At 44.5% G+C, this 288,358-nt stretch overlaps 1 protein-coding gene, 2 non-coding genes and 3 pseudogenes across 3 annotated transcripts; 3 read left to right on the top strand and 3 right to left on the bottom strand.

The window, feature by feature from the left end:
* Positions 1–27,351: 27,351 nt before the first annotated feature.
* On the bottom strand, positions 27,352–27,457 carry LOC135270714 (U6 spliceosomal RNA). The gene has a single exon (XR_010338843.1). It is a non-coding gene; the product is annotated as a U6 spliceosomal RNA (small nuclear RNA).
* Positions 27,458–46,381: 18,924 nt separating this feature from the next.
* Positions 46,382–47,884, bottom strand: LOC105732907 (patr class I histocompatibility antigen, A-126 alpha chain-like; annotated as a pseudogene).
* A 2,929-nt stretch (positions 47,885–50,813) lies between these two features.
* Positions 50,814–283,520, top strand: SIL1 (SIL1 nucleotide exchange factor). The gene is made up of 10 exons (XM_064366364.1): positions 50,814–50,920; positions 117,828–117,942; positions 124,768–124,906; positions 189,128–189,236; positions 197,665–197,764; positions 211,697–211,888; positions 217,658–217,779; positions 278,172–278,268; positions 278,726–278,890; positions 283,037–283,520. The coding sequence occupies exons 2-10, from the start codon at positions 117,868–117,870 to the stop codon at positions 283,391–283,393; spliced, it is 1,356 nt and encodes a 451-aa protein (XP_064222434.1). The 5' UTR covers positions 50,814–50,920; positions 117,828–117,867; the 3' UTR covers positions 283,394–283,520.
* On the bottom strand, positions 99,195–100,021 carry LOC105733012 (thioredoxin-dependent peroxide reductase, mitochondrial-like; annotated as a pseudogene).
* On the top strand, positions 172,627–172,777 carry LOC135270684 (U2 spliceosomal RNA; annotated as a pseudogene).
* Positions 271,954–272,072, top strand: LOC135270658 (5S ribosomal RNA). Its single transcript, XR_010338802.1, has one exon. It is a non-coding gene; the product is annotated as a 5S ribosomal RNA (ribosomal RNA).
* Positions 283,521–288,358: the final 4,838 nt, after the last annotated feature.

Raw genomic sequence — 288,358 nt, 5'->3', positions numbered from 1 at the left:
TGGGCCTTGGAAGAAAAGGAGATTATCAAATGGGAAAGGGTTTCCAGGTGATGAGCACAACGTGAATGGAGTCAGGTTGTGCTTGGTCCCGGGACCTGTAGGAAAAGGAGGAAAGGAGAGGGAGAGTATATTTTGTATGTGTGCGAGAGAAAAAGTCCTACTCCTTCACCTAGGCAGGAGTGCAGTGGTGGGATCTCAGCTCACTACAACCTCCATCTGCCAGGTTCAAGTGACTCTTGTGCCTCAACCTTCTGAGTAGCTGGGATTACAGGCATGTCCCACCATGCCTGGCTAATTTTTGTATTTTTAGTAGAGATGGGGTTTTGCCATGTTGTCCAGGCTGGTGTCAAACTTCTGACCTCAAGCAATCTGCTTGCCTGTGCCTCCCAAAGTGCTGGGATTACAGACGTGAGCCACTGCACGTGGCCTAGATTCTTCACTCCCTCTTCTTTCCTCCATCTCCAGAACTGAGCTCTCCTTGGTCTCCTTGTCCTGGCCCATCCTTAGAATCATTGATGATGATGATAATTATAATAATGATTATTATATCCTCCACTTGCGCCTGAGAGGCAGAGGTTTCAGTGAGTCGAGACTGTGCCACTGCAGTCCAACCTGGGTGACAGAGTGAGACCCTGTCTCAAAAAAATTAAAAAATAGCCGGACGCGGTGGCTCACACGCCTGTAATCCCAACACTTTGGGAAGCTGAGGTGGGTGGATCATCTGAGGTCAGGAGTTCAAGACCAGACTGACCAACATGGTGAAACCAGTCTCTACTAAAAATATGAAAAAAAATTAGCCAGGCATCGTAGTGCACGCTTGTGATCCTAGCTAATCGGGAGGCTGAGGCAGAAGAATCACTTGAACCTGGGCAGTGGAGGTTGCAGTGAGCCGAGTTCGTGCCATTGCACTCCAGCCTGAGTAACAGAGCGAGAGCCTGTCTTAGAAATAAATAAATAGGCTGGGCATGGTGGCTCACACCTGTAATCCAAGCACTTTGGAGGCCAAGGTGGGCGGATCACCTGAGGTTGGGAGTCAAGACCAGCCTGACCAACATGGTGAAACCCCGTCTTAAAAAATAGTAATAATAATAATAATAAATAAATAAAATAAATTGGTATGTTACTGTTAATGAAACTTTTTTCAGATTTCATCAGTTTTCCCATTAATGTTATTTTTCTGTTCTAAGATCTCATCTAGGATATTATGTTGAATTTAGTCATCATGTTTCTGTAGTCTCCTTCAATCTGTGACAGTTTCCCAGTTTGTCTTTTTCGTGACCTTGACAATTTTGAAGAGTACTGATCAGGTCTTTTGTAGAACATCCCTCATTTTGGGTTTGTCTGATGCTTTCTTATGAGCAGACTGAGGTAAGCACAACGCCTTTTATTACTTTGCCTTAGAAGTCACATACCATTATTGTTATTCCATTCTATTCTTTAGAAGGGCGTCAGTAAGTACATAAAACAATTAAGGGGCAGTGAATTAGTTCTGCCTCTTGAAGGAAGGAGTATCAAAGAATTTGTGGGCATATTTTACTTTATGTGTTTATTTGTGTGGATCTCACTCTAGGCTTTATTTATTTACTTCATTTATTTTGAGGGGGTCGCCTAGGCTGGAGCGCAGTGGCATAACCACAGTTCACTGCAGCCTCAACCTCCTGAGTTCAAGTGATTTTCCCACTCCAGCCTCCTGAGTAGCTGGGACTACAGGCATGCACCACCATGCCTAGCTAATTTTTATATTTATTTTTTGTAGAGATGGGGTTTTGCCATGTTGCACAGGCTGGTCTCGAACTCCTGGGCTCAAGCGATCTGCCTACCTTGGCCTCCCAAAGTGCTGGGATTACAGGCATGTGAGCCACCGCCTTGGCTTTTGTGATTACGAGCCACCACCCTCGGCTTTTGTGGGCATATTTTAAAAACACCACAAAAGGGTCAGGGAAGACCTCTTTAATGAAGTGACATTTGAACAAAAACTTAAGAAAATGAACAAACTATGGGGATATCACAGGTAAAGCTTTGTAGGCACAGGGGACAGCCAGTACAAAGGACCTGAGGCAGGAGTGTGAGTAAGTAGCAATGTTTGAGGAATAGTCAGAGCCCGTGTGGCCTACCAGAGAGAGCAAGGGGGAAGAGTGTTAGGGCATGAGGTCAAAGTTTGTGGATTGAGAGTGAGGAAGTTCATGTGGGGCTTTGTAGGACATGGTAAGGAATTTGAATTTTATGTAGGGTGAAATAGGGAGCCATTGAAAGGCTTTGAGCTGGGGAGAGACCTGATTTTATTTTATTTTATTTTATTAATTAATTTTTGAGACAGAGTTTCACTCTGTCGCCCAGGCTGGAGGGCAGTGGGGCAATCTCAGCTCACTGCAACCTCCACCTCCTGGGTTCAAGCAATTCTCCCACTTCAGCCTCTCAAGTAGCGGGATTACAGGCACAAGCCACCACACTTGGCTAATTTTTTGTATTTTTAGTAGAAACAGGGTTTTACCATATTGGCCAGGCTGGTCTCGAACTCTGGACCTCAGGTGGTCTGCTCACCTTGGCCTTTCAAAGTGCTGGGATTACAGGCATCGGATTACAGGCATGAGCCACCATACTCGGTCCAAGACATAATTTTTAAAGGGATTACTAAACTGGGCATGATGGCTCATGCCTGTAATCCCAGCATTTTGAAATGGTGGGTGGATCACCTGAGGTCAGGATTTCGAGACCAGCCTGGCCAACATGGTGAAACTCGTCTCTACTAAAAATACAAAAAAATTAGCCAGGCGTGTGGTGGGTACCTGTAATCCCAGCTACTCAAGAGGCTGAGGCATGAGAATTGCTTGAACCCAGGAGATGGAGGTTGCACTGAACTGAGACTGCACCACTGCACTCCATCCTGGGTGATGGAGCAAGACTCTTTCTCAAAAAAAAAAAAAATAATAAAAGGATCACTTTGGCTGCTGTATGAATAGACTGTAGGTGGCAAGAATGGAAGCTGGGTGTCAGATGAGGAAAAACTCCTCGGTGTTCCTTCAGAGGGAGGCTCTTTCCATAGTCCAGGTGAGAGATAATTGTTATTATCTCCTTTAATATCTAACTAAAGGGCCATTATGAAGATTAAATAAGACAACACATTTAGGGTGCCTGGTGCATAGCGTGTGCTCAGTACAACAGAGCAAGGAGCAGCAGTGTCAAGAGGAGCAAGTGAAAATCTCTGGGTTTGGACATTATTGTTTTATGCTCAGTATGTGGCTTGACTCAGGGCATATAGGGAAGATAAAATTTATTTCTTGACTTTGAGGTGCTCAGAGTTTGGTGGGTTGGACATTCCTGCAAGAAATAATTCCAACACGACTGGCTAAGTACTACAGCTGGTTCAGCATAGGGATTCTGAGGGTGCTAGGAGGAATGCCTGATTTGGGGAAAGAACTGAAGAAGAGATTTAGTGTTAGCTAGATGGAGAAGACAGAAAGGGACTGCTAGGCAGAACACATAGCATTCACAAAAGCCCAGAGGTGTTTCTGTGTCCACTTTAATGGCAACCATCCTTCCGTGAGGCTCGCAGGAGGTGGGTGAGCCAGGTCAAACTCAGAGCTGTCTGAATTTCAAGTCCTACCCTGATACATGGCTGGTCCTATGTGACAAGGCCCTCCTGCCCTTAACTCATGGTCTTGCCAGTTATACCCCCAGCAGACCCTGCCATGCCATGGACTGAGGAGTTCTCAAAACCCAGAAGCTTTTTTCCTCGAATTAGTATTACTGTAGGTAACATCAAATAGCACATACAGAGGGAGAGGAAATTGTTCTGTTGGTACATGGGGCTCCTGTGGCCAAGTCTTTGGCAAGCCTCTGGATAGTGGGGAAATGTGAGTGCTGTGGTCCTGAGGCCCCTCCCCGACAGACTCACCAGCACTGATTCAAAAAACCCTGCAAAAAACTCAGCCCATTCTACAGATGGAGAAAAGTGCCCTCTGCAGGCAAAAGACTTTGGTGTGAGACTGAATTTCCTCTTGGCCTTGGATATCACCAATTACAATTCAGATGGGTGAACTTTCCCTCAAGAGAGGCATGGGAAAGACAAAGAAGCAGGAAAGCCAAAAGGACAAGATGAGAGCTAGAAAAACTGAGGAGGACACTGTTAGAGGATGCAGATTAATCAGGTGGCAGGAAAGGGCAGAATGTCTGAGGAAAGTTATCAAAAAAAAAAAAAAAAGGGAAACAGCTGAAGAGTATGGAGGAGAAAATGCACTTTCTCTGAAATGAATGCCAGCTGATTATCATCCCCTCTGTTTCTACGGAGTGATAATAACAGCTTCAGCACCTGCGCTCAGTCCACCCTCGCCAGCACCCTTCAGGAGGGGCAGGGCAGCAATCGCTCCCCATGAGCTTCTCGTCCTTCCATTCCTTCATTCCTACAACAGATATTTATTAAGAACTTACTTTGGGGCCAGGCGTGGTGGGTCACGCCTGTAATCCCAGCACTTTGGGAGGCCGAGGCGGGTAGATCACCTAAGGTCAGGAGTTCGAGACCAGTCTGACCAATATGGTGAAACCCCATCTCTATAAAAAAATAAAAAATTTAAAAAAAAAAGAACTTATTTTGGGTCAGAGACTGTTCAAGGTGCTGGGGATATAATTGGTTTAGTTTTAGTTTTTTTTTTTTTTTTTTTTGAGATAGAGTCTCATTGCGTTGCCCAGGCTGGAGTGCGGGGGGTGCGATCTCACCTCACTGCAACCTCCACCTTCCTGGTTCAAGCAGTTTTCATGCCTCAGCCTCCCAAGTAGCTGGGATTATAGGCATGTGCCACCATGCCTGGCTAATTTTTGTATTTTTAGTAGAGATGGGGTTTCCACTAGGTTGGCCAGACTGGTCTACAACCCCTGACTATAAGTGATCCACCTGCCATGACCTCCCAAAGTGCTGGGATTACAGACGTGAGCCACCATTCCCAGCCTGGTGCTGGAGATATAATTGTGAAGGGGCAGTAAACAGGTAAGTGAGTTAAAAAGCCCATTTTAGACAGCAGTACATGCAATGAAGAAAATGAAATAGTAAAACTATGGAATGTGTTCAGGAGGCTGCCCCAACTAAGGTGTTCTTACCTGGGCAACAACAGCAGTAACAGGACCTTCCTCACCAGGTTGCCGTGAGGACTGTAGGAGTTAATGGATGTAAGTGCTGAGCACAGTGCTTGGCAGAGAGTGACTCTAATCATTATTATCCTAGTGCAGGCAGGGCCGGTTTCTTAGAGGGTGTTTTGTTACCATCATTGGATTGTGTGCTCTTTGAAGGAAAGGACTATTGTGTATCTTGTTTTCTGTTGAATAGACAACCCCATAGCACAATTTCTGGCATACAATCAGTAAATATTTGTTGGGTAAGTAAACAAATTTCCTCCCACCCAGCTTTTTTTTTTGCAAGACACAGTCTTGCTCTGTCGCTCAGGCTGGAGTGCAGTAGCGCAATATGGCTCACTGCAACCTCCGCCTCCCGGGTTCAAGCAATTCTCCTGCCTCAGCTTTCTGAGTAGCTGGGATTACAGGCATGCACCAACATGCCTGGCTAAGTTTTTGTATTTTCTTTTTTTTTCTTTTAGTAGAGATGGAATTTCACCATGTTGGTCAGGCTGGTCTCAAACTCCTGACCTCAAGTTATCTGCCCATCTCAGTCTCCCAAAGTGCTGGGATTATAGGCATGAGCCACTGCACCCAGCCACAAATTCCCATGTCACCAATAGAGAAACCAGGGCCCACTGGGTGCAGTGGCTCACACCTATAATCCCAACTGTTTGGGAGGCTGAAGGGAGCAGATATCTTGAGCTCAGGAGTTCAAGACCAGCCTGAGGAACGTGGTGGAACCCCATCTCTACAAAAAATTAGCCAGGCATGGTGGCACACACCTGTAGTTCCAGCTACTCAGCAGGCTGAGGTGGGAGAAGGATTGAGCCTGAGAGGCAGAGGTTGCAGCCAGCCAAGATTGTGCCAATGCCCTCCAGTCTGGACAACAGAGCCAGACTCTGTCACACACACAAAAAAAAGGGGAGGAGAAACCAAGAACCAAGGCTGAGAGTTTTGAGAATTAAAACCATCCAGCTAAGTTAGCGGAAGAACCCAAGCCTCTGGATGAGAAGGATCCAGACCCAGGGATTGTTAGAGTTCAGTCCTGATGGCCCTGGAGCCTATGTGCTTTCTCGATAAAGGTTGATGGAGACTGGTGGGATGTGGCTGGAAGAGATCCAGAGAGGCTTTTGATCTTACCTCAAAAGTGGGCTTTAAAGGACCCCATGCCCTGTGACTCTCCTTATTCTCCCAACCTCTCTACCAACTACAAAGACAAGAAGAGCTTGGCACCCACCAAAAAGACCTCTGAATCTTTCTCATCCTTGCAGCCATGGGCTACTCCCCAGCAGCCAGCCACACTTCCTGCGGAATCATCCATTCCTTTCACCACTACCCCCTTGACTACTGAGACAGTTTTCCTTTTTTCTTGAGATGGAATCTCACTCTTGTTGCCCAGGCTGGAGTGCAGAGGCCTGATCTCAGCTCACCACAACCTCCGCCTCTCTGGTTCAAGTGATTCTCCTGCCTCAGCCTCCTGAGTAGCTGGGATTACAGACGCATGCCACCATGCCCAGATAATTTTGTATTTTTAGTAGAGACAGGGTTTCTGTATGTTGGTCAGGCTGGTCTCGAACTCCCAACCTCAGGTGATCTGCCCGCTTCGGCGTCCGAAAGTGCTGGGATTACAGGCATGAGCCACTGTGCCTGGCCCAGTTTTCCTTTTTTCTATGCCTTCCTTCCGCCCACCTTGCCTAAAGCTCTCTCCCTCTCTGAACCCTGTCTCTTCCCCTCTCATTCATTCCTCTCATTCTAGATCTCTGATCTTTATACCTCCTATTCTCCTCCTTTCCCTCCTTCCCTCCCTCCATAAAGCAATAGCCTTGCTCTTTCCTCCCTAGATTGAAGGGCAATAGTGTAGTAAAACAAATCGCTGTCAACAAAAGTACATTTCCACAGTATTCATCCCCATGCAGAGAAGATTTATCAGGGTCTCTCACCCTACACTCTTATGTAAATGTAATCTAATGGAAATATGATATCTAAGGAGTCTGAAGATAAAGTCTCCATAAAAACTATCAATTACTTACTGTGGCTTGGGTTTGGTTAACTCACTCACTGCCTTGCCTGGCTCCTGGCTCTCCCCCTCTTGGGGGACAACTTGACAGGTGGTGACAGCTTATAAAAGATGCTTTCTGCTTCCTTGGGCCCTAGAGGTCATCTGGAGGATCAAATGTTTGCAAAGTGCTTGAGAAATTATAAAGTGCTACATAATTCAAGGGTATCATTATTTTTATTGTCATGTGGACTGTCTCTATGCCTCTTTGGTTTGACAGATGTCTGCTCTGCCTGTAAACCTCAGCTAACCCCATGCTTGGGTGTCTATAGTCTCCTTTTGCTTGCCTGCACATACAAGCATTACTATCTGATTTCCCTCTTTCTAGGTAGTCCCTGGGAACCCCGGAATCACACTGATGTCTGTTTGTCCTAATAGTTGAATAGGAAGATAAGCTGTTGACGGGGCTGAGAATTCTGTGTGTAGTCCTCCACATTTCCACCCCACTGGAGTGGAGAGTGGGACAGGTTCATGAAGGGATGGAGAACTAGAAGGGAGGCTACAGTTGAAACCAGACCCCAGAGCAGCTGTGCCAAGGGCATAAGGATTGCATGTACTGCCCTAGATGACTCAGGGGCTGTGCTCAGAGAGGCCTCCACTGACCTCTGTTCCCAAGACAGGAAGAGGAGCCTGGCAGTTAAAGGCCCGGGATGTGAGTCCTGGGTTTAAGCCCCAGCTCTGCTACTTTTCACATTTCCTCTTACTTTTCTTATTTGCAAAACGCCAGTGATAATGGCATCTATATTAGAGTTGTTGTGAGGAATAAATGAGACAAAGCTTGTGAAGAGCTTAGCATGGAGCAAAACAATTTTGTTGTTGTTTTAAGTGTCAATCAGAATGCTTTCTAGTCATGGGCCTTGCCTGCCAAAGACCTGGCCGTGAAGATACAGATCTTGCCTGGTCACCTTTCCTAGAAAAGGGCCCTTAGATGTGGGTTTTGCCCATTCCCCTTGGGATCAGGCTGTATCAACCCAGCAGCCCCTGGGGGCTAGAGTTGAGGGATTGGAGGAGGCAATAGAAAGGCAAGAAGAAATTTGGGGGAGGTGGATGTCTCTTATGTAGAAATGTCAAGAGTCAGAGCTGAAAGTGAGGGAGGTGGCGGGGGTGGGGGGAGGAAGGAAGAATATAGGATGTCTCTAAGCTGCCAGAATTTGGTTGGGGCTGCAACTCTGGGGCCCTGGCACTTCCTGCCACCCCCAGTCTTGGGAATGAGTCACTAGAGGGAGGAGTGCTGGAGGCATCATGCTCGGCCCACAAAGCATCAGGTTCTGTTCCCCAAAAGAGGACTGGTGGGAGGGAGCAGGAGATCCAGAGCTTAGGGGCCAAAGGGAGCTAGTCCAGGGACAGGGCAGGAGTTCCTAGGGCTCAGCTCACCTATTGCAAGGTCAGGGAGGCAGGCCTTATCTTCCACCTCCTGTGCCAGCTTCATTCCCCATCCTGGCCATGAAAAATCAACCCACAATTTCTCTTCTGATTTCTGCCTCTGCCTGTCCTGAGTAAACTCTATCCAGTTTTCTCCAGAGGGGGCTATTTCATATCCTTTTGGTCACCCACAGTAGGGGAAAGGACAAAGGCCTACTCTGCCCTTTTCCGCCTGGCCAACTCTTAAAGTCTCCCCTCTCAAAGCCTTTCTCTCTGCCCCTGTGCAACCTGCCCATGACTCTGTGGTGGCCCTTGGCTCATTTATGAGGATTTTTATTCCAGGAATGCCTTATCCCTCACCCTTTCAGCTCCTCAAAGTCAGGGTTTTCCTATGTCCTTAGAACCCAGCCAAATGTTAGGCATAAATGTATGGATATAGCATTTGTGCAGAAATATTGTTTTTTCTTCCTCACTCCTTTAATTGTTGCCATTCCTTAGCTCTTCCTTGTAGTTTCAATTTCTGAGCACCTATTATGTGCTAGATGTCTTTACATATTCATGCATTTAATCCTCAAAATGACCTAATGTCCATTTTACAGATGAGAAAACTGAGCTCGGTGAAGTTAAATAACTTGTCCATGGTCACAGTGTCAGCAGGTGGCAGAACTGAGATTTGACAACAAAGCCCTTACTTTTTTGTTTTAAGAAACTGGCCAGGTGCCGTGGCTCATGCCTGTAATCCAAGCACTTTGGGAGGCCGAGGTGGCAGGTCACAAGGTCAAGAGATTGAGACCATCCTGGCCAAGATAATGAAACTCCGTCTCTGCTAAAATTACAAAAATTAGCTGGGCATGATGGTGTGAGCCTGTAGTCCCAGCTACTCGGGAGGCTGAGGCAGGAGAATCGCTTGAACTTGGGAGACAGAGGTTGCAGTGAGCCAAGATCACACTGCTGCACTCCAGCCTGGTGACAGAGAGAGACTGCATCTAAAAAAAAAAAAAAAAAAGATGGCCGGGCGTGGTGGCTCATGCCTATAATCCTAGCACTTCGGGAGGCCGAGACGGGTGGATCATGAGGTCAAGAGCTTGAGATCATCCTGGTCAACATGGTGAAACCCTGTCTCTACTAAAAATACAAAAATTAGCTGGGCATGGTGGCACACGCTTGTAGTCCCAGCTACTCGGGAGGCTGAGGCAGGAGAATTGCTTGAACCCAGGAGACGGAGGTTGCGATGAGCCAAGATCGCGCCATTGCACTCCAGCCTGGGTAACAAGAGTGAAACTCCATCTCAAAAATAAAAAAAAAGAAAAGAAAGAAAGAAACTATTATTATTATTATTATTATTATTATTATTATTTGAGGCAGAGTCTTGCTCTGTTTCCCAGGTTGGAGTATTATTTTTAAATATAGTTATTAGACCTCTTAGTGGTAACAATTTCATACAGAATTTTCTGTTACTTTGCAGGTTGTCTGTTTCTTTACTGGGATTTAATTTATATACTAGACAATTCACCCATCTAAAATGCCCAAATCAATGGTTTTTAGTATATTTACAGAGCTGTGCAACCATCAACACAACCAATCCTAGAATATTTTCATAACCACAGAAAGAAACCTCATACCCATTTGTAGTCAATTCCAAATTCCCCCAACTCTAGGCAGCTACTAATCTATTTTCCATCTCTATAGATATGCCTAATCTGGACTTTTTATATAAATGGAAACATACAATGTATGGCCTTTCTTAACTGGCTTTTTTTTTTCTAAGATGGAGTTTCACTCTGTCGCCCAGGCTGGAGTGCAGTGGTGTGATTTTGGCTCACTGCAACCTTTGCCTCCCGGGTTCAAGCAATTCTCCTGCCTCAGCCTCCTGAGTAGCTGGGACTACAGGTGCACACTGCCACGCCTGGCTAATTTTTTGTATTTTAGTAGAGACGGGTTTCACCGTGTTGTTCAGGCTGGTCATGAACTCCTGAGCTCAGGCAGTCCACCCGCCTGGCCTGCCAAAGTGCTGGGATTACAGACACGAGCCACTGCGCCTGGCCAACTGGCTTCTTTTACTTAGCATAATGTTCTCATAATTGGTCTATGTTGCAGAATGTATCAGTACTTCATTTCTTTTTATTGTTGAATAATATTCCATTGTGTGGATGTGCCACATTGTATTTATCCATGTATCAGTTGATGAGCATTTGGATTGTTTCCACTTTTTGGCTATGGTGAATAATGTTGCTATGAACATTCGTGTACAAATTTTTGTGTGAACACACGTTTTCAGTTCCCTTGGGCATATATCTAGGTGTAGAATTGCTGAGCCATATGGTAGCTCTGTGTTTAACATTTTGAGGAACTGCCAGATTGTTTTCCAAAGCAGCTGTACCATTTTGTAATACCACTAGCAGTTTACAGAGGTTCCAATTTCTTCAGATCCTCTCCAACACTTGTTATTATTTATCTTTTAAATTATAGCCATTCTAGTGGTGTGAAGTGGTATCTGATGGTTTTACTTTTCATTTCCTTAATGTCTAATGCTGTTGATTATATATATATATATATATATATATATAAATTTTATTGAGACAAAGTCTCTTTTTTTTCTTTTTCTTTCTTTCTTTCTTTCTTTTTTTTTTTTGAGATGCAGTTTTGCTCTTTTTGCCCAGGCTGGAGCACAATGGTGCAATCTTGGCTCATTGCAACCTCTGCCTCCTGGGCTCAAGCAATTCTCCTGCCTAAGCCTCCCAATTAGCTGAGATTACAGGTACATGCCACCATTCCTGGCTAAGTTTGTATTTTATTTATTTATTTTTTGAGATGGAGTTTCGCTCTTGTTACCCAGGCTGGAGTGCAATGGCGCGATCTCGGCTCACCGCAACCTCCGCCTCCTGGGTTCAGGCAATTCTCCTGCCTCAGCCTCCTGAGTAGCTGGGATTACAGGCACGTGCCACCATGCCCAGCTAATTTTTTGTATTTTTAGTAGAGACGGGGTTTCACCATGTTGACCAGGATGGTCTTGAGCTTTTGACCTCGTGATCTACCCGCCTCGGCCTCCCAAAGTGCTGGGATTACAGGCGTGAGCCACTGTGCCCGGCCTAGTTTATATTTTTAGTAGAGACAGGGTTTCACCATGTTGGCCAGGCTGGTCTTGAACTCCTGACCTCAGGTGTGATTCACCTACCTTGGCCTCCCAATGTGCTGGGATTATAGGTGTCAGCCACAGCACCCGGCCAAGGTCTCACTCTTTTGACCAGGCTGGAGTGCAATGCCATGATCATAGTTCAATGCAATCTCAAACTCCTGGGGTGAAGCCTCCCGAGTAGCTGGGACTATAGGCACATGCTACCACACCTGACTAATTTGTTTATTTTTTATGGAGATGGGGCCTTGCCATGTTGTCCAGGCTGACTTCAAAATCCTGGGCTGAAGCAATCTTTTTGCCTTGGCCTCCTAAAATGCTGGAGTTACAGGTGTGAGCCACTGCACCCATCCTAATCATCTTTTTATGTGTTGATTGCCCATTTGCAGATCTTGTTTAGTGAAATGTCTGTTCAGATCCTTTGCCTATTTTTATTATTTTAAAAATTGGTTTTTTTTTAATAGAGACAACATCTTGCTATATTACCCAGGTTGGTTTTGAACTGCTTGGCTCAAGTGATCATTTCACCCTCCCACGTAGCTGGTACTACAGGTGTGTTGTCACCTCAAATCTATTCCATTGATCTACATGTCTGTCTTTAGGCCAGTACTATACTGTCTTGATTATTATAGATTTGTAGTAAGGTTTGAAATCAGAAAGAACTTTGTTCTTTTTCAAGATTGTTGTGGTTATTCTATGTCTCTTGTATTTCCATATAATTTTTAGGATCAGCTTGTCAATTTCTGCAAGGAAGCCAGCTGAGATTTTGATAGAGATTCTATTGAAGCTGTAGATCAATTTGGGTAGAAAGCCCTTGCCCTTAGCCAGGGTACCATACCATCTCTCCATTCCAGTGCAAATGGAGAAGGGAAAAACATAGAAGAGGGGAGAAAGAGAAGAGAAAAGGAGGGAGAGGAGAAAGGAAGAGTAGGCATCCATATGATGCAAGCTGAAGTGAATCCAGGGGTGGGGAGGTCCCAGGCCAATCAAGAGGCAGAATCTTGGGAAAAATGAATTCTAACTCAATAGGTACATACTCTACCCCAATTTCGCCCCATGTGTTAGTAGATGGTCTGGCTTTCTCCCTCCCCAAATCATCCCCCTCTTCTCTCCAGGATCTCTTCCAAATACCTGGTAGTTATGAGGATGCCTTATATGCCTTGGTTTATGGGATTTAATGAAAGCTCCCTGTTGAAAAGCCCCATGTCTCAATAATGAAAATAAATGAATCTCATTTCCAACTGCTTTCTGCAGTGGGAATTGTTACAACCCCTTTTCGTAAGTATCAGGGGAGTTGGCTTGCCCTGGGACCTCTGTTCTGGAGAGACTGGCATATGGAGGGTGTTTATGGGTCCCTAAGGGTGCTCTGGGGTGTGCAGGGTGGGGAATGGGGTTGACCCTTACAGCCTCATGATATGGTGAACTCAGTTGGGCCCAAAGTGTTTGCTTCAATCTGTGCCTTCTGTACCTCAACCAGACCATCTTTCCAGCTAAAAACTGGTGAGGGAGTGAGGCTATGAGAGGCGAGGGTACAGGCTGGAGGAGAAATGAGCTTAACTCCCTCCTAGTGGATAGCGAAAGGATGATTGAAATTGCTCATTTAGCAAACGATGTAGCCAGCTGTAGAAAATCCTATTAAACGACAATTCTTATCTCAGTCTTTTGCTCCTGGGAAGAGCAGCTTTGGGCTTTGTGAAGACCAGGACACATTCTCCTCTGAATCTGGCCAAACAATTGTTACCATGAAAAAGTTAAAACCTGGAGACAGGTACACTTCACCAGGTCTTCTTGCCTCTTTCTACCCCTTCACCCTAGTCACTCATATCATCTGTTAATTATCTGGTTAGTTGAGCCTTTTCTCTACCCACTGTAATATAAATAGCAAGCATTTTATGGTTCCCCATTAAGCAATGTGATCAGCATCAATTGCCTAATGAGACTCTGGAAAGTCGTGATTTAAAATCCTGTCCTCAATTGTGACTGGGCTTTGTCTGGAGCCTATGTGGTAATTGCGGTGACATCCAAACTAATTGCACTCCAGGTGTGGGGCCTCTGCTCCCAGCTTGAGTTTTGGGAAATTTTCCCTGGGAAAAACGTACCCTCTGAAAAGGGAGTTGATCTTTGTACTTTGTTCTAAAAGGGGGAGTTTTATATGTCCTCTGAAGGCTCAGGGGATAATGGGTTGACCCTCCAATTCCTGATAGCCTTAGGTAGGGCCTCTGAGCATGGAAGAAAGAGAATGAGACTAGAGGAAAGTACAGGGATGCTGGAGACTATCAGCTCTCTGAGGGCAGGGAGTTTTGTCTGATTAGTTCTCTGCTGTTTCCATAGTATCTATAGACTACTGGGAACACAGTAGGGGTTCCATAAATACCTGATGAAGGAATAAAATCCCAGAATGATCCCTTCAGCCAGGAGTTTCTTCTCTTTGCAAGATCCTTCCCTTCCCACAAGGAACTAATACGTTTTGGAAAGAATAAATGCTGGAGACTAAAGGATAGGATATTTTAGACCCGTGGTTAGTTTGGGTATAGTTCCCTGGAAGATGAGCGATTCTTTTGTTCAGTGATGATCCTTCTAGCCAGAAGATCCAGTAATTGCCTTGTTTGGGCTGATGGCCTGAGACACAGGTGTTTGAAGTGGACAATCTGGAGCATTTCATCTTCTTTTTCTAAACATCCTCCACCCTCACCCTCAGGCAGCCTGATTAAGGATTATATTCTGGCTTTTTCCCAGAGCAACACAGGTGGTACCTTTTCTTCCTCACTTAGCTCCTCTCTTGAATAAGAAGCAATTTGAAGCCTCTTGCCAAATCTATTCAATTTTCAGCTGTCATTTATTCAAGGTCTAAGCAACATTTGACCTAGTTTATCATACATACCCTTCCTCTTGAAACATTTTCTTCACTTGACCTCCTGGGCACCAACATTCCCTTGGTTTTCCTAGCAGCTCCTTCCTCTGTCTTCATGCCGTTGTAACGTCATAGCTCTGTTGCCTAATACACATGGCAAGTCAATATGCTGAGACACCAGGTTGCAGCAGAGAAAGAGCTTTAATCATAGGGCTGCTGAATGAGGAGATGGGAGGAATCCTTAAATCTATCTCCATGAGGAGTTTGGGGCTAGGGTTTTTAATGGTTTTGAAGTGGGCTAAGGTATGGATATCATGGATTGGTTGAAGAGTGCATGGTGAAGTTATGGAACAGAGAGATGAAGAAACTTCTGATACTGATTTGATTCCTCTGTAGGGGTCTTTAAACCAGTTAGTATCAGCTGTTCTGCTCAAATTCAGGATCTACTTAAGCAATTCTTAAATAGAAGCCTTATGATTCTAATGTGAGAAATCCTATCTATAGGAACAACAAGGATGCAGATGGTCAGTATTTAGTGTTACGTGACTTTCAGTTACAAGGCAGAAAGTCAAAGTGCTGCCTGATTAATGCTTGATTGTAACTGTGTTTCTGTCCAGAATTCTTGTTAACCTTGTGAGGACAGCTTTATCCTCTGCATGTTGAATGCCCAGCGAGCTATCTTCTGTTCATGCTCATTTCTGAGTTATGTTCTCCAGCACTAATCTTTAAGTATTATAAATACTGACAACTCCCAATTTATATCTCTAGCTTGAATCCTCTCTTCTGAGCTCCAGACTCAGATATCTAATGCCTCCTTGACATCTCTACTTGTATGTCTAATTGGAGTCTCAAACTTGGTATATCCAAAAGAGAATTCTTGATTCCTTGCGCACCATCCCCTGTACCCGCTTAGGACCCAATTCTTCCCAAGTAATATCTCCATTTAACTTTTTGCTCAAGTGAAATGTTTAGGGATGATCCCTGACTCCTTCCTCTTAGTCTCCACAAACTCTGTCAGTTCCGTAAGCAGTGCCTTCAAAATATATTCTGCATCTGACCACTTCACACCAACTTTGTCATTACCACTCTAGTCTGAGCCATCATCCTCATCCACCTTATTTCATAATCTATTTTAAACTCAGTAGTCAGAGTCGTCTTTCAAGAATATTAAGTCAGGCCAGGCGCAGTGGCTCATGCCTGTAATTACAGCACTTTGAGAGGCCAAGGCGGGTGGATCACTTGAGGTTGGGAGTTTGAGACCAGCCTGACCAACGTGGAGAAACCCCATCTCTACTAAAAATACAAAAAATTTGCCAGGAGTGGTAGCTCATGCCTGTAATTCCAGCTACTTGGGAGGCTGGGACAGGAGAATTGCTTAAACCCTGGGCAATAAGAGTGAATCTCCATCAAAGAAAGAAAGAAAAGGAAAGAGAGAAAGAGAGAAAGAGAGGAAGAAAGGAAGAAAGGAAAAAAGAGAAAGAAAGAGAGAGAAAGAAAGAGAGAAAAAATTAAGTCAGGCCAGGTGCAGTGGTTCACACCTGTTGTAATCCCAGCATTTTGGGAGGTAGAGGCAGGTGGATCACCTGAGGTCAGTAGTTTGAGACCAGCCTGGCCAACATAATGAAATCCTGTCTCTACTAAAAATACCAAAATTAGCTGGGCATGATGGTGAGTGCCTGTAATCCCAGCTACCTGGGAGGCTGAGGCAAGAGAATCACTTGAATCTGGGAGGTGGAGCATGCGGCGATCTGAGATTGTGCCACTGTACCCTAGCCTGGGCAACAGAGTGAGACTCCATCTTGAATTAAAAAAAAAAAAAAAAAAGACTATTAAGTCAAATCTTATCTGTCTTCTTCTCAAAGTTGTCCACATTGTTAATAATAATAGTAATGTATCCTATTTTATTCATGAAAAAAAGAGAGAAGGTACTCAATATTATTATTCATTGAGGAAATGTAATCAACCAACAGGTTCTTCCTTCCCACTGCACAGACAAAACCAGTTCACTGAGACTGTGGTATTGCAGTAAAGAAAAGTTTCTAGCCTGGGCAACATAGGGAGACCCTGTCTCTGCCAAAAAAAAAAAAAAAAGCTGGGAAAGTGGTGAGTGCTTGTAGTCCCAGCTACTCAGGAGGCTGAGGTGGGAGAATCACTTGGGCCCAGGAGGTTGAGGATACAGTGACCTGAGATTGTGCCACTGCACTCCAGCCTGGGTGACAGAGCAAGATTCTGTCCCAACAACAAAAAAGTTTAATTGATGCAATGCCAGACACACAGGAGAACTGGAATCTCCCTAAGAACTCAGAGATGATGGTTTTGATGGACAATTTGGTGGACAGAGGACCAGGGAATGGGTGCTGCAGATTGGCTGGGCATGAAATCACTGGGGTGTAGAAAACAGTCCCCCTGCACTGAGTCTGCATCTGGGTAGGGTCACAGGACCCATTAAGTCATAAGTCTCAGGATTGAGGAATTAGGCAGGATCGGTTGTTTGCCAGAATGTCTAAAAATAAACCTCAAAAGACCAATCTTAGATTCTACAATGGTGATGTTATCTATAGGAGCAATTGGGGAAGTCACAAATCTGGTGGCTTCTGACCACAGGACTCCTGAGTAGTAAGGGATTATAGAAACTATGCCTATATTTTAGCAGAATTCAGCCTCCTCCCATAATCCTAATCTCGTGGTCTTTCACCAGTTTTACAAAGCTGATTTTTGGTCCCTGAGCAAGAAGGTTGTTAGTTTTAGGGAAGGACTGTTATCATCCTTGCTTTCAAGTTAAACTATCAACTATAATTCCTCCCATGGTTGGGTGGGCCTATGCTTAGGAATGAGCAGAGATAGTTTACAGGTTAGAAGTAAGATAGAATGAGCCATGTCAGACTTCTTTTACTGTCGTAATTTTACAAAGACAGTTTTAGAAACGCAAACTAAATCCACATTGAGATACCATTATACACAAACCAGAATGCTAGAATTCTGACAATACCAATTGTAGGCAAGGATATGGAGCAACTGGAATACTCACTCAATGCTGGTGTGAATGTAAACTGATACGTGTACTTAGGTAACCTGGTAGTACCTGGCAATTTCTATTAAAACTGAACATTTACCTTTGTATTATCTATTAATCTACTCCTAGGTAACTACCAAAGATAAATGAGTGCATATGTCTACAAAAATGACATGTTCCAAGAAATCTTACTCATAATAGCCCCAAATTGGAAATAACCCAAATGCACACCAATGAGAGAATGGCTAAATCAATTGTGGCACACAGTCATGACTTGCTTGACAATGGAGATATCCTCTGAGAAATTAGTTGTAAGGCGATTTTGTCATTGCGCAAACATCATAAAAACCTAGATGGGGGCTGGGCATGGTGGCTTATGCCTGTAATTCCAGCACTTTGGGAGGCCAAGGTGGGTGGATCACCTTAGGTTGGAAGTTAGGGACCAGCCTGGCTGACATGGAAAAACTCCGTTTCTATTAAAAATACAAAAATTAGGCCAGCCACAGTGGCTTGCACCTGTAATCCTAGTACTTTGGGATGCCAAGGTGGGCAGATCACCTGAGGTCAGGAGTTTGAGACTAGCCTGGCCAACATGGTGAAACCCCATCTCTACAAAAAACTACAAAAATTAGCTGGGGCATGGTGGCATGCACCTGTAGTCCTAGCTACTTGGGAGGCTAAGGCAGTAGAATTGCTTGAACCTGGGAGGCGGAGGTTGCAGTGAGCTGAGATCACGTCATTGCACTCCAGCCTGGGCAACAAGAGTGAAACTCCATCTCAAAACAAAACAAAACAAAACAAAACAAAACCAAAATACAAAAATTAGCGGGGCATAGTGGTGCAGGCCTGTAGTCCCAGCTACTTGGGGGGCTGAGGCAGGAGAATTGCCTGAACCCACGTGTTGGAGGCTACAGTGAGCCAAGATCATGCCACTGCACTCCAGCACTCCAGCCTGGGCTACAGAGCAAGACTCTATCTCAAAAAAAAAAAAAAAAAAAAAAAAGAAACCTAGATGGGATAGCCCACCTCACACCTAGGCTTTATGGTGTAGCCTATTGCTCGTAGGTTACAAACCTGTAAGGCACGTCACCCTACTGAATATTTTAGTCAATTGTGACATACTGGTAAGTATCTGTGTATCTAAACATATCTAGGCCAGCCTCAGGCATGGTGGCTCACGCCTATAATCCCACCACTTTGGGAGGCTGAGGAGGGTGGATCTCGAGCTCAAGAGTTTGAGACCAGCCTGGGCAACATGGCAAAACCTCGTTTCTACCAAAAATTACAAAAAGTTAGCCAGGCACGATGGCATGCACCTGTGGTCCCCGTTACTTGGGAGACTGAGGTGGGAGGACCACTTGAACCTGGAAAGTTGAGACTGCAGTGAGCTGTGATCACATCACTGCAGTCTAGCCTGGGCAACACAGCAAGACGCTGTCTCAAAAACAAACATACAAACAAATATATCTCTCACACCTGTAATCCCAGCACTTTGGGAGGCCAAGGTGGGTGGATCACCTGAGGTCAGGAGTTGGAGACCAGCCTGATCAACATGGTGAAACCCTGTCTTTACTAAAAATACAAAATTAGCTGGGCATGGTGGTGTACTCCTGTAATCCCAGCTACTTAGGAGGCTGAGGCAGGAGAATCACTTGAACTCGGAAGGCGGAGGTTGTAATTAGCTGAGATTGTGCCATTGTACTACAGCCTGGGCAACAAGAGGAAAATTCTGTTTCATAATGAAAAAAACAAAAAAATAAGTAAATAAAGAAACATAGAAAAGATAGAGTAAAAATACAATATTATAATGTTAAGGGACGACCATTGTATATGTAGTTCATCTCTGCCCAACATGTCATTATGCATTCTGTGACTGTATTTATTCAATGAAATGCTACACAGCAATGAAAGAGAATGACTTAGGAATATATACAAACTGATGCTGAACTTCTGGCCTTCAGGACTGCGAGAGAATAAATTTCTATTGTTTTAAGTCACTAAGATTGTGGTAATTTGTTATGGCAGCTCTAGGAAACTAATACACTTACCATGACTTAAAAGATTCCACATATAGCCAGGCCAGGTGGCGGGCCCCTGAAATCCCAGGTACTCAGGAGGCAGAGGCAGGAAAATTGCTTGAACCCAGTAGGAGGAGGAGGTTGCAGTGAGCCAAGATCGCGCCACTGCACACTCCAGCCTGGGAGACAGAGCAAGACTCTGTCTCAAAAAAAAAAAAAAAAAAATTCCCACATAATGGGTATGGAATTGTTTCAGTTTTGCAGGGTGAAAAGAGTACTGGAGATTGTATGCACAACAATGGGAATGTTCTTAACTAATAAACTGTCCTTTAAAAACTAACTTTTTTTTTTTGAGACAGAGTTTTGCTCTTGTTGCACAGGTTGGAGTGCAATGGCACAATCTCTGCTCACTGCAACCTCTGCCTCCTGGGTTCAAGCAATTCTCCTGCCTTAGCTTCCCAAGTAGCTGGGATTACAGGCATGTGCCACCACGCCCAGCTAATTTTTTTTCCCCCTCAGATAGAGCTTTACTCTTGTTGCCCAGGCTGGAGTGCAATGGCATGATCTCGGCTCACTGCAACCTCCACCTCCCAGGTTCAAGTGATTTTTGTGCCTCAGCCCTCTCAAGTAGCTGGGATTACAGGCATGCACCACCACACCTGGCTAATTTTGTATTTTTAGTAGAGATGGGTTTCTCCATGTTGGTCAGGGTGGTCTGAAACCTCGACCTCAAGTCATCCACCTGCCTCAGCCTCCCAAAGTGCTGGGATTACAGGTGTGAGCCACCGTGCCTGGCCAAACTTTCTTCTTTTGCTTATTAAACTTTCACTCCAACCTCACCCTTTGTGTCCATGCTCCTTAATTATCTTGATCATGTGAGGTATCTGGGTGATAACTCACAAAAAGAGACTGCTACATTGTGGTGCACTGGTGAGGCTGTAACACTCCCTCCTTGGCCTGGCATAGTGCTGGGATTACAGGTGTGAGCTATTGCATCTGGCCAATCTTTTAATTTTAGAATAGATTTAGATTTGCAGAAAAGTTGGAAAGACAGAATAGAGTGTCTATATACTGCACACTCCCTCTATTATCATTGTACTGTAGTATGCACTGTTGGCCTAAAAGAAGAAAGTGAAGCAAAGTTAATATAGATAATTTATGTGGACTCAGGTTGAAAACTGCAGCCCAGAGCCATAGGTTCAAGTTCCCCTGAATATATGCTCTAATTATTTACCAATAATTTATTGGTTCATTAAAATAACATAAGCTATTGATTTGTTATACATTGTTCTTTGCATCACAAATTCCAGGAACATGAGAATAATGAGTGAGGATCACATTGTGCAACTTGTGGCAACATTTTAGATAATTTATCAGCTAATCTGAAACCAAAGGGAAGGAAAGAAAAAACAAAATACCTTTAAACAATTTCTCCCAGGCATGGGCTGGGGGTTGTAACTGAGTCTCAGGCTCATGTCTTTCTGGGCCTGATAAATTTTGCAGACCCCCACATTCCTTACACTGCTCTGAGCCACTTTTCTTTTCTTTTTTTTTGAGACGGTGTTTCAGTCTGTCACCCAGGCTAGAGTGCAATGGCGCAAACACAGCTCACTGCAACCTTGACCTCCCAGGCTCAAGTGATTCTCCTGCCTCAGCCTCCCAAGTAGCTGGGACTACAGGTGTGCATGATCACACCTGCTAATTTTTATATTTTTTGTAGAGACAGGGCTTCACCATGTTGTCCAGGCTGCTCTCAAACTCCTAGGCACAAGCAATCCACTTGCCTTGGCCTCCTGAAGTGCTGGGATTACAGGTGTGAGCCACTGCACCCAGCAGTCAGACTTTTTTCATTTTTGATGATCTTAACACTTGGAAGGAGTATTGGTCAGATATTTTGTAGAACGTGCTTTGACGGGGATTTATTTAAGTTTTTCTCATGATTAGAGTTATGGGGTTTTGGAAGGAAGACCACAGAAATAAAACGACATTCTCATCTCATCATATCAAGCAACATGACTTACTACTGTTGATTTTAAGCTTGATCACCTAAGTTTAAGTTTGCCAGGTTTCTACACTGTAAAGTTATCTCCCTCTTCCCATCCTATACTCTTCAGAATGAAGTTACTATTCACAGCCTACACTTAAGGAGTGGGGAGTTGTGATCCACATCCATGAGAAAGTGTCTAAATAAATTATTCGGAATTCTGCAATTAAGATTTTTCTCTTTGCCATTTGTTTATTCAGTTAATTCATTTACATCAGTATATACTTATGGATATTTATTTTATACTTTGGATTTTAATCCAATAATGCTTCATTTTGCTCAAATGGTACCAATTTTGGTCACTGGTAGTTCTTTCAGTTGGTTCCTACGTCCCTTTGACACACTCCCAACGTGGGTTTTTGTCTGAGCCCTTCCTTTCCCTCTGATACTACAAGATTCTCCAGGCTCACATTATATATTTCCTGTTCCAATCTAAAATCAGCCATTTTTCCAAGGACTCCTGGTTTCTTTTATTACAAAGATGTTTCACTATCTAAAATTGTTATTTCTGGCCAGGCGTGGTGGCTCATGCCTGTAATCCCAGCACTTTGGGAGGCTGAGGTGGGTAGATCACCTGAGGTCAGGAGTTCGAGACCAGCATGGCCAATCTGTTAAAAACCCATCTCTACTAAAAATTCAAAAAAATAGCTAGGCATGGTGGCAGATGCCGTAATCCCAGCTACTTTCAAGGCTGAGGCAGGAGAATTGCTTGAACCCAGGAGGCAGAGTTTGCAGTGAGCCGTGATGGAGCCATTGTACTCCAGCCTGGGCAACAAGAACGAAACTGTGTATCAAAAAAAAAAAAAATTGTTATTTCTTTGCATTCTATCTGTATCTCCCACTAGAACATTAGGCCCTTAAAATCAGGACCTTTTCTGCTTGTTCACTGCTATACTTTCATTATCTAGACTAGTATCTGGCACACAGGAGGATATCAATAAAAGTTTAGTGAATAAATTAATAAATGAATAAGGCCAAGTATTGTGTCTCTTTACATATGCATTCTTCATTGTGTTATGTCATAAGAATTTGATCAAAGTATAGCTGTATTGATAGATGGATACATGGATGTATGAATGGACAAATGAATGAATGAATACTAACAAGATGGATACATTATTGGGTGTATGAATGAATTGAGAAACAGATGGATGGACGTTGCTGCTGCTACTATACTCTTTATTCAGGATAAAAACTAGGTGATGAGGGGCCTCATTTATAATTTTTTCCATTCTCTCACCTCCCACATTCAATCAACCACTAAGTCCTGCCAATTTTGCATCTCAAATATTTCTTAAATCCATTTCCTTTTCTTCATTTCTTTTTTTTTTTTTTTTTTTTTGAGACAGAGTTTCACTCTTGTTGCTCAGGCTGGAGTGCTGTGGCGCGATCTGGGCTCACTGCAACCTTCACCTCCTGGGTTCAAGTGATTCTCCAGCCTCAGCCTCCAGAGTAGCTGGGATTACAGGTGCCCACCACCGTGCCTGGCTAATTTGTTCCATTTTTAGTAGAGATACGGTTTCACCATGTTGACCAGGCTGGTCTCCAACTCCTGACCTCAGGCAATCCTCCTGCCTCAGTGTCCCAAAGTGCTGGAATTACAGGCGTTAGCCACCGTGCCCGATTCCTTTTCTTCATTTCAACTGCTATTGCCCTAATGCAGGCTCTCTTCCTCTCTTGCCTGGATGCTGTTGCAGCCTCCTAACTCATCGCTTTGCTTTCTGCCTTGTTTCCATCCCCGCCACCATCTACATTCCTGCCAGAAGGATTATTGTAAAATACTGTTATGCCTGTGTCACTCCCTTGCTTAAACCCTTAAAGTCTAAGCGCCTTAGCATGGTATAAAGTGCCTGTGATGACCTAAACCTTGGCCACTCCTTCAACCTCTCTTCTTGCCATTCTCCACCTTGCATTGATTTGTGTGCCTCAGAAAAACCAAACTGCTGATAGTTCCCACCAGGGATCATGCTGCTTCTCTGCTCTGTCCTTTGCTTGTACTAGTACCCCTGCCTAGAATGCCCTTTCCTCATATCTGGAGCATAGAAATCTTACTGGCTTCAAGTTGTTGAAAGCATGTATTTTTGCAGTTGTGGTTACGCTTATTAGAAGGGCCAGGGCTAGGGCGCAAAATTTAAGTAGTTTTGCAACTGAGAATGAACACATCTTTCAATCTTGTGCCCTGGGTGCTTTACTTAACTCATCCTAATCTTGGCCCCAGTCTCGTCTCCTAGATTGGGAGCTTCTAGAGGGCAAGAATTTTGTCTTCTATCCCTGTAATCTCTAGCACAATAACTGGTGTCTAGTAGGTGCTCAGTGTAAATGTCTGTGGGAGGGAAGGAGGGAAGATGAATCACGTGTCTACTGCTTGGGCCTTCAAATCTAGACTCTATCTCTTACTAGCGATGGGAATCTGACCAAGTTATTTCTCCGCTCCTTGGTTTTTTCATCTGTAGAAAAGAAAAAATAATAACATTTCTATTACAGGATTTTTTCCATTTTAAGGGAAATTATCCATTTCATCGAAATTTTTAAGCTTAAAGCTTTAAAAGATTTTTTTACAGTGTTCTCTTATGACTTTAAGTTTTCTTCTATACAGCTCTATCTCCTGTTAAATGTTTTAATATTATTTATGCTTTTTTAAATGACTTTTTCTTGATTGAGCTTGTCAAAAAAATTTTGTTGATTCTCTATAGTATCTCTCTTTCTCTCTCTTTTTTTTGCCCTTGTTGCCCAGGCTGGAGTGCAATGGGGCAATCTTGGCTCACTGCAACCTTCACCTCCCAGGTTCAAGCTATTCTCCTGCCTTAGCCTCCCAAGTAGCTGGGATTACAGGCACCCACCACCACACCCAGCTAATTTTTGTATTTGTATTTTTATTTATTTATTTTTTCTTGAGATGGAATTTCACTCAAGACTTTTCGCCCAGACTAGAGTACAATGGCGCGATATTGGCTCACTGCAACCTCTGCTTCAAGAGATTCTCCTGCCTCAGCCTCCCGAGCAGCTGGGATTACAGACACCCAACACCACACCTGGCTAATTTTTGTATTTTTAGTAGAGACAGAGTTTCCCCATGCTGGCCAGGCTGGCCTGAAACTCCTAACCTCAGGTGATCTGCCCGCCTTAGACTCCCAAAGTGCTGGGATTAAAGAAGTGAGCCACTGCACCCAGCTTGTTTTTCTCATGTGAACATTTAAAGCCATACATTTCCCTTTAAATACCACTTTGGGCTGGGCACGATGGCTAATGCCTGTAATTGCAGCACTTTGATTCTAGAAATGTTTCCAAATGCATGGGGCTCCTGTTATCTTTCTGTGATTGAGTTCTATTTTGTTGTGTTTTTGTTGTTGTTGTTGTTGTTGTTGTTTGAGACGGGGTGTCGTTCTGTCACCCAGAATAGAGTGCAGTGGAGTGATCACTGCTCACTGCAGCCTCGACCACCTGGGCTCAAGTGATCTCCCCACCTCAGCTTCCCAAAGTGCTGGGATTACAGGCATAAACCACCGTGCCTGACCTTGAGTTCTATTTTGATTAGAGAAAGTGGTCAATTTGTGTAGTCCCAGCTACTACGGAGGCTGAGGCAGGGGAATCACTAGAACCTGGGAGGTGGAGGTTGCAGTGAGCCGAGATCGTGCCACTGCATTCCAGCCTGGGAGACAGAGGGAGACTCCGTCTCAAAAAAAAAGAGAGAGAGAGAGAGAAAAAAAGTGGTCAATTTGTTACAGTAGGTAGTTAGTCAGGCATAAGCAGGGCAGGAGAGGTCTCCCCTCAATACACACACACCAGGAGTGCCAGGTGACCATCAGGTGATGGTTAGGCAGTTGTTAACTGTCTCTCTAAAATACTAATTAGTCACAGCACCAGGGAAAGTCAGTCTCCTAATAGGAAACACCTGAAACTGCTATCAGCGGCTTTCTGATAAGATCTCAGGAGTTGAGCAAGTGGGCCCAAGAATGCACTTTAAGAGGCAAAATGGAGTTTAACTGGTATATGACCTTCCTCTAGAAATGCTAGACTGGTAAGGGAAGAACACCTCAAGTGAGCATGCTATGACTCCAGTAAGCATACTGCGCATACTCCCTTCCCGAGAGCTAGCAGGCCACTGCTCATGCGGACAGCCCGCCCCAAGGCCCCAAGGGGAGAAGTAACACAAGACCCCACAAGTATGGCAACATATACATCCCACGCACATGATCTCTCAAGTGTACTTTCCTCCTTTTTCACTTTTTTTTTAAGACAAAGTCTCAAATATTAGCTCATTGAAACCTCTGCCTCCTGGGTTCCTCCCAAGTAGCGGGTTTACAGACGCATATCACCATGCCTGGCTAATTTTTGTATTTTTAGTAGAGACGGAGTTTAACCATGTTGGCCAGGCTGGTCTTGAACTCCTGACCTCAAGTGATCCAGCCATCTTGGACTCCCAAAGTGCTACGATTACAGGCATGAGCCACCACGCTTGGCCAACATGAAGTAGATCTTTCCTAAGTATTAGTTTATTTCTTTTTCCTTCTACTGAGCCTGCAAGGACAGAGAGGAAGTGAAATTAGAGCTGTAATGGTACAGCCATTTCTATTCTCTTTTCCTGGACTTTGCTCCCAAGGAAGCTTCTTTCCCAGCTCTGTAAGACTGTATATCTCTGATGCCCCTCCCTGGAGAGTAGCATAAACCCAGCTGTGACTAGGGAGAAGGGAGAGAGAAGAGGATGTTGGCACATGCAAATCAGTGCCCAGCTTCCTGCCGAGTTAGTGGGACACCTGCTTGGACAGAATTTTCATTTTATTTCCTATCTGGAGCAGCCCAATTAGTTTTTTAGGTTGTGAGTTGCTATACCTTACAGATGACAGCTCCTCATACCCTCAGTGAGAGCAGCGTCCTCCTCCTTCGTGGCCACACAAAGTCAGGATTTGCTCCTGCCCTTCCTGGCATTCCCAGATTAGAGCAACATGTCAGGGGCACCCCTGTCTTGCCCTGGATCTGTTGCTGAGCCTCCTTTTAACACGAACTGTGACTTCTACTACCTTCTCTCCTTTAAGCCTGAGTCCTAGTGTGCAAAGAGGATTGGCTGATTTTCTTTCTTCCTTTCTTTCTCTTTCTTTCCTTCTTTCTCTCTCTCTCTCTCACTCTCTCTCTCCCCCCTCTTCCTCCCTCTCTCTCTCTCTCTCGGAGTTTTGCTCTTGTTGCCAGCTTGGTGCAATGGCACGATCTCGGCTCACCGCAACCTTTGCCTCCCGGGTTAAAGCAATTTTCCTGCCTCAGCTTCCTGAATAGCTGGGATTACAGATAGGCACCACCACACCTGGCTAATTTTTTGTATTTTTAGTAGAGATGAGTTTTGTCTATATTGGTCAGGCTGGTCTCAAACTCCCAACCTCAGGTGATCCACCCACCTTGACCTCCCAAAGTGCTGGGATTACAGGCATGAGCCACCACTCCTGACTGATTGGCTGATTTTCTTACCTTTGAGTCATGAAACACAGAAGTGTGGGGAACAGAACAAGGTAAACTCTGGAAAGGATGCTTCTAAACCACTCTAGGACAAATAGAGCCATTTTCCCTCTATTCTCATTACTACGTCTATTTCCTTTGCCTCTGGCCGTTTTGTCCCTTCTACTCTAATTTCCAGAAGTAGATCATACAAGGTTCATTTTCTTTTTTTCTGCCTCTTGCCTCCAGGCTGCTAGAGAAAACCACAGAACTATGTTCACTAGCTCCAATGTCTGATTTTCAGTTGTGATCAGGCCTTCAATGTTACTTAGTAATCCTTTCTTAAAAATATGGAACGCTTCACAAATTTGCTGTCATCCTTGCTCAGAGACCATGCTAATCTTCTCTGTATCTTTCTAATTTTAATATATGTGTTGGCAAAGGGAGCATTTTTTTTTTTTTTTTTTTGAGACAGAGTCTTGCTCTGTCACCAGGCTGGAGTGCAGAGGCGTGATCTTGGCTCACTGCAACCTCCACCTCCCAGGTTCAAGGGATTATACTGCCTCAGCCTCCCAAGTAGCTGGGACTACAGGCACGTGCCACCACACCCAGCTAATTTTTCTATTTTTAGTAGAGACTGGGTTTCACCACATTGCAGGATGGTCTCAAACTCTTGACCTCGTGATCTGCCCGCCTTGGCCTCCCAAAGTGCTGGGATTATAGGCATGAGCCACCGTGTCTGGCCTTTTTTTTTAAAGAGCCAGGGTCTTCCTCTGTTGCTCAAACTGGAGTGCAGTGGCACAATCATAGCTTACTGCAGCCTTGGAACTCTTGGGTTCAAACAATCCTCTCACCTTAGCCTCCTGAGTAGCTAGAACTACAGTTGTGTACCACCATGCCTATCTATTTAAAATTTTTCATAGAGACAGGGTCTTGCTATATTGCCTAGGCTGGTCTCAGGCTCTTGGCCTCAAATGATCCTCCTGCCTCAGACTCCTGAAGTGCTAGGATTCAGGCATGAGCCATGACATCTGGCTGGTAATCCTTACAATAGATTGTCCCCAGTCTCCAATTTATTTTGTTCTTTTGTTATGATCATTTGGGGTTGTATCCAGTTTTAGCATTGGGAGGCTGAGGCAGGTGGATCACTTGAGGTCTGGAGTTTGAGACCAGCCTGGCCAACATGGTGAAACCCCGTCTCTACTTAAAATACAAAAATTAGCTGGGAGTCATGGTGCACTCCTGTAATCCCAGCTACTTTGAAGGCTGAGGCAGGAGAATTGCTTGAACCTGGGAGGTAGAGTTTGCAATGAGCTGAGATCACACCTCTACACTCCAGCCTGGGTGACGGAGACTCCATCTCAGAAAACAAAAAAACCCAAACCAAAAGAAAAGAAAAGAAAAGCAAGGGATTGAAGATTTCTCCCTGAACATATTTACTGTATTAGGGAGGAAAATCTTTTCTAGAATCTTCCAGAAAACTTTCTCCTAAGTTCCATTGTCCAGAACTGGGTCATATGTCCACCCCTAGGTTTAAAGGAGGTGGGGGGAGGGGTGCTGGGAAAGTATCTAGCGGTTTTGAGGCCTTAAAATGTGAGGTAGTCCCTGCTGGTAAGGAAGAAGAGTGGGAAAATGGCTTTTGGGTCAGTAATCAAGAGTGTCTCACATAAGACCTCATCAAAACTGTTCTTAGAAAGTCATCTTAATTGCTAGATCCAGTGACTTTTCTCCAGTTTTTCTGGTACTGGACCTCTTCATGGAGTTTTATATTGCTGGCTCCCTCTTTCTTGAAACTCTTCTCTTAGTTTCTGCTGTTCTTTCTCTCTATCCCTGTAAAGCCGGTTGCCTCGCCGGGAGCATGGACGCACACCCCTCCCTCGCAGAGAGCTCGGACGCTCCTCCGCTCCACCCTCCCTCGCCAGGAGCTCGGACACACCCCCTTCCCTCCCCGGGAGCTCGGACGCACCCCGCTCCCTCCCCGGGAGTTTGGACACACCCCCTCTTCACTGGGAGCCCGGAAAAAAGCCCCGCCAGGACCTACCCGATACCATTTTGTCAGATCAGGGCCCCACTCCTCGCCATTTTGTCCCACTCACCTTGGGCACAACCAATCAAACGCCTCCACTCCCTATAAAACCCCAGGTCTGAGAGGAGTCTGCGCGACTTCTCTGGCCCCTCCTGTCGGACCGCAGAACCTCATCCGGGAGCCTGAATAAATTCCTTCGCATCAGATCTTCTTGTGCTGGCCTCAGTTTCTTCGCTTTAAACTCGGCAAGAACAAACCTTACAACCCTGCTCATCATTTCCTCTTCCTGGGCTCCCCTTCACTACCCTTCTTCTCTTTATATGTTGGTATCACCCTGGGTTTTGAACCAGACCCTGTCTGGGCACCTCTGAGCATCCAAAGCAGGCAATCTATACTAACCATGTTTCTGAGACCTAATGAGAACTGTTAGTGACCCACCCCTTGAACCCTTGTGTTTGGGCCATGAGCTGGTCTTCCCTGCTGTGTTCTCATTCTCCCTCTCCCATGTCTCAATCTCTTGTCTCCATTACAGAGCTTTGCTCTTGATAAGGACCTTACCAGCTTTTTCTTAAGGACAGACTTTAAAAAGTTATTTGTAACCTCCTATAGGGTACATCTTGGAACCGAAGGGCCCTTTGTTTTCCTGCACATCCTGAGATTTTGGAATAGAAGCTCAATTGCTCCACAAAATAAAGGGATGATGAATTTGGAGTCCCAGGGTTTAAGAGATCAAGAAAAGAGAAACTAGAAGAGACTAGAGTCAGTTGACAGCTGGGTAAAGGAAGAACTGAGAAGGGCTAGTGACTGTGAGAATTTGGAGAGACATGCCCAAAGCTGAATTTTCTTTCTTTCTTTTGGATACGGAGTTTCACTTTTGTTGGCCAGGCTGGCGTGTAATGGCACAATTTTGGCTCACTGCAATCTCTGCCTCCCAGGTTCAATTGATTCTCCTGCCTCAGCCTCCCAAGTAGCTGGGATTGTAAGTGCCCACCACCACACCCAGACTAATTTTTGTATTTTTAGTAGAGACAGGTTTTCATCATGTTGGCCAGACTGGTCTTGAACTCAAATGATCCACCTGCATCAGCCTCCCAAAGTGCTGGGATTACAGGCATCAGCCACCATGCCTACCACAAAGCTGAATTTTCAAGTGAAACATTGCATGTTATGACTCCCACATGACTATGAATTTTCACTGAAAACTTCTGAAGCTGCTCAGTGTGTGGTGTGACCCAATTTCAGATGGACATCAGTGAGGGGGCCACAGGATTCATGAGGTTGGCAATGTGGACAGTCCCACATCTGAGTCACACCTAGATTATTGAAGTCTTTTACCGATCTATCTGCCTCTGGCCTTCTGCCCCTTCCAGTGTCCCCTCCACATGGCTGCAGAGTGATCTAAGATGTAAACCTAGGCCACTTCCCTATTTAAATCGTTTAATGGTTCCCTAATTGGTGTTTCTCAAACTTGGTATTCATGGATCCCTGGGGACACATTCTCAGGTGTCTTGAGTACACTTTAAGAAGTTTACTTACATAAGCAGAATATGTATGGATGTCTTAAAAAAAAAAAAAAAAAGAAGTTTACTGGCTGGACATGGTGGCTCATGCCTGTAATCCTAACACTTTGGGAGGCTGAGATGGGAGGATCGCTTGAGCCTAGGAGTTTGACACCAGCCTGGACAACATAGTGAGACCCTGTCTCTATTTTTAAAAAAAGAAAAGAAAAAAATAAGAAACTTAGTATTTGTTTAATTTCAGGATTAATCTTTTGTTTTGTTTTTGAGACAGGGTCTTGCTCTGTTGCCCAGGCTGGAATGCAGTGACAGGATCATGGCTCATGGCAGCCTTGACCTCCCCAACTCGAGTGATCCTCCTGCTTCACCCTCCAGAGTAGCTAGGGCTGGTACTATAGGCACACGCCACCACACCTGGCTAATTTTTGTATTTTTTGTAGAGACAGGGTTTTACCATATTGCCCAGGCTGGTCTCAAACTTCTAAGCCCAAGTAATCTTCCCACCTCAGCCTCCCAAAGTGCTGGGATTATAGACTGAGTCACTATGCCTGGCCAGGATTAATCTTAACAAAATAATAATAACAACATAAGCATAGTCTGTAACACTCAGATGACCTTATAACCAAGCACTTTCAGGAGATTTTAGTGCCTTGTTTTGCACTTGTATTTATTGATTTTATTTTATTCATTTATTTTTTTGAGACGGAGTTTCGCTCTTGTTACCCAGGCTGGAGTGCAATGTCGCGATCTCGGCTCACCGCAACCTCCGCCTCCTGGGTTCAGGCAATTCTCCTGCCTCAGCCTCCTGAGTAGCTGGGATTACAGGCTTGAGCCACCGCGCCCGGCCCTTGCATTTGTATTTATTGATTGGGTTGGTGCCAAGTGATTGTCTGAAATGACAGCATTTAACTTTTAATGCTGTAATTATTTTCATCTCATTGTTCACAGATATATCTGCAGTACCTAGAACAACAGTGCACATCATAAGTGTTCAATAAAGATGTGTTGAATAAATGAATGAAAGAAGTTTCTCAAGCTAGGTTCTGACATCCTTGGGGCTCTTCCACAGTTTGAAATCTCAGCATGGCACGTGAGGCTCTTTACAATCAAGCTGGGAATACTCAACCAGTAATTTTCCCAGACAGTCTGGGCAGGATGTGGGGGCGTAGTCCTCTTTAGAAAATAAAAAAAGTGAAAGTATAAAGCATTTATGTACATTTTGACAGGGCAGACGTGATATGCAAATGGATTGCAAATATAATGCAAATGACATGCAACTCCTCATGCAAATGAGCATCCTGTCTTTGGAATCGACTGCCGGGTATTCACTAATTTGTCTGCAGTACTGGCAGTAAATCTTTCAAGGGCTTGGGATGCAAGTTGCTTTGATGGAGATGTGTGTGTACTAGGGAGGAGGGGGTGGTGGAATGGGGTCTCTCAAGGAAGAGTTAGTGTGGTGCTGTAAGACTGCAGCTTAGTATGAAGCTTAATGTAGTACACAGTTTAATATGAGGTTATTCTGCTGTGATACTCTAAGGACTGACATTTCGGAATTGGTGGCGGGTGGTGGCAATAAAATGTAACTTCTTTTTTCTTTTAGACAGAATCTCACTCTTTTGCCAGGCTGGAGTGCAGTGGTGCGATCTTGGCTCACTGCAACCTCCGCCTCCCAGGTTCAAGCGATTCTCCTGCCTCAGCTTCCCCAGTAGCTGGGACTACAGGCACATGCCACCATGCCCAGCTAATTTTTGTATTTTTAGTAGAGACTGGGTTTCACCATGTTGGCCAGGATGGTCTCAATCTCTTGACCTTGTGATCCTCCTGCCTTGGCCTCCTAAAGTGCTGGGATTACAGGCATGAGCCACCTTGCCCATCTGAAATGCAACTTCTTATATTCTTCAACTCTTTGGCTGCCTCACATCTTCTGTCCCACCCATCTCACACCACTGGGGCTCTGGTCCACAGGAGTAGAGAGTAGAGAGTCAGAGATCCCTGGCCCCAGGTCCTCATCATGAAGACTACAGAAGAGCTCATGTAAATCTTATCTGGAGGAGGTTATGAGCATGGTGTGGAGTTCTGTACTTCCTAAGCTCATGGCAAGCAGAATTTAGCTGAATTTCTAGGCCTGTTAGGAAAAGATGAGTGGTGACAAAAAGCATGGAGACTTTCTGAGAAATATAGCTGCTTAATCTCAATGCCAATAATGTGATATCTGACAAAATTGGGAAGCTTACTTGGAAATCTAAAGGGGAAAAATGTCAACTCTGATTTCTTTCATGACAAAAACCTGTTCTTCCTTGTCCTTGGTGTGAAAGGAAATTTTTAGTTACACAGACTCCTTCCAAATGATTATAAAAATATTGGGCAAATGATGTAAAAGAGGCTTTAGCAGGTGTATATATACATACACACACACACACACACACACACATACGTATATTTAAATTATTTATTTATTTTTGATGTGGAGTCTCGCTCTGTCACCCAGGCTGGAGTACAGTGGCGCGATCTCGGCTCACTGCAACCTCTGCCTCCTGGGTTCAAGCGATCCTTCTGCCTCAGCCTCCCGAGTAGCTGGGATTACAGACGTGTGCCAACATGCCCGACTAAAGAAGGTATATTTTAACCTAACTCAAGATCTGTTTTTCTCTGACACTTTGCAATCAGACCTGGGTTCAAACACTCAATTTTCAGCTATATAAACTTGGGCAACTTATTCAACTTTTCTGAGCTCAGTTTCTGCATCTGTAGGGGAGTAATAGAATAATAGAATCCTTATGAGGTTGTTGTAAATGTTAGATGAGATAATGCATGTACTTAACATAGTGCTGGGTCATAGTGAGCATTCAATAAATGTAGCTATTTGCAATGACCATCTGTAGATTTGCTGCCTAGATTCCTTTCATCCTCCGTCTGATAACTGTACCCCATTTCTTCCTGGTGAAGCATCATTTTCTTCTCATTCCATGTGGTTCTAATGAAACTAACTCCATCCTCAGCATCAGGAGTAGAACATGTGGCTCAAGCTGGGTGCCGTGGCTCACACCTATAATTCTGGCACTTTAGGAGGCTGGGGCAGGTGGACCACTTGAGGCTAGCAGTTCGAGACCAGCCTGACCAACATGGCAAAACCTTATTTCTACTAAATATACAAAAATTTGCTGGATGTGGTGGCACACCCTTGTAATCCTAGCTACTCAGGTGGCTGAGGCAGGAGAATTGCTTGAACCTGGGAAGCAGAGGTTGCAGTGAGCCAAGATTCTGCCACTGCACTCCAGCCTGAGCAACAAAGCGAGACCCTGGCTTTTTTTTAATTAAAAAAAAAGAATATGTGACTTAGGTTTAAATCATTCATACCATTCTATTGTCAGGCCACAGTGATTGATTCAAGAATAGGGACATAGAGTTACCATATGACCCAGCAATTCCACTTCTAGGTAAACTGGTACGATCAACCCTCAGTGTATGCAGAGGATTGGTTCCAGATGCCCGAGTACACCAAAATCCACGCAAACTCAAGTCCTGCAGTTGGCTCTGCAGAGCCTGAGTGTACAAAAAGTCAGCCCTCCATGTACTCAGGTTTCACATCCTGTGAATACTGTATTTTCAATTTGCATTTGGTTTAAAAAATCTGCATATAAGTGGACCCTTGCAATTCAAACTTGTGTTGTTCAAGGGTCAAGTGTATAAGAATGCTCATAGCAGCATTATTCATAATAATCAAAAAGTGGAAGCAACCCAACTGTCTACCACTTGGCAGCAGAATGCTGCTATGAACATTCATGTACAACTTTTTATATTGATACAATGGGATATTATTTAGTAGTAAAAAGGAATAAAGTACTGATTTATGTTTCAACATGGATGAACCTTGAAAACATTATGCTAAGTGAAAGAAGACAGACACAAAGGCCATATGTTATATAATTCCATTTATATAAAATATCTAGAATAGGCAAACCTATGGAGACAGAAGATTAGTGGTTGCCAGGCACTGGAGGGAGGGGGAATGGGTAGTGACTGTTACTGAATATAGGGTTTCTTTTTCTTTTTTTTTGAGACAGGGTCGGCTCTGTTGCCCAGGTTGGAGTACAGTGGCTAACTGCCAGGCTCAAGCACTCCTCCCACCTCAGCCTCTGGAGTAGCTGGGACCATAGACACTCATCACCATGCCCAGCTAATTTTTGTATTTTTTATAGAGATGGGGTTTCTCATGTTGTTCAGGCTGGTCTCAAACTCCTGGGCTCAAGTGATCTGCCAGCTATGGAAATGTGAATTATATTTCAATTTAAAAACAAAACCAGATAAAACAGTGGACACATGTCTCAAGTAGACCAACAAGAGCTAGTAAGACCCACTCTAATTCTTTGGAGTCATGAGGGACGCAAACTAGTTCCTTTCTTTCAGGGCTCTAACTTGAGAGAATACAGGGTCTGGAGCTGCTGCCCTGTCTTGCTATGTGTAGATCCAGAGACTGATTTATCCAACTCAGCTGAAAGCAGAGCCAAGAAATGGAGACACCAAGAAATGGAGATGCCAAGATCTGTTTACACATTAGAGCTAGAATAATTAATTGTCCTAGTTTGCCGGGGACTTTCCTGGTTTTAGAACTGAAAGTCTGTGTATCGTGCTAAGGTGGAGCTCCCAATCCACCTGTGCTTGACGCCGTGGACTTCTCAGTTATAGTCATCCACCATGTAATAATGTTTTGGTCAATAATGGATCGAATATGCGACAGTCAACCCATAAGACTATACTACCATAGTTTCATTGTACCTTTTCTTTTCTTTTCTTTTTCTTTTTCTTTTTTTTTTTTTGAGACAGAGTTTCACTCTTGTTACCCAGCGTGGAGTGCAATGGCGCTATCTCAGCTGCAACCTCCGCCTCCTGGGTTCAGGCAATTTTCCTGCCTCAGCCTCCTGAGTAGCTGGGATTACAGGTGTGTGCCACCATGCCCAGCTAATTTTCTGTATTTTTAGTAGAGACAGGGTTTCACCATGTTGACTAGGATGGTCTCGATCTCTTGACCTCGTGATCCACCCGCCTCGGCCTCCCAAAGTGCTGGGATTACAGGCGTGAGCCGCCGTGCCCGGTCCTCATTGTACCTTTTCTATGTTTAGATATGTTTAATTTTTACGCTTATTTATTTATTTTTTTGTCTTTTTTTTTTCCCTTTTGTGGAGAACAGGGTATCGCTATATCGCCCAGGCAGGTCTTGAACTCCTGGGCTCAAGCTATTCTCCCGCCTCTGCCACCCTAAGAGCTGGGATTACAGGCGTGAGCCACAGCACCCGGTGATATGTTTAATTTTTAATTGTTTTATTTTTTGAGATAGAGTCTCACTCCATACCAAGTCTGGAGCGCAGTGGCACGATCTCAGCTCACTGCAACATCTGCCTCCTGGGTTCAAGTAATTCTTGTGCCTCAGTCTCCTGAGTAGCTGGAATTACAGGTGTGCACCACCACATCTGGCTAATTTTTGTATTTTTATTTATTTTATGTTTTTGAGATGGATTCTCACTCTGTCATCCAAGCTGGAGTGCAGTGGCACAATCTTGGCTCACTGCAACTTCTGCCTCTGGGCTCAAGCGATTTTCCTGTCTCAGTCTCCCGAGTAACTGGGATTACAGGCATGTGCCACCATGCCTGGCTAATTTTGTATTTTTAGTAGAGATGGGCCATGTTCGTCAGGTTGGTCTGCAGTTCCTGACCTCAGGTGATCCACTCACCTTGGACTTCCAAAGTGCTGAGATTACAGGTATGAACCACCATGCCCGGCCCTCTGTTTAGATATGTTTAGATACACAAATACCATTGTGTAATAATTGCTTACAGTAATCAGTATAGCAACACACTGTACAGGTTTGTATCGTAGGAGCATAGACTATACTATACAGTCTAGGTGTGTAGTAGGCTATACCAGTGGTCCCCAACCTTTTTGGCATCACGGATGGTTTCAGGGAAGACAATTTTTCCATGGATGTGGGGGTGGGGTGGGGGTAGTGATGCTTTCAGGATGAAACTATTCTCCCTTGGATCATCAGGCATTAGTTAGTGCTTATGAGGAGCACACAACCTAGATCCCTTGCATGCACAGTTCACAATATGGTTCGTGCTCCTGTGAGAATCTAATGCCGCAGCTGATCTGACAGGAGGCGGAGCTCAGGCAGTAATGTGAACAATGGAGAGGGGCTGTAAATACGGATGAAGCTTTGCTTGCTAACCTTCTGCTTACCTCCTGCTGTGAGGCCCAGTTTCTTTTTTTTTTTTTTTCTTTTCTCTCTCTGGTTTCTTTCTTTTTCTTCTCTTTCTTTCCTTCCCTTCTTCCTTCCCTCCTTCTTTCCTTCCTTCCTCCCCTCCTTCCTTCCTTCCTCCCTCCCTCCCTGCTTCTTCTTCTCCTTCTTCCCCTTCCCCCTTCACCCCCTTCTCGGTTTCTTTTTTTTTTTTTTGACGGAGTCTTGTTCTGTTGCCAGGCTGGAGTGCAGTGGAGCAATCTGGGCTCACTACAACCTCCTCTTCCCGGGTCAAGCGATTCTCCTGTGAGGTCTGGTTTCTAACAGGCCATGGAGTGGTACCAGTCTGTGGCTGAGGACCCCTGGGCTATACCATCTAGGTTTGTATAAATATACTCTATGATGTTTGCACAGACAAAATTGCCTAAAGACACATTTCTCAGAATGTATTCCAGTCACTAAGCAATGCATGACTGTGCCTGAGTCAATAAATTCTCTTTTCGGCCAGGTGTGGTGGCTCACACCTATAATCCTGGCACTTTGGGAGGCGAAGGTGGGCGGATCACTTGAGGTCAGGAACTGGAGACCAGGCTGGCTAAGCTGGCGAAACCCCATTTCTTCTCACTAAAAATACAAAACTAGTTGGGCATGGGGGTGCATGCCTGTAATCCCAGCTACTCAGGGGCTGAGGCGGGGGAATTGCTTGAACCCAGGAGGTAGAGGCTGCAGTGAGCTGAGATCCCGCCACTGTACTCCAGCCTGGGCAACACAGAGTAAGACTCTGTTTCAAAAAATAATAATTAAAAAAAAATTCTCTTTTTGTTTTTTGCCAGCATCACAGGTTGGGTTCTCTGGAGGCAGGTACTGAGACAGTTTAGGGTTCAAGATGTTTATTGTGGAACAACACCTGTAAAAAGAAGGAAGCAGAAGCAGAATCGGGCAGAGGAATAAGTCAAATGTGATTCAGGCTCTTGGTTAATCCAGTAGACAGCTCTGGAGCAAGCATTGCTTTCAGAAGTTTCCACATTGGGCCAAAATGGCTGAGCCACTGTATTTTTCTCTCCTTTTCTTAATCTGCAAACTTCAAGTGATCCTTCAAGTCTCACCTGTAAGTGTTGGATTCTGGGGGAGGCCTTTCCTGGAGCCCCCAATGACATTAAGTCCCATAGCGCCTGGCTTATCTCCTTTATGTGTAGTAATTTGATTAATTACTAATTATTATTTATTTTCTGTTTTATGCCTGTGTTATATGCAGAATTTTAGCTTCCTGAAAAAAGGAACTGTTCTGGCTAGCTATTGCTAGGTTATAAACTACCCAATACCTTTATGGATTAAAACAAGCTGATGAAATAGGACCTATGTACTAGATCTAGCCCACAGTCTGTTTTTGTTTTGCGTTTTTGTTTTTGTTTTTTGAGACGAAGTCTTACTCTATTGCCCAGGTTTGAGTGCAGTGGTGCGATCTCGGCTCACTGTAACTTCTGCCTACTGGGTCCAAGTGATTTTCCTGCCTCTGTCTCTAGAGTAGCTGAAATTACAGGAGTGCACCACCACACTCGGCTAAATTTTTGTATTTTAAGTAGCGAGGGGTTTCACTATGTTGGCCAGGTTGGTCTTGAACTTCTGACCTCAAGTGATCTAACTGCCTTGGCCTCCCAAAGTTCTGGGATTACAGGCATGAGCCACTGTGCCCAGCTCTTGGTCTTTTTTTTGTGTAGCTGGCAAATTAAGAATTTAAAAAAAAAACTTTTTTAAGGGGTTGTAAAAAAAAACCCAATGCAAGAAAAAACAAGAACAATATGTGACAGAGACGGTATGTGGCCCATAAAGACTATCTGGTCTTTTATTTTTATTAATTAATTTATTTTTGAGACAGAGTCTTGCTCTGTCACCCAGGCTTGAGTTCAGTAGCGTAATCTCGGCTCACTGCAACCTCTACCTTCCCGTTTCAGGAGATTCTCCTGCCTCAGCCTCCCGAGTAGCTGGGATTATAGGCCTGTACCATATCCAGGTAATTTTTTTATTTTTAGTAGAGCCGGGGGTTTCACCATGTTGGCCAGGCTGGTCTCGAACTCCTGACCTCAGGTGATCTGCCCACCTTGGCCTCACAAAGTGCTGAGATTACAGGCATGAGCCACCATACCCAGCCTAGCTGTTCTTTTATAGGAAAAGTTTGTCAACCCATGGACTGAAGCAACCATTTTGTTGTATGTCATGATTTTGTGGGTCAGGAATTTAGGAAGGGTTTGGCCAGAAAGTTCTTCTGTCCTATGTGATATTGACTGGGACCTCTCCATGGCACACCATCTACAGAGTAGTGTTGTTTGGAAGATATAAGAAGGCTTCACTCACATGTCTGGTGCTTTAGCAGGAGACTGGAAAGCTGCTCTCAGCCAGGCCCCTCTCCCTTTCCACACTCTGTCAAGGTGGTTGGAGTTATTATAGAGTGGCTAAGGGATTCAAGGGACCAAAGTAGAAGCCCTTAAAGACTAGGCTGATTGCGGTGCGGTGGCTTATACCTGTAATTCCAGCATTTTGGGAGGCCAAGGTGGGCAGATCACTTGAGGTCAGGAGTTTGAAACCAGCCTGGCCAACATGGTGAAAACCCGTCTCGACTAAAAATACAAAAATTAGCTAGGCACGGTGGTGCACACCTGTAATCCCGCTACTCAGGAGGCTGAGGCAGAAGAATTGCTTGAACCTGGGAAGTGGAGGTTGCAGTGAGCTGAGATCACTCCATTTCACTCCAGCCTGGGTGACAGAGCGAGACTCCCCATCTAAAAAAAGAAAAGACTAGACTCATGACTGGATAGCATCACCTCTTCTGTACTCTATTGGTCAAAGCAGTCGCAGGCCAGCCTAGATTCAAAGGGTGACAAAAGATGCCTCACCTCCTGAGGACGGGAGTGGCAAGGAATTGGAGGCCATCTTTAACAGTCTCTTCACTCACAATTATATTCCCAGTGCATAGCACAGCACCCAGCACATCAACTCAATAAATCTGTTAACTAATGAACACACTCTGGCAGGTGGAATCTGACCTATTTGTAATATGAAAGTATTAGATTTGGAGCTAAATCAAGGCTGAGGGCTTCCTGGACCCTTAGGGAGCACTTCGGTCCACACATTCCAATTTGGGGCTGTCAAGGGCCCAGGGATATGTTGCATCTCTCAGTGCATTTGAACTTCAGTTTCCTTTTTGGTTAATGAGGGGCAATAAAACGGTTATCTCACGGGATTCCTGTGAGAATTAAATAGCATAAGGAATGTGAGCAAATTTTATGAACTGTAATGTTCTGTTTAACATTAGGTTATTATTGGCATTGTAGCCCAGGGTGAGGTGTGGACAAGGCCATGGTCCTTAGATCCCCTGCTCTGGAGAAGGGCCCCTCAACCTCGCTCCAGTCCCCAGCTCTTACCCCTACCAGTTCCTGAGAAGCAGGTGTTAGGAGAATGAAGTCGGATTCCTAAGGCTGTGCAACCCAGTTCTAGCTGAGGAATATTTACTTCCTAACAGTGGCTCTAATGATGGTTCGATGGGTCTCATAATTCCATAACGATCTTGGAGCTAATGCCTCTCACCCTGGGCATCTCTGCAGAGGCCACAGGGAAATGGGAAGCTGCAATAGCTAAACAAATAAGAATGATTAGTTGCATGTGGCCAACCTCTTGTTGCCTGAGTCAGCCTGTTGTGTGCACCAATATGTGGAGTAATAAAGACGCTTTTGAGAAAAACCACATTCAACTTGTCATCCTCCTCCAGCTCAGGCGATGCAGTAATCCTTTCCCCAGAAAAGTCCCCAAAATTCTCTGGTCCAGAAACATTCCTATACTGGTGTGTCTCATTTCCAGTGTGTCTCATTTTTAACTGGAGGGAGAGTTTGTCTACCTGAGTAATACCTCTTCTTTCAACCTTTTCATGAAAGCATCCACGTAAGCTGGGCATGATGTATAATGTGTGTGTAGGTCTGAGAGTGAGGTAATTGTTTGGAATGTTAAGTAAGGATATAAAGCAGAATCCCCTGTGTGAGTTTGTAAGTACCCACACGTGTGTGATTTAACTGCCCAGCTTCTAGCACAATGTCTGTGTAGCCAATGGGCATAGAAAAGAGTAGTACTAATAATAGCTAAGATAATAGCTAAGGCTGGGTGCGGTGGCTCCCGCCAGTAACCGCAGCACTTTGGGAGGCCAAGGTGGGTGGATCACCTGAGGTCAGGAGTTCAAGACCAGCCTGACCAACATGGTGAAACCTTGTCTCTACTAAATACAAAAAATTAGCCAGGCGTGGTGGCGCATGCCTGTAATCCCAGCTATTTGGGAGGCTGAGCAGGAGAATCACTTGAACCTGGGAGGCAGAGGTTGCAGTGAGCTGAGATTGCACCACTGCACTCCAGCCTGGGCCACAAGAGCGAAACTCTGTCTCAAAAAATAAGAAATAAAAAAATAGCTAAGATATATATTCAGAACTTCCTGTGTGCCAGGCACTAGGCTGAATGCTTTACTTGTTATTATCTCATTTAATCTCCATAACAATGGTTGAGGTAAGTACTAATATCATCTCCATTTTACAGATGAGAAAGCTAGTCTCTAAGGCTGGTTAGAGTTGAGTGACTTGCTTAGCTAGTGAGAGGCAGTGAGCACTTGGCCCTGTCTGATTTCAAAGTTGTCTTAACTGCTACAGAATTCCAAATTCAGGATCTCTGCGGACAATTATATTGGCTTCAATTTTCTAATGTTCTGAGACAGGCTGCACAGCAATCTTTATTCTCCATGTCTCCCAGAGCTCTGGCGCGTGGGAACCTTTGTTAGAGACAGTGTCAGCAGAGAGAAGGGTTCTCCCATCATTGGCTTGCTCACCAAGGACTGTGCTGCTGTGGTCAGTTACAGCACTCACCATGCTCAGGATTTTCTTACAGCAGATACCATCCATCCCTTCTGCACTCCCTGGCCGAGGAAACAGCATTGGCTCTTGTGTCAGGGTACGTGTAGATTGGACCAGGAATGGGGGTCCACATAGGCTGTCCTACAACAGCTCTGCAATGGCTTGGTTTATAGGACTCTTCCAGGTTGGGCAGGGGCGAGGGGGGTGGTGGTCAAGATTACAATGAACATTCTAGTTGTATAAGGCCCTTCTTGCATTGCTATAAAGAAATACCTGAGATTGGGTAACTTTAAAGGAAGAGATTTAATTGGCTCACTGTTCTGCAGGTTGTACAAGCATGGCACTGGCATCTGCTCAGCTTCCGGGGAGGCCTCAGGCAGCTTTTACTCATGGAGGAAGGTGAGGCAGGAACAGGCACGCCACATGGCAAAAGCAAGAGCAAGGTGGAGGGAGGTGCTACACACTTAAACACTCAGATCTTGTGAGAACTCACTCACTATGGTGAGGACAGCACCAAGCCCTGGGAGATCTGCCCCCATGACCCAAACACTGCCACCAGGCCCCACCTCCAACACAGGGGATTACATTGTAACATGAGATTTAGGTGGGGACAAATATCCAAACTATGTCACCAGACAACCTGGCTCGGCCCAAATTTGGAATATAGAGTGAATTCCTCTTGGCCAGTCAGACATATTGGTGTGATGCAGATGACAACAGTGAGAGAACAAGTGGCCCATGAGAGGGAGAGTCACCTCCTTTACATCTGATGTCTCTCTTTATATCAACCCTTTATCATGGGGCTAAGTAAATCTGAACTGCTCTGTATAATAAAGGGGTGAGGAATTTGGAAGCTTGAGGGAGAATTCAGAAGAGGGAAATGTAAACTGGTTGAATGTGTGTGGTGCAAGGGAAAGAGGAGGTAAAAAGTGATCCATGGAGGCAATACGGGCCGGGAGAGGGACTTGAGGGGAGAGGACTGCTCCTATGGGCTTTCAAGTTGTTTGCTTGGGGAGTGTGGTATTACCCTCCTCCATCATCCCTATGATACCTTTGGTAAATTCTGCATTTCACACTCATACTTTTGTAGGTATGAATTCTTGGTAGAAAAATGGAGGAGGGGGAGGGGACAGCTGATATATACTCCATCTTCCTCAGCCTGATTTCTTTTTTGTTTTTTTTTTTTTGAGATGGAGTGTCACTCTTGTTGCCCAGGCTGGAGTGCCATGGCGAGATCTCAGCTCACTGCAACCTCTGCCTCCCGGGCTCAAGCAATTTTCCTACCTCAGCCTCCTGAGTAGCTAGCATTACAGGCATGCCTCACCATACCCGGCTAATTTTGTATTTTTAGTAGAGACAGGGTTTCTCCAGTTGGTTGGGCTGGTCTTGAACTCCCAACCTCAAGTGATCCACCCACCTCGGCCTCCCAAAGTGCTAGGATTACAGGTGTGAGCCACTGTGCCTAGCCTTCCAGCCTGACTTCTTTCTTTCTTTTTTTTTTTTTTTTTTTTTTTTTTTTTTTTTTTTTTGAGACGGAGCCTCGCTTTGTCGCCCAGGCTGGAGTGCAATGGCATTATCTCGGCTCACTGCAACCTCCGCCTCCCAGGTTCAAGCGATTCTCCTGCCTCAGCCTCCCAAGTAGCTGTGACTACAGGCATGTGCCACCATGCCTGGCTAATATTTGTATTTTTAGTAGAGACAGGGTTTCACCATGTTGGCCAGGCTGGTCTCGAACTCCTGATCTTGTGTTTCACTCGCTTCAGCCTCCAAAGTGCTGGGATTACAAGTGTCAGCCACCATGCCCAGTCCAGCCTGATTTCTTTAGGGTCTCTTAGAGTTTTCAAGGCTACTCTATATGTGTATGTTGGCATGTCTGATTATACATATCTAGTTGTATAATTATGTAAATAATATACCTGTAGCAATGTGCATATCTTTGTGTGAGAGTGTTCATGTAAGTGAATGCAGAATGTTTTAATTTATATGTATAAACATGTCTTGTGTGTTGTATGAGTCTGAATGTGTAAGTTGTGTTCATGCATGTAAGTGTGTATGCCAGGGCTGTGGCAAACTGTATTTTGTTTGCCATTCCACATGTTCTCTTTACAACAGGCTATTAATACTCCTCTCAATGAGAGGTGGGTTCTCTTTCTCCTTGAATGTGGACTGATCTTTGTGACTCACTCAACCAATAGAGTACAGCAGAAGTGATGCTATGGGACTTCTGAGGCTAGATCATAAAAATACCACATACTTTTATGCCATGTTCTCTTGGGATGCTCATTCTTGGAAACCAGCCACCAAGCTGTGAGGGGGCCAAGCAGCTATTTGGAGAGGCCACTTGTCAGTGTCCTAGCTGATAGCACCAGCTAAGGTTCCAACCGGCAGCCATTGTCAATTGCCAGCCATGAGGGCGAGCATCTTGCTGTAGTTGGGCCACCCTAGCTGACAGTGTATGGAACAGAGTCAACTCTTCCCTGCTAAGGTTTATCCAAACTGCTAAATAAATTATTGTTGTTTTAAGTTACCAAGTTAGGGATGCTTTGTTATGCAGCAGTAGATAACTGGGACAGGGCTGTGGCTGTGTCTGCCCTGTGTACGGATTCCTGTGATTCTGTGCTTTTGTGGGTGTCTGCAGGCAGTGCATTGGTGTCAGGTGTCTGTGTACATTAATAGGTGTGTGATTGAAGGTGCTTCTGGAGACAGAGTCATGGTTCTTGGGGCTTCGCTTTGGCCTCAGTGGGAAGCTGTTTGGTGAGAACACTTTGAAATCTTGTCTGTCTTCTGGGTCTCTTCTTTTGAGCGTTTTTCCTTTGAACCAGAAAGGCTTGTTTAGCTGAGAGCAAATACAGCTTAAATTTACTGACCTTCTTCTGGTCCAAGTCCCTTGGAGCTGCCAAAGCCTTCCAGCAGGTGGGAGGCTGCCATCCAGAACCCTCCACATCCCTTTGACAGGGGCTGGAAATGCTTCCTCCTGCCCCCTCCCCCCGACCACCACTTTTTAGCTTCTGAGGTTTTCAGAAATAAGCCAGAGACAGAGAAAAGCATAGTTACTGTAGTCCTTGAAGCCCCTTGGGGTGGAGAGATCTAGAATTCTTGACTGTCGTGAAGAAGCTGCTCAGGTGCTGCTTGGGTCCTACAGTAGAGAACATCTGGTCTCTGCCCTGCCTTGGCCGTGGCAACCCACTCCATCTGAGTGCAGCCCAGGAAGTGGAGAAATCTGGTTCGAGAGCAGTTCCTCTTGATTTCCCCTGGAATGCCCCTTAGCTTCCTGCTTCTTCTATGTTGGCTGCTTGACTTAGCTTTTCTGGGAATGCTGAGTGCTCTGGCTTCACACCCCTGCCCTTGTACTGCCTCTCAGGACCTTGCAAGCACTGTTGTACAATGCAGCTTTTTTTTTTTTTTTTTTTGAGACCGAGTTTCATGCTTCTTGCCCAGGTTGGAGTACAATGGCGTGATCTTGGCCCACTGCAACCTCTGCCTCCTGGGTTCAAGAGATTTGCCTGCCTTAGCCTCCTGAGTGGCTGGGATTACAGGCGTGTGCCACCACGCCTGGCTAATTCTTGTATTTTTAGTAGAGACAGGGTTTCTCCATGTTGGTCAGGGGCTGGTCTCGAACTCCTGACCTCAGGTGATCTGCCCACCTCAGCCTCCCAAAGTGCTGGGATTATAGGCATGAGCTACTGCACCTAGCCCTTTAATATTTCTGTTAAATGGTGCTTGCCAGGCTGTTTTGCTCTGTTTACATTTCTGTGTCTCTCATTTGACCCTGAGCTCTTCAAGAGTAAGAACCAGTAGGACTGTTTCACAGTTGTATCCCCACAGCCAATGGCTGGCATGTAGCTTGGTGTTCATGTTCAAGTGAATAAAATGTCTGCAGTCCAGAAGGGACTCCTGGCAGCAGGATCTGAGGTGTGTTCTGAAAGCTGGGTGGACAAAGAGGAAGGGGCAGAGGGGAGGAAGCAGGTCAATACAGTCCTGAGACAGAGTGAGGGCTCCTGCTCCCCACTCAACATTCGAGGCCCATCTAGAGAGAGCAGGGAGCCAATTCCTGATGCCAGGAATGCTTTCACGCAACAGGGTATGAGGCTTGTGGGAGATTAATTGAGAAAGGCTGATCAGAGGAGAAATGATCTACTCAACACATTCTGCTTGTTGAGGAAGGCCAAATTGATCTTATAAATCTCTGCCTAGCCAGGGCTCTGGGGGTGGGTGCTGTGGTTTCCTTTGATTTGATTGATGGTGGCTGGGTTGAAGGTGATTCCTCAGGCTCTCCACCCTTCCAAGCCTTCCTTTGCTCTTCTGGGGAGTGGAAGAGGGAATCTAGAAACTCTCCAACAGAACTGCAAGAGGGAGATGGTTTTTAGCCTGCTGTTTAGTTATTTAAAAGGATTTTTTTTTGAAGGTTCTCAGGTCTTTATTTTCTCTCTCAAATTTTAGGAATTGACTTATTTAATTAACCCATCAGCCTCTCATGGCAAATATTTGAGAAAACAAATTTATATTCAAATTCTCATTTTCAGTAAGAAAGAGGTTGCAGCTCAGTGCACCATGAAGTTGAGACAGAGATGGAGATGCTCAGCCCCACCTCTCTGGAACGGGAAAGATGACTGGGGAGGGAATACAGGTCAGCGTGGGGACAGGGGTCATGGTGGGCATGGGGTGGGTTGTCTTTCCACCTCCTCACATTATGCTAACAGGGACGCAGACACATTCAGATGCCTTTGCAGAAAGAGATGCCAGAGGCTCTTGAAGTCAGAAAGGGGAGGTGTGAAGAAATCTCACATCTCAGTCCCACACAAGGCAGCTGTCTCAGGCTTTACAAGCCATGAGAGATATATCAGAGCCCTGGGCACTGTCCCTGCATGCAGCCTGAGAGTAGCTCCCTCCTTTTCCACCTGAGTTCTTCCTCCTCCAGATCACAGCAGTGACCACAGCTCCAATGACCACAGCTCCAAAGACAACCAGGTCAGCAATGATGCCCATGATGGGGATGGTGGGCTGGGAAGACGGCTCCCATCTCAGGGTGAGGGGCTCGGGCAGTCCCTTGTGCTGCACATGGCAGGTGTATCTCTGCTCTTCTCCAGAAGGCACCACCACAGCTGCCCACTTCTGGAAGTTTCCATCCCCTGCTGGCCTGGTCTCCACAAGCTCGGTGTCCTGAGTTTGGTCCTCCCCATCCCGCTGCCAGGTCAGTGTGATCTCTGCAGGGTAGAAGCCCAGGGCCCAGCACCTCAGGGTGGCCTCACGGTCAGAAACAGGGTGATGGGTCACATATGTCTTTGGGGGGGTCTGCATGCTGCAGTGTCTCCTTCCCTTTGGCCAGGTATCTGTGGAGCCACTTCAGGCATGTGCCCTCCAGGTACGTCCTGAGCTCCTCCGCCTCGTGGGCAGCCTCCAACTTGCCCTGGGTGATTTGAGCAGTCATGTCAGCCTCTGTCCAAGAGCGCAGGTCCTCATTCAGGGCAATGTAATCCTTGCCATCAAAGGCATGTTGGTAATACCCGTGCAGGAGGTGCCCATCAGGCCCCAGGTCGCAGCCATTGGTCATCTGGAGAGTGTGAGACCCGGCCTCGCTCTGGTTGTGGTAGCGGAGCAGGGTCCCCAGGTTCCCTCGGTGAGTCTGTGCGTTGGCCTTGAGGGTCAGTGTTTCCCGGTCCCAATACTCTGGCCCCTCCTGCTCCATCCATGGCCCCTGCAGCTCCCCTCTCCCACTCGGGGCATCACCCCACAGGTCTTGGTCAGGGCCAGAGCCAGGGCCCCCGAGAGCAGCAGGAGGAGGGTTTTTGGGGCGCCATGATCCCATCCTTGGTGTCTGGGGAGAATCTGGAATTTTCTTTTTTTTTTTGAGACAGAGACTCACTGTCGCCCAGGTTGGAGTGCAGTGGCATGATCTCGGCTCACTGCAACCTCTGCCTCCCAGGTTCAAGCAATTCTCCCTGTGTCAGCCTTCCAAGTAGCTGGAATTACAGGTGCCCGCCACTATGGCTCGCTAATTTTTGTATTTTATTTATTTATTTATTTTTGAGACGCGGTCTTGTTCTGTTGCCAGGCTGGAGTGCAGTGGCGTGATCTCGGCTCACTATGACCTCTGACTCCCCAGTTCAAGCGATTCGCCTGCCTCAGCCTCCTGAGTAGCTGGGATTACAGTTGCACACCACCAGCCCCAACTAATTTTTGTATTTTTAGCAGAGATGGGGTTTCACCATGTTGGCCAGGATGGTCTCGATCTCCTGACCTCATGATCCGCTCACCTCAGCCTCCCAAAGTGCTGAGATTACAGGTGTGAGCCACTGTGCCTGGCCTTAATTTTTATATTTTTAGTAGAGATGGGGTTTTGCCATGTTGACCAGGCTGGTCTTGAACTCCTAACCTCAGGTGTTCCACCTGCCTCGGCGTCCCAAAATGCTGGGATTACAGGCATGAGTCATCACGCATGGCCCAAAAGAAAATTTTAAACTTACTTTTGCCCAGTTCCAAGACTTATACAAGAAAACAAAGAGAGGAGACTACCACAATCCCAGCACCCACTGTGATCCCTGGACTTCAAACTTCTCACCTATACAGTGCACCTCCTTGCTTGGGGACCGTGTGAGTAGAGGCTGTCTGCTTAGGTCCAACCCTGCACACTGACTTCAGCAGCTCAACAGGCTTGATTTCAGAGCAAGTTCCTCTGAGAAGGTAGTTCTGTCAGGGTATGTCTTAGTCTGTTGGGACTACTATAACAAAAACCTTAGGCTGTGGAATCTATAAATAGAAATGTACTGCTTACTGTTCTAGAGACCAGGAAATCCAAGATCAAAGTGCCAACAGATTTAGGGGCTGGTAAGAGCTTGCTTTCTGTTTCAAAGATGGTGCCTTGCTACCTTAGTTTCACATGGTGGAAGCGGAGATCCATCGCAGAAGAGGCAAGGCAGCTCCCTTCAACCTGACCACCTTTTAATACTATCACATTGGATATGAGGTTCCACCTTACGAATTTAGGAGAAACACCAACATTCAGACCATGGCAGGGTTTTTCAAGGTTTGGAGACTGGGGCTGGGGTGGGAGTGGGAGGCAGACTATCCCTTTCCTACAACAGACTTGAGCTGGTTAGATCTGTTCCAAGGAGAAAGACAGGCCCTGCTTTGAGCGCTGGCAGCTGTGTTCAGCTGGACTCTTCTCCTGGCCCAAGCATTCATTTATTCATGCTATTATAAGATTTGAGCTTATTCTATTTTTAAGGCTCTTACTTTTGTAGCACTTATTAATACCTTTTTTATAACTTGTGCCAGTCTCAATTATAATTTATATGTTCATTCTGTAATTTATCACTCATGAGACAGGTATTTGTTGAACATTTATTATTTGTCCTCATGGTACTAGGGAGTAACATAAGCTAGAATTATTCTTAGGCCCAGTTCTTCTCACTGGTCTGTGTGTTCCAGGAGAAAAGTGAGCTACTCTCTTTCCAACTCAGGCCCCAGGTGTTTTATCTAGACCCTTCTCATAAACTGGCACTATTCACTGAACTACTGCCCAGGGGCTTGTTCTCCCTTCCCAGACTACTAACCAAGGTTTGCTCAGTGGCTATTAAGTCAGTTTCCCATCTGCTTGAAGTAAACATAATCAAGAGGGTAAATGGAAAAGGCAAAGAACTCCATAGATAGGTTGTTTGCTATTGGGGAATATTGCCATTTGGGGAGGTCACAGCTTGTCTGGATTATCCTTTTCTCCACTCATGAATGACCAGGAATCACTGGTGTGGGGGCTCTGAGGGTAGGAGTGGGGAGCCTTTTTTTTTTTTTTTTTTGAGATAGAGTCTTGCTCGGTCGTCCAAGCTGGAGTGCAGTGGTGCGATCTCAGCTCACTGCAACCTCCACCTCCCAGGTTCAAGCATTTCTCTTGTCTGAACCTCCTGAGTAGCTGGGACTACAGGCACCTGCCACCATGCCCAGCTAATTTTTGTATTTTTAATAGAGATGGGGTTTCACCATGTTGGCCAGGCTGGTCTCAAACTCCTGACCTTGTGATCCACCTGCCCCAGCCTCCCAAAGTGCTGGGATTACAGGCATGAGCCACCGAGCCCGGCAGGGGGCAGCCATTTTACTCATCAGGTTAAGCATGTCTGGGCAAGGGGAAGGTCTAAAGGTGAACAGTGTAAAGAGAACAGGACCTTGGAGGCACCTAAAAGCTTGAACTCCTAGTTCAACGGTAAAGCAGAATTAGAACTGCATTGACACCAGCCTGGGCAACATAGCAACACCCTGTCCGTTAAAAAAAAAAAAAAAAAAAATTAGCGGGACCACGCGCCTGTGGTCCCAGCTACTGGAGGCTGAGGGGAAGGATCCCTTGAGCCTGGGACGTCAAGACCCTGTCTTAAAAAAAAAAAATCAGAACTGCAAGTGACCTTTATTTTATTACATTTTGAGACAGAGTCTCACTTTATCGCCCAGGCTGGAGTGCAGTGGAATGATTTTGGCTCACTGCAACCTCCACCTTGTGGGTTCAAGCGATTCTCCTGCCTCAGCCTCCCAAGTAGCTGGGATTACGGGCGCCCGCTATCACGCCCAACTAATTTTTGTATATTTAGTAGAGACGGAGTTTCACCATGTTGGCCAGGCTGGTCTCGAACTTATGGCCGCAAATAATCTACTCACCTCGGCCTCCGAAAGTGCTGGGATTACAGGTGTGAGCCACCGCTCCCGGCCACCTGATGCTATTTTTAAAATAATTGGTCCTTGTCAAAAATTTACACAATACACAAGTATATAAAGTGAGTGACTTACAGGTGTCCTATTTTGCATGAATTTGCGAGAAATCTTATTGCTCGAGACTCTCGGCTTCTGTCCCAAACTGAATCATAAGAACTTGACTTATTTTTACTCCGCACCCCTCTGATTGCTTTCCTGAAGGTCCTTCCGCTAGAAAGAAATTACGCTGTTGGAAAATCAGAAAGGAAACTTGCAGTTACAGCCTGGAAGCAGAAGCAGGTGTGCAGGTATCTCTTTAGCCCTCTCTTCCCCGGAGGAGGGGCAAGGGGTCAGCCCGTGCAGGACGCTGCGAAGGGCGGTGCTCCCGACTCGGTGCCGGAAGCAGGCGCGGCGCGCTGTTCTGGCGGCCCGCGATTGGGCGAGGCCGCGAGCGGCGTAACAGCCGCCAGCTCACGGGCTCAGATTGTCGCCACCGCGTTTGCGCAGGGGGAGCTGGTCGCCGCCGCGGCCGCCTGGAATTGTGGGGGTTGTGTCTGCCACTCGGCTGCGGGAAGCCGAAGGTAGGGGCGGTGAGGGCCGCCCGGCCCTGGAGCTGGGCGGGGGGCTCAGGGCGCTTCCTGGGCCACCTTCTGCCGGCGGCCTCGGCGCCTTCGCAGCAGTGTTCTCGGGACCGACACATCCTCACTAGTGTCTCCAAAGCGGGTCGTCCATGTGGGCCCGGGGCTCCCTGCCTAAGGCCCACCTTCCTTGCCTTTTGCACATTCACCTCTTTATTGGCAGGAGATGAGGCCATGGAAATTCGAGATTGGCTTTGGCTCCGCATGTTTTTAATGTCCTTCCCTGTTTCATTTTCCCGGCGTCAGTTTCCATATCTGTCCGAAGAAGGGGCGGCTTGGGTGTTGATCTCCGAGACCCGTGTGTCTCCTCCCATGTGGAATTATTGCCACTCTCCTGTCGCTTGTTTTCTTTTGCCCTGGAAGATAGAAAATTTGCATTTAGGCGTTACATACTTTGGTTAGTGTTGTCTCTCGGATTGCTTAGAGGGTTTGTGCTTAAACCTTGGACTCCATCCCCACGGATTTCGGATAAGGTGGTGCGTGGGCAGCTGCAGTGCTTATTACCCCAGGTGGTTCTCATTCAGGTGGTCCCAGAATCCTGGCTTTGAAAAACCGTGCTTCAGAAGTCAGGAGAGAATGCCTTGACATATGAGTCCCTGGAATGAGGTTCTGAGTGGGGAAAGCCAGGAATCAGGAAATGCTAACATCTGTGAGGCCGGGGCTGGGGTTTTCTTTGCACCGGAGGAATTAAAATGCCATTTGATGTCTTTAAAAAATATTTGACGCCCGGCGCGGTGGCTCACGCCTGTAATCCCAGCACTTTGGGAGGCTGAGGCGGTTGGATCACGAGGTCAAGAGATGGAGACCATCCTGGTCAACATGGTGAAACCCCGTCTCTACTAAAAATACAAAAAAAAATTAGCTGGGCATGGTGGCGCGTGCCTGTAATCCCAGCTACTCAGGAGGCTGAGGTAGGAGAATTGCCTGAACCCGGGAGGCGGAGGTTGCGGTGAGCCGACATCGCGCCATTGCACTCCAGCCTGGGTAACAAGAGTGAAACTCCGTCTCACAAAAAAAAAAAAGAAAAAAAAAAAATTTGACAACCTATATATGTAAGATCAGTTTTCTAATTTTTTTTTTTTTTTTTTTTTTGAGACGGAGTTTCGCTCGTTACCCAGGCTGGAGTGCAATGGCGCGATCTCGGCTCACCGCAACCTCCGCCTCCCAGGTTCAGGCAATTCTCCTGCCTCAGCCTCCTGAGTAGCTGGGATTACAGGCGCGCGCCACCATGCCCAGCTAATTTTTTTTTGTATTTTTAGTAGAGACGGGGTTTCACCATGTTGACCAGGATGGTCTCGATCTCTTGACCTCGTGATCCACCCGCCTCGGCCTCCCAAAGTGCTGGGATTACAGGCGTGAGCCACCGCGCCCGGCCAGTTTTCTAATATTTTTAAATGCCTGGCTTCGATTAAAGACCACGTCAATAAACCTAAATAAAACCATAAACTGGTCTGAGAGATGAGGAGGGGGTTAAGTCAACCCACACTAAGTAGATAGGAGGAGAATGAAACTTCTGTATTTGCTAAGAGAAGAAACTGATGTGTTTATAAACATTTTTTTTTGTTTTTTGAGACGGAGTTTCGCTCTTTTTGCCCAGGCTGGAGTGCAATGGTGTGATCTCGGCTCACCGCAACCTCCGCCTCCCAGGTTCAAGCGATTCTTCTGTCTTAGCATCCTGAGTAGCAGAGATTACAGGCATGCGCCACCACGCCCGTCTAATTTTGTATTTTTAGTAGAGACGGGATATCTCCGTGTTAGGCTGGTCTTGAACTCCCGTCCTCAGGTGATCTGCCCGTCTCGGCCTCCCAAAGTGCTGAGATTACAGGCGTGAGCCACTGCTGCGGCCTATAAACAGGTTTTTTTTTTGACATTGTGAAAGATATTTTGTTGTGTGTGTCTTTTCAGCTCTCACCCCATCCAAGTTTTTTTCTTTTCTAATAAAAGTATAGCCAGATTCGGAGATGGGTAGGATTTTGGTGTGAGTCAGAGTGTAACGATATTGGAATTGAAATTGGTACAACATGGGTCAGAACTTGGTCTATGGTTTTAGTTGGGAACGTGGCCCTCGGGTTTTCAAGATGGTGTTGCCACACCAGATTTATTTCACCTTTTTTTTCAGATGTTTAGTGAATTTAATCTGCTCATGATTACGTGTGCTCTTTTGATGAAATTGGCAATAGAAGAGACTTTCTGCTCCCATTTTACAGGTGATAGAAATGTTAGTAAGGACGCGGTAGTCCAGGAATGAAAAGTTCCCACTTCCCCTTCCCTGTCTTCTGAAGGCCAGCTATTACTTCTCTACTGAGGCCACCTGTGAGCCCTGGTGTGTTTCATTGCCAGGAGAAAAGCCTAATTAAGTGAAACTGAAAGGTAACTAAAATGGGTTTTAAAATAACAGGCACGTGGGAACTTAATCCACCAATGAATGTTCTCCTTTAGAGTGGTGTGTGCAGGTGTAGGTGGTAGGAGTTGAGTGTGGCATCGCCTAAGTTACGTGGCTGTTGTCCAAGGCAGTTTTGAAAATCTGCTTCTGGAATTGTTTTCAAGAACTGTTTGAACCATGTGAGAGATCAGTTTCTTATTAAACCATTCTCTCTCTCTCTCTCTGTCTCTCTCTCTCTCTCTCTCTCTCTCTCTCTCTCTCTCTATATATATATATATATATATATATATATGTATTTTTTTTTTTTTTTGAGATGAGGTCTCACTCTGTGGCTCAGGCTGGAGTGCAGTGGCGTAATCATAGCTCACTACAACCGTGAACTCCCGGGTTTAATACTCTCACCAAAGCCTCCTGAGTAGCTGGGACTACAGGGGTGTACCACCTGGCCCAGCTAATTTTGTAATTTTAATTTTTGTAGAGACAGGGTCTCGCTGTGTTGCCCAGGCTGTTTTTGAATTCCTGACCTTAAGCGATTCTCCTGCCTTGGCCCCCTAAAATGTTGAGATTACAGGTGTGAGCCACTGCATACGGCCTACGTATATTTATCCCTGAATGACATGGGTAAGCAACCTTGTCACCTGACTTGTCTTCACATGAGTTAATGGTTCTTTTGAAGTGGAAATAACAGATTTTTGGAGGATGGTGAATGTGAGTTTTAATTCTGAGTCTACCACTTATTGGCCACATAACCTTGGACAAATTACTTCACCTCTGAGGTTCAGTGTATTGCTGCATAAAAGTGGGACTAATACTTATTTTGAAGGGTGGTTAAATGAGGTATACACATGAAAGCTCTTGGGACATAGGAATGCAATAAATGTTTTCACCCTCAAAGAATGAAGATGAGCTATTAATGAGAATATTCAAAAGACCATGATAGTCTCTAAAAGGAAGTTGTACCTTTTTCGAAATAGTTGGATTCTCTTTTTCACATGCGTGCGAATTCATACTCTGACCTGGTCAGACTGCCCCTTGTCTTTCTTCCTTCATTTCTGTCCTTTCCTAAGTGAAGCTCTGCTGCAGAGGCTGTCTGCCAGTCCTTGGAGAAAGCCTCTTTTCAGGAGCGCTAATCTGAACGTTCTTACAACGCTAGTCCCTTGGTTGCTATTCCTAGGGATTTTTCTCCAAGGGCTCTAGCTGGTGCTTGGATCACACTCTGTAGCGCAGACATCTCTAACTCCTGGATTTGGTGTCAGTTTGGAGACCCATCCTTGTGGAGCTAATCTTTTCTCTTTCTGAGTGAGGATGAATATTTTATCCTTCTCTAAGTTGGCCTTTAACTGCAAACGTTAGTCTTCTACAGCACAGAGCCTTGTATTTTAATTATACGTAGTCTAAAGAGGGAATATCCTGCCCTCTTCTTCATTTACTTTCACCAAGGATTTCACTGCTGAGTAGGGGAGTAGGAGAATAGCCTGTTGCCATTCAGAGTGAGGCTTTGGGCAACCCCTGATTCCTAGCATAAGCAATAACTAAGTTTATCTTTGGGACAAAAACCTTGTAAAAGATCCAGGCTGCTCAGACACATGTGGAGAACCTCATGGAATTTTCTTAACTTCTGAGGGTTTTATACTGGGCATTCTTGTGCAAATTTCTACCCAGATTCCAGTAGCAACAGAACTGTGTTCAGCCCAGACTTGGGGTTCCACCAGCTATAAGACAAGTGTGTGGTTCTGCTGGCTGGTCGTGTCTGCCCTCATTCTCCTATTACTCCCCTTGGCTTTGGTATTGAGAGGGAAGTGGCATAGTCAATGCATGAGTAACATTCCCTGTCAAAGTGGAAGTCAGGGGTAGAGAGTTCTGATCATAGGACTAGACAAATGGAAAGAGCCAGTCTTGCCTCAGGAATGCTGTTGAAGTGCTGTAAATCCATGAAAACCACGATGTTTCTTGGTGTCACCTCATTTGTGAAATGGGAATGCCTTCATCGATCTCTCTCATGAGAAGGGTGAACCACCATCCCAATTTGCCCAGGACAGAGGGATTTCCATATGTGAGACTTTCAGTGCCAAAAGCAGGAAAGTCTAGGGCAAACGAGGACAGGTTGGTTACCCTACCTATGACCATTATACAAATTAATGAACACTCTGTCCTTAGGGTTCATCTAAGAATCAATCCTTTAGGGTCATCTAATTATTTTTCAGCCTTTTGTTAATTATATTTTGAGACTTTTTTTCCCCAATTGTCTATTCCCCAATGGATTTTTTTTTTTTTAAGAGGCAATCTCACTCTGTCGTCCAGGCTGGAATGCAGTGATCTCTGCGTGATCTCTGCTCACTGCAGCCTCTGTCTCCTGGGTTCAAGTGATTCTTGTGCCTCAGCCTCCTGAGTAGCTGAGATTATAGGCGCCTACTACGATAGCTGGCTAATTTTTTTTTTTTTTGAGACAGAGTCTTGCTCTGTCGCCAGACACCGGGCTGATAGTGGCATGATCTCGGCTCACTGCAACCTCCGCCTTCACCATGTTGGCCGGGATAGTCTCCATCTCTTGACCTCATGATCCTCCCGCCTTGACCTCCCAAAGTGCTGGGATTACAGGCATGAGCCACTGTGCCCGACCACCTCCAATGGAATTTTAATACCACAGGTGTACTGTGTATCTGTTTTTGTATTGTGGCCCTTTGGTTGGTCACAAAGCATTTAATATCTAACATTTTTTCCCCAAAAATCTATTTTCACTCCTTTTGGGGTGATATTGCACTCATTGAGATACATGATCTTATTTGATATTCTTTCTTTAATATAGTCATCAAGGCCTGTTTTCTATCCAGAAGAAACAACTATTACCACAAGCTTTTTGTTTTATTTTTTTGAGTTGGAGTTTTATTCTTGTTGCCCAGGCTGGAGTGCAATGGCGTGATCTTGGCTCACTGCAGCCTCCACCTCCCAGTTCAAGCAATTCTCCTGCCTCAGCCTCCCGAGTAGCTGGGATTACAGGCGCCCACCACCATGCCCAGCAATTTTTTTTGTGTCTTTAGTAGAGATCGAGTTTCACCATGTTGGTCAGGCTGGTCTTGAACTCCTGACCTCAGGTGATCCACCCAGCTCGGCCTCCCAAAGTGCTGGGATTACAGGTGTGAACCACCCTGCGCAGCCACCACAAGCTTTTTCAGGGCCTCAAACTAGTAAAAGCAGGAACATATCGCATCCAGTCAACTCTGTAAGAGAGTTGTTACCCCCCATTTTACAGATGAAGAAGATTCAGTGAGGTTAAATGATTTGGCCAAGGTTAAAAAGTTTGGTGTAACCAGGATTTAAACCCAGCTCTGATGCCAAAGTTCTTTCCATTTCACTGTGCTGCCCTTCCACCCTGACCCTGTGAGTCCGCAGTTATTAGCAGGACATTCAGCTTAATTTTCTCAAGGCCCTACTTGGCTCTGTGGAATCTGTTGGGGACACTAAAGTAAAAGAGACCTGTTGAGCAGCTGACTGAGTTTTTGAAGGGTGGGGACTCCTTAGGGCTAATGCCCTTGCTGTTATCTCCTGTTTGGGCCTTTTGTGAGATGATTGGTGTAGCTAAGGGCCATCGTGGAAAGAATTAAGCTACTTGGCCTTAAGAGCATCAAAGCTGTAAATTTGTTCCTACTAGTTTAATTTTCCAACCAGGTGAGCTGTTTCTAAGCACTCAGCTTGTTGTCTGCAGGGTATAACCAAAAAGGTGTAGCAGGCCTGATAAACTCCTTAGCTGTTAGATATTTGTGAGTGCAAGTATTATTAAGCATGGCATTCTGCTTTGCTTATTGATACTCCTAATATTTCAGAGCAGACGTTTGTCCCTTTCTGAAGTTATTCCACATTGTCTGCCTCAAAGTCTAATGCTGTTAAGAGAGTTGGAAAAATGGAATGAAGGTGGAGGTGAGAGAGAGATGACTTCTACCTGGACTCCTCTAAAGAGGCTGGAGTTGAGTTGAGTTTTTTTTTTTTTTTTTAAATAGAGATGGGGTCTCTGTCACCCAGGCTGGAGTACAGTAGCATCATCATAGCTTTGAATTCCTGGGCACAAGTGAGCCTCCTGCCTTAGCCTCCTAAGTAGCTAGTACTGCAGGCATGTGCGATCACACCTGGCTAATTTTATTTTTTTGTAGAGACAGTCTCACTATGTTGCTCAGGCTGGTCTTGAACTCCTGGGCTCAAGCATTTTTCCTGCCTCAGCCTCTCAAAGTACTGGGATTATAGGTGTGAGGCACCACACCCAGCCAAGTTTATTCTTTAATTTTCTTACAGACTTTGGATTTTTGAGGTGGTCCATTTACCGTCTGCATCTCTGCTACCTCTTAGGGCTTCCGTCTTCACAGCTGGGCCTGCTGTGTTGGCCCAGGTGTTCCCAGACTGGATATTGGAGCCTTTGGGAAGGGTCTGATGTTTGGCCCTTGTCACATTTCACACCTACAGAGAAACGGAGAGGGGTATGTTTCTGAGGTCTGCTCACAGGCTATGTTGTGACTGAGGAAGTTCTTGATTATGGCATTTAATTACTGCTTATTATCATCACTGGCAGAAGAACATCAAAGTAGTCAGTGAACTGATCTCCACATCTAGCTACTTCCCTCTCTGCAAGTAGTTTGGCCCTTTAGTCTTGTGATGGGAAAGAGGTTTAGAAACTGGAAGAAGAATCAGAGACACATCCTAAAGTTCTGGTGAGGAAAGCTGATCCTAAAGTTCTGGTGAGGAAAGCTGATGCCAATGGACTTTTTTTTTTTTTTTTCAAATGGGGTCTTGCTGTGTTGCCCAGGCTGGTCTTGAGCTACTGGGCTCAAGCAATCCTTCCACCTCAGTCTCCTGAGTAGCTGGGATTGCATGCATGTACCACCATGCCCCGATCACCAGTTAGATTTTTTTTTTTTTTTTTTGAGACGGAGTCTCGCTTTTGTTGCCCAGGCCGGAGTGCAGTGGTGTGATCTCGGCTGACGGCAACCTCCATCTCCCAGGTTCAAGTGATTCTCCTGCCTCAGTCTCCTGAGTAGCTGGGACTACAGGCAAATGCCACCACACCCAGCTAATTTTTGTATTTTTAGTAGAGACGAGGTTTCACCATGTTGGCTAGGATGGTCTTGATCTCTTGACCTCATGATCCGCCCGCCTCCTCCTCACAAAATAGTGCTGAAATTACAGGCGTGAGCCACCGTACCTGGCTTTTTTTTTTTTTTTTTGAGACAGTCTCGCTCTGTTGCCCAGGCTGGAGTTTAGTGGCGTGATCTCAGCTCACTGCAACCTCCACCTCCCAGGTTCAAGTGATTGTCCTGCCTCAACCTCCCGAGCAGCTGGAACTATAGGCCAGCGCCACCACGCCTGGCTAATTTTTGTATTTTTACTAGAGATGGGGTTTCACCATATTGGCCAGGCTGGTCTTGAACTCCTGACTTTGTGATATGCCTGCCTTGGCATCCCAAAGTGCTGGGATTACAGGATTACCTGGCCCTTTTTAAGAGGGTCTCACTCTGTTGCCCAGGCTGGAGTGCAGTGGTGTGATCATAGCTCATTGCAACCTCCAACTCCTGGGCTCAGGTGATCCTCCCACCTCAGCCTCCCAAATAGCTAGGACCATGGGTCAGCACCACCATGCCTGGCTAATTAATTTTTTGTTTTGTTTTGTTTTTTAAGAGAGAGGGTTTTGCTTGTAACATTGCCCAGGTTGATCTTAAATTCCTGGCCTCAAGTGATGCCCTTCCTTGGCCTCCTAGAGCACTGGATTACAGGTGTGAGCCACAATGCCCAGCTATACCAGTGGACTTTTAAATGGACATTTCTTTACCTTTGGGGATAATCTTATGCTTAAATACCTCTAATTTCTGTGAGGGTCCCAAGGGGACAGCAGCCATCTGACCAAACTCTAGAAAACTAGCAGGTTTCAGCCCAATGGAATAACATAAAGTAGGTCAATCAATACAGACAATATTGATTGGTTTTGCTTTGAGTGCTGTGAATAGTAGCTATTGGAAGCTTAAGGGGCCAGCTTGTAAGTAAGGTATTTAAGGTTGCTGCTTTTTTTTTTTTTTTTTTTTTGGAGACGGAGTCTCACTGTCATTCAGGCTAGAGGGCAATGGCATGATCTTGGCTTACTGCAACCTCTGCCTCCTGGGTTTGAGTGATTCTTGTGCCTCAGCCTCCTGAGCAGCTGGCATTACAGGTGCACGCCACCATGGCCGGCTACATTTTGTATTTTAAGTAGAGATAGGGTTTTGCCACGTTGGCCAGGCTGGTGTCGAACTCCTGACATCAGGTGATCTGTTTGCCCTGACCTCCCAAACTGTTGGGATTACAGGCGTGAGCCACTGCATCCGGCCTAAGGTTGCTTCTTGTCTTTCCCTGCACCCCATCACATACTCATGGGGAATTGGATTTGACTGTATTCTTGAAGTTAAGTTTCCATCCTTGGACCAGCTGCTAAAGTCTAAAATGATGGTGTTTTGGGCTGGAAGATACCATTCTAGAGGTCTTTATTTCCTTGCAAACATCAGGGCCAGCTGCTTGTAGTACTGTGGATGAGTGAAGAGTCAGGAAATACAATTCTAGTTCTGCTACTGCCCAGTGCCTCAATTTTGCATTTGATGGGTTTTTATTTTTCTGATGACAAAAACTGAGCCCCAGAGAAGTGAAGTGGGCCACCTGATGGTAGGATCTTTTTTAGGCCACCCACATAATAGTGGGACTCTAGTGTTGTTAGAGCTGGGACACAAGCTAGGGGGCTGACAAAGAATGGCCATAGAAGCTGATAGAACTGTTTAAAGCACTGTAAAGATGCTTTTGCAGTTAGAAGTCTCCAGGGAAGGAGGAGGCTCTGTTTCCACTTACTGCCTTGTACATGATCTTATACCTTCATGGTTTAATTTGGCTGTAATGCTGTTTTTTTCTCCTACTTATGTCGAAATGTGTTTTCTCTTGCTCTTACCTCAGAGGAAATGGATTTGAAGTCTTCCCCCGTATTAGAAACAAAGAAACAGTGCTCAGGCCAGACTTCTTTGTTTTCTGTAGAGAACGAGGCCAGACATAACAGTGGACCTTATCTGGTGACTTAAGCAAACCTTTAATACATCTCTAAGAGAAAGAAGGAATGAGTGTATGTCAGAGTGGTTTAAACACACTTTGGAATCAGACTCACTTGGATTCACATTCTGATATTTGCTTACTAGTTGTCTGATAGTAAGTTTCTTATTTTCTCTAAACCTTAGTTTTATGATCTGTTGAATGGGAATAGTAATATGTATTTTTGTAGCTATCTTAAGAATCAAGAGAATAGGCCGGGTACAGTGGCTCACACCTGTAATCCCAGTGCTTTGGGAGGCTGAGGTGGGTGGATCACCTGAGATCAAGAGTTTGAGACCAGTCTGACCAACACGGAGAAACTCCATCTCTACTAAAACTACAGAATTAGCCGGGCATGGTGGCGCATGCCTGAGATCCTAGCTACTCAGGGGGCTGAGGCAGGAGAATCCCTTGAACCCAGGAGGCAGAGGTTGCGGTGAGCTGAGATTGCGCCATTGCACCCCAACTTGGGCAACAAGAGTGAGACTCCATCTCAAAATAAATAAATAAATAAATAAATAAACAAAAAGAATTAAGAGAATGTATGTGGTAAGTGCTTCCTCTGGCATAATGTAAATCAGCAGTCCCCAGCCTTTTTGGCATCAGGGACTGGTTTCATGGAAGACAATGTTTCCATGGACTGGGGGATGTGGGGGATGGTTTTGGGATGATTCAAGCACATTACATTTATTGTGCACTTTATTTCTGTTAATATATTTTTTTGAGACAGGGTCTTGCTCTGGCACCCAGGCTGGAGTGCAGTGGCACAATCTCGGCTCATTGCAACCTCCGCCTCCCAGATTCATGCAATTCTCCTACCTCAGCTTCCTGAGTAACTGAGATTATGGACATGTGCCACCACACCCAGCTAATTTTTGTATTTTTAGTCGAGACAGGGTTTTACCATGTTGACCAGGCTGGTCTTGAACTCCTGACCTCAAGTGACCCACCCACCTTGGCCTCCCGAAGTGCTGGGATTACAGGCGTGATGCCAGGCCTTTTTCTATTATTATTACATTGTAATATGTAATGAAATACACAACTCACCATAATGTAGACTTAGTGGGAGCCCTGAGCTGCTTTTCCTGCAACTAGATGGTCCCATCTGGGGGTGATAGAAGACGGTGATAGATCATTTGGCATTAGATTCTCATAAGGAGTGTTTAACCTAGATCCCTCACTTGCACAGTTCATGATAGGGTTTGTGCTCCTACGAGAATCTAATGTTTCCGCTGATCTGACAGGAGGTGGTGATCAGATGGTAATGCAAGCAATGGGGAGCAGCTGTAAATACAGATGAAGCTTTGCTCACTCACCTCCTTGGTCAGGTCCCTAACAGGCTACAGACCAGTATCAGGGGTTTGGGACCCCTGATGTAAATGCTCTGTGTTGTCATCATTATTGACAACAGTAGTTGCCAGTTTCTGAGCCAAGACTTGGTTTTAGGATAGGTTATGCTGACCAAGCAAGTTTTATCTTAACTATCACCTCCTTGTCTTCTTGGTTGGTATTATATCTTATTTATATCAACAGATATAAGTAGTTCATACTGAATAACTAGACGTTGCAAGTAGCAAGGAACTTTGCTGCTTCTCTGCCATCTCCTTCCTTACTCAGCTTGGTGCTCATCTTTCCTAGGTTCTCCCTCATCAGGTGCCTAAGCCAGCAAGCCTTGTTTCCTGGGCAGTGTCTGACATGGGGATTTTATTGGGGTAGGACTGGCTAGTCTGGAGCCTGCCTAATCCCTCAGATAGTGTGTTCTCCTTATTGTTTGCTTTCTGCTCCTCAGCCAGATATGAAGCAATTAGTTCATCAAGGGAAGGTTGACTTTTGTCAAGGCTTTCCTCTGATTTGTATGCTCATTTCTGGTCCTTGTGCAAAGTCACAGAGGCACAGTCGAATACACTGACCCAGATTTTGTGCTCGAGTTGACTGTCTCTCCCTTTGAGATGTACAACTGGTTCGATGTAGCAAGGGAGGGAGGAAAAAGCCCCTGGAGCCAATCCCATTATTTTGATCTCAAGCTGAGTTTTTTTGTTTATTTGTTTTTGTTTTTTAAATCTAAGCACTATGACTATAGACCATGCCTTACTTTTCTGTATGAAACAAATAAGGTAAAAAACTCGTTATTTAGAGGGAAGACCAATCTGAATTGGTAAATAATAGGAATTAGTATATTCAAGAAAATGCCACTGTCTTTTTCTTTTTGGTGAGCCTCTGCAGTATCTTTTTTTTACCTAGTCTTGTTGCTTCCCCTGTTTCCTGTTACTGTGTTCCTGAATTATTACAGAAGTACCCTTCTGTTTCTTGCTTTTGCTTCCTCCAGGACACAATATACCACTGCCCCTTTGGGTCTTCCTTTATATTGTGCTTATTAGAGAATACTTATGCTTGGAAGCTGTATTGGTGTATTCTCATACTGTTATAAAGAAATACTTGAGACTGGGTAAGTTATAAAGAAAAGAAGTTTAATTAGCTCATGGTTCTGCAGGCTGTACAGGCTTCTGCTTCTGGAAAGGCCTCAGGACACTTACAATCATGGCAGAAGGCGAAGGGGAAGCTGGCACATCTTACATGTCTGGAGCAGGAGAATGAGAGCAAAGGGGAGGTGCTGCATGTTTTTAAACAACCAAATCCTGTGAGAACTCTCTCTCATGAAAACAGGAAGGGGGAAATCCACCCCTGTGATTTAGTCACCTCCCACCAGGCCCCTCCTCCAATATTGGGGATTACAATTTGACATGAGATTTGGGTGGGGACACAAATTCAAATCATATCAGAAGTCTTCAATAGCACCCACTGGCTGGTGAATACATTCTAAATGTATCGGGCTGTCTTGGTGTTCCAAGCCTATTGCAGTGTATACCCATCTACCACTTTAGTTAATATGCCCCATACCATCACCCACGTGTACCCCTTGCTCATGACAAACTGATTCATGTGATCCTCTCAGTATGCCTCATGTTTGTGTCTCTGCCAGTTCTTTTGCCCAGAGTACTCTCTCCTCAGTTCCCTACCTTTTTTTTTTTTTGAGATGGAGTCTTGCTCTGTCGCTCGGGCTGGAGTGCAGTGGCTTCATCTTGGCTCACTGCAACCTCTGCATCCCAGGTTCCAGCCATTCTCCTGCCTCAGCCTCCAGGTAGCTGGAACTACAGGTGCACCACCATGCCTAGCTAATTTTTGTAATTTTAGTAGAGACGGGGTTTCACTATGTTGGGCAGGCTGGTCTCGAGCTCCTGACCTTGTGATCCGCCCACCTCGGCCTCCCAAAGTGCCTAGAATACAGACATGAGCCACCACGCCCAGCTAGTTCCCTACTTCATGCTGAAGTGAGCCTTACCTGATGTGTCCTCATCTATATCCCCATTGCAACACCTTTATTATAGAATTCAGCACACTTTATTATGTATGATGTTTGTCTCATTTTATGAACTTCTCAAGGATATGGGTTGTGCTTTATTATGTGTCTCTTAGCATAATGCTGAGTGTAACATGGATACTATAAATGGTTGTTGAATGGATGTTTACATGAAAACTTAAATGATAACAATCCTGTTGAAATCGTACTTCCCTGAAGCATTTCTTGATTCTCAGCCACAGTGAGTTCACATGCTCCATTCCCAGGGCATGTTTCTGAAGCAGTTGGATTCCTTGGAGTAAGCCTTATAAACCCAATTGGATTAGGACTTCCTGGAGGGAAGACACTGCATCTGTCATTTCGTGCACCCAATCCTTAGCATAGTTCCTGGCACGTAGAGAGTATTCAATAAATGGTCAGCTGATGTACTTGCCAGTTTAGCTTCCTGTGTTACTCACTGGCTGGGAGTCTCCAACTCAGATGTTTTTAGAGCCAAATGAAGAACAGAGAAGCAACAGAGAATGGTGGGCCTGTGTCAAACTGGAGTACTTATGTGCTCCACGAGGGCTGGCTGCTACTCAGGCTAATTGTCGTGGGTTTGTACAGGTCTAGTGAGTATGGCCTCATCATGTCATATGGGAAGCCAGATATTCAGAATCTCTAGGGACTACCAAAGCATATTTGTAATTTAGATTTGACCTATAGGCTACCCATCTGTATCCTTTGGGTAGAAGCTGGAGTTTCACACATTTAAATTCCTTGTAAAATAATGAAGGGAGGGGAGGACATAGTTTGTAAACCTTTGAGGGTGTTTGGTGAAAGCCTATCTTTGGATAAAAGTGTCCTATGATTTTCTGTGGGTAGTGACTTAATCTCTTGGGTTCGTTCCTGTAGAAAGCATCATCTGTGGTCTGGGCTTTATCCTTCCTTATATTCTGATTTTATTGGGCTGTGAAAAGCAACTTCTGTCCCTAGAAATGTGGTGACTCAAGGACTTTTGCACTTTTTGCCCAGCTTCTACTAAGGCAGGTTTGATGGTTGTTCCTGCTTCTGGCTACTTTGAAGGGCCTGGTGGTCAGGCTGGTGCAGCATGAGGTCCCAGAGACCATTTCTGTTAATGACATCTCTGAGAAAGAACTCTGGGTGAACAAATACAACTGAAAGGGAAATACATTGTACAGAATCACTGCTTAAATGTGATCAGCCAAGGGGCAAAACAGTGTAGTAGCCAGAAGGAAGTCTGCATCTCCATGAAACCTTTTGCAAGGTGATATCTTATCCTCTGGTTGTCTCATTCTTCTCATAGTCCCTAAGTGCCCCAGCAGTGCTTACTTGCCTGGCATCACCATCTAGGTATGAGAGTGTTGCCACAAATGATATCCCCATCTCCTGTAGAAATTAGCTGCCTGGAATATCTCTGGAAGAATACATGAGAAACTGAAAACAGTGGTTTGTCTCTAGTGAGAGGCCCTGGGTAACTAGAGAATGGGGGAGGAGGGAGACTTACTTTTCACCCTATGTCTTTGTGTGTCTTTTCAAATTTGAAACATATGCATATACAGTAAGTCCTCATTTGACATTGGTCATAAGTTCTTGGAAACTGACTTTATGTGAAATTATGTATACAAAATCAATTTTACTATAGGCTAATATGTATAAACAAGAGTTAAGTTCCTATAGCATATTTATTGTTATAGAAACATGACCAAATTTCTAAATAAAGACCAAAACCCTTCTAATATTAAAACTGAGATAAATGTGAACTATACATACCTTTAAGAAGGGTTAATAAAATCAAATGAGATAATTATTACCCAGTTATTTCAGTTCAGAGTCTTGGGTTGCCAGAGCCCGTCCCGGCAGCTCAGGGCAGCAGGCAGGAACCAGACTTGGACAGGATACCACCCCATTGTAGGATGCACTCACACACCCTGATGCTCATGCAGACTGGACCCCTTACACATACCAATGAACCTAACAGTCATGTCTTTGGGATGTGAAGGGAGACTGAGGACTTGGAGAAAACCTGGGATTACACAGACGTGGCAGAATGGGCAGACTCCGCACAAACAATGGCCCTGGCTGGGAACCAATTATTTTTTTCTCATCGGTGTTAAAAGGAAATGACGTTGATCGAAGCAATATTATTTGGAGACTGTTATATTATTATTTTTTAAAAGTAGCTGAGCAGACCCATGTGTGGTCTTCTCTTAAAATTTTACTCTGTCTTCACTTTACTCCTGATGTATGGATTTCTCTGTAAACAACCAGACCTGGTTGCTGTAAACTGCCTCTCAGAGGTGACAGGTTTGCCTCTTCTCCCCAGAAATGTTTCTCATGCAGGGATCTTTGGAATAACAGGCCTAAAGCATATCCAACATTTTACTGTTTTCAGATTTTACTGTTTACTGTTTTCAATCTGATCCTTATGACATCCCCTATTTATTTTTTTGGTTGTAGTTTTTTTAGAGACAGTGTCTCACTCACATCTAGACTGGAGTACAGGGGTGTGATCGTAGCTCACTGCAGTCTTGAGATCCTAGGCTCAAGATATCTTTCCACCTCAGCCTCCTGAGCTGGGACTATAGACATGTGCCACCATGCCTGGCTAATTTTTCTTTATTTTTTTTGAGATGGAGTCTTAGTCTGTCGCCCAGGCTAGAGTGCAGTGGGGCGATCTCAGCTCACTGCAGCCTCTGCCTCCCCGATTTAGGTGATTCTCCTGCCTCAGCCTCCTTAGTAGCTGGGATGACAGGCATGTGCCACCATGCCCAGCTAATTTTTTTTGTATTTTTAGTGGAGATGGGGTTTCACCGTGTTAGCTAGGATGGTGTCGATCTCCTGACCTCGTGATCTGCCTGCCTTGGCCTCCCAAAGTGCTGAGATTACAGGTGTGAGCCACTGTGCCTGGCCACCATGCCTGGCTAATTAAGAAAATTTTTTTTTTTAGAGACAGGGTCTTGCTATGTTGCCCAGGCTGGTCTTGAACTCCTGGCCTCAAGCGATCCTTCCACCTCGACCTCCCAAAGTGCTGGAATTATAAGCATGAGCCACTGTGCCTGGGCACACAACATACCCTTTTTTTTTTTTGAGACGGAGTTTCGCTCTTGTTACCCAGGCTGGAGTGCAATGGCGCGATCTCGGCTCACCGCAACCTCCGCCTCCTGGGTTCAGGAATTCTCCTGCCTCAGCCTCCTGAGTAGCTGGGATTACAGGCACGCGCCACCCTGCCCAGCTAATTTTTTGTATTTTAGTAGAGACGGGGTTTCACCATGTTGACCAGTATGGTCTCGATCTCTTGACCTCATGATCCACCCGCCTCGGCCTCCCAAAGTGCTGGGATTACAGGCTTGAGCCACCGTGCCCGGCCTACAACATACCCATTTTATGGTGGTAAAATATTGAGGTTTGGAGAGTCTAAATAGTAAAATATTGAGGTTTGGAGAGTTTAAAAGTCTCATTTAGGGTCATACTGCTAGCCAGAATAGGGCTATGACTAACCCAGGTACCTTGTCGCCTATTTACGTACCTTGTTCTTAGTTCTTGTAGCAATGAGGTGGTCCCCTTTGAAATTCTCTTACCATTTCCAGGGCCATTGCAGTTAGGGCAGTAATGGAGTGGGGGTGATCCCTCTTTCCTCTTTTGGTTTGAGCTGTCCTCTCAGGACACTTAGTCACACAGGCCTGTCATCTCTGGAAAAAGAGGATCAGTAGTAGGTTTCTCCACTTCTTGGAGAAATCTAAACTAAAGCTTCATTGGGCAAGACCTTTTAGGAGAGTTTGAACTGACAGTCTGGCTTCCTATTCTTTGCTGAGAATTATTGCTTCTATTAGGCAGAGGGCTTTGTTTCCAGGTTACAAATCTTTTTAGCAAAGAAGTAAGTGTGAAATAGAATTGGAAGAACTTGTGTAGTCCTTGGATATAATTTAATGCTCCACATCCCAGAGAGAATAAACATTGTAAAGTGTGCAAGATGGGTTTGGATTAATATCCTGATAGCATATGGCTTGGCATGTAGGGCATTCCTTGGAGACCCTTTTACACAGCCTGCCTTTGCCGGGTGGCCTCTTCCCGCAGGTCTTCCCAGCAGCTGTTGTGCACCTGGGTGAATCATCAGCTTTCCTGTACTTTGAAAAAACCCATTTTAACTGATGAAAGCCCTCATACAGGAGGTGAAATAAATAGACAACCTTGAAAATGTATTTTAGTACAACCTAAGCTGCCTGAGTTTGTCCAGGGTATTCACCTCCATTAGGAGCACTGGCTGATCCTCACCTCTGGTCTCTTCTGAATGCAATATGGAAAATCACCTTGCCCTTTCTACTCTGCTGCACCTGACGTGGTCGTGGAAGGTCTGTGGAAGCTCCGGGGAGCCAGGAACATCATGGACATGGAGGAAAGGCTCATTTGCTTCTAAGGACCACGTAGAAATCCTTGGCTTTGTATTTCTGCTAGTCCTACTGAAATAAAAATTTAAAGCCTTCAAATAGAATTCTGTGCATTACTGGCACAGCGTGGAGTAGGGAAGGCTTCTTTGGAATTTCTCAGGAAAACTTAGGGGCATGTGTAAGGTTTAAATGAAGCAACCAAGGTTTGAATGAGGCAACTGAGGCCAGTTATTGAAATAAAGAAATTTAATCGGCTCCTGGGCGAGATTCTGCGGTCTGACAGGAGGGGCCAGAGAAGTCGCGCGGACTCCTCTCAGACGTGGGGTTTTATAGGGAGTGGAGGCATTTGATTGATTGTGGGAGAGCAGGATGTGGACATGACAAGCTGCTATTGGCAGGTAGGCGGGATTTCCGGTGAGCAGGCCGCCTAGGGGGAGTGGGACCTGGATGGGACAAAATGCTATTGGGCAGGTTCTGGCGGGGCTTCTTTTGAATTTTGGCGGGGTTTTCCTATGGCGGACTAGGTACTGAGTGCACAGCTTGGTGCTGGGCATGGAGTGGTGATGTAGTTTCTAGGTGCGGAGGGGGGTGGGCGTGTCCAAGCTCCTGGCGAGGCGACCGGCCTTACATTCCGACCCTTTTGATGATATAGGACGCCACTTCTTTCTGGCTACTTCCTGCTGAATAGGGGCGGAGTAAGGGGGTCAATTGGCTGGTGCCTCGATTGGGAGTTGGACGTAGGAGTGAAGCAGCATTTGGTTTACGGCCACCCTGGAAATTTCCCTTATGCAGGCCTGTAAAAACCTGAGGATAAAAGGGGCTAGCATTAGCAGAAGACAAATTTCGATAATGGAAGTGATGATGGGGGTTAACCAGGTAAGTATGGGGGATTGCCACCAGTTGAGAGGTGAGCCTGATGTATTTTGCTTTTTGCGGAGATCTTCCTGGAGGCGATAGAGAGCGTTGACGTTCTCTTCTACAAGGCCTGTTTCATTGATATAGTAGCAGCACTGTTCCTGAAGAAACAGACAGGTACCTCCTTTTTCTGCCATTAGCAGGTCAAGGGCCCATCGGTTCTGGAGAGTTACCTGGGCCAGCGACGTGATTTGTTGCTGGAGGGAGGCCAGGGAGGCCGCTGACGCTTCAATAGCCACACGGAGCTTGTCCTCTAGTTGAGTGGCTGAAGTGACACTGTAGCCTAGGGCGCCGCCTCCTAGCTGGACTGCCACTAGAGAGGATGCTAGAGAGAGGCCAACGACCATTGGGAGGAAGACTGCTCGTCTGTTTTGGTGATTAGGGGAAGGTGGAAGGAGGGATAGGAATTCAGCCCATCCGTATACTTCTAACTGCGGGACTAAAGTGACAGGCATGCAAGGGAAGGGGAAGGAGGCATTAATGGCTTTGGTTAAGGTTCCGTTACACCAGAAGTATCCTCCTGGAGGTGCGTAGAGGGAAGATTTTATAGGCTTTAGGCCCTGGCGGTGGGTTTTTGAGATAGGAAACTGAGGACTTGAGGGAAAGTGGGTAGGGTTTTTGAGAAGTATCTTAACTGGCGTGTGATGTCTGGCCACTACAGGCTTAGAGGTATCCCATACTAAGGGATTAACTACATCAGGAGGGATGGGGGTTGAGGCGAGGGGTTAAGACAGGGCGTGGTGTTGGTTAGGAGGGGTAGTAAGAGGTGATTGGGTGATGGGCTTGAGTATAGGGGGGCCAGTGAGTTGGAGAGTGGCCCCCACAGTCTGGAGAATATCTTGTCACAAAAGGGGAACTAGGCATGAGGGTATGGTTAAAAAGGAGTGAGAAAAGGGGTGTCCCGTGAGGACACAGGCTAAAGGATGGGTTTGATTAGGACAGGAAGGCCTTCCATCAATTCCCATGACTGAGACCTGGGAAGGTATGCTAGGCCCTGAGTAGGAAGGCAATACAGAATAGGTAGCCCCCGTATCCACTAAGAAGGAAATGGACTTACCCGCTACCTGCAGCATTACCTTGGGCTTGGCAAGGGTGATGAGGGTCCTCAAGTCCGGGCTGCGTCAGTCGTCCAGAAGGCCGAGGAGTTCAAGCGATGGGATTGCTTCCTGCGGACTGGCCTGCCCTCCACATAGAGGTGCGGGGGGTGAGCCTGTAGTCCGGGACGGGCACTCACTGCGCCAGTGTCCCAGCTGCTTGCAGTCTGGGCAGGGCTTGGTAGGTGGTCAGGGACATGGACACTGATGTGCCCAGTGTCCTTCCTGACCACACTTGAAGCAGCGACCAGGCGGAGTGCCTCTGGAGTTCTTGGTGTGTTTTGATGGACCCCCCACCACCAGGTGGGCTGCCGGCCTCAGGGCTGCCACAAGAGCTTGGGTTTGGAGGCTTACTGTAGGTGGGCCTGTCAGGTTGCCTCAGCCTTTTTCTCTTGGCCATTAAAAACTTTAAATGCCATGTTTACCAGGTCTCGTATGGGAGTTTGGGGGCTCTCCTCAGCCTTTTTAAGTTTCTTTCTAATATCAGCCGCTGACTGAGAGATGAAATGGGTGGCTAGAACTATAGCCCCCGCTAAAGAGGCCGGATCCAGCTGGGTATGGAGGATCATAGCATTAGTTAGTCGGTTGAGAAAGGCGGCGGGGTTTTCAGTAGGGCCCTGAGTTATTTCCCTCAGCTTATCATAATTAACTACTTTTTGAGCCACGCTTTGCGTGCCCGCTAGGAGGCATTGTAGCATTTGGTCTCTGCGGCGGCGGCCATCTTGACCTGTTTGATAATTCCAGTCTGGGTTGGCCTCGGGGACTGCCGCTGCCCCCACCGGCATCTGGTTGTTAGTTAGGTGTACCTGATCAGCATATGCCCGGGCTGCTGCAAGGATCTGTTCCCGCTCATCTGGGGTGAGGGTGGAGGATAGGATTACATACGTGTCATGCCAGGTTAGGTCATATGCCTGGGTAAGATAGCAGAACTCTTTGGTGTAGGCAGTCGGGTTAGTGGAGAAAGACCCTAGGCGCTTCTCGATAGCCGATAGGTCAGAGAGAGAAAATGGAACGTGCACTCGTACAACTCCCTTGGCCCCGGCTACCTCACACAAAGGGCAGAGGAGTAGGGGGTCATGACAGCGGGTACGAGCACTGACGGGGGAAGTCATATTAGGGCTTTGGGGAGGAGAAGGAGAAGAGGGAAGAGGGAGTTGAGGCCCCGCATAAGGAGGAGAGCTGGTAAAGTGGGTGGGGCAGGACAGGTCTTCTGGGTTTTCGGAGAGTGCAGAGCCGGGTGGGGCTGAGGGCAAAGGCAGGGTTTTGGCTAACAGGACCTGGGTGGAGGAACAAGAAGAGCAGAGGGCGGGTCGGGATCGCAGATACCAGAAGGCCTGGACATAGGGGACTTCTGAACACTTGCCATTTTTTTTGGCAAAAGTTATCTAAATCTGTCAGAACATTGAAGTCGAGTGTGCCCTCTGGAGGCCACTTAGACTGGTTGTCCAGAGAGTACTGTGGCCAGACCACGGTGGAGAGGAAGAGCAGCCTTTTCTTTTTTATGGAGAGGCCCAGTTTGGGTAGATCTTGGACTAGACATCCCAATGGCGACTTGGGGTGTAGGCGGGACTCCTGATTACCCATAGATCACTAATTTACAATAAAGACAGAATCACATACAGGATTGATGGACAATGGATGAGTGCCCCCCAGATGGGAGACCAGTCTGATGCCTTCCCGGTTACGTCCCTGAAGGGATGTTTCAGGGCGTCTTGGCTAAGGTATACCCATATAATCCCCGGGCCTGGTCCCCTTAGAACTTTCTGTCTTGAGGTGAATTACTGTTATGCCTTACGACGTCCCCGTGGAACCGCGGGTTGAGGCCCACACAAGCCCCTTAGCTGTTAGGCTGTGGGACCACACATAAACTCACTCACTCACTTGTGTCGGGGTTAGGAAGAGAAACTGAAGGTACAGTTACTCCATAAAGCAAGAAATGGCCGTTATCTAGAGAGAGAGAGAGAGAGAGAGGGAGATAGAGAGTTAGAAGTGGGAAACGGCCGCCATCTTGAGAGAGAGAGCGTTAAAGAGCGGGAAATGGCCGCCATCTTGAGAGAGAGAGAGAGAGAGAGGAAGAGAGAGAGAGTTAGGAGATAGGAGCAGAAACAGGAGCCGAGAATACAGCCGAATCTGGATTTACTGCTTAGAATTTACTCACTTACCCACTCACTTGTGCCAAGGTTAGGAAGAGAAACTGAAAGTACAGTTACTGATGTTTTAGTGGTGCAAGCCGGGGGTCCGGTCCTGCTCCTGGGTAGAGCCCGGGTTTGCAAACGGGGCTCCTGACTACCCAAGCCTCAGCCGCTGCCATGGAGATGATCGGAAGGGCAACTCAGCGTCACGCCCCCAAGCACTGGAGGGTTCAGGAAGGTGGGGACATCTCCCTCAGATTCCTGACCCTGAGATACCCCTTACGGGGAGAAGACAAGAGTGTAGGGACGTCTCCTCTATGCTCAGGTCCTCGGAATGGAGCCGGGGCCCTGGGCCCTGGGCCCTTGGTGGGAAGCCAGGGTCCCGGACCCACAGCGGGAAGCCGGGGCCCTGGGCCCACGGCGGAAAGGAGTCCCTGACATGGCCGCGATTACAGACAGGGAGTCCTCGGAGCAGGCAGTGGAAGAGGCTATGAGCAGCAGAAGTCTTACCTCGTGGCGGAGTGGCTCCCTGGTCCGGCTTTGGGTGGAGGGGTCAGCTTCCCCAGCGGGGGTCTTACAATTCCTCCCGGGTTTCCGGCACCACTTGTAAGGTTTGAATGAAGCAAGTGAGGTTCGAATGAGGCAACTGAGGCCAGTTATTGGAATAAAGACATTTAATCAGCTCCTGGGCGAGGTTCTGCGGTCTGACAGGAGGGGCCGGAGAAGTCGCGCAGACTTCCTAAGGTGTAGTGTTTTTATGGCTAGAGTGAGCAGGGAGTAGGGTGCCCTGATTGGTCATGAGGAGCGGGAAGCGGGCAGGGCAGACTGCTATTGGTAGGTAGGCTGTCGGGTGGGACTTCCTTTGGTGGGAAGCGGGCGGGGCAAGACTTAGACGTAGGTGGGCGTGTCCGAGCTCCTGAAGAGGCAGCCGACCTTACAGCATGTAAGGTCATACTTAGGTTCTTTCCTTGCCCAGACCTGGCCTGTGCTGTGCAAAAGAGGTTTGTCCTAGAAAGAGGTACCACCTGATGACTTAGGGCCTTACTGGTATGCAGCTTGGCAGTCCTGGAAACTTAGCTTATCCAGGTTTCAGTTCCTGGGGGCCTGTCTCAGGCATGAGAAATTCTTAAGAGACCATCAAGTCACAGTTCCAATTAACTAACTCCAAGAAACATGACGACTAAGTTGATTTATGTGGACATGTGAGAGCATTCTCTCCTCTATAGGAGAGGTTAACTGGGAAGCTAGCTCCCCTCTGGAGGAAACCAAGGCAAATTATGGTGGAAAGTTTTTGGGTCACAGCATCAGATACACCCATATTTAAACCATGTAACAGCTGTGCGACTCTAGAGGCACTGCTTAACCTCCCTGCTCCCGTGTCCTCATCTATAAAACCCCCTGGGCTTTTCAGATGTATACATGGTAAGCACTCAATAAATGTTTTTTCCGATTTCTTCCTCTCTCTTCTTCCCTCTCCTCTTTTCTCCTTTCCATGTTGTCCTTCTAGAGCTATATTGTAATCTGACCAGAATACACTTGTCAGTCTGTTAAGGCACCAGGTACTGGAGATAGACTCATTTTTATTCTTTGCAGTCCACGGCTCTTCTGTTACCACAGGTTACAATAGGAACAATTAGATTCCAGCTCTTGTCAGTGGCTTCCAACCTAAGGCTGCTTTCTGGTTACCATTTAGTCCACCATTATTTGCTGAGTACCCATTGTGTGCCAGGACCTGCTTAGCCATGGGAATACAGTGATGAATGAGACAGATGTGATCCATGCCTTGAGTAATACCTCTTCAAACCCCCTCCTTAGATAGGTGGCTTCTATGGATGACTGACCCTGCTCATTCTGTGTTGCATCATGTTAATTTCCTTCTGAGAGGGCAATCTTCTCTTTGGACCTAGGGAACAGTGCTTCTTTGTGGCACATGGACCTTGCCTGCTGGCTTGCCTGCTCCCAAGCAATGAGAGCAGCGTGCTGAGGCTGAAGGAGAAAGTCCCCCTGGCTACTACTGCCCCGGCCACACATGTCCCAAGAGTCTGAACTTGGCACTCCTGAATGTACCTTTTTTCCTTGCACACAGATTATAGTGTTCACTGGTAATTTAAATTCAAATAACCTTCCACCCCCTCCTCCACCATCTTTAAAAAAAAAAAAAAAAGCTCTGTGTATTACAGGGTAGAAAACAAAGCAGGCTAGCCCTGGTCTCCTGGTGGGGTTTGTTTTAACATGTGTGTTTTTTTATGTGGTCTCACTGTGGGTTGCCTTTACTTTAATAGGGCTAATGTATAATTCAGGCATATTGATAGTCTGCAGTTACAGAATCTCACATCTTTTTCTACCTTGATTGTCATCAACAGTGTGAAAGGTAGATGCAATGGCTTTGGCTGACAGGAAGTGGGACTTCTCTGCTTTGGCCTTTAGACTGTATCCTGGCCTCTGGTTGGTCCTGTAAAGAAGGCCGAGCAGCCAGTTTAGTGATTTCTCAACTTCAAAATAGAAGTCTAGAGATAGCCTTCTGCCCCACACCTCCTCTCCCTTTTGCCAATTTTACCAGCAGTTGCCAAGAACCGTGTGTGGAGAAGCAGGCAGAATGACTCTCTGGGAATTATTTGTTTAGGAACTCCCAGTGGAGGAATGCATTTTCCTGTACTTCTCTTGTGGTGGTGTGTGCCATTGTGATTTGGTACTGCTTGTCCCTCGGTGTGGTACTGAGACCTGTATATAACTCCTCCAGCCCTGCAGGGATTTTCAACAATAAATTGCTTGCTGGGTGGTATTTTCCTCCAAATCCCTGGGAGAGCATGGGAGTGTGTTAACAATTAGGGACCTAGTTGAGCCTCTGCTTCTGGCACTGTGACTAGCGGCATGGTGGGTGAGCCCAGATGAGCCATGTTTCCCACTGCTGCTCAAGCCGGGCATTTGTTGCAGTTGGCTGTAACATTAAGAGTCACACTAGAGGCTTGGTTGGAAAGGAGAGAGCACTGCATAATTATTGCTTATGTACTGTTTAAACCTATCAGCCAACAGATGTCAAGTGCAGGAAAAAAGCGCAATAATGTTATTATAATGGCATAATAGTTATCATTATAATAATCAGCTGGCATAGCTTTTGATAAGAGGCAGATCCTGAAATGAGTGCAGGGGGAAGGGTTAACCTTGAACTACAGCACAATGAATGGATGCTTAACCTTGCAAAAGTTGCTGTGTGGAGGTAGATGACTCAGGTATGGAGTTGCTACCCTCTGCCTAGCTAGAGGATCTATGGAGACTTCAGCTGGGATTGTCTACCGTGCAGGTACTGTCTTTCTGATGGTGTGATGGAGCACACCGTCCTTTGATTTAAGGCATGCTAGACTGCAGGAATACCATCCTAGTGCCCAGAGCTGTGGGTTCTGGGAAATGCAGAGACTTCATCACTGTGGTCTCATTTTGGATTTTCAGAAAACCCAGCCTCATGCCCATAGTTGCAGATGATGAACTTTGTTCCCTACAACAAACTGTGCTCCAAACCTGAGACGTGGTGGTGCATCTCAGTTTTATATGTATCAGTTGTGGTAGGTTGTGCTCACGGAAGACTTTTCTTTCCCAGAGAGCTTACCAGGAGCTGCATTCCCAATTCTGGTTAGGAACGTGGTGGTAAAGGGGTTAGGAGCAGAGTGGGACTAAGCGATGACCCACAAATGCAGCATTGGGGTATGAGAAAAAAGTCTGATTCAGGCAGAGCTGGCTGTGATTTTTTTTTTTTTTTTTTTTTTTTTTTTTGAGACGGAGTTTCGCTCTTGTTACCCAGGCTGGAGTGCAATGGCACGATCTCGGCTCACCGCAACCTCTGCCTCCTGGGTTCAGGCAATTCTCCTGCCTCAGCCTCCTGAGTAGCTGGGATTACAGGCACGTGCCACCATGCCCAGCTAATTTTTTTGTATTAGTAGAGACGGGGTTTCACCATGTTGACCAGGATGGTCTCTATCTCTCGACCTCGTGATCCACCCGCCTCAGCCTCCCAAAGTGCTGGGATTACAGGCTTGAGCCACCGCGCCCGGCCGATTTTTTTTTTTTTTTTTAAAGGGACAGGGTCTTGCTCTGTTGCCTGGGCTGGAATGCAGTGGCATAGTCTTGGCTCCCTGCAGCCTCGACCTCCTGAGCTCAAGAGATCCTCCCACCTCAGCCTCCCTAGTAGCTGGGACTACAGGCATGTGCCACCATACTTGGCTAATCTTTTAATTTTTTGTAGAGATGGGATCTTGCTGTGTTGCTGAGGCTGGTTTTGAACTCCTGGCTTCAAATGATTCTCCCACCTCAGCCTCCTAAAGTTCTGGGATTATAGGTGTGAGCCACTACATCCGGCTGTGGGTGTGACCCCTGCCCTTGCCATTCAGTAGTTGGACAAGTTGCTTAACCTCGCTGAGCATCAGCTACCCATCTGTGTATGTGCTCATTCATTTCTCATTTGTTTTGCATTAATAGCTCTGTCTATAAAGTACCTGTCACTATTCCTGGCACTAAGTGGTACTCAATAAATACTCCTGCCTCCCTTCATGCCACCCCCGCCACCTGCCTGCTCCACAGAATAGAAGGGTAAAGAGAAGATCCTCCTGCTTTCTACAGGGTAAAATGGCCTTAATTAGAGCTTCATGTGAACTTCTTTAGACACTGATAGTGCTTTTCTGAGCCACAATCTGTGGACTTCCTTGGAAGCTGCCTCATCAGGGGAGACTTTGATGTTTAGTATTTGGGTACATCTCTGCTTTATCCAAGGAGTAAAAGAGGGTTTAAAATCTCATCAGGACACAGAATGCCTGCTTCTGCCCCTGTAGCCTTGCCTCCCCTTCTTTCTTCCTTTGGGTGGGACACTTGGGGGCACTGCCTGCTCTGGGGATTGCTCATTTCTTTCAGGGGCCGGTTGTTTGGTTCAGTGTCTTTACTGGGGAAAGGCTTTTGTGTTTCTGTCTGCCTGGGCCTTTGCCGGGGACTTTTATTTTGGAAGCCTAGAGCACTCAGACAAGGTGGTATCTTTTTAGACTGTTATTGGCTGTAGGCCAGTTTATCACTATGGCTACCACCAGCCTAAAGAATGTCAGGACAGAAAGTAACTTCTATAAGAAATTTGGGAGAGAAAGGGGGAAGGGGAGATAGTAGTTTGCCTTAAGGTCACATAGGGAGGAGAACAGCTCTGAGTAGAACCCTTTGATTTGGATACAGCTTCATTTTCCTTCTCTCTGAAATTTTTTCAATCAACAAATGTATATAGAACATCTGTTACATTCCAGACACTGTTAGGCCCTGAGATACAGCGTGACCAAATCAGATAGGGTTCCTGCTTAGAGTGTACTGATGCATATGTCAAAGTTAGTAAAATTACACTTGCAATAAGTGTATTGAAAGAAAGAGTTGAGAACATTTGACAAGGATTTGACTTGGTCCTAGGGCTAAGAGGGTATCAGAGAAGGCTTCTTTGAGAAAGTGATGTTCGAGTTAATATTGTGAACACCAAACAAGTGTTTACCAAGCAGAATGACATGAGGTTGAGGAACATTTCAGGCTGAGGGCCTAGATTTGCAAAGGCTCTGGAAGCAGGCAGGGAGGTGGGGGTGGGGGAGTGGGGAGTTGCATGAGGAACTGAAAGTAGGGTTGGAGCACAGAGAGTGAGAGGAGACAGCTGAGGTTGGAGGGGTTGGTGAGGGTAGGTCTTGTCAGCTGTGGCAAGGCATTTTATATTTACCTGGAGAACAGGGGAAGCCTTTGGAGAGTTGGTGGTGGTTTTGGTGGTGAGATGATTGGATTTGCAGATGAACAGCACCCTCTTGGATATTGGATGGATTTTGTTGAAGGAGTGAAAATGAAGATCAGAAAAGGAACATTACTGTAATAGGTGTTTTCCTTCAGTCAGCTAAATGGTAGTCTTGAGACCAATCCCCTGAAGTGTGGCCTTGTTCCTCCTAATTCATGTGCTCTCTCAGTGCCAGGAGTCAGTGTGTTGTTGGGGCACCTGGCCACTCAGCAGACATGGTGGCCCATGGTGCCAGCACTTGGCATCTTTCCATCTGCACAGAAAAAGGCCTGGAGGTTTCAGGCTTGTCACATGTTAACGGCTGACAGCTACAGAGTCCTTTGTAACCTGCTGTGTCACCATCCCTTTCTTGGCTGTCAGTACTGGATAAGGGCTACCCCTTTCACCTTGGACCACTTAAGCCACTGACACTGGCAACTCCCAGAGATGTGATGTGCCAAGTTAGCAAAGCCAGCACCTGCGGTTTGTGTAACATTTGGTTCTGGTTGATGTAGGTGTGCACATGTTCTCTCTTGGCAGCAACCAATGTCTGGAGGGCCGGAAATGGGCTGGAGTTGTTCCTCCCACTGTGTGGCCAGGAAAACTGAGGTACAGGAGTTGTCTGTGGTATAAAGAAAACTGGGTCAGAGTCACATGCTGCCAGACTAAGTGTTAAGTGCATGGTGGGTGGTTATAGACCCTAGACTAGACCCTTTAGTGATAGTGTGGCCTTGCCCACTACCCCTTTCACTTGTTCATCTGGAAGGCCATGCTGCATGGTGGTTAGGAGCTTGGCTCTTGGACTGGGGCTGACTTGTTAGAATCTCAGCTTCTCCACTTGCAGGTAGTGTGACCTTGGACTATTTACTTCACTTTTCTACCCAATTTTCTCAGCTCTAAATGGTATTAGAATAATGATAGTGCCATAGTCTGAATGTGTGTCCCCTCCAAATTCATATGTTGAAACCTAACCCTCAAGGTGGTTCCTTTGGGAGGTGATTAGGTCATGAGGGTTCCACTCTCATGAATATGATTAGTGTCCTTATAAAAGAGGTCTGAAGGAAGTTCCTTGCCTCTTCTGCATGTGAGGACCCAGTAAGAAGGTGCCACCTGTGAAGCAGAGAGCCCTCACCTGACATCGAATCTGTTGGCATCTTGTTCTTGGACTTCTAAGCCTTTAGAATTGTGAGCAATACATTTCTGTTATGTATAAATTATCCAGTCTAAAATATTTTTATTTTATAGCAGCCCGAGCAGACTAAGATAGAAATTGGTTCTGAGAAGTAGGCTGCTGTAACAAATACCTAAAATGTGGAAGCAGTTTCGGAACTGGGTAATGGGTAGAAGGCTAGAAGAGTTTTGAGGTGCACTGCCATGAAAGGAGCTTTAAGGTAATTCTGATGAGGGTTCAGAAGAGGAGAGCTGTAGAGAAAGCCTCCGTCTTCTTAGAGATAAGTGGTCTTGATCAGAATGTTGATAGAAATCTGGATGGTAAAGGCCATTCGGATGGTGTCTCAGATGGAAATTAGGAACATGTTATTGGAAACTGAAGGAAAGGCCACCTTCGTTCAGCAAAGAGTCGGGGTACAGTAGCTCATGCTTGTAATCCCAGCACTTTGGGAGGCCAGTGTGGGAGGATTTCTTGAGAGCAGGGGTTTGAGGCTGCAGTGAGCTATGATTGTGGCACTGTACTCTATCCTGGGCCACAGAGTTAGACATTGTCTCCCAAAAAAGGTCATAAGGGATACAGGTCTGTAGTTTTCTTTCTTTTTTTTTTGAGACAGAGTCTCGCCAGGCTGGAGTGCAGTGGCACTATCTCAGCTCGCTGCAACCTCCACCCTGGGTTCAAGTGAGTCTCATGCCTCAGCCTCGAGAGTAGCTGGGATCATAGGCCTGTGCCACCACACCCGGCTGATTTTTGTATTTTTAGTAGAGCGGGGATTTCGCCAGGCTAGTCTCGAACTCCTGATCTCAAGTGATCCACCCGCCTCAGCCTCCCAGAGTGCTGGGATTATAGGCGTGAGCCACCCTGCCCGGCCGGTCTGTAGTTTTCTTGTAGTGTTTGTCTAGCTTTGGTATCGGGGTAGTGCTGGCCTCATAGAATGAATAAGGGAGTATTCCTTCTGCTTCAATATTTTGGAAAAGTTTGATAGGATTGATGTTCTTTAAATGTTTGGTAGAATTCACTGGTGAAGTCTTCAGGTCTAGGGCTTTGCTTTGTTGGGAGATTTTTGATTACTGGTTCAGCTGGCTTACTAGTTAGAGGTCTGTCTATTCAGAATTTCTATTTGTTTGTGATTCAGTCTTGGTAGGTTTTGTGTTTCAGTGAACTTGTCCATGTCATCTAGGTTATCAAGCTTGTCGATGTAAACCTGCTCATAGTACACTTTTTTTTTTTTTGAAGATGAAATTTTGCTTTTGTTGCCCAGGCTGGAGTGCAGTGGTGTAATCTCGGCTCACTGTAACCTCTGCATTCTGGCCTCAGTGATTCTCCTGCCTGGGTGGGATTATAGGCGCAGTTCACCACTCTGGCTAATTTTTGTATTTTTAGTAGAGATGGGGTTTGACCCTGTTGGCCAGGCTGGTCTTGAACTCCCGGCCTCAGGTGATGCACCCACCTTAGCCTCCCAAAGTGCTGGAATTTTAGGCGTGTATTATAGGAATTATAGGTGAGATGATAATATCTACTTACAGTGTTGGGTGAGGATGAAATAATTGCAATTACTTTTAAATGGCAAAAACCACAATTACTTTTGCACCAACCTAATATTTAGTACATTTAGTACAGTGCCCTTCACTTAGTGCATATTTAATAACTGATAGATTAAAAAACAGTGAAGCAGCTGGGTGCATTGGCTCATGCCTGTAATCCCAGCACTTTGAGAGGCCGAGGCAGGCGGATCACTTGAGCCCAGGAGTTCGACACCAGCCTGAGCAACATGGTGAAACCCCGTCTCTACTAAAAACACAAAAATTAGCCGGGTGTGTTGGTGGGCGCCTGTAATCCCAGCTACTCGGGAGGCTGAGGCAGGAGAATCCCTTGAACTTGGGAGTTGGAGGTGGCAGTGAGCCAAGATGGCTCCACTGGACTCCAACCTGGGCAACAGAGCGATACCCTGTCTCAAAATGCAAAAAACAGTGAAGCATTTCTCTTGGGAAATTAAACTGTTTTAAATTTCTGTGGTTAGATAACTTTTTTGAAAAGTCAGTTTACATCTTGGAATTAGTTACTGATTTTCCTCAATAATTTCTTTTTTTTTTTCCCCTTGGGAAAGACTAAATCCCTCAATAATTTCTTAAGGAGCACGTCACTTTGCTGCCTGACATCCTTTGATAGCTCACCATCATACTTAGAATCAACTCCAAACTCCTTACCCTGGTTATAAGGCATTTCCTATTCTGATCCCTACCTGCCTGCGTTGGCAGCTTCATCTCTTAACCTCCCCACTCCCTTCTTCTTGCCTCTGTATTCTGGACACAGTAACTTTCTTTTTGCTATTTTTTTTTTTTTTTTTTTTTTTTTTGGTTGGGGATGGAGTCTCACTCCGTCCCCAGGCTGGAGTGCAATGGCGTGATCTTGTCTCACTGTAGCCTCCACCTCCTGGGTTCCAGTGGTTTGCCTGCCTCAGCCTTCTGAGTAGCTGGGATTACAGGTGCACATCACCACACCCAGCTAATTTTTGTATTTTTAGTAGAGATGGGGGTTTCACCATGTTAGCCAGTCTATCTCTTGACCTTGTGATGTGCCTGCCTCGGCCTCCCAAAGTGTTGGGATTACAGGGGTGAGCTACTGCACCTGACCTCTTTCTGCTTCTTAAACAGAGGGCCTTTGCTCCATCTGTACCTCTGCCTAGAATATTCTTTTCTCATTCTTCATTAGATTAGTTCTTTGTAATTCTCATCTCAATTCTGCTATTACTTACAAGAAAGGCTCTTCCTTTTATCTGGTATAAAGTGGCTACTTAAGTCACCATAACTTAACCACTTGATATTTTTCTTGCTTTTCTGCTTCTTGCTGAGTCTGTTTTCCCTCCGCTAGAATATAAGTTTCATGAGAGTAGGGATGATATCTGTCACGTTCACAGGCCTAGGAACAGTACCTGGCATATAGTAGATGACCAAACAACATTTGTTGAATGAATGAGCTGTGAATGAGAATGTGTTCTTTTATTACTCAGAACCTGGGTACACAGGTGTTCACGTTCATACTGCTTTGTTCCTTAAATAAAGGTAATCAAGATTATTTTATTTCTTGGTCATTAACTTTTGTACTCCCCCACTCCCATTAATTGGAACAGTCTGTGGAGAAGCTATTTTTCCGTTACTTCATTTTATATGACTTTTTCTTCCTGGCATTTTGTTATTGGAAAGGGGAGTTTGTGGTTGCTAGGCGTTAAGCATTGATTTTTAGGATTTCTGTTATAAGGAAACAAGCTTTAGTGAATTTGTTTGGAATAAAACAAACACAAAAGCTCACCAGGATACAGCAGATTTATCTCACTCTGATTTTCTACTGACATTTTTTGTAGTACTCCCTGAGTTCTTAGATAAGGTCATTAGACAGTAGTTGACAATGGCCAGATAGAAACAAATTAGCAGAATGTGAGTTGGTAGCAGGGTGAGACATGGAGAGGTCAGAGGGGATAGTGCTTCTCTTTCTGGTAGTGGCCTGGTTTTTCATGGCAAATATTGGCCATGGGAGTGAGACCCTGGACCAGTGTAACTGTTATCCTTTCATAGGGCCTGTAAATTTGGGAGCTGTAGAGACTGTAGGGGGGCTGTTCAGTGCTAGTGTGCCCACCTGGTAAGGCCTAGGCAATCCTACTTTTGTTTTTTTTTTGAGACAGAGTCTTACTCTGTTGCCCAGGCTGGAGTGCAGTGGCGTGATCTTGGCTCACTGCAACTACCAGCCTCAGGTGACTTCCCACCTCAGCCTCCCAAGTAGCTGGGACTACAGGCGCATGCCACCATGCCTAGCTAATTTTTGTGTATTTAATAGAGACAGAGTTTTGCCATGTTGCCCAGTCTGGTCTCAAACTCCTGGACTCAGTCTGCCCACCTCAGCCTCCAGAGTGCTAGGATTACAGGCGTGAGCCACTGCACCTGGCTGGCAATCCTAATTATTTGCTTTTCTAGGGAAGTGCTTCAAGCTTCTTGGAGTAAGGAAGATGTGGGACTCCGGTCACTTTTGCAAATATTTGAGTCCTTTTCCTTTTTTTTTGCTTCTCTTTTTTGTTTTATTACTTTTTTTCTGGGCCATTTTACCATCAACTGAGCCCAAAATATTTGAGTCCTAAATGTTATTGGTGCTCAAAGACCTGGTTCTTAAGAGAATAAAATCCAAGGGGTGGATATGAGAGAGTGTCTAGAACAGGGTTAGCCACCAGAGGTTCATTAGCTTTCCTAAAAACAGTTCTGTGTGTGTTGAGAACTGTAGCCTTGCAGGTACTGGTCTCTCCTCATGTCTAGGGCCCCTTTCTCCCAGCTGAAGCTGCCTTCCCCTTTTCCTTTTCTCAAAGCACATGGTTACCTTAACTTGACTTGGATATTGTTGACTCTTCACTATAAGGCTCTTAGATGAAGGCTATTGGACAGCCTGCTTGTTAGCTTTCTCCTTTGTTCATTTCCCTTATTTAAAGGACTTGGCCTTGTGGCTGACTAAGGGTATTTTGTTACTCTTGTTACTACTGTAAAAGTTAGTGTCTTAACTTTGTTTAGTTACTGAGTATCCTCTATCCTTCTGGAATAGTCTCTATGTTTAAACTTATGTAGAAGTTCACTTTTAGTGAAGCTCTTGCTCCTCTTTTTTTTTTGGAGACGGAGTTTCCTTCTGTCACCCAGGCTGGAGTGCTATGGTGTGATCTTGGCTCACTGCAACCTCTACCTCCCTGGCTCAAGCAATTCTCCTGCCTCAGCCTCCCAAATAGCTAGGAATACAGGTGTGTGCTACCACGCCTAGCTAATTTTTGCATTTTTAGTAGAGATGGGGTTTCACCATGTTGGTCAGGCTGGTCTCGAACTCCTGACCTCAATGGTCCGCCTGCCTCAGCCTCCCAAAGTGCTGGGATTACAGGCATGAGCTACCACACCCGGCCTCACTCCCTTTTTTATGCAAGGATTTCAACTGTAAGCCAGCAAAACAGTCATTTGAAGGTTCTTGTAGTTACCAGAAGGCAGCTTTTTGGTAGAGTCGCGCTCTCAAGCAACTTTCTCTGGGCTCAAAAATCATTATTAAAGCTCTTCTCACTTCTTTTGCTACCCCTCTTCAGTCTTTGTGCTAACTGATGATCCTCATTCCTTTAATCTTTTTTCACTTGCTCTGTTTTTTGGCCCCTGTGTTGTTTTTGGAGTTCTTGAAAGGAGTGTTTTCTTTCAGAAATGTTCACAGTTGTCTTCTGGCTATGGTTGTAGGTAATATGTTAGGCTCCATCTCTTCTGCTTCTCCAGGCTATAACTTTTGTGTGTGTGTGTGTGTGTGTGTTATTGTGGAAATGTGATTGGGATGGGTAAAATGCACCATTTCACTCTCCCACCTCATTGTGACTGTCATTCATGATTCTGTGGCATGTAAAGGTACTTCAGCCAGGGTCTGCAAACTTAAGATGCTCCTGACATTCAGGGATGGTAACAGCCTGCACTTCTGTGATGCCTAATGAGGCTACTTTTAAAAGAATTTTTTTTTTTTAGGTTGAGGTTTTTTATTTTATTTTTTTTAGAAAGTAAACATACTTGCATTTCTTTTTATTTTGACTTGCATTGATTTCGTCTTCTTTCTTAAATCCCGAGTAAGAACTTCAACATCAGTTGCCAGCCTTTTGTGTTCACAATAATTTAATGGATCAGCCCCTGTATTCTTCACCTGTGCACCTGATGGAATCATATACTACTGTGGTGGAAACAGCTTCCAAATATCTCTGTTCTCCTACACATGCACACACACACAGGCACAACTGTGTTATAAAGAGTAGGCACTTCTCTAAGAGGAACTAGTCCTGCTTTATGCAAATACCCTCCATTGCAGCAAAATTCGGGAAACTTTGAAAGAGGTACAATTAGTGGTCTCCCCCACCCCCCAAGAGGTCTCAAAGCTCTTAAAATAAACCTTTAAAAATCTGGTACTCAGAGCTTCAGCTCTGAAAGTAGAAAAATTGCAAACCTGGTGCAATAAGACTCTTCTTCTCTCCTCTGATCTTTTTCCGTTTTCTCTCAATTTATTTTAACATCCTCTTTCATGGTCTTACCTTTCAGAAACTTGATTCATTCCTTCCTTGCCAGCTCCTGGCAGGAGAAGCAGCAGGGCTTCCGGCCCTAATTTACCATTTACATTTCTTCTCCATCCCTTCTCTTTGCTGCCCCAGTTCTTTACTTCCTCACATCCTGCTGGCCTTTCTTCCATCAGAAAGGACAGTGTCATGTTGCTTTGGAATTTGATGGCATCAGTATTAGCCTAGTGATTTGGGTAGAATTTGGGAACCTGTTTTGCACATGTGCTGCTAAATGAGGAGATGGAGCCTTTTTTTTTCTCTTTTAGTACCATCTTTCTTTCTCCTTGTACCCTGTAGCCTCCATTAGCCTGGTTGCCAAGGGAAATGGGAAATTCTTTACCATGATTAATTCTGAAGTATTATCCTATAAAGTTACAAAATAGCATTTCAGAGCAAGATGTCAGGGAGTCTCCCTGCAGTTCCCATGGAACAAGTTGACCTTTCAGTTATATTTTTTCAACATCTTTAGGGGCCCATTTGGAGAGAGCTAAAGCAATAATTAGGACTCGGCAAAGAAAACTAATTTGGAGCCAGAATATTTTAAGAAGCTTGGCGCGGTGGCTCATGCCTGTAATGCCAGCACTTTGGGAGGCCGAGGCGGGTGGATCATGAGGTCAGGAGATTGAGACCATCCTGGCTAACACGGTGAAACTCCGTCTCTACTAAAAATACAGAAAATTAGTCAGGCGTGGTGGCACGTGCCTGTAGTTCCAGCTACTCAGAAGGCTGAGGCAAGAGAATCACTTGAACCTGGGAGGTGGAAGTTGCAGTGAGCCGAGATTGCCCCACTGCACTCCAGCCTGCACGACAGAGCAAGACTCTGTCTCAAAAAATTGGAACCTGCTGATACATAATAAATAGGAGCTGGAGCTTTCTTCTTTTTTTTTTTTAAAATCATTTTACATTTTTTTTTTCTCATCTGCCATTAACTGAAAGAGCTTTGTACTCTTCTTATTCCTTTTCTTTTTACATTTTTTTTTTATTTTCTCCCCCACACTTGGGGACTCTTCATTATTTCCCTCATTGTGTAATGAATGAAGATCTTGCTGGTGACAGCTTCCTGAGATCAGGCAGGTGGAGGGAGCAGCGGTGGGCTTGCTTCAGGTACTGCTGAATCTGAGGAGTTTGGTTCATCTGTCTAGATCCATTTGCCTCCCCCAAGGATTCTTAGGGACTAACTGCATTTTTGAGATGATTCTCTCTGAGGATGCAGGAATGGAAAACATTTTCTAGACAGAGTTCTAAGAACATCTTTGTGAGTCTGAGCACTTCAGAGGCTCACCCAAAGATGTGTTAACTTGTCTTAGGTCTTCTCTAGCTGACACTAGTAACCTTCCCCAATTCATTTGGTGTCATTTGGAGGCAGGCAGTTTGATATTGTAGTTAAGATCTTGGGCTTTGGAGTCAGACCTGCTTTCTAATTCTGGCTCTGCCATTGATTAGCTCTGTGACCTTGGGAAGGTGGCTTAACCTCTTTGATCTCAGCTACCTCATTTGTAATAGGGGGATAATGATGGTTCCTATGACGTAGGATTGTTGTGAACCCAGTGTCTGGTGAGTAACTTTCTAAATGTTAGCTATAATTGTTTTGGGATACTGATGAAAAATCAGATTGAACCTTCTTGACAGGGGAAAAGAAGGCAGAGAGTTGCTAGAAGCACCTTGAAGGATTGAAGGAAGACATAGGGTTGAGGGAGAGGAAAAGCATTTAGCAAAAAGAAAAGTAGACCTCTGCGTACTTTAATGATTTAACTGTTGTTGCACACTACATTAATAAATTCCAAGTGTTCCCCTTTTTTATTCCACCAAACTGATTTTTCCCCCAGGAACCCCAGATTGGTTCTACTGGCTCCTCTGCAAAGATCTCTTAGCCACAGTAGCTACAGTGTCCTCTGTTACCAGGACATCATTATTTTTACAAAACATACTGCTGTGTTTCTCCACCTGCATTTTGAGGTGTCATATATAATTAAAGCTGAACCATACTTGTCAGAATAGGTTCAAAAAGTGCATTCTGGGTTGCTTTACCTTTGTCCTGACAATGTGTTTATTAGCTTCCTTGTTAATTCTAGAATTGGTTAACCTGAGGCACCTCTGGGCCAGCCTGCTCACACCAACACTCACCCTGAAAACGTCAAGAGAGGGAGGGACTCAGGTGGCTCACTCCATCTCTCAGTGTTCCTGGGAAGTCAAAGTGGTGAATAGCAGTCCTTTTCTGGGGGCAGAGAGGAAACTGAATTACTTGTGGTCTGATCCTTCCAAACATGTCTCTGTGGGAAAGAAGAAATTGTGGGCAGGGTGGAGCAGAGCAGCAGAGGTTAGGAGCTTTTCAGTGATTGAAAAAACAAGTCCAAACAAAAAATTAGAAGAAAACCTTTGTTAGATAGTTTGATTTACTTTCTCATGCGGATGGTAGATTCTGGTCTATTTCTCTCCACACCTGATAATTAGAACACTAAGATGATAATTCAGTCTCCGGTAAGCTTTTACTGTGATCTTGGTGAAAGAAAGGAGAGGCTTGTCAGGAGGCTTTGCAGCAGAGGAGCTGTCAGTGCTGATTGCTTCAATTCTTGAAAGGGTCACCCATCAGAGAGAGTGCAGGCTGTGTACAGAAAAGGAGAAAGGCACAGGGCTTGAGAGTGCTGGCCTGGAGTCACAGGACCCAGGTTCAGAGTCTGGCTTTGCCATTACTAGCTGGATGTATTAGTTTCCCTTGGCTACTGTAACAGATTAACACAAACTTAGTGGCGTAAAACAAGAGATTTGTTCTCTCACGGTTTTGGAGGCCAGAAGTCTGAAATCAGTATCACTGGGCTGAAATTAAGGTATTGTCAGGGCTGTGCTCCCTCTGTATCCTATAGGGTAAAATCTGTTCTTCCTTGCTGCTTCTAGCTTTTGGTGGCTAACAGCATTCCTTGGCTTGTGGCCATATTACTCCAGTCTTCAAGTCTAATGTCTACAAATCTCTGTCAGCTTCTTATCTGTGTCTGCATCAAATCTCCCTCAGACTCTTTCCTATAAAGATACTTGTGATTTAGGGCCTACACTGATAATCCAGGATAATTGTTTTAAGTTCCTTAATGTAATAACATCTGCAAAGATCTTTTATTCTCTTGTTCCCTCCATCCCTCCGGCCAGACTGGAACTCCCGGGTTCAGGGGATCCTTCTGCCCCAGCCTTCCAAGTAGCTGGGATTACAGGCATGAGCCACCACACCTGGCTTCTTCTTTTTTAAAAATAAGGTAACTAATTCAAGAAGGAGATGTTAAGAAAAAAAAAAAAAAAGGTAACATTTATAGGTTCTAGGGATTAGGACCTGATATCTTGGTGTATTATTTTTCTGCCTACCGTACTGGGTGACCTTGGACAGTGATTTTCACCAATATGAACTTATTTTCTTATCTGTAAAATAAAAATGTTTATCATATATTCTGTACCGAATTGCCATGAGATTTAAATGAAATATTGCTTGCTAAACACCTGGTAATATGTCAGGTTATGTAGTTGATGTCTGGTATCCAGAAAGCATTGTTGCTATGTATACATGTATTTTATATTACTATTATTAGTTTTTTTTTGTTTTTTTTTTAAATGAAAGGGAGAGGATAGTTCCCAAGGCCAAGAGTTTATTTGACCTTGCAAGAGTTCAAGACCAGCCAGGCCAATATGGGGAAACCCCATCTCTACTAACAATACAAAAATTAGCCAGGCCTGGTGGCATGCTCCTGTAATCCCAGCTACTTGGGTGGCTGAGGTGGGAGAATTGCTTGAACCTGGGAGGTGAGCCAAGATCACGCCACTGTACTCCAGCCTGAGTGACAGAGCAAGACTCTGTCTAAAACAAACAAAAAAGAATTTATTTGACCTGGGACAGTTCCCCCTCATGCCCGCCTCAGCCTCCTGTGCCCTGGGATCTTTGGCTGTCACCCGCATGGTCAGTAGGTATCCCCAAGGGCACCCTCTTACCCAATCTTCTGTTTTATCAGTGCATGGGCTGGTCTTTGGGGAACAGGTCTCTCCTTTTAGGGGGTATGAACGACTGAATGCTTGTTGTCTCCCAAAATTCATATGTTGAAGTCCTAACCCCAAGTGTAGCTGTATTTGGTGTAAGGAAGTACTTAAGGTTAAATGAAGTCAACAGGGTTGGGCCATGATCCCATAGGATTAGTGTCTCCATAAAGATTAAAGAGAGCGCACGCTCTCTCTCTCTGTCTCTCTGTCTCTCTCTCTCTCTCTCTCTCTCTCTCTCTCTCTCTCTCTCTCTCTCTCTCTGTATGTGTGTGTGTACATTGAGGAAAGGCTATGTGAGGACATTGCAAGAGGGCAGCCATCTGCAAGCCAAGTTGAGAGCCCTCAGCTGGAACCTTGATCTTTGATTTCTGGCCTTCAGAATTGTGAGAAAATTTTCCATTGTTGAAGCCACCAGTCTATGGTATTTTGTTAGAGCAGCCAAGCAGGCTAATACAGTGGGTATAACCTGGCTCAGAATCACTTGTGCCCAGACATCTAAGAATAAGCTTGAACTCTGAAATTATTCCTAATTTTTTTCCATTCAAAAAATGGAATGAAATTTGAATTTTATTTTATTCAAAATAGTTTGTGTTCCTGCTTTCCCATGGATAATTGTAACTCCATAATGAAGGATAGAAGAATATTATTTTTACAGTGGTATTTGGTGTCTGTTAGCTATTAACCAAAAGGTACGTGTCCCCAGTGAGGTACTGTAAATACATTTTATCTGTTCTATTACCTGCTGTTTCACAAACACATCCCTGAAGCATTTTAATCTTGTTTTTCATACTTGTCTTCAGGTGAAGAATTGTTCTGATTTGCAACTTTGGGGGATAATTACTATGTTCATTAGTTTCTGTTCTTTTCTTCCCCTCCATTTATTTCTGGTTCCTTGAGAAAAGTTTCCCCTAAATCTACACTAACAGAAGACAAGTCACTTGATTAAAAAGGTGTTTTACAACAGTGGTTTCTCTGGCCCACTTGGCATGGTGATGGGAGGGCTGTGTCAGCATCTCCTTAGCTGGAAGTAAAGGTTTCCCTGGTCTAGGCTTAGATGAATCAGAGGCTTTCGGGGTGGAGGTTCTGACCTCAGCTATATTGGCAAATGTTTTTTACATTGGGGTATTCCTGGGCGAGGAACAGGAGAGGCTCACCTGGTTTCCTTCTTATCAGTGATTCAATCATAAACATTAGTCAAACATGTGTTAAGTATAAGATGTGTGCACAGCATTGTGGTAGACATGGTTCTTGGCTCACAGGGGTGCTTTGCTTAGCACATGTTGATTAAATGAGTACATGGCTGGAGAGAGTGGCGTTGGCGTTCAGAGAAACTGAAAGGGCAGGCCAGAGGGTCACTGCCTGGGCATTAGTGAATAAGGGGCACTATAACCTCCCTGGAAATGTAACAGAATTGGTAACATTTTCTGAAGGCTGTGATGCCCTAGCACTTGGATCTACAATAGGAAGCAGTAGAGGAGGAAAACTTTGATGATGGTTTATTTTGCCATTTTTTTACTGATAGTTTGGCCTCATTAGTCCCTTTTTTATTATAGACAGAGACTGTTAAGTACGTTTTGTGTAAATGCAGATGTCTTATAAATGCCAAGTGATCATCCAAGACAGTTGAGAGAGGAGATGGAGAAATAATAGTTTGGTCAAGTTGGCTCAGGATAAGAAAAGAGGCAGGGATTTATGTGAGATGCTTGAGAAAAGAACTGAAGAAGGTGAGAAAGGAGAAGCCAGAAAGAATTTGAATTAATCTGAAACAGAATGGGAGCCCAGCTTGGACAAGTCTGGTCTGGGTACTGGACACTCCTGGGAAAGAGCACTAGAAGGATTTCTGTCTGTGAGAATGAGGAAAGACAGTGTGCAGTTAGCTTGGGGTACTGTGGAAAGAGGAGCACTGGAAAAAATGGTTTAATAACACCTACATTCTGTGTATCTCACTGTTATGACACTTGCCATATTATGTGGTGATTATTTGTTTATATGCCCCTTTTTTCTCTTAGAAGGCAGGAGAGGGAGCTTAGTCACCTCGGTATCTCAGTTACTTAACACTCTGTCCATCACATAGCAAATGCTGGCACAGATGGCTGACGAACATGCTCAAGGTCAAGGCCTGGGTGAGCCATCCACTAAGGACTGTGAAATGTGAGGGGTTCATGGAGGTGAGTGGGTGGTGTGGTGGCAAGCATGTAACTAGCTTAGGGGGTGAACCAGGATAGAGCTGAGAAGTGAGTCTAACACAGACTCTAAGTCATCTCTTAATAATTTATTTTAATGGCCAGGCGCAGTGGCTCATGCCTGTAATCCCAGCACTTTGAGAGGCTGAGGTGAGCGGATTGCGAGGTAAAGAGATCGAGACCATTTTGGCCAACATGGTGAAACCCCGTCTTTACTAAAAATACAAAAATTAGCTGGGCGTGGTGGCATGCGCCTGTAGTCCCAGCTACTGGGGAGGCTGAGGCAGGAGAATAACTTGAACCCGGGAGGTAGAGGTTGCAGTGAGCTGAGATTGTGCCACTGAACTCCAGTCTGGAGACAGCAAGACTATCTAAAAAAAATAATAATAATTTATTAAGCATCTCTTTTGTCTCAAGTGTTGAGCTAGTTAGGCAGAATGAACATGGTTTCTGTCCTTGTGATGCTTAAGGTCTGGAAGGGCAGAAGGACAACTATATAAGACAGTATAATAGTGCTATGATCAGGGAAGTACAGGTGCTCTGGCAGCACTGAATTTGCTCTAGTGGGGAGGGTTAGGGAAAGCCTCAAAAGGGAAGTGTCTTTTAAGCTGTAGCCTTTAGGATGAGTAGGAATTTGTCAGATAAAGAGGAGGGGAAATGGCATTCCAAGCAGAGGGAATGACATGTGCAAAAGCCTGGAGGTGGGAGATGAGATGTCTTCAGCACTGGAAGAAATGTTGTATAAGACCAACTGTAGACAGAGGAAAGAGATGAAGCTGCTGACGTAGATCCGGGCTGGATGGTGGAGGTTTGCGAGTATGGAATTTGGCCTTTATTCTGAGGATCATGGAAAACCATTGAATGGTTTCAAGCAGGGGAGATAGGGTCAAATTCATGCTCTGGCTATAGAATAATTCCTCTACATTCTCTTTTTTTTTTTTTTTTGAGATGTTGTCTGACTCTGTCACCCAGGCTGGAGTGCAGTGGCATGATCTTGGCTCACTGCAACCTCTGCTGCCTGGGTTCAAGGGATTCTCCTGCCTCAGCCTCCTGAGTAGCTGGGATTACAGGTGCCCACCACCATGTCCAGCTAATTTTTGTATTTTTAGTAGAGACTGTGTTTCATCATGTTGGCCAGACTAGTCTTGAACTCCTGACCTCAGGTGATCTGCCCACCTCAGCCTCCTAAAGTCCTGGGATTATAGGCGTGAGCCACCATTCCCGGCCAATCCTTCTACATTCTAAATAAACATTTAATCAAGACATATACTTGTAATTTGCTGATCTTTTACCCCAGGGTACTTTGACATTGCATTAAAGCCTGACCGTTTGCTTCAAATCACTATCTGAGCATAGGAGCCTGAAGAACTGTGGAGAGTGTGACCTGCAGCAGGCCTGAGTCCCTGGTGTTTAATCGTAGACTCATGGCCCAAGGCAGCATTGCTGAGCCTGTGGTATTCAGGGCTGCTGCTCCCACCTCTGCTGTGGCTCTGCCTGCTCTCACCTCAGAGCCTCTTTGCAGCAGCTTAAAATTCCTCAGCCACTGCACTTCCTCTGCTCCATGCTCTCTACAAATTGAAATTTTTTATGACAATGTTATATCAATGGGAAAAGTTTTGAAAAGTTGGATTGAGAAATAAAGACTCTTTGCCTTTTCTCTCTGCAAGGGAATTTGAAAAATATGGAAATTCTAAGTTATATGTTAAATATCCTTGGGGTTTCCTTTCCTTCTCTTCTGAAAGTTTTTTTTCCATTAGCCAAAAATCCGACAGAAATGCTTGTGGGAAGATAATTCCTTTTGGCTGGAGCTTATGCTCCACGTTGTGAGCTTTTTAATTTTCTTTCGTTGGTGGTGGGTTGGGACCCAACTGTGCACTCGCTGGAGCTCATCACAGTCCTGTTGCTGGGCAAGTTCTCTCTGTGAATCTGTGTTTTCCCCTTGTACCTACCTAATGAAAGCCAAATGAGATAAATTTTTAATCAAGGAGATGAATAACAAGTTTTTCTTTAGAAAAGAAACCACAAGACCCCACAGTACTGGATACAATCAAATGTGAAGTTTTTGTTTGCAATGTGTGCTGTTTGGCATGGGTTTAATGTCAGAAAAACAGGAGGTGCTGTTAAAGTAGCATTTGGAAAGACGCCATTCCAGAGAGATGAAGGAGTGTGTTTTTCTCCCCATCTTCCTTCTCTTTCACAGTTGGTGCATGCCCGTGTGTTCCCAGCACCTTGCACTAGTACACAGTAGGTGCTTGGAGATAACTGAATGAATGAAAAGGATAGTTCTGAGTAGGATCTTCTTCTCTTGTTGCCCTCTTCCTCTGTCCTCAGTCTGTTTCTTCATTTCTTCATTCATTTGTTCATTCATTCAAAATATGTTTATTCCTTCCAGGTTGGTATGGGGGCCAGTGGTTGGAAATGGGGTAAAGGGAAGATTTCCATTGAGTTGAGACTGGGAGGCATGGTCAGATCTCTCCTTCTTCAATACCTATTTTGTCCTTTATTTTGGAAAATAGATGTCCAAGGTATCAATAGCAACATCCTCCTCCTGAAAATTGTTGCCTTCTACCTGCTTTCACCAAATGGTTTTCCTTATGGCAAGGGAGAGTGGCAGAGGGAGTAGGGGTGAAGCCTCTTCAACTCTGGGGCTGTGTAATGTCTCCGTGTGCTGTGAGGGGTGGGGCTGTGGGGAGCCAAGCTTGCCTTGCCTGGAATATAATTCCCATAATTGAATGCCTGGCTTTGGGCTGGGCTCCCAAAGTGTTGGCATTTCCAGAGTACTCGTGCCTGCACCAAACCTTCCCCGCAGCCCATGTTCTAGCTTGTTTCTGCTATTGAATAGGCCCCCTGAGTGAGTGCCTCCCTTCATCCCGAGAAGAAAGTGGCATTTATTGAGAGCCTTTAGGAGGGGCTCAGGAGACTGCATATTGGGTATTCCAGAAACCCTGAGTTGAGCAAATGAGAGATTCATCAAAGCTACGTGCCTTTGGCTTCCTCATTGTGCTGCTCGGCTTGGGTCTGGCCTTGCTGACAGCTTGCAAGGGTTTCTCTCACTTGAGAATTGGGGAGTGGCTATAGCAATTTGGGCATGATAACAGGAGCATAGGGGAAGGGACATAAATAAAATTGGCAGTAGTTGATGATGGCTGGGCAGGGGTTAGAGAGAAGGTGAGGAAGGGACTGAGAGCTCTTGGTTTCCGGCTTATACAGTAGAGCTAGGCAGTCCTAGAGGAGGATGAGGTGTGTAAGGGGAAGAGCAGGAGCTCAGCTTTGGACTTGTTAAGTGTGAAACATACAAGAGGCAAGTACAGCAGGCATATCCTTCAGAAGAGGTGGCAGGAAGACTACCTAAAATCTCAGGCTGCTTTTCTGTTGAAGTTATCCACTGGGGTTTATACCACTACGGGTAGATAATACAGTCCAACACCAAATTCTGTTTACTGGCTCCTTCTATTAAGCAAAATAGAAGTTGGGAGTTTGCAAGAGCTAACAAACCACTGGGTTGCCCGGCAAAGGAATGAATTCATAATCAGAGGTCACAAACTATTGTGACCCTCTTATCCAAGTTGCAGGCTTATAGCAGGCTTCCTTCCTTCTTTTATCTCTCCTTCACCATGGGGAAGTTCTAAAAAGGAGAGGGATTCCAGAGATTTGCTAAGACAGTGCAGTGAGCTATGTGTTTGAAATCTATCTAACCTGTCTGGCAAATAGGTCTTGTATATCACCATGCTACTCCCCATAAGCACTTTGCTTCGGCATATATTGTTGAAATTAATGCATGTTCCTAGTTTCATGCCTCCAGGCCTTAAAAAAAGCACTATTGCCTGTGCCTGGGATGCCTTTCTTATTGTCTTTGTTTCCATAATTCCTTTTCTTCCTTTAATCTCTTCAAAGCTCATCTTTTCTAGGATTCCTCCCTGACCCCATTTCCTGATTGAGATGTCTGTTGTCTTCTACTTCATTCATCTGTCAGGGCTCTTTTTAAACTTAGTATTTGCTGTAATGGCCGATTTACTAATCTATCTCCATTGCCTGTGTGGAAGCTCCTGGAGGACAGGACCCCTATTTGTATCTGCAGCACCTGGCACATGTCTGGGTTGCAGCAGGTCTCAACAAATATATGTGGAAGGATGAATAATCTTCTGGTTGGATGTGTTTGGGATGGCAACTTGATATATGGTCCCTAGTAGGCGGTATGGATTTATTCATCTTTTCATAGAGCACAAATGTTTGCTCTTTTGGTAGCTTTCCTATATGGGAGAGTGAAAAATGTTTTTGCAAAAATATATTTTTCTAGATTGGCATAGCTGTTAACTGCCCACCTGGGGTTGAAATGGCTTTGGCGTGGGTGTGTAACCACAGGTAGGTGAGCAATGTGTCTGGCCAGCTTAGTGCTCTTTTTTTTTTTCCTGGGTGCTCTTCACAATTTTGTGAGCTACAATCCCAGCATCTGGCTGCTCTGAGGCCAGGGTTTGTGCCTTGTTGTTAATGGGAATGGTTGCCTTTTGGGGTGAGAGTCTGTGATATTAACCAAGCTTCTTCTACCCAGTGTTTTCTGCTGGCATTACCAGGGGCTGCAGTGGCTGTTTTAAGGAGAGCTGCCACAAGAGGAATCCCTGAGCAGTGAGAGACAGGATGGAATAATTGGAAAGAATTGCCTCCTACTTTGCAGGAGGGCAAGCCCTTTAGGCAAAATAGAAGGTGTAGGAAGGGGCTGAGTGATAGGGACAAAAGAAATAAGACTTACTGAGAGGTGAGCTGGTAGTTCTGTAAGGAAACTATAAAGAACTGGGGCTCTTGTTGTAAGGGTGGGCAAGGGACGGCCACTTAGCCTCTCTCACACCCTTGTTGCTCTTAAAATGATGTTTTCTTATTCATGACCCAGTGAGATTGGATTCAGAGCATCTGCTGCCCAAAATGTAGACTCCTAATGCTTACTGATCCTTAGCTGAATGTGCTCTGCCTGGAGGCAGTTAGTGAGACAGACTGTTTCCAGGATATGTTTACCTGGGCAGGTAGCTGGCATGTCATCTCCTTACAGCAAATCTGGTTTGGTGAGAAAGCTGGCTGGCAAGCTGTCCCCATGGAGCCTACTGTGGCAGGAGAGACTTCCTGGGGTCCCTCTGGCATCCCCATCACAAGCTTATTCACTGGAACCCAGAGTCCCTTTTCAGGTTCCAGCCTAGGACACTGCTGTTAGCTGAGCTGTACCCCTGTCAGTTGCAGGCTGATGACTCCTGGCAGGCTGGGATTTGGTTGGTGGCATCTTGCAGGGCCCCTGACCCTACCTGCTGTCACAAATCCTATTGTGTACCCCTTGTTCACATGCCTGAATGTTTCGTGATATACCACGCTTAGGGAGAACAGATACCAGATGGGAAAAGTAACTCTCTTGGGTTTATGTGTGCTTTTTTTTTTTTTAAATGCACTTTAAAAAGTAAATTGTAGCCTGGTTTGGCACTTTTCCATGCTCAGAATGTATTTATTTGTCATGTTCTTGCTGCCCTATAGAGACCAGCAGAGCTGTGAAGAGAAACCACCTCATTAGGAGACTCTAGAAGAAAACCAGAGCTCTCCTGGCACTTCCCCAGGGATATGGGCTCCTCCCCTTCCACAGCCTGCCAAGGCCAGGGCCTAGAAAGGGCTCCCAAGGGCAGTGTGCTCTGTACCAGTGTCCAAGGATCTTAAGGAATTTAATTAAGCAACTAATAGACTAGGGGATGTTCAAAGTTAAAGTGTGATTTTGTTGACATTAAACACAGTTATTTAAATATCAGCTAATGAGTGCTTTTTAATATTGCTTCTTGAACTTAAGTTTGGTTACTGCAGTTGACATAGATACTTGGCAGACCCAAGTTCATTGTGGAGGTGTGGGGCACAGTTGAACATGGACTTGGAGGAGGGGAAGCGAGAACACATAATTTACAGCTGCTGAAATAATTCAGCTGTTTCCCTTGCTGATTGCTCTCCTCCTCTGTACTGCTGAGGCAGTGAATTGTTAATGGGATGGGCTCTTGCTGTGCTAATCAGTGTTGGGATGAGGCCATTTTGATTGTTGGGAATAAACTCAGATTGGGAGGAACACTGGTTTGAAGCCACATTTCCTCTCAACCCCAGCATAGGATCTACGCTGTGGGGTGTGCTGTGATACCAGGGCTGTATCCTGTTGGTGAAGGCAGGCACTGATCTGTGTAATGTTGTTGATGAGGGTAAGTGGTGAGAAGAGAGTCTCAGGGTGTAGGGTTCAGCTTACAGATCTGCAGAAAAACTCAGTTGTCCACAGACAGAGCAGATACCTCTTTGGAGTGGTTGGCAACCCCTTGGGAAGTCTCCCTGCCTGAAAAGAGCTGCTCTGTCCTACCAGGGCAAGTGACACTAGTCAGGATTAAGGTGTTTATCTGCTCATCTGTTCATCTCTCCACTCACCCATTTATTCACCTATTTGTTCATCAGTCATACTTTTATCGAGTGCTTGCTGTATGTTAGACCTAGCTAGGGATTAAACAGTAGATGAGGAAGGAGTTCATGTACTCAGGCAATTCATATTTATAGTACAGTTGTGGATCTTACCATAGTTGCACAGAGAATTATGGGAGTACATGGAGAATCAACAAAATATGGCAAATAAATTCCAGCAGAATATAAAAATGATTATCTGACAAAATTGAGCTTATCCCAAGAATTCAAGGTTGGTTTCATATTAGAAAATCTATACATAAAATTAGCCATATTAATAGGTTAAAAGTAAAACTATATGATCATCTTAGTAGATGTGGAAAACACACTTGATAAAATTTAACACACATTCATCATAAAACTCTTAGCAGTTTAGGAAAAGAAGGGGATTTCTTTACCTTGACAAAGAGTATCTACCAAAAACCTACAGAAAAGATCCTTTTTTTCTTTCTTAAATTTTTTATTTTTATTATGTTTATTAAAAATTTTTTTATTTTAAAATATGTTTATTTTTATTATATATTTTACATTGAATACTTCAGCAAAGAAAATAATTATAATTTCAAAATGCAATCCCTGGATTCAACAAATATCCTTTATAATCAATTACACTAATCAATATCTAGAAATATACATAGACAAAGTTAGCTAATGAATAAAATAAGTAAAATCTATAGGGATGAGGGATCATGCATGATAGTTAAGTCACTTTGCCACTTTTTAAAATAACATTCACATTTGCTTCAATCACATAAACATTCATTGCAGGAGTTAGACAGCTGATAATAACTGAAAATTGTGATCACTGGCAGCTTAAAAGAAAATTCAGTTTAATACAAAGACATTAAAGATGAAAATTTCAGGACCCTTGATCAGAAGTTTTCAATGAGTGTTGCTCTACTTTGATATAGGCAAGATTCAGGTAAGGTTGAAACAGAAGAGTGTTTCCATTGAAGACATGATCTAAAAATCACCTTCTATAGAGGCAAATTATGTTCTGTAGAAACTAGCTAGCTAGCCGCCAAGATGTCACCAGTAAAGGACTCCTTATACTAGCAACTGCCGATGTTTAAGAGGTCTTAGCCAGTATTACAACAAAACATTTAGAGCAATATATACGAATACAAGCATAATTGGTTCCTTGCCTTCTACAAATAACTGTCTTTAAAATGATAAAAGCAGGTTTCAACTGTGGTTCTTCTCTGGGGTGAGAAGGTGCAGACACACGAGTGATCTACTGATTTACCTTCTGAAAGTACTCTTTGGAAGCAGCTGGACTTGGCTTGATTGTAGGAGAATCCGGTGTCCAGTTTGCTGGGCAGACTTCTCCATGGGTTTCTACGTACTGGAATGCCTTCGCCAAGCGGAGGGTTTTTTCCACGCTTCAGCCTACTGGGAGATCATTGACACTCAAGTGCTTGATGATTCCATTGGGGTCAATTATGAAGAGACCTCTTAGTGCAAGACCAGGACCTTCTAACAGCACACTGCAGTCTCGGGAAATTTGCTTAGTTAAATCTGACAAGAGTGTGATGTTCATGTGGCCCAAACCACCATTCTTTCTTGGTGTATTTATCCAGACAAGATGGCTAAAGTGGGAATCCACTGAGATTGCAACAACTTCACAGTTCACGTCGTGAAATTTGTTAACTTTGTCACTAAAAGCAATAATTTCTGTAGGACACACAAAGTTGAAATCCAAAGGATAGAAGAAAAGCACCAAATATTTCCCCTTAAAGTCATCAAGGCTTGGGTCTTTGAACTCTCCATTGACAAGAGCTGTATCCTTAAAATAGGGCGCATGCTGGGTGACAGCAGGTGCATGGTATGAGGAACTAGTGCTGAAGAATTTTGCTTGACCGGAACCAGAACACAATGTTTGTCAAGCATGTTCTTCCACATACAGCAGGCCTGAGGGCTGCAGTGGCAGAAATGCCCCAAGGAAGGGCACTCACATGTCGGGCAACCGACGCTCGGAGCAACCTTCCCACAGCAGCTGTCATCTTCAGTGCACGTGGGCGCCGCCTATTAAACAGTTTTTGAAACGGAGTCTCACCCTGTCACCCAGGCTGGAGTGCAGTGGTGCCATCATGGCTAACTGCAGCCTCCAACTCCGGAGCTCAGGTGATTCTCCCACCTCAGCCTCTTGAATAGCTGGAACCACAGGCACATGCTACCATGCCTGGCTGATTTTTTTAGTTTTTTTGTAATCGTCTCGCTTTGGCCTCCTAAAGTGTTGGGATTACAGACGTGAGCCACCATGCCTGGCCTTCTTAAATTTTTAGAAGAGAGCAATATAATGTATTCATGTATCCAATGTCCAGCTTTAACAATTCCCAACTCATAGGCAATCTTACATTGCTTTTTAATTTTTTAGTGTGATAAAATATATATGGCATAAAGCTGGGCACAGCCGCTCATGGCTGTAATGGCAGCACTTTGGGAGGCCAAGATGGAGCAATCACTTGAGCCTAAAAGTTTGAGAGTGGCCTGGGCAACATAGTGAGACCCCCATCTCTACCAAAACACACACACACACCCACCCACCATACTCATATACATATAGATACATACATACACTCACATACTTAGATACATATATATACACACAGAGAGAACATAAAATTTGTCATTATGATGCCCCTTCAATTTTTTTATTTTTTAAGAGATAGAGGTCTCTCTGTGTTGCCCAGGCTGGCCTCAAACCCCTGGGCTTAAGCTATCCTCCCACCACACCCAGCAATATTTGTCCTTTATGTGTCTGGCTTATTTAATTTAGAATAGGACTTTCAAGGTTCATTAATATTGTAGCATGTATCAGAACTTGATTCCTTTTTGTGGCTGAATAATATTCCATTGGAGATTTACACACACACACACACGCCCCCACACCCACATTTTATAAAAATCCACTTATTTGTGTTGGCTGTTGGAGTCATTTCCATCTTTTGGTTAATAGTGAATAATGCTGCGGTGAACATTCACATGCAGGCATCTGTTTGAGTCACTGTTTTCACATCTTTTGGATATCTACTTAAGCGAAGAATTGCTGGGTCATATGGTAATTTTATGTTTAGCTTTTTTGAAGAACCACAAACTTTTCCATAGCAGCTGCAGCATTTTATATTCCCACAAGTGATGTATGAAGTCTCCAGTTTGTTCACATCCTCACCAACATTTGTTATTTTCCTTTTCTTTAATAATTATAACCGTACCTAGTAGGTGTGAAGTGGCTCTGATTGGCATTTCCCTAATGATGACTAATGGTATTGAGCATCTTTTCATGTGCCTCCTGGTCATTTGCACATCATTGGAGAAATGTCTAATCAAGATTATCACCCATTTTAAAATTAGGTTGTTTGTCTTTCTGTTGTAGGAGTTACTTCTCTATTCTGGATGTTAAACCTTTATCAGATGTGTGATTTGCAAATATTTTGTTTCATTCTCTTGTCTTTTCATTCTCTTGATATTGTCCTTTGCACAAACGTTTTAAAATATTTTAATGAAATTCAGTTTATTTTTCTTTTAGCACCTGTGATTTTGGTGTAATATTTAAGAAATTATTGCCAAATCCAAGGTTATGAAGGTTTTGCCTGCCCATATGTTTTCTTCTAAGAATTGTATAGTTTTACCTTTTTTTTTCTTTTGAGACAGAGTCTTGCTCTGTTGCCCATGCTGGAGTGCAGTGGTGCAATCTCAGATCACTACAACCTCCACCTCCCGGTTCAAACGCCTGCCACACCACAGGGCGACTACAGGCGCCTGCCACCATACCCAGCTAATTTTTGTATTTTTAGTAGAGATGGGGTTTTGCCATGTTGACCAGGCTGGTTTTGAACTTCTGACCTCAGGTGATCTGCCTGCCTCAGCCTCCTAAAGTCCTGGGATTATAGGTATGAGCCACTGCGCCTTGCCCGTTTTAGATTTTGTTTTTTAAAAATCTCCTTTTAGTCAATAACACTTTTGTAAAAATCAGTTGACTATAGATGTGAGGGTTTAATTCTGGTCTCACAATTCTTTTCCATTAGTCTATATGTTTCTCCTTACATCATTACCACACTTTTGATTACTCTAGCTTTACGGTAAGTTTTGAAATTGGACTTGTGAATTCTCCAGCTTTGTTCTTTTTTTTTTTTTCTCAACTTTGCTGTTTTTTGTTTTGTTTTTGTTCTTTTAAGAGATGGGATCTTGCTCTGTCACTCAGACTAAAATGCAATGCGCTGTCATAGCCCATTGCAGCCTCGAGTTCCTAGCCTCAAGCAATCCTCCTGTCTCAGCCTCCCAAGTAGCTGGGATTACAGGCATGAATCGCTGCGCCCATCAATTTTGTTCTTCTGCTTCAAGATTGTTTTGGGTATTCAGTGTCCTTTGAAACTCCATGTGAATTTTAGGATGGGTTTTTCCATTTCCGCAAAAAATGACACTGGAATTTTGAAAGGGATTGCTTTGCATCTCCATATTGCTTTGGGTAATACTATCATTTTAGCAATATCAAATCTTTGAATCATGAACCTAAAATGTCTTCTTTATTTGTGTGTGTGTGTGTGCGCGCGCGCACACGTGCGTGCACAGAAAAATTGGAATGGAGATCTTCTTTTCTTTAGCAGTGTTTTGTAGTTTTTGGTGTAAAGTCTTTTGCCTTGTTGGTCAAATTTATTCCTAAGTGTTCTTTTTGATGCTGTTTTAAATGGAATTGCTTTCTTAGTTTCCTTTTTGGAATATTCATCTCTGAAATAGAGAAATACAACTGATTTTTGAGTGTTGGTTTTGTGTCCTGCAACTTTACTGAATTTATTCTTTACTGAATTTATTAGCTCTAACAGGTTTTATTTTGCTAGATTTGTGAAGGTTTTCTTTTCTTTTTTTTTTTTTCGGAAATGGAGTTTCGATCTTGTTGCCCAGGCTGGAGTACAATGGCACCATCTCGGCTCACTGCAACCTTTGCCTCCTGGGTTCAAGCAATTCTCCTGCCTCAGCCTCCCCAGTAGCTGGGATTATAGGCATGCACCACCACACCCGGATAATTTTGTATTTTTACAAAATGCAAAAGTAGAGATGGGGTTTCTTCATGTTGGTCAGGCTGGTCTTGAACTCCTGACCTCAGGTGATCCGCCCCCTTGGCCTCCGAAAGTGTTTGGATTACAGGTGTGAGCCACTGCACCTGGCCGATTTGTGAAGGTTTTCTACATATAAGATCATATCATTGGCCAGGTGCGGTGGCTCATGCCTATAATCCCAGTACTTTGGGAGGCTGAGGAGGGCGGACCCCCTGAGATTAGGGATTCGAGACCAGCCAGGCCAACATGGTGAAACCCTGTCTTTACTAAAAATACAAAAAATTAGCTGGTCATGGTGGTGTGAGCCTGTAATCCCAGCTACTTGGGAGGCTGAGGCACAAGAATCACTTGAACCTGGAAGGCAGAGGTTGCAGTGAGCCTAAATTGTACCACTGTACTCCAGCCTAGGCAACAAGAACAAAACTCCGTCTCAAATATATATATATAGATGTATGTATATATATTTTCTACATATACATCTATCTATCTATACATATATATATATATTTCATCTGCAAATAGAATAGTTTTGCATCTTCCTTTCCAATATAGATGCCCTTTATTCTTTTCTTGCCTAATTGACTGGCTAGAACTTTCAGTATTATGTTGAATAGAAGTGGTGAAAGTGGGTATCTTCGTCATGTTCTTGATCTTTGGAGAAAAGCTTTCAGTCTTTCACCTTTAAATATGATGCTAGCTGTGGGTTTTTCATATATGCCTTTTATTATGTTGAAGATGTTCTCTTCTATTCCCTGTTTGTTGGTTTTTTTTTTTTTATTATGAAAGGGTATTGGATTTTGTCAGTTGCTTTTTCTGTATCAATTGAAACGATCATGTGGTTTTTTTCCTTCATTCTATTAATGTGGTGTATTACATTGATTGCTTTTCGTATGTTGAGCCACTCTTGTATTCCTGGGATAAATACCACTTGATCATGTTGTAGAATTCTCTCAATATGCTGCTGAATTTTGGTTTGCTAGTATTTTGTTCAGGATTTTTTGCATGTATATTCATAAGAGATTTTGGTCTGGAGTTTTCTTATAGTGTCTTTGTCTTGCTTTGGTTTCAGGGTAATGCTGACTTCATAGAATGAATCAGGAAGTGTTTCCCTTCTCTTCAGTTTTTGTGAAGAGTTTGAGAAGGATTGGGGTACTCCTCACCTTCTTAACAGGCACCTTGCTGGCCAGTAAGTGCCTGTTAAGCTCCTACCTTTTTGGAGCTCTGGCTTTGAAGTTGGGCCAGGTGAACTTTTCCATACTTTTTTGTCTTCACACCTCCATCTTGGCCACCTGTCTAGGCAGCCAGCCATACTGATGATGCAGACTGGAAGCTGCCCTCGCAAACAGGGTCAAGTTGATAAGTTGGATTTTAAGACTGTGGCTTTTTCCATGGGTTCAGTGTTTCCTTGGGCTGATAAGTGTATAGTCTAATCTTGGGTTTGCTGAACAAAAACAAGGCCTCCGAGCCATCCAAGAGATCAGAACAAGTCAGCTGATAAGGGAGTAGGTTCTGTTCTGAAAATAATGTATTTTAAAGTGTTTTCTCAGATATTTAACATTTCAGGGTGAAAAACTCCATTGAGCATGGTTTTCCATAATTCTAAGTTCACATATGATCATAGAGGTGGCCACACATACTTCGTCCCAAAGTAGTAATTTATAGATGTGTGCCATTAGGTTCTGCTGCTTCCACTTCCACTCAACAATTTTTTATGCACCTATTTTTAAAGATGAGGGTCTCACTGTTGCCCAGTCTGGAGTGCAGTGTGTGATCATAGCTCACTGCAGCCCTAAACTCCTGGGCTTAAGCTATCCCCCCACCTCAGCCTCCTGAGTAGCTGAGACTATAGGTGTATTACCATGCCCTGCTAATGAAAAAAAAAATTTTTTTTTTTTTTTTTTTTCTGGTAGAGACAGAGTCTCACTTTGCTGCCTGGGCTGGTTTTGAACTCATAGCTTCAAGTGATCCTCCTACCTGGACCTCCCAATGTGGTAGGATTACAGGTGTGAACCACTGTGCCTGGCCAGCACCTGTTTTTATGTATTGTCACAGTCCATATTTTTACTTATTTTAATGGCAATGTTATTTTCCATTATACTCTTCCAGATGGTTCTTTTTAGATTATTGATTTTATTAAATCAATGGGTATTTTTTGAGTGCCAGGCAAAGTGCTGGGCGTTGAGGATAAAGCAGTGTGTTACACAGACAATTGTCCCTCCCCCTGTGGAGCTCCCAGTCAGATGGATTCTAGTTATAGGCCTGTGAAATAGAGCTTCACTGACACCTAAAACAGCCCTGGAGAAGATGAGGAGGTTGAACGGTCCCTAGCTCTGGTTGCTATTGCTGCCTTCTAAAACGCAGGCAAAGTCTTGGCAGGACAGTATCAGTTCTGCTTGTAACTGGACTCTCAGTAAAGCACAGGATGGGAACCCTGTGACCATGGCAGAGGTGGCTCTGAAGTGGAACTGCCTCAGCAGGGAGAACTGCTGTTTCCTAGGCAATACTCTGCTTAATATTTTTAGCATGTGGTCATGACAGAACTAAATGTGGTTTTTGATCCCAAATTGGTAATAAATGTAGCCATATTTAGAGTCAGAAACAATGCATTTAAAATCCTCCACTCCTTAATTGTCCTGCCAAGTGCTGAGTTTAGGTTTCTTTGTTTCTTGGCTACCTACCCAGCTTCCTACCATCCCTTGGAGAAGGTGCCCGGATTTTCTCTGGGCGTTAGGTGGGATTGTGAAAGCCGTGAGTTATGGCTCCCTGAGCTGTGTTGAGAGGCATCTGATTTTTGTGTTTCTGCCCACATATGTAAATGTGTACATTTTAAAATTCATCTCTCTTTCAAGTTTTTAAGGATCTGATATTATAAATAGTCTTGGGCTCTCAAGCGTGTTAAAAATAAAATGTTTCAGTTGCTGACTTACCTGGAAGACATAGTCAATACCAACATGGTAGTAGCAAGTCCTGTGCTTGGTGACCCATCCTTGTATTGATGATAAGTGTTTCTGTAAGTAAATGCTATTTTCTTGGGGCTCCGTAATCAGTTTAAGGAGTACCCTAATTATTGCCTAGCTCATTACAAAGTTGTAATTTGTATCTTTTTTTTTTTCCTAAGACAGAGTCTTGCTCTGTTGCCCAGGCTGGAGGGCAGTGTTTCAGTCTTGGCTCACTGCAACCTCTACCTCAAGTGATCCTCCTGCCTCAGCCTTCCACGTAGCTGGGATTGCAGGCACCTGTTTTTTTTTTGTTGTTGTTTGTTTTTTTTTTGTAGTTTTAGTAGAGATGGGTTTTCACCATGTTGGCCAGGCTGGTCTTGAACTCCTGACCTCAAATGAGCCACTTGCCTTGGCCTCCCAAAGTTCTGAGATTACAGGTGTGAGCCACTGTGCCTGGCCCCAACTAATTTTTGTATTTTTTAGTAGAAATGAGGTTTCACCACGTTGGCCAGGCTGGTCTCGAACTCCTGACCTCAGGTGATCCGCCTGCCTTGGCATCCCAAAATGCTGGATTACAGGTGTGAGCCTGGCCTTTTCTTTTTAATAATTATGCTGTCTAACACTAAGATATGGAAGGCCACATTATCCACTGAATGTGAACAGGATATCATCCACTTGAGGCAAGTGACAAAATCTCTTTTGTATGTTCTTTTCCATAGTATGGTTCCCAGTGTGCTCAAGGAACTGACATTAATGCTGAAATTATCTTTGTGTGGTATTTGCTTCTAGAGTGTGAATGCTGAATGCTTACAATAGAAATGGCACACAAATTTTACTTACAAGTTAGCAGATAGTTCATTTAGAGCTATAGATTGGAAATCATATCTTCTTCCCTATTTTAGCCCCATTAAGAGGCCCTGATGTTTTCTGGAAGCTTAGAGACAGCAGGGGAAAGGAAAGATGAGTTCTGATCTCTCCTCTGTCCCTGCCAAACCCCGACTGTGGTATGTGAATGATGGTGTGAAAGTCCCTGGTGTTCTTTGGGAGCAGGCTATAGAGAAAGCATATCATGCATACTGTCAAGGAGATCCAGTTACTATTTTAAAAGGAGAGGGAAGAAAGAAGCCCTTGGACCTTTACTCCCTGGATGCCAGCTGCCTCTGTCTACAGTGGTCCCAGCAGTCTAAGTCAGCTGCATATTTGCCCTGGCTGTACCTACTCTCCCCTAAGGTAGGAGAATGACAGCAGGAATTTGGAGACAGGCCTGAGTCATCGGGAAGCCGGACTCTGAAGTGTCTGATGTCAGTCAGCTAGCACTGATGCAGAGCCAGCCAGCATCACTTAAAGGTTTCAATGGAAATGTGTCTATAACCACTCAGAGTATAGTCCAGGTGTGTGGGCCAACTTGTGGCTCAGGGAAGCTAGTCTCCAAGGAGGGGCTTGGTTGCCAGAACAGAAGACAGTTCTGGATGGGGGAGAAGCCCTAGCTGCTTTTGCTTTTCCTGTTCTTTGCTCAGAATTTTCTCTAATAATAGTAGTGAGAGCTACAAGCTTTTTGAGCTCTCATTTTGTGTCAGGCACTGTGCTATGTGCTCTATGTCATCTCATTTAATACTGACAGCCATACTACAAAATAGTCACTATCAAGTCCCCTTATAGATGAAGGGGTTGAAATTTGTAGAGGTTAAGCATCTGGCCCAAAGTCACCAGCTAGTAGGGGAGACCTGGCTTGAAATCCAGAGCCCACATTCTTTCTATTACACTGAAGTGGGATGGAAAGGAATGGAGCTTCTGGTAACCTTGGTTGTTATCAGACATGGGCTGATCACTCCCAGTACCTAAGGCAGAGTCAAGGATCAGCTACAAGGAGTAGGTCCCCTTGTCTATATCTTGCTAGAAGCTTACAGTCTAGGAGCTACTGGAAAGTACAGACCAGGACCCGAATAGTCCTCTGATTCATCTGGTCACCTGCTGGTATGCTTAGTCAAGCCCCATTCATCAAAGAAGACTCCATCTTTCTCTGCCATGTAGAAATAATTCTGTCTTGTGTATTTTCTGCATGAAGGGGTGAGGTGTCAAGTTCTTGCCAGATAATTGGGTGTGTGTATATACATGGTATATGTGGTTGTGGTTGTTTGTGTGTGTGTGTGCATGCGTGTGCACGCGCACGTGCACTTGGCACTGGGCTCCATGAAGGGGAGCAGGGATGCTTTTGCCTCGTATACATCTAGGAAACTTGAATGATAGAGGAGGTTAAGGGAACAAGTCACAAAGGAAGCCTGGCTGTAATCTGAGTTAAGGGATTTCTTCTTCCTGAATGCCTGTGCCTATGCCTTGGCTGGTCTGTGCCAAGGGCATTTAGTAATCAAACTGCTGTGTGTGGGGTGTGTGTGTGTGTGTGGTGTGTTTGTGTGTGGTGCAGAAACTTGAACATGGTAGAGGTGGGTCTTTCCACAAGAGGGCCCCAGTAGGCTCATTTAAAAATTTCTTTCCTGACACAAAATGTGCCTTTTTATTTATACTGTTGCAGAACAAGTAAAATGATGAGTCCAGTTTCTGTGGCTGATTTCACAGACCCCTGGAGAGACAGCACAGTTGTGGAAAGAGCATGGCTTTTGGGGCCAAAGTGGCTTTGAATCCTGACTCTACTGCTCTCTGGCTGCATGAACTCTGGCATGTTACTTAACCTCTCTGAATTTTGGTCCCCTCATGGGTAAAATGAGCAGCATATTGGAAACACCTCGGAGGGTTGTTGTGGAGAGTAAATGAGCTTAATACTTTGGTTGCAACATGGAAAGTTCTCTGTAAGTGTTGACTATAATTACTATTTGACAGAATAAATTTTCCTCTGGGATGCCCAGATAGTACATTTGAATACTAGAGGAAGAGGTGGCACTGGGGTATTTCTCTCTCACGGCCATGCTGATTACTACAGTTATATTACAGTTTCACAAAGTATAAGGACTAAAGCTACTGGGCAGTCTGAGACATGCCTGAGAGCCCAGAGAAGGTAGAATTGTGTCTGATGGGACTTGCTTCTTGGGAATATTTGCCTCCCTGCCCTCTCCCTCTGCTGGAGTGACTGTGTGCGTCGTTGCCCTGAAGTTGTGTGTGTTGCGGGGTGGCTCTACACCAATCAGACGAATTCATGTATGGCATCAAAGAATCCCTCTGTTGCACCACTGGAGGGATTTTTTTCGCTATTCTCATTAGCACTCTAGTGAAATGTTGAAAATCACATTTAGAAATGTGGCCTCAAATCTTCAAACTTTAGTGGACCTATTCAGCCTTTTGGAGTGTCTTACCCTTGTGCCTCTGTCTTCATATGTCGACCCTCTTTTGAAGGGCCCTCTGACTGCCTCATTGCCAAATCCAGTGACTAATCTCCTGACATTGTAGTCTACAACTTGATTTTCTCATGATTTTCCACCCTCTTGCCTATACTGTATAGTTCTGCACTAATCTTGTGGCTGCTCCTCTGGTTTCCTTGCTTGCTCCCTTTTTCTAACCTGCAGCCATGAGTTGAAGACTATCCTTGGCCCACTGTCCTTTTCTCGCTAAGGTTTCTCCCTAAGACAGTCACTCTGCTCCTGTTGCTTTGATTATCACCTCTGTGCTGATAGCACCGAAACTCTTGCCCTGCCTTAGCCCTGTCAACTCCTTTGTCTTCAACAGGTATGAGGTTGCCACAGCCTTCCTGGACCCATTGATAAGTTCCATGCCTAATGGCACTGAATTCCAGTTGTTCTCTATGTAGGTATTGAGTGCCTGCCATGTCTTCTGGGTCTTCAGCAGTTCAAATAAAGACTGAGTCTTAAGCTTGCATTCTTCTAGCATTCAGATTCTTTGAAAGCTGTGGCCAAGTAGGACAGATCTGGAGAGGGCCAAGCTAAGCTTTTTATTCAGTCACTCTGCTTGTCATGTGATTTCTTTTTTTTGTTGTTGGAGACTGACCCTCACTCTGTCACCCAGACTAGAGTGCAGTAGCATGATCTTGGCTCACTGCAACCTTTGCTTTCTAGGTTCAAGTGAGTCTTCTGCCTCAGCCTCCCAAGTAGCTGGGATTACAGGTGTGCATCATGATGCCTGGCTAATTTTTTTGTATTTTTAGAGATGGGTTTTCGCCATGTTGGCCAGGCTGGTCTCAAACTCCTGACCTCGGCCTCCCAAAGTGCTGGAATTACAGGCATGAGCCACCACGCCCGGTCGTGTCATTTGATTTCTTTTCATTGGAGGCATTATCTTTTGTCTCTGTGATTGCAGTTTTTTTTTTTTCCTAGTTTATTTTGCTACCTTCTGGAGGATCTGTATTCTTCTCTATTGGAGCGGGAATGGACTGTAGGTCATGTTCCACCTCTGGGAGTACAGAGAAAGGGCGAGAAATGCCCCTCACTGCCCTTCCATTTCATCCCATCCCACATTGCCTTCACTCCTGGTGCCTATTCCCAGCTGGGCCTGTGGAGCCCTTCTTGGCTCTCTGTGCCCTCTGGCAGGGCTAACATCTGTACTGCCACTCTTCCCCCTTGCAGGCTGCAGTGTGGATTTTGGCTTTGTAGCTCCCTGGTTAGGCAGAGGCTTGGATTCATTGTGAACCCTCTACCCTCCAACAGCCTCCTCTAATAACCTTTTTTCTTGGGTGCCTTGGGTTTGTTGAGAGCAGTCCCTCTTTGCTTGGCCAAAGGCGTGACTTCAAAACACGGGGCAGATACTCTCCCCATTGTACAAATGGCCACTGGCTCAGGGATGTTCCAGTACAGCCCCCTTGCCAATTTGGGGCTGGATTAGTTAGAAACCACGTTTGTTTTCCTGTTCAAAGACTTTCCATTTAATTGCTATCTACCTCTTGACTTTAGTATTGTCTTAGGGGGAAAAAGCCTGTTTGCCTGACTATTCCAAACTTGTTTTTCTTGTCTTTCAAATTCTTTAAAATTCTATATCTTTTCTTAAGCCTTTGCACACTGTTCTCTCTTGTCAGGGGCGTCCTTTCAGCATCCTGTTTGCATTATTTTTCAGCTTCATATTTGTCTGCTTAAATTAGGTTGTGCACTTCTGTTTGTGTAGAGGTGAGTGATTATATGTGTGCATATGACTTTGTGCAATCCATAAATAGTAATGAATGTGTGTCTGTGGAAGAGCTCATCCTCTAACCTTCAGTTTGTAAAGCAGGTGATTGTCTTACAGCTGTTCCTGCAGCTGGCAGTTCTGTGTGCTGGTGGCTTGACTCTCTGGATGCCAATATGCTGGGCCAAGTGCTGAGTGGGCTGGGTCTTGGGGCTTAGCAGAAAACTCCCTCGGGTTTCTTCATTTTCAGCCAGGGGGTCATCCTTTAACTTGTATTTCCTACCTCCTAGAAGTAGGTACCCAACAAAAGGCTTTGGTCCTTGTTTGAGACCTGGGTCAGCTGGAGAGTGTGTGGATCTTGCAGGAAGCAGGAGATTTGGATAGTGGTTGTCCGGCCTGGCCCTGATGGGCTGTGGGTCCAGGGGCAGCAGTCATCATTTCCATTCCAGTGATGGAGTGGGCCAGGCACCGTGGCTCAGGCCCATAATCCCAAGACTTTGGGAGGCCGACATGGGTGGATCAGTTGAGTCCAGGAGTTCGAGACCAGCCTGGACAACATGGTGAAACCACATCTCTACAAAAATTAAAAATACATTAGTCAGGTATGGTGGCACATATCTGTAGTTCCAGATACTCAGGAGGCTGAGGTGGGAGGATTGCTTGAGCTTGGGAGGTAGAGGTTGCAGTGAGCCAAGATTGTGTCACTGCACTCCAGACTGGGCGACAGAGTGAGACCTTGTCTCAAAAAAAACAACCAACCAATTAAAAAATGGAGTGATGATTAGGTGCTAGGTGCTATACCAAGCACTTTCTATTCATTTCTTTATTTAATCCTCGCTACCAACCTTTGAAGTAGAAATTCTTAATATACCCATTTTATAGGTGAAGAAACTGAGGTCTGAAGTTGTATCCAAGATCACATAGCTAGGAAGTGGCAGAGCCAAGAATTGGCCTTAGGTCTGTCTGACTCTAAGTCCATGTGTTATACTACCCAGTGTTTTTGTTTTGTTTGTCTCTTTGTTTCAGTTTCTTCCTTACAGAATGGAAGTAGGAATTCTTGCCCTTTCACTTTATCTAGAAGATTCGGGAAATACATGAACAGACACTGTAGGTTAATAACATGAGCATTTTATAAGATGAAATTCTAAGGGCTCCAAGGCAGGCTACTGGGTTGTCTTTTCTTGCCCAGAACACTTAGAACCTTTTCCAGTTCTTTCTGTGCTCTGGTCCTGAAATTCTTGAGCAGCTACTGTCCATGGGCCCTGCCAGGCGTGTCAGAAGCTGCCAGAGACCCAGCAGTCCTGCTCCCTCTCCCTTTGTTGGCTTCTTGCCATCCTCATTCCATTCTTTGGTTTTCCATTCTGGAGAAAAGACGTTAAGGAGAGATGTCTTGTTTTCACAGGGCCCAGTCCCCTCCCCCAGTTTTGTCTGAATTGTGTGGAAGACATGAGGCACTGAGGGAGGTGGGGGCTGAGTGGCCTCCTCCCACCTGCTCCCCAAGCATCTGCTCTGGGCTGCAGTAAGCTGGCAATACAGATTGGTGAGTGCATCCAACCTCTGTTTAGGCAGAGGTACAGCCTACAAATGGCCACTTTTGATAGAAAAATGGGCATCTCAAGTACCTTATTATCTCTTTTGTCCCAAAGCCTGGATACTTAAGGAAAGAGTTACTGGTGAAACATTGAAATAGTTTCCCCTTTCCTGGACAGAGTGATGGTATTTTAAGTCAGAAGAGGGCTGTAAATATAGAGATGTAGGTCTGTCTTCCACCGAAAGCCAAGGATGATGAGAAGGATTTTTTTTTTTTTTTTGGAGGATATGCAGGGGCCATTGATGAGGTGATGAGGTGAACCCAGAGTTTATGGGTGGCAAGTGGTTTGGGAAGGGTGCTGTCATCAGGCCAGGTGTGCCAAACTGTGCCTTAACAGGATGCCATGACTTTGGCTTTACTTATGCCAGGGACTGCAGCTGGCTTCTGCTGCTGCTGCCTCTGTCCCTGCTTGTGATGGTGGGCCATTCTGGCAGAGGATAGCTGTGTGCCACTTCCCTTTCTCCTTTTCCTTTCTCCTTCAGCTTTAGCAGAAAGCCCAGGGCAAACTATGCCTGCCACTTCTTGAGTAAGGACCAAGACAGGTGAGGTGGCTGCAGGCCAGGCTTTAAAAGGACAGAGAACACTGTTTTCTGTGCCTGCATGCTGCAGTCTTGCTCTCTGAATGCCCCTGTGAAGCCTGAGAAACTATCTCACTCCTTTCTCCCAGCCTCAACTAGGTCTCCCCTCAATCCTCCCAATCTCTCCATCCCTCTCGCACTGCTCACCTCAGCTCCATGTTCTTTTCCTCTCTTTCTCTTCTCGTTCTCTCTCCCTGTTTTGTGGAAAAATATATGAAGGCAATAACTGGGTCAGGTGTGCAATCCATGTGGAATTATTGAGGGAAGATGAAGGATCCACTTGTGAATCCATCTCTCATCCTTAGTATTGGCAGAAAATGTTTCTGACAGTGTGAGCGTGTGTGCAGGAGATGGAGATGGCTGGGAGCCCTGTGGGAGCTGCCTTTTCTCTCACCCTCCACTCCCCTTCCCACTCCAAGGAGTCGGGGAAGCTGCTGTTTATGCATCAGCTGCCCCTGACCTCTTCTTCTTCCTCACTCCCTTCTGGGCCTCCTCCTTCTGCTCATTTGTCTTCCTTGCCCTTGACTATTTCCTTCTCATTTAGCTCTTCCTCCTCCTCTTTTTCCCCAGCACCGGTTTCATTGTTAATCCCAGGCTGTAAGAAGGGAGCGCATTAACTCTGTGTGTGTGTGTGTGTGTGTGTGTGTGTGTGTGTGTGTGTGTGTACGTGTGTACACATGAGGCGCTCATGGAAGGGGAGGGACATCTGTGGCTTTGGGCTAATCTTTGTTTTATCGTACATTGTCCCGATAATGCTGTTTCTTTATTCCTTTTTTCTCCCGCAGCCAAGGCTGCAGGATTAAGAAAAGTGTAGAGCAGTATAGGAAGCTCTAGGGCTGTGCCCTCTTAGGAGCCATCTCCCTAGGCATCCCTAGCCTTCTCCCTCCTGATGTGGCGACCCCTGCCCCTTGTTCATCCTCACCCAGCCTGGTCCCTCTCCTGCTCACACCCAGGGATGGCCAGTCACCTGTCCGGAACCTAGTGTGGTGCTGTGAACTCACTCCCTGCTTTTCAGTGTGATTGGTGCCCCAGGGAGCCAGGTTGCTGGGGGAAGCTCTCGTGGCACTCAGCCGCTCCATTTTGTTGGCAAAAATGGGGGGAACTGGCAGAAAGCTAAGGCTTTTGCTGCTGGGTGAGTGTAGCAGCTATTTTTAGTACCCGCGCCTTTGCTTTTCCATTTGGCTGTGCTTTTTTAGCACAGTGGCGGTCCAGCAGGGCTGTTTTCCTTTCATGGCTGCAGATGTCCTTAGGGAAAGTTTCTGTCTACCCGTGAGAAGATGGGCTGGGCAGAGGGGTAGTGACTTCTGAGAGTGGATTCAGGCAGGCTTTAGGTCCCACTGCAGTCATGCCACACGTCCAGTTTCTGAAGGTGAAGCAGGGAGGAATGTGGCAAGAGTGGGATAGATAAAAGGTAAACACCACACTCTTCAGAGGTGCTGCTGTGTAATTAACTCACTTAAGCCTCAGTTGAGTAAACTGCCTAATGAGGTATACTGGGGCTGAGGGATAAATATTAAAACCTCTTGTAAGGGTCTGGACTAATACTGACACATCCTGAATTTTCCTAAGATTTTCTGGTTTGTTTTGCTTGTTTTGTTTTGCTTTTCCTTCTGCATTTCTTTCCTAGATCATTTGCTAATTTGGATTAAGTTTTCTTGATTTCTCTTCTAGTTTACTAGAATAGACCAAAATATTTTCACTATTCCAAATAGGAACTCTTTACCTATTAAGGAGTAACTCTTCATTTCCCCTTTTCCTCAACCTGGTAACTGCTTTTCTACTTTTTATCTAAATGAATTTGTCTGTTCTAAACATTTCATATAATTAGAATCATACAATGTCTGAGCATTTGTGTCTGACTTATTTCACTTGGCATAATGTTTTCAAGCTTCCATGTTGCAGCAGGTATCAGAATTTCATTCCTTTTATGGCAGAATAATATTCTATTTTATGTATATACCACATTTTAAAAATCCATCTTTTGATGGGCACTTGGATTGCTTCCACATTTTGACTATTGTGATTAATGCTGCAATGAACACTGATGTACATATATCTGTTCAAGTCCCTGTTTCCAATTCTTTGGGGAATATGCTTATGAGTGGAATTGCTGGGACATATGGTAATTCTATATTTATCTTTCTGAGGAGCCACCAAGCTATTCCCAAACAGCTGCACTGTTTTCTGTCTCTACCAGCAATGTACGAGGGTTCATTAATCCATGTCTTCACCAACACTTGTTATTTTACTTAAAAAAAAATTACAGCCATCCTTGTGGGTGTGAAGTGGTTTATCATTGTGGTTTTGATTTGCATTTCCCTCATGGTTAGTGATGTTGTGAACCTTTTCATGTCCCTATTGGTCATTTGTATATCTTCTTTGGAGAAATGTTTTAAGTCCTTTGCCCATTTTAATTTTTTTAATACTTACTTTTTTTTAAGCAACAGAATCTCACTTTGTTGCCCAGGCTGTAGCACAGTGGCATTATCATAGCTCACTGAAGCCTCAAACTCCTGGGCTCAAGAGATCTTCTCACGTTGGCTTCCTGAGTAGCTGGGACTACAGGTGCATGCAACCACACCTGGCTTTTTTAAAATTAAAAAAAACTTTTTTTATGAGATGAGATTTAGCTGTATTGCTCAGGCTGTACTTGAACTTCTGCCTTTGCCCATTTTTAAATTGGGATGCTTGTCTTTTTATTGTTGAGATTTAGGAATTCTCAACATGTTCTGGTCAATATACCCTTAACGGAGATGTGATTTACAAATATTTTCTCCCATTCTGTCTTTTCACTATTTTGATAATGTCCTTTGAGATGCAAAAGCTTCTTAATTTTGATGAAGCCCAATTTATCTGTTTTTCTTTTGTTGCCTATGCTTTTGGTGTCATATTTAAGAAGTCATTGCCAAACCCAAGGTCATTAAGATTACATCTATTTTCCAAGTTTTATGTTTTAGCTCTTAAATGTAGGTTTTTGATTCATTTCTAGTTAGTTTTTATAAATGATGTAAGAGTCCAACTTCATTCTTTTACATGTGGATATCCAGTTGTCCCAGTACCATTTCTTAAAGAGACTGTCCTTTCTCCATTGAATGGTCTTGGCACTATTGTCAAAAATTGACCATATATGTGATTATTTCTGGACTCTTAATTTTGTTCCATTGGTCTGTCTGTCTATCCTTATGCCAGTATCACCCTTTGATTACTGTAGCTTTGTAGTAAGTTTTGAAATCAGGAAGAGTGAGTCCTCTAAGTTTCTTCTTTTACTTTGTTTTTTTTGAGATGGGTACTCACTCTGTCCCCCAGGTTGGAGTGTAGTGGCATGATCTCAGCTTACTGCAACCTTTGCCTCCCAGGCTCAAGCGATCCTCCCACTTCAGCCTCCTGGGTAGCTGGGACTACAGGCATGCACCACCACACCCAGCAAATTTTTGTATTTTTGGTAGAGATGGTGTTTTGTCATGTTTCCTAGGCTGGTGTTGAACTCCTGAGCTGAGGCAATCCACCCACAGTGCTGGGATTATAGGTGTTGAGCCACCAAACCCAGCCCTTTCTTCTTTTTTAAGATTATTTTGGCTATTCTGGGTCCCCTGAAATTTCATATGAGTTTTAGGATATGTTTTTCCATTGGGATTTTAACAGAGATTGCTCTGAATCTGTATGTTGCTTTGGGTAGTATTGTTATTAACAGTATGAAGTCTCTAATTCATGAACATGGGATATCCTTCCATTCTTATATCCTTTTAATTTTTTTTTTTTTTTTTTTAGTAGGGGTGGGGTCTTATTCTGTCACCCAGGCTGGAGTGCAGTGGTGCAGTCATGGCTCACTACAGCCTCAACCTCCTGGGCTCAGGTGATCTTCCTGCCTCAGCCTCCTGAGTAGCTGGAACTATAGGTTCACACCACCATGCCTGGCTAATTTTTTTGTTTTTTAATTTTTGTTTTTGTTTTTTTTTTTTAGAGACAGGGTCTCACTATGTTGTGCAGGTTGGTCTTGAACTTCTGGCCTTAAGTGATCTTCCCACCTTTGCCTTTCCTTTTAGTAGCTACTGGGGCTTGTACTTCGATTTGTTTGACTGAAAGGTATTGTGAGAGGTTTTGTGGCTTGGAGATATTGAACTTTGCTGGCTTAGACAATGTTGATGCCATCTGTCTTCAAGAAGGATAATGGGGTATGTTTTAGAAGTGGATGGTTACAAAGGCTTATGTGGATTTGGGTCCATGTTTGTTCACATGCAGATCAGTTGGTTAGTTTCCTTCTCGCCTTATCATAGTCAAGGCTACCCATCACAACCTGATAACAAGTTGTTAATGAAGAAGGAAGGGACCACGGCTGTTACAGCTTATGCAGGAGTCTTGGTTGACTGTATGGTTCTAGCCAGGGCATATCTCTTGTTGGATGGCTGGACCCACCATGGGAGATGGAGGCTTCAGAATTATCTAGAAGTGGTAGAAGGCTCGTTATACCTCTCTGCAGGAAATGTCTGACATCTGTGAGCAAGTGGCAACATGGGAATCACAGTGCAGGGACACCAAGCACTAGTTTTTCATTGACCTTCTGTTTTCTGTGCTTGCACCTACAGGTCCCTGACTACAGCTCACCAGAGCCTGCCTTCATCTAGGATGGCTCCTCTGGGCATGCTCCTTGGGCTGCTGATGGCCGCCTGCCTCACCTTCTGCCTCAGTCATCAGAACCCGGTAAATGTCTTACTGCAAATGGGAGGGATCCCTGATGAGGTCTGAGAAGGTCTCCCTCTCACCAGGGGTGCTGTGGGAGTAGGGTGGGCTTTTATGTTTCTTTCTTATGCGAGTGTGGCTGGCAGTGGATCATGGAGTAGGTAGACTTCTTCCTCCCAATCCCTGTGTCTTCTGGCCTTTGTTTAAAGCTTATGGCACAGTTTCCCTTTGGGAAAAAGATGATGATGATGATAAATTAATATAATCTTCCATGTACCAAACCTTGTAGTGAGTGCTTTATATGTATTCTCATTTAATCCTCCCAACACTATGAAGTAGGCAACTACAGTTTTTATCCTCATTTTGAGAAGACTAAAACTCAGAGACATTAAGTAACTTGTCCAAAATCACACAGCCAGTTTGTGAGAGTTGTGAATGTCAGAATTCTTCTTAAAAGCTGAGTGCCTGTGTGGTGGGCATCAGTTCCAAGTAAAACTTTTTTTTCCCCTCTACTCCTCTCTTCCTTGTACTTCCTCAGTTTATCTCTATCTCTATTCTCTTTCCTTTTGTCTGTAGCTCCCTGTTCTTTCTGGACCACTCTTCATTAACCTAGACCACACTGCTCAGGGCTTCTGCCATTGCCACTGGCAGGAGGAGAATGCGCAAAAAGGCCCTGAACTTGGCCTGGTGCAGCACACTACGGCTCCTGGCCCTGTTTCCTTGGCTTGTCCCAGCAATAGCCTGCCCTTGACCAGCTCCTAATGCCCTCCCTCTCTTCTCCCTTGAGAAGCTCTCACTGTTAGTTCTTTGACAGTTTCACCCTCCCCTGGCCACCTTCCCCAACCCCCAGGGCTCCCACTAAATGTTAGATAAAGTGCTGGAAGCTCTGGAGCTTTTGCACTTCTGGTCCTTGAGTGCAAATGACAATTGTGATGAATTTAATAACAATCCAGCTTAGCTGTGGTTCACCTCTGGCTCATGGCAAGCTTCCACCTTGTCTCTGAAATCGTTTGTTTTCTCTCTGCCTTTCCCCCCACTTTGTGGAGCAGGAGAAAACATGCAGTTAGGAGTCACGAGACCTTTTGAGTTTAATGCCCTCTGAGATCCTGTTGGTGCTGTTTATTTGTGTCTTCTTCAAGGACAGTGTGAATGGGATCCCAGAGGTCCCTGAGAATGGGACTGGCTACAGCATGAGGTTGGGGCTGTCTCTGGCATGGGTTGGAGATGGAATGGCCCAGAAAAGAGCCTTGAGGGACCAGGTTGTGTCCCCTCCCCAACTTTGTAGCTTATGAGGATGCCGTGTTCCCCATTGTGAGCTTTAGCAGATGCACAATTAACAAAGGCATGCTGATGAATTTACTTAAGGACTGAGTTAGGAAGTCCCTTTTGGATAATAGTCCAACCAAATAGATGAGCTTTCAGAGCATAATTATTCTGGTCCATTTATATTAGCTCTATTGAGTCTAGTCTCAGAAAAATGTTAATACTGACTTTCATCAACAGAAGCTGCTTTTATCCTTATGTCTGTTCCTAAGCTGTATCCATTTGTCATAATCTTTCATCATGTGCTAAGCACAAGTAGGAGTTGAAGCATCTTTTCTCTCATACCATAAAAATTGCTGCCCTGATGTCATTTAAAAATCTAAATTACACAGCCAGCCACCTTCACAACAGTGAAAATGGGGTGGAGGTGGTTATGATCCTTTCTTCAGAGCCTGGAGTCCAGGTAAGTGTTCCTGATGACCTGGAATTGTCCTCCTGAAAGGCATTTGGGCAGGTTGATGCCCACCTAGGAAAGGCCGGCTGTGTGTATCACAGTATGATCTGGAGTCAGCCTTCCTCCCTGGCTCCTGCTGTGGCACTTCCCCGGGATGCCACATGTCAGAAGGCATGTAGACACTGAAGGGCTGTGGTTGTGTGTTATTGGGCTTTAAAAAGGTGGTGAACAGTGGGGGAAGGTACAGTAGTGGAGCCTTGTGGAAGGAGCGCAGGCCCTTCGTAAGATCCCCTGGCCTCTCACTTTGGCAATTTGACCCTTTCTGAGCTTTGTTTCCTAATCTGTAAAACAGTGTTGGTACCTCCCTCTTAAGGTTTTAGTGTAGATTCAATGTGATTATATATAAAGCACCTGGCACTGAAACTGGCCCGAGATGGCCAGTAAATGGTTAATATATGTCAGCTGTTAATTTTTTAGTATGGTAGTGCTGCTTCTGTGGTTTAATTTGGGCTATGTCAGGCAGGCTTCTGTCCCAAAATGTTGCCCTGGCAGTCTGTCTCTGTTACAGTGTCTATCACCCCATCATTAGAGATTCATTCATTCTCTTGGATCTTGTAGGCTTTGGTTTGTAAGAATCTCTTATTCAGATACAAGTGCAAGGAAGTGTGACATGGTAAGCTGTTGTCAGCTAACACCTTATCTAGCATTTCTTGCCAGTCACTTGAGAGGAAACTGGTATTTGGAGTGATGGTGATAGGGAGAAGAGAGTGCTCATAGTCTAGCATGGAAGGGAGCCCTGAGGAGCCAGCTGGGAAGGCACCGGAGCACGGGTTTATTTCACAGCTGACCAAGGGCTGGCCTGCGTCTCTCTCTCCTGTTCAGAACACTGCCTAGGCAGAGTGAGGCTAATTGTGCTTGTTCTTTCTCTTGGACTGTGGTTTCTTACCTGGCCCATGGGAGTCTTTGCCAAGGAAGGGCCTGGGCTGGTAGGTATACTAAGTGATCTCATTGTCCCAGCATCATTCCCTCAGCTCTCAGGGCACAACTTATTAGGACATCTGACCATGAAAGAATCATAGAAGTGAGTCAACACTTATGTATGGGCTTTGGAGCCAGGCAGGTCTGGACTTTAATCTCTGCTCTGCTTTTCTGAGCAGCATGATTTTGAAAAGCCCCATATCTGTCCTCCTATGGGACCAATATGATGTGCTTCACCGATGAGACTTGGATGAATTGAGGCATGGAAGGCATCTTGCCCCGGTGCCTGACATATGATCAGGGCTTAATAAATGGTAACTGCTGTTAACATTACAACCTCATCCTCTTGATGCTGCTTCTTTCAAAACCTCCTCTGGAACTCTGCTTTTGAATTCACTGTCCAGCTTGTGGTTTGTTCATATCAGTGAACCTCTCTCAATGCTTCTGAGCCCTTGGCCTTTGAGGATAGCTAGGTGTGATTTGGGCAAAGCATCTAAAGACTCTCATAGCCAGGTCTGGTGAACAAGGTGAGCATAGACTGGGGACTACCAATTTTGTGTCAGTCTCCACTAAAGGGATTGGTGTACTTTAAAATAATGACAGATTTTGTGTTTGTGTCTTAAAATCTGGTTCAAAGATGATACCAAGAGGAGGTACAAAAAATATTTTGAACAGTGACAGGATTGTTGCAAGAGTCTGGCCTCCTTAGGACTTGAAGCATGTAGCTCAGCAGTTCACCAGTCTCATTCTAACCCTCCTTCTTGAATCTACTCTGTTAATCTTGTTAATGAAACCTAGAAAAAGAGGCTTACCTAACCCTTAGTAGTTAGAATGAACATCAGGCTACCTGGGTTTTGAAGGGCTTCCTGTGCTACCTTCTTATCATCACCATCTCCCTTTCCCCTTTCTGCTTCTCTTGATGATGAGAATTTGGCTGCTTGCTTACAGCCTGCCAGGAATTATCCGGCTAATAGGTAAACTGAAGCAAGGATGGAGGCTGGGCATGGTGGCTCATGCCTGTAATCCCAGCACTTTAGGAGGTAGAGGAGGGAGGATTGCTTGAGTCCAGGAGTTCAGCCTGGGAAACATAGGGAGACCTTGTCTGTACTAAAAATTAAAAAAAAAAAAGGTTGCAAGTTGATGCTTAGATATTTTAGTTTGGCCCTTTTAGTGTTCTAAAAATAAGAACATTTCACATAGAAATCTGGATTTCTGTTTTCAAGTTGAATGTCTGCATGACAGTGGTAGACCAGCTGAGTAGTAGCTGCTTCCCTTAGGAAGGAGGCAGGAGGGCTCCAGTTTCTACAGTCCCACCACTCCCTGTTGTTTACACCTGGTCCACTGATTTACTGGCATCCCTGCTTGGCCCCTGGGGCATTTCATTGACACACCTCCAAGGTAAATTTTATTAACCACCTCCTCATCCCTCAGTCTAGTGCTTCTAACCAGGGGTGATCCTAGTATATATAGGCCTGGGTACTTAGCAGACAGGGTGGTCTTGTTCTGGAATATGAGGCGAGTATCTGCAGCAGACTCAGGTACTTTGGGCTTTCTTCAGTCTAAGGCGCCCAAAAGACACACCTGCCTATAGGAAGGGGCATTCATTCATCTGTTTGTTCAGCAGCTTGTAAACTAAGCCCTGTGCTAGGCATGGGGGTGATGAAAGAGACTGACATGGTGCCTGCCCTCTGGAAACTCAGCTGTTGGAAGACCTTGATGTCCATGTCCTCAGAATGGAGGGTGCCTCCTGCCAGTCTGTCTTCTCTGTAGTCTCATAAGTATACCTACTCTTCTATTCCTAGTTTTCTTTTGAGCTCACAGTTGTGCAAACTTTAAGTTGAAGGGATAGGAGGGGTTTGAGGCACCAGGCTGTGCAGGTGACCTGCTTGAATGATGCCATGTTGTATAGTTACTCCTGGTTGTCACAGCACAGGCTCATCCAGCCTGGAATCTATGTCTGCCTTTGTAAGTAATAACAGTAACAGCTACCATGTACCAGGGGCAGTGGTTTACAATGTAGTACCTCATCTAATCTGTGAGCTAGATATTATTATTTTCATGTTCAAAATGTGGAAACTGAAGCTTAGAGAGTTATATAACTTTCCAGAGTCACGAGAAACTGGGATTTGAATCCTTTCAGCATCTTAACCACTATGCTGGAGTCAGTGCCTCTCATTACTTGTGGTGTGATTTGAGAGCTTCTTCTTGCCAAGATATTTTCCTTATTGGTCCTTAGTAAGGCCTGAAATTCTGCCATCTAAATTTCATGCCTTTATTTCTTGTTAAAATGTAAAAATTCTTGGAGGGGTCTACATTGTCATCACCAGTACCTTAGCATTTTTTTTTTTTTTTTTTTTTTTGAGACAGAGTTTCGCTCTTGTTACCCAGGCTGGAGTGCAATGGCGCGATCTCGGCTCACCGCAACCTCCATCTCCTGAGTTCAAGCAATTCTCCTGCCTCAGCCTCCCTAGTAGCTGGGACTACAGGCGTGCGCCACCATGCCCAGCTAATTTTTGTATTTTTAGTAGAGACGGGGTTTCACCATGTTGACCAGGATGGTCTTGATCTCTTTACCTCGTGATCCACCCATCTCGGCCTCCCAAAGTGCTGGGATTATAGGCGTGAGCCACCGCGCCCGGCCACCTTAGCATTTTAACCTTTCCTCTGACAACTAAAGATCATTGAGGGTCCCAGGCAGGAGGGAGTTCTTATCTGGAGCGAAGCACTTTATTTTATTTTTTTGAGACAGGGTCTTGTTCTGTCACCCAGGCTGGAGCGTGGTGGCACCATCTCAGATCACTACAGCCTCTGCCTCCTGGGCTCCAACGATCCTCCTGCCTCAGCTGCCCAAGTGGGACTATAGGTGTGTGCCACCATGCCCAGCTAATTTTTTGGTATCTTTTGTAGAGACAGGGTTTTGCCATGTTGGCCAGGCTGTTTTGAACTCCTGGGCTCAAGCGATCCACACACCTTGGCCTCTCAAAGTGCTGGGATTATAGACATGAGCCACCACTCCCAGCCAAGAATGAGGTGTTATTTGAAAGTTAACTAACTTTCCAGATGTATGCATGTAACATCTCCCAGGTGTGGTTAGAAATGTTGGGAGACCAAAGTGAGATCTGCATAAAGTAACCAGCACAGATTCGGGCTCATAGGAAGATTCCAAGAAATATACTTCTTATCGCTAGGGGAGAGATTGGGAAGCAGAGAAAAAGTGATGACCAGGGAGACGGGCAGGCTGAAATATCTCCCTGTGTGCCAATGTGGGTTCCTCCTTGCTTTCCCAAATGCAATTTCCCAGAGCTCTGGAACCCTCTGGTTCGAATTTCCTGAGGTCTTATTGCTTTTATGCAAGAACAGGTTTAAAAATGGGATAGGAAGGATGAGAGTCCAGGAAAGAGCAAAATGAATAATACTTTGTATTTATCTTGCATCACTGTCTCCTGAGCTGAGAATGCTCCAGAGACACCATCTCATTAATCCTCTATGTTCTGCACCGGGTGGAAGGAAACAGGTTTTAGGAAGTGGTTTCCAACCTGAGCATCTTCCTCCCTCAGCCCAGCTGGATTCCCACCTTCCCACTTGTACCCTTCCTGCATGGTTTGAATGGCTCATGGGCACTCTGGGGAATTGTGCCCTGCTGGGCTCCTTGGGACTCAGTTAGGCCTTAGCTGCCAGCTTTCATACATCTGTAGTGACCATTTGAGGCCTTACTCTCCCATTTATGTATGTGTTTTTTTCTTTTCTAAATATGTTTATTTTTATTGTAAACATACATGTGAGTTTTAAACATCAAACAGTATAATATCATGTCAGAAAGTAAAAGACTCTTATTGTTTCCTTTTGCCAGCCCCTGTCCCTAATGTGTTCCCTTAATCTGCTCAAGATACCATGGGATCTTCTAGAGTCATTCCCTATGCGTTTTCAAAAGTGCCACTTACATACATGACAACATGTGTTTGTTTAGCCCTATTACTTCATGCGTGCTGGTTCTGAGACTGACCTTGTGAAAGGAATTGTGGGTGTCCAGACATGTCTGGCTGTTGGGGAGAGGGGCATGGAGGAAAAGAATGTGCCACCTCAGGCCATTTCCTTTCTGCTTACCTGGGGCCTAGTTGCGGTGGGTCATGCCCTGTGTTTTCCCTTCTCAGAAGGAGTTTGCCCTGACCAACCCAGAGAAGAGCAGCACCAAAGGAACAGAGAGAAAAGAAACCAAAGCAGAGGAGGAGCTCGATGCCGAGGTCCTGGAGGTGTTCCACCCGACACATGAGTGGCAGGCCCTTCGACCAGGTACCAGGCCCAGCCCTGTCCCCACAAAACACACTCTGGATTCAAACTACATATGTCCTTTGTCCCCACCAGGCTGCTCCTTCGGGCTGCTCATCTGTGGCCTGTGGGAGGGGAATAGCAGGTCTGTCAGAGTGGTAGCTGCTGCTGCAGGACTCAGGGACCTTCATTTTCCAGCAGAACAGAGATTGCAACATCTGAGTGCCCTGGAAGGAAGGCAGGTGGTGGGTGGCCATGGTTTCTGAGCAAGTGATTGAAAACTTTCTTTCCTTGCACTTCTAAGCACTGGAGAGGCAATGACATGTGCCTCGCTCTGCAAATGCTATTTTGGGCTCTGCTGCTCGGCTCAGTGCTGCTGAAATATTGTTCATGGGAGAGTCCTGAGCACCAGTGTGGGGCAGGAGTGTTCTGTTGTTAAACCTGTTCCAAGAAACAGGGGCTGGTCCTGGCCTGGTTTTTAAATAGTGCATCCTCAGAAGAAACAATTTTCTAACCCCTTCATGAGCCTGGGCCCAGGGCTTAAAATAATGAGAATAGTCAGCAATTGCAGAGTCTTTACCATATTCCGGTACTGTACTAGGTGCTTCGTATGTGTAATCTTGTTCAATTTTCGCTATAATAGGAACTATTACTATCTTTATGTTCAGATGAAAGCATTGAGGCTCAGTGAGGTGAGGTAACTTGTCCAATGTCATCCAGCTAACTTGCCCTATGCCATTGACCCCAGAGCCTGGGCCCACTCTCTTCCTGCGTCTTCCCAGTCCTAGCTGTCCTTGGCTGGTGCCTATTATACTGACACCTGGGACTGTCCTAAGCAGTGGCAAGGTGGATAGCAAACCCTGGCAGTTTCCACAGTGTAGTTTCATTAGCTCCTTGCCGATATTCATCACCATGTCCTCACTGCCCCCACTGCTGCTGTGCTGTCAGGGCAACATTTGCTGTGCCAGCCAGCTTTCTGGTAGCAATATTGCTCCTGCTGGGTTTGCACATGGGTAGCTGCTGCCACAGAAGAGTGATGAAGCACCGAGGAAGCCAACTGGGAGCTAATGGCATTGAGCAGAGGGAACTTTTAGGAATAGAGGTACTGGGTTCAGCAGATTCAACCATTGCCTGCCATCACCCACCCCTCCCCGACCTGGCTTCACTTGAGACCTGAGCCCCACTGGTCCAGGACTAAAACCAGAGGCTTTCAGGGGTAGGGCGTGGAAGATACAGACTGTATCCACTGTTTTTATGTATATAGTTTTGCTCGTACCACTTTTATTTTTTTGAGACAGGGTCTTGCTCTGTCACCCAGGCTGGAGTCCTGTGTTGCGATCTCAGCTCACTGCAGCCTCTGCCTCCTGGGCTCAGGTGATCCTCCCACCTCAGCCTCCAGAGTAGCTGGGACTATACTTGCAAGCCACCACACCCAGCTAATTTTGGTATTTTTTGTAGAGACAGGGTTTTGCCGTCTTGCCCAGACTGGTCTTGAACTGCTGAGCTCGAGCAATCCACCTGTCTCAGCCTCCCAAAATGCTAGGATTACAGACATGAGCCACCATGCCTGGCCTTCTGGTACCACTTTTAACCAGGCAAGTTCCCGGAGCAGATGGAAGTCAGTGTCCTGTGGCCTTGACTCCTACCCTGTCTGTTCCTGTGGTTGAGTCAGTAGCTCCCTTCAACCAGTGGCATCCTGATTCATGTTGCAGACTGAACAATGATGACAGTTCTGACCCTGGCCCCTTGCCCAGCCCTCGGGGCAGTGGGGCTGCTATTAAAGGCTAAAGAAAAGAGCCCCTCTCTGTATCCTTGGGGAGGGACAATCAGAGCCTGTGTGATGAGAGTGGGCTGTGGACTCTGAGAGACTCCCAGAGAATTGGAGTAGAGCACTGATGTTTACAGTTAACTTGTTGTTTCATTGACATCACCCTCTGCCTTGGAGTTTCTCGAGTCTCTGGTAAACTCTTCTTTACAAAATTCCCCTGGAGTTGTCCCAAAGGCTGGTGTGTTGCAGTTACACCTAGATGCAGAGGCCCTGTAGCTTAGAGGGCTAAGCAACTCTGGTTCCAGTCATGCCTGCCCCATCCCAGGAGCATTTTTTGCCTACACTGCATCTCAAAAGCAGGACTGGTGAGGGGAGGTTACGTGGGAGGCTTGTTCTGGCCTCGGTGTCTGATATGGGCATCTCAAAAAAAAAAAAAAAAAAAAAGAGCCTGAATGACTTGACAAAACCGGGAGATGATGAAATAGAGATTAAAAAGATGATGTTTGTGCAACATTTAGAGGGCTACTGGGGTGGGGGGTGATTAAGAATCTGGTGTCATGGCGTCAGACCAGTGGAGGCCCCAGTACAGGATTGACATGTCTTCTGTGTATACTGTTAGGAAATTCAGGGGTCTGTGTGGATAGCTGGCACGTGTGTTCAACCAGATTATGATATTTAATTTATCACATTCTGAATTTTGCCTGGGAGCTTCCAACACATCTACCGAAAGGTTGAAAGGAATGTAGCCAGTCCTGGGAACTGAATGGGTAGGTAAATGGGGCGGTGGTATAATTTAGTGGTAAAGAGGACAGACTAGACTCAGCCAGTTCTGGGTTCAAATCCTAGCTTTGCTACTTATGGGATCTTGGGCAAGTCATGGAATCCTTCTGTTCTTTGGTTTTTCTCATTGGTGGCATGGGGGAAGTGTCCTGCCCTGCCTGCTGCAGAGGCTGTTGTATGCCGTGAGATGGTAGATGCAAAGCCCTCTGCCCACTTCCTAACATGGAGAAATCAGTCAGTACACAGCTGTTCTGATTTTCAGTGGTAAATTCTCCACTTAGCCACCCCCTCAATCCAATTGTGGAATCATTGGATGCCAATGAAGGTACATGAGCATGTCGGTTTCTGTCCCTATAACTTTACATGGGGAAGGGAACTTAATGATGTGAAGAAGAGACTTGCATGTTCATGCAATGTCCTCCCTTCCTTAACAGAGACTTTGATCATGGAGCAAGGGTAAGCACGGGCAAAAAGGGTTAGCAGAGTGTTTCCTGTCTAAGAGTCAGTGGCATGGCACAGGAAGGTGGTGGACTTTAAGAAAATGGCAAGTTTATATGGACAGTTATTGTCCCCCATTCAGTACCTTCTGTCCCCTCAGGACTCTTAAGGGAGGACCACAGCTCTGTTGTCCTTAGGCTCCCAAGTGGGGAACTGGGGTTCGTGGGCTGTTTTGGCTGTGCTCATTTGAAAGCAGATTTCCAGACTGCCTGCTGCCTGGAACACCAGGGGACCAACCCATGACTTCGTGGGCCTTCTCTGCAGTCCAAGTAGGAATTGGGCCCTGGCCACTCAGTCCTGGAACAGCTGCAGGTGAATCTCCTGAAGTTTACCTGCCTCTGTTATTACTGTCAGCATCCTCACTGGGAGCTGCTTGTTCCTAGAAGTGATTTTCCTGTCTCTTTCTTCTGGTTTATTTTGGGATCTGCCTCACCTTAAAGAGGCACAGCAAGCATTTGAGTGTGGATACAGCATCAGCTGTTCACAAGCAAGCAGAGGAAAGCTGTTTGCTGGCAGGTCCTATGGGTTCTGGGCAGGGAACTCAGGAATTTGTCCTGGGGCTGAGGACCCCTGAACACCAGGACTTTGTGTCTGTGTGGTTGGTATTACAGAATGCCAGTCACAGCCAGCTTCAATGGGTTCCTGCCCCCTGGGCACCTTCTGAGATCCTACTTTGTGCCAGGCATCATCTATAGCCAGAGATATAGATAATAGTTCACATTTACTGAGCATTGACTCTGTCAGGCTTCCTTTGAGGGCAGGCACTATAACTATCCTTATTTTTACAGATACAACTGAGTCTCAGAGAGAAGAAATCACTTAGCCAAATAACCAAAAAGCGATAGAGTCGGAACTGAAACCTAGATTTGTCTGGCTCTAAGCCCCAGCTCCTAACCACTGTGCCATATTATCTTGTAGCAAAAAGGACATGACCCCTGCCCTCTATTCAGCTCATAATCTTATAAAGGATACAGAGACAAAGACAAAAACAGCCACCAAAGCATTCTGGATGTCCTGGTGGAAGTGTTTTTTGCTCAGTGAGGGCATAAAGGATGGTATGGCAAGGCCAGGGCCTTCTCTCTTTAACCCTGAGATCTGTGTGGGGCAGTTCATCAAATTTTATGATGCTGAATCTCCAACTCCACCTGCAGCTCTCTTTTTGAGCTCTGTGGCCTTGCTCAGGTTGCTTAGAATCTCAGAACCTTAGTTTCCTCATCTGAAGATAGGTATGAAAATACAATACTTCACAGAGATGATGTGAGAATGAAACAAGGTTAACATGTAAAATGTTCAACACAGGGCCTGGCACATTGGCCATATTCAGTAAATGGCTATAGTTGTCATAAAAAAAAAAATACCTTTGTTCTGGGCATGGTGGTGTGCAACTGTAGTCCCAGCTCCTCAGGAGGCTGAGGTAGGAGGATTGCTTGAGCCCAGGAGTTTGCATCATTGGTACCTGTAAATAGCCAATCAGGGGCACTCCAGCCTTGGCAACATAGTGAGACACTGTCTTTTTAAAAACATATATGTATGTATATACATCTTTGCTACCTCCCTTTCCTTGGGGACCTGAAGGAGAAGTGGAGATAAGGAGGCATCCTTGGCAGAGGCCCCCTTGTTCTGCTCATTAGCCAGTGCTGCATGTTGGCCCCATGTGGGCTCAGGGAAGCATAGCCAGGCACAGACCTGGGGCTCCTTATTGACCTGATCTGACTCCAGGTGGCTGTGAGAGTCTCTGAAATACTGGCATTAGCACAAAGAGCCCACTCAATGTGAGCGTGCAGGAAGCCTGTGCAAGAACACGTTCATATGAGGGGGGAAAAAAAAGAAAAAGAAAAAAAATCCAAATCATCAACAACTGATGAGAGCAATCCAAGAATTATAGAGCACCAGCCATCTGGTCAGATCATTTCAGATCTGCACGAGCAATAAGAGGGAATTGAATTTTAAAAACCTCATTTATAGTAGACCAACTACTCTGGTTTCAAGCATTTAAGAGAGGAGTCTGATTTCCTGCAGGCTCTGGACATCTGTCTGAAGGAGCACCTGACTCTGTTCTGGGTGACTCTGTGACACTGTTTCTGTTGGGCTTTTGGCTCTTTACAGCTTTGGAGGGGCAGTGTGGTTCTCCAGTCCTCTGACACCAAGTGGGTGTGCAGCAATTCAATTCAAATCTGACAATGTCTACGTGGAATTAGTTTCAGATCCCACAAGTTAAAGGGCTAAGTCCCTAAGACTGCTTCCATTTAGGATGGCAGTTGCAGGTTCTGGGCCACCTGTATTTCTGACTGATGAGATTTAAATTGGGGATTCTCACAGTCTTATTCTCAGGTTTGACATTAATACTTTGCTAGAATGGCTCTCAGGAAAAAACTTTACTTATGTTTATTGGTTTATTATAAAAATGCAACTCAGTAACAGCCAAATAACAGGTAGATGCATGGGGCAAGATATTGGAGTAGGGGTAGGGGGTGGTGCACAGAGCCTCCCAGCACTTCAGTGTGTCTACCAACCCTCATGCTCAAGTGGAGTTCAGGAAGCTCTCTGAATCTCATTGTTTCAGGGCCTCTATGGAGGTTTCCTTATGTAGGCATGATTGATTACAGCATTGGCCATTGATAATTGAGCTCAATTTCCAATCCTCCTCCTCTCCTCTGAAAGTTCCAGCCCTCTAATCCTGGGTTAGTCTTTCTGGCAACCAGCCTCCATGCTGAAACTATCTAGAACCCCTAACCAAGAGTCACCTAATTAGCATAAAAGCCCCGTGAGGTTGAACCCTGTTAGGTTGAAAGAGGTTTGTTAGGAATAACAAAATACACTCTTACGGCTCAAAAAATCCCAAGAGTTTTAGAAATACTGAGCCAGCCAGGAACCAGGGAAAAAGACTATGCATTATTATACCACAGTTGCAATGAAGGTGAGACTAAGGGGCAAAGCTCCCAGTATGTTCTGCCCACTTCCCAGATCTGTAGATGGGAGGCAGGTGACCCTCCCTCTCTCCATCCCTAATCCTGGAGGGATCTTCCTTATGGGTCCTCTCATTCCCCATGGTCCCCAAGAGTATGATCTCTTCTGTCTCATACTTCATACACAGACAAGCACACACATGTGAGGCCTATGAGAGTGGGTGGGAGTGAGGTTGTTGGTTCAGGGCACTTCATGCCTAAGCCCCTGCAGCTCATCACAGCGTGGCAGTGGGACTTCTTAGCTGCTGTTAAGGAAGTAATAACTTAAGGGAGGGGTGTAGCTAGGGGTCTTTGTTGAATGATCTTTCACCCTGGCTGAAGGACAGTGCTGGAAAGGTGGGGCAGGGCTAAAGAGAAGAAACAGCCTGATTCTGTGTGGTGTTAGGGTGGTCTGTCTTCTTGGACATACGTTGCTATCTCTGGCAACTTTTCAGGATGAAATATTCAACAAAGCTTACCTTTGGTGCTACTTCCTTCTACACGATGCCACCCTTCTTACTTTGAGGGCTTTCCAATCTTCTGAGGGGGACTTCCTTAGAACTTCATTTGTTCCTCTTCTACCTATACTTCTGGTCCTTCCCTCTGTAATGTCCACCTCCCCAGCCTTTGTTAAGCATTCTCCACTCTGAGCATCTCTTTTCCTCCTTGGTAAGACAAGCTTGTCAGAGAGAACCACTTGGAGGATGGCAGGATGCCAGGTCTCTTGAGGTCTGTAGGAGCAGTTTCTGAGGCTTCAAATTATCCTGTACTGGGAGAGGAAAAAAGGTGGTGGGCTGGAATACAGGAAGGCCCCAGGAAGCTCCATGAAGATGGTTTACATCTCTTCATTGCAGAGAGACCTCATTTCTCATGTAGGGAGATCTCTTCACTAGCTTCCTAGTATGGCTGATCATTTCCCCTCAGCAGCTAAATCCCACAGCCGCCTGGGAGAGCAGATGGAGGCCAGGCCAGGAAGGCCTGCAACCTCCATGGCAGCCACTGCCAAGACTGAGGCCACTTTGCAGCCGGCTAGCTGAGTTCTGCTCTGGCACCAGAGTGTCTCTGCCCTGGCTTTGGCCTTCATTACCCGGATGGGGCAGGCCAGGGTCCAGTTTGCAATCTGTGCATTTGGGTGGTGATGGAGAGCAGCTGTTGGCCATCCTCTTTCTAACAAGTATTTGTATGCTTAATGTATACCCCAAAGCCCTTATCCTCCCCTTCCTCTGCTTCTATCCACCTGTTCTTTCTGAGGTTTAATCAGGAGTACTGAGCAGAGTGGCATAGCCTCAGCTCACGAAAGTTGGGACACCCAAATGGCTGAGATGGAAAACTTAGACCAAGTGGGAATGATGGAAAACTAGCTGCCAACTAGTCCAGCCCTCATGCCACAGACTTTGTTTTAATTCAGAGAATCTTTGTAGCTCTGACTTTGCTTCCTTTTCTAATATTGGCCTCATCCCACTGGCTAAGACAGCCCACGCCATCTCCAAGGTTAAGACTAACCAGGGCTAGGAGTAGTTCTCAGAGGCTGGCCTAGAGCTTGAATGAGAGGCGCTTTCACAGAACCTGTTGTGTTCTTAGTTTTGTCAGAGCTTTATAGGTAGGAATTGCTCTATAACTTAGAGATAGTACTTGACTAGATAGAGAAAAGAGAACAAAGTATGAGTAGTGGTATTGGTGGGGATAATATGAACAGAGACCTGAAGTGAGAGTATATCTGCTTGGCTGGAGTGGCAGGTACATGCAGGGGAAAAATGAGGTGGCCGGGGTGGGCAGCATTCACTCTGTCAGAAGTGGGGGCCAGTGAGGGAGAGGGAGGAGATCAGGAGGAGAACTGACAAGCCAGTAGATTTAAAGGTGTGAAACTAAGTGTAACAGATGAGTCTGTCATAGAATTCAACCAGGAGCTGTGCTGGGAGATGAGGAGATGAAGAAAGATGATGTAAACTCCTGGGTTTGAGGAGTTTGATAGTAAGGATACGAGGAGAACTAAAAGGGTAATTTCAGTTAGAAATAGCAGTGTCGAAAACCTTGCTTATTTCATGTCCCATTTGTTGAACTCCTGGAAGTATAGTGCTTGATGCCAGGGATACCATGGTGGCCTTGCCAGAGGTTGCCCACCTGGGCTTATAGTGATGGAGGACCCCTGACAGGAAGGTGGTTCAGCGAGAACGCAGAGGGCACTGAAGGAAAGGCTTCCCTGAGTGGGGTCATTGGAGCTGGCTGGAGAGATGTTTTGTGTATGTTGGAAGGCAGAGGGGAAAGGAATCAGTGTTGACAGATTAAAAAATCCCATAGGGGACATCATTGATGGGGCAAAGTTATTTAGGTAGCAGATGGACAGTCCTGGCTTCATAAATGTGATGAGACTGAGAAATTAGAAGCAGAGACTAGAAAGGGACACAGAAAGGTGGGAGGGATATAAACAGAAATTGAAGAAGCTCCTATTAGATGTCTTCAGTTTTCTGAGCCAAGCTGAGGGTGGGCTTCTGCTTTGGGCAATGAAAGAGAAGTAGTTATTTGGGTGCTTGAGAAATGGAAGGTTGGGAAGAACTACTGTGGGGAAGGTGCTTGGATAACCAAGAGGTCAGAACTAAGCATCACCCAATATTAGGAAAGGTCCAGTTGACACCTGACAACATGACATTGTGGTGGGTGATGTTTGGTGACTTTCTTGAGCAGTCTGAGCCCTGGGCAGTACATAGGTGGACAGTGGGATGGCTGGAGTCTGGGGAATGATAGGTGGATCATTATGGGTACTCTTGGATCGTCTTTGGGTTTGGTGCGGGAGACCTTTGTCCATCTGGCCTGTGGGGCTTTGTGAAGCCAGGTTTCTGGCAAGCTCTGGAGAGCTTTTTGGAAGCTCCTCTGAACCTGCTCCAACCTTCCATCTTCTGAAGGCAAGGAACATCAAGGGAACTCTTTGAGGCCCTGGCAGTGCATAAGGGCAGGGTGGGGATGGCACCCCACTAGCCACTGATCTTTTGGTAGCCTGTAAAGAGCCTGCATGAAGCAGGGCCTTGTGTGCAGGGGCTCTGTGAGCCTTGTGTTGCTTGGGTGCTAATCAAGCTGATTATATTTCTGTTCATGTAGGGGTTTTGTTTTGCTATTATTCATAAACTTATAAGTTGTTGGTTTTGCCTTGTTTCCCATAATATGTGGATTTGGGCAAACAAAGATTGAGTTTTAGTTTAATTTCTTTGATTCCCAGAACAGTCTGCTTATGGTTTGAGTAATGCAGTTGTTTGGAAGAAGAGAACAATTTCTTTGGATTAAAAGTTTTCAGATTTGATTACCAATGGCCATAATTAGTTTATCTGGGCAGGGGTGAGTTTTTAAGGAATAGTAATATGGTATACTTGTAAAGTTCTTTTTCCTTAGGGGAAAAAAGAAACAGCTCCCACCCCCCACCCCAGTAGCCCTCTAAATGTTGCACAAACATCATCTTTTTAATCTCTATTTCATCATCTCCCGGTTTTGTCAAGTCATTCAGGCTCTTTTTTTTTTTTTTTTTTTTTGAGATGGAGTCTCGCTCTGTTGCCCAGGCTGGAGTGCAGTGACACGATCTCGGCTCACTGCAACCTCCACCTGCTGGGTTCAAACAGTTCTCTTGCCTTAACCTCCTGAGTAGCTGGGACTGCAGGGGCGCGCCACCATGCCCAGCTAATTTTTTTTTGCTTTTAGTAGACACGAGGTTTCACCATGCTGGCCAGGCTGGTCTCGAATTCCTGACCTCGTGATCTGCCCACCTTGGCCTCCCAGAGTGCTGGGATTATAGGCATGAGCCACTGCTCCCGGCCAAGTCATTCAGGCTCTTAGAGGGTGAGGAGGTGAGGAGGTTGTCTAGAATCTCATGACCAAGAAATAATTGAGGGAATCCTAGATTGGAAGGGGCCTACACACACAAAAAAAAAAAACGAACAAAAAACAGAGGGGAAATAGGACCGAGGAAGTCCATTCTAGCAGTTGGGTAGGGAAAGGAAGAAAACTAAGAAAACTAACATTTTTTAATTAACATCCTCTTGTGCTAGATGCTTTGTATATATTAAGTTCTCAAGCTACCCCATAAGGTAGTGGTTATGTTTTCTCTTGGTCTCTCTTGGAGCCCATGGTCCATTGGTACAAGGTCTTCAGATCCCATTGCTTTTTCCAGATTTCCTTTCTTCTGATGATGGAATCTGCGGGATCATGATCTGAAAGCAGTTTTATTTGACATGTACATGGGAACAAAATAATGTGAATTTTGGAGGTCTTTGACAGTGAGAGGGGGGAATTATTCAAGCAGATGCAGAATTACCAAGCTGCCCTATTTGGGTTTCTAGGTTGGATCTTAGGGATCGATTCTGATGCCCCTAAACACAGTGGAGTAAGTGTTCCTGTGCACAGTGTGATTTGAGGGCTGTTGGCTGGCTTTAGATTCCCACTGGGTTAAATTGTAGATGGAGAGGCTGGAGGAATTATTCCCTAAAGACAGCATTTCAGCTCCCGGTATTTGATCAAAGTATAGAACGGTATATTTCAGTATAGATAGAACAATAGATTTCAAAGGGGAGGGCTCTTTTACAAAGCTGGCAGTAATGGAGGCACCCAGATAAAGTGTTTCATTTACAGGAGTCTGTCTTCATTTTGGAGTAGAGGGATGTGCTTTGTGGGGTGAAGAGAAGTAAGAAAAAAAGTTCTAAGGAAGGCTGAGAATTTTTCACCTATTTGCTGGCCTCTTCTGACACTGCTGATGCATATCAATGAAAGTCTTGGTTCTAAAGTGGCTGTTTGAACACAATGCTCTTTTTCTCTCTTTTCCTTGTATTCATGCTCTCAGCCCTTTTCCCTTTTCCCCTCCTTCACACCCTGCCATCCTTGCCACCTTACCTCCCTAGCTGCCTCTACCTGCAGCCGAGTGGCAGGTGGCAGGGATAAATAGACGAAGGGATCTGTAGCTGGGGGAATATTTTCTCAATTCTGCTAGCATCAAAGAAATGACTTCCAAGCCAGTCCTTCCAGCCACATATTTTGCTGATCAGTCAGAACTAGAGGAAAAACACATTAGCGTTGTCAGAGACGGGATTTGGGAAAAATCAAGTCTGTGGAACAGAGTGATCTAAAGTCATAAACATTAAAAACAAATCCTGGAGTGCAGTTGGAATTCTTCCCAGCCTGCCTCCCATAGCCCTGTCCCTTGACACACACACCATGTGCCACATGAATAGTTTGTACCTCAATTTTCCCAAAAAGCCTGATATTAAAAGCAAGGTGTCCGTTTGTGTTGCTCATCATTGGATATTTCTGGGCATAACATGGGGAAAAAAGCAATCCTAGAAGCTCTTTCCCTTTTTTGTCACCTCTGTGTTTCCATACACTTGAAAAGGCTTCAGAAGAGAATTCTCTTGAATTAAGCACATTTACGTGCTCATCTGTTTTCCCTCCATCTGGCACCAGTTCAGAGTAAGATCTCAGGAGAACAATGGACTTTTCTTTGCCCTTAATCCAGGAAGGTACTTCTTGTCAAGAGAAAAAAAATCTGGTTGTCTGGGCAGAAATTCAAGCGGAGTATTTCATCTCCTTTGGAAGGAAGATAAAGCCTATAATACCCTTTCTTCAATGAGACATGTTCTTCAGGGAGGGAATGGCCAAGGGCAGACCCAGGTTGTATTTTGACATTTGTTTGTTGCTGCTGTGCCTTGAATGTAGCGTATAGTATAGGGTTTTAGAGTCAGTCTACCTGGGTTCACACCTCAGCTCTGTCTTTTATAGCTAGTTGCTAGGCAAGTTACTTAATTCCACCAAAGGTTAATGAACTATTCCTCTCTGTAAAATAGGGGTAGTAATAATGCCTACGTCAGAGGGTTATTTTAAAGAGTAAATAAGGTAAACATGAAATGTTTACTCTAGTGCCAGGTGCACAGTAATATCTCAGTAAATGTTAGCTGCCGTTTTTTCTGTTGTATTAAAGATCAGTGGACATCAGACGAACGCAAATTGAGGTACAGTCTGCAGAATAACTGACCAGTACTTTTCAAGTATGTCCAGGTCACGAAAGACAAAGACTGAGGAACTGTCACAGATTGGAGGAGACAAAGGAGATGTGACAACCAAATACAATGTGATATCCTGGATTAGATTGTGGAAGAGAAAAAAAATGGTGGAAAAACTGGTGATATCCAAGTAAAGTCTATAATTTAGTTACTACCATTGTATGAAAGTTGATTTCTTAGTTTTGATAATTGTCCTATAGTTTTGTAAGATGTTGATAGCAGGGAAATCTGGATGAAGAGTATATGGGAACTCCGTACTTTTTTTTTTTTTTTTGCAACTTTTCTGTAAGTCTAAAATTATTTCAAAATAAAAAGCTAAAATAGAATAATGTCTAAGTGATCTTTTTAAGTAAAGGAGAAACTCATCAGGGTATAGCTGTGCCCCCAGCATAACAGGTAACATCTGAGTCAGTCTTGCCTCCCATGTCAGAGGGAGGACTCTTACTCAGGGACCCCAACACTTGCCTCTTAAGCACCTGCACACCTGATGCATCCTGAGGCAAGGTCTGTTCTAGGCAGATAATTGGTTAGATAGCAATGCAGACAAACACCCCAGATGGGATCCTGCCGTGGTGCCATACAGACTGGGGAGGAGGCCACTCATTTGGCATTAGGACTCTCGGCAGGGCTGAGCGATCAGGGCACTTGTCTCTGTTCTTTGGAATATAAATGTAATTCTGCATGTTTTATTCCTGTACCTAAGCACCAATCACTATGGCAGTATATTTGTGGATTGTGATGCCTACCCCTACGTTCATTGTTTGATCATCCAGAAGAAGGAAAAATAAGTTCAAGCCTTTGCAATAATTTATTATTTTCTTTCCTGCTAAGTGCCTTGCTCTTGCACAAAGCAGATATTTTACTTGCTTTTCTTGAGTGTAAAAGGTACATGTGCTTTTCTTATGACTGATGTGGTCATACCTGTCATGCTAATAGCAGGGTTTATAGAAGAAAGCCATTATCATCATTGGGAGAATGTGAGTCTTGGAGTTTTTATTTTTGCATTGAAGTCAGCTATCAGGGGGTTCTGGAAAGTATAGAGTCTTTCATTCTAGCACACAACTCCCTTACAAGCATTTACCCTCAGAAGTCCATATTTTCTAAGTTAAAAAATCAATGCTAAAAAATGTTAACTCAATGGCTAAGGTATACTGCTTTTTGCTATTGATTTACAAATTTTATCGTCAGACCCATGGGATGCATGTGGATTACTCAATGCTGTGACAAATGGCTGGGCTCTGAATTATGTATTGTATTACGGGGGAGTTCATAAACCATATTTCTCCATAGGTTATTTTAGGCATAAGGCTAGTGAACTGCCGTTTCTTTTTTAATCACATGTGACTTTAAAAAGGTAGAGGATGCTAGTGGGAAGGAGAAGTGGCTGGCTCAAAATTCAACAGCCAGTGGCCCCAAAAGCTTATGAATGCAGAGGCTTGAAGTGGACAGACCTTGGGTATGGATTGGGAGGATTGAGAGGAGAGAAAATCTGCTGGAAATGAAGCCTTTTGCTGCACCTTTGCTCAGGCTAGAGCCCTAGCAGAAAGATGACTGGCTTTTCCTCTCCTTGGGCTTCTTGGTCCAGAGAGTCCTGCACCCTCAGGGGGCCTTCCCCACTCCTGCCTCCTCCTCCCCTACACAGCCACTTGTGCTGATGGATGTGCAAACTCTTTACAGACAGTTTGGCATGGCTCAGCTTGCAGAGATCATCTGTCTCTTTTGACTGAGCAACTTTATGTTTGCGGCTCCTTTTCCCTGCACAGAGAGAAATTGCCTTTGTGCTGGCTTCTGCCTTCTGATGGAAATGTTTACCTTCCCTAGGGAAAGGCACTATTCTTTGGAGGTAATGTCTGCCGGTGTTCCCCACCCCTCGTGAGAGCATAAGCCTGTGCTCAAGGGTGGACGGGAGGAGGCGGCCATTGGAGCGTGCACGATTGCTACCGGGGCAGCCATCTGCCAGTGTCGCGGCTCACAGCCTGCCTCTGAGCAGGCCGCAGGGAGGGAGTGTCTGCACTCCTGGGCCTGCATGCATTATGCACAGCCCATTCCCTAAATGAGCTTTCTAAGGGTATATAACTCCTTTCTACTCTGCGTATGGCCTCCTCAGGGCGCCTTTCAGAATCTCCCCTAATTATGCTTCTAGTGCGGAGCATTTAGAATTACTGGTAATAGCTGAATTTTTTTTTTTTTGATAGATTTCTGCAGTTGCAGTGAGGGATTGATTTATGGTTATGGGAGGATTTGCTTCTTCCAGGGAAATTATCAACACTGTGATGGTACAATTTCATGTCAGTGGTATTTCGACTTTATCCAAAGCCACAGTCTAGCCTCCTTGGCCTGCGTAGCTTCTTCTGGAATGGACCCCTTGTAATTTGAGGAGGCTGTTGTAGCATGAGAATGAAATCTGTGCTTCCAGTTGCCGACCACCACCTTCCAACACATATCGCCCCCCTCTTCCCCACCTTCTCTTCCTGAGATGGAGGAGTTTTTTCACATGCTGCTTAGAAAAAGGAGATTCATAACATGACTCAATCCTCACCCACGGATCTAGGATTCCTGCCATCCAGTAAATTTTGGCAGGCAGGCTGTGTGTATGGAGAGTGAGTCCTGCCTCCCTATCCCTGCTCTGCTCCCCTCATTGCGTGTGCCTCTTGGGTGGAGTCTGGGTTGTCTAGCCTCTCATTTCTTCTGCTTTTCCTCTGACCAGCCCTTCCTTCTTCTCTAGGGTTCGCCTTTAGTATCTGTCAGGAAAAGAGGATAGTCTCTCACATCCCTGGGACTTCACAGAGAGACCCTTGGGAAGAGTTCAAGTCCTGAGGTATTTGGGTACTTGCCATGTGCCTACTGCTGCATTAAATATAGTGAGGGCATATCGGAGTGCCTGGGCTTTAAGCCTTAACCACAGCCTACCTGGGAATCAATTCAAACAAAAAGATTGGCAGTCCTACTAACCCACTCAAAGATCTGGGTATACAGGTGTCCTTGTGTCTGTCATTACGATGTTTACATGTTAGAGTCATTGAGACCTCCAGGCCAATGTTGGTGAGGCCATGATACTGTTAAAGTGAGTTACTGGTAACATTGTCCTCTGCTGGGGGAGAGGAAAGGAAAAGGGGCATTAGGTTCTAGAAAATCCTTGGCTGTGAAGACTTTGTTAAACTTTGTCTTCTTTTCATCTATCCCTAGGTAAGACAAAAGGACCCAGAATAACAGAGTAGGAAGCAGAGTGGGACTTTGGGGAATCAGAGGCAATGACAGACCAGCAGAAGCAGAGAGAATACCTCTGGCCTACCAGTCTGTTAGAACAAGAGAAAGGAGTGCCTTCTTCAGCCTGGCTAGCCAGGGAGACCCATGCTCAACCCATTATTGGCATGGTCTAGGAGGAGCCAGGAGGCCCCTGCAAAGTCTGTTACCTAGGATTATTGTTACTACCTCTGAGCTGCATGTTCCCCTCTTTAAAGGCTCACAGCTACAGTAAAGCCAAAGATCCTGAGCTCCTTGGCTCCTGCAGTGTGGAGGCTGATGCATAGGGAGAGACATAGGACAAATCTGGACCAGACCAGGTGTGGCTTCTTTTTAACCTAGCCAATAGGAAGCACTTGTTTTAGGAACCCCACCCCAATCTGTATAGATGTGTCTGGAGTGGAGCCTCTTTCTTCCAGTTTGGCCTTTGTGGGCTCTCCTTCTCATTTTTGGCCTCAACGAACTGACCTGCCAGCAGGTTCTGGAGCCTTCCCAGACCTGCAGCAAACAGGGCTTGGCAATGACAAGATCTGTGGTAGGGCTGCATTTATTGGATGTCCTTTGAAATTAACTTTCCTGTAGCCTGTAAGTGCCTCCTGGCAGCTTCTTCAGGGTCCTGGCTTCCCTTGAACTTCATGCTTGTGTATACTCCCACACACATTTCTGTGTTTTTCATTTTAAAGATGATTGGTGATGAATTGGGGGAGGGGAGCAAGAGTTTGCTTTCCTCTGCACCAGAAGTGCAGTGCTGCTAATTTCATTCTCCACACTTTGTCTCTGAGATGAGCTGGATCCTCTGTGCCCATGTTTAGTACTGCTGTGTTGCTGGACTCTCCTGGCAAAAATTAGGCTAATGTCTCCAACAACTGCATTAGCCACTGAAATGAGGTTCTAAATTGAAGGTACTATACCAAGTCTCTCTCCAAGGTATTGCCTTGTTCTGGCTTTTATTATTCAAATTCATTCTCTCAGTGATTCTCTACAGACCGACTGGCATGCTGGTTCAGTGCAGCACATTGTACTAGTTGAAAGGCAAGATCACCTTTTAAGAAGAGGGAGGAAGGAAAGGGGAAGGGGGAAAGGCAAAAGAGCAATACTTGCTATGGTACAAAGAATCAGAGCTCTTATTCTAAGAGCTGTTAGGAGGGCCTGTGCAATGCTCAGAGATAGGAGGGAAAGGGATCAGACCTAGAATAGGGTGGAGCAGTACTTGGGTGGTGATGTCATTGCAGTAGTGGTATTTATGCCTTGTAAGTTCACTATGTCTTTTTCCTTCCCTTTCTTGTTTACTGAGCACCTAATGCCTCACAGGGTGCTGAGAATTTTGAGGTGGGAGACCAAAGATCAAAAGGACAGGATCTTTCCCTTAAGAAGCTCTTGGTCTTATGGTTTCACCTGTTTTCTGTCTTGAGTGGCCTCGGAGGGGAAGGAATGAGAGGAGGGGGCTGGACCTTCGGATTCTTGCATTTTATATTGGAAGTAGGAGACTTTTAGCAGTCAGCTGCCTAGATAGTTGAGAAATTGGCTCTTACATATTTGTTTTTAAAATGACTTTCTCTCTCTTTTTTTGCCTGCTGACAAAGTAGTATGTTTTCAAAGCAGAATACTTGGAAAACAGAAAAACACAAAGGGAGACAACAACAACAGCATCACCCAGATCCCGCTGTGCAGATGTACAATTAACATTATGGCTTGTGTGCTTCCAGTGGTTTGCACAAAAGTGCAGTCTTACTGTACAGACTATTTTGAGACAGATACTTTCCCTTTGGAAATGGAGGTTGAAAGTTAGAGCCCCTCCTGCACATAGGTAGAAAGTAAGCCTTAGGCATGAAGTGAACATTTTCCAGGTGCTGTTCTTTAATATATTCAAGTGTATGAATATACCAAATTAAACTTAATTATTACGGTTGGACATTTAGATGGTTTCCAGTTTTTCACTGTTGTAAATAATTTTTCAGTGAATATACGTGTATTTATTTTGATGTATTCTCTGTGTTCTTAGGGTTCACCATAGAAGAAGTGCTTGTCTTTTCTGATTCTTTTTGCCCAGCATTTCAGTGAGGACAACCTCATGTCCAGGCTTTTTAGATAACACCATGATTTTGAGAATCTCTCTGCATTAAACATCAGATGCCCTGGAATTTCATCTCTATGTTGTCTCTGGATTATTCTTCTTTGTCCAGGAAATAACTGGGTTTAGGTGAGATGGGGCAGCAAGAGCAGAACACACATTCTCATTGTTTTGCACCAAGATTATAAGATTCCCCAGGGACCTCACATTGTCATCAGTCCCTTTGATAGCAAGCAGTTATTGAATGCCTGCCTATGTCTCACCCAGAATCAGTTGGAAGATATAACAAAACAGGTCTCTACTCTCAGGGAGCTTGGTGACTGATTGAATAACAGAATTGACATGAAACAATTCACACACAATTTATCGAGCGCTTGCTATATGGTAGGTATTTGTTCTAGGCTGTTTTGGTGGGAAGAGAAAAGGTAGATATGCTGTTCTTCTTACAGGAAGCTACAGCATTTATAGGTACAGTTAGCTAGCCACACAGTTCAATAACTGATAAATATCTGGTTGTACAGACATCAGGTGTTACAGAGGTTAATGTTGGTAGTCATTGGGGTGTTAGGGTTGCGTTGGTGGAGAAGATTATTCACTGTGAGAGTAATTAGGTAAATTTTGAAGATAGGAGGTTAGTTGGGGCTTGAAAAAGCTGGTATTTGTTGAGGCGGAGTGTAAAGGGTTTTCCAGGTGGGAAGAACAGCTTGCAAAGAGGTGGTGGCAGTAGTGACTGTCTTATGCTGGTGACCAGGTATACAGCAGCACAGAATAGACTGAGGTTGGAGAATTACAGAGAAATGAGGGAAAATTAAGGTTATATTCTGGGAGTCCTGAGAGCTACGGGATCCAGAGTACTAGGTACACAGTGGATGAGAGAAAAACTTGCTACATTTTTCTCTTATTAAAGGGAAGGTAAGAAAAAGTCTTGATTTCTCTCAGTGCCAGAATGCCCCAGGCTCAGTCATTGGACCTCTGCTCTTCTCTGTCTACACTTATGCAGTTGGTGACTCATCTAGTCTGATGGCTTCATGTTTCATCTCCATGCTGATGACTCCTAGGTTTTTTATCTCCAACCTAAACTTCTCTGAATTTCAGATCCATCTGCCTACTAGACACCTCTACTTGGATAGGCATCTTAAATTTAACATGTCTAAAACTCCTGCAACTTTCCCCACTTCAGTTAATAGCTACTCTATCCCTTTGATTTCTCAGGTCAAAATACTCACAGTCATTCTTGACCCCTTTCTTTCTCTGACACCCCGCATTCTGTCTGATAGCCAATCCCAGCAGGCTTGTCTTGAAAATATATCCAGAATTTGACCACTTCTCATCATCCTTATGGTCACCGTGATCTCTTACCTGGATTATTGAGTAGACATCTAACCAGCCCTCCCTCCTTCTGTCCTAATTACCTGCAGTCATTTCTCAACACAACAACCAGTGATCCTTTTGCCATGCCTTTCTGTGCTTAGAAATATCCTCTGATGTTCCTTCTCACATAAAGTAAGGGTTAGCCCCTTCTATGGCCTGCACAGCTGTACGATGCGGCTCACCACTACCTCTGTCATTTCATTTGCTGCTACTCTTCCTTACATACCCTCTCTTCTATTCACTCTGGCCTTGCTCTTGTTCCCTAAACACATCAGGCTGCCACACCTTGGGACCTAGAATGCTCTTCTATTGGATGGCTTTGTGGCTAGCTCCCTCACTTCTCTTAGTCCTTCCTCAGAAGTGACTTTCTCTTCCAGTGGCCAAAGCTGGATTGATATGAAGCAACAAAATAGGTAAGGTAGTATTGGATTATAAATCAAATTATAAAATAAATGTACATGAGTCTAAACTTGTATAAATAAATAATTGACTAAATAGGAGAGAAAAAGTTCAATCTTAAAAAAAATTTTATGTTTAATTTTTGTGCATACATTATAGGCATATATATTTATGAGGTCCATGAGATGTTTTGATATAGGCATGCAATGGATAATAATCACATCATGGAGAATGGGGTAGCCTTCCCCTCAAGCATTTATCCTTCATGTTATAAACAGTCTAATTATACTCTTTTAATTATTGAAATGTACACTTAGATTATTATTGACTATAGTCACCCTGTTGTGCCATCAAATAGTAGGTTTTACTCATTCTTTCTGTTTTTAATACCCATTATCCACTCCTATCCCCCAATTCCCTTTCCCAGCCTCTGGTAACTATCCTTATACCCTCTATATCCATGAGTTCAACTGTTTTGATTTTTAGATCTCACAAATAAGCGAGCCCATATGATGTTTATCTTTCTGTGCCAGGCTTATTTCATTTAACATAATGATCTCTAGTTTTATCCATGTTGTTGCAAATGATAGGGTCTCATTCTTTTTGTTTTAATGACTGAATAGTACTCCATTGTGTACATGTACCACATTTTAAAATATCCATTCATCTGTTGAGTGACACTTAGGTTGCTTCCAGTGTTGGCTGTTGTGAACAGTGCTGCAACAAACATGGAGTGCAGATCTCTCTTTGATAGACTGATTTCTTTTCTTTTGGGTATATATCCAACAGTAGAATTGCTAAATCATACGGTGGCTCTATTTTTAGTTTTTTGAGGAGCCTCCAAATTATTCTCCATAGTGGTTGTACTAATTTACATTCCCACCAACAGTGTATGAGGGTTCCCTTTTCTCCACATCCTCTCCAGCATTTGCTATTGCCTGTCATTTAGCTGGGGTGAGATGATAGCTTATTGTAGTTTTGATGCTCATTTCTCTGATGATCAGTGATGTTGAGCACCTTTTCATATTCCCGTTTGCCATTTGTATGTCTTTTTTTTTTTTTTTTTTTGAGACGGAGTTTCGCTTTTGTTACCCAGGCTGGAGTGCAATGGCGCAACCTCCGCCTTCTGGGTTCAGGCAATTCTCCTGCCTCAGCCTCCTGAGTAGCTGGGATTACAGGCACGTGCCACCACGCCCAGCTAATTTTTTGTATTTTTAGTAGAGACGGGGTTTCACTGTGTTGACCAGGATGGTCTCAATCTGTTGACCTCGTGATCCACACGCCTCGGCCTCCCAAAGTGCTGGGATTACAGGCGTGAGCCACTGCGCCTGGCCTGTATGTCTTTTTTAAAGAAACGTCTATTCAGGTTGGGTGCGGTGGCTCACACCTGTAATCCCAGCACTTTGGGAGGCTGAGGCGGGCAGATCACTTGAGGTTGGGAATTTGAGGCCAGCCTGACCAACATGGTGAAAACCTGTCTTTACAAAAAAATACAAAATTAGCCAGGCATGGTGGCGGTTGCCTGTAATCCCAGCTACTCAGGAGGCTGAGGCATAAGGATCACTTGAGCCTGGGAGGCAGAGGTTGCGGTGAGCTGAGATTGTGCCACTACACTCTAGCCTGGGATAGAAAGCGAGACTCCTTAAAAAAAAAAAAAAAGAGATAAAAAAGTTTATTCAAATCTTTTGCACACTTTTTGATGGAATCATTAGATTTTTTTTTTCCTATAGAGTTGGGCTCCTTATATATTCTGGTTATTAGTGTCTTGTCAGATGGGTAGTTTGCAGATATTTTCCCCCATTCTATGGGTTGTCTCTTCACTTTGTTGATTGTTTCCTTTGCTTTGCAGAAGCTTTTTAATTTGATGTGATCCCATTTGTCCATTTTTGCTTTGATTGTCTGTGCTTGTGGGGTATTACTCAAGAAATCTTTCCTCAATCCAGTGTCCTGGAGATTTTCCCCAATGATTTCTTGTAGTAGTTTCATACTTTGAGGTCTTAGACTTAAATATTTAAACCATTTTGATTTGATTTTTGTATATGGTGACAGATAGGGGTCTCGTTTTATTCTTCTGCATATGGATATCCACTTTTCCCAGCACCATTTATTGAAGGGACTGTCTATTCCCCAGTGTATGTTCTTGGCACCTTTGTCAAAAATGAGTTTACTGTAGGCATGTGGATTTGTTTCTGAATTCCCTCTTCTTTCCATTGGCTTATGTGTCTATTTTTATGCCAGTACCCTGCTGTTTGGTTTACTATAGTTCTGTAGTATAATTTGAAGTTAGGTAATGTGATTCCTCCAGTTTTGTTCTTTGTGCTAAGGACAGCTTTGGCTATTCTGGTTCTTTTGTGGTTCCATATAAATTTTAGGATCGGTTTTTCTATTTCTATGGAGAATGTCATTGGTATTTTGATAGGGATTGTGTTGAATCCATAGATTGCTTTGGGTACTGTGGACGTTTTAACACATTGATTGTTTCAATTCATGAACATGGAATCTCTTTCCATTTTTTGGTGTCCTTTGCAATTTCATTCATCACTGTTTTATAGTTTTCATTATAGAGATCTTTCACTTCTTTGGTTAATTCCTAGATACTTAATTTTATGTGTGTAAATAAGATTACTTTTTAAATTTCTTTTTCAGATTGTCCACTGTTGGCATATAGAAATGCTATTGATTTTTATATGTTGATATTGTATCCTGCAGCTTTACTGAATTTGTTTATTAAATAACCTAAAGACTCCACTTTTGGTGGAGGGCTCTACAGTGAGCAGGTAGCAAAGCCAGCCAGGCCCATGTCCTTTCCTTCAGGGCAGCCAGTTTCCCCAGTTGCTGTCTGGGACATATATTCCCGGATGGCATCTTGATGTAGAGGTGCCATCTGGGAGTCAGGGACTAGAGTCAGAAACCTTAGAAGTCTACCTGGTGTTCTATTGTATTGCAGCTGAAGTGGCACTGAAACCACAAGACGCAATCTTCCCTCTCTTCTCTCCCCTTTCCAAAGGCAGAGGAGACTCACCCTGTGGCCACCACCACTGCAGGCCCGTGGGGAGTACTGCCAGACTACCGCTGATGTTCCCTTAAGGCCCAAGGGCTCTTAAGTCAGCTTGTGGTAAATGCTGCCTGGCCTAGGACTTGCCCTTCAGGGCAGTGGGCTCCCTTCTGGCCCAGGGCAGGTCCAGAAATGTCATCCAAGAGTCAGATCCTGGAATTGGGGACCCCAAGGGCCTGCTTGATGCTCTACCCTGGCTGAGCTATCTCAGAGGCTTACCCAAGGCCCTCAGCATGGTACCTGAGTATTATTGCTGATTGTCAGGGTCTGAGGGCCCTTTAGTTAGCAGATGATTAATGCTGCCAGGACTGAGTCCTTCGCTTTAAGGCAGCAGGTTCCCTTTTGGCCCAGGGTGTGTCTAGAAATGTCATCTGGGTGCTAGGGCTTAGAACAGGTGCCTCACAACTCTGACTGGTGCCTATCCTGCTGTGGCCGAGCTGGTATTCAAGAGGCAAGATGAAGTCTTCCCCACTCTTTTCTCTCTTCTCCTCAAGCAGAAGGAAGGGGCCTGTTTTGGAGCTGCGAGTTGTGCATCCTAGGGTTAGAGGAGGGTTGATGCCAGCATTCCCTTAGGCGCCTTTGCTAGTGTCTCAGGAGATTGTGCTCCCCACCCCTCCTCCACTCAATGGTCTACTGTCTCCGGGTCCAGTTCAGAACTTGGACTCACCTGAGAGTTACAGTCCTTGTGGTCTAAATAGGCTTTCAAGTTTACTTAGAGACTCAGAGCACTTTAGCCTGTGGTGACAAGGTTTGTGGGAACTCAGGTTTAAACTACTGGGATCAGTGATTCCCCTTTGGCTTGGGCTGGTTTAAATGCTCCCTCCCTGGGTTGGCGTCAGCTAAGTTTGGTCCAGGTTTTCTATCTGCTCTAATAGGGCAGCACTGAGTTCAGTGCCTCGCAATTGTTGTGCTCTCCCTCCGTCAGTGCCCAGAGATGTTCTTCGTACCACACTGCCACTTTGGGGCGTGGATGTTAGCAATCCAAGAATATCTTTTCTATCTCTTCAGTGCATCTTACAGCGACACAGTTAAAAGCAGGTACTGTGAATGCTCACCTGAGTTTTGGTTTCCATGAAGGTGCTTTTCTTGTGCAGATAGTTGTTAAATTGGTGTCCTTGAGGGAGGGACAATTGATGGAGCCTTCTATTCCACCATCTTGTTCTGTCTCTTCTCAGAAGTTAAATGTTTCTTTCTTTAAAAAATTTGTTTTGGGCTGGGTGTCGTGGCTCACACTTGTAATCCCAGCACTGTGGGAGGCCGAGGCAGGTAGATCACGAGATCAGGAGATCAAGACCATCTTGGCTAACACTGTGAAACCCCATCTCTACTAAAAATACAAAAAAAAAAAAATTAGCTGGGCGTGTTGGCATGCACCTGTACTCGGGAGGCTGAGGCAGGAGAATTGCTTGAACCCAAGAGATGTTTTTTTTTGTTTGTTTTAATTTTGAGAAAGGGTCTTGTTCTGTTGCCCCAGCTGGAGTGCAGTGGCATAGTCACGACTAACTGCAGCCTTGACCTCCCTGGCTCCATCAGTCCTCCTACCTCAGCCTCCTGAGTAGCTGGGACTATAGGTGTGTGCCACCACAATGGCTGATTATTGCATTTTTTGTAATTTTGTATTTTTTGCACTTCTCAAAGTGCTTGGATTACAGGCATGAGCCACCGCACATAACCAAAAGTTAAATCTTTCCTGCAGAAGAATTCCAATAATAGGATTGGGTGTGAAGGCTCACGCCTGTAGTCCCGACACTTTGAGAGGCCAAGCAGGTGGATAACTTGAGGCCAGGAGTTCAAGACCAGCCTGGCCAACACAGTGAAACCCCATCTCTACTAAAAATACAAAACTTAGCATGCCTGTAATCCAGCTACTCAGGAGGTGAGGCACGAGAATTGCTTAAACCCAGGAGGCGGAGGTTGCAGTGAGCTGAGATTGCACCACTGCACTCCAGTCTGGGAGACAGAGTGAGATGGCTCTCAAAAAAAAAAAATTCCAATAATATATATAGATACTCTCCCCTCTAGAAGGTGGAGCTTACGTCTTTCCGGTTGGGTTAGACTTACTGACTCATTTCTAAAAAACACTTTTTGGAAAGGGAAAAATAGTCACTTTACAGTGGAGAAATCTGGTAAGTACTACCTGTGGTCAAGGATATCAAGTGAGCCAGGATAATATCACCACTATTGTCATGTGGATATGATGCACCCTCTGGTATGATGAGAGAAAGGGGCTCTTTACCTCTGTGGTATTCTTCCTCAAAACCAACGACCCCAGTCTAATGAGAAAAACATCAGACAAACCCAGATTGTCAGACATTCTGTAAAATACCTGACTATTATTATCAAACTATGGTTTTGATAAACAAAGAAAGACTGAGAAACTGGCCTAGACCAGAGAAGACATGACATCTAAATGCATTGTGGTATTGCGAATTGGATGCTGGAACAAAAAGAGGATATTCATGGAAAAACTAGTGAAACACGAAGTGTCTGGAGCCTAGTTAACACTAATGTACCAATGTTGATTTCTTAGTTTTGACAAATGTACTGTGGTAATATAACATGATAGCTTTAGGGGAACTGAAACTGGGTAAATGTTGTACAGAAATTCTAGGAACTCTCTGTACTATCACTGAGTTTTCTCTAAGTCCAAAATAATACCAAAAAACTAGTTACCTTCTCTATGACGCCATCTCTGTCTACCCTCTCAAAAATGTTTTAGCCTTTCTTGATATTTCATATCCCTTTCCCTGCATTATTTTGCTCCTTAGCACTTATTTAATCTATAGATTTTATTTATGTTGTTTATTGTCTGTTTCCACTACTAGAACGTAAGCCCTGAGTGGACAGAGATTTTGGTCTGTCTTGCTCACATCTAGATCGTCAGAGCCCAGGGCTGGGCTTGGCTCATAACAGGTATTCAATCAAGATTAGCTAATGAATGATAGAATGAATTCTGTTGTATTGCCTATTTTTTCTTTTTTTTTTTCTTTCTTTCTTTTTTTTTTTTTAATTTTTTGCCTATTTTTTCTTAAGGTGTGTGAGGAGTTTGTGTTTAGGCCTTTGTTTCTCTTTTGAGACTACCAGTGGTTTCCCATTCCAATGGGGACATGATTCCTGTTGTTTCTTTTCCACTTTTGCTCAGCATGGAAATGAGAGTCAGGTTGGAGGTGGGTTGTACAGAAACACAATGTGTTCACTCCATCAGCAGGAAGAGCAGATAAATGGCTTCATTTACTACTTTCCTGGCAGAAATTGTTTCTGCTGCAGGTGAGGGCTGGTTTATGAGATACCCTCCTCATTTCATGTTTAAATCTGAAACATGATCCAGGACTGACTTCCTGAGAGGAGGAACACTTTCTCTGATTCAAGTTCAGCCCATGACAGATGTGGAATGTGTGTGGATGTGAAGACAGTGGGGAAAGCATGGGACTCTTTAATTTGGAGTAAAGCCAGAGAAGGAAAATTCATCTACTCACAATATGTATTGAGCTTCTCTGTACCATGCACTGAACATTTAAGGGGTGAAGGTAGTGGGAATGTAGACTGGTTCAACACATCCTGTTCAGTAGAGCCTGACATCATGTGATCCCAAGGGAATTAAATTTGGGACAAACGAAAGAAAATCTGCCTCACACAGTGAGTGTAGTAGATACAGGGTTGAAAGAATTTAAAAGTACCTTAGAAAAATGTAATGGGTGAGGGATGGAAAGAGTTTTGAAGACCTCCACTAACGATCATGGAGAAGGACCAGTCTCTTCTACCCTCAGCACCCATGCCAGGAGGTCTTCTAAGACTTTTATGGAGATGATGTCAGGTTAGTACGTTTTCATATGCACGGTCTGGGTTAGTGTGGGAAGAGAGATGGAGCTAACTGCGCTCTGAAGGATTGTGGGCAGCACCTGTTCAGTAGCACCTGTCTTTGCCTGTGTTACAACTTGATTTATCTCTATCTTAGTACATTTTATGCTGCCATAACAGAATACTTGAAACTGGGTAATTTATAAAGAGTGTAGATTTATTTCTTAGAATTCTAGAGACTGGGATATCCAAGTTTGAGGAGCTGCATCTGTTGTGGGCCTAGTTGCTGTGGTGTAACATGTGATGACAGACCAGGTGCTGGAGAGAGAGCAAGACAGGGCTGAATTTGCCTTTTAGGGAAAAAAAAAAAAAAAGACGGAGTGTTGCTATGTTACCTGGGCTGGACTCCTGGGCTTAAGCGAGTCCTTGCGCCTCAGCCTTCCATGTAGTTGGGAAGCTAGGACTATAGGCGGGCACCACTGCACCCAGCTGGACTTGGACTTGCTTTTTAAATAAACTACTCTTGCGAAAATGAACCCACTCCTATGATAGTGACATTAATTCATTCATGAAGGCAGAGCCCTCATAACCTCATCACCCGTTTCAACATTGTTGCATTCAGGAATAAGTTTCCAACACATGAACTTTGGAGGCCACATTTAAAGCATAGCAACCTCATAATATATTTTAAAGCTTCTATAGAATACACTTCCCAAAGAATGAAGTCATATTGGTTTGAGGCCTGAACAAGGTCATTAGGAGCAACAAAATGTGAGATAAAAGATATTTCCCTTGTGCCTGACACTCTCCATCTTCTGTTATTTGCATGTTCCCCCTGTCTTGAGCCAAAAGATGTAGCAGTTTTGCTTTCTGCTTTTGGTGTGGTGCCCATCATACCTGTGGTGCTCTCTGAACAAAGGCCTGTTCCTGCTGGGCACAAAAACTGGGCTGGGCCTGGGGCTGGGCTATAGATTTCTTTTGGAGATAAATAAGCAGGGTATCTTGCATCCCCTTCCATTTTGCCTGTCTCAAGGAAGAGGCCAAGGGTCCCCTCTTTTTGCAAGTAAAACAGAATGCACTTTCTTAAAACGATTTAAATATCACAGTTGGGTTCAATTTATCTACAAAAATAGTCTTATATAAAAGGAAAACTTACAAAGGAAAAATTTCTACCAAATAATAGGCTCCCTTTTTGTGTTTTTTTTTTCCCCTACCTTTTTCAAGGCCATCTAGCTTAAAGTCTGAGTGTCCAGGAAAGAAGGGAGGGGGGACCCTAGAGGGAGAAGGGAAAGTAGAAGAAAGAGAAGTACTTATAGATTCTTGAGGGTAAATCTGAAGTCTTAGTGATCATATGCTTTTTTTTTTTTTTTTTTTTTTTGGAGACGGAGTTTCACTCTTGTTACCCAGGCTGGAGTGCAATGGCGCCATCTCGGCTCACCGCAACCTCTGCCTCCTGGGTTCAGGCAATTCTCCTGCCTCAGCCTCCTGAGTAGCTGGGATTACAGGCACGCGCCACCATGCCCAGCTAATTTTTTGTGTTTTTACTAGAGACGGGGTTTCACCGTGTTGACCAGGATGGTCTCGAACTCTTGACCTCGTGATCCACCCGCCTCGGCCTCCCAAAGTGCTGGGATTACAGGCGTGAGCCACCGTGCCCGGCCTGATCGTATGCTTTTTATCAATACCAGCAATGCAGCCTGCCAGGGGCTTCCCCTTCTTGACCTTTTTCCTCACTTCCTGCTCCCATATTCCTGTTGGATGGTCAGACAAGGAGGGCTGGTCTCAAGAACTTCAGCTGCTCTGAGTCCTTAGCTCTGCCTGTCTGCTCTGCCTGTTTCAGCCAAGCTAGATGGGCTAAGATCTCACACAGCCCACTTACTCCCATTTCCAGCCTTGGTGTGAACCCTTTCCCCTATCTGCAGGGCTGTATTGCAAATTACAGCTCTGAAACAAATTGCCACCAACTTAGTGGCTTCAAACACCATCTCATTTATTATCTCATAGCTTATGTAGGTTAGAAATCTAGGTCCTGGTTAGCTGAATCTTCTGTTTAGGATCTCACAGCCTGAAACCAGAGTGTTAGCCAGCCTGTGTCCCTTTCTGGAGGCTCTGGAAAAGAATCTACTGCCAGGCTCATCCAGGTTATTGCCAGCATATCTTTGCAATCACTTCCTAGAGGGTAAATGCAGGTATAATTTTATTAGATGTTGTCAAATTACCCTTTATACGGGCTGTACCATTTTGCACCCCTAGCATTGGTGTATGCAAATTTCCATTTCTCTAGTCACACCTGCAGAGCACTTACAACCTAATAGGTAGAAAGCAGTTTTCTACTGTAGTTTTATTTTACCTTTCTCATGTCACGAGCAAAGTTGAACATCTTTTCGTAGAGTTAAAGAGCATTGTATTTCTTTTTCTGTCAGCTGCCTGTTCATACCTGTAGTCCTTTTTTTTCTATTGTGTTTTTGGTCATTTTCTCCTTATTTTTTAAAAATCTCTTTATATATTAGAGATATTAACACTTTGTCTATGATATTAAATTGCAGATACTTTACCTAGTTTGACATTTGTCTTTTTTGCTTACATTTTCCACGCATTTTTATTTTTTAGAAAACTTTTTATTTTTGCATAATCAAATTTATTAAACTTTTGGGTTTATTTTTGATTTTGAGTAATAATTCGGGAAGTTATTTACTAATCCCTGGTTATAGAGTAGTTGACCTATGCTTGCTTTTGGTACTTGTATGCTTTCATTTTATGTATTTAAATACTTGTTTGGAATTTATCTTGATATGTTGGCATAAGGCATGGGGTTCATTTTACCTTTTTCAGTATGTCTGTTAAGTTATCCCAACACCTGCTTCTTAAAAAGTTTGACGTGGCCAGGTACAGTGGCTCAGACCTATTGTAATCCTGGCACTTTGGGAGGCTGAGGTGGGCAGATGGATTGAAGCCAGGCATTTGAGACCAGGCTGGGCAACATTAGAGAGATCTTGTCTTTACAAAAAAAATTAAAAAAAAAATTAGCATGGTATGGTAGTACATGCCTGTAGTCCTAGCTACTCCAGAGACTGAGATGGGAGAATCGCTTGAGCCCAAAAGTTGCAGTGAGCTATGATCACACAATAGCACTCCAGCCTAGGTGACAGAGTGAGACCCTGTCTTAAAAAAAAAAGTGCTTTCCCTATAGATTTGAGATGCTACTGTTACTGTATATTAAATTTCTGTGTGCAGTTAGGTCTGTTTTTGAATGTTCTTTTCTGTTCCATTGGTAATTCTGTCTATTCATGCGCCAGTACCAAACTATTTTAATTATAGAGGCTTTGCAATGTTTTATTATCTAGTAGGTCCTTCTAGTTTTATTTCTGTACACACCTCTTTGTGTGTGTGTGTATATCTAGATGGCAGTTGGAAACATGAGAACTGATGAGCCCCAAAAGAGAGCCAAGAAGCATCCTGAGAAGTTTCAGCTCTTTTTTTTTTTTTTTTTTGAGATGGAGTCTTGTTCTTTTGCCAGGCAGGCTGGAGTGCAGTGGCATTATCTCAGCTCACAGCAACCTCTGCCTCCCGGATTCAAGCAATTTCCCTGCTTCAGCCTCCTGAGTAGCTGGGACTACAGGTGCACGCCACCACACCTGGCTAATTTTTTGCATTTTAGTAGAGATGGGGTTTCACAGTGTTAGCCAGGATGCTCTCGATATCCTGACCTCATGATCCGCCTGCCTCTGCCTCCCAAAATTCTGGGATTACAGGCGTGAGTCACCGTGTCCGGCTAAAGTTTCAGCTCTTAACAGTCAGGTAGAAAGAGAGTGAGCTGGCAAAGGAGAGACTGTAGAAGCAGGAACTCATCAGGTGTACAGTCTCAAGGAAGTCAGGGCAGAGTACTTACTTTAGGAATGAGGAACTGGCCTCCTGTGTCATGTGCTGCCAAGAAATCTTAGGAAGGGAGGAGTGGGAAGCATCAGTGGTTGTCACTGAGTGAGAGTGGAGTGAGCTTTGGAGTGAATGGAGGGTAAGGAGGTGTAGACATTCCTTGAGAAGTTGATCAGTATAAGAGAACTGAAAGGAGATGAGAAAAGGTGGTACCCAGAAGGGGCCTAGGGAAGTTTTTTGTTTTTCTTTTTCTTAAATTGAGGTTAAATTTATATAATATACAATTAATCATTTTAAAGTGAGAGCTCAGTGGTATTTAGTACATTCATTATGTTGTGCAATCACCACCTCTATTTAATCAGAAAATATTTTCATCACCTCAAAAGGAAATCCCATACCCACTGAGCAGTTTCTTCAGATTTCCCTATCCTCTAACCTCTGACAACCACAAAACTCCTTTCTGTCTTTCTGGATCTACCCATTTTGGATATTTCATATAAATGGAGTCATACAATACATGCCTTTTTGTGTCTGTCCTGTTTCACTTAGCATAATAATTTTGAAGTTCACTAACGGTGTAGCATGTATTAATATTTCATTCCTTTTTATGGCTGAATGATGATATCATTGTATGGAGATACCATTGTATGGACAAATTTGTTTATCTACTGATGGACTCTGTGTTTTTTTTTTTTTTTTCAAGAGATGGGGTTTCACCATGTTGGTCTCGAACTCCTGACCTTGTGATCTGCCCGCCTTGGTCTCCCAAAGTGCTGGGATTATAGGTGTGAGCCACTGTGCCCAGCCAACTCTGTCTTTTTTAACAAAAAATAAATGAGAGATTATAAATGTTGATGAGAGACTACTACATAGGGACAGGTGGAAGATTGAGGAGAGAGGGTGGGTAAGAGGTGAGGTTCTTCAAAAGGTGGACTCCTCCATTTGCTAGTGGGAAGCTGGGGAGACCCCATCCGATACCTTCTGTTTGCTCTGTGATGTAGAAGGCCAGGCATCCATCCACTGAGAGTGGAGAGTCAGAAGTTCAAGAGAAGGGTAAGAATGTGAACTAGTGATTGAGTAGTGAATAGTATGTGCTAACTAGAGAATGTGGTTATGATTTGTGGGTGGTGCTGGACAGTTTAAATCTTTTCCCACTGTTTCAGTTCAGAAAAGGTCTTCTGAAGAGTCCTCCAAATGTTACATAGTTACAGAGGGGATAGTTACTATTTCTGCCTCCCTCTAAGACAGTGTTCCAGCCGCATGTACTAGAGCTTGGAGTTCTGCCACAAACAGAACCCACAAGGTGTAGCACCTTCTCAAATTTGAAAAGCTTTTGGTAAGTGTTGTGGATTGGGTTCTCCTGAAGCCGATGCTGAGATAGAGGTTTGAATACAGTATGTTTATTAGAGATTGACCCCTATGAGAAGAAGGGGGAGGAAGTAGGATTGAGCAGAGGAAGCAGTCAAACTTTGATGCAAGTCTGAGGAAGCCTTGTGCATCCCAGTGGGGAGTTGTGAAGTGAAGTGAGTATTGTCCTTTAGATTATCCTGAATTAGGCCAAAATGATTAGGTTTTTATATCCATGCCTGACTCAGTTACAGGCTGCCGTAAACGATCATGACTTCCTGCAAAGTAGCTCTCTGCAACTGAGGCAGACCCTACAGGAGCTGAAAACTGTAGACTGTCTGCTGACCAAAGCCAAGTTTTCCCTTGAAAGGGCCGTGGAGGATTCTGGGCTTATCTGCCACAGTATAGGCAGAGTAGTTGGGAGTCCAGCTGGAATAGCTTGGAGTCCAGGCATATGTGAACTAGACTTCTTCACAAAGACTCCACAAATTGTTCTTAGAAACTGAGATGATGGACAGGAGCTGGGTGGGGTAGAGGAGCTGGGTGGAATAGAGGAGCTGGGTGGGATTGTGGAGCTGGCACCAGCAGTTACACTCTGCTTTTCAGGTAGAATGAGCTCAGCCCTGGCATTTGAGGACAGGAGCATGTGTTCCCATGGGGAATGAAATCCCACTTATTAGAAAGGCTTTATTGTCAGCCAGTCAACTGACCAGGAATGATTTGGATTTTGAAAATGTTTCATGATGTTTTTGACTTCACTATTATTTGTCAGAGAAATGACAAAAAGGAAAGGGCACCTAGTCAGCAGTCAGCAACTGTTTGCCGAACAAGTGAATGAAAGAATCATTGTGGGCAGAACAGCAGCAGGAAGCAGAGGGTCAGATTCTCTGTCATCTTTTCAGAGGAGTCTGAGCTCCAGTGGCAGCAGCTCTACGGGCCTAATGATTGCTTAGCATGGAAAGAGATGGTGAAGGATAGAACCTGGAGCAGAGGCAGTGTCCTAGGGTGGGCTAGGGAGGTACCCACATTACGGTAGACATGGGTGCCAGCTGCCTTGGCCGGCTTGGAGGAGGGAGGGGGTGGGCACCTGGCTGTAGGTGGGTAGGTGGCTGAATGCTAGCCACATGTAGCCACTTGGGATGTGGAAGGGTGGTGGTCTGGTAACCTCTCCCTGAGGAGGCCTTTTCTTCTCTCCATTGTTTGAGAACTTGGTATAAGGGACAAGGTTTTCTCTTAAGCCCAGTTCCTCCTATATCCTGAGAAACTCCAGTGTCCATACCCACTTCTCCTGTGGCCTTCCCCTACTTCTGACATTTTCCTCTCATAGCCTAACAGCCTCATCTTCTCTCCCAGAACTTAAAACTGTATGACTGCTCCCTCAAAATAGTATGATTGCTCCCCCAATTCCCATAAGCTTATTGTTTCACATCAGGGAGCCAGGACTATAGCCCATTAGCGGTCATCTTCTTTTCCTTTTTTGAGACAGGGTCTCACTCTGTCACCCAGGCTGGGGTGCAGTGGCACCATCATAGCTCACTGCAGCCTGGAAACTCCTGGGCTCAAGCAGTTCTCCTGCCTCTGCCTCCTGAGTAGCTGGGATTACAGGCCTGTCTTGGTTCTTACAGTCTTTCAGTGTCTTTGTGGCCTCACTCTTTTCCACACAGCATGGACCTCGTGGCACCTATCATTTCTAAGACACTTATCAACCCCTTTGATTCCATTACCCTGTTGTCATATGGGAAAGAGATGGGACTGTAGCAGGATATTGGATTAGGAATGAAGTAATGCCTAGAGGGTGGAAGTTAGGGTCCTGAGGTCTGGGCTGGTGTTGATTTCTGATCGTTAGCCCAAGGAGTGGAGTATGAGTTGGGGATGAGGAAAGAAATGTATTGGCTAGGTGCAGTGGCTGATACCCGTAATTCCTGTACTTGTGGAGGCTGCAGTGGGTGGATTGCTTGAGTCCAGGAGTTCGAGTCCAGTCTGGGCAACATTGCAAGACCCCATTTCTATTTATATAAAGATTTTTTTAAAAAAAGAAATATAATTGATGATGATGATGATGATGATTATTTTAACTTTTACCAGTGGAACAGAATTTGACTTTTTTTTTTTTTTGAGATGGAGTCTCACTCTGTCACCCAGGCTAAAGTGCAGTGGCACAATCTCGACTCACTGCAACCTCTGCCTCCAGGGTTCAAGTGATTCCCCTGCCTCAGCCTCCCAAGTAGCTGGGATTACAGGCACCTGCCACCATGTCCAGCTGATTTTCCTATTTTTAGCAGGGACGAGGTTTCACCATGTTGGCCAGGCTGGTCTCAAACTCCTGGGCTCAACCCATCCTCCTGCCTCGGCCTCCCAAAGAGCTGGGATTACAGATGTGAACCACCAAGCCGTCCGGCAAATTGCTTCTATATCTGTTGTTTCACTGGAGTCCACTGTTAGCAGTTTCCTGACTCCTTTTCTTCTTTCTTCTGGAAAGATGTAGCCATTTATCAAGGCTGTCATAAACATTGTTTCTTCTGTCTTTCTGCCTCAGAGATTTCTGGCTTGAGCCCTCATTGCCATGCAGATGACTTCCAAGCCCATGTTTCCAGCCTCAGCCTCATTCGCTGTGCCCCATCCCATGTTTTCAGCCCCCTGATATATATTTATCTGTCCCATTCGTGCTCCACAGTCTTCTAAACCAGCCTTATGATAATTTCCCTCTAAACTGATTCTTCCTATTTAATCATGACATCAGCATTCATCCCTCCTTCCTTTCTCCCAGCCTAGTCACTTGCATTGCTCTGTCCCTTCACTTATTTCCATTCCCACTGCCTTCTCTTGTTTCCACTCCATGACTTTTTTCCAAGCTGTGGCAACAACCCCCTACCTAGTTTCCCCAACTGCAGGTATATCTGCGTCTCGGTGCATCATACAATTGCTGGCCACCATATCTAAGTCTTTCAAAACCACTTTATTGTCACAAGATTTTTCCCTGAAGAAACTGAAGTGGTTTCCCACTGGTTAGAGTTAAGATCCAGCTCCTCAACCTGAACGGTGAGGCCCCACAACCTCTCCCTTTCTTTCCACTATGGTCCTATACACACTCACTTCATTTTCTAGCCATGGGACTGCTTCTGTTTCCCCTGATTGTGCCCTGGACTTTCCTTACTCCCTGTGTTTGTTCATGCTACTTTTCACCCTGTAGCTTTTTCTCGTCTTCTCTCCTTCTCCACTCCCCTGTCCCTTAGTCTATATCATTTCTACCTGTTAAAACCATCTTCTTTTATATCCATTGCAGTGGAATACTGTGACACTGATGAGATGTACATGTGTTGCCCCAGGATGCTGTTCACAGCATGCTGCTAGATGGTGAAGCATGTTGCACAACAGTATGATATGATTCCATTCTTGAGAAATGTATTAGTAAGAATAAGTGTAAATGTATTTAGAGAAAAAAATCAAAACTGTGCCCTTGTTAATTATTATACTTGAAGAGAAATGATGATTATAGGAATTATAAGGTAAGAATATATTCCTGTAACATTTGATTTAAAAAAGAATAATGGTTGTCTATTTTTGTAGTGATGAGAAAACATAAAGCAAGAAAAAAGTTGTCCTCAACCTTCAGGGTACATCTGAATTTTCATCTCTCTAGTTTCTCCCAGTGACAGGTGCTCTTACTTATATTCCCCTTCCCCCCCACACTCTCTTTCATGAAGCTCACATCAAACTTCAGGTTACAGTAATTTATGGACTTGCTTTATTCCCTGCTTCTTGCTCCTAAATCAGGAGCAGTTGGTATCATTTGAATCCTTGAGCCCCTGCAGGGCCTGGCCCAGTGCCCATGCTCAAAGGCTGCTGCATCAGTGCTTTTTGAGCTGGCCTGCTGTCTCCTGGGTATCCTGGGGTCTTCCTGTTCCTCTAGTTTGGGAGGGACTGACTTTCCATGACTGGAGCTATATGACTGATGGGGCTGATCTGTTGGGCTTGGGCTTAATCCATGACCAGCTTCCTGACTAGGATCTCACTGATTATGATTGATAAGGACATGATTGGAAGCCTCACGTGTGTTCCTACTGATCCCTAGAGGAATCCATTCCCACGTAGCAACCTAGGCCCTAACCTGGCCTTAATAAATTCAGTTCAGCAGTCCATCAAGACAGCAAGTAATTGCAGTGTGGATTGCTGCCTTCCAAGAATGACAGGAAGAATGATAGAAGGGTTTTGGGCCAAAGGGGCTGAGCTATCAAGCCCTTAGGGAATCCATTATTTTATCAGTCTCCACCAATTTCTCTTTTGAGCTTTAATAATGTCTGCTTTGCAAGGGCTTCCAGGCCCGATCTTGGAACATAGATTCTGGTCTTTGTATAAAAAGACTTATATTGTAGCACGTGGGAGAGACTTTCCGATTTTGCTTCGATCAGCTTTCTTGCGGTGGGCAGGGGAGGTGTCGACAGCTAGTCAGGATTTGGTCGTTTCTGAGGTGCTGTCAGGCTCTGCACACCCTCATTCTGGCTCAGACACAGAGAGCAGGCAGTGTTGGGCAATGGAAGAACTGCTTTTGAAGCCATACAGACCTGGTTGGAGACTCAGTTCTATCATCAGCCTGAAGGCTCTAGGCAGGAACCACTGTGAGTTGCAGGATACAAAATGCCTGTAATTTGTGTTTGGTAAGCATTTGTTGAATTGCACTAGTTGTGTAACCAAAGAATTCTCATCTGTAAAATGGGAATACTTACCCATACGATTGTTGTGAAAATTAAACAAGATGATGTGTGTATAGCAGCTATTCTAATGCCTAGTACCAAGTGGTAATTTGTAATGCTAGTTTTCTTTTTTTTGCCTGCTTCCCCCTTATGCTGTTAAAGATTAGAAGTCTTCTCACTTTCTCTGTATGTATTTATTAGGCTGCAATGAGAATGGCTTGGGCTGGTCTCAGTTTTTAGCAGCTGTGGCCCCTCTCCCCATCTATCATTATCTTCTGTGGTTCCTTTTTTTTTTTTGAGATGGAGTCTTGCTTTGTCACCCAGGCTGGAGTGCAGTGGCATGATCTCGGCTCACTGCAACCTCTGCCTCCCAGGTTCAAGCGATTCTCCTACCTCAGCCTCCTGAGTAGCTGGGATTACAGGCATGCTAATTTTTGTATTTTTAGTAGAGATGGGGTTTTCACCATGTTGGCCAGGCTGGTCTTGAACTCTGGACCTCAGGTGATCTACCCACTTTGACTTCCCAAAGTACTGGTATTACAGGTGCGAGCCACTATACCTGGCCTTCTGTGGTTCCTGTAGCCATCCACATAGTCTGTGGAGGCTCCATTCATGGCAGTGGTTCATGGAACAGCAGTGTGGTACAGTGTAGAGGAGCAATAACTGGGGAAGGTTTCTTGAGGTCTTTGAAATATTTTCTTGTCTGTAGAAAATAATAATTGCCCTGTCTAAAATTTATATTATTAGCCAGGTGTGATGGTGTGTACTTGTAGTCCCAGCTACTTGGGAGGCTAAGGCACGAGGATGGCTTGAGCCTAGAAGGCAGAAGTTGATGTGAGCCATGATCATGCCACTGCACTCCAGCCTGGGCGACAGAGTGAGACCCTGTCTCGGAAAAATAAATAAATAAAAAATTTATATTGCAGTCCAGATCTAATTGTTTTTGAAAGGGCATTTTCTCACCTTCATTGTTCTTGAGCAATTCTGTGTTTTGTAGCATGCCGCCCTTCCCAGTACCCTGCCTTCATCCATTTCCCTTCCCTCTGATGTGGACGAGAATTTATCACATGAATCAACATTGACGCCATATTGCGATTAACAGTGGTTAATGCTGTGCTCAGTGAGGTAGTCCAACTCTTTTGTAGTGCTACCTGCTAATAAAAAGGATTTTAATAGTTTTTAGTAAAAGATACATATATGGAAGACTGCTTAAATATAAATTGAAGCTAATTTAAATTATATGGGTGTGGGATTGGCGAAAAACAAATATCATAACCAATTTGGCTACTTTGGTTATAGGTTCCAAATACTAAATAGTTCTGAACGTCCTGGTAGCCAAGAGAAAAAGGGAAATATGATGAATCACATAATTATCACTTAATTAAAAAGCTAATAGTTCTCAACAGTCTGTTGAGAAAGCAGCTTTTTCCTGGTGCTGGTAAGAATTGATCTAAAAGCATTTTTATCATAGACATTAGCCATTTACTGGACAATGACAAGCTTGTTTCAGAAAAGATGAAATGTTTTTTTGCAGTCTGTTTCTTACATAGTAGACCCTGAACAAAATTTGAGGACATGCAAGAAAGCAGTGTTCAATGAGTTTGTCTTTTATGGGACAAATCTAGTGAGTATGTTTCTGTCTTAAGTTGGTACTAGAGTACAATATAGAATCCTCTTAGCAGAATGGATAAAGAGCCTATCCTTTAGGCTGTCTTTTTCAAATATCTGCTCTGTCAGGTTGGTTTTTGGTAGGGACTCAACAGTAGTCAGATTAAGATTAAAAACTAGCCAGGACTTGGCATAATCTAGCTAGCCAGTGTTCAATCTTTCAGGATAACATTAGCTCATAGCTGTTTATATGGAATGCTTCATTTGTGTCCACACTGTATGCATTGTGTGAAAATGAATGGACATATGTTGATGTTAATAAAAAACTTCATGATTTGTTTAACTGTATTCCTTAGTGTGTCCAATGGGTGGTAAAAATCTGTATCAAGCAAGCTTTATGTTTATAGTTAGTTTTATTTGGAGAAAAATACATCATTCACAGTCTATTGCCAAGTACAATAATATGTGCCACCCCACCACCCCAGTAAGTTGGTAGCTTTCAGTTATGTAAGAAATGATTTTGTTTAAGATCCGAAGTGTAAATATAGGCTTTGGAGACTTGTCGAGAGATGATAGCTGTGGCTACATGAGAGAAAGTAGAAATCCCAGGTTTTCCGGTACTTGCTTTTGGTTTTCTAAAGTTGGACTTTGTGTGGGGAAGAAAAAAGTCATTGGAAAGTGTTGGTGTAGCCAGTGGAGATTTGCTAATGGAGATCATTCCTTCAAACCTCAGAAAGGGGGAAGACCCCAAGGGCTGTATATGAATAAAATGATTGTGAGGTGATTTTCTTACTTGGTTGAACTTTTCGCTTTAGTCTTATAAAACATTATTCAGTAGAGTTTAACTTTCCATTTTGTTCTGTTTGCAGGCACCTGAACTAAAAGACAGTTCAGTGCATTGTCCCTTTGCCCCTTGTTAGTTATTTTCTATCCTGTTTTCCTCCATCTCTGAAAGAGTTCTCTTGAATTGTTTGGGAGGACAGCACATTCTGTACTTGTTTTTAACCATTATTTATGTTTGCATTTAATTATACTCAGCCTTCCTTTCAATTATGGAGATGGCCCTTGAGCTTTTTTGTTTCAAGGAGTTGGGTATCTGTTATAACAATTAGCTATGGAGAGAGGGAATTACCCATAATTCTTGTCCTCAGAAGAGATGTAGTGCTAATGGGTCCCTGGTGTCCTAGCTGACTGCCCTGGAGAGCCACTGCTCTTGTTTACTCCTTGGCTCAGGGTCTCCTGAATTGGAACTGGCGGGAGTTACTCAGTGTGGTAAATCAGATTTGAGTCCCCCAAAGGGGCCTCTGCTGTAAGGTGCCAGGATTCCACTCATGTTTGTGCTGCCCATCATGCCTTTCAAAGCCCCTTTTCATCTGATGTTTCACTGGGTGCCCACAGTATTCCAGGGATGCAGTATTTGTGAAGTGAATATCTGCTTCTGTTCTATATGACAGTCACTAGCCATTTGTGATTATTAAAATTAAAATTGATAAACATTTTAAAAATAAAATACTCAGTTTCTTAGCATTACTAGTCACATTTCAAGTACTCAAAAGCCACATGTGACCCGGGCTACTGTAATGGACAGCATAGATGGAGAACATTATCACAGACATTAACCATGTACTGGACAATGACAAGCTTGTTTCAGAAAAGACAGAAATGTTTTGTGTAGTCTGTTCCTTATATAATAGACCCTGAACAAAATTTGAGGACATATAAGAAAGCGGCGTTCTATGAGTTTGTCTTTTATGGGACAAATCTGGTGAGTATGCTTCTGTTTATCACGTGATCAACATTGACGCTGTATTGCGATAATAGTGCTGTGCTCAGCGAGGTGGTCCAACTCTTTAGTGCTGCCTGCTAATAAAAAGAATTTTAATTAGCTTTTAGTAAAAGACAAATATATGGAAGACTGCTTAAATATAAAATGAAACTAATTTAAATTCTTTTTTTTTTTTTTTTTTTTGAGATGGAGTCTGCCCAGGCTGGATCTCGGCTCACCGCAATCTCCGCCTCCTGGGTTCAAGCGATTCTCATGCCTCAGCCTCCTGAGTAGCTGGGATTATAGGCATGTGCCACCATACCCAGCTAGTTTTTGTATTAGTAGAGTCAGGGTTTCTCCATGTTGGTCAGGCTGGTCTCGAACTCCTGACCTCAAGTGATCCACCCACCTCGGCCTCCCAAAGTGCTGGGATTATAGGCATGAGCCACCGCGCCCAGCCAAAACTAATTTAAATTCTATGAGTGTGGCTTGCCAGGTTCTTTGCCTTGTGTTGCCTGGCATTTGATGTGTGCAGTGTGGTAGTGGTTCTTTATCCACTGGGAAGGTGAAGCGTTGACATGCAGGTTGTGAGGCTGAGCAGAGAACCTGCAACTGGTCATGTAGCTGGCCTCTGTGAGTTGTCTTGCCTTCTGCCGCTCTGCTTCTCCCCAGCAGGAAGGGGTAGAGAAAGTAGGTCTGGTGAAATCTAAAGGATCATCTGAGAAAATGTAAGCTTTCAAGACTTACATTCAAAAAAGTCCAGAGGGTTTCAGGAGAGTTGATTCCAGAAATTCAGTCCTTTTAAAAAAAAATTCCTTTGAAACCTGGAATGAGAATTGTTTTTTGTCAGTTACAATTTTTGCCCATTATAATTCTTTGTAACTTAAAAACATTTTTTTGGTAGGGATATAGTGTCACTATGTCGCCCAGGCTGGTCTCAAATGGACCCAAAAGATCCTGTCACCTTGGCATTCTGAAGTGCCAGGATTACAGGTGTGAGCCACCAGGCCTGGCCCTGTGTAACTATTTTTAGGCAAAGTGAGATTTGTCAAACAAGAGTGTATAGTAACCAAATATTGTTTGTGTACCCAGAGATGCAAATGTGAGATTTTGCATGGAAAAATACATCCACATTGTACAGGTAAATATCTCATCTTCCAGGTCCTCTCTGGATGGGTGCCTCCTTGCTCTGTGTTGTAGTTTGTCTGGAGTGTGTTAGAGAGAATGAGGATGATGGGGACGCGCAATCATACATACCACTCCCCCTACACTGCAATCTCCTCCTCCCAGGGTGCGCTAACGCATATGACTTGGCCTAGCATAAGCTGCAGATTTGGGCCAAAGAGCTGACTCTCTAACAATGGGATTTGATTGGTAGGATTTTGGGCGTGTTAGGGTTATCAAGCGTCTTTTTGATACCTCTCAACTCCCATCACTCCAGTGACTATGTTGGTGCCTCTGTGTGGAACTGTGCCCTCTATTCTGCCCTTTCAGGCTGAGGTTTTCTCAAAGAGGAGGCTTTTGGGAAAGTTCTTGCTGTGTGGTGAGATCTCCGTTTCTGAGCTTAAGAGGTATGGTAGTAGCTGTTGGGAAAAGCTAAGGGAGATTAAACAGTAAATTCCTGAGAGAATTAAAAAGGTTGCTAGACTGGAATCACAGTTCATAAAACAACAGTTTAGGGAGATGGAGTTGATTGGGTCACTGTAAAGTATCTAAAAAATGTGAAATAACAAGAAAATCTTGGCTTAGGAACTGGATAATGGAAATGTAGAGGAAATTGAGATATATGTCACAGTTTTATACTTTTTGTAGTTTGAAGTGATTTATTTATTTTGTACCCACAAAAGGAATTGTATTTTGTTCATATAAGTATTATATGTTAAGCCACATAAAATCCCAGAAAAATTTGGGAAACAACTTATTTTTAGATTGAATGTGGGAGAGGGAATAAAGAACCAGAATAAGCCCTGGGGCAGGGTTGAGTGTGAAGGGGGAGAATTCTTTTTTTTTTTTTTTTTTTTTTTTTGATATTGAGTCTCACTCTGTTGCCCAAGCTGGAGTGCAGTGGCGTGATCTCGGCTCACTGCAGCCCTGCCTCCCAGGTTCAAGAGATTCCAGTGCCTCAGCCTACCGAGTAGCTGGGATTACAGGCATGCTCCACCACACCTAGCTAATTTTTGTATTTTTAGTAGAGATGGGGTTTCACCGTGTTGGCCAGGATGGTCTTGATCTCTTGACCTCGTGATCCACCTGCCTCTGTCTCCCAAAGTGCTGGGATTACAGATGTGAGCCACCATGCCGGGCCGAGAATTGTTTTTTTCTTTCTTTCTTGTGGCTCTTTTATTGCTCAGTTTAAGTCACAGTGGTCTTTAAATAAGAGTGACCATTAGCCATACCAATAGAAGGGGAATTGGTTTCTTAATCTACTGTACTGGTGAAATAATGAGGTGGCTATAAATCTGACCTTTTTGACGTTGTGTCCTCAGTTTTTTTTATGTCTACTCACTTGTCACAGGCCCTAAGAATAATTAAGTTTACTCCTCTAAATTTGAAATGGAGGAACTCTGAGGTACTGTAGCCCAGAGATTGATTGCAGGATGGGGCAATGCACAAGTGACTGTCAGTATCAAGCTTTGCTGTTCCCGAGGTCTATATATTCAGCTGTTTTAGTGGCTTTCCATGTAATGCATTTGACTTTTAGCTTCTGTTGCTAACGTAATAGTAACATATTCTATTTTCTGTTTGTTTATTTATGGTCTTGTTTTCTACCCTTGCAAAACTTGATATAGTTACAAAGCTTCAGAAATGTACACATACCAGAGTAATAGATAACTCTGATTTTGTTACAAGGCAATAATTTAAGTTGACAGGTTTAGCTGATAACGTAAAACACAAGAGAGAAATAGGATCAGTTTATAAATGTCAGCAGAACCCCTGAGAGTGAGTTGCTGCCTTGGAGCTGACTGCCGTACTGTTGTTTTGTCTAATATATTACAAAGTGAAATAAACTGATGTCTGTGAAAATCTGGCTGACCAAGATTAAAAGAATAGGACTGTAAATTAGCTCCTTCCTATATGTCACTTTAAGCAACTTTCAGAAGAGACTAAATGACAGGACATTAGGGTCTTGGGAAGGACGTGAGGTCTAGCTTCTCTGGAATTTCAAGAGGCCAAGAGCATGGATGGGCTTGCTTGGCAGATCGTATTGGGAATGAATCACAACCTTCCAGCTTTCCATGCCCTACTGTGCCTCTTTTCCTGGGAAAATGGAACCTTAGGATGGAGGAGATTGTGAAGTCCAGATGTCTGGAAAGTAGACCTTGTGAAAGGTCATTGCAGGTTCTGTCATTATGACAGTCACAGCCTCCAAAATTAGATAGTGAAATATTTTAGTGATTTGGCAAAACTAAAATCAATTCAGTATAATGGGGCATTGACACAGAGAATCACCATCTCCCACATAGAAAATAAATATTCCTGCTTTACCTTGACATTTATTCCCCATAAACACACTGGCGTTTATGTAGCATTATCTTATGATCATGTTTTATTCCCTGTGACATGCTCTGTTATTGATGTCTGCAGAGCCAGGGAGGTGGCAGCAACTGTGTAGGACATCCAGGAGCAGTTGGTTTTTAGGGAACTAGTTTCAGTTTTGCATAGTTAGTAGGAGTGGACATTAAAAACTAGGCACATGTATCATTATCATGCATCTCAGTGGCTGCCACGTGTTCAGAAAAGTCCTTGGATTATTGCTTTTCCTGTAGAGTAGTTTGGACTAATGTCCTTGTTTTGAGATATCTCATGCTGCAGAGGGAAAATAAAGTTCCAGGGGATGGGAATTTTTAAAATGTCATGCTTCCATCCATCTGCCTTTAGGCAGAATTGCACTGAACCCTGTCGAAGTTGGTTAGGACATTCTTCTTTCAGAGGTTTCTGTGGATAGTGCTTACAGACTCTGGTTGGTAATTTCTGCTTCTCAGTTATAATAGGTGTTTAGCATTAAGCATAACCTCATCAAAAGAGATGCTGGCCGGGTGAGGTGGCTCACACCTGTAATCCCAGCATGTTGGGAGGCTGAGACGGGTAGATCATAAGGTCAGGAGTTCAAGACCAGCTTGGCAAACATGGTGAAACCCGTCTCTACTAAAAATACAAAAATCAGCCAGATGTGGTGGCATGCACCTGTAATCCCAGCTACTTGGGAGGCTGAGGCAGGAGAATTGCTTTAATCTGGGAGGCGGAGGTGCAGTGAACCAATGCCATTGCATCCTGGGCAACAGAGCGAGATTCTGTCTCAAAAAAAAAAAAAGAGTTGATTAGCTCTGAAGGCAAGAGGGGATGAAGGGAAATGATTTATTTTAAAAAACTCTTTAATCCCTTCCACTCCCATCTCACAAACTACTGGCAGTGTGGGAGCAGATCTTCCTGAAGTACACATCTTCTTCCACTCTGACTTCCCTGTGCAATCCTTGAGGGTTAGATTGGCTAGTCAGGTGAGGGCTCTGTTCAAGGTCATGTGGGAATAAAGGCATTGAGGTTGAACTCAGCATCTTGTTTGTTGGTTTGTGTTTGCCCAAGGCCCCCGTTCCCAGACTTCTGGACCATTTCCTTGTAAAGCCTAACTCTAGCAAACTATGTCAGGTATTTCACCGTGAATATATAGTTTACATTTTTATTTATTTATATTATTTATTAAAAATTCACAGGCAAATTTGTATGTATTTACCATGTATAACATGATATTTTAAAGCATAAATAGGTCAGCCATGGTGGCTCATGCCCGTAATCCTAGCACTTTGGGAGGCTGAGGTAGGAGGATTACTTGAACCCAGGAGTTCATTACTAGTCTGGGCAACATAGTGAGACCTTGTCTCTACAAAAAATTTAAAAATTAGCTGGGTGTGGTGATGCATGCTTGTGGTCTTAGCTACTTGGAAGGCTGAGGTGGGAAGATCGCTTGATCCTAGGAGTTCAAGGTTGCAGTGATTGCACCACTGCATTTCAGCCTTGGTGACAGAGTGAGACCTTATCTCAAAAAACAAAACAAAGTATATCTATGTTGTAGAATGACTAAATCTAACTAATATATGCATTACCATTACCTCACATAGTTTTATATATATATATATATATGTGAGAACACTTTACATGGTTTCTCTTGGCATTTTTCAGGAATCCAATATATTATTTATCAATTAATTAATTAATTAAATTTTTTTTTTGAGATGGAGTTTTGCTCTTGTTGCCCAGGCTGGAGTACAATGGTGCGATCTTGGCTCACTGCAACCTCTGCCTCAGCCTCCTGAGTAGCTGGGATTATAGGCATCTGCCACCATACCTGGCTAATTTTTTGTATTTTTAGTAGAGACGAGGTTTCACCATATTGGCTGGGCTGGTCTCAAACTCCTGACTTCAGGTGATCCACCTGCCTTGGCCTCCCAAAGTGTTGGGATTACAGGCGTGAGCCACTGCAGCCGACCACAATATATTATTAACTATAGTTACCATGTTATACAATAGATCTCTTGAAGTTATTCCTCCTATGTAACTGAAATTTTGTATCCTTTGACCAACATCCCCCCAACCTCTACCCCACCTCCTCAACCACCCCGGTCCCAGTTAACTATGATTCTACTGTCTGCTTCTATGAGATCAACTTTTTTAGATTCTGCATGTAAGGGAGATCATGTGGTATTTGTCTTTCTGTGCCTGGCTTATATCACTTAACATAATTCTTCCAGGCTCACCCATGTTATTGCAAATGACAGTTTTTCCTTATTTTTTTGTGGATAAATTGTATTCCATATTTTCTGTATTATATTCATGCACTGATGGACATTGAGGATGATTCCATGTCTTGGCTATTGTGAATAATGTTGTAGTAAACATGGGAGTGCAGACATCTCTAGACATGCTGAATTTTTTTTTTTTTTGAGACAGAGTTTCGCTTTTCTTGCCCAGGCTGAAGTGCAATGGCATGTTCTCAGCTCACTGCAACCTCCGCCTCCCAGGTTCAAGTGATTCTCCTGCCTCAGCCTCCCGAGTAGCTGGGATTACGGGTGTGCACCACCACACCCGGTTACTTTTTGTGTTTTTAGTAGAGATAGGGTTTCACCACATTAGTCAGGCTGGTCTCGAACTCCAGACCTTAAGTGATCCACCCATTTCAGCTTCCCAAAGTGCCAGGATTACAGGCAATAGCCATTGCGCCAGTCCCAATATGCTGATTTTATTTCCTATTGTTGTTTATCCAGTAGTGGGATTGCTGGATCGTATGGTAGTTTTATTTTTAAATTTTTAAGGATCTTCCATACTATTTTTCATAATGGTTATAATAATTCACATTCCCATCAGCAGTGTACAAAGCTTCTCTTTTCTATACAACACTTCTCTTTTGTCTTTTTGACAAACTTTGCCAACACTTCTCTTTTGTCTTTTTGATGGTAGCCATTCTGACAGGTGTGAGGTGATACCTCATTGTGGTTTTAGTTTGTGTTTCTCTGATGATTAGTGATGTTGATCATTTTTTAATATACCTGTTGGCCATTTGTATGTCTTCTTTTGGGAACTTTGCCCAAAGTTGTTTAGGTCCTTTGCCTACTTTAAAATCAGGTTATTTGTTTTTTGCTATTCAGTTCCATATTTATTTTGGGTATTTATCCCTATCAGATGTACAGTTTGCAAATATTTTCTGCCATTCTGTAGGTTGTCTCTTCACTCTGTTGATTGTTTTATTTGCCGTGTAGAACCTTTTTAGTTTGATGTAATTCTGTTTGTCTACTTTGCTTTTGTTGCCTGTGTTTTTGGGGGTCATATCTAAAAGGTCACTCTCAGACTAATGTCATGGAGCTTTCCTCCTGTATTTTATTCTAGTAGTTTGATGGTTTGGGGTCTTACATGTAAGTCTTCAATCCATTTTGATTTGATTCTGCATATGGTATATGCAAAAATATACTAAGGGTTTAATTTCATTCTTCTACACGTGGATATCCCATTTTGCCAATACCATTTATTTGAAAAGATTGTCCCTTCCCCATTTTGCGTTTGTGGCACCTTTGTCAAAAATCAGTTGGCTGTAAATTCATGCAAGGATTTATTTCTGGCTTTATGTTCACAATATACTTTGGAATTGGTTGGATTCATAGCAGGATGTGTTAGTATGTGTTTGAATAGTATATGTTGATTATGACTGGTATTCTGAGTTACTTTTAATTTTAGAATGTATTAATATGTTTTCGGTATAGAATTTATAATAACCACAATTATATAACAACATATTTTAAAGGAGCCCAAACAAACCTTTCCTATAATAAAAGACAGCAAATTATTGGTTTGTTCTTTGCAGCTACCTCCCCTTTTTCTTTTTAAAATATATGCCATTTTTATATTTTTAATAGTTTTGAAGTTATTTATTTTGTGCCTAGAAAAGGAATTATGTATTTTTTCCATAAAGGTATCATGTTTTTAGCAATATGAAATCCAAGAAAAATTAAATAAATATAAATTTGCTAACAATAAAAGGGATGAATGCTTACTATAAAAAAGTCCTAATTATAGAAATGTGTAATTTAGGAAATACAAGTTCTTCTAAGTCCAGTTTCTTCACCAGAGACAACATATACTAATGTCTACTCTTAAAACTCTTTATTGTAAAATTAAACACTGATATAGAAAATTATACAAAATGTGTAGCTTAATGAGTTATTAGCAGGTGAAGTCACATCCAAGTCAAGAAATAGAACTTTGCTGAGCACATCAGCAGGTCCTTCCAACTATAATATTTCCCTCCTACCAAATGTAACTACTCTCCTGATTTTTACAATAATTGCTTCTTTGCATTTTAAAAATAGTTTATGACTCAATTTTGCACCCAGGACTATAGTTTAGTGTTGCCCATTTAAGAAAAGTTGTTGTGCCAGGCGTGGTGGCTCACACCTGTGATCCCAGTGCTTTAGGATGCTGAGGCGGGTAGATCGCTTGAGGTCATGGGTTCAAAACCAACCTGGCCAACATGGTGAAACCCCATCTCTACTAAAAATACAAAATTAACGGGTGTGGTGGCACATGCTTGTAATCCTACTATTTGGGAGGCTGGGGCAGGAGAATCACTTGAACCTGGGAGGTGGAGGTTGGAGGCCAAAATTGCCCCATTGCACTCCAGCCTGGTCAACAAGAGCAAAACTTCGTCTCAAAAACAGAAACAAAATTGTTGTATCTTTTAAGTCTCTTTGAATTTACAAGTTACTTACCTATTCCCCCTCCACCCCTCTGCGGTTTTTTTTTTTTTCTTATAAATTGTCTGTTGAAGAGCTCAGGCCATTTCCCAGACTAAATTTTGCTGATTTCATACTAATGATACAGTTCAGCATGTTTCTCCAACCTCTGTATTTCTTGCAAATTGTCAGCTGGATCCAGAGGCTCAATCAGACACAGGTTCCATTCCTTTGGGAAAACTATAGGCAATTTTGTGCTCTTTCATTAGGAAGTGCTCAGTGTCATCGCTTCTCGGCCTTTTGGCTAAGATCAAGTGTGGAAGTGCTCAATGTCTGACTGATTCTTTTTTTGTGGGCTTGCAAGACGATGGTATTCAAATCTGTCATTTCTTTTTTATTTTTAGCTGCATTACTTTTATAAAGAGATATTTCCCAATATATATTATTTTGTTACTCAGTGGTAAAGTTCATACAGGAAAGACAGGATAAATGTTTGGTTCTTTTTTCCTTATTTACCAATTTTTGAGATAATGAGTTGGTTCCTAGTCATCCTCTGAAGATGATCAATTAAGATGATTTATTTTCCCTTTATGAACTCATGGATTATATGGGCTTTAATTCATTGTAATTAATTTTATTGAAGTTGAAATTGCTCGATCTGTGGTCAGTGGAAGGTTTTCAAGTGAGTTCTGTGAGTTCTTTTCTTGTTACCCTAATAGTCTTTGATAGTTTTCTTGCTATCTGGTTTGTCAAGCTATTCTAAGCTCATCTTGTACATTTCCTTCCCAGGACTGGAATTAGCCATTTCTCTGCTACATTCTGGCCATTAGATCGCTCATTACTATTGTGTTGATCATCGTTTCTAGGCCTTTTCTGTTGACAACAGATAGGAAAGGTATGTTACAATATTCCTCATGCATTCAAATGGGTCCTTCCTATTCATATTCAGGACGACAGGGTTTTTATTTAATCTCTTCGATATTACATCTGTTTCTTTTTTTCCCACACTGGTGAGTCCTGATTCTGGACACAGGGGATTATACAATTAGAATATCTAATAATTTTACTTATTTGATCTATCTCATTTTATACATACAACAGTTTCAGAATGGCAGTAATACTATCCCTGATAGTATTACTGAAAACAATTTAAAACTTTTTTGTGTGTATATGCTCTCATTGTTCTTAACCAGCTGTGTTGTATGTATATTCTCAGAGTATATAGCTGTTACATACTTCCTTCTTTTTAGCCCCTATTCAAGTCATTTATACAAGTAACTATATATTTAATGCTTACCACTGGTCTTAATTTGGTTGTCTGAGATGTATTTTTCGAATAAATTCTTCAGGAAGAAGAGCCCATTGAAACAATAATCTTTGTGTTTTTGTATGTTAACTTTGCCTCTGTTCTTTACATCCCAAAGCACTTTGGTAGGATATAAAATCCTTGGCTCACATTTTCTTTCATCTTCTGCTGGCAGTAGGCTTTGCTGTTAAAAACACTGATGACAATCTAATTTCTTTATAAGTTACTTGCTGATTTTTGCTTGTCTGCCCAAATGATCTTTTCTTTACCTTTAAAATCCAATTATTTTACTAGAATATGCCTTACTGTTGGACATTCCTGGTCAATATTCTCAGGTATGCAGTGTTATTTCAATACATAGTTTTAAGTATTTTTTAATTTCAGGAAAGGTTTCTTAAATTATAATACTTTTTTGTTGCTCATTTTTATGTGAAATTAGGTTTTTTGAGCATTTAAAAAGGAACATGGCTTTTGGCATTCTGTTTCCCTGTTTAGGTTTTCTTATATTTATGTTGGATCGTCTTTGTCTTTCTTCATTGTTTATTAGTTTGTTACAAATCTTACTTTTTCCCATTTCTGTTCAGTTTTTCCAGTTTCTTCCTTTTCATGTTCTATTTATCTTAAGGCATTTTCTGTTATGAATATTTACTCTTTTATTTCTGATTCTTCCTTGAGTTCTAGTACCTCATTTCTTTTTAATTTTTTTTTTTATAGACAATCTTGCTCTATTACTCAGACTGGAGTGCAGTGGTGCTATCATAGCTTACTGTAGCCTTGAACTCCTGGGCTCAGGTGATCCTGCCATGTCAGCCTCCCAAGTTGCTAGGACTGCAGGTGTGTGCCACCATTCCTGACTAACTTTTTTATTTTTAGTAGAGATGAGGTCTTGCTATGTTGCCTGGACTGATCCTGAACTCCTGGTTGCCCAGGCTGGTCTCAAACTCCTGCCTTCAAGTGATCCTGCTGCCTCAGCTTCTCAAAGTGCTGGAATTACAGGTGTGAGCCACCATACATAGCCTCTAGTGCCTCATTTCTGATTTTTGTTATTGAGTATCTTGTATCATTTAACAAATGTCTTTAGTGCATTTTGAAATAGGAAGTTACTGTTTTTTTATGTTTGTGCCCACGTCTTTCTGGCATACTTTCATTGTATGTAGGGATGTTATTCTTTTCTTTCTTCTTCTTTATAATTTTATTGTATAGGATTGTACCATAATACTTTCTGTTGCTCATTTTTATGTGAAATTAGGTTTCTTATTTATTTATTTTTTTTGAGATGGAGTTTTGCTCTTGGTACCCAGACTGGAGTGCAATGGCGCGATCTCGGCTCACCGCAACCTCCGCCTCCTGGGTTCAGGCAATTCTTCCTGCCTCAGCCTCCTGAGTAGCTGGGATTACAGGCACGCGCCACTGTGCCCAGCTAATTTTTTCTATTTTTTAGTAGAGACGGGGTTTCACCATGTTGACCAGGATGGTCTCGATCTCTTGACCTCGTGATCCACCCGCCTTGGCCTCCCAAAGTGCTGGGATTACAGGCGTGAGCCACCGCGCCCGGCGGTTTCTTGAACTTTTAGAAAAAAGCATGGCTTTAATTACCTTTTCTAAATCCATAGTGCTTTCTTTCTTTTTTTTTCTTCTCTTTTCATTCTGAGTCAAGCTTGAGAAAGTTTTCTCTTCTCTTGTTTTCAAGTAGTGTTCAAAAACATGGCAGCTTGCTTTATGAGGTTTCCTGACTCTGTTTTCCTCCTCCAGTTTCATCTGGACTCTGTTTCCTTTATTTCTGTTGTCCAAGTCTACTCAGTTTTGATTTCGCCTTTAGCAGAAATGTGGGGCCCTGTCCTGGTAGGGAGCACTGGTTAATTAATTTTGGGAATTCAGGGGGTTAGACAGCTATGGCCCCTTGAAGTCTTACCCTAGACTTCTTGTCCTTGTCCACTGTTAGACATAGGTTCACTTGCTGTTATCCATTGGCCCACTGTAATTTTTAGTGAATGCCTATCAGCTACCTAGTTGTTTTTTCTCGGGTCTCTCAGCCAACTTATTGCTTCCCAATCCCTTTTCACTTGGTTTTGATATAAATGTTGCTCATAGATTTAGTTTTGCTATCTAGTCAGAGTCTGTTTTTATGTGAGGATTTGGTAGATTAGATGACATTGCCCTTGCCACATTAACATATGTTCTTTAAAAAGAAAAATGAAATCATATATGTGCAACTTATTTTTGCTTAGTTTTAGTGATCTTTTTATGTCAGTACAAATCTCCCCCTTTTTTGTTGAAGACTAATACATTCCATGGAAGGGATATGCTGTATTGTGTAACAAACCCCCTACTGATGGACATTTGTATTGTTTCTCATTGTTTACGATTAATGGAATGCTGTAGTGAACATTCTATCCATATATCATTGTGCACTTCCACAAACATTTCTATTAGATAAATTCCTAAACATAGCATTTTCTGGGTCAAATGGAATGAACAGTAACAGTTTTGATAGATGTTGCCAGATGCCCAAAAGCATTGCACTAATTTATCCTTACCTGCAGTGTAAGGATGTCTGTTGGTGCATGGCCTTGCCATTATTGGCCCAGAGGCTCCTCAAGGTATGAGTGTTTATATATATGTTTGGAGAGTGAGTTACAGTTTTCTCTAAGAAACTAATGAGACCTGTGGACCTTTTTAGAAAAATGTAATTGTATACTTAAAACTTTGACATATAATCTCAGAGACTTCACCAGCTGGTCTCTAGTAATATTGTTCTTCTTGCTTTCCTAACCACCAGCCCCTTCTGCTTAATGAACTAGGAAATACTTGAATGTTTAAGGATAAAGAAAGAGCAGTTATAGAGCTATGACCAATAGTTCATCCATCAAATCCTGTGATCAGAGGTGATAATACTCTGAAGCCCATGATAAAGTCTGATGCATGTGGTTTAGTAGTAGTTAAGAACTAAACAACACTTCTTTCCCATTCTATTTTGATCTATACCACTTGCTCGTTTCTGTCTTTGCAATTCTCAGTCTTTGTACCTTTCTCATATTTTCCTTGTGGGTCGAGGAGTGATACTGTGGAATTTAAATACATTTAAAAATAAAAAGTTTATTTTCCCCTGATCCCAAGTTAAAGACTGTCTTTGCAAAAATGCATCCTTCTGCCCCACATTTCAGAAAGAGGAAATTGTTTTTCTTTCCATAATGCTCACTCATCTTTGTTTTAGAACATGTACACAATGGACAGTCACTATGTACCAAGCACTCTGTGCAGCAGTGTAGGGAATATAAAGATGTTCTGACTTTAAGAATAATATATCATAATTTTTATGTATTTGTTTCCCTCACTAGACCAGTGATCTCTTCAGGAGTAGAGAGGCAACATGGTAAAACCCTGTCTCTACAGAAAATATAAAAATTATCTGGATGTGGTGGTGCATGCCTGTAGTCCCAGGTACTAGGGAGGCTGAGGTGGGAGGATCACTTGAACCTGGGAGGTCGAGGCTGCAGTGAGCTGTGATCATACCACTGCACTCCAGCCTGGGCAACAGAGTGAGACCCTGTCTCAAAAAAAAAATAAATAAATAAAAATAAAGTAAAAAGAATAGAGAGGCCATGTCTCACTTTTAATTTTCCTAAAACCTGGCACATAGTAGGTGATCAGTAAATGTTTGTTTAATGATTAACAAGAACCCAAATGACTAAGAGAAAATGAATAGAGGAAGTGCCATTACAGAAGAATAAGCAAGGCACTAGACATTGAAAGGATGGGCAGGTAATGTGTAAAACTGCATCGAGTTGTTACTCAAGCTAGGCTATTAAAAAATGTACTGTTGCTTCAGCCCAGGAGGTTAAGGCTGCAGTGAGCTGTGAACATACCACTATACTACAGCCTGGGTGGCAGACCGAAACATCTCAAAAAAAAAAAAAAAAAAAAAAAGGCATTGAAATTTCACAGGCAAAAAGCAAGGAAAACAGTGGCATTGAGGACTAAAAAAAGCATAGGGAGAGTTTGGCCAGAGCATGGGGTACCTGGGGTACCTGTGGATGAGGCAGAGAATATCAGCAAGGATTTCATTAGGTTAGGCAGGCCTTGAACACCATGAGGTAGTATTATTGGTACTTCGGAGGGCAGCAGGGAGCCACTGAAGGTTTGTAAGAAGGAGAGTTCCAACAAGGCTGTCCTGAGGGATGCAATACTTAACTGCAGTGGCACACGGAGGGAACATTTATCTTTTCAGTGGCGGTTGGGTCTCATGATCTCCTGAAGTTCTTTCAAGCTCAGGGTGCTGAGGTCCTGAAGTTATGAGGGATTTGCCTTCTTTTTTATAAATCTGAAATGGAGGTTTGAAAGAGGATATCAGGGAGATGACTTGTTGGGAGACTACTTCTGTTAAAAGGGATCCAGGCCACAAGTAGGCAGTAGGGCTTGAATCTGCCTATGAATAGGAGGGAGCACCAAGGTCAGAGGTTCCATATACTTCTTCCTGGGTACGTGGAGAGGTCTCGGGAGTGTATAGTGGGTAGAGTGTTTATAATCAAGTGACAGCGCAGAGTTCCCATTAGTTGCCCAGGATTGGGCGTATGAGGGTGCAGCTGGGGCAGCATCAGCTGTTGTGAGGGTGGAGTGGAGGTGTGAGGCAGGCTGCTTGTTGGAAGTGTGCACAGCAGCAGGCTTGCTGGAGCACTAACCTGTGCGCATTGGCCCAGAACATCCAGGCCTCCTTGCCCATGCTTGGGTGGGCACCTCCCAGCACAGCCCTCTGAGGAGCAGAAAGCCAGAGCAGGGTAGCTTATTTTGTAAGCCCTTTGGTGCATTGTTGCAAAACTGGCTTAAGTTTGTGACTGAGCTAAGTTTATCAGGAAACCTGAAGCCTTTCTTCCTTGTTGCCAGCTGGCAGTTGTGCTCATTTAAATCCTCCCCACATTTGCTTCAGTTTTGCTGCTGGATATGGCCTCTGATTTCTGTTCTGATTTTTTTTCGGGAGTGGGACAGAGGCTGACCTATCTTAAATGGGTTTGGTGGCCTGCAGGTTGGTTGAGCCATGGAAAGCTGTAGTGGGTGTTTTCCGTGTGGTACAGGCTAAGTTTAAACAGCTCATTTGCTGCCCTCTCAATTTGGATGCCCTGCAGCCTTCATTGTTACTGAATTTTTTGCAGCCTTAATGAGGCAGCCTGACATGAATATTCCAAAAAATCATGTACTCCTCTTTCCTCTGCAGAACTCAATCAGGTATGTATTGAGAGCCGATTAACACTCGGTTTGAGCATTTATCATGGCATGGCACTGGTTCCTTTCTCATAGCTGGGAAAACTGAACAGGTCACAGAGAGGCAAGAGCCAGGCAGAGAATATTATTGAGAACTATCTGGTGTCAGCCCTAAGCATCTCTTATGCATGATCTCATTCCTCTCACTGAACCCTGTGAGCCCTGTGAAGTGGGTACTCTGATGCCCATTCTGCAGGTGAGTCATAGGTGTTATTTGCCTAAGGTCTCAGAGCTATTAAGTGATGGAACTTGACCTGGAACTGGATCTTCCTGAGTCTGTGCCCTTTACCACCAGGCTAAACAATTGCCTAGGTCATCCAAGTGCTAAAGGCTGCAATTCCTTCTAGTGAAACCAGCAATACAAATGAAGAAAGCAAAGCACAACACTATTTAGTAGGTCTCTAAGTACCAATGATCCAGAACTTTAAGCTAAAAGGCAGAAAATTGGGATTGTCATTACACTTTGACAGGTGAAAGGAGGCTCAGGTTTTGTTAAAGTTGCCTATATTTAAGGGGGGGGGCTCCTCCAATGGGAGGTGGACAAGGACTTAGGACCAGTTGTTTCTGTAACTGCCATCTCTACACTGTACCTATTGCTTCATCTGTCTCTTCTCCCACTCTGATTGGCATTTTCACCTCCCTGTCCCCTGCACACACCACCCCCTCACAATAAATAAAATAGATGTGGAGTTCCATGCTTTAGAGCTGGTCTGGAGAGAAATCCTACCCTAAGAATTTTGCTGCAGGCATCCCTATGGATTTTTTTCTTTTCTATTGTTGGGAGTATCCAAACTGAGAGGCTTTTGTGGCAGGGGCACTAGGGAAATTGTAGAGGTCAGTAGTAGCTGATACTGGTCTGAAATACTTCATAGAACCATGTTTGTCTGTGGTAACAGGTGCTGTAAACGAGAACAAACAAGAGCCAATTATGATGTCAGGATTCCTGGGGACTGATAGGGGAAGAAAAGGATTAAAAATTGAAGCACAATATCTTGGCACTTTGCTTTTTTAACCCTCTTATTAAATTATGACTTCTGTTTGAGGAAAATAAATGAGAACAAAGGGTATGTTTAGAATACAATCTGTGTGTTTTAAATTTGACTAATGAGTGGTTTTAGCACTTCCATTTGGGTCTCAGTCAACCTGTATTCAAAGTGTCAATTAACCAATAAATATTATGAAAAACAAGAGTCAGAAATGGTTGCACCACTCCTGCTAATGAGCTGCTAATGAAATTGTGCCTGGGTGGGAAATGCAGGCACTCTGGAATCCTCAAGAGTCTTCTCCAGAAAATGAGCAGTGTGGTGCTAAGGCCTCTGGGAAACACACATTTAACTCCTTCACTTCCAATTTCCCAATTTGTTTCCCTCCTTACTATGAAGTAAAGCTCGTTATCAGTATCTCAGGGTTAGCTTCAATTATAGTGAGAATTAAATTTTTTTTGACTCAATAATTTCTAAGTGGGATTAGAGAGCCAGGCCAGCTATAGCCCTGCCGTGGTTTACTCCCAACTGCCTGACCTGCGGTTTCTTGGCTATTTCCTTTCTCTTCTAATTTTCTCAAGTCCTTTCTCAATCTCCTCACCCCCAACGCATACTATCATGTATACGTAATCGAAAACTGAATGAAGTCTGAACATGTTCAAAGTTTTGTAGGGGTGAAGGAAGCAGGTGGGAGATGGGGAGTTTGTCTTATAAACAGTGAAATGGCAGGAGCTAGTGGACCACAGCAGTGAGCTGGGTTATTGAAGATCAGATTCCCAGCATGGATGTGAAAGCCCAAGTGCTCTGAGTAAGGGGCTGTGCCTGTTAGCCTATTAGCCTCACTTACTGGGTCTTCCTCTAAGTCAGAGGAACGTGGGACACATTGAGGGTGGAGATCAAAGGGGAGCCAAGGCATCAACTGGCTAGGAAACAGGTGTGATGCCCATGATGGGTCTCTGCATGAAAGTAGCCCCCTTCACCCCTGGTTTTCTTTATTCCATCCCTGAATTTATTAAATTCGGGGGCTGTGGTAGGTTCCCTAGGCTGGTGGAAGGAGTGAGTAACTGTACATGCTTAAAGGTCTGATGCTCTTTTCAGTAGGAGTGCTGCAGGGCCATGACAGAATTCCTAGTTTTTCTGGTCAAAATCATCCCTTACTGCTGTGTCAGTCTTCTCATTCACTACCCATTCCTCTGGTTCAGGCTTTATTATGTCTGATTAGGACAATTATAACAGTTTGCCAAGTGGGCTCCCTATTTCTTGTCTGCCTGTTTTATATGCTGAGCTCCAGATGCTTCATAGGGAGTTACTCATTGCTTGCTTGAAAGCTGTTCTCTGGACTTGGAAATCTAAGTGTTGCTACCTCTCTCCCCATGTACTTCATACTTCTCAATGGCAGGCATTGGTCTTGTTCACGGTAGTATACTTCCCAGTGCCCAGCACAGCAGTGGCCCTCTGTGGGCATATGGTAAGTTGTGGCAGAAAGAATGCTCGGAAAAGAGCAGACTCTTGCCCTGTCCTCAGGGGATGGTTGTGGACTAGCCACTTGTGGAAAGAGGCTCACCATGTCCCAGATGTGGTTACTTTGAGCCTTGTCCTGATAACGGTTCAAGGTACCTCTCTCACCAGAACACAGGAAATCTAAGTAGCATTGATAGTTCTTGTCCGTGGAAAGCATTACTCTTGTGAATTCTTTGTAGAACGGTTGGTGACCAGCTGTAGTTTGTCCTCCTTGAGGACTAGAAAGGAGACATGGGTTAGGCTGCCGCAGATGAGATTTTGGAGGGTAGTGGGGTAGTAGTGGAGGGAGATGGTGGGAGCTGTCAGGGTAACTGTTCCCTAAGGGAAACTGGAGTCTTTTGTTCTGTGTGGCTTTCATGCAGCTTAGAGATTTCTCCCCTTCCCTGGAAGCTATGCTGGAGAACCCTTCTAAGGCCCCGCCCAGATTCTAGATTCTCTATGATTCAGAGTGAAAATCAGTTTGGAGAATATTTCTATTTTTTCTCAGCTTGTCATTGTTTAGTCCTTCTAAAAAATACATAAATATAACTATGAACCAGAATGGCTCATTATATATTTTGCTCGTTTTTAAAAAAAGGTCTCCCTTTTTGGTTCCCTTAAAAACACAGTAACATCAAGTGTTGTTTCAGAGTTCAGCACCCTAGAGAGGTTTGTGCATGTTATTTTGTTACTGGTTCCGTTCAAGTCCTGCCTTGGAGACAGGATAGATGCTCATTTGTGTAAGGCAGGGCTCTTGCCAGGACTTGTTTGGGGGTTTTGAATAAAGAAGCAGGAGGAGAGGGCTTTGGTAGTCATGGCAACTGGGCCTGTAAAGTCTGAGCTCTGACCAGTCCTAGTTAGGAGCTTGGAGGCCCCAGCGAGGTGAGTGTCATTGCTTCCTGTTCTATATTTTTGTATTCCTTTTGGTCTGGGGAAGAGGGAGCTGGCGTTCAAGCTGACCTTTCTGGAGGCCCACTGTGTGCCTGGAGCTGAGCTTGAGCTGTGGGCACAAATAATTGGTTCCTGCCCTTCAGAAACTCAACATAACTGGGAGTTTTTACTCTTACACCTATCTGTAGGACTTGACAAATAAACTGTCTTCGCTTCATCTGGGTTGACATTTACCTTTTGGGCTGTTTTGGGGGCTGCTTTTCCTGAAGTACTTTTTATTTCTTCTGAGCACTGACACAGTTCTTTTTTCATTTGTTCTTCACAACAATGTAGCACATTAGGGAAAACAGACATGATAAATTCTTTTCAGTTGACACATAAGGGCATGAAGATTCAGAAAGATAAAGGAATTTGGCTAAATTCACCCAGCCAACAAAGACAGCCTAGTGAGAAGCAGAGTCCCAGGACTTGTAGCACAGCAAGCCGGGGCAGCCTCTGACTTTCTCCATTGTGTCCACGTAGGACTGGAAGTCTCTGGAGTGGGATATTTCCAGGCAGGAGCCCATGGAGAACATCCCATCCCTTTCACCCCTCCTAAAGTCCCATAACTACCAAAGCTCCTAATGTCAAGGCAGACCCAAGAGCACCATGCATTAATTCCAGCTGGCCTGTCGTGGTTGAAGCAGGGCAGCCAGGCTCCATAGCAGCCTCACTGTGGGCACCAGCTGAGGAGGCCCTGTCACTGGGAGTCTGGGAGGGACAAGTTTCTAAGCACTGGGATGTGTTGGGGCAAAGACTGAGCCAGGTATTATTTGTTAATAGGTAAACTATATTTTTTAGCTACAAACTGGCCATATGTTTTGTCTTTTCTGTATTTAAAATGGAATACTTTTAGAAGGGGCATTTTTCACAGCTCTCACCATTCCTGTTTTCTTACAGATGAACCTCCTCACTCTCTTGCCGCCTGCCTCCTGTGGGCATTTGACATGGCTCCTACCTCCTGGTCACTATTTCTTACCTGTCCTTCTGCCAGGATTCCTCTTGCCCTGGTGCTTCATGACCTCAGGCTTCGTAGGCTAATTTTCCTCTTCCTGACATTCCGAGAACAGCACTCCTGGGTCTGTGTCTAGGCCCTGAGCCTTAGCTCTCTTTCCTGGCCCCTAGAACTATTTACTGTCACACTGAACTGCATCTGATAGACTATTCAGCGATTCAAAAAGAGATGGTATTGCTTTATCTGGAGGAATACATTTCTACAACCACTTTATTGAGACATAATTTATATACTATTCAATTCACCTATTTAAAGTGTACAGTGGGAATAATTCTCAAATGTCCTAGGGAAGGTTGGTAGAATGGAGAGGTGGTTTCTAGGCTGTGGTGTTCTATGGACCAGAAAAACTTAAAAATATATTTTTTTTCTTTTTTTGCCCTCTGAAGTGAATGAATTAAACCAAAAAAAATAATTTTTTTAGAGGATTAAGGCCAACTTTTTATTTTGCTGAGTTAAGGGCCTTAATATGGAAACACACTATTATTATCTCCTTTTTTAAAAGGACATTTTAACACAAAAAAGATAGAAACTATATAATTTCAGAAAAAAGAACTGTTATTTGTATGATACTTTCAAATTTCTTATTTCAGGCCCATTGGAATGGATGCCACAATAAACAAAAAACCTCAAAGCCTGATGGCTTAAAAAAACAGTAACTATACAAAAAAAAGTATGAAAGAGAACAGAACACTGTTCTTTTTGTATGGCTCTGACTCTTAGAACTGTAGTTATAGTTCACATACTCTTCATGGGCTCCCCAAATAAATAGTTAAGCCAACCAGGATATGGAGGGGGCAGGAGCCATAAAATGCAATACAAATACTAACAAATGAAGCAAGTATTACTGATTAATAACATAACCTTAATGAAGTGGACAGGGAAGAACTGGCCCAAGTGACTTTGTGAAACAGTATCTTGACCCCAGGTACTGTAAAGCTAAAGACAGAACTGTACATGCATGCTGTAATCTAGTTTGATAAATGTATTTCTCACAGGGATATGGGTTAACAATTTTGAAACTAGTTTATTTGTATACTAGAACAAAATATATTGTAGATAATAAGAGCCAGGTTTCTCAGTGTTAGAGAAAGAAGTTATAAATAAGTAAAGTCAGAAGACAAATGAGCCCATGTATTAGAATGGAATCTGAAGTATCAGTATAAACTTGTAGTTTTAAATATATATATACAGATAAATATAGAAATATAGATGTATGGATATATATACACACAACAGTAACATAGCAAGAAATACAGGTGTGTGCGTGAATATAGATGTCTGTATGTATAGATATGTGAACATCTGCTGATGTCTTCTTTTGTTGTTTGTGGCACAGATAATCAGAGAAAGTGAACTCAGTGTCCCTTAAACATTAATGATTGATGATTACATGGAGGGCCTGGATGTTATTCTAAACCATATATATATATATTCTAAACTATATATATTAGTTCTCACACTGCTGTTAAAGACATACCTGAGACTGGGTAATTTGTAAAGGAAAGAGGTTTAATGGACTTACAGTTCCACATGGCTGGTAAGGCCTCACAATCATGGTGGAAGGTGAATGAGTAGCAAAGTCACCTCTTTACATGGCAACAGGCAAGAGAGTGTGTGCAGGGGAACTGCCCTTTATAAAACCATCAGATCTTGTTAGGTTTATTCACTATCATGAGAACAGCACAGGAAAGACTCACCCCTATGATTCAATTACCTTCCACCGGGTGCTTCCCATGACATGGGAATTATGGGAGCTACAATTTAAGATGAGATTTGGGTGGGGACACAGCTAAACCTTATCACTATATATATGTGTGTGTGTGTGTAAATGTATGTATATATGTATGTGTGTATACATATATAATTAAAATTTGTGTGTGTACTTATAATTTGTATTGTTTATAAATTACCCAGTCTAAGGTATTTTGTTACATACATACACACACATTTCTTGCCCCGCCTACTGAGAGGGCTTAGAAATACCAACACCCTAGTAGTAATGAACACACCTAGCACCCAGATCTTGGCTTCTAAACACTGTTATCCAATTTTAAAAAATGACAAAAGACAGAACAAAAAAACTAGGGCTCTTAAGAAGTGATTGAATCCAGGGCTGGGGAAAGGAAAATACAAGATGAACTTGGAACATCTTATGGAACCAGAAAGTAAGGAAATGCTTTTAAAAAGAAAATGATGGTGGGGAGAAAAGATTTTTCAAAGCAGTGTAAGAGCCAAGCTGAAGGCACTTCTGATTGCTCAGGCTGAAACAATTTGAGCAACAAAATTAATAATAATAGTGTTGGACCCTTAGAATAAAATATCCATGAGTTCATACTAATATAAATAATTAGATGGAGGAGTTACAATTTTTTTCTTGCAGTGAAATAAATCCCAATTAATAAATGTGTTAAAGAAGGAGGGAAGTAGAAAATTGCCATTAGATGATTACCGCAGTCGCAGATGGATTCCCTAAAGGCATGCAATAGTTTTTCAAGTAAAGGGATTTGTATAATCTGAAATTAGTTCCCGCATGATTTTTTTTTGAGGGGGAATTTGGTGGGCTTTTTTTGTTTTTGTTTTTTTGTATATCCACAGTGTTGTGCAATTACTGCCGCTGTGTAACGCCAGACCACTAGTGGTCAATCCTCCTTCCTTCCTTCTGCAGCCTCTGACAGCCACTAAGCTACTGTTTCTATGGATTTGCCCATTCTGCACACTTCATGTAAAATGAATCATATGATATAGGCTTTTTTCATATCTGGTTTTCACTTGTTTCAAGTTTTCAAGGTTCATCAATGCTGTAGGATGTATCAGTATTTCTCGCTCCTTTTAATGATAAATGGTATTATATGGATATACTACTTTTGTTTATTCATTTATTAATTGATGGACATTTAGGTTGTTCTCAGATACCCAATATGATAGTATTAGAAGGTGGGGCCTTTAGGAGGTGTTGAGGCCCCATGAATAGGATTAGTGCCCTTATAAAAGAGACTTGAGAGTGCCCTCTGGCCCCTTCCACCACGTGAAAACACTTAGAAGGCACCTTCTATGATGAACAGGCCCTCACCAGACACTGAAACTGCTGGTGTGATCTTGGACTTCCCTGTCTCCAGAACTGTGGGCAACAAATTTGTATTATTTATAAATTACCCAGTCTTAGTTATTTTGTTATAGGACCCCTAACGGACTAGGACACACTCTAAACCTTTAAGCCATTATACAAGATGCTTTCAGTTCCCTGCCTGGACCCCCTGAGATCTCCTTTTTCTGTAGGAGGTATGTCCTCCCCAGCTACTGTGGGGGCTCAAGACTCTTGTCACCTGCTCCTGGACCCCTCTGGGGAGCCAAAACTTCCTTGCCCAGAGCTGCTGCCTCCACCAGTCTGGTAGCCTGTGGCCTCTTGACTGCTTGGAGTGGGTAGGTGGGGGTACAAAGTCCTCTTTGGGTTTTCATTTCCTGTCATCTGGAGAGCACCACTCAATAAACCATGTGCACATGAAGCCCTAACTTGTTTCTTCTCCATGGGTGTCTCATCCTTCTTGGACCAGAAGGCTAGCAGTGGCATGCTTTTCTCATGATGATAGCAGAATATTGAGACAGCCATGCAAGCACATTTCAAACATCTGTTTGTGGCCCATTTGCCAGCATCCCACTGGCCAGAGCATGTGATAAGCAAAATCCAAAGTCAAGGTGTGGGAAGGTACACGCTGCAGTAGCAGGAACTGTAAAGTCACGTGGCAGAGAGTGCAACAAGCAGGAAGGAAGAAAATTGGTGACAGTGTTGCAGTCTACCACAGATTACCCACTAAACCAGAAAACAAGAGTTGTTATTTGGGTCCTAGCCTGTGACTGAAGTCAGTGACAGTCCCAGTGGGAGTAAAAATTCAAGCATGAGGTGGCCTTACTCAATATGGACAAGGCTTCTGCTTAGTATGGACAGGGCTTTCTCAGGCTAGGATACTCAGCCTTGGGATCAGCTCCAAAGGAGCCAGTGGTGGGAAAACAGACACTGTAGACTATGCACGCCGTTTGCCTTCCTGGATCCAGACATTATTTTCTGCTTGTCCCCTTGCTCTCCATCCCCCTGACTTGTTACTTGTATGTATCTTGTGGCTTCTGTTTGCTTTGCTTTGCCCTTCCCCTGTGTTCCGGTACATTTTCTTCCTTCGCAGGGGCTCTCAAAGGATGCAGGACAGATTATGCTGTCTAACTTGGACATTTCCCCAGTGGAGTAGAAGTATTTGAAATACTGCATTTCCTGTTGCTTTTGCCACTGCTGCTGCCATTACGTGTTTAGTATATTTTAAACGAGCACAACCTGTATTTTGAGTTAATGGTATTGTGGTTGCCCTTGCCCCCTGTTGTGGCTTATGTGAAGGGAGTAATTTTGTAATTTTCCTCAAATAAAATAAGTTGATTCACATAAGATCCTAGTCTCTTCTTTGGCAAGCTTAGCACCCTATAACCTATTATGTCTGAAGCTTATAAACTCACATACTTTATTCTTTTCCATTTCTAACTTGGATCAAAAGTTTGAAAATGTAAAATACTATAGTAATTATTACTAGTATTAGTACCATTATTACTAAAAATAACTATTAACATAACTAATTACATATGTTCATGCCATAGAGAACCCAAGAGTTCTCTATGGGGCTCCCATAATTGTTGAATTCTTGCCTGTATCATTACCCTTCTTGAGTTTACCTGATTATTCGGGAGAACTTGTGCTGTGTGCTTCCTTGGGAGGAATTTTTTCTGAAAGTCATTGATTTGGGTTCTTAAACTTAACAACAGCAAGGCAATCCTGTCCTCTGGCAGGAAAAAGCCGAGTCAAAGTTCAGGTGTCAGAAGCACCATCTTTGCTTCAAATCTCCAGTCTTCTGAAAAGTTTTCCCTGAAATTCTCCATCCCTACAGCAGTTCCATGAATGAATGAATGGGTGTAGCATTCCATTTATAGTATGTGCTACTGCACAGTTGCTTTTTAACTATACTTGAGTAGTTTTGTGCGGTGCTTAGGAATAGCCCATCCATTCACAACGTTTGTTTTTCCGGGCTATGGATCAGCTCCATAGATAGGTGGGTGTAGGTTTTCAGTTTCTCTTGGCTCCATTCCCTGCCTCCTTGGCTTGCTCTGTCCTCTTGCCTTCCAGTCTCTTCCTTCTTCCTTTTCATAACATTAAGTGCCACATATTTTATGTGCCAAGCTCTGGCCTAAGGGCTGGGAAATCAAAAAGGAGGAAATACAATCCCTGTGCTTATGGAGGAGAGAGCCTCATAGAAGGAGCTTAATTAAATAGATGAAGGTGGTGAGGTGTAAGCTGCCTCAGATGGCAGGCTGTCTGGGGTTCTGTGGGACTGACTGTTAGGGGAGGGGCAGGAAGGGTGTCATGGAAGAGACAGTAATGTAGCATGTCCTGAGGAGTCAGTAGGTATCTGCCACTTACCTGCTGCACATAACACAAAGCTTTTATTAGCTCAAAAAAACATAGAGTAGCTTAAATACGCAGGTTCTAATTGGGGGACATTGGTCTCTAGATTCAAGTGTGTATCCTCTTGCCCATCTTACCTCATTTCCTTACAGATTTCCTTATAGATTAGCAAAGTGAGTATATGTGAGTGGTGTGTGTGTTCCAGGGAGAGAGATGGCTAGACTGAAGAGATAACTGAACACAGCTGAGTTGCGTCTTCATGAACTACTAGTCAGTCCTGTTGGCTTGTTAGTTGGCCATCCCTGTGACCTTCCAAGGACCCTGTACCTCATGAGCTTTTTCTCTTCTTGGCTTTTAGGGCAAGCTGTCCCTGCAGGATCCCATGTACGGCTGAATCTTCAGACTGGGGAAAGAGAGGCAAAACTCCAATATGAGGACAAGTTCCGAAATAATTTGAAAGGCAAAAGGTACAGTGTCAGCCCTAGGGACTGGAAGGCTAAGTGATGACATTGATTTTGTAATACTGAAAATGTTATCCAAATCATGTGGCTTTTATTTTTTAATTTGAAATTTAATAGCATAGAATTTGTGATAAATCTGTCAGGGTTTTATGAAAGTTTACTTCTACAGTCTTTGGAAAGAAACAGTTTGCAAAGCAAATTGATACTTTAAAAAGGGCTGTAGGGGGAATGCTTAACCTGCTTTAAAAATGAAGCTATTTTTCCCAGTACTTTAAGAGCACCCATTTGAATCCCAACAATTAATGTGCTGATTACAGATGAGTCATCTATTCATTAAAACAGGCCTGTTAGGCCTTCTGCTTTGCAGTAATACTTCCTTGGTGAACAATAAAATTGCATTTTAAAGTCTTTAATTCAGACTAACTTTTCCTCTCATTAGTCAGTATTAAAACAGGCTTTCTTATAGTGTAAAAGTGGAAGCTACTGCCATTCTCCACTGGCTAGAGGTTGCCTTATTTCTTAATAACCAGGTTAGATTATTCAAATGGAGAGAATTCAGTGTCTCTGTTTTTCTTTTCTTTGCCTTGAATCAGCATGCTTTCTTTGCTTGATATTTCCTGAATGAGAGGGAAGGAGGTTGAGGCATGGAGTTGCAGGGGTTGCTGGAAGTGTGCAGTTTGAAAGCTCAGTAGAAATACCAGCCATGAAGCTTCTAACACAGGGTCCAGCAAATTATGGCCTATGGGCCATATTGGGACTGCTCCCTGCTTTGGTTCAGCCTGTAAATGAAATGGGTTTTTATATTTCTTAAAGGTTGGGAAAAAAATCAAAAGATAATATTTCATGACTCATGAAAATTTATAAAATTCAGTTTAGTGTCCATAAAGTTTTAATGGGACATAGCCATGCTCATTTGTTTACATGTTGTCCATGGCTGCTTTCTTGCTGCAATGACAGAGTTGATTAATTGGGATGAACCCTTTATGGATCCCAGAGCCTGAAATAGTCCAGTCATAACAGACAGTTTGCTGACCCTGTGCTAAAACATGTAAGCATTGGAAATTATTAGTTATGGATTGAGTGTGGTTAGTGTTACAGTCCTTGGGTGATTTTTTTTTTTTTTTTTTAGAGAGAGGGTTTTGCTTTGTTGCCCAGGCTGGAATGAAGTGGTGTGACCATAGTTCACTGTAACCTCAAACTCCTGGGCTCAAGCAATCTCATTGCCTCAGCCTCCTGAGTAGGGTGAGACTACACGTGTGTGCCACTTTGCCTGGCTAATTTTTATTTTATTTTATTTTATTTTTGTAGAGACAGGGTCTCACTTTGTTACTCAGGCTGGTCTTAAACTCCTGGACTCAAGCAATCCTCCTGCCCTGGCCTCCCAAAGTGCTAGGATAAAAGGTGTGGGCCACTGTGCCCAGCCTGGATTTATAATTTAAACAGTATTTTGCAAGTCGGGCGTGGGGCTCACACCTGTAATCCCAACACTTTGGGAGGCCGAGATGGGTGGATGACCTGAGGTCAGTAGTTCAAGACCAGCCTGGCCAACTTGGGGAAACCCTGTCTACTAAAAATACAAAAATACAAAAATTAGCTGGGCATGGTGGTGGGCGCCTGTAATCCCAGGTACTCAGAAGGCTGAGACAGAAGAATCACTTGAACCTAAGAGGAGAAAGTTGCAGGGAGCCAAGACTGCTGCAGCACTCCAGCCTGGGCAACAGAGCAAGACTCTGTCTCCAAAAAAATAAAAAAAAAAAAACTAAAACAAAAATCCAGTTAGATGTAAGTCAGAAGGAGGCTTTAGAGATCCACTTCTTACCTTAGTCTTTTCCTTGACATGCCTGTCAGAAGGTCATTAGGTTGATCCATGTATACTTTTGTCAGGTGGCACTCACCCCACAAAAAAGCCTGTTCAGTTTTAGACAGTTTTCACTGTTGGAAAATTCTATACTTTATATTAAGATAGAGGCATTTGTTCTCCTTGCAGTCACCCCAAATTGGGAAAGATCTTTCATCTTCCCTTATCCCTCCAGATAGGCCTATACTTGGAGTGGCCAGGTCAGACAATTACTCCTTTCTTACAATCATGTAAGAAATAATCAGCTGTCACTGTCATGGCCCCTGCCAGATTTCTTTCATCTGCAGCGTGCGTGTGTGCGTGTGCGCGCACATTTCAGTGTCTCAAAGTACTTTTAGGAAGTCTTTTCTCACATGTAATCCAAGTCTTATTTTCTGAAGAAAAAAATCTATTTTTTTCCTAGTTTATGAATGTTGAGTTAGAGGTTGGGCACAGTGGTTCACACCTGTAATCCCAACAGTTTGGAAGGCTGAGGTGGGTGGATTGTTTTAGCCTGGGAGTTCGAGACCAGCCTGGGCAACAGGGTGAAAACCCATCTCTACAAAACATACAAAAATTACCTGGATGTGGTGGCACATGCCTGTAGTTCCAGCTACTCACAGGGCTGAGTTGGGAGGATCACTTGAACCCGGGAGGCAGAGGTTACAGTTAGCCAAGATTGTGCCACTGTACTCCTGCCTGGGTGGCAGAGCCAGACCCTATCTCTAAAAAAAACAAAAAAACAGAACACCCAAAACCAAAATTAGCTGGGTGTGTGGTGTGTATTATGCCTGTAGTCACAGCTACTTGGGAGGCTGAGGTGGGAGGATCACCTGAGCCTGGGGAGGTTGAGGCTACAGTAAGCCATGATTGTGCCACTGCACTCTAGCCTAGGCGACAGAGTGAGACCCTGTCTCAAAAAATAAACAAGTAAAATAAATATATAAATAAAAAATAAAGAAAATCCCTTTACAAAAATAATACTGAGTTTGGAATTTGATTAATTTTGAGTTTATTTGTTGGTTTTTATACTATGAGAAGTTACTTCCTGATTGTAGATCATCAGTGTGACACTTACTGCCTTGTCTGTTACTCATATCTTTTAAGAATAGACAGCAGAGCCATCCATGTGACCTGTAGAGACACACCATAAGAGAGAAATACTTGTCCCTGCTCCTGCCTTTTTACTTTCCTCCTTTGGAGAGTTTCTGAGGGCTCTGCCTGGAAGGTCCCCAGCATATGCAGGACATTTCTTCTTCCTTCTCAGCATTTATAACTAATGGCAAACCTATCTGAATAGAAGTCCAAAGGTATTGACAAGGTGGTGTGAACATTCAGTGCTGTGAGCTCAGTGAGCCTTTGGTGATGACTTCCTACTTCTGGGATGGAGCTCCTCCAATTCCATTTCATGGTATCTTCCTGGCCCCTTAGCACTGGAATGAGAACAGAGGCCTAAGGGTAGGGCCAGTTTGCTGAACTTGTTACAGTATTTGCTTACCCCCTTATTCTGTTTTAGAGGACAAAATCCATAACTTTCCATGAGATTGTCAAAGAAGTTAGTGATCCCACAGAGTTAAGAACCACTGGCCTAGAGTGAGATGGGGACAGTCCATTCATCCAAAATTTGTGGCAGTCTCTCTACTATTTTTACTGGTTGTGTGGCTGGCCACATAGCTACCTAGAGCTACAATGCTTTTGGGCTCTAAAGATCGGGACAGAAGACCCTGACTCTGGCTTGTCTCAGAGGGTTCCTTTAGCACTGCCTTACTTCAATGCATAGTTGGCTCTTAGCAACAAGTTTCTACTTGCTATTTATGCTTTAGGCATTGCCATCTCTAGTGGTTTTAGTCCATATCCCTGTCATCTCCATAGTACATCTCTTTTTGCCCTGGAATAACCAACATCTCTGACTCTTCCTCCTAGGTTTGGAGGACTGAGGGTAAAACAACATTGAAGTTGTGCCATCTTGGGTTGAGCATTTACCAAGGTCAAATATGGCATGGTGGTTAAGAGGTTGGGCCAAGGATAGGGCCATTCACTTCCTCCATTTGTTTATTTCACAAAAACCAATTGAGTGCCCATGCACCAGGCATTGGGATATAGTAGTAAACAAAACAGTCTCCATAAAGCTGGCAGACAGAAAACCAGGTATATAAGCACAGAAGTAAGATATTATCTTGTCATTACTGATAGTTTGCTGACCCTGTTCTAAAACATGTAAGTATTGGGAATTGATCATGAATTAATTAGCCCCCAAAGAGAGGAAGGAAAGGAACCAATGTGGCTGATCTCAGAAACCTGCCAAAGACTAGAATGGTATCCTCTCCAAGATAGAATGGTATCCTCTCCAAGATAGAATGGTATCCTCTCCTGGAGCTGATCCAAGCCACAGACATGCATGAGAGCAGATATCTGCGGCAGGCGGGGTGGCGGGGGCAAGGTTTTTACCACTAGCACTCAGTTCAGGGAGAGGTAAGAACAAGGATGATATAGACAAAAAGAATAATTGGGTTAGGTTTATAGGTTTAGGAATTAGGACATTGCAGGCAGATGGAACAACAGGAAATCCCAGGCTTTATCAAGGAAAAGGCTTTGTCAAGTATGAGAAGCAAGAAAACAATCAAGGTGACTAGAAGAGAAGGAAGGAAACCTATATGAGATGAGATTGGAGAGGTATGTGGGGGCCAGATCATGTGGGTTTTGAGGAACATGTTGTGTGTTCTTCATTGTAATGGAAAACCATGGAAGATTTTTTTTCCCCCCAAGACAGAGTCTTGCTTTGTTGCACAGGCTGGAGTGCAGTAGCACCATCTCAGCTCACTGCAATCTCTGCCTCCTAGGTTCAAGCAATTCTCCTGCCTCAGCCTCCCAAGTAGCTGGGATTACAGGTGGACACTACCATGCCTGTAAAAAATACAATAATTTTTGTATTTTTTAGTAGAGATGGGGTTTCACCATGTTGGCCAGGCTGGTCTTGAACTCCTGACTTCTTGATCCACCCACCTCGGCCTCCCAAAGTGCTGGGATTACAGGTGTGAGCCACCATGCCTAGCTGCCATTGGAAAATTTTAGGCAGAAGGGTGATTTAGTTACTGTGTGTCTGGAGATGAGATTGAAGGTAGACAAAAGAAGACAGAATCAAGATGTCATTTCAATGGATCAGGTAGGACATAATGGTGGCTTAGTCTAGGGTATCATAATAGAGAAGGAATGAATTTGGAGATTTAATTTGGAGGTAGAGCCAAGAAGACTTGCTTACGATTTTGACGTAGAGATAGAAGGAAGGTACAGGGAGGGGCATGGATTGAAGATAAAGCCTCATTTTTGAGTTTGGGCAACTGGTGCTTGTAAGTATTATTTATTGAAATAGAAAATTTGGGAGAGGGACAGATTTACAAGGAGCTATGTTTTAGATTCAATAAATTTGAAGTACTTGTTAAACATCTGAGATACAGATCTATCAGGTAGTTGTGCAAGAGTCTGGTTGGTGCTAAGGGGAGAGGCTGGGCTAGAGACATAAATGTGGACATCACTGGCAGATAGGTATTTAAAGTAACTAGGGGAGGATGTCAAGGTGAAGATTGCCAGGGTTGAACTCCAAGGCATTCCAGGCTATGTGGCTCAGGTAGGAGATGGGGAACCAGCAAGAGTTAGAGAGGAGTAAGGAAGAGGAAGAGCCATGGAATGAGGTAACAGAAGCGAGGAAAGGAGAGTGTCTCTTTTTCTTTCTTTTCTTTTTTTTTTTGAGACAGGGTCACACTTTGTCACCCAGGCTGGAGTAGTACAGTGGAGTAATCTTGGCTCACTGCAACCTGGGCTCAAGCAATCCTCCCACCTCAGACTTCCGAGTAGCTGGGACCACGGGTACATGCCACCATGCTTTTTTTGTAGAGATAGAGTCACTACGTTTCCCTAACTGGTCTTGAACTGCTAGACTCAAGCAATCTTCTCTCCTCGGCCTCCCAAAGTGCTGAGATTACCAGCATGAGCCACCACACCCGACGGAGAGGTTTTCAAGAATAAAGGGTAAACTGTGCAAATGCTGCTTAGTGGTTGAGGAACATGAAGTGAGTGAAGAAGGGTCTATGGGATTTGGTCATCAATTATTGGTAATTTTGATGAGCAGTGTGAGTAGAGTTGTGAGGACAGAATCCAGATTACAGTAAATGGCAATATAGGCATTAAAAAGTTGGGGATAGTGAGTGAAAATAATGTGTTCATAAAGTGTTACTCTGATTGAGAGCAGAGAAATGGTAGGATAACCAGAAGAGACTGTGGGGTCAAAGGGGAGTTGACGTGCTGTTGGAAATAATCCAGCTGAAGGGAGAAATTGATGATGCAGGCAGGAGGGAGTGGTGTAATTATGGGAGTTAAAGCTTTTGTAAAGACAAGTGCAATCTGGAACTAAGTTTAATAGGAACAGGGACACTCATCCATTGTAATAGGAAGGAAAGTAGAGAACATAGATTTAGGTGCAGGTTGGCTTGTAGAGCTGATCATGGGAAAATGAAGTTTTAATTTATTTTTCATAGTGAAGAATGAAGTGAGAACACCACATGCCTGTTTTTTTTGTTTTTGTTTTTGTTTTTATTGCTTTTTAGGTTTTGAGGTACATGTGAAGAACATGCAAGATTGTTGCATAGGTACACACATTGCAGCGTGGTTTGCTGCCTTCCTCCCCTTCACCTGTATCTGGCATTTCTCCCCATGCTATCTCTCCCCAACTCCCCACCCCCCGCTGTCCCTCCCCTATTTCCCCCCAACAGACCCCAGTGTGTGATGCTCTCCTCCCTATGTCCACCACATGCCTGTTTGATGTGTGTGCCTGAACTTGAGTGCACATGTGTATGCTTGTGTGTATGTAGTTGGGACTGAGAGTGGGTGATGAGAGATGGCTTTAGAGAGTGATACTTGAAGCATAAACAGAGAAACACAGCATAATGGGATTAGTCCTGACCAAGTCTTAGAGAAGGGAGGAGGTAATGTGTTGAAGATATGGTTCCTGAATACTTAGCTCCCTTTTGGGTATGTGGGGTGCAGCAGTGTTATCCTCATGCACTGGCAGTAGGGAGAGGGATTCAGGATTCTCCCCCTACTTTGTAGGACTGTGATAACAATTTGAATGAAATATTCCTTTTAAGGGACTAACACACTGCTTAACACATGGCTAAGTGCTCAATAAATGAGTTACTGTTATTGTTAATTAATTTAGGAGGAGTGAGGTTTAGAGAAGAAGAGTGTTTTTCTCAGGGTCCTAAAAGGTCTCTAGGAAGAATGAAAGCCCTAGTACATGAGAGCTGAGGCCTGCTGGAATCTCAGACTGTGAGACTGATGTGCTCTTCCTGCCTGGAGTAGAGCAGGACAGTAGCCCCTTCGTCCTCACCTCTGAAATCTTGTGGCCATTCCAGGATATATGGAATCCTGAGCCCAATGCCAGCCAGCCAGTCTTGTTAAGCACAGTCCACACTCCACTCTTCCCTTTGTCCACATCATTCTTGTGCTTACCTCTGTTCATTGAACTAAAATGAGTGCTAGTGGTAAAACCTTGCTCCCCCATGATGGATGTCTTCTCTCCGGTCAAGATGTATAGCTGTGGCTTGGATCGTCTCCAGGGAATTTTGTGAGGAGACCAGTCTGGTCTTTGGCAGGTTCCCGAGATTATAGCCACATTGATTCCTTTCCCTCCTCCCCTTGGAGGCTGGCTATGGAAGGTGGCTGACCTTGATTGTACTCCTTAGTATCTCAAATCCATTCCTTGGTCAGGTTGAGACATACCTCCTGCCTTTCCTCTATGCTCAGAGAGTGGTCTTATGGTGTGAATCTATCCAACTTGTTTTCGTGAAGGCAGGCTGTCTTGTTTAATCAGGGCAGGCACGCGCTGTAGGGCTCAGGGCCCTGTTGTCCCTTTTCATGGAAAAGTATATTAATAAATAAGGGTGCCTGTTACTTCCTGTGTCAGTGCCCACTGCTCTCCGAGAGGTCCTGCCCTAGCAGTGTGCTGAGGGAGGAGCATTGCACAGATATTCCAGGCTTATTTCTGCCTGAGAAGCTGGCTGAGAACCCTCTGTTTGTGGTTGGCTTCTGTCTACCCCATGCCATTTCTTCCTCTTTCATGAAATGATCCAATTCTCAGCTGAGCCTTTCCTCTTCTAGCTTCAGGGTAAGGTCACTTTGTTAGACTCCTGGCTGACTGAAGGATAAGGTATGATAGTACACTCAGAGTTAGAGCTGGCCTGGCCTCTCTTACCTTAGGGTGCCATTCATCCAGGGACATTTTCTTTCTTGGGAACTATGGTGCTTCCCTCTCATTTTTTTTAAAGACAGGGCCTGACTCTGTTGCCCAGGTGTGGGAGTACAGTGGCACAATCATAGTTCACCACAGCCTCGAACCCCTGGGCTCAAGTGATCCTCCTGCCTCCCACGTAGCTGGGACTACAGGCACGTACCCTCACATCCCAGTTAATATGTTTAAATTTTTTTTGTAGAGATGGGATCTTGTTATCCTTCCATCATGGCCACCCAGAGTACTGGGATTACAAGTGCGAGCTACCAAGCCCAGCCATACCTTCCTCTTTACTCTCAGTTTTCTTTGAACAGGCTGGATATCAACACCAACACCTATACATCTCAGGACCTCAAGAGCGCACTGGCAAAATTCAAGGAGGGAGCAGAGATGGAGAGTTCAAAGGAAGACAAGGTGTGTGATGATTTTTCCCGTGAGTATAAGCCTGCAGGATGGCCTTGTTTTTGCAGAGAAGAGAATCATTTTTATGGGAACTCTTGCAATAAACATGGGATAATAATATTGTAAAATAATTTAAAGAACGATTCATGACAAATAAGAAACACTTTTAGATGATATAAAAAAAAAACAGTGCTGGGAGCATTTCTGCTGTGGTTTAGTTTAGAATTCTGTTTGCCATCCTGTTTCTTCAAACAGCTCTCTATGTTTTGAGAAATCAAGGCACTGAGCAGGGGTAGCCATTCTCTCCATTATCATAAGCCTGAGTGGAGTGAGTAGATTTTACAGCCCAGATCTCTGCCTCACTTACACTTGGATTAGGCACAAGCTTGTTCCAAAAGAACAGAGGAGCTGGCCCAGGAAGCAGGAAGCCCGAGTCCTTGTCCTTGTCCTTTGAACATGTAGCAAATGTGTTTCTTCTGGGCCTCAGGTTCTTTAAATTTAAAACATGGGACTGGAACAAGAGGATGACTGAGGGTTCCTCTAGCTCTAAATTTCTTTACAAGCTAAGAGACTGAGAGGAGGAAAAGGTGAAGAATTATAGCCCCTTGGCCATGCCCCTAATGTCTGGGAGGGATCACAGGTGCAGGTCTATACCAGGAAGAAGTCTCACTCTTAGATGGATCATGAGCTCCTAGAGTCATTTCTCTGTATTTCTGTTACAGTCCTGTCAGTTTTTGAAAGAACCTTCTATGATGCTGCCTTGGAGACCTAAGTTCTCCCTTCTTCTTCTTACAGTCCTTATTTGCATTTTTTTTTTTTTTTAATGGAGATGGAGTTTCACTCTGTTGCCCAGATAGCCTTGTTGTTTGTGCCGTGGCACGATCTTGGCTCACTGCAAGGTTTACCTCCCAGGTTAAAGTGATTCTCCTGCCTCCTGAGTAGCTGGGATTACAGGTGCCTGTTACTACACTCGGCTAATTTTTATATTTTTAGTAGAGATGGGGTTTCATCATGTTGGCCAGGCTGGTCTCAAACTTCTGACCTCAAATGATCTGCCCACCTTGGCCTCCCAAAGTGCTGGGATTATAGACATGAGCCACCGCACTCGGTAGTCATTTACCTTTATTTATCTCTTTACTCCTTCCCCTGAACCCAGGTAGTATCTTAGAGAGGCAGCATTAGGTTCTTGACAGCTTGTATATTACTGGAAGAAGCCACAGGTTCTTCTGATCTTTTAGAAGTAAATATTTCTGGGAAAATGAATCCCTTGGGGGCTAGGAAGCTGGTGTTTACCTATTTAAGATGTGTGAAATACAGGCCCAGTCTCCATATCTTTACTCATCTTACCAAAATCACTTCTCTGACATGGAGAGTGTATGTGGTGTGGCACAGTGGCAGCAGCAGTGGGTGAAGGAAGGCAGTGCTTGAAATTGCATCCTACCACAGATGTATTAGCCAAGGGGCTGAGGAGAAGCACATCTCCTGCCTGGTACAGGTGAGGCCAGGAGAGGAGTGCCTGAGTACCTGGGTGCCTGGGATTGGTCAGGGCTTTGGCTCCTTTCCACTCACTCGGTTCCATGTAGGACTGACGGGAACATTAACAAGTCAGCTCCTGTTCAGTGTCTTCTCTGTGGATGGAGGACCCACTTAACCCCTTTCTCTTCTCTTTGCTTTCCCTGGGAGTGTGTTTGGATTTCCTTTTCTGAGGTGATGGCATTTCCCCCACCCTAGTAATTCAATTAGTGTAGAAAAGTATGAATATTTATAAAAGTATTTAAAAATGTAAAAGCAAGAGATTACTTAAAAGTTTTAATTGTTTTTGTAATTAAAAATATTCCTTTCAGCCAGGCGTGGTGACTCACTCCTGTGATCCCAGCATTTTGGGGAGGATGAGGCAGGTGGATCATCTGAGGTCAGGAGTTCGAGACCAGCATGGCCAACATGACAAAACCCTGTCTCTACTAAAAATAAAAAAAAACTTAGCCAGGCGTGGTGGCATGCTCCCAGATACTCAGGAGGTTGAAGCAGGAGAATCGCTTCAAACCGGGAGGTGGAGGTTGCAGTGAGCTGAGATTGTGCCATTGCACTCTAGCCTGGGTGACAAGAGTGAAACTCTGTTTCAAAAAGAAAAAAAAAAAGTCCTCTCCCCTTGCAGGGAGATCCCAGTATCAGCACTGAAATGTAAGACCCCCAGCTCCAGCGCATTTGCACCAGCTGCCCACCTCTGATATCTGGCTATCATACTCTTTCCGTGATGCTGTGGAACTTAGGTTGTTAGCACCATCACTGAGGTGCTAAGTCCTGGGGTCCTTCTTCTGCTTTCATTTGGAGCCCGTCTGGATTGACTCAGCTCACTGCCAGTGTGCTATCCGAGCTGGCTCTGGGATTGGCAAATAAATGGATTTGAAATTGGTTAGATAGTTTCTTACATATCTCAAGCTCCTGGCTACAGATGCCATTCTTTTTTTGTTTATTAATCTTTAAACCTAGCCTATGTGGTGTCTTACAAGTACAGGATGGTGCTTTTGTGATTTATAGATATAAAATAGTATCAGATATTCAGCTATATCCTCTTGATTAAATTAGTGGGTTTTTGGGAATTTGATGTTTTGGGGGAAAAGAACATCAATTACATTGTATTCATTGGTAGCTTAGTAGGTTTTAGTGAATCAGTCTTTCCCGGAGTTCCTTGGTTCTTGGAAAAGCTCTCTCTCTCACAGCAGATTTGGGTTGTTATTGTTGAATCTCATCTACTTACCCCTCTATTTCCCTACAAATTGCTTCATGCTTTTATGTTTTATTATGTCAGTTATTGTTCACCTGTATTCTACAAATTATTGTATTTTAAGATACAGTCTTCTTATGCTTTCGATTCTTGGCAAGATATAATAGACTAATTTCTCCCTGTTCCCCCAGCTAAGGGTAGCTAAAAACCCTGGACATAATACTAAAAGCAAATTTAGGAACACTCCAAAACACTGTCAGAAGGAAGCAGACTGGCTAGGGATCTTGGAGCTTGTGGAATGACATGGCAGTGAGTTCCTTGGATTTTCTTTTTGTCCTCTATATATTCTAGACTGAGTGTTGGCAAATCCCACATTCTGGAAATGTCAACTGGTGCAGATTTTAAAAAGTTATAAGAAAAGCCTGCTATTTCTAGACAAAGAATTGAGCAAAGCACATCCTAACAGAACAGAAACCTTATTTACAATACCTGTCTTACTCTCGCCAAAGATCATGAAAATCTCCCCACACCACTTAGTGCTAGTGCAGTGGACATTGAGTTGGGGAGTCTGGACTTCTACCTCCTATTTGATGGTAGTAGCAAGCTGTACTCTGATTCCTCCACTGGGGTCACTGGAAGCCAAATGGAGAGCGTGAACTCATATCCATTCCTGATAGCAAAACAGTGGTAGAAGGCAGTGCTCTGCTTCCTCCACCAAGATGGTGTCAGTGGGAGTTGAGCAGAGGGCTTGACTTTTTACCCTCCACCAAGTAGGTGCTCTCTGCTTCCCCTGCTGATGTATTACCAAGAGAGACCAAGTGTGGATCCTGATTTTCCATCCCCTATCTGACGGTAGCAGGCTGCTTATCCTGCTGGAGTGGTGAACTTGAGTATCTGTCCTCTGCCTGGCAGCACCAACATGGTTTTTTACTTCTCCCTGATGACATGGTGTCAGTTGGGGTGAATGAAGAGTCTGTACTTCCATCCCCAACTCGGAGACAATGAGACTGTAAGGCAGCATTCTGCTTCCTTCTCTGGAGTAGGGCCAGTGGAATAAGAGAGAAGTATGAACTTCTACCCTCAGACCAGCAGCAATGAATCAGTGCTTTGATTCTCCCACCAAAGTGGTGTCAGTAGAGGACCAGGGAGGAACCTAGACTCCCACTCCCAGTGGCCAGCATCCAGTGGTGGCAGGTGAAGGTGTTTCCCCTCCCAACTAGAGAGTAGGGGTAGGATTTGGGAGAGAGGGGAGCTAGAGAAAGGGATTTTGCATATGAAGTCCTAGACATACCCTTTAGTAATTTTTCCTGATCCCATCCCTCTTCCCAGCCTCCACTCAATAGGCCTCATGCAAGAAACTGACCAGAATTAGTACAACAAAGTTTAGGAACTGAACTATAGTGTGGAATGCTGCCCAGGTTTTTAGATTGGCCTCTGGGTAGCACACAAAGGAAGCAGACCAGAATAGCACTACAGTGCTCTGAAAACTAAATTGCCATTGGAGCCACAATCCACACAAGTAAGCCAGAACCAGTATACTAACCCTAAATAGGATGGCTACCTACTAAAAAAGATTAAGTAGGATCTGGAATCTCATAACTTAATACCCAAAATGTCTAGCATATAATTAAAAATCCTCATAACAAGAACCAGGAAAATCACAACTTGAATTAGATAATCAACAGATGCTGTTATGGATTGAATGTTTGTGTCTCCCCCAAATTCATAAGTTGAAGCCCTAACCCTGCAGTGTGATGTTGTTTGGAGGTGGGACCTTTGGGAGTTAATAAGTTTAGGAGAGGTCATGAGGGTTGGGCTCAAAAGGGATTAATGTCCTTAGAAGAATCAGAGAAACCAGTACTCTCTCTCTCTACCATGTGAAGACACAGCTGGAAGGTGATTATCTGTAAGCCAAAAAGGGGACCCTCACCAGAAACCACATCGACTCTTACGTTGATCTTGGACTTACCCAGCCTCCAGAATTGTGAAAAATAAATGTCTGTTGTTTAAGCTACCCAATATATGGCATTTTGTTATGGTAGCCTGAGCAGACTGAGACAGATGCTAACACTGACATGACTCAGAAGTTGAAATTATCTAACAAGAATTTTAAAACAACTATTATAAAATCACTTCAACAAGCAAGTATGAACATTCTTGAAACAAAGTCTCAGCCAGGAAACAGAAGATATGAAAAAGAACCAAATGGAATTATAGAACTGAAAAGTATAATAACTAAAATTTTGAAAGTTACTGGATAGGCTCAGTGGCAGAACAGAGATGACAGAGAAAAGAATCAGTGAACTTAAAGACAGATAAATAAAAAATACACAATCTGAACAACAGAAGATAGATTGGAGAAAAAAAATAACAGAGCTTTAGGGGCTTGGGTGACTATAATAAAAGATCTAACATTTGTGTCATTGAATTCCAGGTGGAAAGTAGAAAGAATATGGGGCTAAAAAGTAATCAAGAAACAATGGCTAACAAATTCGCAAATGAGATGAAAGGCATAAACTCACAGATTCATCAAGTGAATCCAAGTGAACTCCAGACAGGATAAACTCACAGAAATCAACACCAAGATGCATCACAGTTAAACTTCTGCAAACTAAAGACAGAAAAATCTTTAAAGAGCTAGAAAAAAGCAACACAACTATAGGGTAATAACAATTGAGTGATAGTGAATTTTTTATCTGAAACTATAGAGGCCAGAGTATGTGGAACATTTTTCAGTTGCTGGGAGAAAAATGAACTGTCCACACAGAATTTTATAGCCATGAGTATCTTTCAGGAGTGAAGGGGAAATCAAAACACTTTTAGAGAGAGGAAAATTAAGAAAATTTCTCACCAGCAGACCTACCCTAAAAGAATGACTAAAGGATATTCTCCAAATAGAATGAAAAAAGAACAGAAAGAAACTTGAAATATCAGGAAGAAAGAACGAACAATGAAATGAATAAAAAATAGGGGAAAATGCAGCCTATTATTTTCTTCTTGAGTTTTTATTATTTTCTAATTTTTAACTTTTAAGTTCAGGTTTGTTACATAGATAAACTTGTGTCATGGGGGTTTGTTGTATAGATTATTTCATCATCCACATGTTAGGCCTAAGTACCCATTAGTTATTTTTCGTGATCCCCTCCCGCTTCCCACCCTCCACCCAATAGGCCCCAGTATGTGTTGTTCCCCTCTATGTGTCCATGCGTTCTCATCATTTAGATCCCACTTATAAGTGAACGTGGTATTTGGTTTTCTGTTCCTGCATTAGTTTGCTAAGGATAATGGCCTCCATGTTTCTCTAAAGGATAGATCTCATTCTTTTCCTATGGCTGCATAGTATTCCATGGTGTATATGAACCACATTTTCTTTATCCAGTCTATCTTTGATGGGCATTTAGGTTGATTCCATGTCTTTGCTATTTTGACAAATCTGACAAAAACAAACAACGAGGAAAGGATTCCCTGTTCAATAAATGTTACTGGGATAACTGGCTAGCCATGTGCAGAAGATTGAAACTGGACACCTTCCTTATACCATATACAAAAATGAACTCAAGATGGATTAAAGACTTAAATGTAAAATCTAAAGCTGTAAAAACTCTGGAAGACAACTTAGGCAATACCATTCAGGACATAGACAAGGGCAAAGATTTCATGATGAAGATACCAAAAACAATTACAACAAAAGCAAAAATTAACAAATGGGATCTAATTAAACTAAAGAGCTTCTGCATAGCAAAAGAAACTGTCAATAGAGTAAACAGACAACCTACAGAATTTTACAAACTGTGCATCCAACAAAGGTCTAATATCCAGCATCTGTAAGAAACTTGAACAAATTAGCAAGAAAAAAATAAAACCATCGAAAAGTGGGCAAACTGCTGAAGTTCGACCCTAACGAGATCAAAGTTGTATACCTGAGGTGCACAGACAGTAAAGTTGGTGCCACGTCTGTGCTGACACTGGTATCAATGCTGGTGTCTGACACTGGCCCCCAAGACTCCCCCCCCGGGTCTGTCTCCAAAAAAAGGTTGATGATGACATTGCCAACGCAGCTGGTGACTGGAAGGCTCATAGATAGGAAGAAAATCTCCAAACATTCAAGTCAAAGAAGAAATCTCAGGGGAGATTAAAAAAAAAAAAAAGATACATTGAACTAAATAAAAATGAAAACGCCGTTTATCAACATTTGCAGGATACAACCAACTAAAGCTGAAAAAGAAATTTGCTTATATTAGAGAAGAAGTAAGGTCTTGTATCTATAATGGAAGGTCCTACTAGGAAAAGATGATCAAAACAAGCTCAAAGCAAGCAGAGGGAAGGAAATAAAGCACAGAATCAAGCTGGATGTTGTGGCGCATGCCTGTAATCCCAGCACTTTGGGAGATGAGGTGGGCAGATCGCAAGTTCAAGAGATCAAGACCATCCTGGCCAACAATGATGAAACCCCGTGTCTACTAAAAATACAAAAATTAGCTGGGCATGGTGGCACGCACCTGTAGTCCCAGCTACTCGGGAGACTGAGGCAGGAGAATCGCTTGAACCCAGGAGGTGGAGGTTGCAGTGAGCCAAGATCGCGCCACTGCACTCTAGCCTGGTCACAGAGCGAGACTTTGTCTCAAAAAAAAAAAAAAAAAAAAAAAAAATCAATGAAATTGGAAACATAAAAACAGTAGAGAAAAATCACTGAAACCAAAAGGTGATTTTTTTAGTCTCTATCAAGACTAAAAAAATAGTCGGGCACAGCGGCTCATGCCTATAATCCCAGCATTATAATGCCTATAATCCCAGTCTCCCTCCCATTTGGGAGACTGAGGCGTGAAGATCACCTGAGGTCAAGAGTTTGAGACCAACCTGACCAACATGGTGAAGCCTCTTCTCTACTAAAAAGACAAATATGAACATGGCATGGTGGTGCACTCCTATAGTCCCAGCTACTTGGGAGACTGAGGCGGAGAATCAGTTGCGCCCAGGTGGCAGAGGCCGCAGTGAGCCAAGATTGTGCCACTGCACTCCAGCCTGCACAACAGAGTGAGACTCCATCTCAAACAAAACAAAACAAAACAAAACAAAACAAAACAAAACAAAACAAAAGACTGACAAACACATAAAGCACTAAGATAAAAATTACTTACATCCAGAATGAAACCAGGAATATCATTACAGATCCTGCAAACATTAAAAAGAAAATACAGTAAGAGAATACTATGAACAACTCGATGCATATAAATGTGATAACGTGCGTGAAGTAGTGTATTACCCAAATTTACCCAACATTAAATAATATGAGTAGTCCTATAACCATTAAAAAAAACCTTGAATTTGTAGTGAAAAACCTATAAAGGAAGTCTCCAGATTCAGATAGTTTCATTGGAGGTATTGATCAAACATTTAAAAATAACTAGCATCAGTTCTATACAATTTCTTCCCAAAATGTAAGAAGGAGAAACACTTCCCACCTTGTTTTATGAGGCCAGTATCACACTGACACCTGAACCAGACAGAGTGCAAAATAAACTACATACCAACATTCCTCATGAACATGGAAGCAAAAATCCTCACCAAAATTTAGCAAATCAAATCCAGCAATATGTAAACAGAATTATGCATTATAACCACATGAGGTTTATTACTTGAATGCAAGGTTGGTTCAGTGTACAAAATATAATCAGTATAACCCATCATATCAGTAGGCTAAAGAAAAATCACATCATATGTCAATTAATACACGAAGAGCATTTGACTATGTTCAGTACCTATTCATGGTAATAACTCAGAAACCTAGGAATAAAAACCTTACCTGATAAAGAACATTTACAAACAGTCTTCATGCAATATTATACTTAATAGTGTTAGACTGAATACTTTGTCACTGAGATCACAAACAAGGCAAGGATGTTCACTCTCACCACTCATTCAACACAGTCCTAGCCAATGCAGTTATGCAAGGAAAGGGAGAAATAAAACTACCTCATTTTCCAGATGACATGATTGTCCATGTATAACTCCCAAAAAGCCTGCAAAAAAAAAGCCTTCTAGAATTAATAAGTGAGTTTACCAATATCACAAGATATACAGACAACACAAATCAACTGTATTTCTACATACTAACAGAATATTTGGAAATTGAAATTAAAAACATGTACCATTTATAGTTGCTCCCCTAAAAATGAAATATTTAGGAATAAATCTAATGAGACAAATACAAGATCTATATGCTGAAGAGTATAAAAGTTGGGTGAAAGATGATAATGAAGTTAAAGAAGATTTAATTAAATGAGTGACATACTGTGTCCGTGGATTGAAACACTCAACATAATAAGAATATTAATTCTCCTTAAATTTATCTGTAAGTTTAGTTCAATTTCTATCAAAATTCCAGCAAGATTTTTTTGTAGATTAGCTTAAAGTTTGTATGGAAAGTCAAAGGAACTAGAATAGCTAAAAGTTTAAAAAGAAGAAGAAGTGGAAGAAAACACACCAGCTGATTTTAAGGCTTACTCTGTAGTTACAGGGATCAAGACAATGTGGTATTGGTGGAGAGAAACAATCATAGATCAATGGAACAGAGTAGAGAACCCAGAAATAGACCCATGCTAATACACCTGACTGATAATTGACAGGTACAAAAGTAGTTCAATGGAAGACAAATAGTCTTTTTAGCAAATAGTGGGCATCCATAATAAAAAAATGAGCTGTCACCTAAACCTCATACCTTTTAAAAAAATTAATTCATTACTTGGTATATTCTCTGGAGTTTTTGGCAAAAGAAATAAAAAGAAAAAATAATAATTCAAAATAGATCATAGATTTAAATGTAAAATGTGAAACTAAAAAGAATGAAAAACTTTTAGAACCAAACATAGGAGAAAATCTTTGGGAAGTAGGACCAGATGAACAGCTCTTATGACATGGCACCAAAGCAAGATTTATAAAAGGAAAAACTGATAAATTTAACTTCACCAAAATTAAAATTTTCGTGAAATGCCCTGTTAAGATGATCAGAAGATAAACTACTGGAAGGAAATATTTGCGTATCGTATACCAGCAGTCCTCATTTTATGTTATGTGGAATTGTAAAAATGTGCACACTGAAACTATGCAAAACAGTCTTAACATAATCAAGGGAAAAACTATGATTGTTCCATGATCTTTAAAATGTTTTGCCAGACCTTAAAACAACTACATTGATATTGGTTATAAACATATATAGAAATGAAAAAGCAATACTAATATTTAGTACACTGTAATTTAAAACATTAGAAACATTTAGATTATGCTGGGCACAATAGCTCACACCTGCAATCCTAGCACTTCCGGAGGATCACCTGATTCCAGGAGTTTGAGACCAGCCTGGGCAACATAGCCTAGAGATGGTCTCTGTTTTCTACAAAAAATAAAGTTTTTTCTACAAAAAAAAAAAAAAAAATCTACAAAAAAGTCTTGCTGGAATTTTCATAGAAATTGCACTAAACTAATAGATAAATTTAAGGAGAATTCCATTTAATTCTTTTTTTTTTGAGACAAGGTCTCTGTTGCCCAGGTGGGAGTGCAGTGGCAGGATTACAGCTCAAGCAATCCTCCCACATCAGCCTCCCAGATAGCTGGGACTACAGGTATGTGCCAGCATGCCACACCAAAAAGTCAAAAAGTACAATTTTTTTTTTTTTTTGAGACAGAGTCTCACTCTGTCACCCAGGCTGGAGTGCAGTGGTATGACCTTGGCTCACTGCAGCCTGTGCTTCCCAGGTTCAAGTGATTCTCCTGCCCCAGCCTCCCAGGTAGTTGTGATTACAGGCATGTGCTACCATGCCTGGCTCATTTTTGTATTTTTGATAGAGAAGGGGTTTCTCTAGGCTGGTTTCCAATTCCTGGCCTCAAGTGATCCTCTCACCTTGACCTCCCAAAGTGCTGAGATTACAGGCATAAGCCACTGCACCTGACCAAAAAATACAAATAATTTTTGTGTTTTTTGTAGACACTGGGTTTCGCCATGTTGCCCAGGCTGGCCTTGAACTCCTGGGCTCAAGTGATCCACCCACCTCAGTCTCCCAAAGAGCTGAGATTACAGATGTGAGCCACCACACCCAGTCAGTTTTTTAGTTTTCTGTAAAAACTTAACGCATTAGCTAGGCATGATGACATGTACCTGTAGTCCTAACTACTCAGGCTGAGGTGGGAGGATCACTTGAGTCGAGGAGAGCGAGACAGCAGTAAGCTGTGGTTGCACCACTGCACTTCAACCTGAGAATAGCTCGAGACCCTGAATGCAAAAAAAAAAAATTATGGCATAGAGCAAGCATCTTTTCTCTCTTGGCTAATTACCATACTTGTTTCTAAGTACGAATGAGCCTCCAACATTTCACCCTTTGTACTTTCAATGTTGTGAGATTCTCAGAGAATTCCTGTAATGTGAAGTTTGTTGCCAGTGTCATTTCATCCTTTTTATCACTTTCCTAATTTGTGTCTGTAAGTTTGCCTTTGCTAAGTTCCTCTGTTTGCACATCCAGAGCTTATCAAACAGTGCTGGTGTTAACATTTCCACAGTCAGCCATTTCTTCTATAACTCCATGTACATTCAATTGGAATTTCATTGGCAGAGTTACCACCTTTCATTTGTTTGCTGCTCTTTTATCTTTGCTGGCCAGTACTCTTTTTAAAAAATATAATTTAAAAAATATAATACAGATGGAATCTTACTATATTGGCTAGGCTGGTCTGGAACTCCTGAGCTCAAGTGGTTCACCTGCCTTGGCCTCCCAAAGTGCTGGGATTTCAGGCGTAAGCCACTGTATATATAACATTTTCATTTTTTAAATGCCAGAAATATAAAGATGGAGAACAAATTAGTGACTACCAGGGCACAGGGATGTAAGAGAATAGAATGGGAGGATAAAGCGTAGCTATAAAGGAGTAGCACAGGCTGGGCACAGTGACTCATGCCTGTAATTCCAGCACTTTGAGAGACCAAGGTGGGTGGATCACGAGGTCAGGAGATTGAGACCATCCTGGCTAACACGGTGAAACCCTGTCTCTACTAAAAATACCAAAAATTAGCCAGGTGTGGTGGCGAGTGCCTGTAATCCCAGCTACTTGGGAGGCTGAGGCAGGAGAATCACTGAAACCCAGGAGGTTGGGGTTGCAGTGCGCTGAGATCTCACTACTGCACTCCAGCCTGGGTAACAGAGCAAGACTCTGTCTCAAAAAAAAAGAAAAAAAGAAAGGAGTAGCACATAGTAGATTTTGTGATCATGGTGGGACAGTTCTTTAGCATGATTGTTCTGGTAATTAGATAAGTTTATATCTCAGGTAAAATTACATAGAATGATACACATACATGTAAATGAATACATGTAAAAACTGGTGAAATCCAAACAATGTGTATAGTCAACGGTATTGTACCTATATCCTTTTCTTGATTATTTATTTATTTATTTATTTATTTTGGAGTTTCTCCATGTTGGTCTGGCTGGTCTCAAACTCTCGACCTCAGGTGATCCTCCCACCTTGGCCTCCCAAAGTGCTGGGAATATGGGCGTGAGCCACCGTGCCCAGCCCTTTTCTTGATTTTGACATTGTAATATCTTTATGTAAAATGTTAACATTGGGGGAAGCTGGATGAAGGGTATATGACACTCTCTGTACTATTTGTGTTATTTCCTGGGAATTTATAATTATTTGAAAGTAAAAATTGTTTGTTTGTTTTTTGAGATGGAGTCTCACTTTGTCACCCAGACTGGAGTGCAGTGGTATGGTCTCGGCTCACTGTAACCTCCACCTCCCAGGTTCAAGCAATTCTCCTGCTTTAGCCTCCTGAGTAGCTGGGATTATAGATGTGTGCCACCATGCCTGACTAGTTTTTGTATTTTTAGTAGAGATAGGGTTTCACCATGTCGCTCAGGCCATTCTCAAACTCCTGACCTCAGGTGATCCCTCTGCCTCAGCCTCTGAAAGTGCTGGGATTACAGTGGTGAGCTGCAGCTCCCAGCCAAAAAGTTTTTTTTTTTTTTGAAGGCCTTCTTGAGAGCCAGGCACACATTGTTTTTGTGAGACAAATGTCCCTAGTTTCTTAATGTGCTTACTTACCTGTCATCTCACAGCTCTAGAAAGTGACTCAGCCTTCCCAGACCTCTTTGCTTGGCTTTGGCAGCCATCCAGAGACCACTAGCTGGGTGCAGGGAGAGCATCTCATGTTGTTTTAGCCCAGAAAATCGGGATGTGGTACCCCATGGATGTGATTGTTCCTCTAGGAGCTTGGCTTTTTTTAAGAGAGACTGATTGATTTCTTTGGTTGGTGTTTCTATGGAGTGCTTTGTAACTGGGGAGAAAAAAACCATAGGTAATAGATGAGCAATTTGGAGATGACAGCTGTTCATCATCTGGCTTTTTATAAATATCTATGCCTTTTAATTTTTCTTGGAAGACAGATACATAAACTACTGTGACTTTTCAGACTCTCTTTATGGGCACTATCCTCTCAAATTGGGAAGAAAACAGTGTCACATGTATAAAATATTTAATTAAAGTCTTTTATTCACCTTTAATGTAACTTCATTTTTAAAATCTTTATATGTGAGTGGAGTGGGGAGGGATTGAGAGAAAATTGCTTGAGATTTAAGTATAGTACATATAGTAATTTAGCCATTTCAAACAGTTGAACAAATTGTATACCTGTGGTTAGAGTGACAGTAATGACAGTGATTTAATTTTCATCAGCAAATCGCTCCTGCTCTGACAGCTCTTACCCATAGTTTTCTCTGTCCAAGTTTACCTAAAATGTTGCTGGGTTGGGTAGGGCAAGGCCAAGATATTCTGATTGTGAAAGGTGGAGAAGCAGGGCGTGGGTTATTCTACCTTAGGTCTAGCTGTTTCATGTGATGTCTGGGGTTGAAGATGAGCTTGCATTGCTTCCCCTTACCTCAGTGATGGTGACAAGAAGACTTTCTGTTCTTCCTGAACATTGGAAATCGGACTTGAATAAGTGAACCTTGGAACATCTTGAGTGTGTTTTTAGAGCAGAGTCCTATATAGGTGGACTTTGAGGGTTCTCTTCTCTGAGCGTCTTAGAAAGTGTTAGTATTTTTGATAGTGCAGATTAGAGAAGACTGTGAGGCTTGGAGCAGCAGTTTTTTGAGGATGGGCATCTGTGGTAGACCACAGACATTTTGGGGAGATGTCTCCAACCAATGTAATCATCTCTTTGCTCCTCTCCCTAGGCAAGGCAGGCCAAGGTAAAGCGGCTTTTCCGCCCCATTGAGGAACTGAAGAAGGACTTTGATGAGCTGAATGTTGTCATTGAGACTGATATGCAGATCATGGTACGGCTGATCAACAAGTTCAATAGTTCCAGCTCCAGTTTGGAAGAAAAGATTGCTGCACTCTTTGATCTTGAGTATTATGTCCATCAGGTACTATATTTCTTTGTCCATAAGTTAGACTTTTAACCAACAGCTCCAAAAATAAATCCCCCTTCTCTAAGCCCTAAGAAAATAGCATCAGCATCTTTACTTCTCTCCCAGAGCATAGACTATTTTTAATCCAGGCATATTGTCTTTTGTAGTAAGGTACAGTCTTAGAGGCCAGAGCCAACCTCTTTTTCTGTTTGAGACGGAGTCTCACTCTGTCACCCAGCCTGGAGTGCAGTGGTGTGGTCTCAGCTCACTGCATCCTCTGCCTCCTAGGTTTAAGCTATTCTCCTGCCTCAGTCTCCCAAATAACTGGGATTAGAGATGCCTAGCTAATTTTTTGTGTTTTTGATAGAGACAGGGTTTCACTGTATTGGCCAGGCTGGTCTTGAACTCCTAACCTCAAGTGATCCACCCACCCTGGCTTCCCAAAGTTCTGGGATTACAGGTGTCAGCCACCATGCCTGGCTAGCCAACCTCTTTTTCATGTGGACTGTTACCTTCTTAGTACCTCTGAGGGTACCATAGAGATAAAATAGACATAGTCCTTTCTATGTAGCTTATAGTCTGGAAGAGGAAGCAATTAAGTAACAATAGAACAAATTAATGATTAAATAATGAGATAATTTAAGATTGTAATGAGGGCTCCAGAGGGTGATGTAAGAGTATGTAACTGGAGAAGTTAGAGCCTAGTCATGGACAAGAAGGGGGGCTTCTCAGAGGGTGTGACATTTAGGCCGAGTGTTACAGGGCGATTGGGGTTGGCTGGGTGAAGAGTGGGGACTAAAGCAGGGACTGGCAAACTATTGCCCATAGGCCAAATCTGGCCGAATGCCTCCTTTCATAAATTAAATTTTATTGGGGCACAGCGACCCCTGTTTGTTCCTACATTGTTTATTGCTGTTTTTATGCTACAATGGCAGAGTTGAGTAGTTGTGACAGAGACCATATGGCTCAACAAAGTAAAAAATATTTGCTACCAGGCCCTTTAGAAAAAGTTTGCCAATCCTTAGATTAGAGCATTCCAGCTAGAGGAAACAACATGTGAAGAGATTCTAGGGCAGGGAAGAGCTTGGTAAGATTGAGGGCCTGGAACAGATTGAAGTGACTGGAGCCCAGTGGCCTGGAGGGGAACACAGATGAAGTGGGAAGGTTTCGGGGGTTGGAGAGGCGAGGTTGGGAATATCATGCTCTTTATGGTTTTAGCCTTGATCCTAGGAACCATTGGAGAGTTTGAAGCAGGGAAGTAACTGATCAGACTTATAATGGCTAACATTTCTTGAGCGTTATTACATACCAGGCACTGTTTCAAGTGCTCTGTACATGTTAATTCATTGACTTCCATGGGTGCCCTGTGAGTAGGTACCACTAGTAATCCCATTTCATAACTGAGGAAAATGAGGCACAGAAAGGTTATGTAATTGCTCAAGATCATCCAGCCTAGTGAGTGGTAGAGCTGGAATTTGCAACAAGGTCTGTCTGACCCTAAACTCTGTGCTCTAAAACTTTTGGCCATTCTGTTTCTTAAAGGAAACCGATACCTTTTGAATTAAGCTCAAAAGGTGGAGCTAACAAGGAGCCAGTAAAAGCCACTGATTTATTCAATAAATAAATTTATCAAGTGTCTACTAAGTCCCAGGCACTGTTCCAGGCACTTGAGATATGTCTATGAACAAAATTAGGGCTAACCTTCTAGCAGAAGCAGATAGACAAATGTAAGAAAGGAATATGTTATAAATAATATGTTTAAAGGTGATAAATATTGTAGAAAAATAAAAAGTAGGGTGAGCTAGGAACTGGCAGCATTGAGAAGGGGCATCTCAGCCTGGAGGAACAGCAAGTGCAAAAGCCCAGTGATGGGAGCCTGCCTAGTGTGTTTGAATCAGTGCGACTGGAGCTGAGAGAGAGCAGAGGAAAAGTAGATGGAGATCAGAGAGATAATGGGAGGAAAAATATAGAGAGCCTGTAGGCCATGGAAAAGCGTGAACTTGGATATTATTGGAGGATATTGAGCAGAAGAATGACGTGATCTGACTTACTTTTAGAAGGATTCCTCCAGCTGCTGTGTTGAGAATTAGACTGCAGGTAGGGGGCTTGGTAGAAGCAGAGACCAGATAGACTATTACAGTAATCCAGACTAGGGACAACAGTGGCCCAGGAGGCTGTGGAATCATAATCAAAGGCTTGTTTGAGATCCTTGTCAAGACATAGATCCTCAATGTCCTCCCATGCACGACAGTGCCCTTGTTCTCTATAAACTGAGCTAAAAGACATGCTTTCTTCCTTTAGGATTTTGCCAGCATCTGTGGTGAAAGGGGATGAGTGTGCACTGTATCCATAGGAATTATGGGGCAGCCTCTTCATCTTCTTTTTCTGCTCATAACTGTTTCTCAGGCCTCAAATAGCAGGACTCTGATCCTCTTAGAGAAAAAAATGAACCTGGGTTCTCTTTTCCGCTTTCCAGTCTTACTCTCCAGGGTAAAAACCAAAAACTCCAACAGCTTTTCCACTAGAGATAAGGATTAAGGATACAAGGGGTTTTTGGCCAACTCACTCCTCCTTTGATGTTGACAGGCTTCATTTTTACATATTTGGATGAATCTTTAGGTATCAGGTCTCTATGGGCTCTTACACATGAAACACCAAAATGACCAGAGAGCTTATCATACCTAGAAGGGCATGGGTCCACAGGAGGCTTGGGCTAGCAGTGCCCCAGCAAAGTTTTTGTTTTTCCTTGTAGGTCCTTTGTCACTTGACAGTGTCTCCCCTAAGGTGACATCCCCCTTCTGCTTTTACAGGTCCCCTCACCAAACTCATCCTGAGGTCATCCCAAAACCAGTCCCTGGCAGAAGCCACATTTGTCTGTTGGTACAGGAATGTTCTGGATCGTTGGTATTTCGACTGGAAGGGCTGGTGCACCAGGCTGCCCTACAGCAGTGTGAAGCTGTGATTTCACTGGGGGATTAAGTAGGACACGACTCAGCCTGAGTTCTGGTTGTGATGGGAGCTTGGGGTGATGTGGTATCAGCTTTAAGGAAGATGGCACTTTCCTAGCCAGGAACTTCCCCAGTCCATTTTCATTCCAGACTCACTGAATGGCATTTTGAGGAGCCGTAGGCGCCAAGAACCCAAACCAGGTCTGTCCAGGCTTCCTCACAGCCATATTTGAATTATTAAACAGGATATGTGAAAAGCAAAACCTTGTGTGTGGAAAGCAGATGGTGAGAGGAGTGGCCTCCGTCCGCCGCATCTACCTGGGGCAGTACATTTGCCTTCCCCCACGTGTCTCCTCAGTTATGTGCCACCATTTCTCCCCTTTGCTGTTTCCTGTTCTCTCCTTGTCTTGTCACTGCCCTGCTTCTTTACTCTCCTCCTGGGTGTTGGCATAGTTCCCTCCTGCACTTCCTCCTCCTCTTCCTCTCTGCCTGTCCCACCCCACCCCGAAGGCAGCCCAACAATGGTTTTGGCCCCAGACCCAGATGGGGAGCTGTGGACCTGGGCTGTGGTCATGGCTTCTCCTATATGTCACCAGGGAGGGCCCAGCTTTTGATGTGCACTGGGCAGAATGAATCGTTTCTTCCTCACTGTTAGTGAAATAAAACATGAGAAAACATCTCGAAAAGGCTGAAGTGCTTATATAAATGTCAGCATTTCTATCATGCTGAATTATCATTGTAGTAATATAGATAAACTGACTCTAGAACAGGAGGTCCGTGACTCTGGGCTGTGTTGCTTTGGAGCTGACCGAGTGGCAGCTGCTCTGCTAGGAACTCATACCAGCTTTGATAAGTGGCCATTCCAGGCATGCTATGACAGGATTCTGAGCCATAGTTTTATATCCAGAAAACCTAGAGGAAGGATAACCAAAGAATAGGCAGTGAATTATTATTATTAATATATTATTATTTTTTTTTTGAGATGGAGTCTCACTGTGTCACCAGGCTGGAGTGCATTGGCACGATGTTGGCTCACTGCAACCTCTACCTCCTGGGTTCAAGCATTCTCCTGCCTCAGCCTCCCAAGTAGCTGGGACTACAGATACGTGCCGCCACACCTAGCTAATTTTTGTGTTTTTAGTAGAGACGGGGTTTCACCATGTTGGCCAGGATGGTCTTGATCTCTTGTCCTCATGATCTATCAGCTTCAGCCTCCCAAAGTGCTGGGATAACAGGCGTGGCCTTAGGCGGTGAATTCTTATATTGTAAAATCAGAGCATATGAGGAAGGAAGGGAGGTTCTTATGTCAGCAAAGTGCCCACCTGTGAGTCTCTGTAGATAGCTGGGCTGTGGCTCAATAGTTATTCCGCTTCATCAGAACAATTTGGGGCAGAAAAATGTCCATGGCCTGGGGCCACATGGCAGAGCAGACTTCGTGCTTACTTCACAACCTGGTTTAGCCATTACTTCATGCCTGTAGTACCAGAGACCCATTCATTTTGTTGGCACAGATACTGCAAATTGCCTTTTTATTCACACTGGAGCTTTATTTCAGGAACATTTTTTTCTTATCACATTCATATTCATCAATGCAACAGTTATTCATTGAGCACCTAACCATATGCTCAGCACTATCCTAGTCCCTGGAGCTACAACTGTGGACAGACAGACAAAACCCCTGCTCTCAGAGAGATTCCATACAAGTACGTGTGAATCATCTTTCAAGTGGCAACAACAGGCTAGGCCACCACAAAACACTGGCAGAGTCAAATACCAATCTTCACACTTGATTTCTCTGTCAGAGTCCTAGTTTAGAGAGCCAAGGATGCGGGTGAGAAGGGGCCCTGTGGAATCTGGAGGAGAAAGGTGAGTAGCAGCCACAGTTGTTGGGCTCCAGCTTCCTGAGTTTTCCTTATGATTGATAGAGTGGGATTAGCATATGGGCAAGATGAAGGCTTTGTGACAACAAAGATATATTCAAGGGAGGCTGTAGCTGCTACATGTAGAAAACAGGATCTGGTGACCTTTCTGAGGAAAGTGAGTTGTCTTGTTCCAGGGTACTAATGAAGCGTGGGTAATGAGATCCCCTATAGAGTCAAAGAGAGAATCTGGACTTGGGGATTTGGAGCTTAAATGATAGCCTAGATCAGTGCTGTCGAATAGAACTTTATGTAATTACAGAAATGTTCTGCATTATCCAATACATAGCCACTAGCCAGTAGCACAGGCTTAGACTAAAGTCTTTGGGAGGGTGATTTTCTTGCATATTTTATCATGAATGTCTTCTGATGCAGTCAATCTTAGACGGAAGAGAAAGGTACTATTGTTATTCCACTCCTAGCACTCTTAGAGCAACTCCCCACTCCAATAACAGGGCTCCTTTTATAGTCCCTAGCTTCTAATTAAAAATCAGCTTAAAAAAAAAAGTCTGCTGCCTCCACTGTCCCCATTGGGGTTGGACATCAACAGGAAGTGTGGCACCATTTAGTGGTGCTGATGACGCCAGATTCTTTGTGTTAACAGCTTGTACATTAGGAGTAAGCTTTGTGACTCATTACGATATTAGAATTTTCCAGGACATGTTTGGCATAAGCAATAGCTAGGTGTCATTTCCGCTGATTCCCACGCAGGTGCTCATCAATCATGTTAGATGAATTAGGAGTTCTCAAACTTAAGATTATTCAAAAATTGTTTTTTACAGACCTTTTCCTAGTTAGTCAAAAAGGCCATTATTGCTTTTTACATGTCTTTTTCATTTGTTTTTGGATAGTCACCAAAAGAAAGAGCTTTGCTTTCCCTGATGGCTATGCTATACTAAGCAGTGCCTCTGTTGCAGATGGACAATGCACAGGACCTGCTTTCCTTCGGTGGTCTTCAAGTGGTGATCAATGGGCTGAACAGCACGGAGCCCCTCGTGAAGGAGTATGCTGCGTTTGTGCTGGGGGCTGCCTTTTCCAGGTGAGCAGTGTAATGGACATCCCATTGGCCAGAATTGCTTGGCCTGATCTGTTTGGAAGAAGGGTACACTTGAATTCGTGCATATTTCTACTGACATTTCAGTGTAATCTCAGTGAAACTAGAGTAAAATTTGATTCTGCCCTTATTCTAAGTAGATATGAATTTTTACCTTGTTGTCACCATCTGTGACTCTTTGTTCCCCCATCTTATGTGTATGGACATTTAATAACACCTTAGGTCACATTCTCTGTTTAATTCAAAGCTTATAAAAAGTCCAAGGTGAGCAGATCTCTTGAGCCCAGGAGTTTGCGTCTGGCCTGGGCAACATGGTGAAAACCTGTCTCCATAAAAAATAGAAAAATTAGTAAGGTGTGGTGGTGCACACCTGTAATCCAAGGTATTTGGGAGGCTGAGATGGGAGGATCACTTAAGCCTGGGAGGTTGAGGCTTCAATGAACCATCATGATGCCACTGTAAGACCCTGTCTCAAAAAAGAAAAAAAAAAAAAAGACTTTGGCTTTTACTCTGAGGGAAATGGGAGGGTTTTGAAGGTTTTGAGCTGAGGAGTGATAACGATCTGCAGTGTTTGGAAGACTCATTTGGTGCTATAGGAGTCAAGGAGTCAGCTAGGCACAGGAAGTGTTGTGAGTAGACTGTCCAGCAGGGGAGCAGCAGTCATAAGGTGTAAGCAGGGAGACCAGTTATTAGCCAGGGAAAAACTAATTTATATAAAGTGCTTGTTCAGAGCTTTGCACTTAATACATGTTCAATACATGGTATCAACTATGTGAATACCTATCAAATTCTACCATTAACTAAATCAAGACCTCCTTTCTTAGGAAACTAAGTGAATTATCTCTGCCACTTTTCTGACAATCATCTAACATATTTTGAATTATCTTACTTCTGTATATTTATTTAAATACATATTTCTGACTTTTCCCTCCATTTTTATATATATGTTTATAAAAAGTAAGACCAACTATAAATAGTAGAGAGGGAGGGAAATAAACAGGAGTAGGTCCTTTTGGCAGTAAAGCTACATCTAATGATAAATAAATGATAAGCCTGACCAAGGGGGGCCTTTTAGGGAGGAATGTATCTTGCCCTAGTTGTCTGGAACCAATGTACATGCAGTCAGGTTATTGCACTCTCTGGGTTGGGAATTCTTGAGAATTTCAGTTAGTCTGGCTTGTGATGGAAGACTGATAAGGCAAGAGGAGTGGGGAGGTAGCACCTCAAAAGAGTAGATGCAGAAAGATATGTAGGCACCACATCATTCTACACCTCCTACAAAGGTCAAGATGTCTGCATACTGCAATTGGTCCATTGGAGCTATTGTTCCTCCCATTTTTGAAAATCTGTTTTAAGGACCATTTGTGCCTTTAAAACAGGAACAAATATTCTGATTCTTGCTGCAAGGGCATGGGTGGAGGCTATTAGCTGCTTAGATGCAGGTCACGATGTTACAGGAGAAAAGCTATTCTGAACATATTTACCATTATAGGCTTTGTTTCAAAAAGATTTCCTTTGTGCTTTATCTTTGCTTGTGTTTTAAATCAGAATCTCAGTCTGATGCTCTCTCACTCTGAAAGGAATTCAGCATCTTTTCTTAGTGAGTTGAAGGGCAGAGCTGGGAAGGCTGGAGGAGTTGTTCAGTGAGGAGAGGCACTGCCGGCCTTTGCTTCCCTTATCACCACTCTGCCTGGATCTTCAAGTTCTGGCTCCCTGTGTTGATGGTGTTGATAGTCAAGGCTCTGGTCTCCAGGGAAGCTCCACCTCCCTTGGTCTCACCTCCTAGAGCCAGAGTCTCCCCGGAAGTCCAGGGAAATCTCCTCCTGTGCAGCCACTGGAAAGATGGAAAATCTGCATGTTTGACCTTAGTAGCTGCGGTTCCATCATGAGAAAGTCCAGGAAGTCCAGGGTCTTAGCCTTATAAGGCTTTAGAGGCTTGAGAACTTACTAAAGCTCACTTATTACTTCTCAGGTCAGGAAAGAACTAAATCAAACCTTATTACCCTCTCTCTCCAGACCCTTTTTGGAAATCTTTGCCTTACTCCCAAGTACTTTTATTCTACCTTTAATATGAACAAATTATCCTATATGGTCCCTTGGCATTGCTTCTGGAAATAATTTCTCGGGGGAAACCCTGTAGCATTTTCATGTCACATCCTAGTTAAAGGGGACTAATTAAGTGACTTGAGAAACATGCATTGGGCCTTCTTTGCAGACCCATAATTCACTCAGGGGCTGTGCCAATGTGTGGTGTTATTAAGACTTTTCTGTGATTGTATTAGCTTAAGACCATGCTAACATTTATGCAGCATCACTAAAATTTAAATAGAGATAAATATAAAATATTGCAATTTAGTGTTTTGGTGGCAAGCAAACTACTGTATTGAAAATGTTCTAGTTGGGTTTTTGATAGCTCACTGGAGGGCTATTACTGTGACAGCATGGTATGGCACCAGAGCTTTTGGAAGCCAACAGCAGGCTCTCAAACACCATAGAAATGTCAGTGTTTTCTGCAAAAAGGAACTTGATGCAAGGTAAGGATATCTCTATGAAGAGAGGTAGGTTTCAGTACACTAGTCTGATATTCATCATTTACTCTTAATGTCTTAAGTATTGGCTCTGCACCTCCCTAACTACTTCCGGTATACAGGTGTGTCCACACTTACCACACCTGTGCACAAACACACAGTGATGGGACGAGCTTGCTCTTTGTCAAGAGGGTGTTAGGGAGTAGCAAGCACCCTGGAATCATGGAGTCCCAGTGCTGAGTATAGTATCTAGACGATATTCTTTCTAGTTTTCTGCTGATTGGCAAGAATACTGTTCAGTCAGTCCAGATGTTTGGGCATTTAGGAGGATTAGGCAGACCACTGGACCTAGAGTCAAATAACGTAGTTTCAAGTTTAGTTTCCACCTTTTCCTATCTGTGTGCCCATGGGCAACCTTTCTAAGCCTTACCTTTTTATTTTGTTAACAGGGAACAATAATAGGTGTTCTCTGCATTTCATAAAGTTGAGTGAGTATCAAATAATATACAATGACCTGTGAAAATGATTGTAAAGCACCTGTCAGTGACAAGGCAGTATCAACATCATCACCCTCATCAGGATGTGTCCTTTATACTATGAGTTTCTGCTATAGAAATTCTTAGTTCTTTTGTTTCTACAATAAAAACCTTTATCCTCCTCATTTTCTCTTCTGTAAAGACACTTATATTCTACCATGTATCTCCTAGTAATCTTTTTTTTTTTTTGAGGTAAGGTCTCTGTTGTTGCAGCTACAGTACAGTGGCCGGATCTTGGCTCACTGCAGCCTCTGCCTCCCAGGCTCAGGTGATCCTTCCATTTCAGTCACCTCTGTAGCTGGGACTACAGGTGTGCACCACTGCACCTGGCTAATTTTTATAATTTTGTAGAGACAGGGTTTCACCACGTTGTCCAGGCTGGTCTTGAACTCACGGGCTCAAGCAGTCCATCAGCGTTGGCCTCCCAAAGTGCTGAGCTTATAGGCGTGAGCCACTGCGTCGGCCTCTTTGCTAATCCTGCTGCTTAATTGAGGGTATTTATTTGCCTACTTGGGCTAATTACTTAATAAGGCTTCCATATACATTTGTGTGGATGAAGAGGTCTCTTTCCTGGTGTTAAACATGAAGCAATTATTCCAAGATCAAGAAGAGAGAGTTCATGTAAATGGAATTGACATGACTACTAAATGTTATATGGCCACTGAAATAAAGTTTATTTAAATATTATTCACACTTATATATGGGTCACACACATTTATTTTCTGCTGTTTGTTGCCCACATATAAGGCAGGTCAAGCTCTTGCATAAAAAGATATGCAGTGGTAGGGGTGCTGATGCTTTTAGCAGCTTTGTCTTTTCATGGTTTTTCTTTTGTCTCAAACCTGCTTTTTCCTTCTTAAAGTCAAGTATTTTCATTGGCCTTTCTGTGACCTGATTAAATCTCATGATGGCACTTGTGTGTGTCTGTCTGCAGTCTGACCTACCAGGAGTCTCTGGAGTTCCAAACTAGTCATTTGTGTTTCTGTATAAGGGGAATCTCAAAAAGACTGTGAATTTCAGAGGCCAGCAGCCTTCTGTAATTTGGTTTTGGGTCTCAGCAAACTGGCTGCCTGCTTTTGTTTTTCTCTTCGCTCCCTATATATTGCCTTTACCTCCTTAGTGTCAAGAGTTAAACTATCAGGAAACTAGTATGTCTGCCCCATGTAACACTGGCTTTGTTGTTCTCATGCCCCTGCCTCAGTCATCTTTGGAGTCCTATATCCATCTTTAATAACTCATGTTCTCATCTGCACATTTGTGAATTATTATGCAATTACATGGGCTTCTAAGCATTCATGTTTGTAGTACTTTTGAACTTTCCACAGTTTGCAGATGTCATGGAACTGAACCTAATACAAAAAAGGATGCACAAGTGCCATTAGGCATGGTGAGATTATGTGCTCTTATAATGGATCCCTGGAACAAGATTCTGTTCTTCCCCCTCTATCCTTGGCATCTTTCTTGGAACCTCCTTGGCAGATTTTGGAGTATATATATATCTCCCTTTGTAAAATGAACGTGTCCCCCTCCCTCAACCCTGTTCCCTCCCACCTCATGTTTTGTTGGCTCTCTAATTTTCTCAGTTGTGCTCTTCCTACTGAGGGTTTACCAGTTGATTTTAACTATTTGGAACTGGGCACCATGGCTCACGCCCATAATCCCATCACTTTGGGAGGCCAAATCAGGTGGATTGCTTGAGCCAGGGTTCAAGACCAACCTGGGCAACATGGTGAAACCCTATCTCTACAGAAATACAAAAATTAGCCAGGCATGGTGGCATGTGCCTATGGTCCCAGCTATGCTACTCGGGAGGCTGAGGTGGAGGATTGCTTGAACCTGGAAAATAAGGCTACAGTGAACCGTGATCATACCACTGCACTCCAGTCTGGGTGACCGAGTGAGGCCCTTTCTCAAAAAAAATAAAATAAAATAAAGTAGACAAAAAGGAACACAAATGAGTGCACATGAGCATTAAACTAATGTACTTGAAACTACTATTCCTTCAATCTTGTTTCTCTCTGTACCATCTCTGAAATTTTTCAAGAGTACTTTGGCATCATTGGCATCTTTGTGGAGTCAAAATGTTGGCTACTTTCCTTTGGGAACTTTACCTCGTGGCTGCCATGCCATTATAGTCCCTTGGTTTGGGGATGACTGTAAGTAATCACTCCCCTCTTCCTTTTTTGGCAACATCATCATCTTACTATCTTCTATTAATAATTGTAGCTATTCACAGAGATTCCTCTAGCCTTGTTCTCCTCCTCTCGTTTCGTTTTCTCCTCTAGTGGTCCTATCTGTTCCTGTGGTTTCAAATCCAACCTCACTGTGGATGACTTCAGTGTCTACATTTAAGTCCAGCCTTCCTCCTGAGGTCTTCTCCTACATTTCTACCACACTGTCTCATCAAACCTCAAACTTAACAAAGTGGAACTCATTGCCTCACAAACTAGACTCTTCCTCCCACATTCTCTTTTTATCTGTTTTTGGCATTGCGATTATTGTAGTTCTCCAAGGTTGAAACTTTTGAGTGATATTTGAGTCTACTTCCTTCACTTTCTCATTAACTTGGTGAACAAGTCCTGTGGATTTTAATTTCTACTATTGTTGTCTACTAGACAACCATTCCCTGTTTTTCTGGTTTTTTTGTTTTTTGTTTTTTCAGAGCCAGGGTCTCATTGTGTTGCCCAGGCTGGAGTGCAGGGGCTCTTACAGGTGCGATCATAGTGTACTACAGCGTGAATTCCTGGGCTCAAGCAGTCTTCTTGCCCCAGCTTCCTGAGTGGCTGGGATTACAGATGTGCATCACTGTGCCTGGTTTCCCCCTTTTTCATCTGCTAAGGAACCTCGATAATGTGAGGGCAGCAACATGTTCAGGCAGAAATTTCCCTTCCCCAGTTCTAGGAAATGAGCCATAAATGGTCTAAAACAAGCTTGGAAATCCCATTTTCTAGGGATGTGTACTAGTTTGGAGATGGGCATGTGACCCAGTTCTGACCAATGAGACATAAAGAGATGTTTGCTTGGAAGCCCCTGGGAAGGATTTTGTTCTTGTAAAAAGATAGTAAGGAGGCCTTGCCCACTTCTTCCTGCCTCGACTGCAGCTGTCTTGGAGCTGCAGTAGCTGCCTTGGACCAGTGAGGTGAGAAGCACAAGAACAAAAAGCCAACATGCTGAGAAGGATAATAGAGGGAAGACATGGGGAGGAAACGGTTATTTATGATGTAGTTGGCCTCTTCTGTCTTTTGGAACCGTCTGCTTCCAGACTTTTCTCATGAGAGGTAATGAAATGTCTTTGTTTTTTAAAATCAGTGTTAATCATGGTTCCATTACTTGCAACTGAACATATATTCATATTGATATGAATTCATTTGGATATTTCCAAAATCCCTCTCAGATCTTTTAAATTAAAAAAAATTCCTTTTGAACTTCATAGCATTCATCTCAATTTGCAGTTATATAGTTGTTTGGTTACCTATTTACCGTTAATATCCCTTATTAGATAGTACTTAGGGGATAGATTCCCTTTTCTATCTTTGTCCTGCTGTCTCTCTAGTATATAGTATAGGACCTAGCACTGAGTGGATGCTCAGGAAATAGTTATTGAATGAATACATGAAAAACAAAAGAATAAATTGATGCCTCGGAAATGAATTGTTTTTCAGAGAGCACTGGAGGCTGAGTGGACAGTGCTGTTTTTGTTATTAATGATGTAATCATGGATGATTCAGATACCGCACCTTGACCCTTTAAAATCTAAGGCCATGGGGATGAGTGTATAGCCCCACTGGCTGAAGGCCCAGAAAATAGAAGGTTAGGGATTGGGATGAGGTCACTCGCTAGAGATGCCAATGTTGAATAAAAGTTCAAATGCGACCCCTAGGACTTGTCTGACCTCTTGTCTCTGGTTGCTAATTTTTTCACACTCTTACAGTGACAGGAGAGGTGCTCAAGCCTTTTGCATCTGATAAATTGATTAGCATATTAACCGAGATTGGCCCAGGAAATTGAATAGCCTTAGCTCTCTTAAGCTCCATTCAAAGTCCATTCAAATGGCAAATAATGACAGAAGGAAAATTACCTCTGACTGTGACCAGCTATCCTGAGTACTGCAGAAACTAAGGCTTCATTCTGGGGAGAGAAGCACCACTTTAATTAATAAACTTGTCCCTTTAGCATTTTGCTTGCATTTGTCTTTGTGATATACCCCTGCCTTCTCCACATCCTCTGTGTGGCTGTCTTCAGATTTTTTGACTACTATCCCCTTCTTAATTTCTTCCCTACATAAGCCCCAGCACACAAGGTTCTTTGTTTTATTTTCATCTTTGTCAGCATTTGTTATTGGATTCCTAAACTGACTAACACATCTACTTCTCTGTCGTTAGCCAGATCTTTTATCTGTTTCCCAAACAAAATTGAAGACTTTTTGAGCATGGAAACTAGTACCCAAGTCTGTGGTGCTCACAGCACCTTATAGAGGGTAAGTTTCCTGTGGCTGCTTAGAACATAAATGGTCTAACACAAAAATTGAAATCACGAAAAATTGGTGGGAGAAAGAAAGCCAGCAGGAGTAAGGAGGCTTTAAAATTTTTCTATGCTTCTGTTTTGTTATTTTTCTTCCACTGAGTGTGTATTATTTTTGTAATTAAAATTTAAATAGAAATTTAATGAAACAAATCAAAACAGCCTGGGAGACTTCTCAATCTATCAAATGGCACATTTCACAAGAAACTCTTAGTTCAAATACCTGAAGATGTTATATTAAATATTTAAATATTTATTTAAATGCTTAATTCAGCCAACAAGAAACTATAGGGCCACTGCTTTGTATAACTGCAGGGGAATTTAATAATGTCATATTCTTTATGTGGTAGCCCTGTAAGAAAGTGAGAGAAATTCTAAAGCCAAATATAATTGAAAGCTCAAATCCTAAGAGATACAAAACACTGAAACTGACAGCTGACCTGAGAATATCTGCTGTTCCCTAGTGGCTGTGAGCTCTTGGTTTCAACAGGAATCATAATTTGGGGGACAAGAGACAAAGCTTAGGGGCCATGAAAGAGAGAATTAGAAAAATGAAAATCTTCCACTTAAAAGGAATTATTAAGGCAAATTGGCTTTGAGTGGAAGGGAGAAAAATGCCCACAAATCTTCAGTTTGTTTCCTAGGGAAACTGAGTCTGACATGCTTTCTGAAAAAAGTATAACACCACATAGGAGGCAATCTTGATAGAAAATCTAATCTGAATTTGAACCTACTTCTAGATCTGACTTGGAATTTAAGGGAAATATTGGGGACAGGAGATAAGTTCAATGATATAATAGAATCAGCAAAGACCAGACTGTGGGAAACTAGAGCGGGCAGACTACTGGATTTTTCACAAAATAAGATAGAAAAAGATAAAGAGATGGGATGAAATCCATAAATGAAAAGATATTTAAGATGAATATCAACCAATTATAATTACAATGTATGTATTTTTTGTTTTCTTTTTTGAGACAGGCTCTCACTCTGTCACCCAAGCCTAGAGTGTAGTGGTACAAACACAGCTCACTGCAGACTCAGTCTCCTGCCTCAGCCTCCCATCTAGCTGAGACCATAAGCATATGCCACCATGCCTGGCTAGTTTTTATTTTTTATTGTTTTGTAGAGACAGGGTCTTACTTTGTTGCCCAGGTTGATCTCAAACTCCTGGGCTTGAGTGATCCTACTGCCTTGGCCTTCCAAAGTGTGTGTATTACAGGTGTGAGCCACCATGCCGGAGCTCTGAAATATATTTAGATCTTGATCAAATCAGCGATCTGTGGGGGAAAAAAAAAAAAGAAAAATAAAAAAATTATAAGATAATTGGGAACATTTAAACAATTACTTGATCAAGTTTTTGGCATGAAAAAGGTATTTTTCTGTTTTTGTAGAAAAGAGCCTTTTTAGAGAAATATGCTGAAAAATGTATGGGTAAAAGATAGGTTGTCGGGCCAGGCATGGTGGCTCATGACTTAATCCCAGCACTTTGGTTTCCCGTCCGAGTGCTAACCAGGCCCAACCTTGCTTAGATTCCGAGATCAGATGAGATTAGGTATATTCAGGGTGGCATGGTCATAGATAATCAAAGCACTTTGGGAGGCCAAGGTGGGAGGATCGCTTGAGCCCCGGATTTCAGAACCAGCCTGGGCAACATAAGGAGACCCCATCTCTACAAAAAAATTATTTTTAATTAGCTGGGTTTGGTGGTATGTTTCTGTGGTCCCAGCTACTTAGAATACTGAGGTGGGAGGATTGCTTGAGCCTGGGAGGTTGAGGCTTCAGTGAGCCATGATCATGCCACCATACTCTAGCCTGCGCAACAGAGTGAGACCCCATCTCAGAAAACAGCAACAACAAACATCAAAGATAGGGTATCTCCATTGTGCTTTATTTTGAGATCTGAGGAGGTGGGTAGGTGGGTGAGTTGGAGTATAGATAAAACAGTACTAGTTTTGACTTCATAATTTTGAAAGCTGAGTGTAGAGTCTATGGGGATTATTATACCATTCTCTATACTTTAGTATATACGTGAAAATTTCCATGAGAAAAAGTTTTTTTAAAATGTAGTTTGAAGTTAGCAGATTTCCAGGTTACTGGCAGAAGCAGAAACAAATCCTCTTTGGAGGAACTTATATCCAGGCTTCAGAGCATCCCCACAGACAAAAATCCTCAGTGGTCATGAGCTCACAACCAAAATATCACAAAGCACATAAAAAGTAAGGCACTATGAGTAAAAGACAGCAGAAACAACATAATCAGACCTTCAAAACTATAGGTAGGCCAGGTGCGGTGGCTCACACTTGTAATCACAGCACATTGGGAAGCTGAGGCAGAAGGATCACCTGAAGCCAGGAGCTTGAGACCAGCCTGGGCAACAAAGTGAGAACCTGTCTCTATTAATAATTTTTAAAAATAAATAAATAAATAATTTAAAATTACAGGTTGTAAAATTCACAGAATATGGAATACAAAATAATATGCTTAAATAAGATTTTATCAAAAGTATCAGCAAAAAATAGGCTATCAAAAGTGACAATGGACAGATTTGAAAATGATGCAAATAGAACTTATTTTAAAATTAAAAAAATTTTTTTTACTTGGCAGATATATGTATTTATTTTGTAAAACATGGTATTTTGAAGTATATATACATTCCAGAATGACTAATCTTGCTCACATAGTTATTTTTGTGGTGAGAGCACTTAACATCACTCCCTTAGCATTTTTCAAAAATACTATATATTGTTATTAACTACAGTTACCATGCTGTGTGGTATATCTCTTGGACTTACTCCTCGTGTCCATCTGAAATTTCATATCCTTTGACCAATATCTCAGTACTCCCCTGCCCCAACAACCACTTCAGCCCCTGGTAACTACCATTGTACTCTCTGCTTTTATGAGATCAATTTTTTTAGATTCCACATATGCATGAGATTATGCAGTTTTTGTCTTTCTGTGCCTGGCTTTTGTCGCTTAACATGATGTCTTCTAGCTTCATCTGTGTTGTCACAAATGGCAGTTTTTCCTTATTTTTTTCTGGCCGAATAATATTCCATTGTGTATGTATATTACATTTTCTTTATCCATTCATCCATTAATGGACAGTTAGTTTGATTCACAGATAGAACTTCTTGAAATTGAAAATTTAATAATTGTGGTTAGGAATTCAGTAGTTGTGGCCGGGCGCGGTGGCTCATGCCTGTAATCCAAGCACTTTGGGAGGCCAAGGTGGGCGGATCATGAGGTCAAGAGATCAAGACCATCCTGGCCAACATGGTGAAACCCCGTCTCTACTAAAAATACTAAAATTAGCTGGGCGTGGTGGCACGCGCCTGTGGTCCCAGCTACTCGGGAGGCTAAGGCGGAAGAATTGCTTGAACCCAGGAGGCCGAGGTTGCAGTGAGCCGAGATTGCGCCACTGCACTCCGGCCTGGTGACAGAATAAAACTCTGTCTCAAAAAAAAGGAATTCAGTAGACAAGGTAAATACCTGGTCAGACACAGCTGAAGAGTAATTAAGTAAACTAGAGTATAGAATTGAAGAAATTACCTAAAGTGCAGCATAGACAGAAAAATGAAAAAGAGGTTAAGATATGTGAAGATTTGAATGCAAAGTTCTCACATGAGTTTCAGAAGAATAAAGAGAATATGTATGAGATAGGCTATATTTAAAGAGGTTTGACTGATACTTTTTCAAACCTCTTTAAATTGTTGAAAGACATGAATTCTGATTCAGGAAATCCACTGAATCCCAAGCACAATGATTCAGAAGAAATCCATTTCTAGTGACATAGTGAACCACAGAAAGATTGGGTTATAAAAACAGAGGCCGGCTACAGTGGCTCACACCTGTAATCTCAGCACTTTGGGACACTGAGGTGGAAGGATCACTTGAGGCCAGGAATTCTAGACCAGCCTGGGAAACATAGCAAGACCCTATCTCAAAAACGAATAATGTTGCCCTGACCTCTGGGGTTCAAGCTTGACTCAGTCCCCCAAGTAGCTGGGACTACAGACGAGTGCCACGTGGCTAATTTATATATTTTTTGTAGAGACAGAGTTTCACCATGTTGCCCAGGCTAGTCTCAAACTCCTGAGCTCAAGTGATAGACCTGCCTTAGCCTCCCAAAGTCCTGGGATTACAGCCATGAGCCTTCACTTCTGGCCTGTTGTATGTATTTTTTTATAGTTTGTGAAATCTGTCTGTCTTCATTGTATCCCCCCCACCACATACACACATAGAAACTGTTTTAGTAGTTTTCTGTATTGTTACATGTAGCTCTGTGTACAGCTTCTGTTTAGCATCCCACTGTTTGAACATGCTTATTTATTCCCTCGTTAAGGAATATTTAGGTTGATGCCATTTTTTTGCTATTACACACAGTATTGCAATGAGTATCCTTGTGCATGACTCCTTGGGTACATATGCACGTATTTCCCTAGGGTATAGCCTTAAAGTAGAATTGCTAAGTCATACGAACATTTTCAGTACCACTAGATAATGCCAAATTGTTTTCCGAAGTGGTTGCTGGTAGAAATAAACTCGTACTGTGTTTGATAGTTCCTGTTTCTCCATATCTTTGTCAGTGTTTTGTATTATAATTTCTATTTTTTGCCAGTTTGATGGGCATGGCATAGTACCTCATTTTTCTTCTGAATTTACTCTTTCCTATAAATTGAGTATTTCCCCCCGCCACACATACACAATTGGAATTATACTATACAGATTGCTCTGAGATTTTTTTGGTTTGGATTAAGTGTGTATTTGTATCCTCCTCTCCTCTCCTTTCCTTTCCTTTTCCTTTTTCCTTTCCTTTCTTTCCTTTCTCTTTCTTTTTTTGAGACAGAGTCACGCCCTGTTGCCCACACTGGAGTGCAACGGCGCAATCTCGGCTCACTACAACTTCCACCTCCCAGGTTCAAACAGTTCTCCTGCCTCAGCCTCTTGAGTAGGTGGGATTACAGGTGGCCACCACCACGCCTGGCTAATGTTTGTGTATTTAGTAGAGATGGGGTTTCCCCATGTTGGCCAGACTGGTCTCACACTCCTGACCTCATGATTTGCCTGTCTCGGCCTCCCAAAGTGCTGGGATTACAGGTGTGAGCCACCGCACCTGGCCATGTTTGTGTTTTCAATACAGCCATCAGGGCTACTGTCTTTTTAAATTGCCTCTTAATATCTTCTGCCTATTTTTTCCCATAGTCTTTTGTTTATTTTTTAGTTGGCATTTACATATTATATATATAGTCTGGGTACTTATGTATTTTATATGTTTTTCATAAATTATATATAGTCTGGATACTGTCTTTTGTCAGTTATATGCATAGCAAATATATTCTTGTGTGTGGCTGGTCATTTCACATTACTTATGTTGCCTTTTTTTACAGACATTTTAAAGTATATTTAGGAAGTCAAAATTATCAATCTTTTTCTTGAAGTTTATGCTCTGTGTGTTTTAAGAAATCCTTCCTTGAGGTATAGAGATACTTGAGTATATTCTAAGAGTATGAAATTTTGACGGGTTTTTAACATTTTTATGTATGCCGTGAGATGTAGATTTAATTTTAGTTTTTATCATGTGGCCAACGAATTGTCCTGGCATTATGTACTGAAGAGTCTATCTTTTCCCCAGTGAAGTATAATGGTTGCTCTACTATATACTGAATTATCTTATTTGTATTGGTTTGTATTCTGATCCATTGGTCTCTTTTTTTTATCCTTGCACCAATCTCATATTATTTTAATTACTATAGCTTTATATAAGTTTTGACATCCAATAGAACAAAGCCTTCATCCTTATTCTTCTTTAAAATTGCCTTGGATCAGGGATGCAAGGATGGTTTAACATATGCAAATCAATAAACGTGATATATCACATTAACAGAATCAAGAACAAAAACATATAATCATTTCAATGGATGCTGAAAAAGCAGACAATAAAATTTAACTTTATGATAAAAACCCACAACAAACTGGATATAGAAGAAACATACCTCATAATAATAAAGGCCGTATATGACAGACCCATAGCTAACATTGTACTGAACAGGGAAAAATGAAAAACTTTTCCTATAAGATCAGGAAGAAGACAAAGATGCCTACTTACATCACTTTTATTCAACAGAATCTTGGAAGTCCTGGTCAGAGCAATTAGGCAAGAGAGGAAAATAAAGGCTATCCAAATTGGAAAGGAAGAAACAATTTAGACAATGTGAACTTTTTTCTTTTTCTGAGACTCACTCTATCACCTAGGTTGGAGTGCAGTGGTGCAGTCACAGCTCATTGCAGCCTTGACCTGCTGGGCTAAGGCAGGAAGACTGCCTTAGGCTTCCAAACTACATGATCTTCTACTTAGAAAAACCTAAAGACTCCACCAAAAAAACCTGTTAGAATTGATGAGCGATTTCAGTAAAGTGGCAGTATACAAAATCAACATACAAAAACCAGTAGCATTTATTCTTTATTATTATTTTTAGAGACAGGGTCTCTTGTTGCCCACACTGGAGTGCAATGGTGCAGTCATAGTTCCCTATGTAACCTCAGGGCTGAAACAATCCTCCTGCCTCAGCCTCAGTAGCTAGGACTGCAGGTGTGCTCCACCATGCCTGGCTAATATTTTTATTTTTTTACACAGATAGGGTCTTCCTATGTTGCCAGGATGGTCTTGAACTCCTTGAGGATTGCTTGAGGCCAAGAGTTTAAGACCATCCTGGGCTACATGCTGTGGCCTCTCAAAGCTTTGGGATTACAGGCTTGGGCCATCATTTCCAGACAATAGCATTTCTATATGCTGACAGCAAACAGTCTGGAAAAGAAATCAAGAAAGCAGCTGGGCGTGGTGGCTCATACCTGGAATCCCAGCACTTTGGGAGGCCGAGGTGGGCAAATCACCTGAGATTGGGAGTTCAAGACCAGCCTGACAAACATGGAGAAACTTCACCTTTACTAAAAATACAAAATTAGCTGGGCATGGTGGTCCATGACTATAATCCCAGCTACTCAGGAGGCTGAGGCAGGAGAATCACTTGAACCCAGGAGGTGGAGGTTGCTGTGAGCCAAGATACCACCATTGCACTCCAGCCTGAGCAACAAGAGTGAAATTCCGTCTCAAAAAAAGAAAAAAAGAAAGCACTTCCACGTACAGCAGCTGCAAAGAATACCTAGGAATCAATTTAGCCAAAGAAATGAAAGATAAATAAAAGGAAAACTATAAAACACTGATGGAAAAAATTGAACTGGACATGATATAGTTTGAATATTTGTCCCCTCCAAATCTCATGTTGAAGGATAATACTTAGCTGAGCACAGTGGCTCACACCTGTAATCCCAGCAGTTTGGGAGGCCGAGGCAGGTGGATCACGTGAGGTCAGGAGTTTGAGACCAGCCTGGCCAACATGGTGAAACCCAGTCTCTACTAAAAATACAGAAATTAGCTGGGCGTGGTGGTGGGCGCCTGTAATCCTAGCTACTTGGAAGCTGGAGGCAGGAGAATCACTTGAACCTGGGAGGTGGCGGTTGCAGTGAGCTGACATCAGGCCATTGCACTCCAGCCCAGGCAACAAGAGCAAAACTCAGTCTCAAAAAAAAAAAAAAAAAAAAAAAGTAATCCTCTGCATCCTACTTTATTCATGAGGGAGAAACGAAAAAGAAAGATAATTTGCAGTGTTAGAGGTAGGGCCTGGTGGAGATAATTGGATCAGAGGGGCTAGATCCCTTGCGAATGGTTTAGTACCACTTCCCTGGTGATAAGTGAATTCTCCCTCAGTTAGTTCACATGAGATCTGGTTGTTTAAAAGTCTGGGACTGCTCCCTTCTCCCACTGTCACCATGTGAGACACCTGCTCCTGCTTTGCCTTATATCATGATTATAAACTTCCTGAGGCCCTCACCAGAATCAGCTGACACCGTGCTTTCTGTACAGCCTGCAGTACCATGAGCCAAAATAAAACCTCTTTTTAAAATGAATTACGCAGCCTCAACTAAGCACAGTGGCTCATGCATATAATCCCAGCACTTTGGGAGGCTGTTAAAGGCAGATGACTTGAACCTAAGAGTTTGAGACCAGTGTGAGCAACTTGGCAAAACCTCAAATCTACAAAAATACAAAAATTTGCCGAGGTTGGTGGTGCGCGCCTGTGGTCCCAGCTACTCAGGAGCCTGGGGAGATTGAGGCTACAGTGAGCTGCAATCACACCACTGCACTCCAGCCTGAGTAACAGAGTAAGACTCTGCCTCAGAATAAATAAATAGATAAATAAATAAGTAAAAACTACTCAGCCTCAGATATTTCTTTATAGCATCATAAAAACAGTTTAATATAGGACACACAAAAATGGAAAGTTTCCATGCTCATGGATAGGACTAATTAATATTGTTAAAATGATAATACTACCCAAAGCAATTTACAGATTCAATGCAATCCCTATCAAAATACCAATGAAATTCTTCACAGAAATAAAAGAGACAATTCTAAATTTACATGGAACTACAAAAGACCCCAAATAGCCAAAGCAATCCTCAGCAGAAAGAACAAAGCTGGAAGCATCACACTACCTCACCTCAAAATATAGTACAAAGTTGGCCGGGCACAGTGGCTTACGCCTATAATCCCAGCAGTTTGGGAAGCCGAGGCGGGCAGATCACTTGAGGTCAGGAGTTCAAGACCAGCCTGGCCAAGACAGTAAAACTGCATCTCTATTAAAAATGTAAAAATTAGCCAGGGATGGTGACATGCACCTGTAGCCCCAGCTATTTGGGAGGCTGAGGTGGGAATATTGCATGAACCCTGGAGGCGGAGGTTGCAGCGCACCAAGATTGCACCGCTGCAATCCAGCCTAGGCAACAGAGCACTCTGTCTTAAAACAAACAATACTCTACAAAGCAGTAGTGACCAAATCAGCATGGCATTGGCAAAAAAACAGACACAAAGACCAGTGGAACAGAACACAGAACCCAGATGTAAATCCACACATTTACAGCCAACCCATTTTCAACGAAGGCACCAAGAACATCCAATCGGCAAAGGATAGTCTCTTCAATAAATGGTGCTGGGAAAGCTGGATAACCATATACAGAAGAATGAAACTGGACCTCTATCTCTCACTGTATGCAAAAATCAAATCAAAATGGATTATAGACTTAAGTCTAAGACCTGAAATTATGAAATTACTAGAATAAACATTGGGGGCTAGGTGCAGTGGCTCACATCTGTAATTCCAGCATTTTGGGGGGCCAAGACAGGAAGATCGCTTGAGGCCAGGAGCTTGAGACCAGCCTGGGCAATAGAGTGAGACCCCTTCTCTATAAAAAAATAAAACTAGCTGGCATAGTGGTGCATTCCTGTAGTTTCAGCTACTCAAGAAGCTGAGGCAGCAGGATTGCATGAGCCCTGGAGTTCAAGGTTACAGGGAGCTGCAGGTGCGCTGCTACACTCCAGCCTGGGTGACAGAGCAGGATATTGTCTCAAAAGAAAAAAAAAAAGATTGGGGAAAGGCTCCAGGACATTATTCTGGGCAAAGATTTTTTGTGTGTAAAACCTCAAAAGCACAGGCTACCAAAGCAAAAATAGACAAAAGAGATTACATCAAGCTAAAAATCTACACAGCAAAGAAAACAATTAACAAAGTAAAGAGAGAACCCATAGAATAGAATAAAATATTTGCAAACTGTCCATCTGACAAGGGATTAATAAACAGAAAATATAAGTGGCTCAAAGAGCTCAATAGCAAAAAAAAAAAAAAATCTGATTAAAAATGGGCAAAAGATCTGAACAAACTTTTCTCAGAAGAAGACATACACATGGCCGACAGGTATATGAAAAGATGTTCAGCTTCATTAATCATCAGAGTAATGCAAATTAAAATCACAATGAGATATCATCTCTAATTTAAATGGCTTTTATTAAAAAGACAGGGAATAATGGATGCAGGTGAGGATGTAGAGAAAGGGGAACCTTTGTACACTGTTGTTGGGAATGCAAATTAGAACTGACTATGGAAAACTGTATGAAATTCCCTCAAAAAACTAAAATTAGCACTACCATATAATCTAGCAGTTCTGCTACTGGGTTTGTGTCCAAAAGAAAGGAAATCAGTATATCAAAGAAATAACTGCATACTCATGTTTATTGCAGCACTATTCACAGTAGCCGAAATACCGAATCAACTGAAATGTCCATCAGTGGATTAATAGATAAAGAAAATGTGGCACATACACACAATAAAAGAAATCCTTTAATATGCAGCAACACGGGTGGAATTGGAGGTCATTATGTTAAGTGAAATAAACCAAGCACAGAAAAACAGATATTGCATGCTGTCACTTATAGGTGGTAGATAAAAATGTGGATCTCATAAAGATAGAGAGTAGATTGGTAGTTACCAGAGGCTAGGAAAGGTAGGGGAAAGAGGAGATGAAGAGAGTTTGATTAATAGGTACAAATATACAGTTTTGGTAGAAGAGATAGCACCAGTGTTTGCTAGATTAGTAGGGTGACTATAGTTTATTATAATTATTGTATAATACATTTCAAAATAGCTGGAATGTAATTTGAATATTTCTAGCATAAAGAAAAGACAAATACTTAAGGTGATAGATATTCCAATTATACTGATTTGATATTTGCAAATTATATGAATGTATTAAATATCATATGTATCCCATGCCTGCATATGTTCACCACAGCACTATTCACAATAGCAAAAATATGGCATCAACCCAAATGCTCTTCAATGATAGACTGGATAAAGAAAATATGATACATATACACCGTGGAATACTATGCAACTACAAAAAGGAACAAGATCATGTCCTTTGCAGGGACATGGATGGAGTGCCAAGCCATTGTCCTCAGCAAATTAATGGAGAAACAGAAAACCAAATGCCACATATTCTCACTAATAAGTGGGAGCTGAACAATGAGAATACATAGACACAGGGAGGGGAATAACACACATTGGAACCTGTTGGGGTGGTGGGTTGGGGGACAAAGAGTAGGAGAGCATCAGGATAAATAGCTAATGCATGCAGGGCTTAATAACTAGGTGATGGGTTGATAGGTGCATCAAACCACCATGGCACACGTTTACCTGTGTAACAAACCTGCATGTCCTGCACATGTATCCCAGAAGTTAAATTTATTAAAAAGTTACATGTATTCCCAAAATATGTACATCTAGTACTTATTAATTTAAAAATTGCCTTGGACATTTTTGGCCCTTTACTCTTCCATATAGATTTTAGGCATACTCTGTGAGGCTCAACAAAACATTGGATATTTAAGCTAGATGCAGTACATGTATAGATTAATTTATGAGAATTAACATATTTATAAAATATGTTTCTGTCCATGAACATGATATACCTTTCCAGTTAGATGGTCTCACGTCTTTTAATAAACATCGTAATTTTTTCCAAATAGATATTGAATCTCTTTTGTTATGCCTAATTACCGTATAGCATTTGTTATTGTAAAAAGGTTAATTTTCAAGTTTTTATTTTCTAATTGGTTGTTGCTGGTGTATGACTTCATCGCCAACACATTTGCTGATGTCTTATTAGTTCTAATAGTTTATCTACTTTTTTTCTTGGATGTTATTTGTAGATAATCATATCAATCATTTCAAAATGAAAACAATTTTGTTTCTTTTCAATCTTTATCCTCCATTTCTTTTTCTTAATTGCAAAGTCTAGCACTGTTAATACAGTGTTTATTGAAATACTGATAGGCATCCTTATCCCTTTCCTGTCTTTAAAGGGAATGATTCTAATATTTTACCACTGAATATGTTCTCTTCTGTAGGTTGATGAATTTATTTATGTATTCTATAGTAGCGAATCATCCTTACATTTCTATAATGAATGTTTTTGGTCATTGTATTTGTTACCTATTGCCGTGTAACAAATTATCACAAACTCAGTGGCTTAAAGCAGTGCACACTTATATTATTACACTTTCCCTAGGTCAGAAGTCCAAATGTAACTTTGTTGGGTCCTCTGCATTGCTATAGTCCAAGGTGTCAGTTAGAGCTAGGGTCTAATATGGTGCTTGACTGGGGCATTTCCTTTTAAACTGATGTGGTTGTTAGCAGAGTTCAGTTCTTTGCAGGTTGTCAGTTTAGATACCTTTGTTTCTTGCTGGCGGGAGGCTGCCCTCAGTTCCTTGCCACATGGCCATCTCGACAAGCAGCTCACAACATGGCAGCCTGCTTCTTCACAGCCAGCAAGGGAGAGAGTTTCTTAGCAAAACAGATGTTATGGTCTTATGTAGTATAATCACATACACATAGTCATATGTATCCTGTCACCTTTGCTGTATTCCATTGGTTGGAAGCATGTCATATTCCTACACTCAATAGGAGGTAATTACACAAGGATGCATCTGGCTTTGGCTTAGACATCGTATTTCTGGAAGTGACAGAAAATGGCATAATAGGATAGATGTTTATTTTTTTCCTGTGTAAACAGCGTCTTCAGGTCAGCAGCCTAGAGTTGGTGTGGCAGCTCTGTTATGGGTAGACCCTTGGGTCTTGAGTTCCTTGGAGTCACACTAGGATGCTATCCGTAAGGAATAGCCTTTACTCATCATCCCAGATGGCCAGGTCTGCATTCCAGGGAGCAGGGTGGAAGGAGCAACATAGAAGAGGAGATAAAGGACACTTAAAAATCTCTTGAGGAGGATCCCAGAAGCTGTTAAATGATGCTTCTGCTTATAATATGTTGGCCAAAACTTAGTGCCTTGGCCATACCTCCCTGCAAAGGAGGCTGATAAATGTAGTTTTTATACTTTATTTGCCCAGCAAAAGTTTTGCTACTGTGGAAGAATGGGAGAACAGATTGTAGGGGACCACTAGCAGTTCCCACCTCAGCTAGCTTTCAGTTACAAAAGAAAAATTTTCTCTTTTCTCTTGGCTCCAAATAGTTTAGTGTAAGATTATTTATTTATTTATATTTTTAAAATTATTATTTTTGAAATTTTATTTATTTTTTCCAATAGTGTTTTGGGAACAGGTGGTGTTTGGTTGCCTGGATAAGTTATTTAGTGGTGATTTCTGAGATTCTGGCGCACCCGTCACCAGAACAGTGTACACTATGCCCAATGTGTATAGTCTTTTATCCCTCACCTCCCTCCTACCCTTACCCCGAACCCACAAATCCACTATATAATTCTTAAGCCTTTATGTTCTCATAGATTAGTTCCCAAGGATTATTTGTTTTTTTGATGTTTGAAAAGATAATCTGAAAAATTACCAATGACTCTATTTCTTATGCGTAGAAGAGCATAGCATACCAAGAGAGGACTGGACTAATCTGGACCAGGTGTGCTGTGGATATGAGAAAGGCTGGCTGTGGAAAAGGAGCCTGTGAGGGGCAGGGGCTCTACATGTACTGTCTCATAATCCTCACAACAACTGCCAGAGTGAGGGGTTTACAGAGGAGGGTCCTTGCCCAAGAGCATGCAGTTAACTTATGGGAAGGTTACACTTCAAACCTAAAGCAATGATGTCAAAGCCCATGTTCTTTCTATAGTTTGAAGAGCTAGCAGACTCTCAGAAAGGGCCATCACTTTGAAGGTCTTGAGTGGGGTCCCTAGTCTCTTTCTTCATCAGTAACACAGGTTCTTGACTTGGATATCTGGAGGATATAGGTAATGATGGGGAGGGAGCAGGTGGGATTTGTGGCAAGGTCTAGTTATTCAGGCTAGCACCCATAGTCAGAGTAGTGATTGCGATGGGGCTTAGTACATCTGTTCTGCACTTTGCTTTCCTTCCACGGTCTGCTTATGCATTAGAAGGTGTCCACTGGGCACTGACTGAAATGAGCCTCATCAGGAGCCCGGTACCTCCAGGCTTCTGCCCATTGGCAGGAAACCTGAAAAAGAGCTCAGAGCAACCTTTTTAGAAATGGCCCTGATTTAACCAGAGTAAGCATGCTTCTAAACTCTGCTACTATGGTCCATTTTTTTTGGATCAAGACCCTTCTGGATGGGTTCTCTGTGATATTTAAATCACGAGGACATAGATGGAGAACATTCTCCGTTATATTTCTGCTCTTCTCTCCTTCTGCCAAACACTTTTGAGTGTTTGTTAAATCCTGATCAGTTAGATGTTTTCTGTCCTGGCCTCTCTTCTGCTCTAACAGTAGTCCATTACTTAAAGAGAAGAATCTGTCAAGAGTAGGGGGAGGGCAGTTTTTGAAGGATGGCAGGAAATATCGATCCTACCCTGATGATGACAGCCCTGCTTTGCAGCCTGTGCTGCCTGGGTAGAAGACCTGCTGGGGGAGTCTTGGGGCTTTTTCAGGAAGTTAGTGCATCCCATTATCTCAGAGTGAGTGCAGAATGTGTAATGAACAGCCCTGAGTAAGAGAGGCTGTCATGTGGCTGTGGAACAGAAGGATTTCCTTGTACTGGACAATCCATAATCCCTTTGTTTCAGGGAAATCTGTAAGACTCACTTCCCAGGCTGCCTCCCAGCCCCCCATTGCATTTCACTTGCATACACAACCTTGAGGTCTAAAGCCAATTTATTTCTATCCCATTTCTCTCAGCTTTTATTTTGCATTTAATCAGTTGCCTTGGTCCCACAGCTACTTCAGCCAGGCTGCCGGGAAAAGATTATAGCTGGCCCTGGTGCCCCAGCCTCCATCCAGAGCATCTGGCCAACATGCCAGAAAGCAGAATGCCTCAGGCCTTCCTACTCTTTCTGACTGGCAATTGCAGGGTAGGGTACGCTACAGAGACTTCTGTTATGAAGCCTTCCTTTTTCAGAGCACCCAGAAAAAGGAAAGAATAAAGGCTGTTTTAAAAAGCCAGCTGGGGTCGGGCATGGTGGCTCATGCCTGTAATCTCAGCACCTTGGGAAGCTAAGTCGGGTGGATCACCTGAGGCCAGAAGTTTGAGACCATCCTGGCCAACATGGTGAAACCCTGTCTCTACTGAAAATATAAAAATTACACGGGTGTGGTGGTGAGTGCCTGTAATTCCAGCTATTCAGGAGGCTGAGGCAGGAGAATCACTTGAACCCAGGAGACGGAGGTTGAAGTGAGCTGAGATCGTGCCACTGCACTCTAGCCTGGGAGACAACAAGACCGTCTCCAAAAAAAAAAAAAAAGGGCCAGCTGGGGCCGGGTGTGGTGGCTTATGCCTCTAATCCTAGCAGTTTGTGAGCTCAAGGTGAGAGGATCACTTGAGCCCTGGAGTTCAGGACCAGCCTGGACAAAATAGTAAGATCCCATCTCTAACAAGAACAACAACATTATTCGCACGTGGTAGGAGACTGAGGTGGGAGGATCCCTTGAGCCTGGGAGGTAGAGGCTGCAGTGAGCCATGGTCACACCACTGCACTCCAGCCTGAGCAGCAGAATGAAACACTGTCTCAAAATAAATAAAATAAATAAAAAGCCAGAGGGAAAGCATCTGAAAAATCGAATGAAAGTCACCTGCCCAATTGTCAGCAGTCCTCCCCAGGTTACCTTCTATGGTTATCTGGTCATTTAGATTCTCATGGCAAGGAGTTGAGACTAAAGGCTGGCCTGGTAGAGTTGCTGTTTGGCATTAGACTGGGATCTCTGTGGGTATCCTAGAACCACTTTCCCTCATAGTGGACACACTGGTGCCTTTGCTCTGAGCAAGTGCCTTTCCACAGTCCTCATTGCCTAGATGGAAAACTCTTGAGTAAGTGTAGGCTCACATTGGGTTACGAAGATTGGGATATGAAGATTCAGAGAGAAGCAAAGACCCAAGAAGAAAGTGGGACCAGAAGTAAACTTGGTGGGCAGTCCAGGAATAGAGGGCAGGAAGAGGCAAGCTCTGGTGCCTACCTGTGATGCTTAGTGTGAAATCCCCATCGCACGCATGCCTTTCCCAAAGAGCCATGGACAGTGATCAGTGGCTGAATGGAGGAGCCTCTGCTCCCACTCATTACCTCTGCTGCAGTGATTCATTCAAGACCACAGAGCCAGCTGGCAGCCAGAATGAGAAGATGAGTCAGAAACTCGATGAGTTTTCAGGATAAGACATGGCCTTCAGATGGCATTTCCTGTGCAGTTAGAGAAGTCCTAGGATCAGAAGTGATGTGTTCCTGCAGGGTTCACATAAAGCCACCCTCTCCAGCCCTGTAACTCACTATGAATTTTTGACTTAAATGAGCTATAGTTTTCCCTTTTCAAAGGAGAGAAACTGTTGGGGGCTTATCAAGCTAGATGATGCCTTAGAGGGAACAAGGTTTTTTACACAAAGGAATGTAGCCCTTGTTCCCACCCTTCTTCCCCCCCATCTCTCTTTCCCTTCTTCCATGTCTTCCTTCTTTCCATCTCCATTTTTCCCTCCCTCCCTCTGTTGCTGCCATCTGCTCCAGATATGTGTAGTGACCACTGGTGGCCCCATTTCTCTCTTACCATAGCTAATCTTGATGGTGTTCAGGAAATCTGTGCACAGAGGTTTACTCAGACTGTATGGCTAAGATAATTTCTGTATTTTTTGGTAGAGACAGAGTTTCACTGTGTTGGCCAGTCTGGCCTCGAACTCCTGGCCTCAACTGATCTGCCCACCTTGGCCTCCCAAAGTGCTGGGATTACAGGTGTGAGCCACCACGCCTGGCCAGGATGTGTGAGATTCTTTTTTTTTTTTTTTTTTTGAGACGGAGTTTTGCTCTTGTTACCCAGGCTGGAGTGCAGTGGTGCAATCTTAGCTCACCGCAACCTCCGCCTCCCAGGTTCAAGCAATTCTCCTGCCTCGGCCTCGCGAGTAGCTGGGACTACAGGCATGCGCCACCATGCCCAGCTAATTTTTGTATTTTTAATAGAGATGGGGTTTCACCATGTTGACCAGGATGGTATCGATCTCTTGACCTCGTGATCCACCCGCCTCAGCCTCCCAAAGTGCTGGGATTATAGGTGTGAGCCACCACGCCCGGCCTAAATTTTTTTTTTTTTTTGAGACGGTGTTTCACTCTTGTTACCCAGGCTGGAGTGCAATGGCACGATCTCGGCTCACCGCAACCTCTGCCTCCTGGGTTCAGGCAATTCTCCTGCCTCAGCCTCCTGAGTAGCTGGGATTACAGGCATGCGCCACCATACCCAGCTAATTATTTTTTTTTGTATTTTTAGTAGAGACGGGGTTTCACCATGTTGACCAGGATGGTCTCGATCTCTTGACCTCGTGATCCACCTGCCTCGGCCTCCCAAAGTGCTGGGATTACAGGCGTGAGCCACCGCGCCCGGCCCGAGATTCTTGTTTTCCCTGTGGAACATGGGAAAACTTCTCTGTAGTATTTTGGTAAGTGTCCAGATTACTGTCTATGGAATGACTTACTTAAATTTAAACCTCATGTTTTCACCTCTGGTTTGGTAATATAGTCACATGGCTCAAAATTCAAAGGGCACCAGAGGATATGAAAAGTATCCTCCACCGTGTCCCTTTGCTATCCTGCTTCCCTGTCTCCAGGCAACCAGTGTTGCCAGTTTCTTCTAGAGATAGTTTTTCATGTTCAAGTAAATATATCCATATATTGTTTTTATGTTATTTTTACATGAAAGGGAGTTTACTGTAGATTCATCATTCTGTAATTTACTTTTTCTGTTTAACTATATAAGTATTTTCTTTCCTTGTTTCACAGAGATAGGGTCTCTCACCCAGGCTAGAGTGCAGGGGTGCAGTCATAGCTTACTGCAGCTTCAACCATTTAGGCTCAAGTGATCCTCCTACCTCAGCCTCCCAAAGAGCTGGGACTAGAGGTACATACCACCATGCCTGGCCAATTTAAAATTTTTTTGTAGAGATTGGGTTTTGCTGGGTTGCTCAGGCTGGTAACAGTCTATCTTGAATATCATTCTTTAACAGTCCACAAAGAGCTTCTTAGGAGGTAGTTTCTTTGCTTTCAGTAATTGTAGAATGACTCAGGGGAAACTTTTGGGAAAATGCTTTCATTGACCCACGTTTAAAAATGACAGTGGTTCAATTAATTAGACTTATTACTAGGCAGAATTTATTGTTTAAATGAAGGAGGTATTTGATTGTTGTGTCTAAGAAGTGATTACTGATGGCTTTTTAGAGCCAGTATGACTCACAAAACATCTTTGATGTTAAGTTTGGAAGGTCTGTGTCATTAGTTCTGATTGGGAGTCTGTAATTCAAAATTTTAGTTTAAAATCTGTTAAGGCAATAAAGAAGCCTCATGTGGTGTGTCTGGCTCCAGTGTGCTCCCTCCACTGTGCTGGGACTGTTTGGTAAGAACCAGGTGTACTGGTCTGTGCTAGGTGTACCATGGCCACCAGGAGCTTCAGACTCTGGAGAGGCCCAAATGCCTTGTCTTTGCAATTGTGAACAGTAAAAATAAAAAGTTTGGCTGGGTGCGGTGGCTCACATCTGTAATCCCATCACTTTGGGAGGCCGAGGCAGGCGAATCACCTGAGGTTGGGAGTTCGAAACCAGCCTGGTCAACATGGTAAAACTACATCTCTACTAAAAATACAAAATTAGCTGGGCATGATGGTGCACACCTGTAATCCCAGCTACTTGGGAGGCTGAAGCAGGAGAGAATTGCTTGAACCTGGGAGGCAGAGGTAGCAGTGAGCCGAGATCATGCCATTGCACTCCAGCCTGGGCGACAAAAATGAAATTCCGTCTCAAAAAATATAATAAAAAATAAAAAGCTCAACTATTTTCATTTTCCTGTTGAAACCAGCTGACAAGTTAGGCTTGCCTCTAGATCCAGGCAGCCAGCTGGTTGGGCCATGGCCCTTTCTGTGGTCATGCTCCTGGTAAAGAGATTATCCTCAGGGTAGGGGATGTGGTGGGTGTCGTAAGAGGGCTCCATTCAGAGTGTTTGCCAGGGCAGCCACTTTAATGCTTCTATGAGAGCCAGGCTATTCATGACTATAAAAGCCATATATTGTGCCCTTTAGAGGAGTGTGAGGGTGTAGACTCCTCAGGACCAGCCGAAAAGTTCTAGAGGTCCTACACATTGAAGAAGAACATGGTGCCTATCTTCCCTGACCTCCCTGCCTTCATGAATAGGTAATTCAAAATAAAAATAATTCTTAATTTTAGTGGTGACTAGTTAGATTTTTTTTTTTTTTTTTTTTTTCAAATAATGCAGTCCCAGCACTTTAGGAGGCCAAGTGGGTGGATCGATTGAGGCCAGGAGTTCGAGACCAGTCTGGCCAACATGGTGAAACCCCATCTGTACCAAAAAAAAATACAAAAAGCAACTAAGAGGGGTGGTATGTGCCTGTAGTCCCAGTTACTTGGGAGGCTGAGGTGGGAGGATCACTTAAGGAGGTTGCAGTGAGCTGTGATCATGCCACTGTACTCCAGTCTGGGTGACATGGCCAGACTTGTCTTGAAATAAATAAAATAGTGCATCATAAATGAAATAAAATAGTGCATCAAATATCAAATTGACCCAGTTGTTTTTTTTCCCCTCACATGTTTTAGGTACCAATGTTTTGCCCAAGGACAAATTTTGTCTCTCTGTTGTCTGATCCAGCATTAAGAGTTTCTGATCCTCCTGAGAAGCTGCCCTTTTCCAAGGATTTAGGGGCAGGAATTATTTTACAATGTCAAGAAGTTTAAAGTTAAAAAATTTTTTATTTAAAAATATCTATCTGAACAGAACTTTAAAGTAGCTCTGAAATTTTTCTTCAAAAAATGTATTTTCTTTTTGAGTGTTCCATGATGAAATCAGTCTTAATTTCATTTCAACTAGTGTGTAAAAACACACAGTGAGTGATTATTAGTCCCTGAAGGAGGCAAGACAGATGGAGCCTAGAATGGAATTGGCTTTATGATTAATTGAATCCTTGAAGAGTTGAATAGTTAGAGTTGATTCGGTCCAATCAGTGCCTTGAGATGGCTGGTGCTGTCCTGTGTCTGGGAGAGGAAAGGGTCACAATAACCCAGATTTATCCTCTATTAAAATGGATTGGATGTATGCACCAGACGGTTCCCATTTTTAAACCATTGATGCAGGATAATTGGAATGGAAACAAACAAGATTAGAACTAGATTACAGGTATTTGTGCAAGTTGCCTCCTAAATCAATCAGAGTCCATGATTTGTTCAGAGGGTGCATTATCATTAGAGTGAATCGTTGAAACTCAGACACATCTGGAGCTGTCCAGCCAGGAGGGGAAGTGGGGGAAGGGCAGCAGAGAGCTGCTTGGAGTTGGGAACTAGGTACAACTCCAGAGTGCTTTTCTATCTTTCTGGGCAGAAGTCTTCCAGAGAGAATTTTAATTTAATTTTGCTCTTTTTTCTTTCCGGCAGGGATGCATAATGTATAGGTTTGAAATAACTGCCTCTTCGCTATAGTGAATGGATGGATGTGTTCTTTTTTAATGTTTGGATCAAACAGACAGCTGGGGTAGCTGCTGCCTGTGGGGGACTTGCAATCCAGGGGGAGGGAAGGGAGAAGGCCTGGCGCTGTAGGCGGACTGCAGCCATGTTAATCACAAAGTCCATTAGGATGATGGGTGCCCTGCTGCCTTGCCAGGGGGCCTGTTAGTATAGAACATCATCTGTGGAGCTAGAGATTGCAGGGTTTGCCTTTATCAGCAGGCTCTACTTCACTGGCCAGGAGCTTAGGGAGCAAGCCCATGCTCCTACCCAAGGCTCTGCTACCACCTATCTCTAGCCATGGCCATGGGGCAGGAGGTGATGGCAACAAGTACATGAGCCCCAGACTTAGTGTGACTCTGACCTCATCCTGAACTCGGGATATAGTCTTGGGTCGACAGGCAGAGAACTGGCATTAAAGCCATCATTTTACTTCCGTGGGACTTTTAAGTCTCTCTCTGTGAAACAAGAGCACTAGATATCTGAGGTTCTTTCTGGCTTGAGAAGTGTGCCCCGAATTCTTTCCTTCCTAAATTGTATACCCGTTCCAAGTCCCTGATAGCATGCTGGGCTAGGCCCACAGAAGCTTATGTGATAGGCAGGTCTCACCCTTACCTTTAAACTACACTGGTTTGTTTCTCTTCGTTTTTCCATTTTGAACTGCTGTGAGTCAGGCCGCAGGCAGCTCATTTACTTCGGGAGTCAGCCCGAAGGAAAGTGGCTTGAAGTCTACTTTCATTTTGTCATGGTAGGTGTTTTCCTGTGGAATCGCTAATCAGTCAGGTCAAAGGGAACCATAAGGGATCTCAGTCCTCTCTAGAAGGAAAGAAAGACAGCCAAGCATCTCAGAAGGATGTCACAAACAAACAAAAAACAACTCCCCTGACAGCACTTCTGAACTCTGGCACTCTCAAAATTGAACATACTTAAAATATCCCCCAGGGATGGAGGTGAGGTTTCTTGGTCCCACATGAGAGCGGGTGAACCAGGGCCCATGCCACACCCTAAGGCTGCTGTAGAGAGAAGAGCTGAGCCCTGCTTTTCTTCTCCCCATGTGCCCACTGCCATGTCCTGCCATTACCTTGGCCCCTCTAGCTGCTCTGGCTGTAGCTTCCACTGCTGCCGTTGTGCCAGGCACAAATGAGTTTAATTTGCCTATTTTGCTGGTGTCCCCTTTGTGAAGAATAGCGCCTGAGAAGCATCTCATCCCCCTGTGTCTGATACAGCCTTTGTTTTTATCAGAGGCATCACCCCCCTTTCCAGCTCAGCCTCAGCTGGACCCTTTGCCCACACCCTGGGCTCCCAAGAGAAAGCAATGCTCAGATTTTCCTTCCTGCTTTTGTCTGGGTATAAGGGGATGATAGGGATTGGTAATCCCACTTGAGAGGCTATGCCTGATTCCCTAGAGCTCACAAGCCTCAAGAATGCATAAGAGGCTGGGTGCAGTGGCTCAAGCCTGCAATCCCAGCACTTCGGGAGGCTGAGATGGGCAGATCGCCAGAGGTCAGGAGTTTGAGACCAGCCTGGCCAACATGGTGAAACCCCATCTCTACTAATAATACAAAAATTAGCTGGGCATGGTGGCGCATGCCTGTAGTCCCAGCTGTTTGGGAGGCTGAAGCATGAGAATCGCTTGAACCTGGAAACTACAGGTTACAGTGAGCCAAGATCGCCCCTTTGCACTCCTGCCTGGGCAATAGAGCGAGACTTTATCTCAAAAAAAATAAATAAAAATAAGAGAGGGAGGGTTAGTGGTATAGTATCAGTCCTGTCTGGACTAAGTAATCCTTGGCGTCCAGGTTCTAAGGAGTTCATTCCTCTTTTGTACTTAAGCCTGGATATTACCTCTCATCTGCCTTGAGTGCTGTTTCTCCTGGAGTCCTGGAAGTGCAGCTGCTCTATTGAGTGACAAGAGGACAGACCAGACACTTGAGCCTGCTGGTTATATAAGGTGCAGGAGAACCTATTTAGTGCCTTCCTCAGCCTTTGATTTTTTAGATCTTAATTGGAACCTATCATCTCGGCCAGGGACACATTCTAGCTACCTTTGCTAATCCCCTGACATAACCCAGTGTGACAGGAAGCTTTGATTTTAGCCTTCAGGATGACATTCACTACTTGTGGCCCCCTGTCCCACCTGTCTGCCCAGTGTCCAGAGCTGAGGGCAGGGTGTGTATCATGGAGATGGCTGGATGAGCTGTTTCCAGGGGAGGAAGCTCTTGTCTAGGGGTGGTTAGGATCCGTCTCTGGGAGGAGGGATGCTTACTTGGCATGTGTCTCACAGAGACAGTCTGTCTGCTTGGGCATCACCGTCATTCACGTTCATAGTTTCTGCCAGACAGAGTTTTGGGGAGCAGAGTTCTGTGTTGGGGAGGGGTGGAGCATTGGAGTCTGGGCAGGGTAGAGTGGGTGGTTGGACAGGAATCTCCTTGGACACACATCTGTGTGCCTCATGGATAAGAAGGGACCTGTCCTTGCCCTACTTCCCTTTGTGTGGCACTCCAGCCTCTGGACTACTACATTGGTGTGATCTTTTTTTTAATTTTAATTTTATTTTCTTTTTTTGAGACAGGGTCTTGCTCTGTCACTCAGGCTGGAGTACAGTGGCGTGATCTTAGCTCACTGCAACCTCTGCCTTCTGGGTTCAAGCGATTCTTGTGTTTCAGCCCTTCTTAGTAGCTGGGACTATGGGTACATGCCACCATGCCTGGCTAATTTTTGTATTTTTAATAGAGATGGGGTGTCACCATGTTGGCCAGGCTGGTCTCAGACTCCTGACCTCAAGTGATCTGCCTGCCTCAGCCTCCCAAAGTGCTGGGATTACAGGCATGAGCCACTGTGCCCATCTGGTAGGTGTGATTCTTGATGGCACACAGGAAGAGGAGGACTAAGCCAAGGAGTGGTCATGTCTAAGGGCTTCTCACCAAGAAGGATGCTTTTGGAATAGTGCTTGATGCCACCCTCTGCCCCATAGATGTTTTGTTAAAAGGTTAACTTTGTCTGCTACACATCTGAAAATAACTGTTCTAGGGAAGTTCTGTCCTAGGGAGATGCCATCCAGGAATGCAGAGGGCCCCAGAGACCAGAAGCACAGGCGTCCTACTGACTTGTACAGTGACCTTGGCCAAACCTCTTGGCCTCTCCTGCCCTTTACTGGAAGTGGGGAATATTCTCCTACTCCTCCTGGAGCCATGGAGAGAGAGATGAGATTGTCCCTATAAAATGCTCTGATTGTCTTGGAAGAAAAATGTTGTATCACTGCCAGTTGTTGTTGTTATTAATAGTGACACTTAGAAATCGATAGGGCATCGCTCTGAGGAGCTGCAAATACTGCCCATGGCTGTTTGTTTTCCAGTTTATTTTCACCTTTTCCTAATGGAGGGAGGGGCAGATGCTGCCCACCCTGCACACCTTGCTGGTGGTTGGGAGGATTAATCTTGAGGTAATGAGAACAGCTGGGGCCCGTGAACTGGACAAATGTGTATGCCAGCTGGGCTTGTTGCCCATGGCAAACATGCTCAGGGAAGCCAGCTCATTTGACAAATGTTTACTGAGTTTCAACTCTGTTACACTCTTAGGGGATAGAAAGATGCATTTGGCATGGTTACTGCCCTCAAAGTGTTTAGAGTCTAGACCAAGACATGAAGCATATTTAGAAAAAAGAATACCTATAATATGCCAGGCACTGAGCTAAGAGAGTCACTACATTTTCTCATTGAATCTGGCCAAGTAAGTACTATTATAGAGTGAAGACAATTACTATGTTCATTTTACGCATGGAGAAACTGAGGCTTGGGGAGGTTTAAGTACTTGCCTAGTGTCGCCCAACTAGACTGTGTCAGAGTCAAGATACAAACCCAGGCAGTGTGACTTGAAAGTCAGACTTTTAACCATGGTGTGGTGCCAAGTGGTGATAAATGCTGAGAGAGAGAGAGGACGAAAGAGAGAGAGATTGAGAGCACGCGAGAGCAGACGTGAGCGTGGGAGAGCAAGCGCCTTTCCTGCAGGACTGACTTGGGTGAGATTTGCGCATCTGGGACAGAACAGGAACGCTGCAGTCCCTGCCCGCCTCTGGCCCACATACAATTTGGGTTCCTGTTGTTTTCTCTGTCCGTGAATCATACTGAGCTTTGCTTCTTGTCTTTATTTTCATGTGCCATTGGTCGGATCTAATCCCAGGGGGAATATCCTGGTGCATGTGTATCAGGAGTGGGCAGTGGATAAGAAGCTTGATTTCAGTGTCTCACTAGTCCCATGACATGACCCTCATAAAACACTCCCATATGATCTTGACTCTGGGGAGGATAATTTGGGGACTCTTTCCTTCTTTTTTGTTAGGTTGGTTCTGGTGCCTCTGTAGTTGGATTCTCCAGTAGAATCCACCGTTCACTTGCCCCTCTCACCAAGGAGTCTTCTGGGGACTGTTGAGAGCATGAGTCACCTCTGAGGCATGAGTGCCGTTCTCAGCTTGTGGTCCCAGACCCAGAATGCTTCACACAAGAAATCTGCTTCTTACTGGAGATAGGCACCCAGGGTGAATCTCTGTTTTTTTTGTTTGTTTGTTTGTTTGTTTTTTAAGACAGAGTCATACTCTGTTGCCCAGGTTGGAGTATAGTGATGTGATGTCAGCTCACTGCAATCTCCGGCGCCTGGGTTCAAGTGATTCTCCTGCCTCAGCCTCCCAAGTAGCTGGGATTACAGATATGCGCCAACACACCTGGCTAATTTTTGTATTTTTAGTAGAGATGGGGTTTCTGCATGTTGGCCAGGCTGGTCTCAAACCCCTGACCTCAGGTGATCCACCTGCCTCAGCCTCCCAAAGTGCTGGGATTATAGACGTAAGCCACCGTGCCCGGCCCAGGGTGAACCTCTGATAAGAACGTGAGGCTGCCATGGCAGCATTAGACCTGCCGCTTTGGGAGGAGAGTTTGCCTGTTGTCATCAAGCACAGGAGAGGGACTCTGCCATTGGGGAGGGTCAAGCACAGTATTTTTAGCAGGCAATCCTTTATTGTTTATTCATCCACTTTAAAAATAGATACTACCCTTTATTTCTAATTGGCACCATTTTTCATCCTCTGTCCTTGCTTTTCATACACTGAGCTGTTCATGAATATTTATTTACCTTCCCAGAGGCAACTGCATATATGTGTGTGTGCACGTGTGCATGTGCCTCTAAAACTCACTGTGCCTTCCTCCCTTTCCCATCATAAAAGGTGACACAGTAGAAATCCGGGATGGAAGGGCAACGGCCCTTGTGTTTGAATCCCTTTCTTGATGCTGCAACTGATGAGTTTCCAGACCTGTCTTCTGGACCCCTGCTTGTCTCCTAGGTTATCTCACTCCCTGCCGTGGGACTCATAGACTGCTTGTCCTAACTGTCCACCTTTTTTAGCACTTAGCCAACCTTAAGCTCCCATGCCACGCCTCCCACCTCTTTGCTTGACTGTGAAATGCCTCCCCTTGGCAGTCAAGTTCAGGATCCCTGAGGTGCTTTGCTGAAGCACCCTGGCTTGGACATTCAGCTCTTCAGACTTCTTATTTTATTGTTCTTGGCAAAGGCTAGAAGAGGCAAGTTCATATGCAAAATGTGGAAACAACCCAAATATCCGTCAACTTTATCTTTTGACTTTATCTCCTCTTTTACTCAGTATAACTGCTTCCTGTCAGCCATGCTGACATACAGGCCCTAGCGGTTTTGTAAAGCAGGAGCCTAGAGCCCCCGTCAGGGGTGTTGCTGTGTGCTGAAGATTCTGGAGAGAACGCCCCCCTCAACCTGTGACTGGGTCCTTCTGCCTGAGTTGTCCCCATTCCTGAGCCATTGTTCTGTCTTTTGCTCCCCCGGGTGGCTGAAAAGGCAGGATGACTACCTGAGCATTTCAGGGAGTTTGTTATTGATGATGCTGTTCACTTCTCAGGAGTGTTGCATCTAACACTGCCCCCGTGCTCCTTTCCCTGTGCTCCTGTGGAAGACCATGTTCTCTCCCTCTTTACAGATCCTCTAGACAGAAATGATTCCAGATATCATCACATTCACCCCTGCCTTCTGGCAAGGATCCCTCTCTTATAGCCCATCCCAACGCTCATCTCTTCTGACCTTAAAAATTCATTTATTGGCTGGGTGTGGTGGCTCACACCTGTAATCCCAGCACTTTGGGAGGCCGAGGTGGGTGGATCACAAGGTCAGGAGTTCGAGATCATCCTGACCAACATGGTGAAACCCCGTCTCTACTAAAAATACAAAAATTAGCCAGACATGGTGGCGGGCACCTGTAATCCCAGCTACTCGGGAGGCTGAGGTAGGAGAATTGCCTGAACCCAGGAGGTGGAGGTTGCAGTGAGCTGAGATCGCGCTCCAGCCTGGGTAACAAGAGCGAAACTCTGTCTCAAAAAAAAAAAAAAAAAAAAGAGTCATAACTGCCTATTATGTGCCAGGCATTTTGCTAGACTGAGGATGTGACAGTAAACAAGACAGATAGGTGTTTCTTTTTCCACGCCTTATCTTTTAGTCAGAAGTTGATTTTTTTTAGTCAGTCAGTAGGTCATCAAAATTAAATACTCTTGTGGTTCAAGGGTTACCATCAAGAAAGTGGACAGGAAAACCACAGAATGGGAGAACATTTTTACAAATCATATATCTGATAAGGGACTTGTATCTAGAATATATAAAGAATGTTTGCAATTCAACAACAGAAAGCAACCTAATTAAAAACTCCTACAGTTCAACAATAAAAAACAACCCAATTAAAAAATAGGCAAAGGATCTGAATAGACAGCTGTCCAAAGAAGATAATGCAATGTCCAGTAAGGACATGAAATGATGCTCCACATCATCAACTCCCAGGGAAATGCAAATCCAAACCACAATGAGAGAACACTGTACGCTCAAAAAGATAGACAATAACAAGTGTTGATGAGGATGTGGAGAAATTGGGACCCTCATACACTGCTACTGGGAATGTAAATTAATCCAACCATTTTGAAAAACAGTTCCCCAAATAGTTAGACATAGAGTTATCATGTGACCCAGCAATTCCACTGCTAGGTGTGTACCTAAGAGAAGTGAAACCATATTCCACACAAAAACTCATACATGAATGTGCATAGCCTCATTATTCATAGCAGCCAAAAAGTGGAAATAACCCAAATATCTGTTGACTGAGAAATGGGTAAATATAATGTGGTATGTCCATACAATTGAATATTTAACAATAAGAAGAAATGAAGTACTGTTATGTGCTGTAAATGGATGAAACTTTCAAAAAGTCAAAGTGGAAAAAAAGCTATCCACAAAGCATCACTTACTGTATAATTCCCTCTCTGTGGAATGTCTGGAATATTCAATCTGTAGGGCCTAGTGCTGAGGGAGTGGGGGTTGGGGAGATATGGGGGTCACTACTAATAGGTATGGGGGGCAATGAAAATGCCTTAAAATTGTGGTGATATGTTGCACAACTCTGTGAATACACAAAAAGGTGTTGAATTGTATACTTTAAATGGGTAAATTGTGTGGTATGTGAATTTTTAGCATTTTAAAGTCAATAATGTGTGTTATGAAGAAAATAAAATAGGATGATACAGGGTTCTTTAGATGAGTTAGTTACAGAGACTTTTCTGAAGAGATGTCATTCTGACCTCAACTCAAATATAGACTGAGTCATGTACATTAGAAAAGGGTTTTCCAGGCAGCAGGAATAGCCAGTGCAAGGGTCCTGAGGTGTAGGGACAAGCTTGGCCAGTGGGGGAAGCAGCCAGAAGGTGAGTGTGGGTGGCATGGGGTGAGCCAAACAAAGACTAAGAAGAGGTGAGGTTGGGGAAGTTGGCAGTGCACCTGGAGACCTAGGTAAACTAAATCTGGATTTTGTTCTAAGGGTAGCGGGAAGCCACTGGTGCCTTTTAATTAAGGGAGTAACAAGATCTGATTTACATTTTAAAAATGATCCCCTGGCTTGGCTCAGTGGTTCACACCTATAATCCCAGCACTTTGGGAGGCCGAGGGAGGTAGATCGCTTGAGTCCAAGAGTTTGAGGCCGCAGTGAGCTATGATTGTACCACTTTGCTCCAGCCTGGGTGACAGAGCAAGACCCAGTGTCACTAAAAAAAAAAAAAAAAAAAAATTCCTCTGATGACTTGCAGGAAAGAATGAACTCTTTATGTTTTCAGACTACAGCGTGCCTACCTTGTTATCTTGAATCTCTCATGGTAGGAAGCTCTTCCTGGTATCTAGTTCCAGTCACCTCCTCTCACCAAGATTTTGCGTGGTAAATCTGATGGCCATGATAGTCCTTCATAACTGGAAGATTATTGTTCCCCAGATTAGTTATAGAGTCAGAAAGGAGTCAGAAAGCTTCATGTCTCTCCATGGTTGTGGCTACTCTCATCATGAGATAGTGGCTGTCCAGACTCAGGACCATGATGTCTGCCTGGGTTTCCATTGCTGGAGCTGTCTTTGGCCATGGTGCCCTGGTCGTAAGACGAGTAGAGCAATCCTGCCACTCTAGCAGCATACCTAGTTCCTTCCTCTGAGGTGGAGGACAATCTGGAGGGTTAAGGAACACAGGGTGCTCTGTGAATGGGCTTTCTAGTGGATCCAGGTAGCTCTCGAGAAGCTGTGTGAGGAGCTCAGGATGTGTGAGAAGATCTGAGAGAGTCAGCTCAGGATGGAGGTGCACTTCTTTAGGAAACGTGATGGATGGCACATAGCGATTAGAGCTTTGCTTGCTCTACAAATATTTTTTTTACTTTCATATGTATTATTTCCTCTGACTAATATATCCTCAGTGTAAGCTTCTCAAACATTAAAGTAATATGTAACACAGAAAGTTGAAATTATACCAAAAGGACATAGATCAGTTACATAGATGAATTGCCTAATGGTGGTTTATTTATTCATGCAGCAAATATTTTTTGAGTGCCTACTATGTGCTTCCTCTGAGGGTTGCAATGAAGAATAAGGGAGGTAATGGCCGGCGTGGTGGTTCACACCTGTAATCCCAGCACTTTGGGAGGCAAAGGTGGGAGGATCACTTGAGGTCAGGGGTTTAAGACCAGCCTGGCCAACATGGAGAAATCATGTCTCTACTAAAAATACAAAAATTAGCCAGATGTGGTGGCACATGCCTGTAATCCCAGCTACTTGGGAGGCTGAGGCAGGAGAATCGCTTGAGCAGAGGTTGCAGTGAACCGAGATCATGCCACTGTACCCCAGCCTGGGCAACAGAGTGAGAATCCGCCTAAAAAAAAAAAAAAAAGAATAAGAAAGGTAATATAAGAATACTGAGCACGCAGCGGGCACCCAGTAAGTACTCAGTAATGGTAGTTTCTAATATTGTTATTGTTATCCTGACTGGAGGCAGAGGCATAGGCATCATGAATATTTTCTGCACGCTTTTCCTTTACTGGAGGGCTGGGATGTCTGGGCCATGGAGGTCTTTGTTTTTTCTTATAGATTGTTCTAAGACCTTAGGGGCTTAGTCAGGGCTTTTGGTGGCCTCTGGCCCTGACACCAGGTCTGGTTCTTCTGTGGATGTGCCACTTCTGGAAACAATGCTGTGAAGCAGCTCTTTTCTCTCTTGTCCAGTTTACTAGCTATGTGTTGCTGTATAACAATTTATTCTCAGATGTAGGTTATAACAACAGTAATAGTTTATTATTTTTCTGTTTCTCTGGGTCAGGAATTTGGAAGTGTAGGCCGAGTGTTGCCTGGGGCTGAGAATCTGCTTCCATTTGATATGCCTGACTAGTTGGTGCCAGCTGTTGGTGAGAGGCCTCGGTTTCTCTCTCCGTGAGCCTCTCCACAGGGCTGTGCAGTTCTCCCCATGGCTTCACCCAGAGTGAACAACATAGGACAGCAAGGTGGAAACTTCAGTTCTTTTTGTGACCTAGCCTCAGAATTCGACACCATCACCTCCTCTTTATTCTTTCCGTCACGTAGATCATCTACAGTTAATGTGGGAGGCAACAACACAAAGGCGGGATCGCTGGTGAGGGTCGCCGGTGACCGTGACAGAGACTGGCACCACACCTAGTATCCGGGGACTCTGTCCTAGGCACTGTGGAAGGAGACCCCAAACATGCAGGGACAGTCAGTCACCTCATAGACACTTGGCCGAAGCAAGTGTTGATTGTGGCTTGCAGAGTCTATGACCTTCCCCCGTGCTCTCTCCTCCCAGCTCAGTAGCTGCCTCTTGGCTGAAGTGGTGGCATGTCAGGGGGAAGACAGTGGTTTCATTTTTGAGTCTTTGATCATGAGAGAAGACTGAGCTCTTTTGAAAGTTTGCCAGTGACTTGTGCTTCCAGACACTAGATTTCTTGAAATGAATTGACCAGCTGACCAGCCTCTTCCTATAGGCTTCTTGCCAACCTTTCAGAGGAGGGAACCATTTTTCTTACCTTGAAATCCAGTCATTTCAAGATGAGGGTAGGCAGTATTATACTAAAAATGGGCTGCTTTTATCCTTTACAGTTTTATGTCTTCTATAAGGAAGACTCTTACAAGGTGGGAGAGGTAAGAGGTGGGTGGCAAAAGAGCTTCTTGAGTAAGAGCCTGGGCTATGGATGGACAGACAACTGGATGCTGTACATCTCTGGGCAAGTTACTAAACCTATCTAAGCCTCAGCTCCCTCAGCTCAGAGATGAAGAAGACGACGGTGCTTCACAGACTCATTGTAAAGATTAAATGAGATAATGTGGGATGATACACATGAAGCTCATAGCACAGAACACAGCAAGAGCTGTCACTAAAATACCGTTAATGTTAATATCATCATTATGCTCATTGACTCTAAGTGAGACCAAGAGAGGGGCACTGACATACCAAGCAACACAAAGGAAACCTGGGCCCGGAAGCAAGGTCTCCTTCCCTCTCTAGCTTTCATACTTTCCATATTGAATGTTCTTCCACGTGATGCCTGAACCACAAATAGAAGTTTGGGCAACTCCCAATTATCCCTAGTGTGAATAATTCACTCTGAGATAATCTGTGTGCCTGGCTGGCTTCCCAAATCAGCTGAGTGGATTATTCTCCTCTTTCAATTATTCAACAGTACAAGTAATTGGGAGCTGGCATTAGAATGTAAAGGCCGTGAGGTCATCTCCTGTTGTTCTCAGTTGCGAAGCCCTGCCAGTGGTGATGTTTGAGAGCAGTGCGGAGGCTGTAGAGCAGAGCCCAAAGCGGGAGGACAGGGCCGGTGACAGCATGACAGTGAAGAATGAAGGCCCTCAGATGGCAAATGCGGGGAGGCGAAGCTGCCAACCACAGACAGGAGAGCCCGGGAGGAACGGTTTACAGAGGCTGTTTTACCTCTCCCTGGGCTGCAGGGAGAGACCCCATTGCAGCTGAGTTCATGCTTTCCTGAGGAGCTCTTTGGATTTAGATTTTGATTCTGGAATGTTAGTGTATCCTGGAGTCTTTTAAACTATGGCCAGCCACCCCTGTTCTCTTCTGTTTGCTGCTCAATTTGATATCAAGGGTCGCACGGGGAGACCTGAGGAGCCTCTTCTTTCTGGAGAGTAGGGTCTCTATATTGAAAATAGCATGTGTAGAAGTGTGATCCATTCATATAAAAAGTAAATGGGTAAAGATTTAAATTTATATTGCACATATATTTTTAAATATGTGATATAAATATCTGGGCTGGGCGTGATGGCTCATGCCTGTAGTCCTGGAACTTTGGGAGGCTGAGGCAGGAGGATCACTTGAGCCCAGAGTTTGAGATCAGCCTGGACAACATAGTGAGACTTAGTCTTTACAACAGCAACAACAAAAATTAGTCAAGACTGGGCATGGTGGCTCACACTTGTAATCCCAGCACTCTGGGAGGCCAACGTGGGAGGATCACTTGATCCCAGGAGTTAGAGATCAGCTTGGGTAACATAATGAGACCTCAACTCTATATTTAAAAAAAAAAAAAAAAAACTTAGATGCAGTGGCATATGTCTGTGGTCCCAGCTACATGGGAGACTGAGACAGGAGGATCATTTGAGCCTGGGAGCTCAAGGATGTAGCAAGCTGCAATCACACCACTGTACTCCAGCTTGGGTGACAGAGTGAGACCCTGTCTCAAGAGAAAAAAGAAAACACTCTGCTCTTACATCTGAGAGTCTGAGAAACAGGGACTTTTCCTTTCTATTTTGTACCCTTCTATACTGCTTGATTTTTTTTTTTTTACCATGAACTTACATAATTTATAATTATTTGAATTGTTTATTATAAAATAATAAAATTAAGACATAGAGGTTGCTGTTGGGTTTTCTGGCATGAGCCCTTTAAACTCTGTGTTTCAGCATTCATGGTCACTATCTGGACCACCTTATTCTTATACAACCTTTAATTGTATAAGGATAACCTTTAATTGGCTTGGGCTTGAGGGTGGACTCATCAGTTTGCCCCGATCCCTGCAGCCAGGTGGCAGGCAGGCGTTGCTCCTACTGTACTGGAGGAATACTGTGACCAGCCTCAGCTTCATGCTGAACGAGCACTTCTCTACCCCGGGTTGCTGTTCTCCCTCCTGCTCTTACTGCCCCTCTGTCTAGCATGGCTAGAGCATTTAAGTACTCCACATGGGAGTTAAGCTTTGCCTTTCTACATTTCTGGGGATGGCCTCAGTGGACAGGTAATGGTGGCAGAAAGAACTTGGTAGCCAGATATTGGCTAGTACCCCTGCTTTTGGTGAGCCCCAGGTTGTTGGTGAAGTCAACAGAATCACTTAAGAATGTGCAGAGCTCAGGAGCTGAAGCCTCGTGATTCTCCTGCTGGGTCTGGCTCCCAAAGGTCTCCATAACCCTTATCCCCAGCTGGCCTTGGAACAATGAGGCCTCCTATGTCTCAGCTCTCCCCAGAGTCCCTACAGAGCTCATTCTGGGCTCTTGGAGGAAGGATGTCATTTGTGTGGCCTGAAGGAGACCTGAGTTTCTGGAGACCCTTGAGAAGGGAAGCTGCTTTGATAATTAGCCAGAGAGATGACTGAGCCTGTTGGCTGGAGCCCAGTGAGGGTGTTCGAAGAGTGTGCAGTGGGCCCTGGAGGTGAGGAAAGGCCAAGAACCTCTCTTCCTTCAAGCCACGTTGTGGAGAGAGCCCCACTGTGAGCCCTTTGTGCTAGGCACTGAGCAAAGTGGCAGCTTTTGTGAGAGGCCTGGGGATGTGGGAAGTTTTCTACTTTTGCAGCTAATATGCCCAGTTTCCCTCCCCAGGATGTAGGGGTATCTTGGAATAGAGAACTTTCCTGTGAAACCACTGGTGTGAATGGGGAGCAACTCTGGGCTGAGCCTCATCCCCAATGACCCCCCTGTCAAAGTTGCTGAGGTTTCCAGGTTTGGGGGAGTTAATCTCTATGGTCTCTGCTCTGAGAAGCAGATTCAAGGTGGTGAGAAAACCCTGCAGAGTTGGCTGCTGGGTCGAAAAGGTCCTGTGCTTGGTCTCAGGGGCAGGTCTGCAAGGATGGGCTGCTTTTAAAAGTACAAGCAGCAGGGCCTTTGAAGCATTTCAAGTCGGTAGGGTCAAATGGAATCTCGGCAAGCAAATCTCCAACCAGACTGTTAATAGACTTGGCCACCTCCCAGTCCAGCTCCAAATAGTCAATTCTCATCTAGTACCTTGGCCTGGAGTGGTATAAAACAGTGTGATGGGCTGTGAAAGCTCTTGATTTATGTTGTTTTTGGTCTCTCAACACATTCTGCTCTCCTCTTTGGAAAATAATACTTCCTTTCCTTTGGGAATCTCTTCACCAGTGCCACATGGTCTGATGAGGGTGTTAATCTTTATGCCCCACCTGTTTCCTTCCCAGTTAGGGCTGGTCATATGACCTAGACTTGCAACTCAGTATCGCTTCCATCTGTACAGTGATTGGTCCAGGGGCGGGCATGTGACACAAGTAGGACCAATCAAAGTTCTTCCTTGGAATTCTATACCATTTGGGAGGCTGTAGCTCTCTTTTTCCTGGGATGGGCACGTTTATGAGGAGCAAACTGGAGAGAAGCAAAGCCTAGAGGTGCAGGCTGAGAGAGGGCCTTGGCACATTGCTTGAGCCTCTGGACCCAGCTGTGCTCTTCATCATGGGACCCAACACACTCTTTTTTCCTTAGATGAGTTTGAATTTCATTTTGGTCCCTTAAAAACAGAATCCTAACTAATACAAAACAACTTCCAACTGATCTGTCTCTTCCAAATAGCTACTGTCATGTCCAGGGAAGCTACTTCCCTGGTGAAATCCTGTACCTAACACTTTGCTTTGCACACATTGGGTGCTTGCCTTGTGTTCTTGTGTGGTAACTGTACCCTCACCATTGCCACCAACTTTTGGGAGGAGAGTGGAGGCCTGAACCTGGGTCTCCCAGCCTGCGTCTCCCAGCCTGCCTTTGTTGGTGGCAGTGAATCCTGTTATCTGTGCATACATTTTTGTCTCCCTTCCTCTCTGCCTCTGCTTCTGCAAAAATAAATACAATCTGTCAGTCTTGCTTTGCAGGGGCCTTGCCAAACATGCCAGTGGTGGGGAGTTTATCTGTCTACCTCAGGCTGCTGTCTTCCAGATGTAGAGAAGAGGCCGACTCCCATGGCACAGTACTGCTGCAGCCGTGGGTGTGATTATCTCCCTCTGAGATCAGGCTGTTTCCTGGTGCCCAGTGTGAGCTGGTGCTAAATTTATTGTGCCTGAAACATCAGGGCAGTGTTAGAGGTTCCTTGCCCACTGCTTCTTTCCCAGGCTGCTTGTGCCAGCTGCAAGGCCCTCGTGAGGCTGTTAGGTGTCATTCTGTGGCAGATTCATTGTTCCATATTTTTATTTAATTACTTACTTTTACAGCTCTTAGAATAAATCTAATTATCCATCTGTTATGCTACATTATGCCACTGCGGTTCATGCAATTCTTTCTTATCGTATATGATATTTGTCAGCTTGACCTTGCCCCCTTCCAATGTTGTTGCTCCCCTGCGTGGCTCTGTGCCACCTCCTCAGTGGATCCTTGGCACCAGCCAGTCTATCAGGGACCTTGGGCAGAGCTGACTGTGAGTGGCTCTCAGATGAAACAGGGGTTGGTGGAGCGTAAAGTATTGCCGGAGGAGAATGGCCAAATGGCCATCTCTGATGCCATGCTGACCTGACATAGGCATGGAAAGTTGGGCTGGTCCTGTGTTAGAGTGCCAGAAAAGAAAGCAGGGATTCTAGCCTCCCATTTCCAGTCCACAGCGAGAGGGCTGTTGTCAAGGAGGACAGCCAGGTGAGGTCAGGCTGAACTGTGGCCACCTGTGGACATATCTGTGGACTGTCCTGCCATGGCTGGCAAGCGGTGCCTAATCCAAAGATTGAGTCGGGGTTGATATTAGACACAGCAGAGGTGGGCATTACCTACTAGAGGTGATTTCAGGAATTACGTGAAACTCCTTTGTCCCCAAACCTTTTTTCATTCTGCTATTGCCTAAATTCTATTAATACCATTAGAGATTTGTTTCTTGGATATATATATATATAAACTTCTCTTTGCAAGCAATTACAGACATTCCCAGAAGAGGGGACCCCAAGGGGATATTGACCATCTGGGCTGCATCCCTTTTCTCAAGCAGGCAGGGGATATGTAGTGAGGAGGACACATGGCCAAGGAATCAAAGGGCAGGGAGGTGGGGAGAGAAGTCAAAACCCAGGGCAGTGACGGAGTCTGACTCCGTGAGCTGTTGGAGTGGGCATGGTGTTTATAAAGGGAGGGAGGTCATGTGTCCAACCCATCCACGTGCCTAGTGCTGGGGCTCGGTGTCTCAGCCAGGATGGGGCACGGAGCCAGCCTCGTGTCTGCAGGCAGCTCCTGTTAATTGTATGCCGGGCATTGGGCTTCATCATCTAGCGTGAGGTCACAGTTGAGCAGGCAACAAGGCACAGTCCAGGTCCTCGAAGGAGTTCATGGTTTAGGAGGGGAAGCCGATCTTGTCAGGTCTGTTAAGAGGATGGAAAGAAGGATGGCCCCAGAAATGCATAGCAGGGGCCCCGTGAGGGTCAGGAGGTCAGCGAGTGTTTCTCTGAGGAGGTGGTGTCTGGCGGGGTCTTGGAGTAGGAATTGCCCAGATGAAGATGGGGATGGGCAGGGGCAGGGGCAGGGGCAGGGCGCTCAGGCAGAGGCGGTGGGGAGCACAGCACACTGAGAGATTCTCAGTGGATTGAGATGAGTTGAGAAATTCATCGGGGAAAGGGAGGTCCTCCCTCCTCATCACTTTGATCCTGAAATAGGGTCATTTTCAGCAGATCTCCTGAATGGACGCACTGAGCCTGCTACTGTCGCTGCTTCTAAAGCATATTCCCCAGGGGCCAGGGGAGGACCTGTGTGGCACAGGCTTTCTGTGGTGGAGGCACTGTGGTCAGAGGCTGTGCTCTACCGCCTCATCCCTGAAAGGTACCTGCAGGCCAGGGCAGGGCATGTTATGCTGACTCCTCCTCCTCCTCCTCATTCCCCTGCCCCGCCTCCAGCCCAAGACCACATTAAAGGACTTCTGACTTGGATGTGGGCCCAGGTTGGAGCTCATTATAGCCCAGTGGCCAGGCCCTCCATTTTCCCTTCCAGGTTAAGACTTGGCAGGCATCAAAGGTTGCAGGAACACCCCACAGGCCTTCTCCCTTAATCGTCTCACTCCTGCCCTGTCTGCGTGGCCTCCTTAGCTGAGCTTTTCCCACCAGAGCCTCTGGTGACTTTCCACAAGTTTCCCTTCATTCCAGCAAGCAGATTCAGTGACTAATTGCTGGTAATTTTTTTCCTCAAGACTCTATTTATATAGGCTGTCGTGTTGGGGGCAGGGGAAAGCGGGCTGTAGTCCTGGGAGGAGGGCTGCTGTTCCCTGCAACTGCCATCATTAGACTGAGGCCCATGTGGCATTGATGTCCACACTTTGTCTTTATTCTTGTATTTTTTTGTCATTGCGACATTTGGTTCTTTGAACATCTAACGTCTCTTTTATGCTTCTCATCTCCCACAGAAGATTGTTGTATTTTGTCCCCCACTGAAGCTGCATTTTCTTTTTGTCAGATTTCTCACTTTCTTCTTTATTGTATTTTGATCAGTGCAGCCATGTAGGTCTGGGTTTTACTGGGAGCTTTTCATCTTTGGGGCAGTGGCCCTCACGGCCTGGGTCTTTTGGCCAATGCTGGGCCCTGCCTCAGGCCCCTGAAGCAGGACTTTCCCACCAGGGTGACAGAGACCCAGCTTGTTATCTGTCCAGGGATACTGTAGTCTAGTGGTTGTCAAAATTAAGCATGCCTCAGAAGCACCTGGAAGCCTTGTTAAAACGCAGATGGCCAGGCCCCCCTCTAATGGTTCTGATTCAGTGAGTCTGGGGTGAGGCCTGAGAATTTGCATTTCTAACTAGCTCCCAGATACTGCTGATGCTGCTGGTCCAGAGATCAGACTTGGAAAACCACTGCTTTAGAGTAATTCCTCCTTGACCTTGAGCCAGAGTTTCCAGGGTCCAAGCAAGGCAAAAACAGCAGGGCACCAGGTTCCTCCTTCTCTGTACTGGGTCCAGCTCTCTAAAACTCAACGGTGTGGGATTTTGGCAGGGCATCATAATAGTAAACACCTGTACAGCGGTTTTACCTGCCCTCTTTCATTCACTACTCAACAGCAGGTCCCTTGGTGAAGCGGCACAGCTTCTTGACAGATAATAGAAGTAAAGTTGAGATAAGTTAAAGCCTCCTTCCTGGCCATTTGGCTAGTAATTTGAGGTGTGTCCCCAGTGGAATCCAGTTTCCTTAGCTCCTATTCTAGAGCTTGTATGACTCTGCTACTGATTAGCTTTGTGACCTTGGGAAAAATTACTTAGTTTTCTATGACTCAGTTTGTCGATGAGCAAAATGGGAGTAATGGTGTCTACCTCCTGGAGTTGTCATGAGGATGACATGAGTTAATGCTTGAAAAGCACTTGACAGCTATTAAATGGTGGCCCACCATAATCCCCTCCTCTCCTGGTAGTGAGGGGCTGCGCGGTTTTTTGTTTTGTTTGTGTTTGGCATTTCTGTCACAAGAAGCCCAGGAAGATGTACTGCTGCCCAGTAGACAGCATTACCCAGCCATCAGGACAGGGCTCGGTCACTTTGGAAAGTCGCTTCCTGCCCTGAGGGAAATGGCTCGAGGAAGGCAGGTGGGTGGCATTTGCCTCCAGGTGTTGAGAATGAAGCAGTAGCTGAGAGGCTGGGTCAGTGTGCGAAGCCTAAGACCAGCAGGAGGGGCACCAGGAGAGCCAGGCGGCCGGGTCGCCCACTCCTCAGAAGCTGCTGTGATCCCCGTCCTTTCGCTGCCCAGCCCTGGGTGGTGGTCCTTGGAAGATTAGTTTGGAGGGAAGCTAAGTTAAGTCTGCCATTTTAGTGGTTTACTCTTTCTGCCTTGCCCACACCTTCTGACTCAGGACATTTATTGCAGTAATGGGGGTTTGAGTAGAAGGCTAGTCTTGATCATGCTAACGATATTGAACCTGTTGAAAATTACATGTCAGGTACTGTTATGTTTGGTATCTCATTTAATCCTCACAACAGCCTCATGAAGTAACCCTCATTTTACAGATGAGGAAGCTGAGTCTCAGATAGGTTAGTTGACCTGTCTCAAGTTTGTATAGAAAGAAGTCCAGGATTCAAAGTGAAATCTGTGTGGCTCCAGAGCCCTTGGTCTTTGCTAAGCTGCTGTAACAGTTCCCTCTGGAGAACTGTTATCCCCCTCCATGGGTGTCTTGCTTTGGCCTGTTCCCTGGATCCCCTGCCTCTCAGCTCAAGGTCCAGGTTCCCGGACCGTGAAAGTGCTTTATTTACCTTTGTGTCTTCCGTAGAACTTAACACAAAGCCTTATACAGAGTGACCATATGTTCTGTTTATGCCTCTTGTCTCAGTGCAGTAATTAATTGTTCCCCTTTCACTCTTACAAGTGTCCCAGTTTGGACAATAAATTATGTGGTCACCCTACTTATGCAGGGCCCCTCCCAACCCAGTGACAATGGCATGTTAATAGAGGACCCTGAAAGACAGAATTGTCTTTAAGGCTCAAATAAATCCCATATGGTGAAATTTTCAGGGTTTACATCCCAGTAGGCAAGAGAATTTAGACAAAGATTCTGCTCAGCACCCCATAAACCTACCACAAAGGACTATTTCTAACACCTGACTTGAGGGTTGTGGGGATCACCAGGCCTGTGATGAGATTTGTAGGGGCAGGAGTCCCACTGTGGCTCATGCAAGTGTCTGACAAGCAAGGCCAGAAAAGGGGAGGGAGAGCAAAAAGCTGTAGCTTCCCCACCTCCCCAGGTTGGAAGGAGCCCCTGCCTAGCATTTGATTGTTCTCAAGCCCCCAGCCTCCCTGCGGGAAAGAGCTAATGGGGATTGGTCCTCTTCCCAGTGTCGCCCTCAGCCCTTGGTGGGCCCTGGGCTCAGCTTCCCCATACTTTCTTGTTGGGGCTGCATTCCCTCAGGCCCTGCCCTCGTACCCTGGACATTGGTCCATACTCAGCCATGGCGTGTGCCAGTCACATTCCAGGCTGTGTCCTTGCTCCATTTGCAGGCAGCTGAAAACTGTTGTGCATATGTCAGTTCACACTTGAACTGGTTTAATGTTTTTTTCTTTTAAGTTGCAATCTAAAATTCAGCCAGACAGGCTTTAACGAGCACTAAATCGTCAAGCCTTTTGTTTCCCTTGCTATTCAAGCCATAGAGATTTTGTGTTTGATTCAGCAACAATTGCTGAATCTTAAACAAACCATTTACATTTTGACATTAACTACTTTATGAGTGTAACTTTTTCTTTGGCATTAGAATGATTCCAGCAGAAGGCCTTTTAATGATTTATCAGAAACAGAGTTAAAAGGCTCTGTAGAAGGTGATTCTTAACATTTTCTTTTGGGGAAAAAAAAGTAGGTTTTTATCTACCTTCAGTTGGGCAGTACATACAGAATTTTAGCCTCTCTCCTCTATTTTAATAACTTTTGATCTTGTCAAGGTCATTCTTCCAGCATGCCCTCCCACTCAGTACCTCCATTTTTCAGACAACCTTCGTGCCCAGTAGCTTCTCTCAGAGTAGTTCTCTGCACATCTCTTTCGGCTGTTATCTGATATAAGCAGGAACTATGTTCGTTCTTTGCTCTAGCCCTGGTATTCTTATTTGAGGCCCCTGTGCATACTAGGCGTGATCAGTATTTGTCAACCAGCTGACTGGACAAAGAGCCTCAGACAAACAGCATGTTCGCAAACGAAGCCATCCATCATTCTGTCCCTGGAAGCTGTAAGTAATTGGAACTTTTCTCCAGTTCTTAAAGATTTCCACAGAATAAGAAGTCTCCACTTTCCTTCAGGTTCCGATTCCAGCCTCTGGTGAGTCAGATCAAAGGGCCTTGAGCAAGATCAGGCCTCCCAGTGTTGTTCCTGCATCAGGGGAGGCTCTGTATCTTTCTCAGCCTCCAGTGAGACCTGGCGAACCCTGCGTCTGGCTGGGGAGTCAGCCGATCCGCCCAGTTTTCTTCTCTGTTACAGTGTGAGCCAGATGGCCAGGTGCAGGAAACCCATGCTAGCGGGGACCTGAGACTCCATGTGAAATGGAGCTGGCTGAGGAGGCCATGTTGATCCGCCCCCACAGAAAACCGGGAGTCTGGGTGCTGCACTTGCCTCTTAGAACTAGAACTAATTGTTCTTAAAGATCTTTCCAAATACCAATGATGCAAAATATTTGGATGGTTCACCATATTGTTCACCATATTTAAACTGTCAGAACCTTAAATATCTGAGCAAAACCTCAGCAAACAAAGGATATTTTGGGGACTTGTTATGTATGTTGCACAGCAGAGAGATTTGTAGTCTATACGACTTCCAAATCCTGTAAATGAAGTATTTCAGTGTTGTCATTTTCAGCTATAGACCGTCCTACGATCATTGCCTTTTCTTTTGCTATTAAGAGATGGCTCATTCATAAACATTTCTACAGTTGTGTGGCAAACACAAAATAGGCCCTGCATGATTTCATTGGCTCTGATTGAGGAGATGATTTTTCACACAGTGAGATTTATCACGTTTATCAAATTTATGACAGAACACAGAGAGGATGAGGGGATGTGGAGGTTGGAAGGAGAGCAGATCTGAGTGAGGAAGGAAGCACTTTCCCGAGCCTCAAAGGGCCTGTTGACAAGGTGTGTTGCCTATAAGCTTGGAGTCAGGATAATCTGGGCCATTTCCTTGGATCCCCTCTTGCCCTGCGGGGTCTGGCCTCCTACACTCTCCCCCAGCCACCAGACCTGTAGGGATAGTTATACCACCAGCTGTTATAGAAGACCTAAAATAACATCATCTGTGTTCTCTAATAAAGTTGATAAATCTCAGCTTGTGAAAAAAATCTCCCATATGTTTTGCCTAAATTTTCTTCTGCTTAACCTTGTTACTCCTGCCTTGCCTCCCTCAGACTGCCTGAAACAATTACTCAGGGACATTCTTCGAATAATTAGAGGCTGCAGATAATTCTCTTTAGCCTGCTTTCTTCCATGTTCCCTACCCTGTGGTCTCCCTTTAGCCAGTTCTAATTAGCTACTTTGATCCTTCCTCCCAATCCCTCCCTCTAGCTTGTTAATTACATTTCTCCCCCATGAATTCCTTCTGTACTGGCTTTGTCTATCCAGTCGGAGGAGCTGAGAATGAGAATCTAAGGCCACTCAGTGGGAGGTCTTCTTTGTCCCCCAACACAGATAGCTCCTCTCCCTTCTGAGAAGGAGGCATTCTGTCTTAGCAGAAAAGTAAAAATAATAATTTCTGTCAAATGGCATATTATGATAAAACAGCTGTTATCATAATGCTTGGCATTTGCCAGGAAGAGTGTGTGTGTGTGTGTGTGTGTGTGTGTGTGTGTGTGTTTACATATATAAAATCACATTTCATCCCCACAACAATCCCATGAGATAAATATTATTGTTTTTAACCCCTGTTTTACAAATTCAGAAACTGAGATCCAGAGAGGCTTAGTAACTTAGTCGCATAGCTGAGAACACTGGAATCTCGAACTTGCTCCTAGGTCTCTCTGACTCCAGAGCAGCACTTGGTTTTTTGCTTTCTCGGTTTGGGCTTTTGGTGGGGAAAAAAAAAAAAAGTCCAGGTCATTGGCTTTTAAGCCCACCAAAAAACCAGCCAACCAATTCTGAGGTAATTGTCAGCTTTTTACCCTCAGTGTAGAAGAGGCTTTCTGAATTGAAATTGTAAAACTGGCACAGAAGCAAACTGACATGGTGTACAGGATATCTGGGCTGCTGGAAATCTGCTTCTAGAAAATAAAAAGGAAGCAATAAATTCTTTACTTGCTTTAATTCTTAATTTTCTTTTCTGACCGTTTTCTCTCTCAGGAGGTTAAGGAAGCAATGAGGAGAAGGGCCTCACTGAAATTATATTCTGAGCAACAAGAAGGATTTGTCTAGTAAAAAAAAGTTTTGGGAACCTCAGCAGAAAGTGACTGTGTTTGGAGAAGCCAAGGGGAAGGTAAAACTCTCTGCTTCTGAGTTTTAGGGAAAATAAATTTCAGAAGGTCCAGGAAAAAGTAGATATGATGTCTGAACGAGAGCTTCGAAAGGAAGGATGACTCAGAGTTTGAAAAATGAAGTGTTCTTAATAGAGTCACGAGTGATTGCTGCAGGGAACAGGGAGCCACCTAAAGAGACCCACATGGCTGCAGGGGGCACAGTTCGAGTGGAGATTTTGTCTAGAGATTAAATAAGGGACCTGTAACCAAGAGCAAATAGAGAAGGATGCAGCCATGAGGACACTGTCAGGAGCACCAGACGGGTGAGACCTGAGAACACTGAGAACAACAAAGGCACCTGCGCAGTTACTGTTGCGAGTAAGAGGGATGGCAGGGAAGGCTTTAGGCCACCTAGTTCGGTCAGGTGATTTAGCAGATGCCAGAGCGGGTGTCTCTGTCCTTGCTGCTCATTCTGTTTGCCTCTGCCTTCTCCTTTAAAGAGAATGGCCTTCCTGCAGAAAGTAAAACATAGAGTTAAGTGGAACTTGAGACCAGGAATGTGCAAAAAGTGTAAATGAGCCACTGTCTTCTCCAAATTAGACAGGGTCCGAAAATTAAATGTCAGACAGAAACTTAGGGACACCATCATCAAACTGTGTGCAGCAATCTTTATTGCATCACGGGGATTGGGAGAGGGGCAAGGAGACACGATGGGCAACTGTTCTGGTTTTCAAAATAACAGAGCAAGTTTTGAGATGTGACTTATGAGTGTTTTTAAAGAAAAGAGGTCATCTCTTAGAGTTAGTTTGGGTTCCATAAAACCAGGTCTTGATGGACTAGTTTAATGCTGAAGTCCTCCCTCCCACTTCCCTCCATACAGAGAAGTTCAACACATTTCACTTGATGAATTATTTAAAGTGGACACACCCATGTAACCATGACCCCGATCAAGAATTGTAACAACATCAGTACCCTAGAAGACTCTCTCAAGTTCCCTCCCAATTCCATTTTTCTTTTTCAGATTTGCTAGGCTGGTAGATTAGGCCGGTACAATAGACGCAGAGGAAGACCTGTATTTCAGGAAATCATTTGACAGAATCTCATGATAATCTAATAGATCAGACAGAGAAATGATGATAAAGATGTAGATTTGAGGCTGGGTGCTGTGGCTAATACCTGTAATCCCAGTACTTTGGGAGGCCGAGGCAGGCAGGTCACTTGAGGCCAGGAATTCGAGACCAGCATGGCCAACATGGCAAAACCCTGTTTCTAATAAAAATACAAAAAAAAAAAAAAAAAAAAAAAGTGGCTGGGTGTAGTGGTGAGCATGGTGGTATGCGCCTGTAGTCCCTGCATGGTAGGCTGAGGCATGAGAATCGCTTGAACCTGGGAGGCAGAGGTTGCAGTGAGCTGAGATTGCACCACTGCACTCCAGCCTGAGTGAGGTGAGACTCTAAATAATAATAATTTTAAAAAGATGTAGATTTGTAGCAGCTTGAACAATCAGACTTAATCAGTGTTTATTTAGAAATGATTTAGTGTCACCAGAGCCTTCACTATAGTGATGTGCCAAAGAGCTCGTGGCAGACTCTGTCCTGTGTAACCTGCATTCTGGTTCTCATGTGAAGACGTGGGAACAGATGGCACTAATCGGGAAGGGATAACCATGTGAGATACGTGACAGTGAGGATCCAAAAGAATAGCGACAGGCTAGGAGGAAGGGTCTAGGTAGCCAAGTGGCATTTTAAATTTTATTGTTATTAAACTTCTAATTTATAAGTGATTCAGATTCCTTGTTTGAAACAAAAATCTCACCACCCAGAAATAAATAGATGGTGTTCTATCACCCCATACCATTTGTAATTTGCTTTTTGCCTCCTGACCATATTTATTCATTAGTAAGAATAAAATTGAAGCCCTGTGTTTGGGTTCAGAGCCATGTTGGGGCTCCCTGACTCATCAGAAGATTATGTGAGCAGCCGCTAGGAATTTGACTGAGGCAGGCCACTGTAAGCTCTGTGAGGCTACTTCCTAAAGCATAGAGGTGGCTTGAGGCATTAGGGCAGAGTGGCCCTGGGGCAAAGGCAGCCAGGCCCACTGGACTCTGGGTGGGGAGTTGGCCAGGCTGGAGCCCTGCAGATAGGTTTGGGCACCACCTCTGTAGGGATTTGTAAGTAAGTGGAACAGGATCCCATAGAGCTTAAGGAAAGTGGAGGGTTTCAAGAGTCACACTAAGAATGACTGCAGAATCCTGTGAGGCCATGTTGTGAGGGGAGCATTCTTTGCATGGTTGGCTGCTCCTAACTTTCAGAAGGGCCGACCTGTCAGGACAGGATCAGGCAACCCTTTCTGCGAGAGTAGACTTAGGACCAGAGGGTATAAGCTTCATAGTGGCAGATTTCAGCTCAGTGTCGGAATATATTTTTCGGTCAATTGGAGGAGTTTTAAACTAGCAGAAAGCCCCCTTGTTTGATGATGTAGTTTTCAAGTACTGGGCCACCAATTACCAGAGATGCTGTACTGGATAAAAGGTTGGGCATTGGCTCTAGTTATCCCAAATGTTGGTCGTAAGAACATAGGAATCACATGTGGCGTTTCTGAAAAATCAGGTCTTTGGAGCCACGTTCTCTGAGATTATGATTTAGTATATGCAGGGTAGGGCTTGGAATCTATATTTTCAAAAAGGGCTCCAGTTGTTCTTTGGAGAAATGGCTGATTTCATTGCTGGCATAGGAAAAGAGCGATATCTTATACAAGAACATCTTGTGCCAGAAGGTAAGAAAATACTCTCAAAGAGTGATGGAAGCATTTTAAAAAGACACAGAAGCCAGCATGAAAAGGCCTGGTGATTAAGGATAATTTGAGCATTGAAGTAAATGATAGAAATGGATTCTATTCCATAGATTAAAAAAGAATTTATGAATTGATACTGATATCAATAATTGAATGAATGAAGCAATGGGAAAGAAGGAAAATCTCTTCTTCCAGGTAGAGTGCCAGCAAATAAAGTTAGAAGCAAGAAAAATAAAGATAGGAGTTTGAAGGATAAAGTAGGAGTTTGAGTATCATTTGACAAACATCGTGGTACAGGTTGAGCATCCCTTATCTGAGATGCTTCAGACTAGAAGTGTTTTGGATTTTGGATTTTTTTTTTCGTTTTTGGTCTTTGGCGTATTTGCATTATATACTCCCATTTGAGCATCCCTGATCCAAAAATCCAAAATCCAAAATGTTCCAATGAACATTTCCGTTGAGCATCACGTTGATGCCTAAAAAGTTTCAGATTTTAGAGCATTTTGGATTTTAGATTTTTGGACTTAAGATGCTTAACCTGGGATAATTAAGCAAGAATTGTCAATGATTGCCAAAACTACTACATGAAACTTTGATGAGGAATAGGCTGTCTTTATATCTCAAAGTGTCTCCCCACAAAATACTAATTTCAGAGGAACAACTGGTATTTTTATAGTAGAGAAAGCTGGCAGATACTACCATAACCAAGTAATCAAAGCAAACATCCAATTGTGGTACTTACGGTCGTCACTTGCCCTCCTGTATGATACATTGAGAAAGATACAACACTGTGTATTCCTGCCAAAGCCATAGCCTCGGTCTAACCATGAGAACGCATCAGACAAATCCACACTGAGAAACATTCCACGTAAATGTCCATGTCATGAAAGACAAAGACTGAGGAAGCATTCCAGATGAAAGGAGACCAAGGATACACGCTGCTCTGCATCCTGTGGGCATAAATTGGACATGGGATCAAAATTATTTTTCTAAAAATAATATTGTCTACGGCCATACCACCCTGAACGTGCCCGATCTCGTCTGATCTTGGAAGCTAAGCAGGGTCGGGCCTGGTTAGTACTTGGATGGGAGACCGCCTGGAAATACTGGGTGCTGTAGGCTTTAAAAAAAAGAATATTATATTATTGAGAGTGCTCTGTGCAGTGACTCACTCCTGTAATCCCAACACTTTAGGTGGCTGGGGCGGGAGGATTGCTTGAAGCCAGAAGTTCAAGACCAACCTGGGCAATATCGTGAGAACCCCTATCTAAAAAAAAAAAAGCTTTTTAAAAAGATGGGGCGTGGGGAAGGAGTATTATTGGGACAGTTGGCAAAAATCTGAATAAACATCTATAGATTATTGTGTCAGTGTTAGTTTCCTGATTTTGATAATTGTACTTTGGTTATGTTCTTAGGAAATACACACTGATATGTTTAGGGGTAAAGGGCCTTCATAGCTGCAGTTACTCTCAAATATTTTAGAAAATCGGTGTAAATATTAAAAGAGACAAAATGAAAAAGCAGATGTGGTAAATGTTGACAATTGGCGAATCTGGGTGGGAGTTCACTTACTATTCTTGCAGCTTTTCAGTAAGTTATTTTTTTGTATGTAATTACTTTTCTATAATTTTTTTTTTTTCTTTAGAGAGACAGAATCTCACTCTGTCGCCCAGGCTGCAAGTGATCCTCCTACCTCAGCCTCCTGAGTAGGTGGGACCATAGGCACATGCCACCATGCTTAGCTATTTTTTTTTTTTAATTTTTGTAGAGACGGGGATTTTACCACCTTGTCCAGGCTAGTTTCAAACTCCTAGACTCAAGCAGTCCTCTCGCCTTAGCCTGTCAAAGTGCTAGGATTACAGGCATGAGCCACCATACCTAGCCTAATTTTTTAAATCACTAGTCTGAAATAGTTTCAGGAAATAAACTGCCCCAGGTAACTGTGATGCAGGGCTATGTTGGAAAGCTACCAGATGTCCGTCAGGAAGATGATTTGCTGCCCCTCCCTCTGAGGTTCCCTTTATCTACCCAGAGGAGGGCATATTATTGTGTCTGTGTGTGTATGTATGTGTGTCTGTTTGTCAAGAGGTTCTAGAGACCCTCTTATGAGCTGCTGTTACTGTGGTGAGGAGTGAGTATCTCACAGTTGCTTACGTGGGTGGCTTCCAGTTGGGGACTGTACATGAAGGAGTCAGATGATAGCCCTGCCTTTCCCCAGTGTCCAGATGCAACTCCTCAGACCATTCAGGTCCCACCACACAAGTGATGTGCAGCTCATGTTGCTGGAGGGGTGTTTTGTTACTCCTAGAAGCTTGATTTTACAGTGGGAGATTTGTTCTGTGTTTTTTTGTTGTTGTTGTTAAACCTATTCCATTTTTATTCAGTTCAGCAACTGTTTGTGTTTTGTGTGTGTGTGTGTGTGTTTTTGAGACGGAGTCTTGCTCTGTCACCCAGACTGGTGTGCAGTGGCGTGACCTTGGCCCACTGCAACCTCTGCCTCCTGGGTTCGAGCGGTTCTCCTGCCTCAGCCTCCCAAGTAGCTGGGATTACAGGCGCCCGCCACCACACCCAGCTAATTTTTGTATTTTTAGTAGAGACGGGGTTTCACCATGTTGGCCAGACTGGTCTCAGACTCCTGACCTCAAGTGATCCACCCACCTTAGCCTCCCAAAGTCCTGGGATTACAGGTGTGAGCCACCGTGCTGGGCCAATTGTTTGTATCTTAACTGATTGATTACCTAACCCCACTCATCCCTGGATGGCAGGCGAATATAGGTGTCTGTTGAACTCACCTACTGCAGGATTACACATCCTGCAAATTCTTGCTTTCCCAGATGATGGAGGCTACACATTAGGCCATAAGCAAGGTGGGGCCACCAGAGGAGATCTTTCTCTCTGGGCCAGAAGGCGAGTCTACACTGTATCAGGTGAACGATTGCCCCTGGCCCCACACACCCCTGAGACGTGCCCTCTGACCTCGGTGCATGGCATCATCTCAGAGGCATTTCAGACAAGAAGTGGTAGTTTTTCCCTGTTGTAAGGGAATGAAAAGAGTATTTGTTGCACTTAGAAATGTCACGAGGACTTGTGAGTGAGCACATCCCTCTGCTGTGCCTCTGCTGTCCTGGTTTGGTCTGGCAGTCTCAATCACAGAAGATCTCTTCAGTTACATCTTAGCATTTCCTTGGCCCCCATCTAACCAGTCACTCTTACTTATGACCATCCTAGAGCTCTGCCTTTTCCAGTTGTTCTCCTTTCCAGAAATTCAAACTTCCCTTTCAGCCCTTGTTGTGCCAGTCGGCCCTGAAGCAGGAGCTCTGTGCACACCCTGTCAGCCCTGCCACCATGCAGGGCACAGCACCCCACGCTCAGAAGGGCCCGTGCTTGGCTTCATGCTCTATTCTCACTGTCTTGAAATTTCTGATAATTCTTGAACAAAGGGCCCCACATTTTCATATTGCACTTGGGCCTGAAAATTCTGTTGCCAGTCCTGAGCCTAGGGATGGAGAAGGCAGCCCCTGGATGTGCATTGGGCAGCAATCTCCTGGGCCCCTGGCCGAGCTGGCCTGCCCTCCCTGTCCACTCCTTCAGTCCCCTTCTACCCAGACACTCGCTCAGCTTCAGTTGGCTAAAATATGACCTCTGACTCTTGGCTGATTGCCCAAATTGCTGTCACCCTGACCCAAACTCTCTGGTTTTTGCAAATGCAATCACTTCCATTTCTGCAACATGCCCCACCCCCAGCCCATCCCTCTGCAAGATTTACAGAGTAGCAGCTGCTGTCGTCCCTCTGCACACAGACAGCTGACTTGCTTGCTGATTGTGAACATCCCAGTAATCCAAGTGCTAATGGTATTTATTTAGTCCAGCCGGCTTAGCCCTGAACAAGGTTTATTCTCATTTATCGCATCGGAGATGAGCTACGTCCTTAATATCCTTCTGTTGACTTTGAGCACACCAGTGCCACTGATGTCACTTTGAGGCGTGCCAGGCCCCCACCTGTTTAACTCACTCAGATCCCCAACTGACAGGACACCTGCCTTCCATCCAGCAGAGCTGGCCCCTCCAGGGGTGTGCTGTAGCTCTGGTCCGGAATCTATAGACTGGAGGAGGATGACGCTGGCATACGTGTATGTGCTCGAGGCATCCGGGCTGAATAAAGCTGTGTTCTCCAGGATGTGGTCTGGCCTCTTCTGTAATTGTCTTTTGGCCACAGTGCATTGGCTGGCACTGGCATTTTGGCATTCATTAGCTATTCTGTCTTTAACACAGGTAGTCTTAGCTCTGCAGCACAGGTGAGGGTTTGCCCAAGGTCATCAGCCATTGTTCCTGAGATTCCCAGCAAGGGTCCTCCAGGCCCTGGCCCTTGCACATCCCTAGGCCTCACTCTGAGCTATTTTGTTAGTTACCACCCTCAGCCCCAGGCTGTGAGCATTTAGAGCCCAAGGCTGAGCTGCCTGCGGAGAGAGGGTCTGTTTCTGGGAGCAGATTCTGCCCTTGTGGGGAGATTGCTCAGGAAACCTTCTGCTCTACTGGCCCTGCTGGATGGACTGAGAGGCAGCTGGAAGCACAGGCCTCGTCTTTCCCCTATTCCTCTGCTGTGTTTCCCCAACCCCTTGCCTTCACAGGGTGGCCTTTTAGGGAACTCCCGAAGCTGTGGGAACCCTGGGATAGGGCCCAGAGTTCCCAGAGTTCCTTGGGCACCTTATTTAAGCTGATCACCTGAAGAGGCCAGGCAGGGCATGGGCCCAGGGCTGCCGAGGCCATGCACTGTCACAGCCCAGGTTTGGCCCATGCTCTGGCTCTACCCATGGACTTGGCTGTGGGTGAAAATGTGAATTTATTGCCTTATGAATCTGATTTCAGCAATTTACAAAAGGCCAGACTTCCTCTCTTCTCTCCGATTTACTTCTCCCTTGTTGGAGCTCTGTTCTTTCCTACGAGGTGGGAAGAGCCTGCCTGAGGGAGACAGAAAGCTCTGAGCCTGCCTGCGGGAGGCAGGGTGAGTGGGACCGGGCTGCTGCTGGCTTGACATGGGTGGCTCTTGGCCCACATCAGCTTACCTTGAAGAAGGGACTTCTCTTTGCCCTGGTACCAGTGCAGAAAGTGGAAGGGCTCTGGTGGCCCAGCCCTGGGGAATTAACTGGGGCTGCAATGATGGGGTGCAGTGACGAGCTTTGTGCTGTCTTTGGAGGGCCTTGTCTCTGCTGCTCCGAAGGCCCATGAGGGATGGGACTCCTCGGCAGTGTTCCCATAGGCTGATGCAGTGTCAGATGTCACAGCCCGCTTTGGGAGGCAGCATTTGATGTTTATGTGAATCTCTCAGCATGGCCGTCTTCTCTTCCTGGACCCTCCTGTCATGGGTGAACATTCCTTAGGCACATAATGGCAGAGACAGCCCTAATTAGCTCGTGCTTTGATTAAGCAGCTGCCTGTCTCAAGTCGGGGGGCAGGGGAACAGCTCGGCTCCCAGGCCCCCTGAGCCAGCGCCTGCCTGCCTATCTGGAGAGGAGCTGTCAGCCTCCTTCCCCAGGGACTCTGGCCCATCTCCAGGCTGCTCTGCAGACACAAGGGTGGAGTTGCTGTGGGACAGGCTGGCACCCACCCTGTACTTAGTTTCTGGCTGAGAGGCTACAGAGTGACACATGGTACAAAGGGGCCTTTCCCTTTAGGAAGCTGGCTCAGTGTGCTGGGTCTGCTCTGGACCCTGAAGCTGGCTTCTGGTTGGAATAGAAGTGGGGAGCTATCTTCATTCCATTCGGCTGGCTTTGGGGGCGCGCCTGCTGTGTGTCGAGCCCTCTCCTGTGCGGTGGCACATTGTCTTTTCTGGAGCCAGCTCCTTCTGATTTGTCTTTGTTTCCTTACACCCTAGCTCACTCTCGAGGATACCATGAGTGACCCCTGGCCAGGAGCATTGGGAGTTAAGAGGAACAGGTGCTTTTGGGGTCTCCAGGAGCTTGTGGTCATGCTATGGTCAGGCAGCCAGAGGTACTGGTGGCTTTGATAGACTGCGGCATCCTTTGCCAGTTATTTGGGTGGGTGTGACAGCCACCACCTGACTCTTGGCCTGTCCCTTTCACTTGCTGCTGGCCTCAGGCTTTTGTGTCCCCTCTCTTCTCTCTGGCCTCACAGTAGGCTGCTGCGAGAGGAGGCCTGACCTGCCCAAGGGCCTGACCATCTGGTCCCTGTGTTTGGCGCTTGCTCCTTAATTGATCCTTAATGTGATCTTGAAAAGCAAGGAGCCTGCAAAAGGGTATCCTGCAAGGGATCCCAGCCATGTGCCCTGCCTGGCACCTTGCCCTGATGGGGGCCCCCACCAGGCCTCCCATCCCTGCATCTCGGAGGTCTGGGCCTGAAATGTTTTAATCCCATCACTGTTTCTCTAGCCAAGAATGAGGAGAGGAGTTCCAGAGGCAGCTCAGCGTTTTGAGTACTTTGGTGTGGCTTATTTGTTGGTATGTGCAGGTGGTGTACCTGTGTTTGTTTGTTCATTTGTTCATTCATTCACTCATTCATTCATTCATTCATTCCCTACCGTCCAGGGACCTATGACGTGGCAGGCTCTGTGCTGAGCGCTGAGAATACAGAGACAGAGAAGCTGACAGTAGCTGCTGTTACAGAGTGGGAGCCCGGTGGGAGGCCTTGCGTTGTCCTGTTTTAGGATCTGCCTAGGTGTTCGGAGGCTCCTGTCTCTGGGACTTCCTTCTTGTCTTCTCCCACAAGCATTTTCTATGTGCAGTCTGAGTACTGACCCCAGAGAGGAGAGGAATAGGGCCCTGGCCTTGGGGCGTCAGACCTGGAGGGGAACAGACCCATTAGTAATTGCTCCAGTGTGTGATGTGCCTGGGGTCACAGAGAAGGAACATCTGGCACTGGCTTCCTATGGGAGGACGGGAGGACGCCGAAGGAGTGCCTTTGGCATCGAGCTGTCTTTAAAGTAGTAGAGGTGATTCGCCTTCCCAGCCGGCTCCAGCCCGTTGGCTGCTTGGGAGTGGGGGCTGGCATGGGAGCCTTTAGCCCTGTCATCTGTGCATGGGCCGCTGTTCCCACGTGGGTCTGTGCCAGATGGTCTTTGTTTCCCAGGCTGAGTTCGACTTGCCCCGAATGGGAACCTCCATTGTTCCCGTTTGCCCCTGGGATGGCTGGCGTGGGCTCAGTTCCCTCACCACCCTATCCCTGAGCTGGGCAGGGTGCTCACGCTTTCCTATGCTTCTTCCCCAGCAACCCCAAAGTCCAGGTGGAGGCCATCGAAGGGGGAGCCCTACAGAAGCTGCTGGTAATCCTGGCCACGGAGCAGCCACTCACAGCAAAGAAGAAGGTGTGTTTCCACGCCCTTCCTCCTGCTCGGCCCCCAGGACACCTGTGGGCCTGAAAGGAAAGGGTCCCTGTTCAGGCTGTGCATGTCACCTTGGGGGCCTGAGCATCATCTGCTGGGTAGCATGGGGCAGAGGTCACACTCAACTAAAGCAGGTGACAGTGTGCCGAGGTGTCTAGAGGCCTGGGGGCAGCTTCCGTGGTGCGGCCTTGGGCCTTACTCCTGGCCTCCCACCCTGGGCCTCTGTTTACCTGCCATTTACCCACTTGATAACGTTGAAGGTGCCTGAGTCCCTCCTGGCCTCACAGTCCTGGGTTCTGGGGTGTAGCTGTACCTGAGGTGTTGGGTGGGGCCGGGAGGAATGAGCACTAGGTTGGGGCACCTCTGGCTGCCTTCCCTGGGCCTCGGGGCAGGTACCACTTGTTTGACCTCTCACCTGCCCGTGGATCTCTGCCCCCAGGTCCTGTTTGCGCTGTGCTCCCTGCTGCGCCACTTCCCCTATGCCCAGCGGCAGTTCCTGAAGCTGGGAGGGCTGCAGGTCCTGAGGAGCCTGGTGCAGGAGAAGGGCACAGAGGTGCTGGCCGTGCGTGTGATCACGCTGCTCTACGACCTGGTCACGGAGAAGGTGAGTGCCCAGGCCCGCCTGGTCTCCTCTCGTTTGCTTTGTGTGTGCTTCCAGATGGATGGACAGACGGATGGAAGAGAGTGGGGACACCAGGGAGGATGTCCTGTGGATGTGGTGGCTAAGCCAGAACCTGAGGGCTGATGAGGAGAGGGAGGTGGCCCTGCTCACCGTGGTCATGGCCAAGTGTGCAGGCAGAAGGCTCAGCATGAGGCGAGCCCGGGAGCAGGCGGGACCAGGCGGGACCAGGCGGGACCAGGCCTCCAGGGGACGAAAGGCTGAGGGATGGGGCAGCTGTCTTGAGCCAGTGCAGGAGCCCAGAGCTCCTCCAAATGGTGCTGACTCTGCGGATTGTAGAATCCTGGAGGTGCCTCCTCTCCTCTGGGGGCTTTGGCTCCGGGCAGGGCCTCAAAGCAACTGCCCTTGAGAGTCCCAGGGACCCAGTCTCTTACCACCTCGGAGGAGACTTGGTGCCCAGCCCGCTCTGCAAGCTTGAGAAGTGTCTTAATTAAGTTGGAGAGAGGAAAACTAGCCAGGCCTGGATTTTTAATTCAGCTGCTGCAGCCAGCCTTGGCAGGGCTTTCTCAGTCGCTTCTCAGGCTGCACGCTCCCCAGAGCAGCCGCATGCCGACTAGTGGAGCAGGGCTGTGCAGCCGCTGGAACCGCTGCCGAATGGTGGAGGCTGGGCCCTCACCCTGCTCTGCACACGCCTCCCGCGGGCCTTCTCTCCCTGGCAGAGTGTCAGGATGGCTGTGGCTGCCTTGCTGTATCCGTCACTGTCTCTTCCCAGCTCTCTGCCACTCCCTGCCTGTCTTACCTCTCGCTCTGTTTCTCTGTCTCTTCTTATAGAAGATGCAGAAATCCAGTTTCTTAGAACAGCAGGCAGCCATGTGGTGCTCAGATCCAGTTAATAAGGCCTGGGCACAGTTCATGTTCTGGGAGTGGGCCAGTGGGCTTGGAGAAGGACATGTAGGCTGGCTGGGCATTTCCCACGGGAAACTGGTCTGTATTCTCTGGTGTCTTGGGTGTGTGTCTCTGCTGCCCCCAGCCCTGGCATCCTGGGCACTGGCACTGACCCATGGCTAGCACACTACCACCAGGCAGGCTCACCAAGGCTTCCCCAAGGCAACCGGCTCTGGGGGCCTGCCTCTGGAACCTTTGGGGTGCTGATGTGACTGGGCAGGGAAGGATCGGCATCTCTCTACAAACAGCACAGAAATGGCCCTCTTCTTTCAGGGAGGACAGTGGATGAGTTTCAGCCAGAGAGATTTAGGACAGACTGTACTCTGGTTGAGGCAGTCAGGGCTTCTCTGTTCTTGTGATTCCTGTTTTTCTTTCTTTTTTTTTGGAGTGGAGACAGGGTCTCGCTTTGTCATACAGGCTGGAGTACAGTGGCGCGATCCTGGCTCACTACAACCTCCACCTCCTGGACTCAGGTGATCCTCCCACCTCAGCCCCACAAGTAGCAGGGATTACAGGCCCATGCCACCATGCCTGGCTAATTTTGTTCATTTGTTGTACACAGGGTCTCACTATGTTGCTCAAGCTGGTCTTGAACTCCTAGGCTTAAGCGATCCTGCCTCAGCCTTCCAAAGTATTGCAATTATAGGTGTGTGCCACTAAGTCAAGCCTCTTGCAGCTCTTAGAAAAGAATGAAGACCTAGCCCAACTAGGGGTGGGTCCAGAGCTGCCTGAAGGTGGAGGGATTTGAGCGGTCCACCATGATGGACTGGCACTGTGCAGCTCCAGGGGATCGCTGTAGCACGTCGTCATGACAGCTGGAGAATGTGGAATTCCCATGGGTAGTGACACCCCTCTCAGGGCTGGGGTCTGCCAGGCCCCTGGGTATCCTCATATGTGCCTTGGCCTGTGACCGGGCCTCTCATGAGAGACCTGGCCCTGACATCTGGGCTTCTGCACTGGTGAGATGTCTACCTGGGGTTTGGATTCCATGGCCTCTGGTGCATCCGAGGAGCTGAAGGCTGCAGGGGGACCTGCCCAACTATGCTGTCTGCTGTGCTGGGTGCTGGGTGCTGGGGAAATAGTCTGCAGTCCCTGTGGTCCCGGGCTTTCGGGCAGATGTTTGTCAGAGAATTCTCCGGAGCGTGTGCCGTAGTCAGTCTGCTGCTGCTTTAATAGCATACCCCGGACTGGATCATGTATAAAGAAAAGGCAGTTTTTGGCTCATGATTCGGGAGGCTGGGAAGTCCACGATTGGGTGGGTGCATCTGGCGGGGGCCTTTGTGCCCCATCGTAACATTGTGGAAGGTGAGGGGCAAGAGCACGCGTGGAAAAAAGCCGGACCAGGCTGCTTTCTAGAATAACAACTGCCCTCCTGACCTGGGCGCCTCCTCTCAACACTGCTGCCTTGGGGATTAAGCTTCCAGCACTTTAACTTTTAGGGAACACATTCAAACCACAGCAGCATGTAAGCAGAGGAGACCAGTCAGGGGAGGCCGGTCAGTGGTGCTGAGGTGTGCAGGGAGCTATAGAGTGAGTGGGGTGATGCGGGGGTGCGCCTGGGAGCGGGAACTGCGCCTCCAGAGGCCCCGGGGGAGAGTTAGAGTGACAGGAATGGGTGTGAGTGGGTCCAGGCCATGCACAGCAGGGGCGGAGCCTGCAGAGCCTCACAGTCCCAGGGAAGGGATTGATTTTGTCTTTATCACCTGCAGTGCCAGGTTGTGAGGGTTTGGGGGCTGGAGGAGAGGGTGGGAGTGAGAGGCAGTGGACCTCAGCACACGAGGGGTGGGGTGGTGAAGGTGGAGCCAACAGGATTGGGATGTGTTCTGGGGGCGAAGCTGGCAGGACTGAGGGGTGGAGTAGGAAAGGACCACTGGGTCCCTCTCAGCCTTTCCTGTCCCAGGATGCAGGACTGCCTCCCTCCCCAGCTTCCTCTGCCAGCTCCAATCAGCCCTACAGTTTCCTTCTGCCACAGGAGGCACCAGGTGTCCCCTGTGGCCCTGTCTTCTCCTGGGCGTCCCTCTTGCTGGCTCGTCTTCCCCTTGCTTCACTCTCCCCTGGGGTGAGGGCAGGCATTGTTTCTTCCTCTGCACAGGCACGCTTCGTACAGCCGCACGGGTGGTCTCTGCCCCCTCCCGACCCTCCACCTCTGATCTTCCAGTAACCCGCCTGCCTGTCAGGTTTCAAGTGTTCCCTTTCCCACTGCTGGCAGCCCGGCAGGATTGGCTCCCACCATGTTCTGCTGATGGAGCTGGGCTTCTGCACTTTCCAGGCAGGCTGAGTGTGCAACTCCCAGCCCAGACTTGCTTCAGCTCCCCAGGCCAGCAGCATAAAGGCCACCTCCTTGGAGGGGCAGGGCTCTGTGTGTTCCGGGCCCGTCCTGGCTCTCAGGCCCCATGCCTGTCCACCAGAACAACCTGACATTTTTCAAACACGAGGCGGCCCAGGCCTGCGGTGGCCCCCCATGTGTGGATGGCCCTCTCCCCCATCAACTTGGGTGACTCCCATCACCCTGAAGACTCGGGGCCACATCAGTCTCCTCTCTGCTCCAGCCTCTGGCAGCAGCAGTCCGTCCTCAGAGGACTTGTAGTGGTAGTGATGGTAGAGATGGCGATGCTGGCATGGCTAATGTTTGTGGAGGGACATGCATAGCAGTACTTGATACACAAGCTCCCATTGGTGGAGCGTGCGTGGTGTGCTGGACAGCAGCTGCACGTTCATCATTCCATGGCATCCTCCCAACATGCACGGGGGGCTCTGGTTTCTCCACTTAGGAGGTGGTGGTGTTGGGTCTCAGGGTCACTGCGTGCCAGCCATGGTCATTCAGCCATGGAGCAGGAATTTAAAGCCAGCTTGTCTGCCCCCATGCTGCACTGTGAGATTAAACATACCATGCTCTTCGGGAATTATTCAGTAAATTTGTATTCTCCTGTTAGACCCTAAGTTTCTTGAGGGCAAGACTCTGTCTCCATCTTGGTTTCTCCAGTACCTGGCACTGCACAGGTGTTTTTGTTGGTGGATGGATGAATGGATAGAGTCAGACTTCGGGATGGAGGAAGACGTGGCCCTCAGGGGTCAGCCTCATGCCTTTGTGTCTGAAGGGCAGAGCTGGCCAGGTGTGAGCTAATTGCTCCCATGTGCTCTCTCCCCACCCCACCCCACCTGGCACCCGGCTGTGGCGGATGGCAGATGTTCGCTGAGGAGGAGGCCGAGCTGACCCAGGAGACATCCCCAGAGAAGCTGCAGCAGTATCGCCAGGTGCACCTCCTGCCAGGCCTGCGGGAACAGGGCTGGTGCGAGATCACAGCCCACCTCCTGGCACTGCCTGAGCATGATGCCCGTGAAAAGGTGCTGCAGACGCTGGGTGTCCTCCTGGCCACCTGCCAGGACCGCTACCGCCAGGACCCCCAGCTCAGCAGGACACTGGCCAGCCTGCAGGCTGAGTACCAGGCGCTGGCCAGTCTGGAGCTGCAGGACGGTGAGGATGAAGGCTACTTCCGGGAGCTGCTGGGCTCTGTGGACGGCTTGCTGAAGGAGCTGAGATGAGGCCCACACCACGACTGGACTGGGATGCCGCTAGTGAGGCTGAGGGATGCCAGCATGGCTGGGCTCCTCGGGCAGGAAGACATCTTGGCAGTGCTGGCTTGGCCATTAAATGGAAACCTGAAGGCCATCCTCTGTCTGCTGTGTGTCTGTGTAGATCGGGCACAACCCTGTGGCCGGGGGTTCAGGTGAGTGGGTGGGTGATAGGCCTTGGTGATGTGCAGGGCTCAGGCCAGGGCATCCAGGAACTGGGCCTGGGAGTTCCAAGCCTCTGCTGCTTACCACATAGCAGCTCTGTGACCTTGAGAAGTCACTTAATTGCTCTGAGCTTGTTTCCTCATCTGTCAAAGGGAGTGCCACTAAAGGAGAAGAGTCACGTGAGGCGCCACCCTAGTGCTGGCACCCAGCTGTGAGGAAAGGCAGGGAGTCGTCTCACTGCCCCTCTACCGGTGCCCATGTAACAGCTTAGAGGCCACTGACCTGGCGGGAGCCCAAAGCCTCTCCATACGCAGGGGTATTGTGGTGGCCCAGGCCGCTGATGGGCTTGGTGGCTGCTGGAGTGATGGACGCTGGGTGGGGTGCTGGGCAGGGTGCGGGGTGGTGCTGGACTCTGGAGGCTCAGGGCTGGGCTTTACTCTGGGAGAAAAAGATCTGTGTGAGTGGGAGCCCAGATCTGCCCAGCCCACCTGACAGGGCAGAGGTGCCTCTCTGTGGCTTTGCTCTGCTACTGTGTCCAAGCAGAAGCTGGGCCAAGCCCAAGGAGGAGGCCCCAGAGGTGGTAGCAGCCATGCCTGGCGAGTCCCGGCCCCCACCCAGGCTGGCGGAGTGCCAGGCGGAGCTGGCTGCAGGTTGCCATGGCAACCGGGCTCTGGGCTTTTCAGATTTGAGTTCTGGTGCGTTTGTTTCTCGGTTTTCCCAGTGCGCCAGAGGCTCGCTCCTATGGGCCCAGGCAGCCACTCCAGCCTCCAGGTGGTAAAGTCGGGAGGGCCAGTCTGGGGCAGGACTCTCTCCTCTCCCTGGCTCTGGGCCTTGCTTGTAGAAATCTCAGTTTTACTGAGCCGAGGGCAAACTGAGGTCCAGAAAAACATGGGGTCAGTGGGCGGCCTTCCCTGCAGTCCCTTTGCTTGGCCACCTGGCTCTTCTCAGCCCCTCTCCTGCTCGCCTCCTGCCACAACACAACACCCAGGAAGCTCAGAGAAGAGCTGTGGCCTGCACGGGGCCCCTCCCAGCGGACCAGGCAGGAAGCAGGAGCCCAGGCTGACTTGAGAGTAACAGCTTCCCCAGGGCAGGAAGCCTCAGGGCTTGGGCAGAGTGGGGGTCAGACTCGCAGTCTGCCAGCTGTTGGGTACCTGCTGCCTTCACAGCATCTCAGGAGCCTTTGAAGTAGATTTTACAGATGAGGAAATCGTGGCTCAGAGAGGCTAAGTGATCTGCTTGTGGGGGCAGAGGTGGGCTCGTGGTGCTGATGGTGCTGTGGGATGCTTGAATGGCGCCTAGAATGGGACAATGTTGAATTGACAGGCGGCGGAGGACCAGGAGAGATGGCCAGGCATGTGTGGCCACAATAGGGCAAAGTTCAGACAGGAGGTGCCAGTGCCTGGCTCAGGCCAAGGTCAGAGGATGCTTTAGAGGTAGTGTCGCAGGCTCCGGGGTGGATTTGAGAACAGGGCAAGGCGAGGTGTGATGGGGAGTGGGGCTGCCCCAGCAGAGGCTGGAACAGAGGAGGACTTGGGCCGGGTTGGGGATGAGTCTGTTCAGAGGCGAGTGCCCAGGCTGGGCTGTGGGAACAGAGGATGGGCGAGAGTGTGGGGCGTGGCGGGGAGGCCAAGCCAGGTGCTGGGCTGTGTCAGGACCAGGCTGGCCCTTGAGGCCTCTGTGACCACCAGGGTCTGGCCCAGGGTGTGGAAAGGTTCCCCATGGGAGGAGTGCCACTAGTAGGGGCCTAGCTGCGGTCCCCAGTGTCCCCCCTGCTCCCAGCTGTGCTGCCCTCAGCAGCGATTCTGTAAAGCATAGCGAGGCTTTGGGCCAGGCGCTCTTGAGGGAATTTCTGGGACTGAGGACCGAGAACCTGGGGCTGCAGGGAGGGGGCTGGACCAGCGCCAGGCTGCTGAGCCTGCGGCCAGGGAGGTGGGACCACGTGCACTCTGCCCCCTCCCCACACAGAGCACTGGGGATGAGAGTTGGGGCCACAGTCTGTCTTTGTTGGCCTCATCTGGGTTCGTCCTGGACTGTTAAGCAGATGGTCTGGGGAGAGGGCAGTGGGGTGGCTCTGGGGAGAAGGGCTTGGGCTGCTTGTCGGGGTTCTGGCTCCACCTCCTGATTCATCACTGCCTGTTGTCTGCAGGTCAGGAAGGAACCCCTTCTCTGCCTTCCTTTTGGGTGCCATCCTGGGAACTGAGGTCAAGGAGCGTGACTGGGGCTCGAAGTGTGGCAGGGAATGGCGATGGGGGAGGCATGGCTTCCTCCTGTGGGACTGGAGCCTGCTTTTCTCTCCTCCCTGTCTTGGGATGGGCTGAGAGCTGTGTGGGCTGACACCCACAGGTCCTGGGTGATTACTGGGTCCCTGCTCCTGGGCTGGGCTGGGGTGACCCAGGCCCTAGTGTAGGAGGATGGCAGGGAGGGTGGTGGGCCTAGGTCCTTACCCTTTTTGGCAGCCGTGGTTTTATGAGTTTACTTGTTTTTCTTTCATTCAGTGTGGCTGTTGAGCGGTCATGTGTGTCACGAGTTGGAACTGAGAAGGCTGCTAAGATGGCTGAGGCCACCGAAGGCCTCCCAGAGTTGGTGATGGCCAGGCTGAGCCCTGCAGGCTGCAGGAGTAGCAGTCAAGAAAGGCAGGGCGAGGGCTCTAGCCTTGGGAAGATACAGGAAGGCCAGAGAGAGTGGTAGTGTTGCCAGACGAAGTGGTGGGTTGAGGGGTTGAGTGGCCCAAGGTGGAGCTGTGTGGGTCAGGGGACGGGAGGGGTCCCCTTTCTGGGGTCCTCCAGCAGCTTGTCAGCCCTGTGCAGGGCTGTGCCCTCATCCTAGCAGAGCGGAAGTAGGGGAGGCATTGAGGCGATCTCTGGGCTGCTGCTCTTTCATTCATTTGTTCAGCAAATCTGGTTGGGTACTAGGAGCCAGACTGCTCTAGGGCAGTAAGTGGGAGGATGGGAGGGAAGAGGGCTGGACCATGACAAATACGCACGCACCAGGGGAGGGCCAGGCTGGGAAGATGGAGCCCAGTGGGGAGGGAAGAGGGGCAAGGGCTGCTGTTTCCCCTCAGTGGTGGGGAAGGCCTCTGAGGAGGAGCCAGACACAGGAGCACAAGCCATGGGGGTGCTTTGTAGACAAGGGATAGCAGAGGCAGAGGTCCTGCAGGAACAGGCCAAAGCGCTTCAGGAAGAGCACGAGAGCCAGGCCCAGAGCTGGCAGAGCCCATGGGAGCGGGGAGTTGGCAAGGGAGAGGGCCGCCTGGGGAGGCTGTGGAAGGGACCTGGGTTTTTTCTTTGAGGTGGGGCTGTTGAGAGTTGTGTGCAGAGGAGAGACCTGATGTAAGCTACTTTTTTTTTTTTTTTTGAGACAGGGTCTCATTTTGTCACCCAGGCTAGAATGCAACGGTGTGACCACAGCTCGCTGCAGCCTCGACCTCCTAGGCTCAAGTGATCCTCCCACCTCAGCCTCCAGAGCAGCTGGGACCACAGGTGCGCGTCGCCTGGCTAATTTTTTACATTTTTTGTTGAGGTCTCCCTGTGTTTTCCAGGCTTGTCTCGAGCTTCTGGGCTCAAGCGATCCTGCCACCTCGGCCTCCAGGTGTGAGCCCTTGTGCCCAGCCTCACCTTTTCTTATTGTTGCAGTGAGAATAGAAGACACAGGGGCTAGGAGTGGGCAGGGAGCCCAGGCCAGCATCCAGGGGGCGGGTAGACAAGGATGTGGGCGGGGTGAAGACAGGACTATGGGAAGTGTGCAGACTCCAGATGACCCCTGAGGCCAAGCTCAGGGGCTCCGTTGCCGGGGTGCGGGGTGTAGGGAGGAGTCAAGGAGGCAGCTTCACGTGGCACCAGAGTGGGAGACTCGGAGAGTAGGGGAGCGAAGGGGCTCTGCGGTGGACCCCATTTGTTTATGTTTATACTGAGCTGTCAGCAGAACATTCAAGTGGGGGTGCTGCCTGGCAGCAGCGGACAGCCTGGAGCTGAGGGAGAGGCTGGTGGGGACTGACTGGGCCTGGGAACCTCACACAAGGGAGCCACAGGGTTCAGGATGTGGCAGCTGGTTGTTAAACACAGCCGTTATTAAAATTAAATGGTGCAGGCGTACAATTAAGCAACACCAAGAAAGCAAAGGTAATTTTTAAACACTAGTAAAAGAAGAGCAAATTAAAAGGAAGCAGAAGAAAAGGAAATAATAAAGAGTGGAAACCAATAAAATTGAAGACAGTAAAACTAGAGAAAAATCAATGAAATTAAAAGATGGTCCTTTGAAAAAGAGAGAAGGCACAAATCAGCAGCCTCACGGATGAAAAGTGGGTGTCCCTGTAGGCTCTATGAACATTAAAGGATAGTGAGGAGTGAGTATTATGAACAACTCTAAATAAATACATTGCAAAATCAATTTGACAACTTAGAAGAAATCATGGACCAATTCCTTGAGAAACTCGGCCTCCACCTATGCTAACAAATTACTATGAGCTTGGTGCCTTAAATCATCCCAGTCGATTTTCTTACAGTTCTGTAGGTTAGAAGTCTGCCCGGTTCTCACAGGGCAAAGATCCGGGTGTCTCAGGGCTGTACTCCTTTCTGGGTGAGGTCCGTCCCTTGCCTTCCCAGCTGCGAGGGGCTACCCGTACTCCTTGGCATCTAGGCCTTCCTCTGTCTTCAAAGCCAAAAAAGCAAGTTAAGGTCTTCTCTTATTGCACCATTCTGACCTCCTCTTCTGCCTCTATCTTCCACTTTTAAGGACCCTGTGATTACACTGGGCCCACCCGCAAGATCCAGG

The sequence above is a fragment of the Aotus nancymaae genome, unplaced genomic scaffold (genome assembly GCF_030222135.1).
Source record: "Aotus nancymaae isolate 86718 unplaced genomic scaffold, 86718_ANA_hifiasm-v0.15.2.pri h1tg000064l_1, whole genome shotgun sequence".
Taxonomy (NCBI): domain Eukaryota; kingdom Metazoa; phylum Chordata; class Mammalia; order Primates; family Aotidae; genus Aotus; species Aotus nancymaae.
This window is presented reverse-complemented; position numbering and strand designations above follow the sequence as displayed.

Coding starts and splice junctions, on each gene's coding strand:
- SIL1 (XM_064366364.1), top strand. CDS start 117,868: ATGGCTCCTCTGGGCATGCTCCTTGGGCTGCTGATGGCCGCCTGCCTC. Junction 197,765..211,696: donor AGAGTTCAAAGGAAGACAAG/GTGTGTGATGAT, acceptor TCCTCTCCCTAG/GCAAGGCAGGCCAAGGTAAA. Junction 278,891..283,036: donor ACGACCTGGTCACGGAGAAG/GTGAGTGCCCAG, acceptor GGCGGATGGCAG/ATGTTCGCTGAGGAGGAGGC.